Below are 288,358 nucleotides of genomic sequence, written 5' to 3'. Positions count from 1 at the left end.
CATGGACCTGAATGAGCAAATCGGAGCATTGGCCGAACAGACACAAGAAAAGAAACTTAGGGAGGAGATGTTGGTGAGGCTGGCCAAAGAAGAGGACGTTATAAAAAAACTGAAAACTTTCAAGTTCCTGCGTGACAAGCTGGACTACCAGAATGGGCATATATTTACGTTCTCACGAAAGTATGATCCTCCCAAAAGCACCATCACATCACAAACACCGCAGGGGGCCATAAATACAGGACATACCTCAGCGTCCTCTACTGATATCAGCTCTGTGGCGGGCAGTGACTCTGAACCGGAACAACGGGCAGCATGCAGGAAGTTGGGGTTTACAAAGCGGTCGTTGGCTCAGGAGGTGGACTGCCTTCGCAATGACCTCAAACAAACGCTGAGATCCCACGCCGCAAGCTCTGCAGCAACCAAAGGAACAACCTTAAGCGCAGGCAGCGCAGGAAGTGCAGGACAACAAGGCCCAGCAGGAGATCCAGCGCCAAAGAAGAAAATCCGCAAGAGATGGAACCGCCGGCAATGAAACAAGTAAGAGATGCCATGACAGTAATAAATCTTACAGACATGCATTTAAGTCCAGGGGAGATTAGAACGTTGTCATTAGGTCTAAAATATTGCCCACCCATTACCTTCAACTATGCCCGTACCAGGATGGATATTTTTAAATTCGTAAGAAAGCTAAAACTGAGGAAACTATACCTGGTAAATAAGAGCAAGACCCGCAAAACCTCTGCGATGAATGACATTGGGGGTGTTGAATCTATGACGGTCACAGCGGGGGAGTATGATCTTTATTGTGACTTGCAAGAACTAAATAGGGAAGGCGGGACGGAGGGGGCTGTGGACGAAGAGAGACCTTTGAGAACTAATGCCCCAGGGGCAACTCCATTTAGACCTAAATCAACGTTCAATCCAATATTGGTCCATGATAATATCGATGTATTTAATGAACTTGTAACAGCAGAGATAAAGAAGCTTCACAAATCATCATTGAGCGAGGATAAGAAAAATCAAAAACATAACAATGCCTATGGTAGTTTAATGAAGTGTCATATAGTTACTGCTTATCTATATACTGTGTTAAGTTAGCATGAGCTTATTAAATGTTTAAACACCATTTTTCCTTTTGCTGCTTCTGCACACGACACTTAATTGTTGATTTAGCTTTCAACCTAGAAGAGCGTTGTGATTTACATGAGAATAATATGTTATTGCACTGATATCAGCTTTGCTTAGTAAACTATGTCTGGACAGAGAGTGCTGAAGCACCAAGGATAACTCGACACAAATTGTTGTGAGGTCTGATCTCCGCACCTTCATAGACATAACATAAGTGCAGCTCCTGCCAAATTCTGGCTTTAGGCGCGTTTTATATTGCTTTGCTTAGAGCACAGATACACACTTGATGCGGTTCGCATGCAGAGAGAGCTGGTGGAAGCTGATGTGATCTCTTCATACTAGGATCTTGAGGTATGGGGCCGCCCTGCTAAAACCCAAAGAGACCTTCTTAGATATTAATATAATATGCTAGTTAGGGAGGGTGAGAATTAGGTGTTGTTAACCCTTATTCATTACAGTATTTTAGCATGCTGTCACCTTTTGCTTTCTATGGATTAGTAACTATGCTGATAACTTTGCTTCTGATAATATGTTTCCTTGTATTATCTAAGATACTGCGTTTGAGAAGACGGCATTAGTAAATAAATATTTCAAATGTGCACGTTTCCTCATTTACTCCACGTTCTGGTTTGAAATTATTGTATAACGAAAGAGTGCTCATGTGTTCCACGAGACCTGAGGTATCGTAAGTTCATGTTCTGGTTTGTCTAAACATTGGGGGTTTGTTATGACCAATGAGACACTGTAGCTAGCCTGGTAAGGGGATTTTGGGTACTGAGGTGAGTTTTGGGCCACCCTAATTCGCCGAGGTTCCAAATCTCTATGCACAGTTCTGTAGGAGAACGGAATTCCCGGTTCATATCGACCTATAGCAACACAGTGCATACAATTTGTAAATTTATATAAAGCAAACGGTAACGTTATCAAACCGTGGATAAGCCACGTTGCAGCAGTGGCCTCTGCCACAGAGAAAGGCAAGGATTCCAACTTTTCAATATGTAGCATTGAAAAAGACGCATCTCGCATGGAAAGCAAGCGCTGTTTGTCAGTTAAATTAAAAGGGGCAAAGACAGAGGACACATTCATGTAGGTCCATGGCACCTTGCCAGATTTCAACGTCTGCAGGGTCCATGCAAATTGCATGATAGAACGCAATTGATTTTGACCATGGTACAATACAGACACCTCTTCCTGCACAATATCCACTACAGAGGACACAATGTTATCTAACGTGTAAATGCGGGAAGAAAGCATGTTTATACTATTATCTACCACTGCAATCACTTTTTCTAGGTTAGCTTGATCAATAGCTCTAAGCAGACCCCCCCAGGATATAGCGGCATGGATTGGCAAATTTAGCGGCACAAAAATGAAAATTTAGCGGCACAAAAATGGAAATTTAGCGGCATTTAGCGGCATTTTATTTTGGGTTTTTTGCAACACCAAACACATATATCTTACTGTTTGAGTTATTTGACAACATGGAGCTATGTACATTTTGTTTATTTACAATTCAGCCCATTTGTTTTAGTTAAAAGGCATGTTAATCTTGGCCCGCTCCATGCTCCCCCTGCTCACAATTTTTACTACCTCAAGTATTTTGTTTGCGCACAATTGTCACTATTACCTTTACTACCTCATGTATTTTGTTTGCTCACAATTGTCACTATTACCTTATGTAAGTAACGTATGTTTTTGCAATCTGTTCTTTTGTAATGTTTCTCATTATGTTTCATCTCTGTTCCTAATGTGAAGCGCTCTGACGCCTTCGGAGAAGGGTACAACCTGTGGTAATGGGATGTGATAATGATTATGGGTATCTTGTGTCCAGTTGTTAGCATATGCCAACTTCCATCTTTCTAGCGGCATCCTCAAAGGGCCTCATACAATCACATTACTTTGCGTGACATCATTTTCTGAAACTTTACTTGAGTCAAAGGTCATGCCTTAAAACTGAGTAAATTGAGTTCAACATGCTTCCCCCCAGACAATTTTGATGATGCCACCTCTTGCCACTGGGCCAAATCCACAAAAAATGGTTGGAAATTGGCCTTGCATGGGAGCAAATCTACTGTATTTATTCATGCCAAAGTATACATATGTATATTTTTGTATGCGAAAATATGCAATGAAGGTGTAAATGTACTTGATAACTTTTTATTTCTTTATGGGCAAGTATATTTTCACAGGGATAAAACAACTTCCCCCACGAGCAGGTAAATCGACAGCCTTTTTCATTGCAGGAAAGAGTCTTTGTATGTAACGAAATATGTAAGCGTGTTGGTGTACAAAAACTCCCAGGGCATTCACGCCCTGTATTATCCAGTCCTCACATAGCGCCCACACAAATTTGCTGACATGAAAATCCTTGTATGAGTAAACAACAGATAAAAACATGTGCGAGCGCTTTACACAGTTTGTGGCACTGTTACTCCCTGCGCCTCCCTGCACTGCCCCCCTCCCACCCGGCCAGCGCTCTCACAGAAACACGCAGCCCGGGGCCGGTCGGCCACATCTCCGCTGCCCCCCTCCCACCAGGGCAGCGCTCTCCCCTATGTGTGCGGCGGGGCCCCACCAGCGTAGGACGGACCGGACTTACCTGTCTTCTGTTTGCCGGCCGGCTTTTCCTCCTGCTCCGAGCCCCGGTCTCTGCTGAGGAAGAGTCTTCGTGTCGTCGCTGCAGCTTCGTGCTCTCTCCTCCCCCTCTTGGTGTGGTGCTGGTCTTCTTCTCCCTTCGCTCGGCCGCCGTCTTCTCTCGCCGCAAATGACTCAATGGGTGCCTCGCGCCTTCTTTTAAGGCGGAAACGGGGGCGACGGGCGGAAACGGCAAATTTCGCGGGCTTTATGGCAAATATCGCGGCATTTGCGGAGATCGCGCGATTTCGCGATTTTTTTGCAAATCGCGAAATCGCGATAAGCTGGAGGGTCTGTCTAAGGCGAGTCGCCGCCTCAATCTGTGATGTCTTCCAGAGTTCATTGTAAATAGCATATATCCATCTTTTAGATCTACCACTAGCCGGGCCTTTTATGAAATCATTTAAATCTACATCTTCATTCAACTTGGAGAGATGCAGTTTAACCGCAGCTAATGTAGAATGTTTTAGCCAATTATGACATAATTTTCCCACTGAATAAGTAGTGACAGAATGGTCAGAGTCAAAACGTGGATCAGGTCTGATCTGTTTAAAGCCATCAGACAAACCCAAAAAACGATGCTGGCATGCATCAGCACTTCTGTGCCACATCAGCCAACCTTTTGGATCCATACTGGATATGTTAAAGGATGAATTTAGCAATAGGGTCTGCAAGTCCCTAATGGAAAACTGAGTAAAATTGTTCCAGCCAGAATATTCCTCTAACTCAGGGATGGTAGGAGTATTTAACTTTTTAGAAGTAGCCAATCCAAAGCATGTTGTTTGTGAAATAGTAGAATTCAGAAATAACATGTGATTTGGGATGAGGCATGCTCGGTGCAAAGCCTCAGTGCCTTGTACCTGCCAGCTTTTAGAACCCCAAACTGATTTAAGGTCTATTAGTTCCTTCCATAATTCATAGCCGCCAACAGCCAGCTGATCAAGAAAGGACTTCGAATACAATAATTTGGTATCGGTAAGTCTAACCTTGGACATCGGCTTCTGTGTCATTTTAAAATAAAAGGACTCGGGATTGGACTGATTGAAGTCGGTAAAATAAGTGTACTTTTTCAAAAAAGTACTTGAACTGCATTGTTTAGGAGCTGGGCAATGCTCCCATTGCGTATAATTAACAGTATTCCTCCTGGAAGTAGTTTTATGTAAGAAGTGATTGCCAAAATGTTGAAAGTAAAACAAATCACCATAATTAGCAGATTCTAAGTACAAATCTTCAGCATCAAAGGCAGCATAGTATTTCAAATCAGAAAACAAAGTCTCTACGGCCTGAACATCCCAATCATCAGAACGTATGTTTTGTTTCACTACATCCCCCATGTTAACTCTAAGCACATTAGGGACATTAACAACCTCTGTAGGGCCATGAATTTGAAATCTAACGGCATCCCACACTATCCCATCAAGGACAGGCCAAGCAGTGATGTTAACAAATGTCAAGTCTCTCTTCAGTCTGTGTGCAGAATGCGATGAGGAAAGCGGGGCCAAAGTTCCATTGAGATGTCGAATGCATGTTCTTTCCTCGACATAGTGTCCATTGACTATTCGGAAAAAATAAAACACAAAACTAATTGACATAAAAAGATACATTGAAAAAAGCACCAGCCAAATATATGTCCAAGGGGGAATAAAAAAATGTTTTTTAAATAAACTGGCATAAACTGCAAACCGTGAGGGTTTCTTCGAGGCATTGGCAACAGAGTCAAATGAAAATCTGGATTCTGTGGCCAAACGTGTCTGCAGATCTGGCATAGATAAGTCAGTGGGGTAAGTGTAGTCAATTTCATCATGGTCTGTACCAGGCAAAGTACTTAATAAAGGACTGGAAATTGCAGGCAACTCGATGGCCACTTCTGGTTCAGGATTAGAAGCAATGGCTAAAATTGAATTTCTCACAATGGAAGGACAGGAAACTGCCGGAGTCATACTAAGAAGAATCGGCCACTCTGTGTATCTTGACATTGTCAATTGAGATAAACCTGTTTTCCTTACGACCTGGAAGCGGAGGTAAAATGACTGTTCTTGTGCCCTTCACTCCAAGGACTGGAACCGGAGCTCGATATGAAGGTCCAAATTCTTTCTTGTTATCGATCTTCTCTCGAACTAGTTCCCCAACTTGGGGTAGCCAGCCAACTACCGGGATCTGCAACGCATCATCCGATGTGGAGGGCAAATGTTCCTTTGCAAGACTGTCTCTGGTCTTTTGTAGATCCTGTAAAACATTGCAACGTTCATCTACGTCAAAGGTTGTGGCGCGAGCCACGCAATCTAGACCATCAAGGTCAGGGACGTACATCTTGATGCCAAAGAGCATTTCGTATGGGGTCCGCCCACCCAGAGACCTTCTAGGGAGATTATTAAGTGCACGCTGCACGCCAGTTTCTGCCAGTGCCTATAACTCGAGCTGTCAATGATTGCTTTAAGTCGCGGTTCATTCGCTCCACTACACTATTACCCTCAGGTCTGTAGGGAGACGAAAACTTGACTTGGACCCCCATCGAAGTCATGGCATCCTTGTACGCCTTAGAGGCGAAAGCCGGAGCCTGATCCGAATGGAAAGTACCACAGGCAAAAATCCCTACAAAGACACGCAAATCTCTTATGACAGTCCGTGAATCAGCGCTGCGATGGGGCCATACCCACACAAAGTGTGTGCATGAATCAACTGCTACTAAGATGTACTTATACGCAGTATCAGAGGAAAAAGGACCGCAGTGATCTAAATAAACACAACCTAGTGGTTTATTAGATATGTACAACTGTGTCTGTGGCAGATGCGCAGCAGTTGAAGGTTTAATCTGCTGGCAAATGTCACATAGAAGGACATAATCTCGCGTCTGTTTGTACAGTCCCCGCCACCAGAAACGTTGTTGTAATTAAGCTACAGTGGCCAAGACGCCCGCATGCGCAGACGCCACACCTTCATGCGCCGCTGTAATCAAGCTAGCCCTGCTATCCGAGTTGGGAATCAAACGTTCACCAACTTCAGGAATTTTCACAAAAGGAACCTTTTCGGGACTTAAGTGGTATGTGTACTTCGAAGGGAACCCCGTAGGATGTTTACCTCCCTTCTCAGTGGCAGCAACAGCCGCCAAGATGTCATCATCAATCTTACTTTTGAACCATGTAACTGCTGCAACTAAATATGTAGACACTGCTGATTTCGCCGCTTCATCAGCAAGCGAGTTACCGACAGCGTGAACTCCCACACGCTGATGGCCGAGAGTATGAATCACAAAAACTAGTGGCAACTTAGATTTAAGCTCAGCCACTCGAACCCAGATCATCTTGTGTTTTATTGTGCTACCCATGGAATCACGAAAATCATTCTGAATCCAAAAGAACAAGTTCTCATTGTAAGACTGGACACAGTAGTAAGAATCACTCACAATAAGAGTAGTCACACTAGGATCAGCGTATTCCAACGCGAGTAAAAGAGCATGAAGCTCTGCCAATTGTGCGGTGCAGTCCCCTAGAGTCTGCGTATGCACAACTCTGGACTTGAACTCATTGTTCACCATGGCACCGACCACAATGGCGCATGCGGAAACGTAGGCGTGTTTAGAGCCATGCGCAACCTGCGCCGACCCATCAGTGTAAATGATGCAATGGAAGTCCTCCAAAGACCGCATAGCTAGAAGAGCAGGATGAACGAATTCATACTGCAAGTACTCCTGCGACCGTAATGAGGCATCAAAAATAAATCCGTGGACGTCAAGGAAGCAGCCCATTGAATCCACCGAGGTTGCAAAGCTTTAGAATTTGGTACACTGGCTTTCGTAACTGCCTCCAAATGAGGACAGGGTGTAACAACCAACATGCGTTTCCCCTGTGACAGAGCACGTTCCTTAAGAATCGCCATCTGCACAGCCGTTAAAACTTTCTCCACAGTGGAAAACCGCATTTCAGCCGAAGTGTACAAGTGTGACTTGTAAGCAATAGGTACTGTGTCTCCTTCATTAAAAGTGAGGTACGTGAAACCCACCGTGCCAGGAATGATTCTTATCACCAGGTTAGTATGGTTATCACGAGTCAGTAAAAATTCAGGAGCGAGCAGATCAGCCTGCAAGGATTGCAAGATGGCTGAGTGCTCAGGCAGCCAGCATGATTTGGTAAAAGTCGGTTGTATCGAAGCATACAAAGGCTTGATACGCTGGGCATATTCCGGAATGTAAGTTCTCCCGAAATTCCAAAAAACCCAGTAAAGACTGTAATTTCTTCAGTGTTGTAGGAGCGCGCAGTTGTGCGCATTTCTCCAAGAAGTGAGGAGCCAAACCTCTGCCTTCATTGTTGAGCTCATAGCCCAGGAACAACACTGTGTACTCTGCAATGTGAGATTTCGCAAAGTTAAATTTGCAACCCATGTCTGCAAAGTTACAAATGATTGAGTTCACTCGACACAGATGCTGCCAAATTTCGTCGTCTGTGAGATATATGTCATCCACATACGAGCATGCATCCGGATCGATCCGCTCCAAAAGGGAGTCAATGCGAGCGGTAAAAATCCCAGGACTGGGAGATGCCAAAATTGTTTTTGGACCCCGGTGCAAGTAAAGCAGGTCCATTGGGAGCAAAAACTATCCAATCTATGGGCATAAAAACCGTTGGAAATGTCAAGCGTGGTCTTAAAACGCTTACGCACAAGACTATCCACTAGGGCAGAGCCGTGAGTATTCTGTACTCCACAGTTACGGCAATGCGAGTTTAAATGCCGGTAATCCAATACCAAACGATATGAACCGTCAGGTTTGGTCACAGTAAAAAGAGGGTTTTTCATCGGTGACACACATGTTTCAATTACTCCCTGATATTCCAATTGTTCAAGGATTGCCGCGACGGAAGCCTTGGCTTCACGCCGTATGGGATATTGAGGTTGAGGCTGCGGCTGAGACCGTAAAGGAATCTCGTGGCATGGGGACAATTTATCCCAACCACATTGGTTACGGTACAGAGCCGGTGCTAAAGCCATAGCCCACTCTTCTGCAAAATGCAGCGCATCCTCTTTCGAAACTGTGTTCGCGAAACTCGGGAGGATTACCTCCTCCCCTCGCGGTGCTGCGAGCACAAAAGGCGGGGGCCAGTCAGCCTCCGAAAGCAAAATGTCATACGTGGACGAAAGATATTCCCAAAATACCCCTTTGATGGTACGTTGTATGTCACCTTCTATTAACAGGACAATTTCATAAAGTCTATCAGGGGGAGCAACTCTCGTATCAGCTGTTTCTATCACAACATAAATATCAGTCGCTGTCACCTTCAGTAGCGGACGCAGGGCCTCTCTCACAATGGTAATCTCCGCCGCGCTGTCCAGCAAAGTCAGAGCCCATGTCAGATTCCGAAGCCGCGTTCTCACTATCTGTGGCATTTCGATGCGCTGTTAAAGCCGCGACTTTCTTTTTGGAAAACTGCGGTCTCTTCGGCGTTGAGCCGTCCTGCTTTCCTGTACCGTCTGTCTGGCGGGGCTGGTCACGTCCTTGCTGACCACCCCGACCCCTTCCGCTTCCTCCACCACCGGTCTTCGGGGCCGATGAGTCCTGAAAGGAACGAGGAGAGCGTTGATCAGAAACCTGAAATCGATCAGGTGATTTAATCGTCGCGCGATTGCGCAAGTCATAAACACGTTCTGTTTGCGCAGGCATCGGAGACGCAGGACTGGGTTCTTGTGTCTGCTGTTGTTGCTGTTGCTTACCCTGTTTCTGTTTCTTAGGCCAATTTTGTTTTTTGGACTTGGGCTGAACTTCCGTTTCTGAAGTCTGCCCCTGGGGTTGCTTCTTCTCTTTGACAGAAAAAGGCTTTAGACCCTTGCTGTTGCGACCCACTTTTCTATAAGCAGCCACAATAATCCTCGCTAACTGCCTGGGTTTATCGGCATCGGGAATCGCCTCCAAAGCATTAGCTACCTGAAAGTTCACTGCATCCCCCTTGACATTAGCAAGAATGAGATCGCAAACTATATCAAAGGAGTCACACAGGCGCATACCCAATTCAACCGCTGCCTCCGATCCGTGATCATCTTGAACACGTTTAATGATCGTAGGCAGGACAGCCATAGACGGAGTGCCGTAACACCTCGCATAGACCGCCGCAAATGTTTTTCCCCAGGTCTCACAGTCAACGAGTACGGGGGCCAAATCCTTCGGTAAACTAATCGTTAAGATTCTATGTTTATCACCAGGAGTTGTATTAGGAAATACTGCTTCCAGCTGGTCAAATTTCTCGGCAAGCCAGAAAGGAAAATCATCCTTTTCCTGGGGACGCTTGCCTATTACAGCATTGACCATCACTGGACTGAGCTTTAAACTGCCCTGTCCCACTGGAAGAGCCGGACCCCCAGGGGCCCACCCGGGAGATGACGACCTATGTATTGCACTAATGCACGAATCACGGCAATAGAAACTACATGTAGTCTACGAACCTCCGCTAAGGTACAATTGCCGTGTTGTGAATGAGGAGTAAATCCAGCCAAAACAGGCCAATTTGCGCCTATAATGGACAAAGGACCTAACCTCGGAGCGGTCAAAGAATGGGGTAGGGCGCCACCAAACCAAACGCGATGCTGCCAATGGTCAATAGGTACCTCCAGTGTCCTGTACGGAGTATATTCATTCGGCACAGGTGAGGGAGTGTAAGTGTGGAACACACCAGAATTAGCGTCCACAGCCGGAAATGTCACCCACGAATAAAAGAGTTCGTATGGGTAAGCTGCTTCCGCACTCACCACCAAAATCACAGCCAAGCCACCAACGGGTACATTGTAAGTTTGCAAATGATTGCGTATGGCAATGCGACTATGCTGCGGAATGTCCACAGGCAGGGCCATGACTGCACAGGAGTGTAGAAAAACAAAGCAAACTTTGTAGCACAACTGGGTAGTAATTCAAGGAAACCGTTTTAGAAAGATTCAAGCTTGAAAAGATCTATTTCAAAAATAGGTAGGTTTTTCCGACACCGCCGTTTTCCGGAAACGACAGTGAAGGGGTTAAGGTTTGAACGATATACTACTCGAGTGTCATGATATAAGACCACCAACGAATGGGCGCCACCCCCAAAAGACAATTCAACGGCAAACCCCACCCTGTCAACGTATGCTTCAGTAAATAAAACATCGATCCGATTTAGGACAATCAATCTACCACCCGAAGCTCTGCCCTTTGTGGTTGTATTAACAGGAGTCCCACCACTAAAAGAGGGTAAAAGGGAAACACATGTGGAACTAAAAAACAAATGTGCGCAGTGGTTGCAGATAAATAGACCCCTACCCCCTAACATCTGTGGGGAAATTCTTACAGTAAGGAGGGGGGAGTGGATTGGGAGAGGAATAAAAACAATAGCAGGGGATATAATAACAGTCAACTTTAGAGACATTGCATCAGTAAATTACATATGCAATGCACCCCCTAGCAGATCTCACACACAAATCCACCCCTTACATCTGTCATACTTTTATCCATACACACCCCAAAGATCGGTGCAGAGAAATAGAATTCCCATGAATAGGGTCCCACAGATGGAACCTCAGTATAGACCAGTCCAAAGGCAAAACCCATATCAAACCAATTCAGTCTATGACCCCTTCTTAGTTCAACACGTGCACTGGAACAGGTTCAGTGCTCTTGAAGAGGTCGACTGACTTGAACTAGAGAAATCTATTGTGTTAGATACTCGTATAAGATCAGAGGAGGAAGGGCCTATTGTAACTGGAATCGGAACTCTAAGCTCCATAGGGCACAGTGATGGTAGGGAAGTTAGCAAAAAGAATTTAAAAACTAAAAAAGGGGGAAATAAAACAATAGAACAACTAGATAAAAAGGTAACCCTAGATCAAAATAGCCAGGATAGTGATAATATCCTAGAACCCCGTACCAATATAACAACTTCAGAAGTAGTACAGGAAGAGCACCTAGCAAGGGATCCTGTAGAACAGAGGGGGGGGGGGGGCAATCACGGAAATCTTCGAATCATATCCTGGAACATTGCTGGACTAGCAGCTAAATTTGAATCTCAGGAATGGCAGAATTATATTAAAAACTTTCAAAATATATGCCTTCAAGAAACATGGGCGGTCGACCCAAACTTGTATAGTTTAGAGGGGTATAAATGTTTCTCGGGGCCAGCTACTAAGTCATTATCGGGTAGAGCGATTGGGGGATTGATAATGTATGTAGATTTTCACATGCAGGGAACTTGGACTAATTATAATTGGAACTCACGGAATATACAAGCTGTGGGGTTTCTTTTTAAAAGATTCAACATTCTTTTAATAAATTGGTATAATGCCGTAGGCACGATGGGAAAGGGGTCAGTTGTTAAGGATTTGGACTCCTGTTTAGAAAAATTGGTTTCCTCAAATAAGACACCAAACCCCCCTAGTATAATACTTATGGGGGATTTTAATTGTCATCTCTGTGATAACTTAAAACCATTTAACAGAGATTGGTCAAGATGCACTGCAGCAAAAGAGCCACATTTTGTTCATGTAACTGAGGGATGGGACCTAGAGAAATTAACAAAAAGGCACAACCTGGATCACACTATGGACCTTGCAGAGTTAGGTGAAAATGGAGACCTCAACCCAACATTCAGAGGTAGAGGTTGCCAGTCATATATTGACTTTATTCTAGTCTCACCCCTCATAAAGAGAAATATTAGTAACATGGCCATAGATGCAAGCATCTTCAGTGACCATAACCCCTTGACCCTTGTACTAAAAGGTTTTGATTTTAAAAAATTTACAAGGAGAGCAGATGTTATGGAAAAGGCAGTGGATCAGGGAAGGAGGATCAAGTGGGCAAAGATAGATGGAGATAGATTTTATAGAAACTTAATTACAGAGGGACTAAACGCCATAAATACATGTCTGGATCCCCAAGTGGAAGGAGCATTAGTGGTTAGCGCATTTGAAGAAATTGCGCGCCATGTGGATAGTCTATTAAAGACTTCTAAAGATAGTAAAGTTCCTTCCACTCTGCGTTGGTTTGACTCTGTTTGCACTAAGGTGCACAAGCAACTTAAACTCAGTCTCCACTCCAAACCTAGAGATAAGCTTAAAATTGCACAACACAGAATTGAATATAAAAAAGCACTGAATTGTCGAAAAAAGAGTTTACAAATTCAAGCATGGGAGGACCTGAGGGAGGCAGCAGAAAGGCGAGATACCTCGGGATTCTGGAAGGTTATTAATACCCCATGCTTCCAGGACCCAGGAGCACCTAAAATAATTAACATGATCTTACCCGAACAATGGCAGACCCATTTCCAGAGCCTCTATAACTATGCAGGGCACTCACTTCAGGGTGAAGGACCAAGGTTAATTCCAAATACAAAACTGGACTTTCGCCTGGAAGAAGTGGAATTGGCAATAGTGGGACTCTGCAAGAATAAAGCACCTGGCCCTGATGGGATACCCCCCGACCTCTACCTGAGCAACACAGACTTATGGGCCCCACTGCTCACGAGGGTTTTGAACGAGGCAGTGGTGGCAGGACTGCCTCGCTCTTGGTCAACAGCAACCATAGTCCCGATCTATAAAAAAGGGAATCGTGATGACCCTCAATGTTACCGCCCCATATCCCTTACAGACGTGACAGCTAAAGTACTGGGCCGTGTCATTTTACATCGTCTGCAGGAATGGGAGGAGGAGTATCAGGTCCTGACAGATGTTCAATATGGCTTCAGGAAGAGTAGATCCACCACTGATCAATGCCTGAACCTGTACCTCCTGACAGCAAAATACACCATCGCTAGCAGTGGGACCATATATATTGGTTCATGGATCTCTCCGCGGCTTTTGACCGTGTAAATAGAGAAAAACTTTGGTCGATATTGTTAAGTCTAGGAGTGGATCAACCCCTTGTAGACGTGCTAAAAACTCTACACTGGAATACGTCTGCAAGTGTGAGATATAACCAAGAGGGAAGTAGGACTGACCCATTCTTATGCACCAGTGGAGTGAGGCAGGGCTGCATTTTAGCGCCCTTCCTGTTCTCTATATATATTAATCTCCTGGAGAAAGAACTGCTAAAATTACACGTGATTCACCCCAAATTGGCCATCGAGCGGTACCGGTATTACTTTATGCCGATGACTCTGTATTGTTAGCCAGAACTCCATTGGGATTACAGAAGTTGATTGACGGTTTTGTCGAATTTATGGCCAGACTTGATTTATCGACAAATTTGGAAAAATCTTACATCATGTCAACAGGTGCAAAAGACAAAGGGAAATTTACCTATAAAATTGGGTCACACAAGATTGGCCAGGTTAAGATCTTTTCATATCTTGGTGTGCTGTTTGACGATCAACTGAACTTTAACCCCCTGGTGGAGAAACACGTAACAAAGCTGGCGACGTCAACAGGGGCCATCATGGGGTACGGGAGAAGACTGGGCAGATGGTCCCCAGAGCAAATTTTGAACTTGTACAGATCAATTTGTTGTGCCAAGGTTACATACGGAGCAGAAGTATGGGGGTTTTACAGATAAAAAGCTACAACAGATTCAGGTGGAAGAAAACAAATTCCTCAGAAGAATCTTGAAACTGCCACAGAGCATTCCGGCCTATATTATTCACGAGGAGGTTGGAGAACCTTACATTGAAGACCGGATCAAAATAAAACCTCTCCTTGCCTGGGTTAAAATCTGGATTAACCCAGAAGCGGTCCTTACAAGACAAATTATAAAAGACTGTCTGAAACGTGACAAAGGGGGTCACATACCCTGGCTAAAGTATATAAAAGACTCTCTGGAGGTAATTGGCTGTAAAAATTTCTTCACAGACCCAGAATCCTTAACCGGCCCGAACAAAACCATGGTTAAAAAACTTTTTACAGACTGGTCCCTTACGACTAGGGCTGAGATGGAAAGACATAAACCCACTGTTTTATCCTATTGCCAACTAACAGCGAAGCAAGGAATGGAACCATATTTGAGGGTCATGCACAATGCTCAGGATCGTTACCATATGACCCGATTTAGACTAAATATGCTTCACCATTTACTTGCGGTCCCTTCTGGGTTCACTCTTACAGTGGAGGCGAAGGGTACCTGCGGCTGTGACACTAGGTCTCCGCAGGATACCCTTCACTTTGTTTTGTTATGTCCCTTTTATTCCGCCCCAAGACGTAAGTTTTTAGTAGGGATCCTGAAAGAAATGAAACTCAGACAAGCAAAAAAGGCTCTGAGATTTCTGCAGGAAGCCGCAGATGCCCATACGTTGCTTTGCACTACAAGTTTTATCCGGGTTGCATTGCGGCTAAGGACCACTAGAGAAATAAATGATTTTAATGCTTCCTAATCACGTAAAGTAAATCCCTCTTTTCCCTATCTTTATGAAATGTGTTTTTTAGCCAAATTTTTACCTTTTTTAAAATGTTTTATTTAAATATATGTGTGTATATCGTGTATATGCTTTTATGGAGTCTTTCTAAGTGCCGAATAAAGATTTATAATTGAAATTGAATGGGCGCCATGTAGCGGGAATTCCGTTCGCCTACAGAACTGTGCATAGAGATTTGGAACCTCGGCAAATTAGGGTGGCCCAAAACTCACCTCAGTACCCAAAATCCCCTTACCAGGCTAGCTACAGTGTCTCATTGGTCATAACAAACCCCCAATGTTTAGACAAACCAGAACATGAGCACTCTTTCGTTATACAATAATTTCAAACCAGAACGTGGAGTAAATGAGGAAACGTGCACATTTGAAATATTTATTTACTAATGCCGTCTTCTCAAACGCAGTATCTTAGATAATACAAGGAAACATATTATCAGAAGCAAAGTTAGCAGCATAGTTACTAATCCATAGAAAGCAAAAGGTGACAGCATGCTAAAATACTGTAATGAATAAGGGTTAACAACACCTAATTCTCACCCTCCCTAACTAGCATATTATATTAATATCTAAGAATGTCTCTTTGGGTTTTAGCAGGGCGGCCTCATACCTCAAGATCCTAGTATGAAGAGATCACATCAGCTTCCACCAGCTCTCTCTGCATGCGTACCGCATCAAGTGTGTATCTGTGCTCTAAGCAAAGCAATATAAAACGCGCCTAAAGCCAGAATTTGGCAGGAGCTGCACTTATGTTATGTCTATGAAGGTGCGGAGATCAGACCTCACAACAATTTGTGTCGAGTTATCCTTGAAGCTTCAGCACTCTCTGTACAGACATAGTTTACTAAGCAAAGCTGATATCAGTGCAATAACATATTATTCTCATGTAAATCACAGCGCTCTTCTAGGTTGAAAGCTAAATCAACAATTAAGTGTCGTGTGCAGAAGCAGCAAAAGGAAAAATGGCATTTAAACATTTAATAAGCTCATGCTAACTTAACACAGTATATAGATAAGCAGTAACTATATGACAGAAGAAAATACAGAGCAGGAGCAATATAATCATCAGGCAATCGGACAAAGGGGGAAATATTGTCCTCTGGCCCCTGCATCTGTACATGGACGAGGCTTTAAAACAGCTCAATGACAGGCAATGTTATTGTAGGAGCGATTTGCAAAAGGCGAAATCAGCTTGGGACAAGTTCAATTCCAAGTTATATGGGTGGAAGAGCAAAGGACTCTTGAGTGGTGATGAACTTAAGTTCCTTAAGATGAATTACCCAGTAATGCCGGTGTTCTACATTATCCCGAAGGTTCATAAGGATCTGTTAAAGCCACCAGGTAGGCCAATCATCTCGGCCAGACAGGGAGCCTTTGAAAATACATCACGCTATATTGACCATTTTCTCCAGGAGCATGTTAAGACTTTACCATCCTACTTGAGAGACACTATGGACTTGGCAGGAGGATTATTTACTAATCACACTTGACGTGACTACATTATATACGAGCATAAACCATCAGGATGGTCTGAAGGCAGTGGCTCATTTTTTGAACAATAGACCAGCTTGTATGTTAGAACACAATGCTATGATCAAGGAAAGGATTGAGGTGTGCCTGAACAATAACTATTTTTTGTTCCAGAATCAAGTCTTTCAGCAGTTAAGAGGAGTAGCGATGGGGGCCTGCTTCTCCCCCAGCTACTCGTGCGTGCTCATGGGGCTGTGGGAGGAGCAGGTCCTGGGAGTCGCTTTTGCTGATGTAATGATAAACAACATAGTGTCATGGTATAGATTTATTGATGACCTCTTTCTAGTATGGAGGGGATCAAAGAGTGAGGCTGAGCAGTTCATCTCTGATGTTAATACAAATAACTTGAATTTGAGGTTCACTGGGGAGATCAGTGGAAGTAATGTCAACTTTCTTGATGTGGAGGTGCATATTGAGGAGGGTAAATTACAGACAAGGCTGCATCGCAAAATGACCGCGGGTAACACGGTCTTGCATGCATCCAGCCACCACCCCGCTCACCTGATCCGAAGCATCTCCTACGGGGAGATGCTAAGGATCAGGAGAAATGCAGCACAGAGGAGTCGTGTTCAGCAGCGCAGGCGAGCAGTAAAGAAAGATTTTTGGCAAGGGGCTATTCGTTGATCACAGTTGAAAAAGCCATGAAGAGGGCCAACAAGCTAGGTACCACCACTGATTTGGAGGGGGGACCGGATGGAACCCGCAAGGTGATGAGTGGTGAGGATGGCCAACCAAGACTGATTACAGTTTACAGTCGTCAACACAGGCAGTTACAAAAAAATTATTGGCAGAAATTGGCCCATCGTCAAGGGGGATCCTGTGATAGGTGAAACTCTGGCAGAACGTCCAGCGATCACTTACAGGAGAGCCAGGTCAATGAGCGATATGCTTGTGAAGAGTATCCCAGAAGCCAACAAGGACAACTGGTTGCATAAAAGTAAGGGGTTCATTAAGTGCGCCATATGCAAAGCATGCACGATGGGGAAGAACAAAACTTTGTACATGACCCCATTCACTGAGGTGCCAACCCTTATAACCAAGAAAATAACATGCAAGACTGACTTTGTCGTGTGGCCTGCGGTATGTTGGTAGTACCAAGCTGCAGGTTCACAAACGCATACTCCAGCACATGCGGGCGGTCAGCAACAGGGGCGAGTCTTACCCTGTGGCGCGACACATCAATTCTTGCCACAAGGGAGACTTAGGCTGCCTCAGCTATTATGCACTAGATACAGTACTGCCACTCCAGAGGGGAGGGGACAGGGAGGCCCGCCTGAGAGTACTGGAAACCAGGTACATCCTAGAACTGAATACTAAGACCCCAAATGGCCTCAACGCCACAGAGGACCTATATACCTGCCTATAAAAACATCAATTGGAGGGAACATTTATATAAGAACCATGAAATATTCATGGTATATGAGTATGAATAGAGAGAGTCATCAGAGTATCAGACTGATTTTTTATGAAATTGAGAAGAATAGTTTTTAGATCTTTTCACAGGGTGAAAGGGAAAAACACAAAATTGTTTTTTTTTATTCACGTTTTCTTATATTTTTGACTCCTAGAAACGTGTGACAGGAACTGAACCACTATGTAAGGGCAGTATAGAGGCAGTTATCCTGAACATCGATTTAGCCCACTTGGGCACTATTTTAATTTACTCCCCACCCACCACCCTCTCCATATCCCCCTTAGAAACATTTGGTTTTGTTGCGCAAATCTCGATGCGAATTTTGCACATATCTTGCTTATTTGCACAAATAATTAATTTATTTATTGTATAAATATTATCAGAACATGATTTGTTTACAATTATTGTATGATAAAAAGTGTTAGTTTTATTGATATTTATTTATTTATTTGCGAGATTTGCACACTAGGAGATAATTTGCACTGAAAAGTAGAATGCTGTATGTTATAACCGCATTTTAATGGTAGGGTGTCAGAGGGTGAGAAAGAATGGAGATAATGTTGTACATTTGCATTATTTGAAAACTGTTTACATTATGTAAGAAAACATCATGAAGCCGATGTGACACAGGATTAGGCTGAAGGCTGTTGTTTATCTCTACAGGCCCAGTGGTCAGATGACACCTGTATGCACGTTAAATACACAAGGATTGGCTGACCATGTCATGTGATCAAGGGCTTCAGGGCCCGAAACGAGTCATAGCGGACGGAGTGATGCACTTGACTGAATAAAGCAAGCAAATTTACCTAACTGGGTCCGGTTCGTTATTTTGCAGCAAGCTGTCAGAAAAAACGGAGTTCCTGTAATATATATATATATATATATATATATATATATATATATATATATGTATATATATATATATATATATATATATATATATATATATATATATATATATATATATATATATATATATATATATTACCTACTGGCGGTCGCCAGTAGGTAGTTATAGTTAGGACCTACTTTCCATAGGAAATCCACAACATTCTATTTGGAATAACTTTGGCGCCGGTGGATGAATCTTCGTGAATTTCTCCAAGAAAATGGCCTGCTCAGTCCCGCTCCTTCCCTGAAAGTTTGGGGGTGATTCATGAAGTGGGGGCCGAGGCTATAGCCCGAACGGCTGAACGGAATTACACCAAATTTGGCAGAGAGGTATAGTTTGTTTCGCAGATTGTGCTTTTTGTTAAACGGTGTAAATCCATTCAGTAGTTTCTGAGAAAATTACAAGTAAAATCATAGCGATATCTAGAGGCAGAGTTCTACACACGGACGGAGATCCGTTCAATTACGAGCGCAAGCTGCATGCTGATTGGCTGTCAACTGTCTGTCAACACTCGTAACCAGGAAGTGTTGGCGGCCATCTTGTGCCTCGGTAGAACCAAGTCAGAAGAAAACAGTAAAACAAAGTTGAGAAATAAGGAAAGGGGGCAGGGTAGAAAAATTCTGACCCTGTAGGCTTGCTCAGGGGTCGTACATGGATGTTTAGGCTTCTTTTTTTTTTTTAAACGAAAAATCGCGGCGTACGCGTACGGGAATCCGTACAATTAGGAGCAGGAGCTGCATGCTGATTGGCTGTCAACTGTCTGTCAGCACTCCAAACCAGGAAGTGTTGGTAGCCATCTTGTTCGTCGCTAGAACCGAGTCACAAGAAAATAGTAAAACAAAGTTGAGATATAAGGAAAGGGGGCAGGGTAGAAACATTCTGACCCTATAGGCTTGCTCAGGGGGTCGTACATGTATGTTTAGTTGTTATGTTATGTTATGTTATGTTAAAATGCGTTTATATAGCGCACGGCTACTCTAAAAGAGTGTCCCTGCGCTTTCCATAACAGCTACAGTGTAACACATAACATAAAGAACAGATCCCAAAAGCAGGAAAAAAGAAAATCCACCTAAACAGAAAGATTAAAAAGCCAAGTTTTCAGGTTCCTTCTAAATTGAAACAAATTGGGAGTGCTGCGAAGTACCAGTGGGAGCGAGTTCCACAACTGGGAGGCCTTGAGGCTAAAAGAACGCCCCCCCGTACGAGCCTTCCTCACCCGTGGGACCACAACAGTAAAGAGGGATTCAGAGCGAAGAGAGCGGGCAGGACGATAAAAAACCAATCTCTTCTGCAGATATCCCGCACCTGAGCCAAACAGAGCTTTGTGCACCAGCGTCAGGGCTTTAAACATAATCCGTTTACGGATCGGCAACCAATGCAACGTCTGCAGCAGCCCAGAAGCCCGTGTTCGTCTATGCAGACCAAAGATCGCACGGGCTGCGGAGTTCTGTGCCACCTGCAGGCGCTGGACCAGATAGTCCGGTAGGCCTAGAAAGAGAGCATTGGCATAATCGAGCCTAGATCCGATTAGCGCCTGCACTGTAATCCGTCTGTGCTCCGCAGATAGTAAAGGGAGAAACTTGCGGAGCATTTTCAGAATACCGAAACAGGTGCCGGACAGGCCGAGAACATGCGCTCTCAGAGAAAGCTTGTTGTCAAGCCTAACACCGAGGTTCTTGGCAACCAGGGAGGACTGCACCGGAGGGCACATAGCGGCCGGCCACCACTGCCGCCATTCGGGATCGATGACACAGCCGAAGAATAAAACCTCGGACTTGCTGGAGTTGGCTAGTTGTTTTTTTTAAAGAAAAATTGTGGCGTTCGCGTACGGAAATCCGTACAATTAGGAGCAGGAGCTGCATGCTGATTGGCTGTCAACTGTCTGTCAGCACTCCAAACCAGGAAGTGTTGGCAGCCATCTTGTTCCTCGCTAGAGCGAATCACAAGAAATCAGTAAAACGAAGTTGAGAAATAAGGAAAGGGTCAAGGGTAGAAACATTCTGACCCTATAGGCTTGTTCAGGGGGTCGTACATGGATGTTTAGGCTATATATATTCTTAAAAGAAAGGAAAAAAAATTGTGGCGTACGCGTACGGAAATCCGTATAATTACGAGCACGAGGTGCATGCTGATTGGTTGTCATCTGTCTGTCAGCACTCCAAACTAGGAAGTGTTGGCAGACATCGTTTATTTTGAAGTATGCGGGGGCTCATGGCTCTCCTACATTCTTCGGGGACCGCCACCTTCCTGGGGCAGTAACATTTAAAATAGGGGTGTCCGTGATGGCACGGATTTCCCAGCTCCGGGGACTTCCACTTCTCGGTACTTTTTAATCTTGGGAGGGGGTCGCGCGGCCCCCTTACTGGAACCCTTGATGGCGCTGGGGACCATCATTTCCATGGGTTGGCTTTTGCAGTGTCTCGGGGTGCCTATCCCCGGGACACTGCTGTTTGCTATGGTAGGGCGGGAGCACCGCGGCTCTCACTTTGGCACAGCAAACCGGTTTACTATTTGAAAGAGAGAGTAAGTTAATCTGCTGTCTCTTTCAAGTAGGAAAGCAGATTGCATTTTGTTACAGAGAGCAACATGTAAGCTGCTCTCTCTGAGAAAGCAATGCCGGCTCTCGAAGAATGCGGGGAGCCGGCTGGGACCTTGGGGGCAATGGTGTTCTCCCCACGGTCCCCAATGTTATTTTTTGAGTCCCGGGGGATTGAGTCCCTTTGCAGCTCCTTAAACATTCGTACATATAAGTTCTGTAAAATCTTTTTTTGTGTTGGGGAACAGAGTATTACTCCAGTGACTTTCTCATCCATGTATCTTTTTTACTTTTTCTTTATTTGAATTCCGCTTTATTTACAGTATGTTTCTACCTTTCTTCACAATGAGTTCCACAGCGTAGCGTACGTTGTAGTGTTCTTAGCCTTTTTGTTCTTTTGGTGACTTACCAGTTTGTGTTCAAGATTCGGTGTCCTATTTGTATTGCTTTCCTGTGTATCTTTAATGCAGCCTTTTTTGTGTATGTTCTTTTGTATCTAACTTTATTTATTCAGTGCTTCATCCAGTGTTCTAAATATAGGAGTACATCTGTAGACATGTAGTTTACTCCTTTCCTTTGCCTCCCTCAACCCTGATTGAAAACGTAATGGGGAGAGTCAAACTAAGGCAGTGCTGTCGTCATTGTTTTAAGTTTGCAAAACAGTAGGTAGTATAAATAAATAAATAAAGCACTTGATACAATGCAGAGTGACACTGTATTTATTGTATTTAATTTTAGAATATTTTGAAAATAATATACACTCATGTAGAAAATATTGTTGCTTTAATTGTAAGAGAAATATTTAAGATATTTCATATGAATCACCACATATGCTGATATTACAGTGAAGATAAAATTAAGTGTTTATGTTTTTGTACAAGGACCTACAACATAAGAAATTCAGTATGGAAAAGCAACAAAACAATTTGAAAGACGGTTTCGACATTAGTAACAGTGTCATAGAAGAGCTAAACATAATTTGTATAAGTAGGGAGAATGAAGAGGAAGATATAAATGCTGTAGATATCAGCTGTGATTTTGTAGACTAAACTTTAGATGCTGATTTTGTGGAAGCATAAAATGACATGGAGTATGGTCATATGACTTTTGAAATTGATAATCAGGAATATAAAATACAGGATGAAATTAGTTTAGAAGCTCTATTCAGTTATGAGATGTTATATTCTTCAGTCTTCAAACCACTTTATTCGATTAAGAAAAATCAAAAAAGTACAAATACAAAACACGAGACAATTCAATACATATAGGCAATATAAAACTGTAGATCATTATTACACAGATAAATATAAATGATTTAAAACTAGGAAGATATATCAATTAAAAGAAATTCATGGTATTTAAAAATTCAGGAGGAATACGCAGTTCAATCATCAGTGGGAATCTTTGTTTCCTAAGGCGAACAGCAGCAACAAGAAAACTAACAATGTTAAAAATGTTCCAGGTATTGTCTAACAATTGAAGGTACACTAGTGCTGGTCTAACCTGAAGAAAACCCATGCCCCTCAAAAGCGGAATTAAAGTCTTCTTCCTAATTTCAGTATAAAAATCACAGAACATTATAAAGTGCATAGTGTTTTGATTTGAGAAACTATCACAGTTACACAGGGCTGAGTCTTCCAGTTTACACCATCCTGAAATTTTCCAACGAGAAATGAATCAGGTTGAAGCAAAACCTGGTCAAAAGCCAACGATGGAGGGGCTTTGTCACGTTTCTTGGATAGGGTTCTAGTGATGGTGATAAGATTAATAAGTAGCGAGCCCTAACCAGTTGTTTTTTTATTTCCTCAACCTCCCGTTCAAGCCACAGTAAACTCAAATACTGTGATTTAATCCATTTTAGGTTAGTTTTCTTGGGGCCAGATGTAGGTAAATCATATTTACCGACTCTTAAATACCGAATTTTACCGATTCGGTATTTAAGAGTCGGTAAATATGAAGGGGGGAGATGTAGGTATTTCAGATTCTGTAAATACCGAATCGTTAAGATTCGGTATTTACCGAATCTGTAAATACCGCATCGGTATTGACCATTGATTCCTATGGGCTTTGAAGCCCATAGGAATCAATGGGCAATACCGATTCTGTAATTACAGAATCGGTAAATACCGAATTTTGCAAGGGTGCAGGGGGTGTCACTTTGACACCCTCTGGCACCCCAAAAATAGGCATGTGCGCCATGTGGCACACAGACATGCCCTAGGGGCATGTCTGTCTGTCACATGGCTAGGTGTGCATGCACACATGTGCATGCACACCTGAATTCGGTATTTTAACACCCAATTGGATTGGGTGTTAAAATACCGAATCTGAAAGGCCTGCGGCACTCAAAGATATGCTACCTACATATGCTTTTACAGACTCGGTATTTTTACCGAGTCTGTATTTACCGATTCGGTAATTTTACCGAATCTGTAAATACAGATTCGGTAAAATACCGATTCTGTAAAGCATGCTCCTACATCTCAAAATCCAATTACCGGTCGGTAACGGCCGAATTCGGCCGTTACCGACCGGTAATTGGCCACCTACATCTGGCCCTTAATTCCTTCTGGAACTTGGTAAATATCTGGGCACCCAAGTTTAAAAAAACATAGTCTTGACATATGACAGCCACTCAATTTTGCTAAAGTTTGTCTAGTGCAAAGCAATCCCTTAAGATCTGTTGGTTCAATGTGAGTTTAGGGTTAAGCCAAGTTTTTATCCAGCAAACGAAAGGAGCCTAACTCACCAGGTCAGTCACATATCCCATCCCTACTTCCTGGTGGATAGCAAATGTTGGAGTGGATTGGGGGATGGACAGAAGAGAGCAAAAAAAATGTTTTCTGCCATCTGGACCTCTACCGCTTGTTTGTATCCCCAAATAGCTGCTCCATAAGTGACAATAGACAGGGTATTCGACCAATAGATGGCGAGAATAGTCTCACAGGGCTTGGCTTCCAATCGCCGTGCAAAGCTTAGTAATGCTGATGACGATCTCAGCACAGCATATTTTTTGGCTTTAAGATGGGGGGTCCAAGAGCATCTGTCTTCAAACAGGATACCCAATTATGTGAAAACTTTTACTCTAGTGAGGTCTGCCCCGTTACAGTAAAAAGTTTTAGTTGTATTCTTATGTTGTCCCCTGGTCAAGGCATGGGATTTTGAGATATTTTCAACAAATCCAGGGAATTCATAAAGGTCCCAAATGTTTCGAAGAGTCTCTGGAGACCTAACGGTGTTTGAGGTAGTAACACAGCATCATCTGCGTATAGGAGGACAGGAATGCTCCTGTTTTCTACACGCGTCACAAAAACTAATTTCACTTGACTGAGAACATGTTTCTTTTCTATTAACAGATCTTATATGTTACAGGTGGAAAATGTCACTTGCACAGTAAGTATTTCTTTTTGGCATATAGTGCTGTAGATTTAGATGTTTTTTATAGTGCTGCTATGTTGTGTTGTGTTTGGCTGAGGAAGTAGCTATAATAAAAAGGCTCTATAAAGGGAATTGACTTTGAATCAAAATATGAAATTCAGGAATAATTGCTAACTCCAGTCAAAAAAGGCAGCAGGTAGGTGTGTATATTTGTGGATGATGTGTTGATTGAGTGGAAGATGAAAAGGTGAAAATTAAGAAAGGCAGCAGACGTTGAAACTATGCACTGCCTTGTAAAAGAAGTGGGTGTTTTGTTTTTCAGGCCATTATAGACTGTGAGTCGGATTCCGTAGTGGGAGCCTGAGAAACTGTCAGTACATCTAAGGATGGAAGGAACTGCATAAATTACATACACTGTGTGGTTGAAAAGGTGCAATAAAGGACGTAAGTGTGCAAATTATGCACTGCCATTCATCGGTAGTAGTTACCAAGACGACTCAATAAAGGGTCTGCACTTTGAATTGGTATTACAAGAAGAATAATTGATAACTGCAGGCAAGAAAGGCAGCCATTGTGCAAATTTTGTACTGCCTTCGGCCGGGGTCGTAGCTACAACAAAAAGGCTCGATAAAGGGCCTTGACTTTGAATCAGAATATGAAATTAAAGAACAATTGATAACCCCAGCTAAGAAAGGCAGAAAGTCTGTAAATGTCTGCGTGCTGTTGGCCGGGGTAGTTGTTACAACAAAAAGGCTTGATAAAGGGCTTGCACTTTGAATACAGATACGAAATAGAACAATAGTTAATAACCACAACCAAGAAAGGCAGCAAGTAGGTGTGTGTATGTTTAGATGATGTGTTGATTGGTTGGAAGATGAATAATGTAAAAAATAAGAAAGGTTGCAAGTGTGGAAATTACCTACTGCCTTTAGGCGAGGTAGTAGCTACATCAAAATGGCTTGGTAAAGGGCCTTGACTTTGAATCAGAATATGAAATTAAAGAACAATTGATAACCCCTGCGAAGATAGGCAGCAAGTGCAAAATGTTCAACTGTCTTCTCCTGGGGCAGTATCTGCATGAAAAAGGCTTGTTAAAGGGTCTTAACTTTGAATCAGAATATGAAATTGAAGAGTAATTGATAACTTCAGCCAAGAAAGGCAGCAAGTAAGTGTGTGTATGTGTGGATGATGTGTTCATTGAATGGAAGATGAATAAGGTAAAAAATAAGAAAGGGTGCAGACGTGCAAAGTAACCACTGTCTTATCAGGGAAGTAGATCATTGGATTCCCAGCTCATTACAGAGACTGTGCGTCACAAGAAAGGATGCAAGTGTGGAAATTATCCACTGCTATTCACGGGAAGTAGTTATCAAGAAGGTTCAATAAAGGGCCTGCACTTTGAATTTGTATTACAAGAAGAATAATTGATAACCCTAGGCAAGAAAGGGAGCAAGTGTGCAATTTCCCACTGTATTTGGCCGGGGTAGTAGCTACAACAGAAAGGCGCAATAAAGGGCCCTGACTTGAATCAGAATATGACATTGAACAATAATTGATAACCACAGCCAAGAAAGGCAGCAAGTGTGCAAATTTCCCACTGCGTTTAGCTGGGGAAATAGTTACCACAAAAAGGCTCGATAAAAGGTCTTGACTTTGAATCAGAATATGAAATTGAACAATAATTTATAACCCCAGCAAAGAAAGGCAGCAAGTGTGCACATTTCTCAGTACCTTCGGCTGGGGTAGTTGTTACAATAAAAAAGCTCGACAAATGTGCAGTGATTAATGTTAAGGATAGGGATGGTCCTGTTTCTTGTTTTTTATGAGGTTGATAGACTATTTGACATAACACAAAAGTTCATAAGCACCATTTTACAGGTTACTAATGGAGCATTAAGCTTTTTGTGTCCTTCAGGGGAAGTAAATAACTTCCAAATTAGAGCTTCTTTCTTCTTCTTTGGAGGCTCTTCAGGAATGAAATCTCCTTCTGAAGAATAGGTGGAAGATGAGTGTATTGCTGGTACTATGGTGCTCTTTCTTCTATTTGGCAGGATTCTCAGAAGAGATGGTTCTTATTAGAAAGTCAAAATAGAATGAATAAAATGGGAGGGATCTTTCAACAGTTAGTGTAGGATGTGTTATGAAGGAATACACTACAATAGATATACTTTATGGCTCTTTTTCAGCTAAATATTCAATTTCTTTTACAGATTTAAGTACTCGATTTCGTGTTGCAGCAAGAGCTAGACTCACCCAAATTATTGTTCGTGATTTGGAGTAAAGATTTGCAGATGATAAGCCATCTGAATATTGATATGCTCAAAAGTGTAACTATATAATTTCTTACTTAGACTCTTCTTGTAGGAAATCTCTTCCCACATCTCCTTCTATTCTGTCTTTTCTGATTGTGTTATGTAGGATGTTACATATCGAGCAAGAGCAATGGAATTGTTTGCAACATATTGAATGTCCATGTTAGCATTGCACATGAATAAAATGACTGGGTTGTAGTCATTTATGTATTTTGACTCTTCATTTCTCCTTAAGTTGTAGGTATTTTTTGGAGACTTTCTTGTGATAGTATGTTGCAAAGATGACAAAACTGTTCACTCTTTCTTTCGATATTACAGGACGTGGAAATCTAAAACGACATTTGGTGTAGAATGTGTCCTTAGATGTGTACTTTTGATGACAATATTTCCCACAACTATGGCTTTGGAATCGTCTTAAGTCCTTATCTTGTGTACTTTTGGGTATATCACATGTAGCATATTCTTCAATAAAAGACAACACAGTACCATCTGAGTCTGTACCAAATTTGGGAGCATCTTTGATCCATATTAGCATATGTATGTGAGAAGTACCTCTCGCATGATACTCCTTTCTCCAAAAGAATTCCAGAGCCTCTCCAAGAGGAAGATTTTATTTTATTGGCGATAAAAAGACATTATAGCTTCGAATCTGTTATTGAAATACCTGTATACATTAACTGGATCCAAAGAGCACAATTCTCCAGGTGTCTTATTGTGAAAAATTAGTATATTTGAATTTGTGTAATCAACAAATTGAAGGAAATCATCCCAAGCATAGTCATCAGAGCTTAGAGTAAGGAACTATGTAGGAGTTTCTAAATTCCTTAGCATACATTTTAGTTCTCCATGACAACGGTACCAGTACTCATTACTACCACGCTGACATGCCATGAGATTAATGAGGTGATATTCCAAAATATTATCTTTCTGCTGTAGTTTATGCATACATTTCTTTGGCAAAACAATTTGCAGATGTACACCTGTTTTCAATATATGGTTTTCTGCATAAGAACGTCCAGACAAATCACTCTCAAACAAAAGATGGAACAAATATGGAATACATTGTTGAAATCTTGGATTTTCTGCATACAATATTTATGTCCGGTATTCAGATGCGGGAATCTGCACAGGTCGGTCATCATATCGTCCTCCTTTTCCTGTGGGAAGGAATGAGGGAAACAACGATCTTCCAAGCTTTTTTCCCATACACTAATGGGACTTCCCTTTGCTTCTTTCATTTGGAGTAACTCTATAGTATTCCTCATCACTTCTTTAAAATGAAGTGGATGAACACTGTAATGTTAATAGATTTCTTCAGTTCTGGAAACATCCAGTTTTTCAAGTTGTCCAGATGGCAAGTCACTATCTTCTTCTACAGTTATTTCTTCTTTTCCCACATACACATTTTTGTAATATTCATTTTTTTTTAGCAGATACAACGTTGCCTTTTTCACTTTCCTAATATCCACTAATTCTTGCCAGATTTTCTTACTCTTAGTAGGAACGCCATTGACAAGAATAACTAAATGTTCATCCTATACATTTTCTACACCAATTGTCTGTGTTTTAAGTAAATCAAGATTGTATTGAATGTTTTCTGTAATGCTAGTACTCTTGGTATGTAGTTGTGAACTGTACTGAGCGGAGAATTGATTGAAAGCACTTCTCAGGACACATAGTGAAGAGAAATGTACATTGAAAGCTGAATTGAAGTTGTGAACCCCGCTGTCTGTAATGTAGATCGAAGGTACTAATCGATTCAAATATTGATGAATGCTATTTTGTACAGTTACCAGAATCTGAGGACAGAGTACAATTGTCTCTGACTTAAATAAAGCAAGGGTAGATCCAATGATGTCCTTACTGTAGAAGGAAAGCTGAATTGAAGTTGTGAATCCAGCTGTCCGCAGTGTACATTTAATGTTGGACTGTATCATCTGTAATGATGATTGAAATTAAAGATAGAACTTGTGTGGAATGCATTGTCAAAATATGTATGTTTCAGGGACATAATAGTTCAAATTGTGACCTGTGTTGTCTGTAGTGTAGACTGCCATTCAGTGTTCTTTTGGACTTGCAAGACAAATTTTGTTATTGTACTAAACCTATAACAGATATAAAACAAGTTCATGAAATTCAAGAATAATTGATAACCCTAGCCAAGTAAGGCAGCAAGTGTGCACATTTTTAACTGCGTTCGGCCGGGGTGGTAGCTACATCAAAAAGGCTCGATAAAGGGCCTTGAGTTTGAATCAGAATATGAAATTGAAGAATAGTTGATAACCACTGCGAAGAAAGGCAGCAAGTAGGTTTGTGTATGTGTGGATGATGTGTTGATTGAGTGGAAGATGTATCAGGTGAAAAATAAGAAAGGCTGAAGACGTGCAAGCTACCCATTTCCTTGTAAGGGAAGTGGGTGTTTGGTTTTCCAGTCCATTACACAGACAGGGTGTCCGATTCCGCAGTGGGAGCCTGAGAAATGGGTACCACATATAAGGAGGCAAGCTAGTGCACAAAGTACACACACTGTGCGGTATAAAAGGACGCAAGAAAGGACGCAAGTGTGCAAATTACCCACTGCCATTCATGGGTAGTAGTTACCAAGAAGGGTTAATGAAGGACCCGAACTTTGAATTTCATTTTCAAGAAGAATAATTGATAACCCATGTGAAGAAAGGCAGCAAGTGTGGAAACTTCTACAACAAAAAAGGCTTAATAAAGGGCCTTGACTTTGAATCAGAATATGAAATTAAAGAATAATTGATAACCCTAGCCAAGAAAGGCAGCAAGTGTGCAAATTTCCTACTGCTTTTGGATGGGGTAGTTCTCCAAACAAAGAAGCTTGATAAATGTGAAGTGACTGATTTTGAGGAGAGTGATGCTCCTTTTTTTAATTTTTGATGAGGTTGATAGACTATTTGACTTAACAGAAAAGTTCATCGCAATAAATGCATAGAAATTTAAGTTTATCCAGATCAATATGTGAGTATGGACCTCTTGCCGAAGATGCTGTTGCAGCAGTTGATGTGCTTGGTGCAGCAGCAAGTGGATTGTCCAGCAATCTCTGTGTTGCAGCTCAAGCAAAGTTGTTGGGGTGCTAGTTTTTACATGTCGCACCATAGTTGGTGTGCCAAAGGAGTATTTTTTTTAAATGGATCATCCCTTGAAAGAGTTGTTTGCTAACTTTTACAGATTCGTTTTGGAGTATTAACCTTCTTCTGGGGTAGTAGAAATGAGAAAAAGGTTCGATAAAGGGTCCTGACGTTCAATCAGAATTTGAAATTGAGGAATAATTGATAATCCCAGCCAAGAAAGGAAGCAAGTGTGCATCTAAAGCAACAAAGTTCTGTGGAGTGTGTGATGATGTGTGGTCCAAGCAGCACGGATTGGTAGCAAAATCTTTAAAATCAAGTTTTCTAATAAATATTGGTTGTCCATTCACAGAAGTAAACTGAAGTATATTTTCAAAAAGAATGATGTATTTTTTCTAAATAAGTCATCTCATTCAGTACGGTCACATGGTGATGATTTGTGGTGGACTGAGTTAGTAATACCTTTGGCGCTGAGCTTCAACGTACCCTGTGATGATGTGTGGTCGGGGTGAGGTACAGTAATTGAAGGAATGTCTTTTGTTGATTGAATTCTGCATCAATTCAATTTAAAAGGGACAGTATGTGTCACTGTGACATAAAAGAGTTCACTCTTGTTTGTGATGATTTATGGTGCGCTGAGTAAGTAGTATCTTTGGCGGTGAGCTTGTATGTTCCCTGTGCAGTGTAGATTGAAGGCAGTTGTTAACAGACATAACGAATGGTTTTTGTCACTTATTTAAAGAAAATGTGAAACACTTATAGTAGAATTTTGTATGCATTAAATAAATGAAGGCTGAAATTCCTAGTGTTCAAAGTTTCAGAAAATCTGAGGATATTGTGTAATTGTCTGTGTTTTAAGTAAATCAAGATTGTATTGAATGTTTTCTGTAGTGCTGGCGCTCTTGGTATCTAGTTGTGAACTCTACTGAGCGCAGAATTGATTGAAGGCACTTCTCAGCACACATAGTGAGGAGAAACTTACATGGAAAACTGAATTGAAGTTGTGAACCCTGCTGTCTGTAATGTAGATCGAAGGTACTAATCGACACAAACATTGATGTATGCTATTTTGTACAGTTAACTGAATCTGAGGACAGAGTACAATTGTCTCTGCCTTAAGGAAAGGAAGGCTGAATACGATGCTGTCCTTAATGTAGAAGGAAAGCTGAATTCAAGTTGTGGACCCAGCTGTCTGCAGTGTAGATTGAAGGCAGTTGTTGACTCAAAGGTCGATGAAAGCTATTTTGTCACTGTTTGCATAACCTGAGGACACAGTATAATTGTCTCTGCCTTAAGGAAAGCAAGGCTGAATACAATGCTCTTCTTAATGTAGAAGGAAATCTGAATTCAAGTTGTGAACGCAGCTGTCCACAGTGTAGATTGAAGGCAATTGTTGACACAAAGATCGGTGAATGCTATTTTGTCACAGTTAAAAGAATCTGAGGACAGAGTACAATTGTCTCTGCCTTAAGTAAAGCAAGACTGGATTCAATGCTGTCCTTAATGTAGAAGGAAAGTTGAATTCAAGTTGTGAACCCAGCTGTCCGCAGTGTTGATTGAAGGCAGTTGTGGAGACAAATGTCGATGAAAGCTATTTTGTCACTGTTTGCATAACCTGAGGACACAGTATAATTGTCTCTGCCTTAAGGAAAGCAAGGCTAAATACAATGATGTCCTTAATGTAGAAGGAAAGCTGCATTCAAGTTGTGAATGCAGCTGTCTGAAGTGTAGATTGAAGGCAGTTGTTGACACAAAGATTGATGAATGCTATTTTGTCACAGTTAACAAAATCTGAGAACACAGTACAATTGTCTCTGCCTTAAGGAAAGCAAGGCTGAATGCAATGCTGTCCTCAATGTAGAAGGAAAGCTGAATTCAAGTTGTGAACCCAGCTGTCCGCAGTGTTGATTGAATACAGTTGCTGCGACAAAGATCGAAGCATGCTATTTAGTCACAGATAACAGAATCTGAGGACCCAGTATAATTGTCTCTGCCTTAAGGAAAGCAAGACTGAATACAATGCTGTCCTTAATGTAGAAGGAAAGCTGAATTCAAGTTGTGAACCCAGCTGTCCGCAGCGTAAATTGAAGGCAGTTGTTGACACAAAGATCGATGAATGCTATTTTGTCACAGTTAACAGAATCTGAGGACACAATACAATTGTCTCTGTCTTAAGGAAAGCAAGGCTGAATACAATGCTGTCCTCAATGTAGAAGGAAAGCTGAATTCAAGTTGCGAACCCAGCTGTCCGCAGTGTTGATTGAAGGCAGTTGTTGAGATAAAGATCAAAGAATGCTATTTAGTCACAGATAACAGAATCTGAGGACACACTATAATTGTCTCTGTCTTAAGGAAAGCAAGGCTGAATACAATGCTGTCCTTAATGTAGAAGGAAAGCTGCATTCAAGTCCTAAACACAGTTGTCTGCACTGTAGATTGAAGGCAGTTGTTGACACAAAGATCAATGAAAACTATTTTGTTACTGTTTGCATAACCTGAGGACACAGTATAATTGTCTCTGCCTTAAGGAAAGCAAGGCTGAATACAATGCTGTCCTTAATGTAGAAGGAAAGCTGAATTCAAGTTGTGAACCCAGCTGTCCGCAGTGTAAACTGCAGGCATTTGTTGACACAAAGATCGATGAATGCTATTTTGTCACAGTTAACAGAATCTGAGGACACAATACAATTGTCTCTGCCTTAAGGAAAGCAAGGCTGAATACAATTCTGTCCTTAATGTAGAAGGAAAACTGAATTCAAGTTGTGAATCCAGCTGTCTGCAGTGTAGATTGAAGGCAGTTCTTGACAGAAAGATCGATGAAAGCTATTTTGTCACTGTTTGCATAACTTGAGGACACAGTATAATTGTGTTTGCCTTAAGGAAAGCAAGGCTGAATACAATGCTGTCCCTAATGTAGAAGGAAAGCTGAATTCAAGTTGTGAACCCAGCTGCCTGCAGTGTAGATTGAAGGCAGTTGTTGACAGAAAGATCGATGAAAGCTATTTTGACACTGTTTGCATAACCTTAGGACACAGTATAAGTGTCTCTGCCTTAAAGAAAGCAAGGCTGAATACAATGCTGTCCTTAATGTAGAAGGAAAGCTGAATTCAAGTTGTAAACGCAGCTGTCTGCAGTGTAGATTGAAGGCAGTTGGTGACACAAAGATCGATGAAAGCTATTTTGTCACTGTTTGCATAACCTGAGGACACAGTATAATTGTCTCTGCCTTAAGGAAAGCAAGGATGAATATAATGCTGTCCTTAATTTAGAAGGAAAGCTGAATTCAAGTTGTGAACGCAGCTGTCTGCAGTGTAGATTGACGGCAGTTGTTGACACAAAGATCGATGAAAGTTATTTTGTCACTGTTTGCATAACCTGAGGACACAGTATAATTGTCTCTGCCTTAAGGAAAGCAAGGCTGAATACAATGCTGTCCTTAATCTAGAAGGAAAGCTGAATTCAAGTCCTAAACACAGTTGTCTGCACTGTAGATTGAAGGCAGTTGTTGACACAAAGATCAATGAAAGCTATTTTGTTACTGTTTGCATAACCTGAGGGTACAGTATAATTATCTCTTCCTTAAGGAAAGCAAGGCTGAATACAATGCTGTCCTTAATGTAGAAGGAAAGCTGAATTCAAGTTGTGAACCCAGCTGTCTGCAGTGTAGATTGATGGCAGTTGTTGACACAAAGATCGATGAAAGCTATTTTTTTACTGTTTGCATAACCTGAGGACACAGTATAATTGTCTCTGTCTTAAGGAAAGCAAGGCTGAATACAGTGCTGTCCTTAATGTAGAAAGAAAGCTGACTTCAAGTTGTGAACGGAGCTCTCCGCAGTGTAGATTGAAGGCAGTTGTTGACACAAACATCGATGAATGCTATTTTGTCACAGTTAACAGAATCTGAGGACACAATACAATTGTCTCTGTCTTAAGGAAAGCAAGGCTGAATACAATGCTGTCCTCAATGTAGAAGGAAAGCTGAATTCAAGTTGTGAACCCAGCTGTCCTCAGTGTTGATTGAAGGCAGTTGTTGAGATAAAGATCAAAGAATGCTATTTAGTCACAGATAACAGAATCTGAGGACACACTATAATTGTCTCTGCCTTAAGGAAAGCAAGGCTGAATACAATGGTGTCCTTAATGTAGAAGGAAAGCTGAATTTAAGTCCTAAACACAGTTGTCTGCACTGTAGATTGAAGGCAGTTGTTGACACAAAGATCAATGAAAGCTATTTTGTTACTGTTTGCATAACCTGAGGACACAGTATAATTGTCTCTGCCTTAAGGAAAGCAAGGCTGAATACAATGCTGTCCTTAATGTAGAAGGAAAGCTGAATTCAAGTTGTGAACCCAGCTGTCCGCAGTGTAAATTGAAGGCAGTTGTTGACACAAAGATCGATGAAAGCTATTTTGTCACAGTTAACAGAAGCTGAGGACACAATACAATTGTCTCTGCCTTAAGGAAAGCAAGGCTGAATACAATGCTGTCCTTAACGTAGAAGGAAAACTGAATTCAAGTTGTGAATCCAGCTGTCTGCAGTGTAGATTGAAAGCAGTTCTTGACAGAAAGATCGATGAAAGCTATTTTGTCACTGTTTGCATAACTTGAGGACACAGTAAAATTGTGTTTGCCTTAAGGAAAGCAAGGCTGAATACAATGCTGTCCTTAATGTAGAAGGAAAGCTGAATTCAAGTTGTGAACCCAGCTGCCTGCAGTGTAGATTGAAGGCAGTTGTTGAAACAAAGAACGATGAAAGCTATTTTGTCACTGTTTGCATAACCTGAGGACACAGTATAATTGTCTCTGCCTTAAGGAAAGCAAGGCTGAATACAATGCTGTCCTTAATGTAGAATGAAAGCTGAATTCAAGTTGTGAACCCAGCTGTCTGCAGTGTAGATTGAAGGCAGTTGTTGAAACAAAGATCGATGAAAGCTATTTTGTTACTGTTTGCATAACCTGAGGACACAGTATAATTGTCTCTGCCTTAAGGAAAGCAAGGCTGAATACAATGCTGTCCTTAATGTAGAATGAAAGCTGAATTCAAGTTGTGAACCCAGCTGTCTGCAGTGTAGATTGAAGGCAGTTGGTGACACAAAGATCGATGAAAGCTATTTTGTCACTGTTTGCATAACCTGAGGACACATTATAATTGTCTCTGCCTTAAGGAAAGCAAGGATGAATACAATGCTGTCCTTAATGTAGAAGGAAAGCTGAATTCAAGTTGTGAACGCAGCTGTCTGCAGTGTAGATTGACGGCAGTTGTTGACACAAAGATCGATGAATGCTATTTTGTCACAGTTAACAGAATCTGAGGACACAATACAATTGTCTCTGCCTTAAGGAAAGCAAGGCTGAATACAATGCTGTCCTTAATGTAGAAGGAAAACTGAATTCAAGTTGTGAATCCAGCTGTCTGCAGTGTAGATTGAAGGCAGTTCTTGCCAGAAAGATCGATGAAAGCTATTTTGTCACTGTTTGCATAACTTGAGGACACAGTATAATTGTGTTTGCCTTAAGGAAAGCAAGGCTGAATACAATGCTGTCCTTAATGTAGAAGGAAAGCTGAATTCAAGTTGTGAACCCAGCTGCCTGCAGTGTAGATTGAAGGCAGTTGTTGACAGAAAGATCGATGAAAGCTATTTTGTCACTGTTTCGCATAACCTGAGGACACAGTATAATTGTCTCTGCCTTAAGGAAAGCAAGGCTGAATACAATGCTGTCCTTAATGTAGAAGGAAAGCTGAATTCAAGTTGTAAACGCAGCTGTCTGCAGTGTAGATTGAAGGCACTTATTGAAACAAAGATCGATGAAAGCTTTTTTGTTACTGTTTGCATAACCTGAGGACACAATATAATTGTCTCTGCCTTAAGGAAAGCAAGGCTGAATACAATGATGTCCTTAATGTAGAATGAAAGCTGAATTCAAGTTGTGAACCCAGCTGTCTGCAGTGTAGATTGAAGGCAGTTGGTGACACAAAGATCGATGAAAGCTATTTTGTCACTGTTTGCATAACCTGAGGACACAGTATAATTGTCTCTGCCTTAAGGAAAGCAAGGATGAATACAATGCTGTCCTTAATGTAGAAGGAAAGCTGAATTCAAGTTGTGAACGCAGCTGTCTGCAGTGTAGATTGACGGCAGTTGTTGACACAAAGATCGATGAAAGTTATTTTGTCACTGTTTGCATAACCTGAGGACACAGTATAATTGTCTCTGCCTTAAGGAAAGCAAGGCTGAATACAATGCTGTCCTTAATCTAGAAGGAAAGCTGAATTCAAGTCTTAAACACAGTTGTCTGCACTGTAGATTGAAGGCAGTTGTTGACACAAAGATCAATGAAAGCTATTTTGTTACTGTTTGCATAACCTGAGGGTACAGTATAATGATCTCTTCCTTAAGGAAAGCAAGGCTGAATACAATGCTGTCCTTAATGTAGAAGGAAAGATGAATTCAAGTTGTGAACCCAGCTGTCTGCAGTGTAGATTGATGGCAGTTGTTGACACAAAGATCGATGAAAGCTATTTTTTTACTGTTTGCATAACCTGAGGACACAGTATAATTGTCTCTGCCTTAAGGAAAGCAAGGCTGAATACAGTGCTGTCCTTAATTTAGAAAGAAAGCTGAATTCAAGTTGTGAACGGAGCTCTCCGCAGTGTAGATTGAAGGCAGTTGTTGACACAAACATCGATGAATGCTATTTTGTCACAGTTAACAGAATCTGAGGACACAATACAATTGTCTCTGTCTTAAGGAAAGCAAGGCTGAATACAATGCTGTCCTCAATGTAGAAGGAAAGCTGAATTCAAGTTGTGAACCCAGCTGTCCGCAGTGTTGATTGAAGGCAGTTGTTGAGATAAAGATCAAAGAATGCTATTTAGTCACAGATAACAGAATCTGAGGACACACTATAATTGTCTCTGCCTTAAGGAAAGCAAGGCTGAATACAATGCTGTCCTTAATGTAGAAGGAAAGCTGAATTCAAGTCCTAAACACAGTTGTCTGCACTGTAGATTGAAGGCAGTTGTTGCCACAAAGATCAATGAAAGCTATTTTGTTACTGTTTGCATAAACTGAGGACACAGTATAATTCTCTCTGCCTTAAGGAAAGCAAGGCTGAATACAATGCTGTCCTTAATGTAGAAGGAAAGCTGAATTCAAGTTGTGAACCCAGCTGTCCGCAGTGTAAATTGAAGGCAGTTGTTGACTCAAAGATCGATGAATGCTATTTTGTCACAGTTAACAGAATCTGAGGACACAATACAATTGTCTCTGCCTTAAGGAAAGCAAGGCTGAATACAATGCTGTCCTTAATGTAGAAGGAAAACTGAATTCAAGTTGTGAATCCAGCTGTCTGCAGTGTAGATTGAAGGCAGTTCTTGACAGAAAGATCGATGAAAGCTATTTTGTCACTGTTTGCATAACTTGAGGACACAGTATAATTGTGTTTGCCTTAAGGAAAGCAAGGCTGAATACAATGCTGTCCTTAATGTAGAAGGAAAGCTGAATTCAAGTTGTGAACCCAGCTGTCTGCAGTGTAGATTGAAGGCAGTTGTTGACAGAAAGATCGATGAAAGCTATTTTGTCACTGTTTGCATAACCTGAGGACACAGTATAATTGTCTCTGCCTTAAGGAAAGCAAGGCTGAATACAATGCTGTCCTTAATGTAGAAGGAAAGCTGAATTCAAGTTGTAAATGCAGCTGTCTGCAGTGTAGATTGAAGGCAGTTGTTGAAACAAAGATCGATGAAAGCTATTTTGTTACTGTTTGCATAACCTGAGGACACAGTATAATTGTCTCTGCCTTAAGGAAAGCAAGGCTGAATACAATGCTGTCCTTAATGTAGAATGAAAGCTGAATTCAAGTTGTGAACCCAGCTGTCTGCAGTGTAGATTGAAGGCAGTTGGTGACACAAAGATCGATGAAAGCTATTTTGTCACTGTTTGCATAACCTGAGGACACAGTATAATTGTCTCTGCCTTAAGGAAAGCAAGGATGAATACAATGCTGTCCTTAATGTAGAATGAAAGCTGAATTCAAGTTGTGAACCCAGCTGTCTGCACTGTAGATTGAAGGCAGTTGTTGACACAAAGATCAATGAAAGCTATTTTGTTACTGTTTGCATAACCTGAGGGTACAGTATAATTATCTCTGCCTTAAGGAAAGCAAGGCTGAATACAATGCTGTCCTTAATGTAGAAGGAAAGCTGAATTCAAGTTGCGAACCCAGCTGTCTGCAGTGTAGATTGATGGCAGTTGTTGACACAAAGATCGATGAAAGCTATTTTGTCACTGTTTGCATAACCTGAGGACACAGTATAATTGTCTCTGCCTTAAGGAAAGCAAGGCTGAATACAATGCTGTCCTCAATGTAGAAGGAAAGCTGAATTCAAGTTGTGAACCCAGCTGTCAGCAGTGTTGATTGAAGGCAGTTGTTGAGATAAAGATCAAAGAATGCTATTTAGTCACAGATAACAGAATCTGAGGACACACTATAATTGTCTCTGCCTTAAGGACAGCAAGGCTGAATACAATGCTGTCCCTAATGTAGAAGGAAAGCTGAATTCAAGTCCTAAACACAGTTGTCTGCACTGTAGATTGAAGGCAGTTGTTGACACAAAGATCAATGAAAGCTATTTTGTTACTGTTTGCATAACCTGAGGACACAGTATAATTGTCTCTGCCTTAAGGAAAGCAAGGCTGAATACAATGCTGTCCTTAATTTAGAAGGAAAGCTGAATTCAAGTTGTAAACCCAGCTGTCCGCAGTGTAAATTGAAGGCAGTTGTTGACACAAAGATCGATGAATGCTATTTTGTCACAGTTAACAGAATATGAGGACACAATACAATTGTCTCTGCCTTAAGGAAAGCAAGGCTGAATACAATGCTGTCCTTAATGTAGAAGGAAAACTGAATTCAAGTTGTGAATCCAGCTGTCTGCAGTGTAGATTGAAGGCAGTTCTTGACAGAAAGATCGATGAAAGCTATTTTGTCACTGTTTGCATAACTTGAGGACACAGTATAATTGTGTTTGCCTTAAGGAAAGCAAGGCTGAATACAATGCTGTCCTTAATGTAGAAGGAAAGCTGAATTCAAGTTGTGAACCCAGCTGCCTGCAGTGTAGATTGAAGGCAGTTGTTGACAGAAAGATCAATGAAAGCTATTTTGTCACTGTTTGCATAACCTGAGGACACAGTATAATTGTCTCTGCCTTAAGGAAAGCAAGGCTGAATACAATGCTGTCCTTAATGTAGAATGAAAGCTGAATTCAAGTTGTGAACCCAGCTGTCTGCAGTGTAGATTGAAGGCAGTTGGTGACACAAAGATCGATGAAAGCTATTTTGTCACTGTTTGCATAACCTGAGGACACAGTATAATTGTCTCTGCCTTAAGGAAAGCAAGGCTGAATACAGTGCTGTCCTTAATGTAGAAAGAAAGCTGAATTCAAGTTGTGAACGGAGCTCTCCGCAGTGTAGATTGAAGGCAGTTGTTGACACAAAGATCAATGAAAGCTATTTTGTTACTGTTTGCATAACCTGAGGACACAGTACAATTGTCTCTGCCTTAAGGAAAGCAAGGCTGAATACAATGCTGTCCTTAATGTAGTAGGAAAGCTGAGTTCAAGTTGTGAACGCAGCTGTGCGTAATGTATATTGAAGGCTCTAGTGAGCACAGTTATAGATGAATGCTATTTGTGACATTCTTTTGGAAAATTGATGCTCCCGTTTTTTGTTTTGGATGAGGTTGATAGACTGTTTCACGTAACACAAACGTTCATCGCAATAAATGCATAGAAATTTAAGTTTACCAAAATCAAGATTAATATGTGAGTATGGACTGCTTGCCAAAGATGCTGTTGCAGCAGTTGATTTGCTTGGTACAGCAGCAAGTGCGTTGCCCTTCAATCTTTGTGTTGCAGCTCAAGCAAAGTCGTTGGGGTGCAAATTCTTCATGTGTCGCACTATATTTGCTGTGGTAAAGAAGTATTTTTTGTGTGGATCATCCTTTGAAAGAGTTGTTTGACAAATTTTACAGATTAGTTTTGGAGTATTAACCTTCAGCTGGGGTAGTAGCTATGACAAAAAGGTTCGATAAAGGGCTTTGACGTTCAATCAGAATATGAAATTGAAGAATAATTGATAATCCCAGGCAAGAAAGGCAGGATGTGTGCATCTAAAGCAACAAAGTTCTGTGGAGTTTGCGATGAGGAGTGGTCCAAGCAGGACGCATTGGTAGCAAAGTCTTTATAATCAAGATTTCGAATAAATATTGGTTGTCCATTCACAAAAGTAAGTTGAAGTATATCTCCAAAAAGTATGATATGTTTTTTTCTAAATAAGTCATCTCATTCAATACGGTCACGTGGTGATGATTTCTGGTGCACTGAGTTAGTAATCTTTGGCGCTGAGCTTGAATGTACCCAGTGATGATGTGTGGTCGGGGGGGGGAGGTACAGTAATTGAAGTACTGTCTTTTGTCGATTGAATTCTGCATCAATTCCATTTAAAAGGGACAGCATGTCTCACTGTGACATAAAATTGTTAACTTTTCTTTGTGATGATTTATGGTGCACTGAGAAAGTAGTATCTTTGACACTGAGCTTGTACGTTCCCTGTGCAGTGTAGATTGAGGCAGTTGTTAACAGACATAGACAAATGGTTTTTGTTGCTTATTTAAACAAAATCTGAAGACATACAGTAGAAACATCTCTAAACTAAAGAAATGAAGGCTGAATTTCCTACTGTTCAAACTGTAAGAAAATCTAAGGACATTGTGAAATTGTCTCTGTTTTAAATAAATCAAGATTGTATTGAATGTTTTCTGTAGTGTTGGCGCTGTTGGTATCTAGTTGTCAACTCTACTGAGCGCAGAATTGGTAACGTCAGCCAAGAAATGCAATTTTCCACTGCCTTCGGCCGGGGTAGTAGCTGAATCAGATTATGAAATTGAAGAATAATTGATAACCCCAGTCCAAAAAAGCAGCAAGTAGATGTGTGTATATGTGTAGATGATGTCGTGATTGAGATAAAAAAGGTGAAAAATAAGAAAGGCTGCAGACGTGCAAAGTACCCACTGCCTTGTAAGGGAAGTCGGTGTTTGGTTTTTTACTGTTCATTATACAGACAGGGCGTCGGATTCCGCTGTGGGAGCCTGAGAAACGGGTATCTCATCTAAGGATGTGCAAGTGCACAAAGTACACACAATGCGTGGTAGAAAGGACACAAGAAAGGACACAAGTGTGGAAATTATCCACTGCCATTCAATGGGTAGTAGTTACCAAGAAGTTTAAAACAAGCATTTACAATGCAACGGTTTCGCCTTTGGAAAGTTGGAGCTATTGGTTTTTGTAAATGACATTTTATATTTATATATCGTTATTGGCATTGTCAATAACAATATATAAATATAAAATGTCATTTACAAAACCAATAGCTCCAACTTTCCAAATGCGAAACCTATTGGCAACGCCAGTGCTTGTTTTTTTAGTGTTGTGCATGCATGCTACGCTAGCCTATAAATTGATGCTGCATTATGCATAAACGTTTTTTTAAATGTTTACTTTAGCCATGCTGTGCACCATTGGGAATACTTTGCAGCATGGCTAAAAACCATTGGCAAATTCAATTGGTCACAAAGGTGAGAACTATTGGTTTTGCTAATGCTTGTTTGGAGTTAGGCGTCGCTGAATAGTCATGAAACTAGCTTAAGTGAATGCAAAGGTTATGTCCACTGAAATGCACACCTCAAGCCTTCAAATACTGTGTAGTGGTTCAAACCATGTGTGTGGAGGGAGACAGTGGACCGAGTTTTTTACAGGAAAATCAAAGTGTAATGATCTAAATAAAGAAGCAGGGGATAATGTATCTGTAGAGTAATGAATCTATTTGGTCCTAAAAAACAGTGAACAGTTCACTTACACTGACGACACATTAAGGCCCCACCCTGACAGGACTTCCGGCTGGTCACGACGTCTCCTAATTGCCCCAATGCCCCCTGCCTCTGGCCATACTTTATCAAGGACGCCTAGGGCCCGGATGTTAGCAAGGAAAATTACCCTTTAAATGTTGTCAGGTTAGGAATTACAGCGATTATCAGGGTTCCACGGCCCCTCTGAGCCCCGGTGCCACTGCACCTGCTGCACCAGTGATAGCTACGCCCCTGGCCACAGAATGCAGATCGCCTATAAAGAAAATCAGTGGGGCTCTGAAGAGGGCGAGTAGGAGAACGACGACAAAGCTTTTAGCGTCCAAATGGAGCACCTTCACGGTTGAGAGATGGTCATGGGGGTGAAATGAAGCAAATCAAAACAGGCCGTGCAACGGCCCCATATCCCACATGCGCCGGACATCTCACGGGCAACTGCCCATAAAATTGGCCGCACTGTTGGAGTATTCACGTGGTATGGTCGTAATGGACCCTCATGCACTACCGTAATTACCCAACACACAGGATACCTAAGCCCACCACGGTGATAATTGCAGTACCCCGACCAGCTCCGCGTCTTCCCGGGCAAAACCCAAGTGCACCGATGCCCTCGCGCACGAACGCGATCCCCGGAAGAGCCTCAGCCCGCAGGAAAATCCACCAGAAGGTGCGCTGCCCCGGAGCCGCAGGGGCCAAAGCTGGAGCTACTCGTGAGCTCCGACATGGAGGGCCGGCACTGTCCATACCAGAGCGTAGGACACCCAGAACCATGTGCCAACCCGAGAAGCCGATGTGAACGGGAGAACGGGGCAGGCTGCAGCGCGACACGCACGCAAGGGCTAACAGCAGGACAAGTGTATCAGTATGCCTCGTGACTGCCCGGCCATAAGGGGAACGAGACAACACTGTGCCGAGTCTATCTACCTGCGCACCACTGCCTTAACTGAAGGAAAGCAATCAACCAAAGAAGGAATGCTAATGTTTACGTTCCATATGTAATTGTCGGAATCCTGTGGAAGGGGACAAGACGCTTAACTGCTGAAAAGCTATTATAGCGTGAGCGCTACTGGTCCGAAATCCGACATCGATAAGCTAAATAAGACTCGACCTACACCGCTGTCGAGCAAGCCGCCACGCCCCTGCAGTTGGAAAGCCAGAGGTGGAGGTGTCCAAAATGGCCGCTCCCACCGCCCCTCCCCCTTGTCCGAGCAGGTCGAGACCCCCAAAAATGGCCGCACCACCAATGACCCTCGTGGCCAGCAATGGCGGCCCAATGGCCCCTATCCCCTGATAAAGGACCGGGGCACCCCACGCAGACCACTCGAGCAGCCTGAGAAGCACAGGGTCCCCGGCAAGGACCGGCAGGCGCCTACCTGGCACAACTGTCCATTCCCTGAAAGGGTAGAGGAGGGGGAAGGAGGACCGCCCTCTGAAACGGGTGCCGGTCGAGCAACATGAAAGTCCCCGCAGAAATCTCATCCGCCAGGACTTGCCAGCCAGCCTACTTGCCCCCCGCAATCTGTAGGGTTTGCAGCGCGGCAGCCCTCACTACACCGGAGCCCGAAATGTCCGTTAGCAAAAAACATGGTTGGCAAGAATGCCGAGAATTTTTAACAGGATAGTTGAAGTACTTTTTTCCCCACAGGACTGACTACCTACTGTCATAATAATTGCACTCCTTAACAAAGAAGCACTTTGCAGCGTCGAGCCAGGAAACTCGAACCTGCAATCTTCTGGTCTGTGGGCAGCGCGTTTTTCTCTGCGCCACTGGGCCGATGATATGACACTGAACGGCAAATCGAGATAACACATACGGTAAACTGCAGCAGCGCCCGCGCCCCCTCCCCAACTCAGGGCCAACTACCGATAAAGCAGAAGAACTTCCGCGGTAAAGGATTAATAAAAAATTAAAAAAACACAACACAACCACAATGGAGTTGAATAAACATTCCTACTATCCCCTGAGAGACCCGCCAGGAGCGGTAGCGACGGTGCTATCATACTCGGGCCTAAAGCGCATAGAGATGCTTCCGTCCGTCGCCTGCTCACTCGAGAGGGAAGCGAACTGCCCGCAATCAGAGAAAACAAAACTGCCTTAAAATTATAGAAATACCGCACTGCCGATCCCGAAGGGGAGATAAAAGCGCGAAATGCTAAAGCAGAAGACTACACAAGTATACTGCGTGACACATCGCCCGATCTACACCTTAATGTCCATCCTAACACACTAAAAACCGCATGGAGATGAAACAATGCCCAAGCGTTACAAGCCAGGCAGCCTTCCCGAGACCGCCCGGGCTTCGAACCGAGGATGCATAACAGACCCCCAGAGGGTGAAATGCATTACCTTATGATTAGTGAGAAGCAAGCCTGCAAGAGAACACACCAACCGCAAACCAATAACAAGTCAAGTCCCGGGCCGTGCTGTGATTGGCTGACGTCACGGGGGTGTCCCGGGCCGGCAGCCAATCACAGCGCGGCCCGGGAAATGGCGTCACGGGGGTGTCCCGGGCCGGCAGCCAATCACAGCGCGGCCCAGGACAAAGGGGCGGGGCTTAAAAAAGAACGAGAAACGCCCCCGAATCGCGTTTTCGCAAGAAAGCGTGATTGACAGCCTCTGTCTCCCAATGGCTAGTCTTCATTTATGGAGCTAGCCAATTGGAAACAGAGGCGGTCCAAACATCCCTACTGAAGACAAACGTTTTCGATCTGGGAGGGGCACTGCGTGCCCCTCGCCAGGTCGAAACCTAAAAAGGGCTTGGACTTTGAAGTTGAATTACTTGAAGAATAATTGATAACCCCAGCTAAACAAGGTTGCAAGTGTGCAAATTTCCCACTGCCTTCGGCCAGGGTAGTTGTTGCAATAAAAAGGCTTGATAAAGGGCCTGCACTTTCAATATGAATATGAAATAGAAGAACAGTTGATAACCATAGCCAAGAAAGGCAGCAGGTAGGTGTGTGTACGTGTAGATGATGTGTTCATTGAGTGGAAGATGAATAATGTGAAAAAATAAGAAAGGTTGCAGGTGTGCAAATTATCCACTGCCATTCACGAGTAGTAGTTAGTAAGAAGGTTCAATAAAGGATCTGCACTTTGAATTAGGATAAGAAACAGACGATTTGATAACCATAGACCATAGTGGCTCTTTTTTAATATTGGTAGACTTTTGTTAAGCTTTTTATTATACATAAACGGCAGGAAGTGCGCAAATTACCCACTGCCATTGACTAGTAATAGTTACCAAGAAGGCTCAATAAAGGGCCTGCACTTTGAATTTGAATTTTAAGGGGAATAATTGATAAGCCCAGCTAAGAAAGGTAACAAGTGCGCAAATTTCCCACTGCCTTCTAGCCGTGCAGTATCTACATGAAAAAGGCTTGATAAAGGGACACGAGTTTGAATTAAAATATGAAATTCAAGAGTATTTGATAACCCCAGCCAAGAAAGGCAGCAAGTGTGCAAATCTCCCACTGCCTTCGGCTGGGGTAGTAGCTACAATAAAAAAAGGCTCGAAAAAGGACCTTGACTTTGAATCAGAATATGAAATTGAAGAATAATTGATAAACCCAGCCAAGAAAGGCAGTAAGTGTGCAAACTTCCCACTGTCTTTGGCCGGGGTAGTAGCTACAATAAAAAGGCTCCATAAAGGGCCTAGACTTTGAATCAGAATATGAAATTGAAGAATGATTGATAACCCCAGCCAAGAAAGGCAGCAAGTATGTACATTTCTTACTGCTTTCGGCTGGGGTAGTTGTTACTATAAAAAGGCTTGATAAAGGGCCTGCACTTTGAATAGGAATATGAAATAGAAGAATAGTTGATAACCATAGACAAGAAAGGCAGCAAGTAGGTGTGTGTATGTGTAGATGATGTGTTGATTGAGTGGAAGATGAATAATGTGAAAAAATAAGAAAGGCTGCTAGTGTGTAAATTATCCACTGCCATTCACGAGTAGTAGTTACGAAGAAGGCTCAATAAAGGGTCTGTACTTTGAATTAGGATACGAAATAGAAGATTTGATAACCATAGACCATACTGGCTCTTTTTTAATATTGGTAGACTTTTGTTAAGCTTTTTATTATACATGAACGGCAGGAAGTGCGCAAATTACCCACTGCCATTGATGAGTAATAGTTACGAAGAAGGCTCAATAAAGGGCCTGCACTTTGAATTTGAATTTCAAGAAAAATAATTGATAAGCCCAGCTAAGAAAGGCAGCAAGTGCACAAATTTCCCACTGCCTTCTGGCAGTGCAATATCTACATGAAGAAGGCTTGATAAAGGGACTTGAGTTTGAATCAGAATATGAAATTCAAGAGTATTTGATAATCCCAGCCAAGAAAGGTAGGAAGTGTGCAAATTTCGCACTGCCATCGGCTGGGTTAGTAGCTACAACAAAAAGGTTCGATAAAGGGCCTACATTTTGAATATGGATATGAAATAGAAGAATAGTTGTTAACCATAGCCAACAAAGGTAGAAAGTAGGTGTGTGTGTAGGTGTAGATGATGTGTTGATTGAGTGGAAGATGAATAATGTAAAAAAAGAAGAAAGGCTGAAAGTGTGCAAATTACCCACTGCCATTCACGGGTAGTAGTTACCAAGAAGGCTCAATAAAGGGTCTGTACTTTTAATTTGTATTACAAGAAGGATAATTAATAACCCCAGCCAAGAAAGGCAGCAAGTGTGCAAATTTCCCACTGCCTTCGGCTGGGGTAGTAGCTACAACAGAAAGGCTTGAAAAAGGACCTTGACTTTGAATCAGAATATGAAATTCAAGAATAATTGATAACCACAGCTAAGAAAGGCAGCAAGAGTGGAAATTTCTTACTGCCTTCGGCTGGGGTAGTTGTTACAAAAAAAGGGCTTGATAAAGGGCCTGCACTTTGAATACGAATATGAAATAGAATAGTTGATAACCATAGCGAAGAAAGGCAGCAAGTAGGTGTGTGTACATGTGGATGATGTGTTGATTGAGTGGAAGATGAATAATTAAAAAAATAAGAAAGGCAGCAAGTGTGCACATTTCCCACTGCCTTCGGCTGGGGTAGTAACTACAACAAAAAGGCTTGAAAAAGGACCTTGACTTTGAATCAGAATATGAAATTCAAGAATAATTGATAACCCCAGCCAAGAAAGGCAGCAAGTGTGCAAATTTCCCACTGCTTTCGGACGGGGTAGTTCTTACAACAAAAAAGCTTGATAAATGTCTAATGACTAATGTTGAGGAATGCGATGCTCCTATTTCTTGTTTTTGATGAGGTTGATAGACTGTTACACGTAACACAAAAGTTCATCGCAATAATGCATAGAAATTTAAGTTTACCAAATTGAAGATCAATATGTGAGTATGGACTGTTTGCTGAAGATGCTGTTGCAGCAGTTGATGTGCTTGATGCAGCAGCAAGTGGGTTGTTCTGCAATCTCTGTGTTGCAGTGAAGCAAAGTTGTTGGGGGTGCAAGTTGTTTACGTGTTGCACTATATTTGCTGTGCCAAAGGAGGATTTTTTGGATTGCATATAAATCAACAAAAGAGTGACTATAAAGATAAGAGAATTAGTCAGTTACTATCGTTGCAGGGTGAGATCCTGCAGACTATGACCATTCACACAGTTTGGTGTTGCATGCACAAAGTGAAGAAAAAGAGCCCTCAGGCACCAACAAGACAGTTGGTTGCCATTTGTCTTCATTGGGTTCTTTTCTTCGGAAGATAGTAATGTGATGAGTTAAAAGAAGTGTGGACTACTCCCCGGAAAAGATTATTTTATTAAGGGGGTAGCTCTAACTTCGTTAAAATCGAGTGAAAAGGCGGACGGATTGGTGATTATGTTAGTTTGAACCACCCAGTCCTAAACATAAAAAATCTTGGTCGACATGTTTCTGCTATAAAGAGCCAAGATTAGCTCAGCGTTCATCAGGACCATACACACCTACGTCAAACGAGTGACACACACTAAGGCATCACTAACGTTTGAGGTAGAAAAAATTAATTAAAAGAAATACGACCTTATGTGTGTCCAAAGCACTGGAACTCCCTAGTGCTTCTCCTCCTAAAAGCGAGGGATTTTCGTACATTCGTCTAATGAGTAATGCGACATGGGCTCACGGCAGGGGATATTCTTCACGCCCGGAAGCAGATTCCCGGCGACTCTCCGCCTGTAAACCTGCTATTTGCCACGTCCGCGGCCCGGATTGATCACACCTTGAAAGAGTTAACAGGTTTCTAATGGTTGGTGTGTTTCAGTTAGTATGTGTCTGGACTTTGCTGGAATCTTTAAGGGACACATTAAAGCTTTCATAATACAGAAACACTTTGTACTTAGTGACGTCGAATTCTATTTTGTGAAGAACGGTTGAATTCTACATCCGCCTTTAGAACTAGTGGGAGGGTAGCATTTTAAAGTGTTTGACAGGTTATACTAAATGTGTGCATGCAGCTAAAGAAAACTTAGCATGGTTATGCTTGGGCATACTCTCACAGAAAACGTAGCATTCAGGATTATAAAAGCTTGACATAGGAGTGACTGATGAGTTTATATATGTCAGTGACAAATGAAAAACAAGTACGATTATTTTACATTAGATATAGACCTGAAAGACTATGCATGTAAATCCATGAAATCTTTTTTGAAGGTATGGAAGGTATGGAAGAAAGCAGTGAAAGGGTGTTTAGAAGCAATACTGTCTAGCATAAAAAGTGCATAAGTATGTTTTTAAGTAACATATGATCACATGCAAGATATCTAATTAGATATTTGCACACTCCTGTAGTCTAGTATTGTGTCCAAATTATCTTAAAAAGTAATGTTGAGACACACTTTTTTTCACCTGTTACGATTTGCACAATACTTTTAGAGTTGGACCAGAGTTCCCTTAACATTCCTACTTAATTTTCTTTTTGAAATTGAGCAATTATTTTGTTTACCTGTTGAAATATAAATTTAAATCTTCCTCTTTGAAGGTCAAGAAGCAACACCGCTCCTCTACACATTATTGTTCAATGGTAGTCTAAAAAGTAGTGGTAATTCCACTACCGCCAACGTAGATATCTGACAATAGAATGAATGGTATTTTTACACCACTATTCCATAGTCTTAATCCAAAAGGTGTGTTTAGACTCAACAAAATGAACACATGTTTTACAAATATAGGCTGTAAAAGGTAAGTATGATTTACATTTGCTTTTATGGATTGAAGGTGGCGTCGTCTGCTGCATTGAAAACATTGGGCCTGTTGAGAAGAAAGTGAAAAGTAAGTTCTAATTAATATTGCATGGTTTAAAGGTGAATAACTTTTTGAAATAAAAACGTTATATGTATTTACATGGTAAACATAGTTGCAGGGTCAGAATGGCCTTTTGAGTCTGTGCAAACCCACTAACTTGCATGTTTTAAGGGTTTTTTAACAACTCTTCTCTAATCTTTTGTCATAGTGAAGAATGTTGGACATTTCTTCCTGACAATGGCAGACATAAACCTTCTTCCTGAGTTGGGAAAAAAGGGGTTGGAGAAAAAGTGAATTTGAAAACACTCAGATTTTCGCATGAGCAAATCTACACATGCAAATTTACTGAAGGTTAAAATGTAGTTCACAAATATTTTCTAGGGGTACTATTCCTTGTCCTACTTCTGTACATTTTTGGGAATTCACAAAAGCTGTATAGCTGCACTTAGTGCAAGGACATATACCATGGGTGCACTTTTGAGACTTTCTTAAATAATTGGGCCCGTAATTTGGTCTGGCATTAACCATGACCTTTTGCGTTTATTACATCTCTCTCTCTCTCTCTCTCTCTCTCTTTCTCTCTCCCCTCTCATCCACTCTCCTCCACTCTCCTGTCTCTCTCTCTCTCTCTCTCTTTGTATCGGCTGGCTTCACTGTGAGTGAGAGCATTATGCGGTTTCACAAGGAGCATCTTGGCACACAAAGTAGTTTTGTTCAGTGGCAGTAACTACTGTGGAAGTTTGTGCTTTTTAAAACCAAAATGTTTTTTTCCTGCTTTCTCTTTTTTATGAACATTTTAGTTTGAAAGCAAAGAATCATCAATCTTGTTTTTAAGCTTCTGCAATTATTTGCATCAAATCGCAGAGCATTCTGGGAGCAGTATACATAGCCGCATAGTGGTAAACTTTGCAAATGTGTAATTCTAATTTTTTTTTACTAGAAAAACTGTCAGTAGTGCAGTCTGAGCTTACAACATTTATAGGGAACACTCACTCTAACTAATAATAATGACTTTGCATCAATGTTGTAGAAGTTGGAAGGTCATTAACATATGGAGACAAATATTACCTCGGCAGTAGACAGGTCCCATTCGTGGTCCATAACATTTTATTGAAAATTGGCAGCTGAAGGATTTGTGCTGCAGGGGCTGGGACTACTTGTTCCAAGGACAAATTAAATGTGAAATCTTGATGGCCCTGGCCCCAATAAATATATCATGTTGATCATTGAGAGATGCAAGAGTTCCTGATAAGCATACGTGGGTCAGGCGTGTTTCAGAGCTGCACGCTTTTGTATACTGCAGCCACTGACAGTAGTGCAGTGAGAGCTTACAACATTTACTTAGAGTGTGCAACCGAATAATAAAGGCATTCAATTAATGAACCATAAATACAGGTTTGAACAGCATTAACATATGGACAAACATATTACCTTAAGTGCAGACAGTGCCCTTCCCTGACCCATTATGTGGTACTGCTAACTGGCAGCCAAAGGGTTTGTGCTGCTGGGAGTAAGGCCTACTTGTTCCAAGGACACAATACACATGAAAACTTGTTGCCCTTGACCCCAAACAATATGTCCTGTGCGTCGGGCTGTAGGAATTCCACATCCCTGATGGTGCATAGTCAGCTTTCCAACATAGTGGAGGCAACTCAGAAAAGATCCTTACCATAAGGTTTTCTGTATAAATTGCTGAAACTTTTTGGTTGCAGACACCACAATACTTTTCAACAGACTGTAAATGTAAAAAAGATGTATATAAGCGCATCATAAAAGCAATGCTAACCATTGAAAAGTTAATTTGCAAATTATTGTACATGTTGCAAGTGTTTTGAAATCAAAGCAATGGGACTGTGACAACTATTCAAAACAACAATAATTGTTCGTATTAGGATTGGGGTTGAAAACCAATCATAGGTTTCAGAGCAACCATGTTAGGACCATAGTAGCGGTGAGACAAAATGATATACAAATAGCAATATGCTTCCGGCGGGCACTATAGATTCGTTTGGTAGACGTTCATAAATGTTATCCTTGAAAACCCTCTTTGCTATTTACGAGTATTTTAATGAAGTAAACTATTAAGATGACTAACTGCCATTGGTCATAGTCGTGACCCTTCAATTGTTGTAGGAAAACCCTTTAGAGAGATACGAATGGTTATGTTAAATAGTTTGCTTTTTTTAATTTCATATAGAGAAATTATATTGGCAATTTTATATTTGTGCAATATAATAAATAATAAAGAGATAAGAAACATTTTTGTAGGGAAAATTTACCTTCAATTTAATAAAAACTCTTGATAGGTCTGAATTTTGTTACTCCATGAATCATGAACGATTGTCTTTGTTAAAAGTTTGGAAATGTATAGAAAATATTATAGAAGTATTATTTTTATTATGGAGAGTTTACATTTTACGGTACAGATGTCTACTTTAGATACATTACAAAATTATTTAAAAAGATTAGCCTTTAAATTATTTGATAAAATAATTTAGATAGTTTAAACTATAACAACCATTTATATTTTACAAGAATAACTTTGAAAACAGACTAATACATTTTGAAAAACTTGCACTTACTAGAAGTATCCAATGACAGCCAGTATTTGTCGGACTAAGAAGAATGTCCATTTTCTCAAAAGGTACCTGTAGAGTTAAAATGCAATCATTAATAGCTTTACATAACAACCAAATTACATTCGTTTAGACTTATAAGTATTCCAAAGGTGAATATTAATGAATATATTTTCAAAATAAACAATCTTCCCTTGAAAAACTTTTAAAAACATCTTACATTTGTCATAGTCTTCTAAACGTTACTCGATTCTACTCTTAAACATTAATTCAAATAGAGGTCTGGGTGGGCCATATGACGCAGCAATAACTATTACAACCATGTACGCATCATTTAAAAGAATACAGGCTTGGGAGTGTCCCGTGACGCAGTAATAAATATTAAAACTAATGGGAGACATAGGAGGGAGCAAATACGATGAACCAGAAAGCATATATTCCACAAAAATAAAGCAAAACAGAGCTGGGAGGGCCACGTGAAGGATTAAAAAAAATAATACTATTATGAATGCACAATTTATAAGAATACAGGCTAAAGCACGTGACAGTTCAAAAATACGAAACCGAAATTTATGCACGGTGAATTTATAAAAATACAGGTCTGGAGGACATCGTGACGCAGAAAGAAACATTTATACTATGTACATACAATTTAAAACCATTGAGGGGTAGGAGGGCCACGTGATGGAGAAAAGAATACCATCATGAATGTACAATAAAAAGAACAGATTCCAAAGTACGTGAGACACTTCAAAAATACGACACAAATTCATGCACGCTCAATTTATTAAAAAAAGAGGCTTGGGAATGTTTCGTGGCACCGAAGGAAATATTACGATCATGAACGGAAGATGAAGATGAATAGAGGCACGGGAGGGGCTCGTGACGCAGAAAAACATACTATCATGCACGCACAATTAATAATAATAGAGGCCTAAGCATGTGGCGTAGTACAGAAATACGACACAGAAATTTATGCACGCACAATGTTTAAAATTAAAGGTCTATACGACCTCCAGACGTATAAAGAAACATTTCAATTATGTAAGCACAATTTAAAACCATTGAGGGGTAGGAGGGTCACGTGATGCAGAAAAGAATATCATCATGTACATACAATAAAAAGAACAGATTCCAAAGCACGTGACACTCTTCAAAAATACGACACAGAAATTCATGCACGCTCAATTTATTAAAAAAGAGGCCTGGGAGTGCTCCGTGACACAGAAGGAAATATTAGGATCAACAAAGGAAGATCAATAAGAATACAGGCCTGGGACGGCCTTGTGACGCAGAAAAGAAATACCATAATGCACGCACAATTAATAATAGAGGCCTAAGCACGTGGCGTAGTAGAGAAATATGAAAAAGAAATTCATGCATGCTCAATTTATAAAAAAAGAGGCCTGGAGGACTTTGTGACGTAGAAAGAAAAAATTCCATTATGTATGCACAATTTAAAACCATTGAGGGGTGGGAGGGCCACGTCATGCAGAAAAAAATACCATTATGCACGTTTAATTTATAACAGAGCCGAAAGCACGTGACACACTTAAAAAATATGACACAAATTCATGCACGCTCAATTTATAAAAAAAAGAGGCTTGGGAGTGTTCCGTGACACCGAAGGAAATATTACGATCATGAACGAAAGATAAATATGAATAGAGGCATGGGAGGGGCTTTTGACGCAGAAAAATATAATATCATGCACGCACAATTAAAAATAGAGGCCTAAGCACATGGCGTAGTACAGACATACGACACAGAAATGTATGCACGCACAATTTATCAAATTAGAGGTCTGTAGGACCTCGTGATGCATAAAGAAACATTTCAATTATGTATGCAGAATTTAAAACCATTGAGGGGTAGGAGGGTCACGTGATGTAGAAAAGGATGCCATCATGTACAGACAAAAGAACAGATTCCAAAGCACGTGACACTCTTCAAAAATACGACACAGAAATTCATGCACGCTCAATTTATAAAAAAAGAGGCCTGCGAGTGCTCCTTTACACAGAAGGAAATATTAGGATCAACAAAGGAAGATCAATAAAAATACAGGCCTGGGACGGCCTCGTGATGCAGAAAAAAAAACCCCATCATGCACGCACAATTAATAATAGAGGCCTAAGCACGTGGCGTACTACAGAAATACTACACAGAAATTCATGCACGCACGATTTATAAAAATAGAAGTCTGGAGGAAGTCGTGATGCAGAAAGAAACGTTTATACTATGTGCATACAATTAAAACCATTGAGAGGTAGGAAAGCCATATGATGGAGAAAAAAAAAACAACATGCATATACAATTTACAGCGGAGGCTGAGGTTGTGACGGCTTTTCTTACCTTTGCTTCTGTCGTGTTTTATCATGTCTTGAAAGGCTGCTGTTTCGCTGGGTCTGGGGTGTTTTGGTGGCGGGCGCCGCCGCCTCCGCTCCTATGGTATTGTGGCTGGGCGGCAGCAGCAGTGACACCACGTCGAGTGTCAGGAGTTCTCCTCCGCTCGAGCAATCAGTTCGTAGTAAAATCGATGACAACACTCTGTCTGTCACCGCAGCACATGCAGGCAAAAGAGAGCGTGCTCACGTCAGTGCCCACATTATATGGGAACAGCGGGGGCTGACCAAACCAAGCCCAGGGCCATCATTGGTAGAGTTTTCGCGGCGTAAAAAAATGATGGTCTTGGGGGACATCCCATTGGCTAATGCATTGGTTTCCAGGCTTAGTGATAGCAAGCATGCTAGGTGGTGGCATGTGGGGAGTGTGGGCGGACGTGCACTGTGCAAGTGTGAGTGTGTGCACTAACAATTAACAACAGAGAGAGATGGGGGCGGTGTTATAATGTGCACAGAGGAAGGCCCAGAATCGGATCTGCAATGAGTGACCACTTCTAATCATTCTCCTTAGTGCGCCCTGAGCTCTGATTTGTCACTGAGATGGTGATCGCACCATACTTTGTACTGCTAATCATTCATAGCGTGTACCCGCGCATACGGTACGAATATGCTTTGATGTTACGTGTCCCAATAAAAGCTTCCGTGTGACGTCATGTACGGCATTCTGTACGCGAAAGGCGCCAATGTTTCTACTTGGTTTAAAACATTTATTTATGTATTTAATGTACATACTAAGGGCAGACATTATTTGGGAAAACTATGATTTTTTTTTTATACTTTTAACAATCATATTTTACTTTTAAAAACAATTACACAAATCACGGTAGAACATCATGCGTACTGGTATCGAAAGAGCTGCGTAAGCGCATCATAAGCGTACGCAAAGCCATGTGACTTTAAAAGTAGAGATTTGATTGGTTCATAACTTTTCCTATTGCGACTGTTGAAAGTTCCGTCCCATTATAATCATTCGACTTTGACTTTCTAAGAAGAAGCATTTCTTGTGAGAATCTTCTCAAATAGAAGGAAGATCACCATAATAAGAGCAATGGACTCATCTTCTAGCAGTTCTTCAGAGGGAGATTTCATTCCTGAAGAACCTCCAAAGAAGAGGAAAAAAGCTCTAATTTGGAAGTTTTTTACTTTTCTAGAAGGGCAAAAAAAGGTTGATGCTCCAAAAGTAACCTGTAAAATTTGCCAAACAACTCTTTCAGGGGGTGATCCATGTAAAAAATACTACTTTGGCACAGCAAATACGGTGCGACACGTGAAGAACTTACACCCCAACAACTTTGCTCGAGCTGCAAGGTGCAGGTTGCACTAGAACCCACCTGCTGCTCCACCAAGCACATCAACTGCTGCAGCAGCATTTTCAGCAAGCAGTCCACACCCAAAAATTGATTCTGACTTTGCTAAAGTTAAAATTCTATGCATTTATTGCGATAAACTTTTATGTTATGGGGAACAGTCTATTGACCTGATAAAACGCAGGATGCAGGATCATTGGTGTCCTCGACATTAGTTGGTTTTTTTTCATTCTTTTTTTCCGCTTGGAATTTGTTGAGAAAACACCAAAAAAATACAAAACTAAAAAGACAAAAAAAAAGTTCTTTTTAGAACTACCTTCACTGGTCAAAGAAAGAACTATATTTCTATGTTAGTGTGTAAAAGTTTGTCAGAATGAATGTGTAGTTCATAAATGAATGAATGAATATATTACTAATGTGAAAGTGCAGAACTATAAGGAAGTGCTACAGCATAAATGTATAAGGTGTTTGCCTATAGTATACTGTAGTATGTCCGAAGCACTTGAATGTAACATATGTACATAAATATGTTACCAGAGGCGTAGCTAGAGCTTGTGACTCCCGGGGCTATCCCTCAGATTACTGCCCCTGGGGAGGGGGGTGAGGGAGGGAGGGGTGCTGGGGAAGAAAAGGACCAGGAGACACCTAGTATCGACGCTAATAGTTACCTCGATCATGCAAGTTGCAAGCACATACATGACACGGTCCAAGGTTACACAGTTGAATGCACTGGTGACCGGCAGTAAAAAGGAGAACACACAGACTGCCACCCTGCAGGATTTCAGGAAGGGCCTAAAAACATGGTTATTCGATTAACGTCCCTCATCAGCAGCACCGCCCCCACCCCCGAGCGCCTAGATACGCTCACAGGTGATAAGTAGCGTGATGAGACCCAATCTGGAAACAGTCCTCATCGCCTTTTTTTCTTTTTTCCCCTCTCTATAGCAGTCATTTTGTTATTCTGTACTTGAGGTGCGCAAGTGGCAGGCACATTGCACCGGTTTCGCAACAGATAATCTGACCCTACTACAATAACTCCCTTTGCTGAAATTTTCAGAAACCTTTTGTTTGCAGTGGCGCAGCACACACTGTCAATGAGTGGTGCAGATCTGGGACCAACAGTACGGTCAGCTTAGAAGGGCACTAGGTGCTTCAGTTTCTGGTTATTTTCAACAGTTTTAACATCTTCTTAGAGAGTTTTATTGCTCAAATGGGTGCAATTGCCGATATTTATATGTTTGCCCTGTCTTCAATGCTTGATTTTGCTTGCGAGAAAGGGTCACTCATAGTCGTTGAAATGTCACTCATAATTTCACTGGAATTATGAAAATGTCACACAGCAATCTAAAACCTTGGCAGCTATAGAGCCCACTAGTCTCCCTTATGAGTTATGCTGCAGATCCTCAGCCAGCAGCCGACTTGCTCAGGCCTGGTCCAATATTACTCCCCCCTCACCGCACCCGCCTACCTTGTTTGTGAAGGAGTGAGAGGACGTTCAACTTGACAGGAAAGTTGTTTGGCCTCCGATTCACCTGGACGCCTTGCAGGACTGGGGCAGAGGAGATACCAACACCCCCTCTATCGCTGGCAGCATTCCCTCATTGCCGTCAATATGCCGAGTCAAAGGCATCAGACCAGTCTTCTCTTACCGCGCACGAGGGGCAGGGCGCTAGAAGAGGCAGCAATGCATGCCGCCCGGCAGTGCGCGGGAGGTTGGCATTGCACAGGAGATTGCATTTTCTGATCTCGGTGACCCATTCGCGAATCGCGCACGCACCACACTACCACCGCTATACTAGGTGGCGTTGCGTGCAGCGTGTGTGCGTGTGCGTGCGTGAGGCAGCAGTTGCAAGCAAGTGAGCTTGCTTGCACTACAAACGGGGCCGCTCGGCGCGCGCGCGGCCCTGGTGGCCCGTTGCAGCCACGGCCTTTATAATGTATTTGGGGAATGGGGACACTGACTGACAAAGTGTCAGGCAGTGAGTGACCCCAAATAAATTATAAAATCCGCAGCCGCAATGAGCCAACAGTGCCGCGCGGCTGCCGCCCCCAAAACAGTGCCGCCTGGGGCGGTCTGCCCCTCCCGCACCCCCCTAGCTATGCCAGTGTATGTTACAAGTGTATGCTTCAATTTGCGCTGCTGGTGAAACTGCCTGGGTGAATTTGTATGTGTTAGGGGCGGATTTACAATCCCCTTGTGCCTCTTTTATACAGCCGTTGCGTCACTTTTGTGACACAGCGGTGGTGCAAAAGATGTGGCATGGTGTGTGCTATTAACAATGTGATGCATCTGAAGGGTGCATTGCATTGTAAAGCTGTGCGCCAGAAGGAGGCTTTCCTGTGCAGGAGGGGGTGCAGCAACACTACAATGTATAACATTTCATTCAGTCACTTTTGAGCTTATGCTGCTTCAAAACATTGCACATGCTTGAAGCAGGTGTAATGATTGATACAGCATTGTGAGCATAGGGCTCCAAGAGCATTGCTGGAGCTTTGTTATGCGTGCAACCGAAGTCAAGCAATAATTACTCCAAAAAATATTTTGCAATTTAGTTTTGTTATTATTTTATAATAAGAATATGAAATATAATCTAAAAAATAAAATAAAATAAATATAAATATTTATATTAAAAATATAAAGAAATTAGTATAAAAAGAAAGACATAATAATTAATACATTTATAAATTATCATTTACAAAACCTTTGAAATTCACTGAAAAAAACATAGGTTTCACACACGTTATAGTTAGGAATTAGCATTTAAAAAACCTTACAAATTTATTGAAAAAACCATAGGTTTCACACATGTTATAGTTAGGAATTAGCATTTAAAAAACCTTGCAAATTCATTCATCACTCATGACATCACTCATGACATCATCCTTGTGATAGAGTGGCAGACCTCCTCTCAGCGTAATATAACCTTTGATAAACACATTCAAAAATAGAAACTACAATTTAAAAAAAAATGGAGATACCTATACCAGTTACACCATCCTATTCAGTAATTCCAACATCTACATACACATCTGCTCATTCAGCAACAGTTCTATATAGTCACTCGTACATGTACTCACTCATCATATGTACTCATTCACCTATACATCCTGTTACACACTGATACTCATCCATAGAGTTACTCACACACATACTCACACATGCAAATAAACTATCAAACATCCATTTACTTGCATATACAGCTATACACACACCACTAAACTTACTTCTACAGAAACGTACATATACTTACTCTCTTAAACAATCACTTATGGAAGCACATACTTATTTATACAGGAACTCTTCCAATCGCTCACTCTCACATATACTCACTTATATACATCAATAGTCACATATAGTAGTTTAAAACATATGTAGTTACTCATAAAGATACTATTGAGACAGTTATTCACTCACTAACACACCCATACACACACTAATCCACCCATCCAGTCCTGCTCACATGCTGTCTTCAAAACACATACAAACAGTGAGTCAGTCATTCATGCATCTGTGCGCTAAGTAATACCCCCACCAAACCATACAGACACTCATTCTGATACACAAAAAACAAACTAATAACCCATATCGACACTCAAGTAGCTACTCACAACCCATGCAGCCACTTATAGACAAAGTGAGACACTGATACAGATATTTACATATTTAAACATTACTCTCTAATACATGTATTCAGTAAGATACACTTTATAAGTCAGTTATGCAATCTTTTTTACAAAAAACATCCATTTAGACACTTATTTACCCATTTATTCTTCTGTCGACCTTTAGATATACTTATATAAAAAATATTTATTTTTCAGAAAGACACACATTCACTGGATGATGTCATCAGTGATGTCATCTGAGATGTCATCAGTGATGTCATCAGTGATGTAAAATGTAAATTGATACTTGTATAGCGCACTACTCACCCGCAAGGGTCTCAAGGCGCTTGTACGAATACCGCTGTGAAACCCATCCTGGCTTTCCCTGTGAGGTGTCCACTCCTGGGCACCCCCAAGGTGGAGGCCAGGCATCCTTAGCGTTGTGGGGGGCGTTGTGGAGATTAAGCAAGCTATTGCCCAGAGTTGCAGAGTGGGACTCCATGATTGGAATAGGCACCGAGGTGAGAATTATCAGGTCCGTGGAATTTTGAGCCCAAGTCCCGCCGAGGCGGGGAATTGAACCCTGGTCCCGGGCTAGATCTCTGCATCAGCGTCTGCCGCTCTAACCATTGAGCCACATGTCACTGACCATGTCATGAGTGATGTAATATGTGACGTCATCAGCAGTGCATTCCGGGTGCGCAAGTTATAGTTAGCTGAGCTAACTATAATGGAGGAATTTCAAAGGTTATGTATGAGAGAAATGTTCAGCTAACTATAACATGTGTGAAACCTATGGTTTTTTCAATGAATTTGCAAGGTTTTTTAAATGCTAATTCCTAACTATAACGTGTGTGAAACCCATGGTTGTTTCAATGAATATATATATATTCCGTTAAAGCAGGCGCGGACCACAAAGTAAGTGATAAGTGCTGAATGTGATTGGTGTTAGGCAGTCGCCGTGGAAGACATACTGTTTGCGGAAATTTGAATGTGATATGGTACGATCTTATTCACGCTTTCATCAGAATTGTTTTCAATATATTATGCAATTCATTGAGAACACATGTTCTTTTACCCCCATAAATATAAATCACAATACATTTTAACAGTAATAATGAAAAAACCATTACAAATACATCACATATCATATAATAAATAAATGAATAAATACTCATCATTTAAAAATTCAGAAATGTTGTAAAATATTGTAAAAACAATCCTTTTTTCAAGTGAATGGGTCATATATGGAACATCCATGCATAACTGGGGAGAAGCTGGCCCCCATAGCGACCCCAAGCATCTGCTGGTAATATGTTTTATCAAACATGAGCACATTATTATTTAGACAAAAACTGATCATGTTAACCAACATCATACTGTGCGGGAACAGGGCTGTTTTGTTCATTCCAAAATAATATTCAAGTGCACGTATACCATCTTTGTGGTTAATACCAGTGTATAAGGACACTACATCAAGGGTCATTAATAGGTAGTTCTTTTTCCACTCAAAGTCCTTCAATTTCAAAATAAAGTTGCTAGTGTCTCTTATGTATGAAGGCAATCGTTGTACTAAATCCTATTGGAAGAAATCTATATATATTGAAGCGTTTTCAAGTAAACTATTTTGTGCCGATATAATCAGTCTCCCCGGAGGTTTTTGTGCGTTTTTGTGTATCTTGGAGATAAAATATATATTTGGAACTTTGGGATTTTCCTTTCTGATGAATTATATATATAATTTTACATATGTTAATTATGCTACTCTGTAGTTATAGATGAGTCAGAGTTTCCCATAGGATGAGTAGTTTTTGTTTTGCTAATATCTTTCCAAAATAATCTTCACAGAACTTTCCAAAAGTTTATCCTTAGCTATTTCCTGTAATGTTTTGGGGTGATCCATTAAATGGTGGCTGAGAAAAAGGGGGTTCCCAAAACATTGCTTTCTCGTGCTAATTTACATGGAAGATTTTGGGAAGCTATGCCAAAAAAAGAGCTGAAGGGAATTTCACCACATTTGGCAGAAAGCTAGATCTTTACTCAGAAAACGTGCTTTTTATGTCAAACGTAAGGGCAGCTCGCATACGCTGCTCGCTCTGTGAGGCATGCTGTATTAGGGCATGTTCTTCAAGCGTCTCACACTCTGCCCATATTTGTCATTGGCTTATGTCATTTCCCTTCATAAATACTGGCTTCTGATTCGTAAGTAGGCTTGTTAGTCCCTCCTAGGAACTGCCTTCTCTCCGTTTGTTACCGCCCAGAAGGACTGGATCTTTTAGTCCGTTGTTACACGGTACGTGTTATATAGGCTGGAGGCAGTAGTTTCTTTAATTAGTTTCTCCTATTGGAAGCACGACATGCGCTGCTTCAGCTGGTTTTTAGTGAAGTTCCACAACATCGCAGCCGGCTTTTAGTAAGGTATGTATTTTAATTACAGCGTGGTCCGCTTTAACTATAGTGGCCGCGCGTATTCACAGTGAAGCCGCACCAACCACAGAAAAGGGACAACAGGGGTGTTTTTGGAGGCGGTGAGGGAGCTAGTTGGGCATTGACAGGCAGGCGTTGGTTGGATGCTTCATGCTCCATTGGATTAGGGGTATTGTCTGGGATGCTGTGCAGAATGTTCCATGGGGCAGTGGGGGTAGCGTATGTGGCCGTGCCTCTGATGTCGAGTGCGCGCCCTCCTCCCTAGGTTATTGTAAGCAAATGGAGCAGACACGTGTGCCTAAGGTGGTGCGGCCGACCCTATGGGGGCATTGGGTTAAAAAAAATCACTAGACAATACAAGCATTTGAAATGCAATAGATCTCGCATTTACGCAAGTTTGAGCTATTGACATTGCAACTGACAATACCTTTTATTTTTGTTTTCATTTTTAAAACATAAATAAAAGTCATTGTCATTTACAATGCCAATAGCTTAAACTCGTCTAAATGCAAGACTTATTGCAGTGCAAATGCTTGTTATTTGGTTTAAACTCGTTCAGCTGTTTTCAATAAATTGGCATCAAATTATAGTGATAACTGGATTGTTGGTCCCACAGGAGTCCTGCAGAACTGCTGCTGTTCTGTAGATAAAAAAGTAGAGGAATCTGACTGGTCAAAAGAGCTTTTTTTCCCCTGTCGGTTGTTTCAGTCAAGCAGGATCATTCTGTGTGACCAAATGATCTGATTGACTAGCTGCAAAAGAAAGAAAAACGTTGCAGCTGCCCTTGTCCTGAAGTTATTTTAGAAAAAAGCAACAAGTAAGGGGGCAGAGTAGAGACACCCTGCCTCATAGGGTGGAACTCCCAGGGACCAAAAAACTAAAAAGAAAATTGTGCGACAGGTACAGCAGGTACCCCAATGCTCCTACGGGACACAGCTCAGCCCCCCATGAAGTACTGGTGGAGCCATAGTACAGTGAGACTCCATAAGCTTCAATACGTGAAGCTTGCCCGGTATCACTGTACTGCGTGTAGTGCAGGAGCTGTGGTACCGCAGGAGTACCACGGTACTGTAAAACAAAAAATTTAAAAAACATAAAGAAGGAAAATGTGGGTTGGGGTTCATTGAAAGTTGGCTGCCTGTGCGGAGTTTATTTGTTCGTGTTTTATTGAATGTGTACTGTGCAAGATACATCATACACATTCCGGTCTAACAATGAAACACATATCATAATATTGTAGAGTTCATTCACATAAGTTTTGGCGGTTAGTCGCCGACCACCAGTTTATACACCCATGAATCTTCAAAACAATAACTTTGAAACAATAGTGAGCTAACTCAATGCCTTAGATATCCATCCCTACCTCAGTATGCTCTGTGCAGTGTTATACGCAATTGCTAGTGATTCCCTTTCTGCCCCTGCTGTGGGCTATCACCGCAGTCCCCTTAGACTTTCACTCAAGAGGGCCTGAGCCATATGCTGCTTTGTCCTGACAAGCAAACAACACACCATAGCTGGCTGGGTCTAGGAAAGCCTCACATTCTTCCCTCCAGTGGCCTGCCAGAGGTTTTTTACTAAATTGCTTTGGCAATCCTCCTCTAGCAGCTCTACCTCCTCTGCGGCTGCTCACTTCTCCACTTCTTTCTTCCATCTCCCGTGTGGCGGACTTTCAGGGTACCTCCAATGCATAGCTATGTCCCTACGAGCCACAACCAATGCCAAATTCAAGAATTTATTGGCTACTTTTTTGTGGCCCGTGCTTATACAAGCCCAGTAGGCATATCTCTAATGAAAAAAGTGTCAGTCTCTTTGGGGTTCGTTCCATACTCCCTGTAACCTTCTACAAGTACAGCACTAACACCTGACAACTGCAAACCATATGCAAGAATCCAGCCCCCACCAGCATACAACTAGGGTAGCTCCTATCAGCTGTCTGTTCCATAATGTTTAAACAGTGCGGTGTGAGTTACGCAGCGTCACTAGGGTTGGTGTCACCCGGTGCTGGTAACTCATGGTGTCACCCCCTCACGACTTACCGCATGGACCTCCTCCGCTCCGAGTTCGCCAAGAAGGTAGGCCGACACAGTCATGCATCAGATCTTCCAAATACACAGTGCTGCCTTGGGCCCACCATCTTTTTTTCATTCTATATCTGATTTATCCGAGGGGATTCCCTAAGCAGAAGAAACCCTGGAGCACATACGATAATAGATTAGATACAAAGCTAGGTGCTGCTCCCGACACAGATGCTTCATATAGCGATAGCGAACACCAGGCTGCTCTGAAAATAAATCGCTCCTTGACACGTCTTTAAAGCTTCCTTCCTTTTTTACAGCACTGTGACTGTCTTGGCCCGGTCTTGGGGACTGGGAGTCTAATGCGATTGCGATGCCATCTGATTGTGTTTGTGTGCCACATTCAGTCCTTCCAAGTGTCACACATCTCGCGTCACACTAACGCATTTTAAGTCACAATACCGCATAACCGCATGTAAAAATATTGTCACGCAAATTAGCGAACTAAAAGACTGAGTGTATTACCTGAATTCTTGCTTTGTTGAGTAGAATATTTTGTGAGGTTCCAGGTGGCACACAGCAGCCAATGCGAGTTCTGTTATTTTTGGTGGGACCGGACTTTTTCACCATGATTGGACTGTTTTGTTTGCGTAACGTAGTGCACGCTGAGCTGGCTACCTCCCCCGGCACTAATTGGTCAGTAGCAGTGCGCACGTGCGTTCAGCTCTAGGCCTGCCCACACAACGACATTTACTAGTGACAGGCAGTGTTAATGCTGCTAAAGGAAGAAGTTCAGCGGTGCCTCGTGCATAGCTGCCAAGATTTCAGGTTGCCCATGTGTGAAATTTTCATAATTTCAGTGAAATTATGAGTGACATTCAATGACTATGAGTGACACTTTCTCACGAGCAAAATCGAGAAATGAAGACGAGGGAAAAACATAAGAAATTGCACCCATATTAGCAGTGGATTATGAATTTGTAACTAGCCATGAAGGAACAGCATGCTTTTTTTCAAAGCAGGGACAAAGGATTTTCTACATCTGTTGCAATGTCTAGTGCATTCACGCTGGTTAAGCATTACTCTGCTTGTTTGGACCTGAAGAATTAGGGAGAATGGTCCACTGCCCCATTTATGCTGTGTTTCTTTACTGTTCAACATTTTTTTTTACATCTGCCTAGCGGTACAACTTCTGATCTCACTCAGTCGGACTGATCTATAGTTAGCGGATTATAGCTCCTTTCGGCCTCTGTAATAGGAAGTGATGGTGTTAACTGGGAATGTGTTCTGATCATTTAAGAGACTCTTCGTTATCGATTGCTTTTTTAAACCAGAACCCCATTTTATAAGAGACTGTTATAAATCAATGCAGGATCAATCATTTCAACTTCGAATGCCTCTTCATTTAGGCAAATTTACACACGTGATGGGAAGCACTGCATTATAGCGCTACATTTTAGCACTTCATCTCCAAAAAGTGACGATAAATTTAACGTGGAATACTCACCACCTTTGAAAAGGGCATGGCGCACAGTCTTCAAAGCCTTTAGGCCCTCGGCACCTCCTCTGTCTCACCGTTACTGAACACAGCCCCCAGGGAACACAGCTCCCACACACAAGGGGGGATTGGGGGGGCAGCCGACCGCAGGGAGGTTCCCCCCCGGGCGTTTTGGGAGGGCTGCGTGGGGGGTAGGGGTTGAAGCACAGAACATTCTAGATTGTTTTGGGCTAATTTTTGGTAGCCTTTGATAGCCTGGCTATTTAGGTCAGTGACTCCGCCTCCGAGCCACCATTTTAGGTTTGGTGACCTGGTGGCTGGGAGGTTAGATAGTTAAAAGTTTTTTCCCTCCCTCCCTCCCTATTAATTTTTCTTTAGTAAAACATGTTTTCTTTTGCTGTCTCTTTATATCTTTGTTCCCCCCTTCCTTTTGTATACATATTTCCTTTTTTCCTTTTTCTCTTTATCTGTTTGGCCTTTTTCTTTGGAGCAGGTGTGCAGGGGATTTAATTTTTGTAATTGTAGCTTGGAACAGGTGCGGTGCGGGGTCTAGTTGTTTCAGGGCTGTTTGTATCAGTTTTTGTGATTAATGGTCAGGTTTGTTCATCGTCAGGGAACAATGAGTTGGTCATTGGTTGACCGTTTAGACGTTTTGTGGGGGTTTGACAGGGGTGAAGGGTCAGGCAGGTGATTGGTTTATGGAGGGCCTGGTATTCATAATGTTATTGGGTTTGTTGATGACGTAAGTTTTATAATGATGACGTATGTTTTATAATGATGACGACATGTTTATAATGATGACGTTATGTTTATATGATGATGTAATGTTTTATAATGTTGTTGTAATGTTTTAATTAATGTATTGTATGGGTGGGGGAGGGGCCATAACATTTTAGGGGAGGGGGTGGGGGGCGGGGTTTAGGTTTATTTATTTATTTATTTAGTGAGGATTAGTTTTGGAAGGCTTTGCCAAGGTTTATTATTTGTGATGTGCACCTGTTCCTAATAAAGCGGCCTTTTCCACATTCAAGCTTTTTGGTCTGCTTTAACCCCCCCACCTCACCCTCCCTCCCAAGCTTGGGAGGGCAGCACGTGCCGAGGCGGACACTCTTTTCCCTTTAATTTACGGCCGGTGACCGTGCGCTTGCACTATAATAAAGCAAAGCAGCAGAGCAGAGGTGAGGCTGCACTGTCTGTCTGCACTACAGTGCACTGCAGTGCAGAGCTTATGCTTGTTAATTCCGTGTATGTGCGCGTGCATGTGCACCTATGTGCGTGTGTGTGCCCTATGTGTTTGCGGGTGCCCTATGTGTGTTTTGACGTTTCCTCCTGTCATTGTACGTGGTGCATTTTCTGCTGAAAATCGAAAGTATTTATGTCATGGTATCTATTTTTTTTCTCCACATGCAAAACATTTCCCCTTTCACCTGTACCCTCAGCAGTTTTAGGAGTGTTCCACTCCCCTCACTCCATGGAACGCTATGCACTCCTGCTTCTGATATACTCTAGGTAGGAGTAAATCTCCAAACAAGTTCTTGGCGGGAAGAGGTCAGAAAGGAGCTGAGAATACCCACAAACCCTGGAGTTTTTTAAAGCCCTGAAACTTCCAAGAGATTCCTCACTGCCCACTCCTTGAGAGATTTACTCACGGGTAATAATACAGCAATGTGAGCTAATATGTGTGAATAAAAGGATTTACAAGTGCAAGACATTGTTTTGTGAATACCTTACACTGGTAAATTCAGCCATTTGCCCCTGACGGCAGATGTACTCAGGCAGGCGACGGTGCCGCAGGCTTGTGTGTTTGTTGCTGGTGGGTGGTGGCGGCTTGGGTAAAGGGTGGGTGGATGGACCTGGGGCATTTCCATGGTTCTAATTGTAGTGATCCCATCTCCTCCCACCTCCACCAATCACGTCTCCATGAAGAAGACAGAGTCTTTCTTTTTGTAATTCCCATGCATGTTCCGTGTTACGCACTGAAAACTCCACCGTCCCAGGCTTTCAGGCATAAATACTGCTGACGTGTTTGTGGAAGTGCCTATTCTTGGGTTTTCTCCCGTCCTTTGATTCCTTGAACTTTGACCTTTCATCGCTTCCACGAGCATGGGCTAAGATCGCGGATTGTATTATGATGATTGTGCTCCTTGAAGCATCGACAGTTCTCTGGTACACACACGTCCTCGGCTCTTAAGGTGAATCCTCTGTGGTGATAAGATTCGGTGCAGCCTTAAGAGACCCCTATAAGTGTGTTTCACTATTAGAACACTATTACTAATCAGAGCTGCAGCTGTGTTTGTGTTACAGAGCGAGCCAGCGTAACCAGATTGGTGTCACCCCATGATGGAGTGACACCCGGTGCAGACAGCACCCCCCGAACCCCCCTAGTGACGCCATACGGCCTATGCAAGTACTTGAATTGTGTGTACCTGAATTGCGGACATGTTTTCTGAAACCCCCTCCCAATCCATGTCTTGAAACTGTCGCCTGGATTCTTCCTATTTATTACTCAGCAACAGCGTCCCCCAGCCACCACCACCAGTAATGTCAAATGCAACCATGAAATCAACCTCCTAATGCCATCAAAGGTCAGTAGTGCCTGCAGGAACTAATTCATAGGTGGCTCCTGGGAGCCCACACCCCAGAAGTGTTGGATTACACATTCCAGTGCCCTGTACAACAGGAATTGGGCAGTGGGTAATCCATCTTCCTCCAGCAGGGCCTAGAAGTGCCTAAGGACATCCTTGGAATAGCAGTCTACCTGCACAGTGTTGGCCATCTGCAGGCAGTTGGATACAGCAGCCAGGACCTTTAGCCAATCCCTCGCTGCTTTAGGACACAGGCCATATGCGGTGGAGGTTGGCCACCTGCTAACCGTAGACTGGGCACAGCTTAAAGCTTTGCTCATTGAAGGATTTTGGTAAATATGATTGAAAAAAACAGAAACTCTTGCCCTAAGGTAACCATAACTCGTGCCCTAAACATGCACTGCTTATTATCCCATATATTACATCACTCATGTCATGTTCTAAGACATCATTGAGAACATCACTGCAACATTTGAAATTACATCGTTAATGACAACCCTACATGGGGGGGGGGCACGAGTTATCTTAGGGCACAAGTTATAGTCTCTTGAAATAACCCTAAATATAACTGCTGATTTTTTATGGTTTTGTGTGTGTAAATTCTGAACCTAACTATAACGTCCCTGTAACCTTTGTTTTTGTGAATTTCGAACGGTTTTTAATTCTATATCCCACCTATAGTGTCCATGTAACCTTTGATTTTTTTCAGTGAAGAAAAAGTTTTTTATATATTAATTTATATATATATATATATATATATATATATATATATATATATATATATATATATATATACACACAAACACACACACACACACACACACTGCACATATTACGTTGCAAATTCAAGGACAAATAACAGTTCAATAACTAAAAGAGAGGCACCAGATGCATAGGCTACTTCACATTTTGTGGGGCTGGGCAGGTCCATCCTTTATATGTCTTGCAGGTTGGATGCATTGCTCTTGCTTCCTTACCAAAGACAGGGGGAACTATGCAACCACTGACCATATTCTCAATGAGCTATATCGTAGCCAAAGTCGCGATAAATTTATCGCCCCATTCACAAGCTGGTGCAAACAGCCGATATCACCAGTTTTCCGGCAATATCAGCCTAAAAAAACATAGCCACAGATGACCCCTGCAACTATCGCTAATGAGATACAGAGTAGGCGTTCCCGTGCAAAAACCCACGACAAGACCACACCTCTACATTCTCAACAACCAGCCTGATCGGCGATAAGATCACAAAACACGCGATAATGCGCGTTAGCCCCAGGAAACAAACACCCGCTCTGACCTGGTGCAAATTCGGATTACAACCTGCACCCCAAAAGAGAGCCCAGGCCAGAGCCACACCTGAAAACAACAGATGCCATGGAGCCACTGAATATGCATGCCGGACACCCAAGAGGACCGCAATACCCACCCCCACCACCGCCCTCCCTAACCTAACCTAAGACATGCCACATCAAATACACGGAATCTCATACCAAATAACCTGCATGATGTCGCACAATCACATCTGGTGACATGCATGTGTCATCACAAAAATGAGCATCACACATTTACCTTCGCAGCAACAAATGATAATTTATTAAAATAAACACAGAACAGAAATGAAGTCACATGGCGGCTCCCTCGGGACAATCCGTAGATCACAGCCTGCAAGTTAAAAATCTTGATGAGAAGGTGTGTCCTGTGCACATCAAGGAACAGAGAGAGAGAGCAAAGGAGAGAGAGAGAAAGAGAGGGAGAGAGAGAAAGACGGACAGAGAGGGGGAGAGAGAGATTTACGGACAGAGAGGGGGAGAGAGAGATAGACAGACAGAGAGGGGGAGAGACAGATAGACCGACAGAGAGGGGGAGAGAGAGATAGACAGACAGAGAGGGGGAGAGACAGATAGACGGACAGAGAAGGGGATAGAGAGACAGGGAAAAGAAGAGAGGGACAGGGAGAAAGAGTATACGACACTGTGCACTCAGGCCACACTGCTCACCCACTGCCATCGGTGTGTCTCCAATCATGTGTCGGTATGTAGAGCAGATCACCAGGTCCCACATCTGAGACAGACCCATCATCTGACACAGAGTCCAGATACCTAAATGGCAAAGTACATACAATTGCACAAGACATCATCGCCTGACCGTCCCTGCGTACCCAGGCAGCTGCACCCCAGCCCCATCCTGCCGCCCAGCGGTGCATGCCCGCCCCAGCGCACCCAGGCCCCACTGCTCACCTTCCGCCACCGGCGTGTAGAAAAGAGGGCCCACCATGTGCCGCTGCAAGCCACAAGCCCAGGCCCTGCGGAAAGGGCGCCCTCCACATCATGCAGCCCCACTCTGCAGGCCACCAAGTCTCACTTTTGATGCTGGGTCTTGATTACTCCATTGTAGAGGACATACCACTGCACCCGGCCTCTTCGCAGGCAGCACACCGGCTCAGCCTCATAGGTACCACTAACTCTGTGATCCAGAAGGTGACGCCACGTGGCGGAAGGCCCGCGCTGCCCGCTAGCCCAGGCCTACAATGCGGTCCAACAGGTCACACAAAACCTGAGTCATCTAGATCACCGGGACAGGGCATCATCGCAGGATGCACACCCGCTCAGCACTTAAGGTGCACCTACCTCAGTGCACCAAAAGTCACCATCCTGTGGCGATGTGCCTGTGCCGGCTGCAGCGTATCCGGTGCCACCGAGTTTGTGTCCCACTAGTCATGGACCCTCTATGATTGGGTATCGTGGTGCGGACGCCATCATGTCGCTTTCAGGCCTGTGGAATGTGATGTCGCAGGCCCCTGGGCCCCCCTGTGCCCCCATGCCTACATGCACACCACACGAATACATCCCGAAACAGGTTGGAAATGGCATCGTGCACGTGCTCCCGGCTGTTTTTATTGGCAGGGTCACATATGCTGTGATGCATGTGCTGGATGGGTGTGGTGTGGGTGTAAACCAGGCGTGAGGGAGTGGCCGTGGCATGCTGACAACTAGACCTGTGAGCAGCAGATCACTACAGGGGAGTCCTGGCACGTGTGGTGTCATTGACCCCCTGGAGCATAAGCGGAGTGGGCTGGCCTGGTGTATGCCACTCCAGCGAAAGGGTTTGAACACTGACCCCGGGCTCTGGGCGTGGTTCCGTACGGGGCTGGACAAGGAAGTAACAAATGCATGTGTCGCTGTTCTTGCGTCTGCGCCACCCGGACGACAATTGGAAATGTGTCATCCTGTGACCCAAGTCCAACGACATGAGCCACATGGACGTAAGAGGAATTCACTGACCCTACATTCATTCATACTAACACACTTGAAAGACCATAGAGACGACACATTTGTGTGATTCGGAATGTTTAATGCACATTCATTGGAGTGTTGCATCTGGAGCAGTACAGGGCCATGCAAACCCCACTTTCAAATGTTGGCCCCTGGAGGGCCAGTCAGAGTCATTCAGGGAATGGCCAGTCCAAGGGAAGTGGAAGAGTTTAGTCCGCAGTCTGATAGCTGTGTCATTGGCAATCAAACAGATTATGGCAGTCCATGTCGTGGTCCAAGGTGAGTGTCGCAGAGTGTTTCGGGGGTCAGTGGAAGGTAATGATGCAGAGGGAAGAACCAAGCTGAAACCGACCATGAGTCGGAGATGGATGCTACCGCTTCCTTCTGACCATGAGGGCAGATTCATCCGCATCTTCATCCTCTGCTGTTTCATGTGCCTCACGTGTGGGTGGTGCTGGCCTTTCTCCAGCATTGTGTAGCAGTGATACCTCAGGGGCCGGAGGTGGAATGTCTGCTGCACTGTGTGACACTGACACTTCAGGGGGCGGAGATGTGGATGTAGTGGTAGCAGCAGCATGCATCTGCGCCAGGCCTTGTGGCAACAATGCCATGAGGATAGTTTTGAGGTCATTGTGGAACCCAGCTACCTCTCGCCAGTGTGCAGCTGTGGCAGCCGCTCTTTCCGAATTGGCACGCTCCATGTTATCCATGAGCCTCCTCATGAGTCCCAACCCTCCGGCGAGCTTGCTGGGGCCACTCAGACTAGACAGTCATTCTTGTCTCAAAGTCAGGACTCTAGCGATGTCAGCCATGGTTCGTTGGAGAGCATTGAGCAGAATGTGGGTGTCTGTTAGGGACTGTGAGTGGTCCCTGATGGGACTTAGACACCCACGTATGGCATCTAGTTTGTCTGGCATGATGTCGAAGCCCACCCGCACCTGTTCAGTCAGCTGCTCCTGGCATCCCAACACATGGCGTTGGAAGGCCATGTCTTCTTTGTGGGGGTCCTGTGAGGCCGCCGTGTTGGTGGGTGCTCCCTGCAGTGTGGTCTGTGCAGGGGGTGGGCTCTCCTCATGGCAGCTGGGTTGCCCTGCTCCTTGAGGTGGGGTGCGGAGACTGTCAATGAACTGTCGGAGGGCGTCGGAGTCAAAGGTCTCGTGGTCTTCTTCATCATCAGAGAAGAGAAGTTGTGACTGCTCAGCAGGAGGTGGTGATTATCCCTCTGCAATGTGAAGGGGAGATGCAGTTTAACAATGTGTTCACCTGTGTTGTTGCAATGTACATGTTTCCATACAGACTGCATCGCTGTGTACATCGTGGCTGTTTTGGGGGGCTGCTCCTTTGCTGTGGGACAGTGGACATTTCGACAACATCAAGGCTGTGTGTTTGTACTTGTACATTATCAACTCACATTTCCCTGCAATACCACTTGTGATTGGCCAGTGTCTACACCCAGTCAGCACCAGTTGTGTCCTTTGTTCTGTGGTGAATGTGTTGCGGTTTGTGCCACTTCGTTATCAATGTTGATGTGCTGTGCATGTGATGTGTGTGTACCGCATTTTGGGTGAGTCGCCCCTGCAGCTCTGATTTGGCTGGCCCTTATCCCTTACATGCGATGTGCCTCTGACTTCTGTGTTTATACAGTTATGAAATGTTGCATACTTGGGTACATATTTCTCTTGGTGGGATTTGGGGCCTGGGGCATGATTTATCCACAGCTGTGCTCTACTTAATTGTGCATGTGTGCCTTTGTGCCCATGTCCCCCTGTCCCCCCAGTCCCTGGTCGTTACTCACCCTGTTGCTGTTGTGTCAGGTCCTGCTGAACTGGACCGGACACAAAAAACCCAGACCACTGCCACCGTCTCCCCACTGATGACTGTGGACACCATTTCCTCCATGTCGTCTATCTCCTCCTGTGGCGCAGGACTGCATTGCTGCCTTCTGGTTGTTGGCGAGTTTCAGCTTGGTTTTGCACTTGACGTCATTCCAGCGCCTCTTGACCTCTTGCATTGTCCTCTTCAGCACTCCCACTGCATTCACCTTGTCCATGATGGAATGCCATAGTCCATTTTTAGTTGCCAATGGCACAGCGCCAGGATACCCGTTGGGTGACAGCCGTGCTATATAAGAACTCCCTTACATTACATTACAGTGGAGGTGACGACCAGTTGTTGATGGGGTTCGACCACCTCTGTTATCAGGATCCTGTTTTCCTGCGGACTGAAGTGCTTCTTCCTACTCTTTGCTCCTTGGCCTTCCCTGACCCCGAGGTCCCAGTCAGGTACTCCAGGGGACATGTGGGTTTCTGGTTCTCCTCCGTACTTGCTCCGGCAACATCCATGGTTCTTCACTGTTGTTTGGCATTTGTTTGTCTGTTTTTTTTCACCTTTTATGGTGATTGTTACCGCCTGAAAGTGTGGATTGCAGGCCTGTGCCTGGTTTTTGCTGATTTTTGTATCGCAATTGGCCTCATCGCAGCTTTTATTGCGTTCGTGCTTCGCATTTTTTGTGGCGTGGCGTTGATTTTTATGCGGCCATTTGACGCGTTATCTTGTGACTAATGCATGGAACCGCCGTGCTGTGAATACTTGGTTAACACGGCGTAAGTTTCCCACGATAGACTGCGATGTTGGGAGTTTTGTTAAGTTACTTTTGCGTTGATCACATGTTCTTGAGAATATGCCCCCACAAGTATTGGAATAGAGGAAGGAAAAACAGCCAAAGCACAGTGAATTAGGAATATTCACCCGAGCAGCACCCGAGGTGAAAACGGGGCGTTACTGGGACTTACAGTCTCCAAATGGAGAAGGTAGGGAGCGTGGGAGACTTAAGTGGGCACGGCAGAGAGCAACCATCAAGGGAGCAGGCAGCGGGCACGGGAGAAGAAACTTGGAAACGGCCATGGGAAAGATTGGGGGTGGGGGGCTTTTGGTAAGAAAATGGGCCCATTGGAATATGTTAGAAGGAAAAGGACTGTAGGACGGCAGGGGGAGTTTGAGAAGGAAGTGACGTGTGAAAAGGCAGTGGGGCATGTGAGAATGCCAGAGGTTAAAGTTGCAAGAATCAGGGCTCTACATTTACCAAAGGAAAATCCGCGTTATAGACTGTTTTGCTTTTCGGATTATCAAAGATTGACTACCAAAAGTCTCATAAATCACATAAAATCATTGCTTCTCCCATGTGACAATGGACATCTTGAGATCTAGACTTGACTATGTGGCATGTGACAGCCAGGCAAATCTGATGGCATTATATTTTCTGATGCACGAGTTTTAATGGACCAGGGACAGTGATAAGCCTTATCTCGCTTGCTGACACTCCACGGGCAAGGTGACTGCTGCTCGGAGACATCACGTGCCATGTCCCCAGTCACTGCCATTCAGAGGCAAGACACTCACAGAATTAATTAATGAGTCACATTTTCATTTTGAGCAGTTTTATCCTTTTTCATCACAAGTATTGCAAATTTTGGGGAACTGAATTATTAAACATTTAGCTATTAAGATATTAACAAGAATTATACGTTTTTGACACAGTCCCCCACTCCAGTTTGCTCTTTCACCTACATGATGTAGGCATTAGAGATGCTGCATGGAAGTGGATGAAATCTTTTCTGGAAGAGAGGGAACAGGAAGGCTGGTTGCCCCCCCCCAATTCCCCGGGTATTAGGGAAGTCTCCATAGAGTGCCCCACGGCTCGGCCCTTAACCCAACGATATTCAACATCTAATGGATCCCGCTAGAGTCGTTAAACAAGCCATTCGGAGCAAAGACAATCTATGCTGATGACATGCAGCTCTTCGTTTCTTTTAAGAAAGGCTACGTAATAGCCCCTGAGAACATTAAACCCTGTCTTTCTGCAGTAACTCAAACCAACCAACTCAAGTGCAACGCAGTAAAGGCAGATAATCTTATCTTCTGACACAACTTCAACCTAAACAGGCAAATGCACTGGCCAAAAGGGGCCTCTCTTCACAACCTTGGGAGCCAAGGTCGACAATCATCTGACAATTCATAGTCAAAATCAAATAAACACGGTGGTGATCACGTGTTATGGCCTTTTGCGCACTGCAAAAAGATTCCTGTATTTTCTCTCTGTTACTGCTAGGAAAACGGTAGCCCCAGCCTTGGTCATGTCCAGGATGAATTATGCCAGCGCTGTGTGCACAGGTTTCCCACCGTACCTATTGACAAAATTACAAAATGCGGCTGCTTGTCTAGTGCTTATTCTCCCAAGAAGGCTCCTGTCACTCAGCATTTGATTGGCTCCTTGTGAATACGTGTATCCTGTTCAAACCCCTACTCTTAAGGCACAGAGCTCTTCATTGCACAGGCCACAGCTATCTGCCTACCTGGATTGTCCCCTACATCCCCAAAAGAAGTCTGCATTCATCTAGTGGCCATTTAGCCAAGGTCCGCAGGGCCTGCCTCACTAAAGCTGGGGGCTGGTCTTTAACCTTCCTGGGCCCAAAAGCCTGGAACAAACTTCCATTAGACCGGGTCAAACAGAAGGCGAGGGGCTATTCAGAAAGAAACTTAAAACCTGGCTTTTCGCCCATTAGTCGTCCAGCACTCTGCCTCCCTGTCTAACTGTGAATAGCGCCTGGACAATTTTTTTTGAGTTGCTGTGTGCTCTAAAATCCCATTTCAATGTAATTTCACTTCATCATAGCATAAAACAACAGGTTATCTGCAGACTAAGGGCTCTATTCACAAAGGGCCTCTGCACTCATTGCAGATGCTCGGCAGTCACTCGTGGCGGTGGCCCTGGACTCGGGTGGGATTTCATTCTGCAGGTCTCCATTACAAGTGCTGGGCCCCCACCACAAGTCCGCCCCCACCATGACTGTGGGGCCCCCACCACAATTGCACCCCCACCACGACTGCAGTGCCTACCCCACAAGTATGGAGGCCTTTTGTGATTCCTAAGTTTGCACTAAGTGTGTGCTCCAGTACTGGGCTTCTTTAAGCCAAGGATTGGTCTTCTATGGGCCTTAAATTGGTTTCAACATCTGGCAGCCCACAGACATAAAAAGAAATGGGGGTGGTGGTGGTGGCGGTGGCAGTGGCGGTGGCGGTGGCGGTGGCGGTGAGGAGGATATATGCCAAGGAAGGGACGGGTAAGTGGAAGGAGTGGCAGGAAGCATGTGCCAAAGAATAAATGGGGGCTCGGATGCGTGAAGATGCAGTACGTGGCATTTAAGAAAGGGTTGCTGAGGTTAGTGGGGGGATCAAGCTTTCTCCAGAGTTGAAGGGAAAGGAGGCAGATGAAGAATGCACCAATGGAAGAGGTCGTGAGGTGTTATGCACTTGCCTTTATTTCTCACAGTGTTCAGGGGTCTAAGATCTCCTCTGTGTGTGTGTGTCGGGCGGCACTTCTTGGTCCTTAAGGCCAACCTTGGTGGCATCTGTATTTGTATGCAGTGTCCTCGGTGGGTAACTGGATCTCATGCAATTCCTGCAGTGCTGAAAGTGTCTCTGAAGGACCCTTATAGATATCAATCCTGTGCAGTGTGCCCAGTCATTGCAACTTTGATTTTGGGGAGTTAGCGCTCGGAGCAGGAGGGTATGTCAAGGATCAGATGATGAGGGTGTGTTCTGACAGAGGGGGCCCAGCAGCGGTTTGGTGGCAGCAGGAGAGGATGTGGGTGCCATGCGCGTAAATAGTGTGTGTGATTCGTGGCGCCCCGACCCACATTGTCTCTGCCTATGCGGACGATATTATACTTTATTTGAAGGACTTGAGTGTCGATCTTGGCCCTATACCTGAAATATTTGATGCCTTCAGCACATTGTCATGCCTCACTATTAATGAATTTAAGTCCCATGCGTATTATTTCGACGATGCACGGGAGGGGGGTTTTGTGCGATTCGCCCCTTGGTTATTCCAGAACGCACCTGCTACCTTCAAATAACTGGCAATTAATATTTATCGTAATACCCAGGATCTGTTGGACGGGACTTGGGCAGGGCACTCACGGCACTTAGGTCTCAGGTCCAGTTCTGGACTTCCTTACCTTTGTCAATAGCCGGTAGGGTGGCCATCCCAAAAATGGTGATGCTACCACGGTTTATATATTTTTTTACTAACCTCCCGCTGCCTATACCCACAAACACCTTTAAACTAATGAATACCCTATTGACAGACCTTTTACGGGGCGCGGGACAACATCGTATCAGTCTAGCAAAACTGCAATCACCCACCACCCAGAGTGGTATGGAGGTCCCGGATCTGATGGCATATAGCTATGCATAGAAAAACCAAAGGTGGTGATGGACGGAGCGTTGACAATACAAACACTCACCCCCAGTCAACTGATCTGGGTTTAATCCATCACCGTTCTTTAGCTCACTCCGCCACCCCAGTTCAGACATGGCCATATGCAAATCAGTCTGACCCTGTGCCTCATGGGAACAGTCCAGCCCGAACTGCCAAGCCATGTCTTCCCTGGACCGGAATCAAGCTTCCCAGGACCGGTTTCTGGCATTACAGCCGTCTTCAGCCGGGCTTGCTTGACTCCAGTGGCAAAGTGAGCAAGGGACTCACGTCTGAGCATACCCTGCCAACTTAGGGCGAACAAAGAAAAACCAAAGGTGGTGATGGACGGAGCGTTGACAATACAAACACTCACCCCCAGTCAACTGATCTGGGTTTAATCCATCACCGTTCTTTAGCTCACTCCGCCACCCCAGTTCAGACATGGCCATATGCAAATCAGTCTGACCCTGTGCCTCATGGGAACAGTCCAGCCCGAACTGCCAAGCCATGTCTTCCCTGGACCGGAATCAAGCTTCCCAGGACCGGTTTCTGGCATTACAGCCGTCTTCAGCCGGGCTTGCTTGACTCCAGTGGCAAAGTGAGCAAGGGACTCACGTCTGAGCATACCCTGCCAACTTAGGGCGAACAAAGAAAAACCAAAGGTGGTGATGGACGGAGCGTTGACAATACAAACACTCACCACCAGTCAACTGATCTGGGTTTAATCCATCACCGTTCTTTAGCTCACTCCGCCACCCCAGTTCAGACATGGCCATATGCAAATCAGTCTGACCCTGTGCCTCATGGGAACAGTCCAGCCCGAACTGCCAAGCCATGTCTTCCCTGGACCGGAATCAAGCTTCCCAGGACCGGTTTCTGGCATTACAGCCGTCTTCAGCCGGGCTTGCTTGACTCCAGTGGCAAAGTGAGCAAGGGACTCACGTCTGAGCATACCCTGCCAACTTAGGGCGAACAAAGAAAAACCAAAGGTGGTGATGGACGGAGCGTTGACAATACAAACACTCACCCCCTGTCAACTGATCTGGGTTTAATCCATCACCGTTCTTTAGCTCACTCCGCCACCCCAGTTCAGACATGGCCATATGCAAATCAGTCTGACCCTGTGCCTCATGGGAACAGTCCAGCCCGAACTGCCAAGCCATGTCTTCCCTGGACCGGAATCAAGCTTCCCAGGACCGGTTTCTGGCATTACAGCCGTCTTCAGCCGGGCTTGCTTGACTCCAGTGGCAAAGTGAGCAAGGGACTCACGTCTGAGCATACCCTGCCAACTTAGGGCGAACAAAGAAAAACCAAAGGTGGTGATGGACGGAGCGTTGACAATACAAACACTCACCCCCAGTCAACTGATCTGGGTTTAATCCATCACCGTTCTTTAGCTCACTCCGCCACCCCAGTTCAGACATGGCCATATGCAAATCAGTCTGACCCTGTGCCTCATGGGAACAGTCCAGCCCGAACTGCCAAGCCATGTCTTCCCTGGACCGGAATCAAGCTTCCCAGGACCGGTTTCTGGCATTACAGCCGTCTTCAGCCGGGCTTGCTTGACTCCAGTGGCAAAGTGAGCAAGGGACTCACGTCTGAGCATACCCTGCCAACTTAGGGCGAACAAAGAAAAACCAAAGGTGGTGATGGACGGAGCGTTGACAATACAAACACTCACCCCCAGTCAACTGATCTGGGTTTAATCCATCACCGTTCTTTAGCTCACTCCGCCACCCCAGTTCAGACATGGCCATATGCAAATCAGTCTGACCCTGTGCCTCATGGGAACAGTCCAGCCCGAACTGCCAAGCCATGTCTTCCCTGGACCGGAATCAAGCTTCCCAGGACCGGTTTCTGGCATTACAGCCGTCTTCAGCCGGGCTTGCTTGACTCCAGTGGCAAAGTGAGCAAGGGACTCACGTCTGAGCATACCCTGCCAACTTAGGGCGAACAAAGAAAAACCAAAGGTGGTGATGGACGGAGCGTTGACAATACAAACACTCACCCCCAGTCAACTGATCTGGGTTTAATCCATCACCGTTCTTTAGCTCACTCCGCCACCCCAGTTCAGACATGGCCATATGCAAATCAGTCTGACCCTGTGCCTCATGGGAACAGTCCAGCCCGAACTGCCAAGCCATGTCTTCCCTGGACCGGAATCAAGCTTCCCAGGACCGGTTTCTGGCATTACAGCCGTCTTCAGCCGGGCTATGCATGTCAACCACGGTGGCTTGCATACTGGTTAGCGGGTCGGAATATTCACAAGCTGGATTTGACAGATAGGGACAAAAATAAAGGACTTATTCATAGATTACTACTGCCCCATGCTCCCATATCACAAGCCTTACCACACTTACTTCGGTTGGCGTTTGGCTATTGGCGCAGTCCTCTGAGATATATTGGTGAAACAACACCATATTTATTTATTTATTTATTTATAGTCTTATAGCGCGCCTGAATCAGCCCCGAAGGGGTATCTCCGTGCGTGGCTTCTGTAAGAGTTAGACAAACTGTAGTAGAGGAGTGACAAAGGGGAGGCTAAGCTATTCTTGTGTGAACAAGTAAGTTTTTAATTTCTTTCTAAAATTGAGAAGGTTGGGAATTTGTCTTAGCTGGGGAGGGAGAGAATTCCACAACAAGGGACCTTTAAGAGAGGGGGCCCGACCACCCTGTCTCGCTCTGGTGACCTTAGGTACATACAGCAGCATAGTGTTGCTGGAGCGTAGAGTGCGTCCGGGAGAGTAGAGAAAGAAAATGTCTTTCAGATATTTGGGGCCAGATCCATAGATGCATTTGTGCATAATGCAGCAGAGTTTAAAATTTACCCGTTGTTGCACTGGAAGCCAGTGAAGGTGGGAAAGAAGAGGACGGGAGGGGGTACGGGGAGGAGCATTCAGGATGAGTCTTGCCGCGGTGTTCTGCACCACCTGCAGTCTGCGCAGTTGTTCCTGGTTGGCGGAAATGAGTAGACTGTTACAATAGTCTACCCGTCCGAGAACTAGTGCCTGAACCAGCGTTTTCCTATAGATGTTTGGTAGGAAAGGGAAGATACGCCGCAAGAGACCAATTGTACGGAAACACGTTCCCGTGACCTGGTTAACGTGATCTTTCATAATCAGAGTGTGGTCTAGGCGTACCCCCAAGTTTTTGATAGTTTGTTTTGGCGCTGGGACAGGTCCAAGCTCAGGTGGCCACCATTCCGGGGACCAGAGCAGGGTGGCCCCTCCAAACAACATGACCTCCGTTTTGGCCACGTTGCATTGGAGGAAGTTCTGGGCCATCCAGCCTGCCACCGCTCTCATGCCGTCTTGGAAAGATTGCATGACTGCAGGTGTGATGGTTTGAAAGGGAAACAGCAGCTGAGTATCGTCAGCGTAAGAGATTGGTGAGAACCCATGGGATCTTATAATCTCTGCCAAGGGGGCCACATATACGTTAAATAACGTGGGGCTCAAACATGAGCCCTGTGGCACACCCTTGGTAAGCTTCCTGCAGACAGATTTATGGGAGCCTAGTTTCACACCTTGTTGTCTGTCTTCTAGAAAGCTTTCCAGCCACGCAAGAGCGGTCCCCTTTACTCCTACTCCCTTCAGACGGTCGAGGAGAATTTTGTGCGACACCGTGTCAAAGGCAGCGGACAAATCCAATAGCACCAGAATCACTGAGCTCCCTTTGTCAAGTGACATTCTGATGTTATCTGTCACTGACAAAAGGGCTGATTCGGTGCTATGGTTGGGCCTAAAACCAGATTGCGAGTGGTCTAGGCCGCCCGCTGCCTCGATGTAATTGGACAGGTGTGCGTTGACATGTTTCTCGACCATCTTGCTATAGTAAGGCAGAAGGGAGATAGGGCGGAGGTTGGAAAGCTCCGTCCATGGGAGAGCCGCATTCTTGCGGATAGGGTTCACCACTGCTCTTTTCCATTCATTTGGTACTTTTCCCTCTTTAAGAGACTGGTTGATAATATCCTGAATGTAGGGGACTAACAGGGTGCGGAGAGGGGTTAAGGTTTTAACAGGGATAAGGTCGTCCGGTGATCCAGATTTTACTTGGGTCATTATTGTATCAAGCTCTTCAGTGTTAATAGGAGGGAATGTAGTTAGTGTGAGATTGGTATTTTCGTTGGGGGAGGAAACATTTAGGGAGTCACCGTTTGGTTGGGATACTAAGATTTTTCCATAGATGGATTCTATTTTGTTTTCAAAATAGGATGAAACTTCCTCACATAGACTTTGTGAAAAGTCGTCTGGGCTTATACAGGCCGTAGGTTTTACAAATGTTTTAAGAATCCTGTACAGTTCTCTGGGTGAGTTATCTGCTTCCGTGAGCTGTTGAACAATAATGTTTTTGCGGGCAGCCTTGATATGTTTATAGTAATTGGCTTGAGCTACACGGTGTGCCTTTTTATTATCCTCTGAGTGTGACTTCCTCCATCTCTTCTCTATCCTTCTACATTCTTGCTTCTCTTTCCTGAGAGCTTCGGTGTACCATTTTTCCTGTTTAGCCACCGGGAACTGTCTAAATGTTTTCAAGGGAGCAATTTTATCAATGGCTGCGGTCAGAGATTGCTGAAACACAGTTAACTTATGTTCTACTTCATCAGTATCTCTAAACTCGGGTTTTTCCCATGCCCTTTCTAACGTCTCCAGCGTGAGTTTATGCCACTGTCTACGTATAGTGGAGGGTAGAGAGTTCTTTTGGGGACCTTTATTAACTTTAAAAATAGAAAATTGTAGTAAAAAATGATCTGACCAATAGACTTGGGTAGGTTTGTGACATAATATATTGTCGAAGTTCGTGTATATCAGGTCAATGCAGTGTCCACCTTCATGGGTGGGGTCCTGATTCCTTTGTGTGAGACCGATGGTTGTCATATCAGTTGACAAACTTTTGGTCCCTGTAGATTCAAATTGGTCAGTGTGGATATTAAAATCACCAAGGAGAAGGAAATCTTCATTGGCCCGCATATAAGGGCCAAGCATCTCTAGAAGAGATGTGGAAAAACTGGGGCATGGAAGAGGTGGTCTGTATATGAGTGCACCTTTGCTAGTCTTTCTGTTAGGGAAGGTAATTCTGAAAACCATTGTTTCCATTTCTCTGCAGCATTGTTTATCTAAAATGTCTAATTTAATAAACTCTTTATAAATTATGGCGATGCCGCCGCCAATTTTATCGGGGCGATCAGAGTGGTGAATTTTGTATCCCATAGGTACTCCCAGGGTAATGGCAGATACCGTATGGGGTTTTAACCAAGTTTCAGTGATGAAGCATAGATCTGGGGACAGGGAGTGTATTAAGTCCCAGATCTCAGTTTGGTGTTTGGGCATCGATGGTGTTTGCCCCTGCTATACCTTTACTCGGTGTACCCACTAGATCGGGTACACTCTCAAACTGTGCAAGTCAGGCATGGTCAGAGGCCGGGTTCACGACACTGGGGGATTTCTTTCAGGATGGCATTTTAATGCCACACGCGGAGTTCGTGCAAGCGCACGGCACTTCTGCCACATTGTTCCTCCTACACACTCATATCACCCACTATATTCGCAACACATGGGGACCCACCGGAGATGAGCCACCCACAAACGCACTCCTCACGATGCAGTACATGATAGGTAATGGTGCTCGGCTGGTAAAATTGCTGACTCACGGGATCAAGAGCGAGAAAAAGCTCTCCTTGCTGGTAACACACAATAAATGGGAGGGGGATATCGGCCGCCTGTTCTCGGACAAAGAATGGAACAGGATCCTCGAATTCCCCAAAAAAGTCTCGCGGAACCCTCAATTTAAGTTCATACAGCTCATGATGCTCCATAGAGCGTACTTGACCCCACGGCACCTGCACGCTATGTTTTCAGGCACGACAAATGAATGCCCGCACTGTCGAGCGCCACAGACGGGCTTAGTGCACATGCTATGGCCCTGCCCTAAACTGGAACATTACTGGAAAAAAGTTTGTGTCGGTCTTGCGACAGTGGTCCTGTCCCGCCCATATGATTCCCTCAAATATTGCATCCTGGGATTGGGCCCCCGTGCTAAGAAAGGGAATACCTCCTCGCGTTTTGTTAATCCTGCGCTTCTCCTGGCCAAACGATAGGTGACCACCCGCTGGAAATCGACTAGACCCCCTTCCCCAATGGACTGGCATGCCGAGGTACTTTGCTGGGGGGGGGAGCAGAGGGAGCAGAGTTAAGCAGGGAGGAATACAGGGGACTGAGACAAACACCTATTTCATTGGAGTGGCACGCACTACTGAATGATTTTGCTGCACTGGATGTTGGTGACTGAAGAGTGCACCCCACCTTAGAGTGCAGGTTCCATGGGGTAAGTTTGAGCCAGCGGCGCACACCTCTGATTCCATACCATGCCTTTGGGTACTAGGAGTGACCACTGACAGACCATAGAAAATGACGAATGTTGCCACCACACTACATACACTCATGAACGACAAGCGTTTGTACACATTGATACAGGCTAGGATCTGAGCACAGGGGTGGTTGGGGGAGGGGGTAAAATGTTTCATTGCTTTCTGTTATGATTTTAATTTTCAGACACTATAGATTGTATGCAGAGCCACTAGTCTGATAATTGATGGCTGTAATGGCTAACGGCCCGGTATTTGTTCTGGAACTGCATTGCTGTGATATAAATGCCCGGAATATACCTATGGACAAATGGAAATTTGACCTATCGAACATATTGTTGTTTTTTTTTTGTTTTCACTGTACAATCTGCACGATGTAGGCCAAGTAGTGCGAGATTCTACTGGTTGCTACGATAGTAATGATGTCTTTCCATGGTATTGTAATGTCCAAGGTTTGTATTTTTAAAATCAATAAAAATATATATTTTTTTAATGCGAGTAAATAGTGTGAGCATTGGCAAGGGAGGAATCAGACAGCAAAAGAGGGTGTTTTAAGTGAGAAGGTTTGGGTGATGCACAAAATTGCATGATTGCTATGGAGGAGAGCAGGTGTTGCAGAATCTTTGGGATGAATCCAAGTCTCGGTGATGGCAGTGAAATAAAGCAGCTGTGTATGCAAGTCAAAGTGGTCTTTGATGAATGAAGCTTTATTACTGAAGGATCGAGCATTCCAAAGCAAAGTTAGATGACTTGGGAGTTTACGGACTGCTGGTACAGAACGAGAGCTTGGCGGGATTCACAGGGTGAGATAAGATGGGTGGACGGGATTGTTAGAGTGTTGTGAAGGGTCAGCAGGATAATGACTGGGCAGGACGAAAAGTCAATCCATGTGGATGCTGAGAGACAGAATATGGATCTATTTATTGCCATATTTTTTATTACCTATAATAGCATTTCAAGCCGACTTTTTTTTATAAAGCAATGATGATGGTACTTAGATCGAGATGGTTGGGGGTGGGTAGTAAAATTAAAGAAAATACCAAATTCCCTTCTGGCAATTAGTATAAAGGTATGCAACAGTTCTTCTTAGATTAGTATGTCTGTGCAAGTGCACAAGCAGTCATTTCCCTGTGGGATCTGTTGGCCAAAACTTTCTTATGTCGTGTAACCACGTCAGTTCCGTGAAAAAAGCTTCTCAGTGAGACACTAATCTAACAAAGACTGTTGCATACCTTTAATCTAATGCCAGAAGGGATTGAGTGGTAGGCTATTCAATCTCAGGAACTGATCACATTTTGGATCAAGACCATACATCACTACTAACCCTGATGAAGTCCTTGAATAGGACGAAACACGTTGGCTAGGTGATTTCAATACCTCAAAAAGACAGTTTTTATCAGTGGTTATACATTTTCGCACGACTAAAAACAACAGAAAAAGTTTTTTTTTTCCCGGTGTTTATGGAACGTTTTGCTTTCATTATTGCTTCCTTTCTCTAAAGTTAGAACATGGTATATAGACAGTGTATGTATAGTGTATATGAGATCCATATAGATTTTTGCAAATTAAACTTATTGTAGTACACCATACAATACTTCTTCAGTGAGTCTTTAGTCATGTGCGCTCACTCTTTCTTTCCTATGTAAACTTTTGTGAAAAGGCCCTCTCAACATTGGCACTTGAAAAGGGCAATGCCAAAATAGCCAGTAAACAATTTGTTAACCTTGGCCACTGACATAGCTTTCCATGCAAATACTGGTGCACTTGAAGATTGCGATTCTCAGGGCAGGTTCTGCAACACTTGCATTGAGCTGGGCACTTATGACCTCAGAGTTATTGAAGCGGTCAAAAATGAAGCAGCACTTTTGAAACTACGGAGGAAATTCCCCTTTACTGTAGGGATCTAGAAATTGTACAGAGTACCACAGTGAGATTTCATTGACTTCAAATGCCATTGGTGGTGAAGGGGCATTTCTATGCATCATTGTAAGCCATTACTCATCCACTGTAAAATAAACGTTCCGGGATTGCTTTTCAACATTGCTTTGCTTACCAAGTGGCAAGCACTCTAACATGGAACTAAAGGTGTTGCCCAGTATACACTCAAGGAGATGTTTCACACCTACACCAACTATGCTGAACACTTGGCAGCCAAGGGTTTTTTCAGACTCTAGTTTTTTGATTATGTCCACTACAGCAGTTATGTTTTCCTGTAAAAATCTAATAATGCAGTTGAGTGTACTTTTTTCACATCACTATCAATATGCGAACAGAGATCCTCACATTTCTTGCCTTTGGCATCATCAATCAGCAAAAATTTTGTAAACGGTTGCCACATGGATAATATAGCATTCCTTGCCCCTTGGACTGAGAACCATCAGCCAAGGGACACAGTTGGGATGACTCTTTCTTTGATGCCACAAAAAGCACAAAATGATAAATATTTGCATTTTAGCTTCTGTGCATAAGAAAACAGTGCACCAGAATGGACTAAAAAGTCAATAGCATCTCTCATTAACTCTGAAGATTGTAAAGATGCTTTCAGCATACCATCTAACAAGTGGCAAGGATCTCCTACAGGGAATCACTTCAGCTCGGGTATCAATTTTGACAGGTCATCACACAACTTTTTCATATAAGTAGCTGAATCACTGCAAATAGAAACAATATCACTCCAATCATTGTTGAACTTGGAAAGAACCATTTTTGCAGATTATTCCAAGTGACGCTGTGTTCCATGTTTTCCAAAAGTCTGGTGTCATGTTTTCACCACTATCCCAGATGCTTTATGATAGCGCTCTTTATGCATATACTTGTCACTATACCTTGCATTGAATGTTTAAAGCCTGAGGTGTTGGAAATTCACCTATCAATACTGACCCACTAGAAACTGTGGGCTGATGTATTAAACGTTTTTACCCATTCTCTGTGGGTAAATGTGATGACACATATTAGGAAAGATTCTTATGAAACCAGCCATTTTACCTAACAGTGAAAGAATAAAACACAGCCAAAATATCAAATATGATTTTGATATTTCCTGATCCTCTACAGTTTATCAAATATTTAACAATACCTAAAACGTGTTTCTAAACCTTGCATCTTTAGACCAAAGACCACAAAACTGAAAAAATCAAAAGGAAGAAGAAACAATATTTTAGCAGTATCCCTAAACAACAAAACTGAAGCAGAATGTTAGCCCAGTCTTTCTTACTGCTAGCTTGTATAACAAAGTTACATTGTATTGGCCCCTTCAGGAAGAACAAAAATGACTCACTCTTTCACTCTCTTTTTCCTTCCTTCGAATGGCATTATGTTTGTGGTTGTGCAGGTGTTATTTCAGTGTTTATATGTTTTCACTGTTGAGGGATATTTCTCTTTCAGTGGGGTTCTATCGGTTATTATAGGTTTAAACCTAAAACCCCACAGCCTAAGTATACAGCATTGATGAAAATGAATAAAGAAGTTATTCTGTGGAAAATCGGATTTCGTCTCCTTATTCTTATTTGGAAGGAGAAAAAACAGTTTGAAAAGAAATATTCAAATTTGTCTTATACATGTTGGATATTGCGTGTTCCCTCTTCATAAAAAGGTTTGGTATGAATTCTACCAGTTTCCGAGCAGTAAGACTGTAAGAGGGTGAGCATCATTGTTAAATACTGTTGGGACTGACACCAGTGCGGTTGCTCTCAGGCCACTGCTGATCTTGTTTATGTTTTCATCGCATAGAGTTGTGTTGTCTATAGTATGTAAGTCCTGGCTGGAATGCACACACTTTCCTGAAAAGAAAGTTCCTTTAAAATGAGTTCCAGAAGAGCTCAATGGGGCACCTCCCAGAGTGGCCAAAAACTTTCAAACGTTGAACAATATTCTTTTTTCCTTAATGTTGCACCAATTTCTTTCTCCCCGGGCCAGTTTAAGGAAAATAAGGACTGGATCCCTTACCTGATACTTTAGATTCTCTTAAGGATCAGAGAAAGACACTGCAGACTGTGGAACCAGTATGTGGTCCATTCCTGTGGTGGAGGACCATTCTCCCTATTTAGAGATCCCGCCTCCCTGGTGGGGATCCATGTGCTGTGAAGCGAGCTGCCTCAGCTCTCTTCATAGTACAGAAGGGTCGAAAGTGGGTGTCAAGTTTAAAGCGCCAACTAGGCAATTTTTTTATTTAGAAAGAAATCAAATGCCCAGATCTGGAGTTTTTTTTTCTCTAAACAAAAAACAAAATGTTTCTGACATTTTGGGAGTTTTCTTTCCCCACATGGGGGTCTTTCTGCATATTCCCTGCCAGTGCCAGCACCGTTTACATGGTGGACACAGAGTGGGAAAGAGAGCAATTGTCGACCTGCCCTCAACAGGGCAGGGCGATCCTCACTGTGACCTGATGGCCCTTTGGTGGGAGGCGACAAGGTAAGAGGTTTACACCTGCAAAGTCTTCGCTGGGGCAAACCTGGTGCTTCCTCTGACTCTAAGTAGAGCGAGGGAACTGCGAGGTTAAAGAGGCAGATGCAGCACTAATTTACGGCAGACCTCCCACTCTTCCCAAACTCTAAATAAGTCCCTATGCCAAGGACCAGCTAGGTACCCCTCACAAGAATAGAATACATTTCCAATGAACTGGACTTGCCGAGCCACAGCAGAGCCTGACTAGCTGGATCAATGCAAGCACCAAGCTGCTGCTAAGTCATGTGGGTGGACAAACCTGCTATGCATGGGAGATGGGACAGGACCAGGAGATGCTGAGAGAGTCAATACCCTGCACCACTCTCTCTAAAACTGCCTCCATGGGCTTCCTTCTTCAGCCCAGTGGGTCCACTAAGCTGGGCACTGAGCCATGGTGTGTCTCTTCCATCCCTTGGGGGTGCTGGTGTGACCTTGGACACACTGTATACACTCCTGGCCTCCTTTGGCCATGGTTGCAGTACACTATATATGCCATGTTGGCAGAAGCAAAACTGTTTACGAGAATCTGGAGGACCCATTTAGCTCTGTACCTTTCCTACAGTCACTGGTCTTACTCGAAAGGCTGCTGATGCTGGACTGAAACCAGACATAAGGCTGTGAATGGCCCATTTCAAGAAATGGCCAAAGCTTATAGACACCCGGAAGAGGGTAGGTTGCCCACAAAATCTGTACCGCAATATGTATGATAAAGGCCTGTGACAGTATTTGGTGCCCCTTACCTATCCACGAGGTGCCACAGCAACACCAGGATTTCTGTGCATTGCCCAGAAGAACCAGAAAGACGGATCATTTTTCAATCCATTGGCCGCTCACCCCAACTGTGAAGTGCCAGAGCCATTAAGTATCCAAAGGGAGAACTGAAAAACTGTAAATACCTGAAATCGAGTTGTTACCAGGATCTACCTTACTTTATGTTGTTTCACCACATGCAATGTTGTACCAACAAGAAAATCAGGTGGAGGATTGATAGGGATAGTGAAAAAATGGTCAGCAAAAAACATGAACCACTAGACGTTTCACCACACCGTGCCACTCTATTAACAGCCATTATCAAAAGGTCAATACCAGAGACTGCTCTGGAGGTTGCTCAGGTGCTGGCCATCCGTCCGACTGACACTGAACCATGGGTTAACATTGAACCTTTCTAGGTGTGGGTCTGAACATAAGGATCCCAGTTAACCCCATTGGTGATCACTGACCACATTTATTTCAATAGGCACTAGGCCCTATCTTCATGTGAAACCTGTTTGAGGTTCATATTTTGTGAGCAAGAGACTTCCGATTTTGACTCTAGGTCATCATTTTAAGTATTCTATGCATTGAAGTATAAATGAAAGCCCTATGCTTTAGAAGAGTAGAGCCTTCAATTATACCTGGGCCTTTACTTCTGCTGCTGAGAGTTGGCACACTGATACCAAGCTTTATACCACCTCCCATGAGCTGTGCCCTGACTGCTCAACCACAACTATCGAACACTAGAGAGTGAAGGGAGCTTTGGGGTCCGATCTCACCACAGTAGACGTAGAATGCAGAACCCCAGGACATTGGGGATCATAGGAGGAACTTGAGACAAAGCCTAGCACTATCTCACTTTGGGACTATTCACAAAGTTATGTTTGTAGTCTAATGGACCTGGGCGACTAAAAATGTTCAATTTGTGAACTATTGTCAGATATGAGCATTTCCCTTTGGTGCAAGGTATTGCCTATGCCTTGCCCAAGATAGGCAGGTTAATAGATGAAATGGCCAAACACCTCCAGTCTTCTCTTGCACATGGTTTCAGACAGCAGAAGCCAGAGGAAACCAAGACCACACCATGGCAGCGGATTCACAAGTGTGCAGCCAATCACTTTCAGTCATTTCCCTTTTCGTGTTCTACTCTCAGTGTGTATCGTAAAGTTCTTTTGCAAGCCGTCCCCCGCCCCCCTTAGAACCTGTGTGATGCCGGAGGATCAATAAGTTACATTATCAATCAATCAATTAATCAGGGAATTGTAAGCACACTACTCACCCGTGAGGGTCTCAAGGCGCTGAGTGGGAGGGGGGTCAGCAGATCTGTTTAGCCGAAGAGCCAGGACTTGAGGGTTTTCCTGAAGGTGTTCAGGGATGGGGCGCGTCTGATGGTAGGTCGTTCCAGGTCTTTGCTTCAATGTGAGAGAAGGAACTTCCGCCTGCTCTGGCTCTGTGGATGCACAGGTTTTCGGGCAGTGCGAGGTTGGAAGATCAGAGGTTTCTTTTGGGTACGGGGAAGTTGATTCTGTCGTTGAGGTATTTGGGTCCGTTGTTGAGTAGGCATTTGTAGGCGTGAGGGAGGATTTTGAAAGTGACTCTTTCCTCCACGGGGAGCCAGCGAAGACTTCGTAGGTGTTGACTGATGTGTTCGTGTCGGGGGATGCCGAGGACGAGTCTGGCAGCGGTGTTCTGTATTGTCTGGACTTTGCGGAGTAGGGACTTGTTGATGCCGGTGTAGAGTGCATTTCCATAGTCCAGTCTGCTGGTGATGAGTGCGTTAGTGACTGTCTTCCTTGACTCAGGGGGGATCCACTGGAAGGACACTACATAGGAGAAAAAGATAAATCGTTGGGCCCTTGTTAGTATGTTATAAGCTAATATACAGAAAATGATATCATGAATTATAACAGTAATTAAGAACCTAGTGCCAATGGGTCTCATTAGGACATAGGCTACTATCCGATTGTCCTCGTCACTTTCATTAGTCATGTTTGTGGTCCTTGATAGTCACTCTGACGTCAACAGCTTTCCAGCGAGCTAGAGAAAAATGTACACTGCTCAGCAGTAATTTGAGTCTGCTCAGATTACAGGTGCAATATGTATATTTTCCCCAAATAAGGAGCATCCACAAATTTACTCCATGGACAATTCCTCCTCTGCATATCGGTGAATTTGTAACAACGTGCAATGTCTACAATGGAGCTGGCACACACTTTGAACTGGCACATTTGTTCCTCCAAATTAATTTTCTTTGTGAAGCAGGCTCTTTGTGTTTTCAATAGAACACCGCGTACAGTTTGTGTATAGCGCACGACCTCTGATCACTTGACCTCTTAGCGCTTTTCCTTGTTTTCTCGGTTGCCGGCTCGCCCACGGTGGGTCGTCCACGCGCCCCTGTGACTCGTGCACCATTGTTGTGGTAGATTTTTTATGTATAGTTGCTTTAAAAGCTGATTGGATGTTGCATCCTTCGGGCGTAGGAGGAAGGTCACGTTACCTTACATTGGAGCTTTGTTGAAACTGCTCGTCTGTTGTGCTCGTTGCGGAATAGACGCTGATGTCGAACACGTCTGAACTTTTATGACCACGAGCCACCGCCCTGAGACCCTGCCCTGAGCCCTGGCACTAGTGATAAGCAGATCTATAAAGTTTTTCTGTTTTGGAGGAAAACAGCTTCCTTCTGTATGTGTGTGAGTAATGATTTATGTCTCATGAATGCGCAGCATCAAACAGGAACAGAGCTGAGCATTTTTCAAGAGGAAATGTTCCCATCTCACTGAATCAGGATGTCTCATCGAGAAGCCAGTGAGATGCTCATACTGTCAACATCTGAAAATAACGAAACGTGTCTTTTTGGGGGAGCAATAGGGGGTGGCCCGATATAGCAACAATGGCAGTGTAGTATTTACGTTTTTCAGGCAATACAACTTTTAAAAATAATCTTTTCTGTTTTGGGGAATTCCTATTATCAAAAACAGTGTCTCCTCCATGGGGGGTGGGGGGATTTAGCTTATGTGTGTCCTTATACACGACTGTCGGACATCGTCAGGTTTTTAACAGTCATCTTGTCTGTTGTTCCATAGGGTGGTGGCTTACCAGTCCAGAATCATCGTCAAGGTACATTTGTAAACACTGTTCAACATCTGATCGCTGAAGATCGGCCAATCAGATGCTAGGCTTGGTAAATGGTCAACAGCTGCCAGTTAGGAGAGCGGCCAATCGGCAATAAGAGTTGAGATTGGCGTCATAACGGCTAGTTCGAGACTAGTCACTCTGCTGGCTGCCAGTTGGATGTCAGTTGCACTGCTTCCAATATTGACACAAGGCACACAGTCGCCAGTTTGAAGATAACTAAAATGGCTGCCAGTTCACAGATAATTTCCAAGGCTACCAGTCTTGAAGTGGATGAAGACTCAAATGGCAGTGGGTCCATGGATTGATTGCAAGTCTTGAGATGGGTCACAATTCACGGCTCAGTTGTAAGGCTGGGGGTCTTTAGGTGGGTCACAAAGTTCCCAGTTTGGAGTTTGGTCGTGTAGGTGCAAGTTTGGAGAACAATTAGACCTGTAGAGCTTAGAGATCGGTCAGACAAGTGGCAGTCTTTGGTTAGGCAAACATCTGTGAGTTGAAGCACGGTCACATGGCTGGTGGTCGAAGGTAGATCAGATTGCTGACAGCTGGCAGTAGGTCACACCGTGGACAGCAGAAGATCAGCCAAATAGCTATCTCTTGGGGCTAGGCTGAGCAGCAGGCGCTTCTGGAACAGGCCACACAAGTGTTAGTTTGGAGGCACCAACGAGCAAAGGGCCTGGTGCAAAGTTCAGAGAAGCAGTTCAACCAAAGAGCGAAGAGGCTGAAGCAGTTCAACCAAAGAACGAAGAGGCTGAAGCAGTTCAACCAAAGAACGAAGGGGCGGAAGCAGTTTAACCAAAGAACGAAGGGGCTGAAGCAGTTCAACCAAAGAACGAAGGGGCTGAAGCAGTTCAACCAAAGAACGAAGAGGCTGAAGTAGTTCAACCAAAGAATGAAGGGGCTGAAGCAGTTCAAACCAAGGAACGAAGGGGCTGAAGCAGTTCAACCAAAGAACGTAGCGGCTGAAGCAGTTCAACCAAAGAACGAAGAGGCTGAAGCAATTCTACCATAGAACGAAGGGGCTTAAGCAGTTCAACCAATGTAGGGGCTGAAGCAGTTTAACCAAAGAACAAAGAGGTTGTAGCAGTTCAATCAAAAACACAAAGAGGCTGAAGCAGTTCAACCAAAGAACAAAGAGGTTGTAGCAGTTCAATCAAAAACACAAAGAGGCTGAAGCAGTTCAACCAAAGAACGAAGGGGCTGAAGCAGTTCAACCAAAGAATGAAGAGGCTGAAGCAGGGCCGGCTCTAGGGCGGTGCGAGCAGTGCCACTGCACCAGGCGCTGGCTTGTGGTGGGGGAGTCATTTTCACAAGTAATATTATCATTTTAAAAGCACCAACCTGCTGGCACGTTCCTGAAAGTTTAGACTCATCCAAAGGTAGCTCAGAGGGTTAAAATGCCTGCTGCTAAGAACGTGTACCATGCAGATAACACAGTGCAAGTAATGTAAATAGGTCAGTGGGTTACTGCCTCTGTAAGAGAGCTCCTTTTGTTACTTGTCGTTTGTAAGTCAAAATCGTCATATAGAACATTGAGCTATTAACTGTCCTCAAAGAGCTGTAGGTAAAGTGTAAGGTCCATGTTAGAGCTATATGTTTTTTTCCAGTCTTTCATTATCCTAATCTTGACAAAAGGGTTCATTTGGGTGGAAAACAGTTTTTGTTATTAAAAAGAACCCCTAACAATGGTGTTACATTTTAAATTCTGAATTTGTGTTTTTCCAGAATAAGGTCTCAAACTATATTGCCTACCAGTATCGATGACATGTTACTCCTACACTGCACCTTGTAGTCCTGTCTGATGTAACTTTTCCTATACACTGATTTACACACCTGTCTCTGTGCAATGTTTGTGTGATGTAAAGTGCTCTGGCACCTTACACTGGTATGAGTGGTGCTTTAAAACTAACTTAATCTCAGAGACAGTGGTTATGGAGACTTTACGGGCACTGTTTAAGGGTGCTAGTGAAGGAAACCATGGCAGAGGTGGTCATTGGGGAGGCGCCAACAGACTTTGTCGCACAGGGCACCACCAACGCTAAAGCCGACCCTGGGCTGAAGCAATTCAACCAAAGAACGTAGGGTATGAATTAGTTCAACCAAAGAACGTAGGGGCTGAAGCAGTTCAACCAGGGAACAAAGAGGCTATCATGTGAGTGGATTTGAAACTAAAGTATAGAAAAGGGACGCTGAAATGAACAAGCACTGGAAGCCGGTGATGAGAGGTGGAAAAGGAAACCTGAAAGGAACAAGCACTGGAGACCGGAGATAAAGGAAAACTGAAAGAAACAAGCACTGGAAGCCGGTGATGAGAGGTGGATAAGGGCTTGGGCAGTGCAAGTAATTTAGAAGCCCAAGCTACATTTTACTGCTCACAAATCATTGATTCTGTATGTGGGGCAATTATTTGCCCCTGTAGGCGGTGCCTAATGGGCCGCTTCACCTAGCCATGCCATAGTAGCATCAGCCCAGGGAACACATGAAGTGTGCCAAGTATACCGAATATGAAAAAGAAGAGTTCAGCAGATTTCTGAGTAGAGTGGGGAATGGGAAATTAAGAACGGAGGAGAGAGGTTGGAGACAACAGAATTTTAATTTTTAGAAGAAGTGTAATGAACAGAATTGAAAGGCCTACAGAGTTGTACAGCAGAGAGGAAGGTAAGATAAACGTTATATAAAGACTTAGCGAACAGGGGGCATAAAAAAGATCTGGGAATTAGCATTATAAAAGGAGAGTGGAACTCAAATTAGGAGATGATTTAAGAGTAGGACTTTGGGGTGGGGGTGACTAACGGGTGGCCTGCCCCTCCCGGGAAGTTTTTGTCTGGGGGTGCAGCCAGAGCCCAATTGGGCTTGTTGGGCGGCACTTGGGCTGGGGGGCTATTTAGCCTGCCATTTTATGACACTAGCGACCATTTCGGTGGAGTGACACGACAGCTGGCTGGGTGGTTTGGGCTGGGGAACAATTGTGTACAATTGTGTGCAATTTTGTTCCTCCCGTCAGTTGTGTGTCGCTGGGATCGCTGTGCGTGACATGTGGGTCCTGTTTGAGCCCTGCAGTGTTTTGTTTCGGTGCCTGCGAGTGCGTCGAGGCTCACTCAGCTGCCTGTGAGCGCCCGGTCTTGAATTCAGATCCAACTGAGGGCATGCTGGAGGATCTGCAGGTGATGGAGGCGTTACGCCTCCTGGATTGAAGCGAGCCACACAGATATGCTGTGGCCCGAAATCGAGGTCAGGCCTCCTAGGCAGGCAACGAGTGGGGTCGCGGCAGCGGTACTAGAGTGCTCGCCGCTGTGGGCCCAAAAACACTGTGAAAATTAGGCGGGGGTGCGGCCGCACGGCTAAGGCGGCCGCACGTATTAAAACTGCACAGGGTGGGGGGGCGGGTTGCGACTACGCGGCCCGTGCTCGAGTGTCGGCAGGGCGATGGGGGGCCCCATTAGTAAAGAAGAAGGCGGGGAAAAGGCATAACAACGGGGGGCCGCCCCCATTATCCTGGGCAGTGGCTAGTCCTCCCCCTTGCTGATAGAGTGAGGTGGGGAGGGGGAAGCTGCAGGGGGGAGGCGGAATGCCGGGGGGAGGGTACAGGGTTTGATGGGGGGCTGGGAGGGCGGCGCTGGGGGCCACACGAATCTTGGGGGTTCGTGGTGGGGAGGATTGCATGGCGGGGTGTAGGATGAGTGCAATGCAGGTCGGGTGGCGGGGAGGGGGTGGGGGAAGAACCAGTCGGGGTCCGCCAAGTGGTGGAGAAGGGGGAGCCACGGTGGAGACCGATGCTGTCCCTGGAAATAGGGGGTTGGCTGGAGAGGGCCCTGGAGGGGCTCAGGAAAAGGTGGTCAGAAAGGGAGGAGTGGGGGGCCCGGGGAGTGGAGAGGAGTGCTCCGGGAGAAGGAGGAAGTGGAGCTTGTCACAGGCCGGGTCTGGGAAAGCTGTGTGGGCAAGAGGGTGGTAGATTCGTTGGAGTGGAGAGACGGGGAGGAGGAGGGCGTTGGGGTTCTAGAGGAGAGAGGTTGGGGCGTTCCTATTGGAGAGGTTGGTCGGGGGGCCGGGTGCACTCCAGTTCCCAGGGGGGCCAATCCTCTTTTGCGTCGGGTGTGGTGCGGGTAGCGGATGGACGTTGGCGCGGGTATTCTGGGGTTTTGGGGTCTGAGGTCAGGACTAACCCCGGCATGACGGACTCCACTTCTTTTTGGCAGGGACGGCAGGCGAGGTACTCAGGAGAGTTGCTTGCGGCTCCACCCCACTGAGAGAATGGGCCGGGTCTGCCTCATGTGGGCGGCCGTGCTCCAACAAGGGACATGCAAGAGGTGGTGCGCAGGAGGAGGGGCGAAAGGTCCCCGGTGTCACAACCCTTGTGGGTTGATGAGGCCTCAAGGGAACAGGCACAAGTTTCATGTAGCACATCGCAGGACCCAGGGGGCAAGCATGCAGGGCTGTGGAAAGGGAGCATTGATTTAGAGGAGCTACTAGGCACTTGCAGGGAGTGAGCGTGTAAGAGCAGGCTAGAGTCCATTGAGGACGGACCATTGCCAAGCTGCACAGGCAGGGAACGAGCACATGTGTACGGGCTGGAGTCCGAGGTTTGACGGCCCATTGATATTGGATTATGATGAGGAGAGCGTGGAAGAGGGGGAAATAGTGGGAGAGGAGGAACTGCAGGCTGAAGGAAGGGGGATGTCAGTAATGACGTGTTTAGTCTTTTGCAGAGCGGTCCGGACAGATGGAACAACGTGGATAGTGTGGCGGCCCCCTTCATGACCTGTTAGACTGTGGAATCCGGTCAGGATGCCAACCTTGATGTCAGGTAAGGCACAGGAGCACACGTGGGGGGAGGGGAGCTGGCGGGTGAAGAGGATGGTTGAAGGGGGGACGCCTGGTAGGAACCGCAAGGCAAGGTGCCGGTGGGCATGTACGCTTGGGGGAGGAAGGGGAGATGCGATTGAGGAAAGGGGCGTATGTGAAAGACACAGGTGTGGGGACAGAGTCGCTACGAAAGGGGGAGTAAGAGCAAAGGGACTGAGGCGCCCAGTTCCCCGGAGGGGCAAGTGGTGGGGTCACCAGGTGTAACTGCTGCGGGAGGAATGGACGACGGAGGGGTGTCCAAGGAGGAGGGAAAAGAGAGTTATCATATTCCAGTGAAAAAGTTGCCCTACATGGGGATTACGAAGCCCTTGGGGGCTCACCTTAGGTTGGCCACCAAAGAGAAAATATGGAAGGGCGAATACATGGACATGCTGAAGCTGTTACATAGAGAGCTTACAGCGAAAGAGGGGTCAAAGGAAGAGAAGTTGGAGCTGGCCAAGAGGCCGAGGGTGTCCATAACCATTGAGAATTGGTCGGCTGTGTTTCTGATTTTCGCCAGCGTGTACTGTAAAAAAGCACCTCGATAGGGCCGTGTTATTATTTAAATACATGGACGTGATTAGACGAGCACAGGTCATGTACGGAGGGTACATGTGGTTGCATTACGACGAGGAGTTTCGGGCTCAGTTGGCCTGGGATCCTGAGGTTAAGTGCGGGGAGATAGATTCAGACCTATACCACCAGACCATGCGGGGCAAAGTTTTGAAAGACGATATACATGGCTAGCGGACTCCTTCTTGCTCTGTGCCCCTTTCAAAACCGCTCCACCCGTGGGGGAGGTGGGCTATACGGGGAACAGCACCGGGGGCACAGAGGGAGCATGCTGGGACTTTAACAAGGGCACGTGCGTCAGACAATACTGCAAGTTTCGGCATGAATGCTCGAAGTGTGTGGGAAAACACCCCGTGGTGCAATGCTGGGGGATAGGAGTTAGTGGACAGGGTCAGCAGTCCAACCAGGCAGTGCAGCAGGCAACAGGTGGTAGAGGCGGAAGGGGAGGACAAGGGACTTTGGGCAAAGGCTCATACTCCCGTTAGACAGAGCTGTCTAGAGGAATTTTTGGCGTCATATCCACGGACCGTTGACGGAGTACTTTTGCAACTGGGTTTTCAGGAGGGTTTCAGGCTGGGCTATGAGGGTCCGAGGGCTGCTAGGTGGGCCGAGAATTTGAAATCTGCAAAGACACACGGTCCGGTAGTGAGGGCCAAATTCCGGGAAGGGTGTATGGCAGGTCCGTTCAGGAGTAGCCCCATCCGGGACCTCATCATTTCCCCAATTGGCGTAGTACCAAAGAAGGAACCGGGCAATACAGGTTGATTCAACACCTGTCATGGCCAGATGGGGCATCGGTTAATGATTCCATAGCGGCCGAGCTGTCTTCAGTATCCTACTCATCGGTAGACGTAGCACGACATTTGGTCGCAACAGTAGGGACGCGCGCCCTCATGGCAAAATGTGACATAAAGTCAGCATTTAGATTGCTCCCAGTACACCTGGAGGATTATCAGTTGTTGGGTATCCAGTTTGAGCGGTCCATCTTCGTGGACAAACCACTACCAATGGGTTGTTCCATATCTTGTGCCTTGCTTGAGCGATTCAGTACATTCCTGCAGTAGGTCTTTTCATGGCACACTGGTAAAGAGACGGTGACACACTACCTGGCGGACTTTTTCCTGGTGGGACTGCCCGGTTCTGCGGACTGTCAGCCGCAGCTGGCAAGGTTTAAAGAGCTCATGGGCTACCTGGGTGTGCCCCTGGTGCCAGAGAAGACACAGGGTCCCAGTACAGTGTTGTCATTTCTTGGTATTTAACTGGATTCAGTGGCAATGGAAGCCTGTTTGCCGATGGACAAAAAAATTGCACATGCTGCTGTTGATTAACAGTTTGCTTGCCAGAAAGAAGGTGATGGTCAGGAAGGTACAGGTCTTGCTAGGGCACCTACATTTTGCGTGCACGGTGCACTTTTTGCAGAATATTGGGGTTTTCTTTGGCAGGTTTGACACTGCCGCACCATCATACCCGCCTGTCGGCAGGCACTAAAGAGAACTTGCGCATGTGGCGTACCTTTTTGGAACAGTTCAACAGCATTCCCATGGCAACCCCAGAAGAATGAGAATGGGATGTCACAATATCGTCAGACGCTGCAGGGGCAGGAGGATTTGGACTCTACTGGCAAGGGAGGTGGTGCGCAGAAGAATGGCCACCACACTTGAAGAATGGGGGAGGAGTATTGCTTTTCTGGAGCTCTTTCCACTGGTGGTGGCCGTGACAGTATGGGCTCTGGAGTTGGCGCACAAGCAGGTGATCTTTAAGGTGGATAATATGTTGGTAGTTCAGGTTGTGAACAGACAATCAGCCAGGGACGCTCAAGTTCTCGAATTGTTGAGGGGTATTGTTCTGCAATGTTTGGAGCATGATATTTTGTTTCAAGCCAGGCATGTGCAGGGAGTGGACAATGACTTTGTGGATGCCTTGTCTCGTTCACAGTGGCAGAGGTTCCATGGACTAGCCATGGAGGCGGACGAAGGCAGGACGCCGGTTCCAGCAGGAATGTGGTATGTAGGAGACAAAGGGTCGTTCAGTTGGTAAGAGGGTCATTGGCCTCATCCACTTGGAAGACGTATTAGCAGGCTTGGCGGGAATTATATGACAGTGTGCAAGGTGCCGGGCGCAGCACTGGGTAAGGGAGGAACAAGGGGCAGTTCATTTTGTCAATGATTGACAAAGGTTTGTCTAGAGTGACGATAGCAGGCAAGTTGTCGGCCATAGCTTTCATGGGAAAATTGTGGTGGGGTGACGCGCCTTCGGCGGGGGAATTCATTCGATTACTGGAAGGTTGGGCGTGAGAGAGGGTTGGCAGACCTCAGCAGGCAGAGAAGGCCCCTGTTGGTCGGTATACTGGCCGGCTTGATACGGCCTATGCCACAGATATGCCGCAATGCAGAAGAGGCGGTTTTGTTTTCCACGTTAATGTCTGGATGTACTTTGGGGCATTTCGGGTTTCGTAGCTGCTGAGAGCGAGGGAGGCACGGTGGTTCGATGGGGGGAAGTTGTCTTGCGGGTCGACGTGGTGGCAGTACGGCTCCAGTGTTCTAAGATGGACCAGCGGGGTGTGGGGATGTGGGTGGTCATGGGACCAATGGTGGACAAGACAGTGTGTCCGGCGGCATGGGGGGGATCCTGGCCAGGGTGTTGGTGCAGGGCGACAGGGAGGTTTTTCATCAGAAAGAGGGCGGCAGGGTGTCAGCGTCTCAGCTGCTTTGGGTCATGAGGCGAGCCCTCCAATGCTTGGGGGAAGATCCTGGACACTTTGGGCCCCATTCATTCCGCATCGGAGTGACCACAGATGCAGCTAAGAGAGGGTGGGGGAGGGAAGAACTTATGCGGTTGGGGCGTTGGAAGTCGGATTGCTTCAAAACATACATTTGGTTGCGAGGCACTGGGGAGGGGGATGCATAATGTTAATTTCCTTCCTCATATATGTGTCTTTTCAGGTATGGTGGCAGGGCCTGCTGTGGCGGAATTGTCCATCTTCATCATAGGACACTCTTTTGTCAACTGGGCGGAACGTTATGAGTGTACGAAAGGGAACGGTTTGAATTTGGGTTTGGACTCCCAGTTGTTTCTATGTGATTGTAACGGTAAAGGGGGTATGAGATGGCAAGAGTTGTTTCCAACGTTAAACAGGTCGATCAGAGGTGGGATTTGTCCAGACATTTTGATTATTCATTTGGGGGAGAATGGCCTGGTTCAGTGTAAGGGTTGGCCATGTTAAAGCAAATGAAGAAGGATCTCTTAGATATTAAACAGTAGTGGTCAGGTTGTTATGTTATCTGGTCGGAGTTCATTCCCAGGAGGACTGGAGGCGGGTGGAACAACCGGCCGCGATAGATAAAGCAAGGAGAAAGATCAACCGAGACATGCACATTTTTGGTGACAGGGAAGGTATTGGGAGAGTCAACATCTGGAACTGCGGTATGCGTCAGTCTATTTTTTCAGGGAAGATGGGGTGCACTTGTCCCGTTATGGACTGGAATTGTATATAATACAGATTAAGAAGGTTTTGGACAGGGCTTTGGACACACGTAGGTATCCGAAACAACAGGGTCCCTAGTTGAGGGGTCAGAAAAGTCTGGGGCCAGAGTTTTCTGAGTGGCGTTTTTCCTGGCTAATAGTTGGTAGATCTTTACAGTTACAGGTTATTGGTTGGAAAAGGTCACTCCGGGAGAACGCAGGAAGGGGAAGTAGCATAGGAAGTTTACATAGATAGCTAGGTTAGGAAACATAAAGAAGTTACAAGTTTAACGGGGCAGCAAAGAGGACAGATTTGGGGGTTTATAAATAGTTGCTAAGGGAAATATTTAGGGGAGGGTGTAAGGTAGGAGGAAAATATTTAGTGATGTTTAGTTTTGTACGGCACGGGCCAAGGAAATTATTTGTAAGGTGCACCTGTCTTCAATAAAGCGGCCTTTTTCTCACTAACAAGCTGGTCTGTGATCTGTGCTGCACCCCATCTTTGGCCATATACGGCTTTGAGGGGTTTTGGGCCGGGGGTGCAGCCAGAGTCCAATTGGGCTTGTTGGGCTGCACATGGGCTGGGTATAGGCTGGGGGCTATTTACCTGCCATTTTGTGACGCTAGCCACCATTTCCATGGAGTGACAAGACATCCGGCTGGGTGGTTTGGGCTAGGGAACAATTTTGTCCCACCCGCCCTATCCTTTTTTCTGGGCTTTAGGCCTGGTGTAGTCAGTTGGGAAGAGGTCAATTGGAAAGTTTTTTATTTCAGGTGGTCAGTTTTGTTGGGAACAGGTGCATCGGGTGGGGAAGCTCTTATTGGTTTGTATATGGATTGTCTATTAACCGGGGCATTTTTCCTGGGTAATAGTTGGTAGATCTGTTTACAGTTACAGTTTATTGGTTGGAAAAGGTCACTCTGGGAGCATGCAGGAAGGGGAAGTAGCATAGGAAGGTTACATAGATAGCTGGGTTAGGAAACGTTAAGAAGTTACAAGTTTAACAGGGCAGCAAGGAGGACAGATTTGGGGGCTTCTAAATGGTTGCAAAGGGAAAACTTTAGGGGAGGGGTGGAAGCAAGGTAGGAGGAAAATATTTAGTGAGGTTTAGTTTTGTACGGCACAGGCCAAGGAAATTGTTTGTAAGGTGCACCTGTCTTCAATAAAGCGGCCTTTTTTAACACTAACAAGCTGGTCTGTGGTCTGTGCTGCACCCCCTTTTTGTCCAAAAGGGAGGTGCTGAAAATATCAAAAAGAGGAAGTAATGAACAAAATCTAAGTGACCCTGTGAAGAAGAGGGAGGAGAGAATGTGAAGTGTTTGGACCGTTGCACTAAAAGAGAGAGCAGCTGGAGAAGAGATCCAGTGATATCCAAGGAAGCAATACTATCATGAAGGGGGCATGACTCTTTGAACGTGGGCGAAAAGAATGAAAGGTGGATGTTAGGGGGAGACTTGGAGAGGCATATCAAGACCTAATCTTTCAAACAGGCCTGTGCGGCCGAAAAGCCCCCATTGCAGTAAAAGGAAAACTATCAATTTCATTCTAGGTGTTACGGTTAGAACCGGGGCAAAAATACCCTGGGGAAAAATAGCATTTCTAACAGTATTAGGTCTATTTATTAACCCGAATATAACTTTTGATAAAAGGGGAATAAACTGCGTAAGTGATGTTTTTGCCCATTTTTGCATACAGTATTAACCCAACTGCATAATTGTGCTTGCACAGTTTCCTCTAGCTAATCAATGGAAGAACATGTCTGACTAACTATTGTGAGTGACTGGTAGTTGCGTCCAATTATTTTGGGTACAAAATAAAAATTAGGTACGAAAACATGTTCACATTCTTGTTTTTCTCTTAGTACCCAACCCGACACATAATGAGTCCCTCTAAGGTTCACAAGCTGCTGATGAGCGAGGCAGGCTGATAAGGCATTCCTCACTCCTTGTCTAAGTGTTATCCTCTCAGTCCTCGGGATCAGCGTGAAGTTGAGAATAGGCCACCTCCTGATCTAACCAAACCCAGAATGCTATAACAGCCTTGGGTTAAAGAAGGATCAAGCGAGGGCAGAGAGAAAGGCGGGGAAGGAAGGGAACAGCAGGGAGGGAGATCTGGAAGACAAATAACAGCAATGTTGGTACCAGTTTCTATAATCCTCTTAGCAATAAGACACAACAAACTAAGATGTTCCCTCTACCTGTAAAGGAAGCTAAAAATGAAAGACACGGAGAAGATACGACTCTTCGCCTACAGCAGATCCCAGGAAGGATGCGAGCGTTGCTACTTCCCCCCTGCAACACACAAATAACAACAACCTTAGCTAATGTACTATAGGTTTCAACACACCAGGATGAAACAATGGTGAGGTTGTATATACCCCATGTGGTTGGCTCATGATGGGAAATATGGATGGGACCGGAACATATCCATTAGGATCCCTGTGTTCAATAGCAATAAAAACAATACACAACTATGAATGGGTTACGTCACCCGATGGTAAAGTGATAGGTACAGTACCCGTGTCACCCCGTAGTAAGTTTCCCCGATGATCCTCTGCACGAGCCGCCAGACGCAGACTCTGCCAACAGAAGACTGGTTTACCAAGTCTGGTAAGAGGAAGCTCAAATGTTTAGGGTCGAAATTTCGTCCTCCGCACGAGCCGTGGCAAATAGGCTCCCCAACGGAGGGCAATCGTGGCAATGACCAATATCTAAAAGGAACCAAAGGTCGTCCTCCACACAAGCCGAGGTAAAGAGGCTCACCAACGGAGGAGGCGGGAAGATGCGTTGACAAGCTCCGCTTGTTACTAACAAACTCGTCTTCCTCCGCATGAGCCGAGGAAACTATGGCTCTTCCAACGGAGGAACACACACAAAGATCTGACAACCGGCTTGGAATGCCGATCCGTCTCCGCCTGCGTAATCACACGGACAAAACAAAAGCCTTTCTACTTCTTTTCATTAACAGACAGGCAGCCTCTCCTGAATTCCGAAAGCGCCGCCACTATGTCGTTGAATGCAGAATATCCGACAAGAGGAACAGGAAGTTTCCTCCTATATAGAACCGCCCATCCGTTTGCTATAGGCATTCTGGGACATGTAGTTGTTCCATCTCTTCGTGACACCAGATGATTACGATGTCCTGAGGCGCTCATTGGAATCCCACCTTACCGAGAGCGCCGTAAGGGGCCAGGATGCGACGGATATCTCATATGAAACCACGCCACCAAACGTGGGACATGTACACCAGACGCAGGCTCCCAAGAGTTCTCCTCCGGGCCGTACCCTTTCCAGCACACGCGATAACAAAGGCCTCTCCCCTGCCACCTGGAATCAAGGATACACTCCACCTCGTATTCCAGTCCGTCCTGAACCACAAGTGGCGGTGGGAGTCTCTTCACAGAAGACAAGGAGTGCTTCAACAGCGACACATGGAACACCGGATGAACCTTCAGGTGCTGCGGGAGCTTCAACTTCATGGCCACCGGGTTGACGCACTTCACTATAGGAAACGGACCGATGTATCGAGGGTTAAACACATTGTGTTTCCGGAACCTGATATTCCTAGTAGATAACCATACCTGATCCCCCACTTGATACAAAGGACCAGGACGCCTGTGTTTATCGGCCGTGCATTTGTACGCCACCTTAGCCGCCTTGAGATTGGCCTGCGCCCTCACCAATGTATCCTTGATGTGAGAAACTCTCATTGCGGCTTCCGGCACTTTGTCTTCCTTGATGGGATGAAGAAAAGGAAGGAAACGAGGATTGTGCCCATAGGTACAATAAAAGGGAGACACACGCGTGGCGCTGTGAGTCGCATTGTTATATGCCACCTCTGCAAGCCACAAATAGTCCACCCAATTATCTCTGCCTAGATCCACATAGCACCTCAAGAACTGCTTCAGAGTCTGATTGAGACGCTCCGTCTGCCCATCCGTTTGCGGGTGGAAACTGGTAGACAGGGCTGTCTCGATATGCAAAGAAGAACACCAGGACTTCCAGAACCGTGCTGTAAACTGGGAACCCCTATCAGAAACGATAACAGAAGGCAGTCCATGTAAACGAACAATGTGTATCATCAACAGCCGTGCAAGCTGCCCTGCCGTGGGTACTTGGGGACAGGCAATGAAATGCCCCATCTTCGTTAGGAAATCAATGACCACCACGTGTCGCTAAACGCTAACGTGAAGTGGTGCTAGTAATGTGTAATGACGCGGTGCCAAAACAAGACAAGCTTAGATAGAAGACAGGTGAGTACAGGGCTCCAAGTCTTTTGAACAGCACTCAGTCATCCTCACAGGGTCCTTTTAGAGAGAGAACGAATAAAACCCAGCAGTTGTGTTGCAGAATGAGGCAGCATGGTTGGGGGGCCTGAAAACGTCTTGGGGGCAGGTGCTTTCACTTGTGAAAATTCGCAATTGTTGCAAATTAAAGTGTAGAAAGGTCATGAGAGCTGACAGAGCACCTAGTCTGACATGCCCCCATTTTCACTCATTTGCACATGCGCCTACCTATCGGTGTTCATCTACAGTAACACGTAGAGATAAAGGGTCCTATATCAACTGGCTGGCATGTAGCACACTGTCCATAGTGTCTCAAAAACCCTAATGCATTTTGATATTTGACCTCACTTCCATGAGTCAAGGCATAGTCACTCAAAAACTATTGAGGATGTTTCACAAATTCATGCTCTGCCAGAGAGCTTGCATTGTTATGTTCTATGTGTTGTATGTTATATGTTATCTATGTTATATGGTATATACGTTGTATGTTATATGTGCTGTATGGTATATGTGTTATATGTAGTGTGTGTTATATGTGTTATATGTTACGTGTTGTATGTTATATGTGTTATATGTTACGTGTTAGATGTTGTATGTTATAATTGCTATGTGTTAGGTTGTGTGTTATATGTTATATGTGCTGGTCACATAATGAAGCAGTCCAGACATTAGAATAGGAGATCTTTAAAAACAGTCTCTTTTTGGAATGAATGGTTTTATCTTCTTTGTTTGAAAGAGATTACAAGTGGAAAAGGTAAAGTGATGTGGGAAAGACTGCAGAGAACGATAAGTGAGCAGAGGTGGTGGGGTTTCCTGCAATTGTTATTTAATAAAGAACGCTTTGGTTTCCTCATATTATCGGTTAGGAGGGATAGAAAACAGTTTCCATTAGGTCATAAAGTTAGATAATCTGGTTGAGTTTGAATGAAATCTATTCCACTCCCTTGTGCTAGACACCGCATTGGGTAATTAACAGAGTTCAATGCTGAGTGAAAGGTCCAGTGGGAAAGGGGGTGTAGAGAGAGAGAGAGAGAGAGAGAGAGAGAGAGAGAGAGAGAGAAAGGAAGAGAGAGATAGAGAGAGGGATAGGAAGAGAGAGAGAGAGAGAGAAAGAGAGAGGGTGAGCAAGGGAGAGAGAGAGAGTGAGAGCGAGAGAGTGAGAGAGAGAGAGAGAAAGGAAGCGAGAGAGAGAGAGAAAGGAAGAGAGAGAGGGGGGAGGGAGAGAGAGAGAAAGAGAGAGAGAAAGGAAGAGAGAGAGAGAGAGAAAGGAAGAGAGAGGGGGTAGGGAGAGAGAGAGAGAGATAGAGAAAGGAAGAGAGAGAGAGAGAGAGAGAAAGGAAGAGAGAGGGGGGTAGGGAGAGAGAGAGAAAGAGACAGAAAGCAAGAAAGAGAGAGAGAAAGGAAGAGAGAGAGGGAGAAAGGAAGATAAAGAGAGAGAGAGAGAGAAAGGAAGAGAGAGAGAGAGAGAAAGGAAGAGAGAGAGAGAGAAAGGAAGAGAGAGATAGAGGGAGAGAAAGGAAGAGAGAGAGAGAGAGAGAGAGAGAGAGAGAGAGAGAGAGAGCGCATCATGGAGATTATCATTCATTTTTCAGAAAGGAAACTGGTGCATATGTGGATGATAGCCCTCTGGGAACTGTGGATTAGCCCTTCTTAGCTGAGACAACAATGATGGCAGATGGGCAGGAGCTCGGAATTAACAGACTTCTGTAAATACGCCGACCGATAATCTTTGGAGTCTTCATCATGCACACTCGTGCTCACAATGCGGTCTCTTACCTGCTTCTGCGAGACAGGCCACAGGAACCTAGGACCGAAGTGGTGGGGTGTAGACTCTCACAGGGAGCAATTGAATGCAAGGAGCTGTCTCAAAAGGGGAGAAAGCCGATAGCACCATAAAAAAGGGAGAACAATTCAAGGAAAATGCCAGCAATCTAAAAAATACAAAGTGCTGAGAGCCAAAAACCGAGGAAGCCGAGGCTCAAGTCCCTTGCACGAACCAGAAGTTGCATGGGCCAACGTCCAATACAGAGATGCCCCAGCCGCCACTGTCTGATAACCCATCGTCAAGTCAAAGTAAACTTTATGGTGCCAAAGGCCATACAAGCATACATAAAATAAAAAGAGATGGATTAAAAATCTTGGGGCATATTAATGAGGCCAGCGATAATCATCGCTGGACGTACTGAGCGATAGTTTTATTATCGCCGTCCATCTGTGGTTTTTATCACCCTGGTAGCGCGTAATTTAAGACGCGTTACTCCAGGGCGATAAAAATTCCAGAGATAGGGAGGTCATCGCCCTTTTGCAGGGAACATCACTGGTTTTGCTGGTTTTCCAGCGATGTTCCCTGCAAAAGGGCGATAACCTTGCTGATACGACGCACAGGGTTCGTATCAGCATAATCCACCGCCTATGTAAGGGATGGCTAAGTTAGCATTTTAGCAGACGTTAGATTTTGGCGAGAACTGCAGTTTTCGCCAAAATCTAATGTGTGCTAAAATGATTTGGGCTGCCTTGTAAATATCGCAATGTAAACACCAGCAATATTTACAAGGTAGTCCAGCTAGGGTACGCCCACTAACGCCCACTTTGCATCTCATTGGAGATGCAAAGGGAGGCCTTGGGGAGAAGGGTGATAACATACGATTATGCATTTTAGCACCCTCTTGTAAATAGGGCGCTGGTTTTATCTCCGCTTTTTTGGCTTTGTAAGCCAAAAAAGCGGAGATAAAGATCTTGTAAATATGCCCCTTAGACTGTTACAGAGTCATAGACAATACCCAACTTTCATATGATCCAATGTCGGACATGGACCTGGCCAGCAATAGCCCCTACAGACCAGCAACCAGAGACGTCTGTTCCTAACCAGAAGTATCTTCTTGACAGTCTCAGCCTGGTTTTCACTGCTGAGACTGTCAAGATAAGCTCATACCACAGAGACGTGACAGAGCTTTAGTACCAAACATGAGCCACAATAGATTAAATAATGGGGCTAATTCACTCTTCTGCCTAATTACTTGGGCTTTTTATTTGCCAAATTCTGGACTGTTGCAAGCTGAACTGACTTGTTCTGGGCCAAACTGGGGCGTATCCTGGGCGGACTATAGAGGGCTATGGCTGGAACCACCTGTTCCACAGGACGTCGATGCAGAACAATTGCTAGTTGAACATGGGTGAAAGGGAGTGCACACTGTTAGCGATTCGATAACCTTTGCTCTTGGACTATGTAGACACTGTGTGGGGATGGGGGTGGGATCCGGGTAGGAGGGTAAGGGGGTGGAATGTTGGGAGGGTTATTTCATTACCAAATGTTGATGGAACTGTCTGTATGCGATGACTCATTATCTGCTCACTGGTCCTTCGATGTCTTGAGGGACAGTGTCCCATATGTAATTCGTCAACAATATAATAAAATTTGTTCTGAAAAAAAAACTGGGGCGTATCCGTTCCTTGGCCAAATGTTCATCAGGCCAAAAGCAGACAGAGGTGTGGGGCATCGGATATAGAACTTCTTCGGAGTGCATGATAAGGTTTTTTTTTTTATCAGAGTTGGAAAGATGTCTTGTCAGGAAGAAGGAGTACTCCAGTCCCTGTTCCACAGCTACACTTCATAGATCGTCCTCGAGTTTCTTCTGGCATTACTGGATACCCCTGTCTGCTGTCACTCATTCTGGCTGCATGCACTCTCTCTGTGGCAGAATGGGTACCAGTCGAGGACCTGTTACCAGCTCTTTAGGCTGCAGTGTTAACTGTGCTGCTGACAGCACTGCGACAATAAGGTATCACCTTCTGAGGTGAATAGGGGAGTACGTCCAGCACCCCTTCCAATCAGTGTCACCAATTAGCCCCCGCCCCCACCCCCAGTTATGTTATGTTATGTTATGTTACATTTTATTTATTCAGCACACGTACGCCCGTGGGCTTCATGGCGCTATCGAAGTTTTTTTTGCGTATCTCCCCCAGGAGATACGCAAACATATAAATCAAAACATCTTTTAGAGATACCAAAAAAAGTATACATTCTGATTTAGTCTTTAACCTAAAATGTTGTATTTTGTACTGTATTAATAATTCCTATTTAAGAAACGTTTACATTCTTTTGATAGACTTTACCAAAACTAATGAAAAAAACAGTTAATCATATTCGGAAATCTGCTCCAAGCATGCCTTTACAAATCAAATGAATCTCAATTTTACACAGGTGCTACATATGTTTAAAAAACGGTAACTTCAGGCAACACGTGCTTCGCAGCACATAATAATATACTCCTGCAATGCGATTGGTTTGAAGCTGACATTTTGAGAGACTGGACCACGTTGGACATTGTTAATTAGCAGCTAACTTGATGATATTTTGTATTTGGAAAACAATCAAATTTTTTTTATCTGTGAAATTAAACCTATAATTGCATTAGAAATATGTACCAGATTATTGAATCTTGCAACTTTCTAATTGGAAGAATCATGCAATTTGATATTAAGTAAAAGCTATGCTTTATAGAAATTCTGAATGTGCTAAATATATGGCACCTGATAATCTTTCCTTTTCTGTTTTATTTTCTCACTTTTCATGCTCACATCCTGTGTACTGCAAAACACATTTTAGCTGAATTTACTGTTTTCTTGAAATGTATGTAGGCTTGTGTAACATTGAGATACACATGATTTGTAAAATTATATGTAGAACAGAGTTCTGAAATATGATTATTTTTTTTTTGTTTTGTGAAAGATATATCAAAAGAATATAACCATTTTTCAATAGGAATTATCAACACAGTCCAAAATAAAATAAATAAAAACGATGCTAAATAATAACAGAGAATTGATAATTATTTTGGAGCCTCAGATAACTTTTTTGATTTACTTAGGCTACAAGTGGTTCTCAGAAGCAAACATTCTTTTAAGCCTGTTCACAATTGGGGGGATACAGGAAACATGCTGTCTCATGTCTTGAAAGAACAAATGCAAATCATTAAGGCCAAGTGCAATGCCAATGCTGGTAAAATACTTTGTTTATGATATATTCAATTATTGTGGCTCTTTCCAAGGGCAGCATATTGCTTGTTCTGTAATTGGGCTGCAAGTCTAATAAGGACAAACCCTAAAGGTATATTCAACACTGGCTCACAATGACTTGTGTGTGGCGAGGACTACAGATATATTTTTCAATTTTGCATATGAAACAGGCCTGGTTGAATGCTAACTTTGACAGCGTTTGAGCATTTTACCATGCGTGATGAAAGTTCAGGGCCTAAAAAGCAGGCTGTCTCATTTTTAGGTCGAGCTTGGGCAGCGAGGCATGCAGCATTGGAGTATGCCTTTGAAGCCCCGCCCACTCTCCGCCCATATTTTTAATTGACTTGTGTAATTGTACTTCATAAACGTTGGCTTCCGAGTCATTATGCAGCTTGTTAGTCCCTTCTTGGTACCGCCTTGTCTGCATTTGTTACCTCCCATAACGACTGGAACTTTTACTTGTCTTGTTACACGGTCTGCTTTATCTTGGCTTTGAGCACTATTTTGTTTAATGAGTTGCCCCTATAGCACCCACTATGTTGCAGCACCCTAGCCGCTTTTATTTTAAATATAATTACTAATAGCGGTGCACTTTAACTATAGCGGCCGCGTTTCTTTCTTTCTTTATTTTAGCAGAGCAGTCCACTTTAAGTATATCGGCCGAGTTTACAAATGTTATTTTTGTTTACTAGCGCACATGCGGCTCTTTTACATTCATGGAGGCTGTGCTCCTTTCTTTAGACAAAAAATGTCTAAAAAAAGGTATGAGGCCGCTATTAAAGTGAAAGTGCGGCATGGGTGCTTTTACCAAAAAAAACATCTGTTTGTCAACTTGAAAATAAGATGCTTTTTTTGGTCAAAGCGCCCCATGCCACTGTAAAACATTAATGACGGCCACGCCCCTTTCATTAGACACAGCTTGTCAAAAGAAAGGGGCAAGGCCTCCATGAATGTGAAAGCACTGCATGGGCACTAGTAATTTGCAATGCAATAGATCTTGCATTTGCGAGAGTTTAAGCTATTGCATTGTCAATAGCTCAAACTCTCGTAAATGCGAGACCTATTGCATTGTAAATGCTTGTTTAAAACTGTTCATCTAACAAAGATTGCTTAGGAGTGTGTGTGTGTGTGTGTGTGTGTGTGTGTGTGTGTGTGTGTTTGTGCATACGTATGTATGTGTTTTTTAAAATGTTTTCCTGCATCTCACTTTAAAGGCCAAAGAAGAAAAATGTCCATTCTCTGAAGCTTAACATCAATATGGCAGCGGAAGTGCACCAACAAGGAGAGATGACGTTTCAAAGTTCCGCCTGTAATAAAGAAGGGAAAATTGTCAGTCAAGCCAATTGCTGCAGAAATTCAAGACAGGCTGCAGCACATCTTTGAAAAACAGATAATTTTTAAATAGGTATATACTACTGAATTATGTGCTAGGATAACTAACATTTGGTATATAGGTTTCTCATTTTTATTATTTGGAATTCATTTAAGGCTGCCACAAGCCACGATCCATCGAAGTAATATCAGCGGCCCACGACTTTGCATAATCCTTTACGCATTCCTAGGTAAGGGCTCCATACCTATTTAGCTATCTTTCTGGAAGTGGGCATCGCTCATTGTTTCACCACAATTATACAATATTCATAATCACCGAATGTGTATATAGCCCACTAGGACTAGGTCCCTTCCACAACCTGTTTCTTCTTCCATTATTCACATCATGTGCAAGTGCATGTTCACACGCTTAGGATCGGTGATTGGGACTGTCCTGAACTTGAGCACGAACCAGTGGTATCTACATTAGTATTTTTCTCTATCCTTTCAGTGAGAGCTAAATTTTGTAGTGTACAGTTGTTTTTATATCATTTCATGCATATTATCCTTCCTTATTTCCAGAAATTTCAAGTGGTCTCCCGAAGAAGGCGTGTGTAACGCCGAAACGCGCGTAGAGATTTTGAATGTATCCACTTGCTGGTTGTTGTTATGTTGTTTATGTATGAAAAAGCATCATTTTATTTTGTGTAACTTGTTTTTATTTGTGATATATATGCTGAACTTTTTAGGTGTTAGCTTGTATACAAATTGATTGTGTATATGCTTGTTGTAAAACTTTTTTAAACAATCACTAAAAAAAATTTCCATGGTACTTACTAAATAAATTTGATCTATATGATTCTGTTTTATTCAATTTCTTGTTCTGTACACTGCCTCACTGTACAATAAGTTTGTGTTTTCACTATCTATGTTCACATGTACCTGATCACCTAGCAGGACCCTTTAGTTGCCTAGGTATTACTATTTTGATGAATATTGATGCCCTGACCTAGGAACTTATAACTAGTCGCAGGGGGTCCCTTTCTTATTTTGATTACATTCTCTGAAGCTTAACATCAATATGGCAGCGGAAGTGCACCAACAAGGAGAGATGACGTTTCAAAGTTCCGCCTGTAATAAAGAAGGGAAAATTAGCACATAGCTTTTGTATACTTCTTGTGCTTTGGACGAGAAACACTGTTCACTACACTGCGTAGGAAAACAAGGAGATATAGATGTGTTGTAAGAGACCCTTCTAGGTGTTATTACCATTTAGGTTTGTAAGCCTACTGCTAATGTAGACACAATGTCAGGGAAAGCTGTCTATTATATGGTATGGTTTTGCCTTCTCACAATATAGTAAACTCACAACCCTGTCTTTGGTCCTGTCAGGCTTGCTTGTAAAACATTAGCTCAACCCTGGGTGGCTGTGGCTTTGAGCAGTCAGGCTTTAACAAAGAACAAGTGCAAAGTATTTAGGAGTACCAAAACAACTAAATAAAAAGGAAACATAACACAAAGGAAATTCAACACCAATTTATAAAAAGAGATCTTATTCTGGAGGTTTCTAGGATATAAATTATTAACAAACCATAAATCACTGCTTTTCACCAAAAATGCAAAAAAGTATTGGCAACTATTGCGGCTACTTTACAAATTTCGGGTACTCCGGCTGGCTTTGGGCATCCAACTCTGTCAAACAGCAAGTCAGAGGAGCCTATCAGGCTTAGCAGGACTTTTACCTTGTAGTCAAAGCATTATCCAGTCCAGTTCTGGGCTCTATGGGCAAACTGGTATAGGCATTAATAGAGTGGTCCTGATGTAAGGAATACAGGATGCTGAAGATGCGGAAGATGAAGAACAAGCCAATGGGAGGGTCTTCCCGGGGCCACCCCTTGGACCACGAGTACAGTGGGGCAACTTTGGCCACAAGGTTGATGTCCCTCAAAGTCCAGGTAGAGTCAAGCCGAACACCAGTTGCCACACGCCCGTCCAGTCACAGGAAAATTACTGGTTCCCTTTAACGGCGGCTAGTCTGTCTTGGGTGACCAAACTACACTTTGATGAATCTCCAGGGTCCAGCAGAATCGGGTGCAAATTTTAATTGTCATTGTTGAGTCTCCCAGTAAGCACCTCACAAGCAATTGTTGCTACCTGCTTGGCCAAGGAGGCTTCTGCTTTTTTGACCCTGGAGCTGTAACAGGAACTCAGCTAACTGAGTCTTGGAGTTCTCCTCTTGTGACTGAGGCTTGGGATGACTTTCCTTTAGCAGGGAATCACAGACACAGTACTCTCTTTCTTAGCCCCTGGACCAGCAGGTGCAGTCCAATCTTCGGTGCAACCTCTCTTAGCCAGGTCCAGGAAGCAGCAGGGCAGTTCGTCTTCGGCCCTCTCTCCAATACACATGTGATCTGAGGTCTGGGTGACAAGGGTGCCATTTTCATGCTTGGCTATCAGGTCCCCTCCCGCCTGTTGACAATTTATTGGAATCTAGCTATCTGTGAGTGCAAAATTCTGCCCACTCCCTAGATGGCAGAACCCTGTTCCCAGCATGTGTGGAGGTAACACTTCTTCCAACATCAGATCCATATTGGGTCCTTTCCTGTGAGTTGTTCAAACCTCTCCCCAGGAGGACATAAGGCTGCCTTCTGGCCAGCATGTGAGAAGTGCTACTGGAAAACTTGGGTAACAAAGTTACAATTTTCTAAAGTTGCCTTTTTCTCATAAGTTACATTAAATTCAACTTGGGCATCAGGGCAGGTTTAATGTAACAATTATTGTTATACCTTGAAGTGTCCACTTTGGTAGCCCCATTCAGGCGGTAGCACAGCTGAGTTGTCAGTGTGAACCTTGTACTTGCCAATAGAGATACTAGTCTCTCCTAAGGAGAACCGACAATTTGGGGTTTTACTGCTAGGACAAATACAAGTACTTGTCCTGCCTTGAAATATACAGCCCCCTGCCTAAAGGCTTGCTAGGCCTTCCATAGGGGTGAAATATATATTAAAAAGGAATGGCAGGGACTTTGTCATTAGCTTAAAATGGAAAAGTCAAGTTAGTAGTTTTGAAACTGCTCTACCAGTCTGCAGTGGAAGGCTGGCAGACATCTTTTACTTTGTCGCACTCAATATGGCACAATAAATGGTGAAAATCATGAGGGACACTTTAACGTACAGAGCATGTGTAACCCTGGTAACATATACTACGGACTTTTAAGTACATTAGCTTATCCCAATTGGGTATAAGCCAATCAAACACATATGTTTAAGTGTCAGACCACTGGCACTGAGGTCTGGTTAGCACGCCTTAGTGCACTCTCAAAGTCAAAAAAACAGCACCATCAGGCCAAAATGTTGGGAGTGCTTATGCAAAAGAAGCATTTCCTTGCACAGAACAGATGACCTTGTTCTGAGCAGGATTACTGCATGTAACACAGACAGTCCATTTGTGATTTTAACATTGCAAGGGCCGAGACTTTGCCCACTTTAACTACGTCCACAGATCACCCAATCAGGGGGTCGGCTACCCAGAGTAAAGTAGGAAAACATTGATGGAGGAAAAACAATATTCAGACAGTTGAGACAGTTTGCACTACAACAGTGTGGCACTGAAGTCACTGGCCTATCCAAACACATGCACATGCTCAAGCCACTGCCATTGTTATTAATCCACAAACTATTAATACCATAAAGTGGCATTGCCCAGCTAAATGAACTGAAATTCTGACAGGTTCACTCAGATCCCCAGGATAAACACCTAATAACGAATATGATCCTTTCAATGGATTGGTGCCACATTCACAGGAATGTCAGTCATGGGGTATCCTATAAACAGCTACACAGGGCATTCCTTCAATAGCAGGGTCATCAGAAGTTATAAACCAAATACAGGAGGACCGTGATGCTTCACCTAAAGACCTGGGGATAGCCAATATCAATACTGTAACTGGGATAGTTCTTGCGAATTTTAAAAGCGGTGCTGCTCTTTTAGCCATATACGAAGGATAAGCTGTGACTTTATAAAATCAGAAAGACATGGAGTCACTAAAGATTATCTCTCAAGTTGATGTCTCCATGGGTAGAGATTCCATGGACACAAAACCATGAAGTCCCCTTGAAAACCGAATTCCAAGGCTGAAATGAACATGAAAGAAAAGAAGGATAAACAGGGGTCCCATGGGGAAAGTTTAAAATCCCGGGTGGATTCTGGAAAAATACATTTTAGCATTACTGTGGAGAAGAAGAGCATGGGGGATAAAACTTGATTAATAGGAAAGAAAAAAGAGCTTCAGAGCACTATCAATCCTCTGATGAACATTATTCTATTTTCTGTAAAATCATGGAGATAAAAGGCTAGATTCACAAAAGGGGGCCCATTCTTCCCAAGGACCTGAGAAGGGACAGAGCCTCATCAGAGGGGAGGGAACAGAAAGGGATCAGGGCGAAAGCTGCACTTTCAAAAGAAGAAGGTAGCAGTGGCAAGGAGGCAGGATGCTTCACAAAGAGATGGTACTGCTGAAGGGATGAAATTCTAGACACTGCAACAGAAATCGCAATAACCCATCTGAAGCTCAGACCCCTCTGACCACAGCAGAGACTAAAGATCATGTTCATGTAGGAACACAGGCAAGGCATATAAATAAAGTGGACTTCATTTATAAAAACCCAAATTCAAGTTGAAGGGAACATTGAACTGACAATCTTGATATTTTTCTGTGCTCTTTTAAGGGATTCCTCCAATGGTATACTCGCTGGTGAGGACTGGCCCACATAAGTTAGAATTGGTGCTCCAATTGGAGAAAAAGTCATGATGGGAGCCTTCTCTTTACTAGAGTCTCCAGCATTAAAAGACTGGTATGCTGCAAAATGAACATTACAAAGGGCTCTAACTCTACATAACAAGCATTTGCAATGCAATAGGTCTCGCATTTGCAAGAGTTTGAGCTATTGGCATTGTAAATGACTATGGGCCAGATGTAGGTAATTTTATTTTACCACTTCTTAAATACCGAATCATACCAAATCGGTATTTAAGAAGTGGTAAAATAGAGGGGGGAGATGTAGGTATTTCAGATTCGGTAAATACCGAATCGTTAAGATTCGGTATTTACCGATTCTGTAAATACCGATTCGGTATTGCCCATTGATTCCTATGGGCCCTGAAGCCCATAGGAATCAATGGGCAATACCGAATCTGTAATTACAGATTCGGTAAATTCCGATTTTAGCAAGGGTGCAGGGGTTGTCACTTTGACACCCTCTAGCACCCCAAAAATAGGCATGTGCGCCATGTGGCACACAGACATGCCCTAAGGGCATGTCTGTGTGTCACATGGCACAGGTGTGCATGCACACATGTGCATGCACACCTGGATTCGGTATTTTACCACCCAATTGGATTGGGTGGTAAAATACCGATTCTTAAAGCCCTGTGGCACTCTGACATGTGCCAGCTACATCTGCATTTACAGAATCGGTATTTTACAGAGTCTGTATTTACCGATTCGGTAATTTTACCGAATCGGTAAATACAGAATCGGTAAAATACCGATTCTGTAAATGCATGCCCTACATCTCAAAATCCAATTACCAGTCGGTAACGGCCGAATTCGGCCGTTACCGACCGGTAACTGGCCACCTACATCTGGCCCTATGGCTTTTATTTATGTGTTATGAAAACCTGCAAGCAGTGCGTAAACACTCACTTTGTACACATAGTCCTTGCTTACGAGAAGCAAGGCTGGCAGTAAAAGAGGTGCAGTTATTGCCAGCCTTGCTTCTCGTAAGCAAAGGCTATAAGTACAGAGTGCATATTTACTCGCCTATTGCAAGTTTTCAAAACACATAAATAAAAGGCACTGTCATTTACTATGCGAAAAGCTCAAACTCTCACAGAAGCAAGACCTATTGCATTGCAAATGCTTGTTTTAGTTTGTCAATGATCTTAAAAAAGACTGAGTAACTCTTTTCCCAATTTTGGGTGCCTGTTTTGTGGAGGAGCATTTTGGATCTGCATTTTCATATTCTACGATGGAAGAACTGCTCAGAAATTAGCTGTTCTGACTTTTTAAACTATCATCTGGCCTTTCCTTCAAATATCGTATCAATAGATTATTTTCCATGCATTAACACCAGATGAGGTCAAGATATTGGGTGCGGCTTTGGGAGACATTTCAGAGAGGATGAGGAGTAGGAATCTACGAAGAGGAGTGGGACCTTAGGTCGACTGGGTGAAAAGCCTACTGAGATGAGATTAGGTCCCCTTGAGGTAATACATTCATTAGTTGAGACAAGAGAAACATATTTCTGAAGTCATATCACCACATGAGAGTCACGAGGATTCCACTCAAGTATGTCCTCCTGGTATAATACTTTCAGACAAAATACTTGAGTATATATCACATCTGTCCCAATAGTCTGAACTTGATGAGGGAATCATCGTTTTGGGTCATCAAATAGGTAATTGAGAGGTTAACTCACCCACAACTTATCGTGGCATGCTTCATTACGGTGTGGAGAGGGACCCCTAAAAACCATACTCTTGAATGAATGACTACAGAGGAGACGCCTCCCCCCACACACACTGATCCATGAAGCCTTTACGTTAATCAACATGGGTGTACGTCAGACCTGATGTTAACATGGTATGGATAATTTCCTTCTTTCAGTAGTGCATGACTGTGATAGCTAGGGAGTTCTTCCTTTCCTACACTGACGAAGTCATTTGACCTTTTACGCAGACAACATGGATCAAAACGTGTTGTTGGTCTTTCCCCCTAGAATTGCCAGAGGAATCATGAAATTCGATCCAGTGACCATACCCCTATCATTTAAGTGATGCCACGGGGACCCAGCAATAAAGGCACTTTCTTTGGGTATACCACTAGGGATTTTTACCCCTTTTTTCATTTCACAATTAATTCAGGACCAACAGAATTGTCCTGAAACAGTCATCTAAGAACTCCCATACCTCCTCTACTCAGTTGAGTCCAGTGGAGTGGTATCATCCTATTCCAGTGTGAGAGGTCGCCTATGATGAATCATGCCACGATAAGTTGTGGGTGAGGCGACCCTTAATTATATATATGATGACCCAATACGATTTTTCTGAGGTGACCCACTACCAACACTGAAGGTCTAGAGAACATTAAGAGTGTGTGTGTGTATTTATATACATCAAGTCAGTCATGCAGACTATTCCCTTTGAGTGGTGAAATAATTAGATATTACATTGCCCACATGTACATGTATTTTAACTTTACTATTTGCATTTAAGAGGTTTAGTACAACATATTTACAAGATTAAATTGCTTCTTTATTTTCATCAGAATGTTTGTGTACTTGTTATATGCTAGTGGAAGAGCACTTACACTACACTGAGGGTGACTCAACGTGCTGAAATTCAGTTTTAGTAGTAAAGCTACATGGTGGATCAGCTTAACAATAATCTATCCTGAGCTGGTGATCTGCTAGCATGGCACTGAAATGACTCCAAGGATCAGTTGGCAGCTGTGACTTTGGAAGATGACAGGTATTAGAAAGATATATAATAACGGTTACCGAAACACAGATGCTACCACTGAGGGGATGATGGTCAGTGTATTTAGGCAATTCTGTAGGTGCATAATTTACGGCACACTTAAAGATGTAGTGTGTTGGCTAAATCATTTTAACATTTGCAGGTTCACCACGCCACAATTCTGTTCTTATTTCAAATGGATGAAAATAATGCTGATTGAGACTGTGATGCATAATTTGGTGCTCCATGCCACATACTCCTAGCAGCTCTGACAATGTTAAAGCTTTAGTGAGTGGTTTGAGGGCTATCATTATGATGAAATCCATATTTTACAAGCTTCTAATTGGGAGTCCAACAGTTTTCCTTAAGGGCTGGAATCCATGAAATGTTTCCAGAATAACCAGTCTATGTCGTGCGTTCCCCTGTAGTTTCCTGGATGTAAATTCCTGCCCTGTGCCTAACTTCACAAGCTGTCACACATCTGCCCCTCATGGACAAACATTAGAAAAAGCGACTGTATCTAAAGTGTGAAAATTAAATGTCGAGTAGGACTAACACTTGTTCTCATCCCACGCCTAAGCAGATCTTAAGACCAAGTAAATTCAGGGTCAGTAGAAATATGCGATTGTGCAGCTGCAGTGTTCTTCACATAATGACAGATTTAACACATTTGCCACACACTCAATCATTTGCTTTATATTCTGCATATTTTAACAAACTAAAGATTTTGTTTGTAGCTCAATGGGTTCAAAGGTTACTAAAGCACGACACGTGTTCCAGCATAGTGCAAGACCCTGTGAAAGGTTCACTGGTCTTCTTTTTTATACTTATTTTTATATTTGGGTGTTAAACTAGTACTACTGAGGTGCAACCAATGCCCAGTGTAAACAGGTGTAATTATGACAAAATAATGAAGTAATACGATCACAAAATGCGCAACATAATTAGCTTTTTCTTGCCGCAATGTGTACTCAACCCTGCCGCATAAATAGTCCCTCCCCTGCCACATTATTCCAGTGGTCCTGAGTATAATTAATGTTAGCTACTAATGTGGGGAACACCCTGTGTTTGTAAAATACCCCTCACACACCAAAAGGACCCTTGGTGTCATGCTTCATCATTGGGGTCTGCGCACCCCTCTACAGGATGCGGCGTGCTACAACCTGCGACTACGCGGGAGCACTAACTTAGACTATGTGTGGTGTGTGTGAAGGAATAATTATGTGCGTGAGTGGTGAGGTTATACGGCGAGTGAGGTATTAAAAAGAGCCTGGCTCGTGGGGTAAAGAGAATTTTTTTTAATCAGTCCCCGACCTGGCGCTATTAAAAACGTGCAGTAAAAGGAGGTGTATTATGCAAGACTATGTGCACTACCTCCCATGTGTGTGTGTCAACATGTTTCGGAGACTGGGCTCCTTCTTCAGGACAGGGTACACAAATCCCCACCTTACTCACGTATCTCTACTTAAAACATGTAATAATTTACAAAAGTGCAAACTAGTGCAGGTCCTAATATGTACCTACAAGATGAGAAAGTCGCAGATTGTCGACCTGAAAAGGAAGGGGACAAAAATATTTTTGGGTAGTCCGTTCCCTTAAATAAAGCACTAGGCGCAGTGCCCTGTGGAAAAAACAATATTGTGTGGGCTCCGATCTCTAGACAGAAATGTTATTCTACTTGTGATATCGTGCCTGGCGTGAAAAAGGACATATACAAGACATACAATACACTCAACATAAAACACACACTCTAAGAACGAGTTCTTTGTCCATTCCTTTATGGTGGTGATGCTATTCAGGGTTCAGTTTTCAGTGAGAAGTAATGGAGAGGAAAGGAAATGGAATAGCATGCTGTTATTAGTTAGATCCTATGCCTCATGAGCCTCAGGAACGTAGGGATTTACGTGCAGAATCGCTACCTGTAAAAAGATGCAATGTTGAAGTTTTGTTGGTACTTACATCCTTGTTGCGGTGTTCTGCCTAAGTTGTAAGGTATACTCAAGAAGTCTAGGAGACACTGCTGCCTGACTACCCCATACGCGGCTCCGCTGAGAGAGCGGTGGCTGCGGCCTGGGCTGTGCGATGACACGCACACCTGATTGCCGAAGTACGGAGGTGAACCGGACAACCGTTGTTTGGGCATATCCGACCAATTAAAAGACATAATTAACAATTAACGGCAGTATAAAAACAACGAACTCAAGGCAGCCACCGCACTCTCAGCGGAGCCGCGTATGGGGTAGTCAGGCAGCAGTGTCTCCTAGACTTCGTGAGTATACCTTACAACTAAGGCAGAACACCGCAACAAGGATGTAAGTACCAACAAAACGTCAGCATTGCATCTTTTTACAGGTAGCGATTCTGCACGTAAATCCCTACGTTCCTGAGGCTCATGAGGCATAGGATCTAACTAATAACAGTATGCTATTCCATTTCCTTTCCTCTCCATTACTTCTCACTGAAAACTGAACCCTGAATAGCATCCACCATAAAGGAATGGACAAAGAACTCGTTCTTAGAGTGTGTGTTTTATGTTGAGTGTATTGTATGTCTTGTATATGTCCTTTTTCACGCCAGGCACGATTTCACAAGTAGAATGACATTTCTGTCTAGAGATCAGGGCTCACACAATATTGTTTTTTCCACAGGTCACTGCGCCTAGTGCTTTATTTAAGGGAACGGACTACCAGAAAATATTTTTTGTCCCCTTCCTTTCAGGTCGACAATCTGCGACTTTCTCATCTTGTAGGTACATATTAGGACCTGCACTAGTTTGCACTTTTGTAAATTATTACATGTTTTAAGTAGAGATACGTGAGTAAGGTGGGGATTTGTGTACCCTGTCCTGAAGAAGGAGCCCAGTCTCCGTAACATGTCGACAAACACACATGGGAGGTAGTGCACATAGTCTTGCATAATACACCTCCATTTACTGCACGTTTTTAATAGCGCCAGCTCGGGGACTGATTAAAACATTTCTCTTTACCCCACGAGCCAGGCTCTTTTTAATACCTCACTCGCCGTATAACCTCACCACTCACGCACATAATATTCCTTCACACACACCACACATAGTCTAAGTTAGTGCTCCCGCGTAGTCGCAGGTTGTAGCACGCCGCATCCCGTAGAGGGGTGCGAAGACCCCAATGATGTAGCATGACACCAAGGGTCCTCTTGGTGTGTGAGGGGTATTTTACAAACACAGGGTGTTCCCCACATTAGTAGGGAAGCCTTTCCTCAGTGGATTCCTTTTGTTTATAAATTATTGACCAGGGAGAACGAATCCACCTGTAATCTCTCTCTCCCCTCCTTGTTTACTTAGGTATAATTAATCTTAAGCAGTGTATAGTTTCTAAGAAATCATTTATAAGATCGTGTTTCATACTGCCATGACAGGTGGTGACAAACTCAGTGGCAATTAAGGATAAGAGTCTACGGACTATTTAGCCTGTGACATGCACAATGCTAATACCCTAGACATCTGCCACTCTTGGTTTCGAAAGGACTCTCTGAGACCCTCTAGGAGACACAGAAGCAGCGCCTACACTCCTGGAGTCAGTGCATCAGGAGCCACAGAAGGCGCGCCTCTACATTGTAGGAACCGATGACTGTAACACAGGCACTCTTACACAACACCCACACTTCCAGCTCGTGGCACTGATGACTTGCACACCACTCAACCTCCGTCTCGCCGACCACGAAATGCCAGCTGCCGCCTATGCCTGACAGACTTTATGAGGTATGTCCTAACAAGCCGGTAGTGGCCTTTAGAGTAGGGTTCGGGGTCTGCCCACAGGCGGCGCGAGACCAGAACCTCAAGTGATGACGACTTTAGGCTGCTGCCTGAAGCCTCGCGAGACAAGCAGTGCACAGACTGATGACGTGGCTCTCGGCCAGGCCCAGTGCGCCCCGGCTCCCAAAAATTAGGGAACGTGCAAGGCTGTCAATTATGTGTAATGGCATGAGAGGTCCGTGTCAACAATTAACATATTCATTATTTAGGAATTTGTTTACGGAAGGTGCCAGCATTGTGTAGATTTGAGTGTGGAGTGCACGCATGTGAAAGCAAACATTGTGGCTGTCATGCACGCAGTGGGAGGGCATGTAAATACAGAACAATGGGGGCAAGGTAGGAGTCATGGGGCTCCCGGAGACCATGAATGAGTGATTGGTGTGCCTGTTAGCCTGAGGCTTGCTCAGTGCCTGACTGACTGCAGCGGCATCCGCGAGTCAGCTGATTGTGTTAACACTTTTCATTTTAGTGCTGCCGTTTCTTTATATATGCATCGCGCTTTCACATTAAGTGAAAGCGCGATGCAAAAATAAACACGCGTGTCTGGAAGAGACGCTGTGCACGAGCGAAATCTCCAGTCCGGGTGGGTGGGACCTAATGGAGACAGGGCGACACCAACTCCGCTTCCAGAGAAGCAGCACACAAAAGCAACGACAATAGATCTCCCCATGGCGAAGCAGCGTATGCGCTGCAACGCTGGCGAGACCTAAAAATAAATTGAGTTGAAAAGAAAATGCAGTTCCACATGTAAACACACGGTGAAAAGAACCAGAACTTCAAAAAAAAGATCCAATTAAGTCTGAGCAAACTAGAATTTGTAATGCATTTTTGGATTAAGAGAAATATTAAGAGATCAATATTTTATGTCCATCCATCACTATTTTCCCATTCTTAAAACCAGATAAATTCTGGAGATTGGTTCGCACTAAGGCAATTTGATTTGAATCAATACTGTAAATGTTATACCACACAGAATGCACATGATACTGGATTAATGACGCAAGCTGACACGCAAGAAATACAAAACCACAATTGACATAGCTAACTCAATCTTTACAAAAAAGAATATCCTCAGGGTCATTTCACTAGTCATATTGATATCATGCCACTCACATTAGGGAACACACAATGCGGATTTACCAGATTACCCTAGAGGTAAGAGAACAACCTGGGGCATTCTCAGTCTGGGTAATTGAACTTTTACAAGACAATCTGTGTGTGGTTTCCCATGCAGATGCCATACATGTAACAGAAGATGAATTAAATGGACGACTTCAGCATGTAAAGAGAAGAGCCACAATCCTTGCAGGAGCAGCGTCTACTTTGAATTTCATAAAACCACAAATATTCTATTTGAATGTGATCTTCCTGGCATATAAAATGTCTAGTGAAGGAAAGGAATTCACAAAGGAGTTCTTGGAAAAGCTTGGGACATTAGAACTTCCAAACACAAGTAAAGCATTGAAAGCGTTAATGAGTGGCACTGGGAGTACAACCATTGTGCCAGCCGATTACCCCAACGTGCAGAGGGAGAAACTGGAAAGAAGAACCAAATCAAATCCTCAGAGACACACAGAACAACCTGACAAAACAAATTCTACTTTATACCAAGAATTACTGCTTGTCAGGCTGGAGTGAAAGTTAACGGATGCTTTATTCGATAATTTAAAAAAAACAGCAAAACATGAAAGGTTAAGACAGCGTAAATAAAACATAAAAATTGTGAAACTTACAATTTAAAAAGGATTTCCACACATCAATTTGCAGATCAATTCACTAACAGACAATACCAGCAGTCCAGCAGCATAATCCGGTGTGCTAAAATTAAAAAATCAGATGCAAAAGCCAAACAACACAACCCTGATAATAAATTTTCTAAAACTATTCAAGGTTTCCTCAACTCCCTCTAATAAAAAAAATCATAAAACACATTAAATAATTATAGTACCATCTTACAATGTCTAAAGCCCATGTGTGCAAAAAATGGTGGCTCAAGTTATGATAATCTTTCTCCCAATATTCAGTGGCACAGTTCAACAGTCGCATGATTGAATGTCTGGATCAGACAAAATGAATCTGCCTTTATGCCAGACGGCTGCCAGGTATCTACTGACAGCATATACAATTGCATTACAAGTATCACTTCTCAAGATCCTATGGGCAATTGAATAACGATTAACATCAAGCATCAGACACACAGGCTTGAGTCACATACATAATACACAAAGAAAGCCAGAATAGATCAATTGCATATAAGACACATTTATTTTCTGCAGCTGCGTGGTGCTTTCTTTGACTACAGAAAGCTCTCACAGAAGTGCAAAAGGCCATCATTAAAGAGAACCTGACTACACGAGGCAAGAACATGATTATAGTCTCGACTGTACATTTGTTGAAAGAAGCTACTAAAGCAGCCATAACAAATGATACTGACTTACATATGCACTGAGTGCAATGGACTGCAAGCCAAGTCACTCAGAACCTCCAATCTAGGACCCTACGCTAAATATGCAGGAATTCCTCTGGTATCAACAAGCAATTCCCCATACTCTGTCAGTGAAACCAATAAATGACTATCATAAATTTGTTTTAAATGCAGCGGGCTCAGCGCAACCTGCAGTACGTACAAAACAAAATCCACCACTGGTGCAGCAGTAGAAAGAGTATTTGAGCATTCTAAATAAACCATAAAAACACATCCATAATTTAGGGTAATTAAGCCAAATTAACTGAAAATATTTTAGCCCCAACATTGATTGACTCCTCATTTTATGTAGAAAGGTTAAATGCAGACTTCAAGTATTGCATTGAGAATCCATTTATTACAAAGACTCAGAGAGGAAGACGATAAGAGTAAAGGATCTCTGGGTACATATGGCTCACGTCAAAAGTCATCTTTCATTGGTGGATGTAAAGCACATCCTGCAAACAAGAATGATGGAATCCACTCGAGAGGCTAAATCTGCTGCTGATCAAGCTGTAAAATCTGCAGGACAAGAGCACAAAATAAAATCAGTCACCCAGTTGCAAACCAAATCAACCCAGAATTCTATTACAGGACCGGAGGCTTCGTATTATGCTTTCTCTTTCATTTATTGATACACACAGCAGCCAATGAAATCTTAGTATTGTGAAAATAAACTACATTTCCCATGATACAAATGTAACATCACATCCTGTCAGACCCCATAAGAGCGACTCACAACCGGATATCCTCCTCTTTCTTTGCTGCTCACGCAGCCTGTTAAGTGGAAATTACTTATTTGCGTTATGATTAACATAATTCGGCATGCGCCGCTTTGTTTATGTAAATGCAGCTATCGCATTATATGCTGCTTGCTTTGGCTATGCTGTGTTCTGCGCTTTGTTTACTACTGTTTGCACATATTTGCTTGATATTGCTTCAGCGTTGAGGTCGCGCTTGTAGCCGGCACGTTTTCCGCACCCCCGCTGCCATCGGGAAGGGCGCGCCTCGCGCTCTGGGTTCTCCGCTCGCTCTGCGAGCTGTCTGCGCTTCCCGCTTCACCGGGACAGTAACGCTGTGCCCAACAGTGTTTCCGGCCTTTTTTCTCCAGCCCCGCGGGGCATTTAAATGCACCGCACCGCCGACAGCGGTGTTCTCATCATGAATTGTAAGCGCTGAGGCCTCCCTCATAGGCCAATCGCGCTTGGAGCTTGTCACTTTTTTTATATTTGCGACGTGCGTAGCCCAAGTTCTTGGTAGGATTGGGCTACGCGTGTCGCTACTGCTCCTTTTCTCATAGGAATTAGTTCATTCTGGGGAAGTTTTGTCCCCTGAGCAGTGCCTTACACCTGGCTGGCAGCAATTAATGACCTGGGCCTGGAGGGTGCACACCTCCCAATAAATCTACTGCTTTTGGCTCCACTACGCTCTGAAGGGCTGTAAGAACTGGGATACAGCTACGGCTGAGGAGCTAGATGCCTGAACTCTTGTGCTGTGGGTTGGCTCCCCCCTTTTTTACTCCACTGGCTGATAATCTCCATGAGTAAGTATACTTACAAGTTTGGTGCTAACATGGAAGATTGGGTGTACTGTGAAGAGGATGATACTTTATATGAAGAGGAGGTGGAAAATCCTTCCGTTGAAGATAATATTGTTGAGGCCTTGGACGCTTCGGTTCAGGAGTCGGTCAACAAGGCCCTCGAGAAGGCAGTCCCTGGGACTATCCAACAAGCATTGGCTACTGTGCTAAAGCCCATAACGAAGCAGTTGGAGAGGTTTGCAAAACGTTATGGTTTCACTGCTCCTGCAGGATCTCATAAGGGCGCTGCTACTGCAGAGCCTCAATCTGCTCCCTGGCCCCATTCTTCTGCTCTGCCCTCCTTGCCTGACGCTGGCAAGTCCAAGGTCCCCGACACGGACACTGATACAGACACCACGACCACTAACACCCCTGATGAGTCCCCCCCGCCCCCAGGAAAAGAGCTAAGAAAACAAAGAATGTGGAAACTTCACAACTGCTTTCCACTCCCTTTAATTTTAACCCTGCAGATATAGTCCACCCTCGTTCGTCAGATTGGCTCCCGGCACCCTAGGTCCCCGCGTACCTGCATGACAATCTCCGGAAACGTTTTGATAAAGAGGTACAGAATAGACTCCGTTCTGAGTGTTCCCGACCAGACCTTGCGGACAAGGTTGCAGAAACTCCTGACATAGACTCTAGCCTACTGACCATTTTGAAAAAATTTGCCACGGACCCAAAGAAGGGTATTGACAGGGCTTGGCGTGGGTGCCAAGACAAGCCCCTGGATGTGGTGGAGCCACTGGTCAAAATCTTGGAGATGTCCTTGGAGGCCCAAGAATCTGGCACTGCAATTGACTCTCATGTCCTGGCTGGGTGGACACAGAGGGCCATTTGCCTTCTGGGTAATGCCAACTGTGCCATCTCCACAGAACGGCGCAAATCGCTTTTTATGTGGATGGATTCTAACCTCACGGAGTTAGCGGCAGCAGAACCTGGTCCACTGGCGGACGGCAACCTATTTGGGGAGCGGTTTGTCAAGGATGTGGCAAAGTATGTGGGTACCTTCACCACTCTGGACAAGGCACAATCCGGTATCAAGAGAGTGTTCCAGGCCGGTGTTTTCAACAGGGCCGGGCGAGGCCGGGGACGCTCATTTGGCCATCAGTTCACACAAGGTCCCCAGAGAGGTGACTTCGGTAGAGGCAGAGGTGATTGGGACTCCACTCATGGGGGCACCTTCTACCCTACCAGGCAGCGTTTTAATAAAAGACGTTTCAACAGAGGGTCGTATCGTGGAGGCTTGCAAGCCCCAGAATCTTCAGGTGAGTGCTCCGGACTCATTCCCACTTCCCTTGGGGGGTCGTACTCAGTTTTTCTTACACAATTGGGTTCAACTGTTGCAGGATGCTTGGATATTGCAGATGGTCCAAGGTTTTCACCTAGATTTCTTTCAGGTTCCTTGTCAGGACAGGCAGCCCAGGCAGCTGTCTTTTTCCCAAACCGAATGCGCTTTTATAGATTCAGAAATCGAAGAATTGCTGCGGAAACACGTGATAGCGTGTTGCAACTAGGGCCCTTGCGGTTTCTGCAGCAATATTTTTCTGTTACAGAAGAAAGGCGTAGGTTACAGGTTGGTACTCAATTTAAAAAACTTCAATCACTACATGACCTATAAGAATTTCAAGATGAAGGGTATCCATCTGTTGGCGGATCTCCTTAAACAAGGAGATTGGATGGTCCGGCTGGACATGAAGAACGCCTACCTATCCATTCCGATTTTTCCTCCACATCGCCGGTTCCTACAGTTTCATGGCGGAACCGATGGTAGGAATACTTAGTCCTTCCTTTCGGACTTTCCTCTGCACCATGGTGCTTCACCAAGGTGTTAAAACCAGAGATAGCTCACCTCAGGGAACAAGGGGTGCACATGATAGTGTATTTAAACAACATACTGATCATGGCGCAATCACCGATGGTAGCGGTTCAGCATTTACACATGACCATTGCTATGTTGCAAAATCTGGGGTTTGTGGTCAACGAAACCAAGTCAGTACTCTGTCCCTCCCAGACGATAGACTTTCTAGGTTTCGTCATAAATTCACACACGGCTCAGTTGAGCCTTCCCCGTGCCAAACTTCGGGATGTCAAGAAGGAATTGCGTTCCCTGCTAAGCAAGCAGATAGTCTCCTTGAGGGTGATTGCCAGGATAGTGGACCTGTTGGCGTCTTCCATACAAGCGATATTTCCAGGTCCCCTTCACTATCGAGCCCTTCAAAGGTTGAAGATTCAACACCTGCAGAAGGGTCTCTTATACACAGATCTAGTCCCTCTTTCATCAGAGGTCCGGGAGGAAATTCAGTGGTGGTTAGCCCACGTGGACGCATGGAATGGCAGGGCCATCTTCGGCTCCCTTCCAGAGGTCGTCATAGAGTCCGACACCAGCCGCTGGGGCTGGGGGGCTCGCTGCGGAAATATTTCCACAGGAGGGCGATGGTCCCTTCGCGAACTAGATCTCCACATCAACTGTCTAGAGCTTCTCGCAGGATCGTTCACGATCCGGACTTTGTCTCCCAAGAAAGACTTGTGTTGCATCCTTCTATGGATGGACAACATATCGGCAGTTCGCTATATCAACAAATGGAGAGGCACAAGGTCCTCCATGTTAGTAGAGATAGCGAAGGACTTTTGGCACTATTGCCTAACTCACCAGATATCAGTCATAGCCAAATATATTCCGGGCCAGTCGAACGTGATAGCGGACTGGAATTCCAGACATCTCAAGGACTACAGCGATTGGCAACTCCAACCACAGGTGGTATGCTGGCTGCAGGCGATCTGGGGAACATGCCAGATTGACCTATTTGCGTCCAGGTTGACTTGTCAAATGAATAAATTCTTTAGCTGGAGACCGGATCCGTTAGTCTTGGCGGCGGATGCCTTCACTCAGGACTGGGCTCAGTCTCTGAATTATGCCTTTCCCCCGTTCATATTGATTCCCCGGGTGTGCACGCACATTATGAGGCAGATGGCGAGTGATCCTTGTGACTCCCCTGTGGAAGGTGCACCTTGGTTTCCGAGTCTCTTGGAATTGAGCTGCAACTTCCCCAGGAGAATTCCGGAGTCCCCAACAATGCTCCAGGGCCCTCATGGAGAGACGCAGACGATGGTGAGGTCGGGCAGTTGTCCCTGATGGTCTGGAGACTTTCTGGCAACGTTGGCAAATGCCAGGATTTTCAGAACAGCCTTTGGCCTTTATCAACCAAGCTTGGGCTCCTTCAACAAGAAAGAGATACACTTCAGCCTGGAAGGGCTGGGCTCGTTGGTGCGTGGAACAACACGTGGATCCCGTGGGGGCAGATTTACCCCGCATTGTAAATTTTCTTTCCCAAAAGGCGTCTGAGGGTTTAGCTTACCGTTCGTTCCATTAACAACTTCCGTTCTGCCATTTCGGCGGGTCACTCCCAGGTCGTGGCCAAACCGGTAGGGATGCATCCTTTGATATGTAAGTTATTAAAGGGTATTAGAGTAGAGAATCTGCCCAAATCCAAGTATACTTCATTATGGGACGTCTCCTTGGTTCTTTCCTTATTTAATCAGTGGCCACAGAATGACATGTTAACCAGAAAACAACTTTCATCTAAGCTAGCCATGCTCTTCTGTCTCACGTCATCTGACGTCAAGGCTTTGGACATTACAAGTAGAGTATTTACTCCTGGGGGAGTCTCCTTTAACATTTCTTCCAGAACTAAGACAATGTCTCGGAGTGTGGATTATCATGCCTTTCCGAGTAATACTAAACTCTGTGTTGTGCAATGTCTTAAGGCCTATGAGGAATGTACCAGGTCCCTTCGGCCTGCTGGGGTAGTGCAATTATTGATTTCTTTACAGAAACCGTATAAACTGGTCACTGCGGCTACGATAGCAGATGGTTGAAATCTGTTATGCAAGAGGCAGGTATTGATACCCAGGTGTTTGGAGCGCATTGTGTTCATGGCACCATGGCCTCTAAGAGTTTTATGTTAGGTTCTACTGTTCAAGACATTATGCATTCAGCTGATTGGTCTTCCGAATCTACCTTTAAGCAGTTTTATTATAAACCGGTGGGTGATATTTCCTCTGTAGTGTTTCATCAGCGTTAAACTAGCATAATATGAAGCCTCCGATCCTGTAATAGAATAAAAAATTAGCTAGCTATCGCGCCAATAATTTTCCATTCTATTAAGGACACGGAGGCGAGGATTATCCCACCAGGTTATATTACAGTATTGTAATGTTTACCCACCGTGTATTTACAGTCTGTTTAAGCAGAAATTACGGGTTTCTCTGTCTCTCATTCTTCCAGGGTCCAAGAAGAAGATGGACTAAATATGCTTCCTGTTAAGAAAATGTTCTTTCCAGTTGGATTGTTCTTCCACGTTGGAGGATGCTGTTATAAAGGACTTGTGTTATGTTCATGGACTGATATTGTTCGAAGCAAAGAAAGAGGAGGATATCCGGATGTGAGTGGCTCTTATGGGGTCTGACAGGATGTTATGTTGCATTTGCATAATGGGAAATGTAGTTTATTTTCACAATACTAAGATTTCATTGCCTGCTGTGTGTAGTAATAAATGAAAGCGAAAGCATAATCCTCGCCTCCGTGTCCTTAATAGAATTGAACATTCTTGGCGCGATAGCTAGCTAATTTTTTATTCAACACCATGGTCATCACACAAAAAACAGCCCTGTCTCCAGGCTTTCCGGTTTATTATTATAATCTCTTCCTGGGACGAGATGGGCTCACTACAGTGCTAATTTCAGGGTCGTGAGACATACCAAATGGATCAGTTACGTCTGAATTGAAGGAGTTTCATGAGGGGACTCCCAACAACTCTGAGTATACTGTAAGAACATTATTGATGGCAGGTAATGTCTGAATTCACTTTGAAGAGGTCCTCGTGACAGCCCCCTGTGACAGTTCTCCTGGCCAACTTGCCCACAGTCCAGTGCCCTCTGCTGCCCGTCTACCTTCTGCCCTCTGTTTGTGCCTCCTCTGCTCGTTTCTTGCTCTGTTTTGTCTTTTCTGCTTGTTTTTCTGCTCTCTTTTGCCTTTCGGGCTAATTGTTCTTCCCTCTATTTTGTCTTTTTCTGCCCTCTGTTTTGCTCTCTCGTGCTCTGTTTTGACTTTTCTGGTTGTTTTTCTGCCCTCTGTTTTGTCTTTTCTACTAATTTTCTGCTCTCTGTTTTTCCTCTTCTGCTCGTTTTTCTGCCTGTTTTTTTCCTATACTTCCCCAAAAGCACTTTTCAAAGAGAATATGCTATTCGAATTTACACTGACATGAACAACACCAATAGTTTGTTAACAGAGTTGGAAGACCACTAGTCAAAAAAGTTGATCCAACTTATGGTAAGGTACATGTCAGCACATATAGCAAATTGAAAGTTGTTTCTAAAATGGTCCAATGACAATCTACTGGTTGCAATCATTCACAATTTTGAAACATTTAGTGAGCTTATTATTATGAGTGGTTTCCTTGATAGACCACAACATAAGTGTAGGTGAAAAAGATATTTCATATTATGGTTAGGAATGACACTCATTCAGAAGTCAACGAATTGTGTAAGGGTGGAGCAAGAAGGATAAGGGAGATACATAATAAAACATTAAAGGTACACTAAGAAAAATTGGAAAGGAACTCAGAATGTTGAAAAAAGAATACATTTGTTTCCAAATCTGACATCAAATGCTTTTAAAATCATGCACGAAACGTTGGAAAGTTATAAGTTAGAACAGTAGGAATGCAAAGTTATATTTGCATTGCAATCTTGTTTACGGGTGCTGAAATCACACAGAGTACCTTTAACCAATATCCATAACTCCATAATATTTAAGGCTTATAGTTTTTATTATTATTATTAGTTTATCTCGGCGCAGAGCAGATCGCAGGCAAAGAGGTACTGCTAAATTAGAACAGCACTGTCTTGAGTCATTTTCTAAATGTAAGGTGATCAGTGCACCTTCGAATGTGAAGAGGCAACTCATTGAAGTGAAGAGAGGCCAGGTATGAAAAAGACCTGCCCCCCTGCTCAGGACCTTCAGGACTGCGGAACAGAGAGGAGAGCTTTATCACAGGTTCTTTTTTTTTTTTTTTTGCAGAGTTTTATATAGCGCGAACTAGACCCGAACCGAATCAGGTATCAGAGCGCTTTACATAGCACCAGTTACGTTACATGAGGACACACTTTCATTTTAGGCACCGGGAGATTAAGTGATTTGCCCAGAATCGTCGTTACCGAGACTTGAATCCAGATCCCCAGGTCCGAGGTCGAGCGCCTTAGCCGTTAGGCCAACCCCTCAACCTAGTCTAGTAGTCTGACTGGGCAACAGTAAGTGAGCTTCGAAGATAGATAGCTGGGACCTTTTCCTATCAGAGAGTTGTATGTTAGGCAACACATTTTTAAAATAGTTATTTTCTGGACCGAGAACCAATGTAACGAATGCAGAAGAGGAGAGGATGCAGCCCCAGATGGAAGACTGCAAATGAGAAAGGTTGCAGTGTTTTGAACAACTTGCAGTTTTGATAACAACGTCTCATTTGCAGAGGCCAATGTTGCCGTACATCCAATCGGCTTCTGGCAAGATCCTGAACCAAAGTTTTCCTGGCTGAAAGTGGTAGGAAAGGGAAAGTTATGGATGAACAAAAGACAATGCAAAGTAAACAATATATGAGCTATAGCTTGGTCTCAGTGCAGGAATGTGAGTTATTCTCAAAGTAATCCCTGATGAAAATCCAAGTACCATAAAGTTAATCCATGGATTTATTACAGTAATGATAAATATTTCGCCGCTTTTGGGTGCTTCCTTAAATATAGGAATTTGGTGGTATAATCAATTGGGGAATGCTTATGTATATTATTCCAGTAAAATCCAGTTGTATTACTGGAAGACCAACCTGTATTCCTAAATACAGCAGAATGTGTTACCCTTTTAAATACTTCTCTTATATGTAAACAAGTAACCCTGACAAGTGACTGAAATTCAACTGACTTTATTGATAAATGTACATTGGTGGTGTCTCCAAAGCAAACAATTTCTGAGGAGTTTAAAGCAGTGGATCATATCTGGTCAGAATTGCAAAAATATGCTGTTCTTTAAGAAGAAGGTACAATTATGTAGTGATTGTGAATTAAAGATTTGAGTGTTTTGGTTATGAATTATTTCCTCCACCAAAGGAAGCATGTGTCTTCACTGTCCCAATAACAAACTCTTGTATGCACACCTTGACATATTAGTTAGTGTAAATTCACTATTGTTGAAACAAGATATAGGGCTCAATTTAGACTTTGGAAGAGAGGGTATTTTGTCACAACAGCGACGGACTACACTATCCGCCAATCCAAAGTTCTTCCTGCCTCGTTTAGAGTGAGGCGGAACCTAAATATGGAGACGGTGGAGGCTACTCAGTCTTTGTTGTCTACATAAACCTCCGAGCGTCTGACGTAGTAAGGGCTGACAGATGTTTGACCATGTGTTTCCCCACCATGGTGGTGATGAGCAGTGAAAACTGCAGAATGACCAAAGCTTGTTGACGGAGTCAATCGTCAAACTTTGAAAGCATTTACAGGAACTGCCATCGTGAGGGTTCCTGTCAATGCAAGACATCAGTGGTGTAACAATAGCCCCACAGTCCCCGCTGTGCAGGGGGCCCATGAGCTCCGTGGCGCACAGTCTATTATACAGAACAAGTTTACAATCACAACTCCCAATATACACAAAACTGACAAATAGGAATAGTTTGAAAACAAGCTATCGGATGTCTAAAACACACCCTCCTTCCAGACCCCGTGTGCTCTCCTCCCCTCAGGTTAATCAACACTAGTGCCCGTAATTCAATTTGCAGGTGGCAAAACATGTGTAGAATGCTTCAAAAGAAGAGCTATGTAACAAGAGAACACACGGAGAGAATAGTGAAGGCCAGTTAAATAAGATAAAGCAGATAAGAATGGTGGGACCCAAACAGTGGAGTAAGACATGGATTAATCAGTCTAGACATGGCTTTGCGAACTCGGCCAGACCCTGACATCAGTGTATTCCACAAGGACAAGGGTTTTTCTTTAACAGGAAAGACACGGAGCAGCTAAAAAGGCAAAAGGACCATTTTTACCGCGTTAGCAGTGCTGCCTGAGTGAGGCAACATAAAATGGTGGCTAAACACAAAATGGAGGCTGTAGCGAAGCGGGGTCGAAAACCTCGTAACCTCATGTGCACGGGCAGGCAGCGGCCCCTGGCCTGAGAGCTCCTGACTGGGTACGGAGAGTGTGGGGTCCCTTCCATGTGATTTGCAGGTGGGGTCTCAAGTTTCGTTATGCCACTGCACAAGATGGCCGCTGGGCCGGCAGACATCTCAAAATTGGGCAGGCAGGCACTCTCTCATGGCAACGGAGTACTTTACACCATCACCCTGATGAAGTAAATCGCCGTCCGCCAAACTCTAAATCCGTCCCAAAGTGATAAAATCAGCAAGTGATTATTAACTCTGCTGGCAATGCATAGTGTAGCACAGATTTCATGAGTGCTACAAACAGTTTATCCCCGAGCGTTCACTGAAATATTAAAAACAATTCTACACGCTACAAGCACAACAGGAATAATCTCACATATAAAAGCAGCTGGTAGCTGAACATTAAGTGTGTTTAAATACACATAAGGACCAGCCTCACACACTCTAGCGTACATAGCATCTTGTGCTTTGTCAGGATTTTCTCCAGTAGCATTAGTGAGCCGAACATTACCGATTGTGATATTAATAATGAAGAAATGAAGCAAACTGTGGAGAGAGGAGAAGTGTTTTAATCGTGCATCTGAAGATGTTAAGAAAGCCACAACCTGTGAATGAACTAAAACAAATGACTGCACAATGAAAGAATCTTTATGCATCTCCGAGCTTCAGATCCTAGAACAGACCTCCTACAAAGATGCATTAAGAACACCACTCGGCACTCGAGTGATTGATTCACTGCAGGATAACTCCAGGAGAAATAATGGTCTGTGGCATTGAGCAGAATAATACTGGAATCCCCTGGTGCTCTTTCATGCTCAAAAGCCATATCCTTCAACACGGAACGTATACAATATAAGATGTATAGAGAAACTAGAATACATTGTTATGGTACTATTATGCATAGAATACAGGTGTCACTGATTGCCAACCAAGGCAAGACGGTGATGGGCATATGTATCCTTTAAGGTTGCATACACAACAGCTCCGGTTTGGTGCTCACATGGCTAATGTATTGCATGCCAGCATGCACGAGCGCAGAAAGCAGGCTGACTCGCTTTTTTTTTTAATTGTGCAACTAACGAAGTGTGTGCACGATTACTAGGGTTTCCTGAGGCTCACGTTCCTAGCCCAAAGAAGTGAAAACTGCATTGTCTGAAGCTGTAGTGCAGCTGTAAGGAGAGATGGCCTTGTAAAGTCCTGCCTGGAGGGGAGAAGCGTAAAGCAGCATTGAGCTTCTGTACACTTCTGAGGAAGTATTGTTCACTATCCTTTGTGACAAAAGGAGGAGCCAATCATGCGCTGACTCCTCCATGCTACACATAGCGCCACGTATAAGAAATAAAATAACAAGCCTGTTGCAGGATGGATGAAGACATCTGGAGTTCCGGCTACAGGTCTAATGGCTCAATATGGTATGGGGGAAGCTTTACGTGACTTGACGTATTACCGTAGGTGGATACAACTACGGTGCTCTAACCTAGGTGATGTTTTAGACCAAGGGTCTTTTTTTTTTTTTTTATGCATGGAGTAGAGTCTGTTTGAAAGGCAATCCAGCATCATGAAGGTACTATAACTGTTATGTTATCCTGTTACGGCATGTAGATTTGTAGACCGCACTCTCACCCTGGATGGTATCATGGCACTGAGTAGAAGGTAAACGCAATTAGACTTCATCTACATTTAGTTCAACATGCTTACACTGCCCGGCAAAATAACTACGTCCAACGCTAGGAAATGTTCCACCCCAGTTCTCCCAGGAAAATCTCTCCCTTATCTCTGGTTCCTAGCATCTTAGTGCAGAGTTCTGTCCAGCACAGGCCCAATGTTCCCTAGCAAAGATTCAAGGATGTTTCTCAGCTCACAATGCACCAGGCTCTGTAAAAGAAAAACAGATACTCAAGATAGAGCATCGAAGACTAAATTATTTAATGATAGCAAGCAAAATGTTATAATAAAGCAATTGCCCAAGAAACGGGCCAGAGCTTCGCCTCAGATCAGTTGGAGAATGTAATATCAAAATCCATACTTTTTGGTGCTACATTTAGACACTTTTTCTCAATTCGAGTGAATGGAAGTGAGAAACAGAAGCCTACTGATAGAACCTGATGAGCAACTGAAAGGGTCTTCTCGTGGCAAGAATGTGAGAAGACCTTGAAAGCAAGATAAATGTTTCACCAGCAAAAGCTAGATCTACCACCTCCAAAAACGCTCGATTAGTGTGCCATCAAAATACAGTGTACAACATAGCATAACAAAATGAAAACTCGTTTGACGTGCATGTAAGTGTGCAATAATACTAATGCTTTGTACCACCATGAGTACTAAATCACAAATGGTTAATAAAATATACCAGCACATGTTAGGGTACATTTGGGTTTGCATTGTCATGGTATAGGAGCAATAATTAAAGTGTATATGTATATGATTTCAAGTTTCAATTAGGTAAATCTGCACGTGGTGATGCATGTTAGTAGGACCAAGTAACATGATAATTCTAGAACACTGAATTGTCAATTCCAGCAGTCACAACATTGGAATGTGAGCTAGAACAAATGGTGGGACAATATGTGAGCACACAGGGTAAAGCATATCATTTCCACCCGCTGTAATCACAGGATAATTCCTAGGCTGCTTCTGTTGTTTGTCTCTGAGGAAGACCAAGCTCACTTTCTATGTTTTTGATAGTGCCATGCACAAATGTACCGAGAACCATCACATCATGGCAGAGATGTGTGGCACCCCTCTTGCTGCATCCTCTTTTCGATCAAGCCTAGAGGCAGTTTTAGATTGTCTCATAAGTCTCATTTAATACAAAACAAAAATACATATACATACATGCATGCATACATGGAGAAGGTCAGGGTTAGAATTGTTAATCTATTGGTCTATTCAACTGCCACTCACAATTTGCTTCTACACACCACAGCAACCAGAACAGGGCAATGGGTCAGCCCAGTTCAGCCATTTCAACTCTCGCACTGCGAGTTAGGCCTGATTGCATGTGCACATCCACCTAAAAAGAAGTACACTGCAAAACCTGTTCTATTACATCTGCCTGCTTGAAAGCTCTTGCAAAGGTCTATTAAAAGTGAATGCGGTGGTTATGTTTTTGGGGTACAGCTTTTATTGCAAGCAAAAGGCTACCACGATTTGATGGTACGTGGTTTTTTTCTGTTTTCCTTTTATTTTTGTGGGACATGCTCGAAATAAATAGCCAAGGCCAGGCTTATTATCTTTGCCAATGCTTGTCTCAGAATGAACCTTGTTGCCAGCACTCTCTGGCAGCGATCACAATACCCAGCCCTGATAACCAGCCGAGCTCCCACCCCATTGTTCCACAAGCTGTCGGTGTGTCTTCTTTGTGTGTCTCCAGCTCATTGCCTTAGCTAGCGCCTGGAGGGTATTCATTTCGTAGCGCGCGGTGTCTCAGCTGCCACAACACTTGTACAGACTTTACTGATATGCAGGTTAGAGGAATCGCTCCCTTTCATTCTTCCCTTGATCGCCAATCAGAAACTCAATCAAGAATTCCTGGCAGGAGCCCCCACTGCCCTCCATAGCCTGCTGAAACCAAGTTTCCTTGAAGTCGACATCCCATGGGGTTCAAGCTGTCCCCCAACCCTCGCCTTTGGAAGCGATGGCGTTCATTTCCCCACCGCGGAGGTCATCGAGCCGAAGGACCGGTCGCCCCTCTCTCTCCCCCTCCGTGACCCTCTCGCTGTTCAGGTAATCCCTCTGCGAGCCCTGGGCCAGCGCGGCTCCCTCATTGGGCGCTGCCTTCACCGGCCGCGCCGCCATCCTGCTGCTCCAGTGATTGCGCCTTCATGCCTTCCACGCATGATGTGGGCACGAAATAAATGAAGCTATTACCAGGAGGAGAGATACCGGCCCCTCTGCTCCGGACCTGTGGAGCGGGGCTCTTCACCCCCTCCACCCCCCCCCTTCTCTAGGCCGCTGTAACCTTCCGCTGCCTCGAGCGACCAGCTGCACAGGGGTGATGGCGGTGCGTCACCATCCTCTGAAGCACCTGAACTAGGAAGTGATATCCAATCACAACTTTTGTAAGTGACGTGAATGCACTTCGCTTCAATGCCTGCTTCTGTAGAGGCGAGAGCCATTACCCTGGCTGCCGGCTGTGTGTGGTGTGGAGGAAGGAGATAGTTGTATTACTTCACATAGGCTGATTTTCCACTTTTGTTTTATTTTCTATAGCCCTTAAGTTGACTGGTAGAATCTCCCCCTGGGATTTCTCCCGGGGTAGCTATGTATCACCAGCAGCAAGAGGCTTCTCTATCTCTGAAAGGAGTAGGGTCAGCGATGCAGCTGCTAGAAGCCCCATGCACCAAAGAAAGCACATGTAGAGAATCTTTCAGGCAGGTGACCCCAGCAGGCTGCAAACACATTCTTAGTGAATCTATGAGGGCAAACGAACGCAGCCAGTCCAACATTACCTAATGTATTCCAACCCATCCCTGCCTACTCCAGTGCAAGATAACTCATCCCAATGCATCTAAGCCATATATCAGTATCCAACCCAACACAGGTTAGTCATACATCCCTAATCCAAACCAAAAGAAGTCACTGTAACCTAAGGCATCCCATCCCAGCGTAACTGACCCCCAACTCAACCCAGACCAATGCAATGCATAGTTTGTGGTCTAATCCAACACTACGAGTCAGCCCACCCCGGGACAAAGCTGTTTTCTCTTGCTTGGCGGGAGCTTTGACAGCTTCCACTAAGCGAGAGCAAACAGTAAGTCCACTCCCAGCGGGAAGGAGCAGGAAATCTGCTCCTACTCTCTGGGAACTTGCTTTTCATCTATTTTCCTGCCCGCTATCAAGCAGGAAAGAAAACAGATGAAAAGATTGCTCCCACTCGCAGGGAGCTGTTTTTTTGGCTTCTTCCTGCATGTGCAATTAATGCCAGCAGGGACTCCGGGGGCATTGAGGAACCCTGTGGCCCCGAACGCTGCACTTTGCGTGCTGTGGGTGGGCTTCAGGGCATTAAGATGTCGGGCCCTAGGGGCGGGGTCTCTGCAGCCAAAATAGGCCCAGGGAGGGGTGCTGTGTGGTATGCAATATCTTCCTGCCATTTCCCACATTGATGGACAGTTTACCAAAAGGCCCCCAAGCACGTTTCCTTCCGATCTTGGTGACACACTCTTGATGCAGAAGAATAAGAGGACATCCCCACCAAACAAACATGCACTTACTTCATATAGTTTAGCTAAAGTTCCTCTGTTTGGTGGTGATTCATCTCTGTGTAGTCTCGTCGTCTTCTCTTGACAAGGATTCATGTTATGCAAAAAGAGTACCTCTGGTTGAACCTATATTGCTTTATGAGAGAATGACTGGTAATATAACACGATAATCTGTTAGGGGTGTTTTACTTCAACTGCACTTTTTGAAACTTATAAACAACTCTTTTATATAGGTTGTCATTTATAATTATGTCTTTGTATGATCAAATAAATTGTATGTATGTATAAACAGTCAAATTGAAAAAACAAAAATGACAAAGAAAAAATAATAAAATAATGTCTTTAAAGTAATCAAAGTCTTTTCCTTTTTCTATAGCATCCAACTTTGTAAATCCTTTTTTGATAGATTCTTGTGATAAAGCAATATAGGTTCAACCAGAGGTACTCTTTTTGCATAGTTTACTTCTCTCCCCCCTCTGGACCTAAAAATATACTGGGAGAACTCTTCCTTCTGTAAGGATTCATGTTATCACAGATTTGTGGATGAAGATGCTGCAGGACATATCATATTGGCGAAATTACATGCACACAAGGTCACTGGAGACATTACCTCATGGTCCTTTATGCAGCTGTAGTGTAGAATATGCACTAGACATTTACCCAACAAGGCAGCACTTACTAATTACCCAGTAGAAAATACTCTAGTTGGGTAGACATTTTCAGCAAAACTGGGGACTCTTCTTTGAAAAAGTGATGTTTCATTATGGCCCTGATGCTCATTTCACAGAAATTAAACCTCAACGAAAAGCACTTACAAATATAAACACAGAAGGTGTCCCAGTTGAAGCTCCACTCCAGTTATATACAAATGATCCTAACTTCTTCGGCTTGACGAAGGCAAAGCAAGTGTGTTTCTTCTCATATTCCACGTTGAAAACCCGTTTGAAATCCTAAATGGAGGTGAATGCATTGTCTGTCTATTGGAGCGCAATCTGATGTGCAGTGACTGTGACAAGTGGTTTCTTTCTTGTCTTGAGAGCAGAGTCCATGGTTATCCTTTTTAATTAACCTGAGTATGCGAATGACCAAAATCATCTGCAAGATCCATCTGTTTGACCCGCCCTGTTTTCATTATTAGTAGGCAAAGGTCTTCCCGCCTTTTCCCACATTGATGGACAGCTTACCAAAAGGCCTCTGATTGGGTTTCCTGCCGATTTGGTGATGCATTCTTGATGCTTAGGAATTTTGAGGACTTCTCCACCAAACAAAGAAGCACTTACTTCATATAGTTAGGAGAAAGTACCATTGTTTGGTGGAGATTCCCCTCTTTGTATTCTCATCCTCTTCTCTAGAGGAGGATTCATGTTATCACAGATTTGTGGATCAAAACTCTCAAGGTACAATCACATTGCTGAAATTACATGCACACAAGGTCACTAGAGACAACTCATGGTCCATTACGCAGCTGTAGTGTAGAATATGCACTCGTTTTTATCCAGTGAGGTAGCAGTAGAAAGTTCTCCATTTCTGTAGACATTTTGTGCAAAACTATATACTCTTGTTGGATAAAGGGGCAGGTGAGGTTCTGTTCTGGGCCAGTGACTCACACAGCTACAGACACACCCACACATATACTCAGACACCTACTCTCACATACACTCACAGACCCACCTAGCCACTCACGCACCCACCCATCCAGCCACTCACACACTCTCCCACACACCTACCCTCACACTGACAAAACCACTAACACACCCACTCACAGACCCATACAAACAGACATAAATCCACTCACACATCCACATAACAACTCACACATCCACTCACAGACCCATACAGCCACTCACGCACCCAGAAAAGTACTCAAATACCCATACGGCCACTCACACACCCAATCACAGAGCCGTACACAAAAACAGTCACATATCCACACAGCTACTCATGCACCCACTCACAGACCCATACAGCCACTCACACACCCAGTCACTGACCAATACAGCTACTCATGCACCCACTCACAGATTCATATAGTCACTAACACACCCACTCAAAGACCAATACAACCCACTCACTCACCTACAAAACCACTCACACACCCACTCACAGACCCATAGAGCTACTCACACACCCACTCAGGCAAAACTTACCCAAATACTTATAAAGCCTGGAATAAGATGGATGAGACTTTGATCCAGACCTATTTGGATATGTCTAGAACTATGCTTAGTACAAATGTAGACTTGGCAGCGAGCAAATATACTGACTGGCTCAACAAAGCTTTAAAGGCCACAGTGCCCATTGGAAATATTTCAGGTAATCAGCAATCCCCCTCCGCCCCTTGGCGTTCAGAGGCATTGTGACAGAAAAAGACGATGGAGAGCCGTAACACTGACCCCTGCAAAAATACTTTGCAGGTTTTTTCCAGGGTTACCAGTGAGCAAGTAGAAACGCTAATAAAGGAAATTAAATCTGGATCCCCTTTGGACCCTTGCCCCCCTGCAGTATTAAGAAGGATAGTTAAGGAGATCAGTCCTATTCTTCCGGAAATGTTTAATATCATGTTCACCTCGGTAATTTTTCCCGTAAAAAAAAACGAGCCTGGATGCATTAGATCCTTGCAATTATCAACCTATCGCTAGGCTGCCTTTTCCAGCTAAGATAGTGGAGAAAATCATGAATAAACAAGAAGCTCAGTTTGTTCAAGAATATGACCTACGTTATTCCTCGCAATTCGGTTTTTGTCCAGAACACAGTTCAGAGATAAAGGCTACTGAAGAGATCAGGACAGTGATGGACAGGGGCGGCGCCACTGCCCTTATCCTTTTGGATCTCTCTGTGGCGTTTGACACTGTTAATCATCACCTGCAAGATCACCTGCTGGAATCTCGCCTGGAAAACCTTGGGGTAAAGAGTATGGCTCTATCTTTGTTAACGGAATCTTTGTTTTTTGACGGAAAGAACACAAACAGTGACCATGGATCGCTTTAAATTAACACCCTATGTCCTGCCATGTGGGGTTCCACAGGGCTTATCGCTTAGCCCATCCTTTTTTAATATCTATGTGTCGCCGCTGAATCCGCTGATCCAGCATTTCGGCTTTAGCCTAACATTGTATACTGATGACACACAGATTGTGGTAGCGGCGTATAAAGAGCAAACCTCCCTGTACTACAATTTAGAAACTGTATGCAGGAGATTAACAGCTGGATGGGCAAGCACTGTCTTAAACTTCATTAGAAGAAAACCAAAATAGTGATTTTTTGCATCCTCCAACCCAGAAAGGATGGCATTTGGTGGCCTATAGAAATGAGAGAGTTGCCAAAACCAGTAGAAAAAGTGAAAAATCTTGGGTTTTTAATTGATAAGAAATTAACATTTGCCCCGCAAACCAATGCAACGGTTTCCACCACATTTTACTTGCTCAAGAAACTGAGGAAGGTCCTTCCAAATATCCTGATGGATTCTAGAAAGACGGTGGTGACTGCACTAGTATTATCAAGATTAGATTATTGCAATGGATTATACCTAAATATGCAAAGACAACATAATAAAAAAAACTGCAGATGGTGCAGAATGCTGCCGCAAGACTTCTCCTAAACCTGCCCAAGTACGAATCAGTTTCGACTAAAATCCGAAGACTCCACTGGCTTCCTGTAGCAAGTTGCGTCAAGTTTAAAACGCTACACTTAGCTCTTAAGGCCTTGAACAATATGGGACCTATGCTCCTAAGAATCATCTTTTCCTGGTATCATCCGGTTAGACAGCTTTGCTCTACTGGCACCAAACTTATGATGATTCCCAGGATTCATACCTCTAGCTGGGGGGGGGGGGGGATGTACCATTGGCTATGGCACGGCAAAGCTATGGAATACGCTTCCTATGCATATCAGGTCTATAAGTTCATTAGCCTCATTTAGAAAGAGTCTGAAGACAGGGCTATTCCAGAATTGATGCAAGAGTTTCTAGGACTTACTGTAGTTCCTTAGCGCCACAACACCTCCGGGTATTCATGTGCTCAATAAGTCATATTAACATAACATAACTCACCAACCTATACACACTCACTCTCAAAGGTTACAGGTTACGAAACTAAAATTTAAAACAAACTTAGAAATTCACTAAAAAAGACAAAGGTTATGGGGACATTATAGTTAGGAAATAACATTAAAACCTGTACAAAATTAACAAAAAAAAACAAAGGTTACAGGGATAATATAGTTAGGAAATAACATAAAAAACATAGAAATTCACTGAAAAAACTAAAGGTTACAGGGACGTTGTAGTTAGGAAATAGATTTCAAAAACCTTAGAAATTCACTGAAAAAAACAAAGGTTATAGGGACGTTATAGTTAGGTTCAGAGTTTAACACACACAAAACCACAGAAATGTTGCACCCTCCCTTTCAAAATTGCTGCCGGTCTCCTGAGATGGAGTCCCTGGGGCCAAATAAGCTAGGGGAAAGGGGCAGCAGCCCCCTCCCTATTATTAGGACTGCTCAGGGAAGAGGCCTAAGGGCCAAATTGGCTGGGGAAGGGTGGCTGTGTGTCCCCTTTCCTCTTTACACTATGGCCAGTCCCCGGAGATGGTGTCTCCGGGACCAAAATTCACTTGGGTGAGAGGCCCCTACTTCTAAACAGCCAGACACAGGGGGGTGGGGTCCCTGGGGCTGAAATCGGCCTGGTGAGGGGCACACATACCCCTTTCACCCCAGAATAAATATATAAATCTCCCCGGGAACTGGCCCACCCAGGGGGAACAGAAAAAATTCTCTGCAAATCTAGGCTAAAATTAAAAAAAAACATTATAGAACCCAGGCGGGATCTTCATGGGACCCCACCACCAGGCCTAAATGGTCAGGATATTCCTACCTTGCCCTCTTCTCTTTCTTTTTGCATTTGTTTGGGTCTTGAATCCGAGTCCGGTGTCACAAGATGGCTACCACCACTTCCTGGTTGAAGTGGTGGCAGCCAATTAGATCTCATCATGAGATCTGTTGGATCAACATCCCTAGATATACAAAAAATATATTTTTTAATAACTCCAAAACTACTGCACGGATTTACACCAAATTACAAAAATCACTCTTTCTGGGCCCAGATCTAGCCTTTTACCAAATTTGGTGTAATTCCGTTCAGTGGTTCGGGTTGTAGTCGTTTTCAAAATCCCTAAGGAAAATTGCACGGGGAAACATGTTTTGTTAGGCCCTCCCTTATTCTCACTCCCCCCTTGATGTATCAGTCAGAAATGTTCCGAACAGCAGTTGAAGTGAGTGGCAAATTCGTTTTTGAATATTTCGTGGAGATTTGTCAAACTGAGCCAAAGTCATTAACAAAAAATTATTTTCCTATAGAAACTGGTGCCTAACTATAACTACCTATTGGTGTCCGCCAGTAGGTTATAAATATATATATATATATATATGCAATCCTGAATTCCTGTGTTCCCCTGGTCACTTCCACCAGATGAGGTCCGAAGCAGGGCAGCGGGGCACAGGACCCCGTGTAAACAATCAAACTGCTCGCGCAGCACAAGAGAAAAACCCGCACTCCAGGTAGTGTTTAAATATGCATTTATTGCAGCTAATGCATTTCGCGTGTCAATGCTACAGGGGTGTTATTTACTAGGAAAATTGGCGCCTGCCAAGTTAGCATCAGTATGCACTTTTCTATAATCTATGCGGTGCAACAAGTGAGGGAAAACACCCTAGAACCTCCCAAAAATGCTGGACCCCAGGGCCCATCAAGTGATTCATTTCTTATCCTATGCTCACGCTCTAATGTGCAATGAAAGTTCATCATAGAGTTGGAGCACAAGAACGAAAGCACGTGATGTCTCTTTTGGTCTTTTCTTTGTCTTTTATTCAACAACACCCAACCAACATGTGTTTCGTCGTGTGGGGATTACTCCACGACTTCTTCAGGGCTGTCTGGTTCTGTATGTTCTATATTCAATTGCCTCTCTGCCGGTTGTAATTCCGACCCGGCAATTGAATATAGAATCCTCTTTCCCAATAAAATTAAAAATATATCCTCCAGTGGTTATCTTTAATACCTCATTATCAAGGACCGAAAGTTTGCCCTTTGTGTTCCGGCTTGCCAAAAACTACCAATGTGTGGTAAGTCACAGTAAGCGCAAAATATGTAGCGAGTAAGCTGTAGTCCGAAATATGGTCGTGGGTACGCGTTCTGCACCGGAAGCGTTTCATTTATCAATCTGCGTTTTTTTGTTGGCCGTGAAGAAGCCCAGGATTGGGTGAAATACGTTACTGTGAATACATTTTCATGCTCATAAACCGTACTGTGGAGTGCGAGGCTTCCTTGGGATTTATTGCTTCCTTCATATGTTTATGGATTTATATCGGGTCCTGCACCCGTTTAATCGTACCAGCCCCCTGAAGAGTGGATGCCAAACCAAAAAGATCCTTGCCCACCGCTCTTCCAATGGCACCTTCGAGGTACAGACCACCAGACATAGAATGTTGCTATATTGAAGTGCTTTATTTAAAATTCATGGCTCACAGTCTGCTTCAGGCCAATGCCTGACATGACGCATTTCGACCGTAAAAACTCGGTCTTGATCACATGACGAGCCGCCCCATGTTTATCCTTTAAATAGTGAACAACACCCACTAGTGCCTAAAACCATAATGCAATGTTCATAGATATAAGTGACAGACTGTTCGTACATGCTCTTGAAAACATATAATTGTGGTTGCTTTAGTACATATAAATCCCACTCGCATGTAAAACTGAATTATAGTAGTATATATAATTGAATTCAGAAAAATTAATTTTGTAAATCTGATTATTTGGTCAATTTTACTCTTGCTCTGACCACCACTAATGATGGCTACAAGTTATTTTAATTATTATATGTGAAAGATCACTGGATCAATCGTGTTATAAAGTGCAAGTGCTGGGAATAGTAATTGTACAAGAAACAGTGTTACTAATGTATACAGATCACATAAAACAACTCATCTTATCAATAAAATTCATTTTCTGTTATAAAGTGCAATTGCTTTATATATTGCCAACGATGGAACCACTGCTGGTAGCTTGTATTCAATACTTAAAACAGTCTGTAAAAATCAATATATATCTTATTTTTTCTTTTTTTAATATTAAAAGTGCTAGTGCTCTGAACATTGCCAATAACCCTAAAGTGCTATAAGTTATAGTGCTACACAGTTGTCCACCTCAGTGGAACTACACATTTGTCCGCAAAACTGCCCAGGAGGTCTTAATTGAACATCATCAGTAATAGTAAAGTGCTAATGCAAATGCAGTTGTAAGGATGCCAAACAGTGCTCATCATGTTTAACAATCTCTTTATGACAATGCCAGAAAAAGAACGTACCTGCTATGGTTGGAACAATAAGATCTCATCATATATCTTCATTTGAGTTGGTGGTGTATTTTATTTACTAGACACCTATTCCTGATGACACCAGGGACTTAGGGATCGTTTGTTGCTGTCAGATTGTAAATATAAACCATAAGGATCAAAGTATATGTATTAAAGGAAATTGTGTAGGTCCTCACTAGTATTCAACCCATTGGGCATTTTAGTATCCTGTTCTAGAATGAACTGCAATTCTAACTGTCGTAGGCGTTTTTCTCTATTGCCCCAGCATCTAGATGATGGAACTGCCACTATAACAAATTACTTGAGCTCATTAAGGTTATTGTGGTGTACTAATTTTAAGTGTTGGGCCACAGGGTAATTGGGATCTGGATTTACCACTGCCCTCAAATGTTGTACTATTCTATTGAATGCTTGCAGTTTAGTACTACCTACGTACATGACCCTGAACAAACATTCTAGAATATAAACTGCATAGTCTGTGCGGCATGTATAGTGGCCTTTTATTTGAATAGGTATCAGACTGAACGCTGTTTTATATTCAGTGGTAGTTACTCCGAATTTACAAGCTCGACATGAGCTGCACTTGAAAATCCATTTTCTGTTGGACAGCCAAGTTTGTGCTGGAATAAATTCTGGCTACTTTCAACTGGTGCATCCCTCATCAAGGGTGTTTGTCTAAATGTAATTGACGGTTGCTCTAGGAGAATTTGATTTATTGTAATGTCAGTCAAGAGGATTGGCCAGTGAGAATTGATGATATGCCTTACTTGTTTTTCTTGCCTTCTAAATGTGGTAATCCTTCTAATTTCCTGTATGTTTTCCCTTGTTTGGCTAGTAAGCGATGTGGGGATTTTTGTGGCATCTGCTTTAGGTATTAAACATTCCTCTCTGTTATGAGAGTTTGCTTTCATAAGACATTCTGTAGTTTAATGTGTTTGTATTCTTGAGCAAATACATGCTGGACTGCTTCCTGTTGACATTGTACAAGATCTGTGTTGGAACTGCAAATTCTCATATTCTCAAAAATTCCCCATAGAGAATACTACGGATCAGGTGTCTTGGATGTTCGCTATTAGCATGGAGGGTTGAATTCCCTGCCGTTGCTTTTCGATGGAGTTTAGTGTGAATCTCATCATTGTTTAAATATACCTACACATCCAAAAATTCTACACTTTGACCGCTAATTTGAGCCGTGAATTGCAAATTCAAATTGTTGTTGTTAATAGAGGAAACAAATGCTTCTGCTTGTACCGTGGTGCCCTTCCATACCACACATACACCATCGATGTATCGCTACCAATGTTTAACATGGGTATCCCACATGATTTTATGTTGTACCTTGAGGACATGCTCCTCCCACCATTCCACATGTAAACATGCGTAGCTAGGGGAGAAGCATGCCCCATAGCCACACCCCACAGTTGTTGATATACATCCCTGTTGAAGAGGACATTATTGTTATTTAAACACAGCTCAATCATAGTGATAATCATACAGTTATGTTCAATCAGATGTATGGATCTTTGATCTAGATAATACTTTACTGATGCAATCCCATCTATATGATGAATACTGGTATAAAGAGATGTTATGTCCATCACTATAAAAATATAGTCTTGACCCCATTCTATTTCTTTTATTTTCTAAGAAGTCACTGGTATCTTTAATAAACGATGGTAACATAGTTACAAACTCTTGTAGAAAAAAATCCACATATTTAGACATGGATTTAAGAAAACTCTCTTTGGCAGAAATAATCGGCCTTCCAGGAATTGGTGTGATGTTTTTGTGGACTTTCGGGATGAAATAAAGGACATGCGTGATGGGGTATTCATTCTTCAAAAAGTTAACTTCAGTTTTAGTTAGTAACTCTGTTCCTTTCCATTGTGATAAGTGTTGGAATATTGTCTCTTTCACTTTATGTAGATCCTGTATTGAAGCTTTTCTATAACACACTGTGTCATTTAGATGTTGATTGGCTTCCTCCAGGTATTGTTGTCTAGGCCATTGGACGATATTACCGCCCTAATCCGGCTTGTTAGTTATTATTTCTATGTTGTCCCCTAGTTTTTCATCAGGTTTTAATATTGTGTATGTTGATATATTCTATAACGTACCTTGCCGTTTGGTGGTTATATATATATATATATATTGCCACAGCTTCTTCTTCCTACGTTTAGTAGACCAAAGACACGGCACAGCAACAGATAGTTTTTTGCGTTATTTATTTACACACCAGTGCAAAAAAGAAAGTGCATCAAATGGACGGTCTACGCGTTTCGGCTCCTGCTTTCCACTGGACCATAGAGTCCACAGGTCTAGACCTTACTTAAATACAGTGAACAGTGTAAGTACCCTCTACTATTTTCATGGTCATCTAGACCACCAACCCAGCATAGTAGGCACATGGTCAGTACATGTTTGTAATTATATACATAAATATGTACAATTAACGTAAAGTACCAAAAATAATAATAATCCTGAACCATTAATTTAAATAAAGTATTTCACATCAAGTTGGGTTCCGTCCTACATATGAATATGTAAAATTAATGTGAAGTACAAATGATAACCCAGAACCGACAATTTTAAATGAAGTATTTACATGAAGTATTAGCAGTCAGATCAATCCATCTATGTACAATGATTTGGTATTAAATTATACCTATTCATGTGAAGTACTCTAGCTAATTTGTAAACGGAAGATAAAATTAAATTTAAATTTAAAGATGATTTCGGGGATAAGGAAACCCTTCAGATATTAATCGGTGTCTCCCTTATATGTGACCTATGACTTTATAACCATCTGAAGATTAGGAGATAACTAAAACTCAAAGCCGCTGCAGTTTTATAATTAATAAAGTATAAATCATTCATGAGATCAATTCTCGATAATGCATAATATGGTGAATCAGGTCTATATACAACCTATTATTTACAATTATATACATTACTTCAACGTGTATCTCCCTTTGCAGCAAGGCATAATGTGTGTAAAGTACTCCATTTGACCTTTTCCTCCTATCATCGTACTCTTCCTTAATTTCTATAGGTCACCTCTCCCCCACATTCTATATCTTCCTTTCAATTTTGGAATTTATGATCTGAATGACTATTCGGTTCTGATTATATAATCGTTTCAAACATGTACATAATCCAACATCAAAACCATTTTCAAGATTTCATACAGTTCCACATAATGAAATGACAATTTCATATTGTTCTTCAATGTCTCTATACTAATTCACAAATGTACATGCAATTCGGCATCCAAGTTATGACCAAATGGTACTTCAGTTCCCATGCTCAGTATCATTCTTGATTCTAACCGTCTCAATTGTTGCAATTGATCTCCACCTCGTTCAGGGGGTTTACACATCTTTATTCCCGAGTATTTCAACAGGGCGGGATTGCTTTGATGATGTTGGGCAAAGTGTGTGGCTATTGGGTAGCAAGGGTCCTTGTTTTTTATTGCCCTTAGGTGTTGCAATATTCTCAATTTTAGTTTGTTTATAGTGCTCCCAATGTAGTACTTGCCACAAGGGCATTGTAACCTGTAAACCACACATTTTGAGTCACAGGTAATGTGATCATGTATAGTTTCTTTTTTGCCATTTTGTAGTTGGTAATGTTTGATGTTTACTCCATGCTCACAGGCTTTGCACTTGTGGCATTTCCAGAAGCCAGGTGTTGTTAGCCATGTCTGTTTTTTCTCCTCACGCAGTACTAGGTGACTTTGCGTTAATATGTCTCTTAGAGAGGAGGTCTTCCGATATGTTATACTTGGATTTCTTGTCAGGGTTTCACTCAAAGTGTTGTCCAGATGGAGGACTTGCCAGTGTTTTTTGTAAGCTTTCCTCATGCTTACGCTTTGGTTGTCATAGTCCACTATTAATCTGGTTATTTCATCACCCTGATCCGATTCTTGCTCTCGATCTGTTTTTGACTTCTTAGTTTTTGGAGTTAATAACTCCTCTCTCTTTCAGATGCATCCGATTTTGTGCAGTAGAAATCACTTCCATTGGGTAACCTCTTTCAAGGAATCTAGTGCTCATTCTTTCTATTTCCTCATTCAGATCTTCTTCTTCGGAGCAGTTTCTTTTTGCCCTTAGCATTTGGCCATAGGGAATACTCCATTTCAGTCTTATGGGGTGCCCGCTATTGGCATGTAGAATACTATTACATGCTGTCGGCTTCCTGTGGATTTTTGAACAGAGTTTGTTATTTTTGACAAAAATTTCCACATCTAGGAATATCAAAGAATGGGAGCTAGTTGCGGACGTGAATTTTAGACTGTATTGGTTGTTATTCAGAGAGTCCATGAAGGCTTTCAGTGAATTTTCATTTCCGTCCCAAATGACGAACAAGTCGTCAATGAAACGACACCAGAGTTTGATTTTTGGCCTCTCAGGATCCTCTCGGTCTTTCTTTATCACGTCACTTTCCCATGCCCCCATGAGAAGGTTTGCATATGTGGGTGCAAATGATGTCCCCATTGCGGTCCCCTGTTTCTGGAGATATATCTCCCCCAAAAACAGGAAGGCGTTGTGGGTCAAGCAATATCGGAGCATGTCCAGTAACATATTCGAGTGTTCTAGAAAGTTTACAGATCGTGCTTTAAGTGCTTCTTTCACAACCTCAATGCCATCCTCATGGCGAATTGAGGTGTACAGGGATGTAACATCAATTGTTGCCATTTGATAAGATGGTTTCCATTCACATGTGGATATTCTGTGCAAAAAATCCATTGTGTCTCTCAGGAAAGAGGGTAGATTGGTCACATAGTTCATCAAGAAAATGTCTATGAATCTTGAAGTAGATTCTAAAAGGGACCCTATTGAGCTCACAATCGGTCTCCCTGGTGGATGATCTAGTGATTTATGGATTTTCGGTAGAAAATATATAGTTGCCATGATCGGGTTGTTCGTCTTCAAGTAAATGTATTCATCGAAATCTAATAGACCCCTATCTTTCCAGGTTAACAGCATAGAGTGGTATTCGTTTGTCCATTCTTCCATCGGATTCGTGGTCAATTTTTCATAATGTTCCTGGATATGTAGCTGTCTATTTACTTCCTCAATGTAGTCTGAAACATTTTGGATAACAAGGTTACCCCCTTTATCTGAGGATTTTATGATTATGGACGTGTCATTTTTCAAGTCTGTCATCGCCTTTTGTTCTTCCAGAGAAAGATTTTGTTTTCTAGTTCGTCCATTTTTTGTTGATTTGTCAGAAATTTTCGTTATTTCCTCGACCATGAGTTCTTGAAATAGGTCCACTTTATTGCCTGGTGGGAGCTGTGGACAGAATTTTGAATTTCTTTTTAATCCGCTATTTCCTCCTATGTTGGTGGATAGACCAATGTTTCTACAAAAGTTTATTTCCATATCTGAGGTGATTGTATTATCCTCCTGGCTGCTAGAGGGGGTCTTCTTGATTGATGCTAGAGTTATCATCGCAGTTAGGTCCTTTTGTGCGACAGTTGATATTGTATTCATTCTAGGGACACATGTCTTTTTGTTATTCTGATTCCTTTCAGCAAAGTGTTTTTTAAGTTTCACCTTTCTGCAAAATTTGTACAGGTCAATGCGTGCGTTGGGTACATTCATAGTTTTTGTCGGGCAAAAAGAAAGACCTTTGTTTAAAAGCTTTAGGTGAGTGTCCGAAAGTTGTTTGTTCGATAAATTGATCACTATATTGTTGGACACGGACATTTTCTTTTTTGCTATTATTTTTGCTTTCCTTTGCCTCGCTTTGCTTTTACTTCTTTTGCCACCCCTTCTGGTTTTTGGTTTGTCGGGGGTTTCTTTGGTGGACGTTGTTCCCTTCCCCAAGCATTGGATCTGCCTCTTCCTCTTTGTCGCGTGACCATGTGCGCTAGCTTGATCTCCCCTATATATTACGTCGCGGAAGTCACCACAGAGTAGTTATAGTTAGGTTTGCTTTTCATTAAAAAGAGTGTTTTTTAGTTTGCTAATAACTGTGGCCCTGATTGACGAATCTTCAGAAAACTTTCCCAAACAAAGTTGATCCCCTCTCCCCCCAGCTTCTTCCTGGGAAGTTTCAGGGTGATCCATCAAGCGGGGACCGAGAAAAAAAGCACCCCCAAAAATGCTAAATTCTCATGCATGTCCCATAGACTTGTCTGAACAAGGCTACAGCAAAAACTTCTGAACGGAATTACACCAAATTTGGCCTAAGCTAGATCGTGGTTCCAAGATTTAGCTTTTTGTGATTTGGTGTAAATCCGTTGAGTAGTTCACAAGAGTCTCTAGAGGCTCTCGCAAGGGGGGCATGGCCAGGGCACGTATGGGTCAGCTATTCATGAGCTCGGCTCCAGCACCAGTAGCCTATGAGATGGTGATCCTGTGACCCTTCCAACCCACATCAGGCTGGAAGAGGGTTCCAGAGCCGGGTAGGGCCGCAGGAGCGCCTGTCAGTGACGGTGACATGCAGACAGACCAGGGTCAGCTGGAGACGCCAATAATGAAGGAGCCACAGCAGCACCCACGAATTACCCCGGACTCAATAAAACAGACCAACTACCTTCGAGGGACTGAAACACGTCGGGGGGGTTGCTGCCATGTGACCAGGCATCCCCACTTGAGTTGAATTGGGGGCCCCGTGTGAACGGGAGGCCTAGATTGTTTTTCTGCACTTTTAGCGACACCCATGAATAATACAATTGCATTATAAATACCCTGATACAAGAGAAACTGGCACTGGGGCAAAGTGGCCCCCCTCCACCTAAAGATGGGCGGTCGGGCCTAAAGAACCCTGCAGTAATTGCAGCCCCATCTAAGATAAAGGTGCAGTCGGAGAAGAGGAACAAGGTGAGGTAGGCTGGGTCCCAGGGTACCTAGATCCTCCACCAACTGGGGTCAAGGGGGCAATTGAGTGATGCCCGATAATACAACATTGTGTTGTGGCCACAGGCGTGTTAGCGGCGCAACCATGCTTTGGCCCTGGACAGTGAGGATTAGGACTTATATGGGGAGAGGTCCCACCTCCTCACCCCCTAGGACGATAAGGAGATTACATCAACCAAGTTTCCCTCAGCCTTGGCTCTGCTTGTGGGGGTGGCTCCGGTGTGGCAACATGGTCGCACTGCGAAGCTGGAGACATGAAGCATAGGGGAATAGTGCATGGGGTCATAGGCAGGATACCTACATCTATACAGGCTTGGAACTAGCTGCTGAGGAGTGCGCCATGGGCCCCCACCATACGCGATGCACGGACTGAACCCAGGAGAGCACCAGATGACCACTGGTGGTGAAGACCAAGACAGCAAGCAAAGAAGGTAGGGAGAGGGGATGGGGGAGCATGTGCCTGGGGAGCCACGTCATAGTGGATAACATAAGTTGGTGCATCAAGATATAAGAGGGATTTCTCCTAGTGCACTGATTGCTTTCACCCCACCTCCAGACAAAATCACATTCCATCTTTGACTGATTGCTGGCTCCTATTGGTGGCGGTCCCTCTCTCCCTTTCCTTTTTTCCTCTTCAGGTTCCAGTCGAAGATGCGTGGCTCCAAGGGGTGTTTTGGTAAAGACCTAACTCACCTGCCGCAATAATAAATGACCACACATTCTGGGAATGCTATGGGCGCCATTGCGGTGGAGTGATCGCAGATCAATGTACATAGAAATATATGAACTAGTGTGAAACGGTGCCCAAGGGTGACGATTTCCGCAGCTGACAGGGCTGTGACTGCCACCGGAGACCAGTAGGACGTGCTCATGCCTGGAGTCTTGCCAGAGATAGCCACACCGTTGTTGGGCTCTAAGGGAGAGGCAGTGATAATCTTGTATTCCACAATACTGCCCCTATAGATAGTTAGTCCGGTGGTGGATGCTCTGCTCATTACAGTGGAGAGGCTTCACGAGGGCTCTACGAATTCCAAATGGAACAATACAAGAGGAGTGATCATGGTGCACCCCTAAGTGCCTAAATCCCCTCTCCAAGTCCTACAGTGTCACCCAGATATGGACCGATATCCAATGGTGAACAAGTCAGAACGAGATTTGGAAACCCACACTGCTACTATATTAACAGCCATTTAGGATACAAAGACCGCCATAGAGTTTTAAAACAATGCACTCACACAAGAAGTCAATCTCCTCTGAACAGATCATAGGAAAGTGGTTGATCAAGTAGCAGAGATGGTATCCACATTGGTCCCCACCTTTCCAACGGTGTCAGCACATACTACTCAACTAAAGCCACTGACTCGCTTACAGGAAAGGGTGGAATACACAAAGAGTCGCTCCTGCCGTAATAACATTAGTTTAGTGGAAGTTCCAGAATGGGCAGAAGGTCTGAGCCTGGATATTTTCCTGGAACAGTGGCTGGCATCGTGGTGCTGGCCGAAAAACCTTCAAACTGGTTCAGCGTGGAACGCACCCAAGGGTGCCAGGCAGACCGCCGCTGCCAGGGGGCATCCAAAAGCAGTTGTACCCAGATTGTATAACTTCTGGGATGTAGATGCTGTCTTTCATATAGCAAGTACTCACCTTGGACCATGGATGATCGAGGGACAACCAGTTAAGAAGTATGTGGACAATACAGCTATAGCACAAAGACAGAGGAAAACCTTTCTAAGAGTAAAAACAACATCTGAGAAGCTTAGATATCCGTTATTCCTAGTTGTTCCCAGCAAAACTGAGAATTACCAATAAGGATCAATCATATTTTTTTAACTGCATGGCGGAGGTATGGGCCTGACTTGAACAAAGGGAGTACCAACTACCATCAGGCAGGGGCTATGATGCACAGTCCCAGCCTTGGCAGGAGCAGCAACTACGGCGGAGAAGGAGGAACGTATCACCTGCCACACTGACGAAAATGCAGGCAGAATCCGAAAGAACGAAAGTGGTGGCCAATCCCTAGCGGACACCGAGGCCGGTGTCCAACAACAGATGGTTGGCATTGGCTGAGAGGGGGACAGATACTGTGGATAATGAAGGGTTGTCATTGATGAGCGGGACAGGAGGGTGAGACGCCACCTCGGGTCACACCAATGACATCAGATTAGATTATTTCAACAGTGTCTATTTATCTGGTTGGGCGCTCTGGGGTCTATATAGGCCTGCCCTGTGATTGCTGGGGGCCAGTTATGCTACCATGGACCGCGCTTTCCACACAATAGGGGTGTGCTTACAGACTCCAGATGGCTGTGGGTGACGGACATAGAGTAAGTTAGAGCAGTGACAGATTCACGGACCGCAACATGATAGACTAGGGAGGGGGATTCTGTGGGGTATTTGTTTTTTAGAGATTTGCAATAATGGGGACACCTCACCCCTCTTGGGGGGCTATCTATACCATGGTGGGTCAATGAGAGGAGGTGAGGAATAGGAACACAAGTGGAAGATTTATTACATGCTTAAGCTGTTGAGTTGGAATGTGAATGGTCTAGGAGAAAAGACAGCAAGGGGATTGGTGATGAAAGCGTTGGCGAGATATGTGGCAGATGTGGTTTCCTGCAGGAAACACATATGAAAGGTTAAAAGGGGATGTTACTGGTACAGGGGAATTATGGGATCCTTGCCAAGTCAGACTACTCCTCTAGCGCTCCTCCAATCTCACCCAGCCGATGGCTGCCTGATCGCGTCTCTCTGTCTTAAGTGGAGACTGTATGCAATGATTCCGGAGATATCAAGATAGGTGGCATACCAATGTACCAGAATTTGATCTGCGATGGTGCGCTCCTTCGGATGGGACGACCATCATTATTGAACACGGAGTGCTGCCTTGAGCACATTTATCCTCTGTATTTTAGCCAAGTGTGCATCAGCAGCGACACAAAATGGCGGATTGAGAGCAACACACGGACTCATTTGAAAGCAACGAAGCCTCTGAAAACCCTTTCAAACACTTGTTTTACAAAGATTTGCCCGGATACACCTTCCTGTAACGCATTTATATCAGTACTGCCACATTTCAATACCCTGCAGTGCTCTTTTAGTAATGATGCCTGATTCTAAGATGGCGGCTTGAATGCAATGTGAAGACCAGCGTTCCCGAATACAACGATGCTGCGAAGGAGAGATTGTGCTTTTGTGCATCCGTTGTTAATGCAGAGCGAGTGACTCACGAACAGCTCCTCTTGGGGGCCCGACCCCGGCTGCCTGGTGAATCCTTTTACATAAGGTGCCTGACCCTAAGATGGCGGACTTGTGAAGACAAGACAGTATTCCTGCTCCTGGCGATTCCGAGTTCTGCAGTTCTGATGAGGGTGCACTTGTACTGTGACAGCGCTTGAGTCATATGTGGAAAAAATCAAGTATGACCAATTTTGTATCAACGTTACAACTCCAGGACAAATTTTTATAATATTGTAGGCTGATTCTATGATGGCGCTGAAGGCTCATCCCTGGTCATTGTCGAGGATTCATCCAGGCGTACAGGAGCCTCCATCCGCTTGTGAGGCCCAGCCGCTGCGTGTAAAAAGAAGCCGGAGCGGGGATACCGGACATGTTCTCAGGAGCCCGTAAACACTTGTAACTGAAAGCAGAGGTAAGCGGTCCCCCTGCCTCGTCTTAGTTGTACAGTGCATTCAGGACGGCAACAGGGGGCAACAGAGGGCGGCTGTCTACACCTGCCCCTCCCCACCCCACAGTCCCTGACCCCTGGGAGAAACAGTGTGGGGTGAAGGGGGTCAGGCGAGAATACACTCATGGAGGAGGATGCCTGACTCCAACATGAAAGCCCCAATCATCAGGAGGCAGCAGATAAGGGATCGCAGAATACCCGGGTGCCTGACCTTGTCATGGCCACCACACAAATGGACTAAACAACTAGGCTCCTACGTACTATTCCTCACTCTCAAAGCCTTTATACCACCCTCCCCCTTCTCGCTCCACCGGCCTGCAGCAAATAGAGAAGTCCCTCCAACCACACCAGACTCCATGGACTGTCTCATCGAGCTTACACCAGCGAGGCTAGGGGTGCTACCCCACCATCCTCCCCCACCCGGCACTCCCACCATGACATAAACTATGTGATCCTCCTTTGACCGTTGAGACCTAGCTAGCTGACCGATGCCTGGTGGAGCTACCTGTTAACTAAAGAGGAGATGGGTTGTGGACTTCCCCCTCGGCCGTCACCTACCCAGCTAGACTTTGGGCAGACTTTCCTTCGTCTCTCCATTGTATCTCCCTCCTGCCCTTTTACCATTTCCCCCTACCCTTCTACGCTCCATTTATCGTGCCTTCCTATGCTCTTTAAATGTTTTTCAGCCGCGACCTTGCTATTTGGCTGATGCCCGGTGGAGCTCCCTGATAGCTAAAGAGGAGATGGGCCGTGGACATCCCCCAGGCGGTCACCTACCCAGCCGGACTTAGGGCAGACTTTCCTTCGTCTCACCGTCATATCTCCCTCCTACCTCTTCATCCTACCACCTTACCCTTCTACGCTTCATTTATCTCATTTTCTATACTCTTTAAATGTTTTACTAGTATCTGATGTTACCTGATGTAATTTTATAACTTTGTGGAACCGCATGTAAAGTGCTCTGATACCTTCGGGTCTAGCCAGCGCTATATAAAACTCATTAAATAAATTATTAAATAAGTAGCAGTTCTAATCAAAAGGTCAGTGGCCTTTCAGACCTGACGAACTCCTGAGGCAGAAAGCCGGGAGCAACGCTTCTTTTAAAATTGATATTGTGTTTTAACTTTGGGCACTTACTCCTTCCCCTTTTCATTCCCTCACTGCTCATACCCGCTCAGCCGATCAGGCGCTGCAGCGGCCCACGAGGAGAATCGCCGCAGTCCCGGGGAAGCCCTGGCTGACGGAGCTCATGATAGGACACGCCCACTCCCGCCTCCTTAAAACCGCACCTTCTGCTCACGCGCGCCACAGACCTGACGAACTCCTGAGGCGGAAAGCCGGGAGCAACGCTTCTTTTAAAATTGATATTGTGTTTCTTGTGTTTTAACTTTGGGCACTTACTCCTTCCCCTTTTCATTCTCTCACTGCTCATATCCGCTCAGCCGATCAGGCGCTGCAGCGGCCCATGAGGAGAATCGCCGCAGTCCCGGGGGAATCCCTGGCTGACAGAGCTCACGATAGGACACGCCCACTCCTCATCTGCTATAAGGATGCCCTTATCCCGGCCGAGCAGCGGGCGCGCGCAGCGGGCGCGCCGGCGGCGTGCCGAAGGCGCGACAAAGGCAAGCCCGTCTGCGCCGGTCCGCGCCAGGCCGGGACTCGGGGCCCTCCACCATGCCAGTTTCACCAACTACTCCTCTGCTCAGTTACAGGCTCTCCGTGGTGACTGGCCCATTAGCAGTTCTATCCTGTTCGCATTAACAGCCTGGGCATTTCTCAGGCAAATCAGACCTCTTCTGCTGTCCCTACATCTGGGCCCCATACCCCTACTCCGTCTCCTGTCCTTGTTTACCCTCCACCCCCGACCCGCCCCTGTCCCCCCCCTCATGGCCTCGGCTTATCTCCTTAACACCCGTTCTGCTGTTAGGCATCAAGTGGAGCTATTCGACTTTTTAGATACTACTAAACCTGACTTCCTATTCCTTACGGAAACCTGGTTCACTCCAGATTCCTTGCCAGACATCCTCGCAGCCCTTCCTGATTCCTATTATATACTTCGTGCAGACCGCCCAGGAGGGAAGACAGGCGGTGGAATGGCGATGATAGTCCGATCTAACCTCCAGTTTCAAGTTCTCCCTCACTCCCCCATTGCAGCAGTCGACTCTCTGGTGGTTCGCTCTACCAATCTTGCCACCCCTCTCACCTGCGCGCTCTTCTATCGGCCACCTCAGGCCATGCCTCACTTCATTCCAGCTAAACAAGAACTGCTCGCCACCCTCGTGGTTAACAACTCTGCGGTTATAGCATTAGGTGATTTTAATTTCTGGCCAGGTGACCCTCGCGAGGACTCTATGTCCAAAGACTTTTCCGACACCCTCCACTGCTTCAATTTTATCTCACATATCTCCCTCCCTACCCACACTCATGGTCATACTCTTGACCAAGTGTGGTCCATTAATCAGCCAATTTCCTCACCAACTAGTCTTCCCTGTGCATGGTCGGACCACTCTCTGATCTCTTTCGCTCTAGACCTGGGGCCGATTAACATCCCCCCTTCCAGCAAAAATACCTGGGCTCGTAACTGGAACCGAGTGGACTTGGCCGCCCTTGGCCACTCGTTAATTTCTTCTGCTCCTGTCCTGACGGACCCTACCCCCAATACCCAGGTAGCCGTCATTAATAGCTGGCTCTCGACCGCCTGTGATCGAGTCGCCCCCCTTAAACGGGTAAGATCTCGCCGACCCCATGACGCAAATAGATGGTTTACTAGCGTCCTCAAATCCCAGAAACTGGGGATCAGGCAGGCTGAACGCCGTTGGCGGCGCAGTTGCTGCCCGGACTTGAAGGCTCACTATCTGACCCTTCTACGGACCTACAAAAAAGCCATACTTACAGCCAAATAAGAGTATTTCTCCCAGAAAATCCATCAGGCCACTAATAAAACCAAAGAGATCTTTACGATCGTGCACGAGCTTGCGGCCTCTGACAGAGTTGCCCCCAGGCCTATCCCCTCTCAATCTTTATGTAATGCCCTCAATTACTTTTTCATTGATAAGATAGCTATTATCAAACGCAACATACCTCAACCTCCCATTTCTTTTTCTTGCCCTTTACCGTTGCCGGCCCTTTCTGTCCTTGACCACTTCCCTCTAATCTCTAAGGAGGTCTTCCTTGCCTTACTAGGGAAAGTCAAGTCTGGCTCCCCTGCCGACCACTGTCCTGCCCACGTCCTGAGAGAAGTTTTCTCCTGCTGTCCGGAACCCCCTATCACTCTTCTTAACACTTCTATTGCACAGGGAGTGGTACCTGACCTATTCAAATCAGCCACGGTTATCCCTATCCTCAAGAAGCTGGGCGCGGAACCCACCCTTCTTTCCAACTTTAGACCCATCTCTCTGCTCCCGTTGCTGAGTAAAATCATGGAGAGCCATATCACTTCTTGTCTCTCCACTTATGTTGAGGGTAACCACATTTTGGCTGCTCATCAGGCAGGGTTTCGACCCGCACACTCCACGGAGTCCGTGGTTCTCTCCGTGGTGGACGAGCTCAGGAGAAGTGCTGACTCTAACTCCCCACAGGCTCTGGTCCTTCTCGACTTGTCCGCTGCCTTCGATACGGTCCACCATTCCATCCTTCTCGACCGTATCAGTGTGCGGGGATCGGCCCTAGCCTGGCTTACCTCCTTTCTGGTGGGTCACACTCAGGTTGTTCAGTTGGAGGGCTTCTCTGCCCCTCCCTGCTCTGTCTCCTGCAGGGTGCCCCAGGGTTCATCCTTATCCCCCCTCCTTTTTAACCTCTACATACATCCTCTTATTGCTTCTTTACAGGAAATGGAGGTCACGGTGTTTAACTATGCCGATGACCTCCAGCTGATTTTTGACATCTCTTCTTCCCCTGATTGCATCTCTAAATTTCGCTCCACCTTAACATTTGTTTACAACTGGATGAACTCTAATCAATTAAAACTTAACCCCGACAAGACAGAACTGGTTCTTATCGGTGGTCCCTCCAACCTCTGGACTTCTGCTTTTTGGCCCCCGGCTTTAGGTTTACCACCCACGCCCTCTGCTTCCGCAAAAACTCTTGGTATCAAAATCAACCAAGATTTATCCATGCGTTCCCAAATTTTGTTCGGTTGTCTCATCCTGTGTTCTATCCCTGAGGACTATCTGCAAAATTTCCCGCTACTTTTCTATTGAAGCTCTCAAACTCATAGTTCTGGCGATGATTTTATCTCGCCTAGACTATGGCAACGCCCTGTACGTTGGTATTCCCACATACGAGTGACGCTGCTTGCAGCTGATACAAAATCAAGCTGCTCGCCTCATCTTCAGGCTCCCAAAGTCACATCATATCACCCCCTGCTTAAAGTCCCTTCACTGGCTCCCCATCCAGGAACGGGCTTTATTTAATATGGCCTGTTTGACCTTCATGTTGCTTGCCGGCACAGCTCCTGCTTTCATTAACTCAAAAATAACTGCCTACGAGCCCGGCAGATGCCTTCGCTCTTCTACTCTGCATCTGCTTAGCGTACCCCGCTATCGTCGGTAAAAACATGGCGGATCCAGATTCTCCACGCTTGCCCCCCTTTTCTGGAATGCTCTTCCTCTCGCCATTAGATCCATCCCGAGATATACTGACTTCCGTTCAGCCCTTAAGACCCATCTGTTTTCCCTAGCCTACACCTCTTAATTCTTCCTCCTGCTTCCCTTAAGGATAGTTTTTCTGCAGCGCCAAGAAACCGCTTGGTAGTAGAGCGCTTAATATATCACTTTCAACTTCAACTTCCTTTCAGGTGCAACGGACATGGGTGGATGAGCTAGGACATTATACATTGGTATTAGGTGAATGGGAAGGGGAACGGTTGGCCTTAGTCGATGTTTATGTCTCACTAGGACTTCAGGGAGATACACTAATTCACTTAGGCAAACTACTTGCCAAACTACCGCAGGTTACCACTGTGGTGGGTGGCGATTTGAATATGGTGCTGGATGACTAGCTTGATAGAGCCCAAGTCAGACAGACCCACAAAAAAGGTCCAAGGAGATTGGACCACTTCCTACAAGCCATAGGTATTAGGGACATCAGGAAGAAACTCCATGGACAGTGTCGGTGCTACTCAGGGGCACGTGATAACCCCTCTTTACCCCAAAGGGGTCTCTTCATAGGTTTACAGATGCTGACTATAAAGCCAGGGGGATTTCCGACCATTCTTTACTGGTGATGACAATAGACTCCCCCCATAAGCAAGGTAGGAGCGAGAGGTGGATGGCGACATGGAGGCTCACAAGCAAAAAGTAGGTGATGCGGCTACAGACGGCCTCAACCCAATGTTTGTAGAAAAAAAGAATGTGAGTGCAGGGAGCTGCTACACTCTGGAAAGCATACAAGGCCATCATCCATAGGGTGATTATCGTTAGGGATGTGGGAGATATACACAAACTCAAAGGAACATTGAATAACCCTAGAGAGAGATATAAACAGTTAGAGGATGAATACACAGCTTGCCCATCTGGAGAGGCAAAGAACCGTCTCCTAGACAAGGTGGAGCAATACTGCTCTGTGACAACTGAAGCAGTTAAATAACACCATATAATGCAGACAAAACATAAATACGAAGCAGGAGAAAATGTGAAGAAAATGTTGGCGTGGCTCAGTAAGCAAGACCAATCTATGTATGCCACATACTAAGGGCCTCATTTATGAAAAGTGACGCATCGCTGCAAAAAAACAGCAATGCGTCACTTTTCATTGTGCCCTTCTTGCGACACTAATGATGCGTCATATTTACAGTATGATGCATCATGTCCCAAGGAGTTACAGATACGTCAGTATTTCTGATGTATCTGTAGGTGCAAAAATGCCGCATTTCTGGAGTGCGTCACAAAAGTGACGCAACTCCAGCAATGGGTCATTACACATGGGCAAGTCCAATGTTAAATGTTCCTGCATCAGTCTTACGGCTGCCATGAGGCAGGCGTAAGATATTGATGCATTTGCATCCTAGAAGTGGCGCAGTGAAATCTCATAGATTTCACTGCGTCACTTCTACGAGGCTTACTTGCGTGGCAATGCCCTCCGCATGCATTATACCTGACTCAGGTATAATGTAGCGCAGGGGTTTACAAAGTGGCGCATCTGCTTAAATGCGTAACTTTGTAAATAGGGTGCAACAGGGGGCATGTGTTACGCCGCCAATGCGTCACAAAAAGTGACGCAACAGAAGCGCAAAACTGTTTCAAGGCATCATAAATAAGGCCCACAGAATTCAAGATCCTGTGGGTTCCCTAGTAACAGGCTCCAAAAATATTGCGGAAACTATGGCAGGGTACCTGAGTGACTTCTATGGAAGGAGACTCCCACCTAACGCAGAGGAGATGCTTGATTTTGTTCAGGAATGCCCTTGTCGGAGCTTGATCAACAACAAATGACTAGACAGGACTACCCAGTCTTCTATGCTGTTTGCCCATGGCAATGACGGCATTGGCTGAGTAGATCCAGGTGGACGCACAGGTTTGGGGCTGGTGCTGGTGAGATATGTGGGAGAAAAGAATATCTCTCTATACAGACAATGTCCTGTTATACTTGTCAGAACCGGAGCAGTACCTGGCACACATGGGGAAATATTGAAGGTCTATGGACGGTACTCTGGGCTGAGCATCAACTGGGAGAACTCACTCCTGTTCCCCCTGGGCCCGTGGGAAACCTCCCTATGCCCCTCAGAGTGTAGCAAGAGCAGTTCCGATACTTGTGCATTTTGCTTCCCATGGACTGACCCGCTCATTATGAGAATTATTTTTGGGTCAATTATAAATCTCTGGAGTTCCAAGTGGTGGCCCCCAGATATGGGATCTCCGCCATCTCCGGTACAAAAGGTGAAGAATCTTGGAGTCATCATAGACCACCAACTTTCCTTTAAACCTCAGGTCAAGGCGCTGACTTCCTCTGTACACTACACTCTTAAAACCATTAGGAAGGTTTCGCCTTTCTTACCAGAAGGAAGCAGAAAAACGGTGGTGACGGCACTCATACTTTCACGCCTTGACTACTGTAACAGCCTCTTTCCAGAGGCCCAACAGGGGGTGCTTAACAAACTCCAGGTCTTACAAAATGCAGCAGCCCGCCTGATCAGGGGCTTGTCCAAATTCTCATCGGTGGCCAATGAACTACAATCACTGCATTGGCTGCCGATGAGGAAGAGGATTCTCTTTAAAGCCCTCTGCATTGTCTTTAAGGCACTGCATGGTCTAGGCCCAGTGTTTCTTCAGGATCATTTCCAGTGGTACAGGCCAGGGAGACAACATAGGTCTGCCACTATGGGACTGATTAAAATAAATCGGATCAGGAAAGCATGCTGGGGGGGCAGGAGTTTTGTTATGGGAGCAACCAAGGCATGGAACTCACTCCCCCTGTTTCTCAAATTAAGCACCAATCTGTTAGCGTTTAGAAAAAACCTCAAAACATGGCTTTTTACTCTCTAGTCTGGCAATACTTTACTCAGGGAGTTACCACTTAGCGCCAGGACACCGATTGGTATTTGTGCGCTCTATAAGTGTTATAAATAAATAAATAAATAAATTACCTAAACCCACTTTTGTTTAGACTTGAGGCTTATACTCTTCATTGGATGACATTTAGAGGACACTTCTGCCCTCCCTACTATGTAGTGTAGCTTTGTTTAAAATTATCTTTCTACCTAAATTAATTTATATCCTTTAAAATATCCCACATCGGGTACCTGATGCCTTCTTCCATAGGATTAATCATTGTCTGAGGAAATTACTGTGGAAGGATGTAACACCATGGATAGCGCTAGGCACTCTACAAAGGTCTACGCATGCTGGTGGGATAGCCCTGCCAGATGTCTATCAATGGTATGAAGCTGCCCAGGTTAGCACGATAAGTGACTGGGCGTTCGCAGCATTGGATATCACTATCATGTTCTTTACGGTGGCAAACGACACCAGCGCCCTGGCTGCGACCAAGACAGTGTGCAGAATTTGGGAGAACCTACTGAAGGAAATGAGCAGGGAAGAGGCTAACCTTCAGAACCCAATTATGGGCAGGTACAAAACTTATGGCAGTGTCAAACCTATGGGGTTTTATACGGGGGACCTGATCGGCCTTCCTCTACTTGGAAATGTTTGGGATGCAAACGGCATGCTGCCATTCTCGTACCTCAGAACGGAATATGATATGGACCCCTCCCGTTTCTTAAATATTACCAATTGAAACATGCCCCAGGGAGACATAAAAACCCAGAAGATGACACAATGGAAGAATCCCCACTCGAGAGATGACTCCTAGATGTTCACAGGCCAACTAAAGCAATCTCATTAACATATATGTTTCTCATAAACAATACGTAGGGAGAACTTACACATTTACAAACAAATGGCGGGCATATGTGTGCAATTTAGGGGTCAATGAATGCGGTAAGCGCCAGGTGAGGACTGGGGCGATGGTGGTTGCCAGGCTAGGGTGTTCATGCACACGTCGAGATTAGAATGACCCGTCCCATGTAGTCCATGCCCTGGATCATGGGGATAATGGGGAAAGCCGAGGACTGGGTCCGCACTAGGTTTTCACGAGCGGGGTGAGATCCTTTGAAACAAGACCACCCGCAGCGTCTACCGGTCCTGTGTGATAACTACAACCTCCCCAAATTGGATGGAGGAATACAGGTAACACAATCGTTGTCTGTCATACACCGACGAGGAGCAGCTACCTTGCCCTCTCCTCACGGATAGGATAGGGACTTCCCTTCCCTACGTTCCTCACAGAGGGGGTATTTTCCTTGCCCTGAAGACAGTCCAGGACCTTTATGGCCCACCAGGACTGAAACATGTCGGCACTAGGGTCTTAGGACCATAATACTCCTACAGACCCATTTTAAAAGATTTTTTATTAGCCCAGACAGACCCAAGAATAAAGGGAAACCAGGGGTCTGCCTGAGGTTTTTTAATCTTTAACCCCCCCTGATCTTCATCTATTCTAAGAGCTCCCAACACTGTGATTGAGCCCACCCCGACTTATAGAAGTCGGGGCGACCCAATTCCGAGAACACCCCAAACCCCATCTGTTCACCATAAGCCAGTTAGAGAACACTCTAGTGTTTTATTGAGATGCCCCGTCTGAAAGGGAGCTGTGGTCGCATTACTCTGTCTATAAGGAGTTTATGTTTCTTGCTCTTGAACATTTTCTTGTTAGTAGAATTCAAACTTTCTTCATCGTTGGGCAAAATGCCCGTGTGGTGAGCAAACAAAAATGAAAAAAAGATGTTCAAAAAGGCAATGTTTGAATCACTTTCTAGCTGGCAGGTGCGTAATTCAAGATTCCTCCCACGGAGTGTTATTAATGAGTTCTGTACCTTTCTCGGTGCCCAGTTTGTAATTCTCTTTCCCTTTCTTCATATGTCACCAATAATTACTCTGGCCTTTCTCGTTCCAGTCCTCGGGCTCTCCTCCCCCTTGTCAGCTGGGCCCAGTTCTGATCTTTTGATTTTGCATTTTAGTAATTAAGAGGTGAAGTCACTTCCTGATTGGCATTCATTTCTTTGAAGGGTTTGCTGTATTTATAGCCTTTATAGGAGGAAAAACGACTTGTCGTACTCTCCAGATACTAAGTCCTAAAACGGAATAAAATGTGGCGTTGAGTATGTCATGTTTCCCAAAATGTACCCCTGAAGACCTGCGAAGTGTGCCTATATTCTGTAATTCTACTTCTCACACACCTGACAGTTCAACCCCCCCATCCCCCGCATAGAACTTTAAAAGTTGTGTCCTCACCTGCCCCCTCTAATCTGAGGCACACTGATTTGTATTGTTGTCTCTCCCTTTTCATACTATTTATTAAGAAGCTGTCACAATTGATGATAAATTGGCATCCAACTGCCAGTCTCAGCGCAGAGGCCAGGGAGTGAATGGTCATGTAGTGGGTTTCACCTTTCGCTTCTTGACCAATGTTCGCTTGTGGGCAGTGTGTAAGTATACTCTGGTGGGCAGTATGTGAAGGTTGCACTGGTAGGTGGTGTGAGACTCTGACACCGAGATGGGGCCTGTAAGAAGCTATCACTTGATGGTCATGTGAAGCTGGCACAATGGATGTGAGAAGCTGGGGTGGTGGGGAGGTGGGTAGTGCGTGAATCTATCGCTACTAGCCAGGGTGAAAAGCTGCCACTTGGTAGGAGGCAGTGTTAGAAACTCATACCGATGGGCAGTGTGAGATGCCAAAACTGCTGGGCATACACAAGGTTGGTAGTAGTGGGCAGTGTAAGGGCTGTCTCTGGTCAACAGAGAGAAGAGCAAGAAATGGAAAAGTGACTGGCGGGCATGTTAAGGGGGATGCTTTGGAGGACACTTTAGGAGTCTTCCATTGGTAGGCAGAGTGAAACGCTGCATTGGTGCGAGCCATGAAAAGCAGTACTGGTGAGCAGTGTAAGGAGCATGCACTGGTGGGTAGCTTGAGAAGTTTGCAAAGGTTGGAGTGTGACAAGCCTGCAGCGGTAGGCATTGGAAGGAGCATGGGTGAAGGACAGTTTGAGAAGTTGGCCTTGGTAGTGTGAACACCTTTCCCTGGTGGAAAGCATGAAATACTGTACTGTGAGCAGTGCAAGGAGCATGTGTTAGTAGCCAGTCTGAGAAACTAGCACAAATAGGCAGTGTGAAAAACTTGCACTGATGGGCAGTGAAAGGAGCAGTAACTGTAAGGGCAGCATGAGAATGCTTCTCTAGTAGACAGGGTGAATAATGTTCTTTGCAGGACAGTGTATGGAGTATGCCCTGGCGGGCAGTAAGTGAAGCTCGCACTGGGAGAACGTGTGGAAAACCTGCACTCGTGGGCAGTGTAAGGAGAAAGAACTGGTGGGCAGTACAAGAAGCTTGCACTGTTAGACCGTGTGAAACTTGCACTCGTGGGTAGTGTAAGAGAAAGAACTGGAGGGCAGCACGAGAAGATAGCACTGTTAGACAGTGTGAAACCTGCACTCGTGGGTAGTGTAAAAGAAAGAACTGGTGGGCAGTACAAGAAGCTTACACGGTTAGACAGTGTAAAACTTGCACTCGTGGGTAGTGTAAGAGAAAGAACTGGTGGGCAGTACAAGAAGATAGCACTGTTAGACAGTGTGAAACCTGCACTCGTGGGTAGTGTAAGGAGAAAGAACTGGTGGGCAGTACAAGAAGCTTGCACTGTTAGACCGTGTGAAACTTGCACTCGTGGGTAGTGTAAGAGAAAGAACTGGAGGGCAGTACAAGAAGCTTGCACTGTTAGACCGTGTGAAACTTGCACTCGTGGGTAGTGTAAGAGAAAGAAATGAAGGGCAACACGAGAATCTTGCACTGTTAGACAGTGTGAAACCTGCACTTGTGGGTAGTGTAAGGAGAAAGAACTGGTGGGCAGTACAAGAAGCTTGCACTGTTAGACCGTGTGAAACTTGCACTCGTGGGTAGTGTAAAAGAAAGAACTGGTGGGCAGTACAAGAAGCTTACACGGATAGACAGTGTAAAACTTGCACTCGTGGGTAGTGTAAGAGAAAGAACTGGTGGGCAGTACAAGAAGATAGCACTGTTAGACAGTGTGAAACCTGCACTCGTGGGTAGTGTAAGGAGAAAGAACTGGTGGGCAGTACAAGAAGCTTGCACTGTTAGACCGTGTGAAACTTGCACTCGTGGGTAGTGTAAGAGAAAGAACTGGAGGGCAGTACAAGAAGCTTGCACTGTTAGACCGTGTGAAACTTGCACTCGTGGGTAGTGTAAGAGAAAGAAATGAAGGGCAACACGAGAATCTTGCACTGTTAGACAGTGTGAAACCTGCACTTGTGGGTAGTGTAAGGAGAAAGAACTGGTGGGCAGTACAAGAAGCTTGCACTGTTAGACCGTGTGAAACTTGCACTCGTGGGTAGTGTAAAAGAAAGAACTGGAGGGCAGTCCAAGAAGCTTGCACTGTTAGACCGTGTGAAACTTGCACTCGTGGGTAGTGTAAGAGAAAGAACTGGAGGGCAGTACAAGAAGCTTGCACTGTTAGACAGTGTGAAACCTGCACTTGTGGGTAGTGTAAGGAGAAAGAACTGGTGGGCAGTACAAGAAGCTTGCACTGTTAGACCGTGTGAAACTAGCACTCGTGGGTAGTGTAAAAGAAAGAACTGGAGGGCAGTACAAGAAGCTTGCACTGTTAGACCGTGTGAAACTTGCACTCGTGGGTAGTGTAAGAGAAAGAACTGGAGGGCAGTACAAGAAGCTTGCACTGTTAGACCGTGTGAAACTTGCACTCGTGGGTAGTGTAAGAGAAAGAACTGGAGGACAGCACGAGAATCTTGCACTGTTAGACAGTGTGAAACCTGCACTTGTGGGTAGTGTAAGAGAAAGAACTGGAGGACAGCACGAGAATCTTGCACTGTTAGACAGTGTGAAACCTGCACTTGTGGGTAGTGTAAGAGAAAGAACTGGAGGGCAGCACGAGCAGATAGCACTGTTAGACAGTGTGAAACCTGCACTCGTGGGTAGTGTAAGGAGAAAGAACTGGCGGGCAGCACGAGAAGCTTGCACTGTTGGACAGTGTGAAACCTGCACTCGTGGGTAGTGTAAAGAGAAAGAACTGGCGGGCAGCACAAGAAGCTTGCACTGGGAGACAGTGTGAAACCTGCACTCCTGGGCAGTGTAAGGAGAAAGAACTGGAGGGCAGAAGGAGAAGCTTGCACTGTTAGACCGTGTGCCTTTGAGGACGTCAGTCTCCAAATGTTCCAAGCCCACTGCCTAAAACCACACAGAGCTTATGGATAATGTATGTAATTTGTGTGCTTAGGAAAAAGATGTTTATTCACTCACTCTCTCATTATGTGTCCCTTATATGACCCTCTGTATTTGAAAACTGCATAACCACCCCAAAAGTCACTTATTTCTTTGGTCTTCTTCCAGCTTTTGTTTTTAGTATTGTTTTCATCATCAGAACAAGGAAGAGAAAAGCAAAGAAGAAGGAGGAATAAAAAAATAATAGGCGAAGAGTGACAGAGAAATCAAGAATTTAAAAGGGCCCTTGGCAGTGAGATAAAGAAACAAGAAGTGTAGGGCGGTGGAAGGAAGACTGGGCAGCCTTGGCTTTCACAAACCCTGGCATTCAGCTGCAGGCAACTAAGAAAAACTTTGGGCTCGGCACTTATTTTTTACTAATGAAACAATGAGGACTGGCAGAGTCTGGTGGAAAGAGGCTTGATTAATGGCGGTCGGGGAGGGGCAGAGATGGACCCTGATAGTCGGTGCTTCAAATGGGCCGGTACTCACCGGTACTGAGTACTGGCACTTCCGAATTTTCTTGCCGTCAGTACCAGCACTTCTCTTTAGCCAGAGAGAGTACCGGTACCCTGATCAGCGGCACAGCAGGCGCAGGTTAGGCATCTCCTCCAGCTCAGGGCAGTCCCTGCTGAAGATTCCAGCAGCGCCCACTTGAATGTCCAAAGACTGCAGGGTGTTGAGAGGGCTTACATCACACTGTGATTAACAGGACAGGGTCTAGACAGAACCTTTCCTGTTGATCAGATGCGCAAAGACAATTCGGCTGAAAGTGATTTTGCCCTCTCCCCCCCCCAACTCTCCATTAAGTGTATGAAATGGGCAGGGACTGCCAGACAGTCATCCAGCCCCATTTAGTGTATTGCACTGGCCCTACTAAAGCATGTGGCAGCCCAATACAATCCTCGACCTTCCTCAAAGACGTTTTTCTTTTCATCTTTATGTTTAGCACAGGAGCTGCTTCCCTGTGTGTGCCCTCCAAACACTTATTGCTGCATTTACAAGATAACAGGGACTGACCCGGGTACTGGGACAATGGTTGTGAATTTAGCCGTGCCCATAGGGCAAACGTTGGAACACTCCAGGAATGAAGCTCCCATGACAACTGATGGTGCATTTGGTTGGGGGAAAGACGAGACGAACATAGAAGGACGAGGTAGGTTAGGAATATAAAGTGAGTTGACAGGTGAAGTTAGGATTTGCTGCTTTTTCAGATAAAAATGCCAGATATTTTTTGGAGAGAGTTTTATATAGCGAGAACTTATTTGCTGAGTTCTGATATCATGAATGGACTTAAGTGTGAGTGTTTGCTTATGCCTGTGTGCTTGCCTGCTTGTGTGTGTGCCTGTTTTTGAGTAAGAAAGAGGGAGAGTATCAGGACACTCTCAGGAGATATATTAAAGGGAATGTGTGGAATGCTTTTGTGTACATGTCTGCTTGTTTCTTTCTGTGTGCGAGCTTGAGAATATATAGTATTATGCCAAACAACAGTAAATAACAGTAGGGCATTAACCCCTTACGTGCTTCTGTCGGCCAACGGGCGCCGCGCGCTCTACCTTCGTAGTGCTGCGCACGTCCGTTGCCCGATGCGGCCCCGCCCACTCCGCTAAACAGCCGCACCGCAGCGGAGTAGCCGCCGCGGTTAAGCGGTTAAGAAACAGCAAAGATTAAAAAACAAGGAAATGTTAACATCTCCTGTTTGGCTTTCATTTTGTGTAATGAGTTAACCCGTTTCGTTTACATAAACGCATTTCTTGTGTTTTGATATGTGCTGCAACTGGTACAGAAGCCAATATGTACCATCATATCTTGCCCTTAGCCCAGCCCCTAGCTCCGCCCACTTGCCCCTCCACTAGCTTATTCAAATGAGTACCTGCACTTATTTTTTTCCCATTTAAAGCACTGCTGATAGTGTAAGGTAGGCATTGAGGGTGCGAACCCTGTGAAGTGAGGCGGCCTTGAGAGAACTCTGTTCTGAGCTGTGAGTGGCAGTCAGTTTCTAGAAGGTACAGTATTCCCTCCACTTGTGGCGGAGCAGAGCAAGCACTTTTTTAATGTTTTTATTGTGAGGGTGCTGGGGACAGGGTTGTAGGTGAACAGATCTCGGGAGAACAGCAAAGTTCCAATCACTGTGGGTTTATTGAGGTCTACTACACCAATCAAGCACCTGGGCCCACCACCTGACCCGGATTCAGGCCTCTGCACGGAGGTCACCCAGACTCCGGCTTATCTTACGAGAAACATCTGTGTGTGTCCGAGCCGAGAACATGTGTGCACGCGGACTGCGCTGTTATCAGCTAGAAGCACTGCCGTAGCCGGGGGAGCCCGCGCTGTCCTCCGAGCAGCGCCATGATGGTTGAGGTAATTGCACAAACTACAGAATGAAATGACAAGCCCTACACTTACAATGTACCCTGAATATTGTGCTATTTCCAGGGGAGTCAATGCACGAGAACTAGTCCCAGAGCCTCGACGCTTTCAGGATGGCCATGAGATACATTTGCATAGACATGATCCCTATGAGAATTATATACATTAACAGGTAGATTAATCAAAGACCCGTTTTGCGAGTCTTTAATAGCGATTCATAAGGAATCGCTATTAAGGACTTGCAAAACGGGATTCATCTAGGAATTGCTAAATAAATTGCGATTCCTACACATTCCTTATTTGCGATTAGCAAATTGCTAATCGCAAATAAGGAATAACTTCCCATTCATTCCTATGGGCCTACAGGCCCATAGGAATGAATGGGGAGTTATTCCTTATTTGCGATTAGCAATTTGCTAATCGCAAATAAGGATGCGATTTCAAGGGTGCCAGGGGTGTCCAAAGGACACCCTGTAGCACCCCTGAAATGCAAATTTACACAGGTGTTGCGCACACACATGTCCAAAGGACATGTGTGTGTGGAACATGCAACTGAAAAAAATGCACTAAAGTGCTTTTTTCTATTTTTTTTCGCTATTTACCACGAAGTCTGACTTCGTGGTAAATAGCGACCAAATATTGCGAATTCGCAATTTAAAATTGGTTAATGAATTGCATTTAAGGAATCTCAAATAGAGATCCCTTAAACGCAATTCCTCGCAAATATGCGATTTCGCTATTACCGATTTTTGCATTTGGGATGATGAATCCCAAATGCAAAAATTGCGCTCGCAAAGGGCCAGATTCTGAGAATCTGGCCCTTTGCGAGCGCAATTTCCTTTCATGAATCTACCTGCAAATCAAGTCTGCTGTCTGTAGTCACTCAGAGTGTCACACAGGGCACCGTATAAAGCAAGATTCAAGAGTTATTTCTGGCATTCAGTGCATTTCAAATGTTTTATCAAGGCCAAGTGTCCACAGTGCTCAACATCCCTTATTATTCAACAGAGTGTTGTATCCGATGATGGCAAGTTTATTATTTTTTTTAACACTACTGCGCTTCTCCTCTATTCCTCATTTTCACTGTCCTTAACCTTGTGAGGAAAGAACATGCTGAAGAATGCAGGCACCAACAATAAGCGAAGCTGAAACCTTATTTATTAGCACACACAATTATTGTACTGCCTACATTAATAAAGTGGATGCAAAATTACATTGAACAGAGCCTGCTAGATCTAACCTAAATTGTTCTGCGATGGTGTGGAGTGATGAGCGGTGTAGCGGCCTACATGTTTCTTGAAGAGAGGCCAACCAAATTCTGCCCATGAAGACAAGACTGCTCTCATAGAACACCCAGGTATTTTTAAAAGGTATCAATTCTTCCAATCATTTATATGACTCGGAGATTGGCTTATTATCAGGACGGACAACCACGTAACAAAGTGTTATCTCAATCGTCAGGGTGGCACAAAGCACAGAGTCCTGAATGTAGTAGCCAAGCAAATCTTTGCTTGGGCAGAGTCACATCTACTAGCATTAACAGTAGTGTTAGACCTAAGACGGTTCAATTTATGGACGGACAACGTCAGCCACAGTCTGCCATCATCAGTGAGTTACCACCTGGCTGCCCAGGAGTTCAACTGGATCTGTTCCAGGTTTGGGACTCCTTAGATAGATCTGTTCTCATATCCCCGTAATGCAATGCTACCAACATTCTATAGATAACAGTGGTGTCCCAAAGCATGGGCAATAGATATCCTTGTAATACATTGGCCACAGGGACTACTGTATGCCCTCCCACCGATTTCCCTGCTCTCAAGGGCGCTTCAGAAGATTTTGGAGGAGAGGACCTCAGTGATTCTGGTAGCATCCTTTTTGACCTAGGCACCCTTGATTCTTCCTATTGATGAAACGTTCCAGCGGAGAAAACTGTCATCTGTCCCTAAAAACTTTAAATGAGGTCTACCTGTTAGTGTGCGCACTGTCAGTCTGAGGGTCCTTCCAGGGCCGGGACACTCTGTGGAGAAGCCGTGCGCTTTATAAGTGTCCAGTAACAAAACATAACATAACATATTATAACTTCACCTCACCAGTTCTCTCGTTTGCCAATGATCGAGTTACAGCAGCACAAATTGACGGCCTAGAACTTGAGAGGATGAGCTTGAAGCAGATGGTGTGTTCTGCCACTGATAATGACATTCTTGTATTCCAACTGAAGAGCGCAAGGTCAAAGTGCATTCCACACTGCCGGCAGTTCCCTCCAGTTCGACGAGTGCTTCACCTCTTCTTGTGACCAGGCACCTCTCCTTTCCTAATCCAACGTAATTGTGCCCCAACCTCAAAGACTGCATCTGTGGTCAGCTGTACTGGCACAGGCTAGTGGAGTGGGAAACCTTTCGAGAGATTCCTTTCCACCAACGACAGCCCCAATTCTTGCTTTAGCTGATATGTTACTGGGATCAGGGGATCGTATTGTTGTGAACTTGGGGACCAATGCATCAATACGTCCTTGACTAAAGAATCTTCAGGTGAAAACATGTGCAAGAGACTACTTACTGCTGTAAATACAGCCATCAACCCTTGTACCCTTTTCCAAGCACTTGCTTTACTGAAAGGTTGGCTGAAAAGGTGTCCCAGGGAGTGTTAAATCGTCACAATCCAGGTTTGTGGAAGCAATACCCGCCTCAGTCGGGTGTTGAATTGGGCAGCAGTTGCAGATGAAAGTTCATGTAGTTGATGATGAAACATATCTTCCATAGGTTGTTTGTCAGCTCCTGGATGTAGTCATTCAACACTTGGTAGTCTTGGAATAAAACTTGTTTTAATTACTGTATAAGTATTAGCTCTGATTTCGAAGTTGGCAGCCCAATATGTTCTTTTAAGTGTTGCTTTGATTTTTTTTTATCGACAACATCCTGAAGTGTTGCTTCTTCTGATGCCAGAGATTACGTGATGCCATTGATGCCAAAAAAGAATTGACAGTAAGGAGTCTGGGGCTAGTCATTCTCAAAATCCTTACTCACATGTCTTTTATTTTTTTTAAAAAGCATTGTACTGCCGCTTTCACATGATCTTTCCACTCCTTCAGTGGTATATCCTTGATTACATCATATAGCGGTACATTTTAAACTGTAACCCACTTTATTGGGAATAAAAGTCCTACTGCGGTGGTTGTTCCTCACACCCATCAAACCCAAATACTTCTCTTATGTGACTGAAAAGCTTCCACAGCTGAGAGGCTTGAGACATACTTCCCTATGTGAACATCATCTTGGTCTTCCAAATCCTCCGTGTTTTTTGCCCCATGCTCCACCAAGGCTAAATCCACAGCTTTTTAAAATTAAGGTTTGGAGGTCAGATCAAGAAATATGGGAGGGTTTCCTCTTCCTCCAATTGATGTGGGTTCTGCAGGTTATACTGCTTGTGTGCAGCGTTCTTCCAATAATGCCAAACACAAAGAGAATGTGCTACTGCAGCGCCCTTCGTCTTTAAGTAGGCTGCTTGGCAACAAAATCCCGTTACTGCAAGATTTCGTCCCAACAAAAGCCTTGCAGTTTAAACCTCTATCCGTCAAGTGCCTGCAGGCTCAGTAGTAAAGGACCAGGATACCACATGCGTGTTTCATCGTCCACCTGACTGATGGCACAGTATATCTCCTGGCGCCAGCCTACCACATAGAGGCATGGGGCCAGGGCCGGCTTTAGAGCTGTCGGCGCCTGGTGCTAATCAGAATTACCATGGACTCCAAGCTATCAAATCAAATCAAATCAAAAGAAAACTTTATTCGATTGAATTTACAATCATAAAAGTGCATTTAAAAAACAGATAATTACAACAATTTATAAAAGTTTCAATTTAAACGTTTTTTAACTGAAGGATGCACGACACTGTAAATCAATACATTAGGAAATCATTAAAAAAGTCGTCTGTGCGGTGTCACTCTGTAAAGGAATGAGACAACAGGTTGTTCATACAAGTTATTCATACAAAACTGAATATGATCTTATAATGCAGTAAGCCGTAGTTGGGAATGAATTTTCAAGCATGCTTTAAGGAAGCAAGCTACAGATTTGGCGACAGACGGTGTATCTAGGTACTGAAGAGCCAAAAGTGCAGGTCTGCATCTTCTCAGACCTAATTGTCGGAGAAGTGGAACCAACCAGCGTTTACGCGGGGTCTCGTAAAAGTTGCAAAAGAAGGTTACATGCAAGGTAGACTGGCAGGTACAACCATCACAGGGGCAACTGGCTAAATCACGTGACCAATCAGAAGGCTCAGGAAGTGAAACAAGACGATAAAATAAATCAAATCGGAACCTAGTTAAAACATATCTATCAAAATTTGACAGGTAAAATGACAGATAAGGTTGGATGCCATCGGAGGATTGTATCGTCGTTAAATGTACATTTGATTGTTTGCCAAGTTCAGAACACATGCGTAAGTCTCTTAAGTGAGCAACACACATATTCTTCAAAGTTTTTCTTGGTATAGCCATTAGTGAGGCAGGGTCCGTGAAAAATGTTGAACAATTCAGATCACTCAAAAATTTAGAAACATATAATAGCCAGGGAATCTTTTTCCAGTAGGTCAACGTAAGACAATCAGTTATTAAAGACCTAGTAAGAAGACATTGCTCCTGAGTCCATATACGATGCCAAAGGAGAATTGGTTGGTATCTAATGATGTCAGTAAGATACTCCCAACCAAGCTCCATATGGATACCGTAGGTAGAGGCACTTCGGGGAAGGGCTAATATATATTTCAAAAAATCGTTTTCGATTATTTGAAGCTCGTTAACGGGCGTGTGGCCCCATACCCCTGCTCCATAGGTGGCCACACTCACACATTTAGCTCGGTAAATTTTCAAAATTACAGCAGGGGCAGGCTTGCCCAACTTCCTTGAAAACGAAGTCAGAGCCGATGTTGTGCGCTGGAACTGCAGCTTCTTACTGGAAGTGGCAGGTTTCCAAGATAAATGATTATCGATAAGAATCCCTAGATATGGATATGTTTTAGCGGTTTCTAACCTAGTCTTGTCTATAAACAGAGGCTTGCATTTCTGGGCTTTCTTGCCAGTGTGCATGACAAAAGTCTTGGACTTATTTACTTTAAGTCCAAGAGAAAGCATGTATTGGCAGTACTTGTCCAATTGGACCTGGAGCTGAATCGGTGTCCTAGCCAGAATGACAGAATCATCTGCATATAATAATGCGGGGATCGGCCGGGTGTTTATGCAGGGGAGATCTTTGTTATCTGCCAGCATCGCTTGCTCCAACCCATTTGTATAAATATTAAATAAGAATGGAGCAAGGACGCACCCCTGTCGAACGCCTTTTGCAATACCAAATGATTCCGAGAGCTCTCCATTGATGCCATATCTGACACATGCTTTTGCATCCGTGTATAGCTCTCGGAGAAATTTCAGGAGTGCAGGATCTACGCCCAGGTTGCTCAAAATCTCCCACAACTTGGAATGAATTACGCAGTCAAATGCGGAACTCAAGTCCACATAGACCAGGTAAAGATTACCGCCTTTGGCCCAGGCGTATTTGCCCATAAGCAGGGTCAGATTTAAGGCCTGTTCGACAGTCCCCAATCCCTCCTGGAAACCGAACTGTAAGTCGGTTATGATCTTATTCTCCGAGGCCCAGTCCCGAAGACGTTCCAAAATTAGTCTTCCGGCGACCTTGCCCAGAGAGTCCAGGAGGGAAATGGGTCTGTAGCAGGCTGGGTTATCGCGGTCTCCCTTTTTGAATATGGGCAAAAGGACAGAAGAGGACCAAGAGTCTATAAGGCCAATCTGAGAGACTGCGGACATAACCTGCGTAACGATTGGGGACCATAGGTCCAAGTTACTCACAAAGATGTCAAGTGGCGCACCATCAGGGCCGGGGGCTTTACCAGTCTTAGAAGAAGTCAACGCAGCAGTCACCTCCACCAGATCGAATTGAAGGTCAATGGGATAGATATTATTATCCCTTATGGAGGCTGCCTCCCCAGGTCTGCAACTCTCGGTTGTTAGCGTGGTGTCCCCAAAAATCTGTGAGTAATGAGCTACCCACGTTTCGGCGGGTACTGCCACGTCTAGATGGCGAGTGGCAGTCACGTCAGCTAGAAAAGGGGCCCTAACTGTTTGCCAAAACAAGGTGGTGTCCTTGTTTAGTGTGCTCTGGTGCAATTGAGCCCAAAGGTTGTTTTTTATTTCCCGTTTACGGGTTTTTTGAGCCAACTTATAGTTTCTTCTTAAAGAGGCTATTAGGGGGATATCCCTAACTTGGTTATGTAGAGCACTTTTTAGTGCACAAAGAGCTTTTCGGCAATGGGAATCAAACCACCCCCTTGAATTCTTGTCGTGGATCTTATGTTGGCGCGTAAGCTCTTGTCGAATGGTTTCTAAGATCTTGGCAAAACTAGAGAGGATCAGCTGGGGAGATGATGTCTCCTCCAGACAGTGGTAAATTAAAGGAAGGGTTTTTTGGATAATAGCGCTAGTGACCTCTGTGGGGTTAATCTTTGACCACTTTACAGTGTAGCCGTTGATTTTACCCATCTCCAGGGAATGCTGCACTAGTAGACTTGTTTTTGAACAAACTGGGGAAGGAGTATTTAATATTATAGTGACGCTATTGGAGTAATGATCACTGGAGGGATCGGTACCAGTAATGAAATTCTTTAAGCGATTATTTAAAGATTGGGAGCACAATATAAAATCAATGATAGTAGAAAAACCTCTGCCGTGAAAGGTCGGCTTAAACTCAGCATGGGGACTCGCTAATTCGTTCGCAAATTCAAGTTCAAGAGCGAAAAGACAGTTATTTAAGGCAGCCCCGGTGGTATAATGAGCAAAGTGGGCCAGGGGAACATCATGCTCGTCTTGGAGCCCACAGATACCTTTTTTAAATGTGTTGCATAAATACACGTTAAAATCTCCACCCCACACAACATAACATTGTAGCTGCGGATTCTTAGCTTTTTGATCTTGCAAATATGAGGAGATTTCTAACAGAGATTTTACACAGTCAGCAGGTGGGGAGTTGTTATACATGTTAATAAAATAAAAACAAGAACTACTATCAGGAACTATTTTAAGAATTTGAAAAATTGAAGAAATTGACGGGACTTCCATAGTCGTGAATGGAATTTGGTTGGAAATGTAGATGGCTAAACCACCCTTGGGTCTTCCATGAGCAGACGGAATGGCAGAAAAATGGAAGGTTTTAAACCCCTGGATATGTATAGGGTCTATTGCCCAGGTTTCCTGAAGGCAGATTAGCTTATGCTTATTAATCAAGTCGAGCCAAGACTGAAGATGAGTCTTGGATCTAAGACCTGCTACGTTCCAGTATAGGACTGGAAGATCCCAGGTTGATGGAAGAGTGGGACTTGAAATCTGACAATCCTCAGAAGGACGTGAGGGTTGGGACTGAACTGACGAGACAGGAAAGGGAGAAAAACATTTTGGGTCACAGGGTTGTGAAATGATGTGATGGTGGCTCGGGGATGAATCCTCGAGAGGAATTGGTTGGATATGACAGGGATCATGATATATGGGAAGTGACGGGAGTGAAATCAAGGTTCGTGAAGGAGTGCAGGACTCACTGAGAGTACCAGACAGGGATGGCGGAGTAAACCTAACCGTCCGAATTTTCTTGGGAATAGATTTAGGGTTAGGCAGAGCGTCGTTAGTGCCATAATCTTTAGAGGATGGGATTGGTGGTCAGTCAACCATATCCAAGCAATCGTACCTGTTGGATAGCGGTGGGCCTCTCCAGTTTGTAAAATGCCCAGGTGGTGGATTACTAGGACCGTAACCTGACCAGTGGTCGCGATCTCTATTTCCACCCCAGTTCCCCACCCTAGTCCAGGACCATGGAGGACCGGCATTGCGTCGAGGGGTCGGGGGGTAGAAATATGACAAATTATGAGTGGCTATCCCTTCAGTAGAGGTATGATCTCCCCAGGAGCAGATATGCTCCACCGTGTTAGGATCGGCAAAATTTACTATAACGCAGTCACCCTGGATATTTTTGGGTTCGTTGCCTAGCCAGGGCACTCTGCGTACAGTGGTGAGTCTGTTGTCCAAAAAGTTAGGTAGGGGTCTGTTTTTGGACAACCAGTATATTACTTTATTTTTTAGAGACCAAACTGGTGCGTCCTGATTAGAGGGGAGTTCCGGGACGCCTGTCATTATTACCACGTAAGGGGTTGCCTCGGGTGGGAGATGGATAGGGTGGCCCCTTCTCTTCCGATTATTTGGGATGGTATTAAAACCGATAGAGGATTTAGGATGGGTAGGGGCAAGGGTAGGAAGGGCAGGGGTGGGAGGGGCAAGGGTGGGGGGAACAGAAAGTGGGGTGGGTTTGGTAGATGATGGAGGCTTAGAAACGGTTGATGACTGGGACAGTAAGGGCTTAGACGGTTTAGGAGGTACTTGTGACTTAGTTGTAGGTGCTAATGGTTGTTTATAAATAGGCTTCTCTGGGGCCTTTTGTTTATTAATAGAGGGATTCGGTACAGTGGTGCCGGGTTTTGACGAATTTGTAGGATGAATGGTAGGCCTTCCTTGGGCCAAGTTGGGCTCTTTCATGGTACTTTTGTTTGAATTTAGGCCTAAGGACAGTTGGGTTAATTGGGCCTGGACCGTGGCCAGAGCCTTTTCTATTGGATCTAAATAGGTCTTAAATAGATCACCGATTCTACTAAGCAGTAGACTGTCATTGCTGCAAATATTAGTTGTAAGGTTGCCTTGTTCCATACCTCCTTCACTGTCATAGCTACTAGAGCTAGCACAACTACCGTTCAAATTATCCATATTAGGATCCGCTGCGTGTGCAAAAGACAGGGAAGGAAGTTGGTAAGGAGTTGTGGAAGAATGAGGAGTTTGTGGGGGGAGGTGAGAAACAGAAGGAGTTGCGGAGATAGTTATGGGGGGAGAAGTAGTAATATGGTGAGACTTATTAATTTCCTTCCTCTTCGATTTTTTGGGGACTGCTCCTTCACGTACACCCCTAGCTGTGTTTGGGGAAAGGACGGGATCTATTTGGGTAGCAAAAATAGCTGGGGATTTTTCGAGTGAAAGATGGGTTACAGAAAGATCTAGGGACGCAGATAAATCTACTGTGCGGGGAACAGTGTGCGTCTCTGCATGAACTACCAAAAGGGGGGGTAACTCAACAGGACGCTGGGGAGTTTTTGCGTTAGCTAGTAAGCCCAATGAAGAGCGTCTGGCAATAGCCAGGTCCTGTGACACCCTCCGTTCCAGTAAGGTGATACCCTGGTTAATAGCCTCGTTGGCTTTAGTTATGAATTGATCTATTGGTCCAATGACCTCAGCGGCAGTCTGAGCCTGCTTCTTGACAGTGTTCCTGGTAGTTCTCGGAGACATGATGCAGTGCAAGGTAAATCGTTGCAATACAAAGGTACAGAAAATCTAATATAAGTTAAAATTGAAATACAGGGAACTGGTTGGCAATAAACTCAATAGCTACAAAAAACTTAAAAACAAACTTAAATAGGGTGGCCCAGTCCAGTCTTGGCCGGTCTTGAACGGGCTTAAACGGGCCCGCCCTTGGCCCGGGCTTCGCCCCGCGCTTAGACCCGCGCGCGTCCCGCGTTGCGGGTTGGCCTGATGATTTAATAGGGGCCCTGCAGGGGGGCGCGGCCGCCGGGGGAAGAGGCACCAGCTGGTAGTTGTGGAGGCTGCTGGTCCTCGCAGTCCCCCGGTGAGGCAGCTGTTGGATTAAATGTTCAAGTGCACGCTGGGAGCGTGCAGGCAGGCCGCCGAATGCGGTACTGCTCCCACCAGCGGCGCTGATAGAAAACGGACCTTCCCAGGTGATTGTAAACCCTCCAAATGAAATTAGAATCCTCCTTCCGAATAGCGAGGCAAGTGAGCGGCACCCGCGGAGCGGGTGTCGCGAACAGTAAATACTGAGTGGCAGGGGGCGCGGCCGCCGGGGGAAGAGGCACCAGCTGGTAGTTGTGGAGGCTGCTGGTCCTCGCAGTCCCCCGGTGAGGCAGCTGTTGGATTAAATGTTCAAGTGCACGCTGGGAGCGTGCAGGCAGGCCGCCGAATGCGGTACTGCTCCCACCAGCGGCGCTGATAGAAAACGGACCTTCCCAGGTGATTGTAAACCCTCCAAATGAAATTAGAATCCTCCTTCCGAATAGCGAGGCAAGTGAGCGGCACCCGCGGAGCGGGTGTCGCGAACAGTAAATACTGAGTGGCAGGGGGCGCGGCCGCCGGGGGAAGAGGCACCAGCTGGTAGTTGTGGAGGCTGCTGGTCCTCGCAGTCCCCCGGTGAGGCAGCTGTTGGATTAAATGTTCAAGTGCACGCTGGGAGCGTGCAGGCTGGCCGCCGAATGCGGTACTGCTCCCACCAGCGGCGCTGATAGAAAACGGACCTTCCCAGGTGATTGTAAACCCTCCAAATGAAATTAGAATCCTCCTTCCGAATAGCGAGGCAAGTGAGCGGCACCCGCGGAGCGGGTGTCGCGAACAGTAAATACTGAGTGGCAGGGGGCGCGGCCGCCGGGGGAAGAGGCACCAGCTGGTAGTTGTGGAGGCTGCTGGTCCTCGCAGTCCCCCGGTGAGGCAGCTGTTGGATTAAATGTTCAAGTGCACGCTGGGAGCGTGCAGGCAGGCCGCCGAATGCGGTACTGCTCCCACCAGCGGCGCTGATAGAAAACGGACCTTCCCAGGTGATTGTAAACCCTCCAAATGAAATTAGAATCCTCCTTCCGAATAGCGAGGCAAGTGAGCGGCACCCGCGGAGCGGGTGTCGCGAACAGTAAATACTGAGTGGCAGGGGGCGCGGCCGCCGGGGGAAGAGGCACCAGCTGGTAGTTGTGGAGGCTGCTGGTCCTCGCAGTCCCCCGGTGAGGCAGCTGTTGGATTAAATGTTCAAGTGCACGCTGGGAGCGTGCAGGCAGGCCGCCGAATGTGGTACTGCTCCCACCAGCGGCGCTGATAGAAAACGGACCTTCCCAGGTGATTGTAAACCCTCCAAATGAAATTAGAATCCTCCTTCCGAATAGCGAGGCAAGTGAGCGGCACCCGCGGAGCGGGTGTCGCGAACAGTAAATACTGAGTGGCAGGGGGCGCGGCCGCCGGGGGAAGAGGCACCAGCTGGTAGTTGTGGAGGCTGCTGGTCCTCGCAGTCCCCCGGTGAGGCAGCTGTTGGATTAAATGTTCAAGTGCACGCTGGGAGCGTGCAGGCAGGCCGCCGAATGCGGTACTGCTCCCACCAGCGGGGCTGATAGAAAACGGACCTTCCCAGGTGATTGTAAACCCTCCAAATGAAATTAGAATCCTCCTTCCGAATAGCGAGGCAAGTGAGCGGCACCCGCGGAGCGGGTGTCGCGAACAGTAAATACTGAGTGGCAGGGGGCGCGGCCGCCGGGGGAAGAGGCACCAGCTGGTAGTTGTGGAGGCTGCTGGTCCTCGCAGTCCCCCGGTGAGGCAGCTGTTGGATTAAATGTTCAAGTGCACGCTGGGAGCGTGCAGGCAGGCCGCCGAATGCGGTACTGCTCCCACCAGCGGCGCTGATAGAAAACGGACCTTCCCAGGTGATTGTAAACCCTCCAAATGAAATTAGAATCCTCCTTCCGAATAGCGAGGCAAGTGAGCGGCACCCGCGGAGCGGGTGTCGCGAACAGTAAATACTGAGTGGCAGGGGGCGCGGCCGCCGGGGGAAGAGGCACCAGCTGGTAGTTGTGGAGGCTGCTGGTCCTCGCAGTCCCCCGGTGAGGCAGCTGTTGGATTAAATGTTCAAGTGCACGCTGGGAGCGTGCAGGCAGGCCGCCGAATGCGGTACTGCTCCCACCAGCGGCGCTGATAGAAAACGGACCTTCCCAGGTGATTGTAAACCCTCCAAATGAAATTAGAATCCTCCTTCCGAATAGCGAGGCAAGTGAGCTCCAAGCTATCAATGAATGCCCAAGTGGACAAACTAGCAAGATCAAGCTTTGTTACTATTGAAAACTCTGCGACGCATCTTCTCCCACTTGGGAATTCAACACAAGGTCCAGGCTACCATCTCTCTTGTTCTGTCCAAACTCGATTAAACCAATAGTCTCTACCACGATCACCTTTAACAACTATAAACAGACTACAACGGATTCAGAACTCTGCTGCCAGACTACTCTTACATATAAATCTGCAAGCCCACATCTCTCCTGCCCTGAAAGCTCTACATTGATTATCGGTTGCCAGAAGATCAACATTCAAACTGATTTGTATCACCCACAAAGCGATACATGCAGCAGGACCTCTCTTTATCAGGAATAAAATCTTAAAATACATTCAACATAGGAAACTCAAATCTAGAGATGCACCTCGCCTCAAAATTCCATTGTACAAGAAAAAAAACATGGGTTGCACATCTTTCAATGTTCAAGCAGCCAAACTATGGAACTCTTTATCCCCACACATAAGATCCATGGATAACAACCTTATCTTCAGAAGAATACTCAAGAATTGTCTCTTCCCCACATAACCACCATACTCAAACATAAATATACAGCATATCCCTCTGTATATATGCATTTTAGGACTAAAGATGTGTACCTACATATGTGTATTTCTTTGTATAAACATGAATAATAATTATGTTTTTAAAGATATAGATATTTGTTAGTTCTGCTTAAAAATATACATATTACTTATAGTTACATTATTCTATGTTTAACATGTATGTAAGTGACTGTATAAATAAGTAAATCTTTTATCATAACTATTTACCTACAAATTGCTTAACTATTGAATTACAAAAAATAAAAACAAAAAATATATATTTAAAGTACAACAGCACTTGAAAGTCTTAGTTTATTAAATGCAACTTTAATCTACATATATTACCTTCCTTATGCATATATACCGTCAATGAATCTTTATATTTATTGCTTTGCTTCTAATTCAGCATATCCAATGCACTACCCTATATCTCACCCTATTCCGCTCACATTATATTCTCTACCTCAACTCACTGACTTATCTCAAACCTCAGTCTACTACTCTTTTCAATACACTACCCTATATCTCACCCTATACCTCTCTCAATATATCCTCTACCTCCACTCTCTCATTCATCCCAAACCCCATACCACTACTACGATCCCCAAAATAACCCTTTCTAGACTCTTCCCTCCTCTACCCCCCCTTGTATCATCTCATACCTCTTTTACTATTCAGATGTTCCAAATCATTTTTTCTAAACCCTTCCCTCTGACTCTTCCCCCTCCCTCCACCTTACGCATCCCAAACCCCCTCCTACTGCTATGAACTCCCAAAAAAGAAAAAAAACTGTCTAGAACTCCACTATTTCTTTTCAATCCAAATAACAGACTAACATATTCCCCACTCAAATTAATTTCATATTTTCCTATACTAATTCCCCACTAATCCTGTTTGGGTTCTGGTCTTCTGGAGTAGCGAGCCACCCACCAAAAAGCACTTCAACACTTCATCAGGGGTAGCAAGCACTATATAAACGCAAACCCTTCTCTCTTAAATTCCTCCATTATCCTTTTCAATCCAAATAACAGACTAACATGTCCACTGCTCAAATTAAATTCATATTTCCCTAGACTAATTCACCACTAATTCTTTTTTGTTTCCGGAGTAGCGTGCTACTTGCCGAAAACCACTTCAACACCTCATCAGGGGTAGCAAGCGCTATATAAATTCAAACCTTTTCCCTCTTCTATCCCTCCACTATCATTCTCAATCCAAACAACAGACTAACAGACCCCGGCTCAAACTAATTTCATATTTCACTATACTAATTCATCACTAATCCTTTATGGGTCCTGGAGTAGCATGCTACTCACCAAAAAGGTGCTTTTGCGCCTCTACAGGGGTAGTAAGCGCTATATAAATGCAATTATAATACAGTACAATCTTTAGCACTCCTCCCCCCTCAATCCCCCATAACCACCTCCTCGGATATCCTCACGTTCTCCAGGCAAAAGCACTCCTCATCTCTCCATTGACCCTCTCTCACATACATTTAATTTGCTTTAAAGTAAAGGCTGACTTTACTTATAAGAATGTATCTCTACACAAACAAACACTTTTCAGAAACAGTAGAAATAGGAAATGAAATACTGAGGGGGAAAAAAAACTTCCTAACCTATTTTATGCAGTTTGCATGCAGCTCTTTAACGACAGTTCGTAACAGTCACTTTTCTATATTAGGGTTGTTGTATCTTATGAACTGTGGTAACAAAAGGATCTCTGTGAGAAAAGCAGTAATCCACTTAGCTATCCACAAAAAAAACAGATCTGTGATCTTCTCAGTACGCTTTCTTTGCAGCAGGCATATAATCCCTCTACACTAATTTTTGGCGAGTCAAAACTGCCCCTAGACAAAACTCTGATTCTCTCTAGCAGAAACATTAACCACAAGAGTTATCTTGACATTCTTAAAAGTGGCCTGAAACTGGATGCACAAGGAACTTTGCTGAATGTGATTTTAAATCATAAGTTATTGCTAAACACAGCGACCCGAGCGTCCGAACCTGTCGCACTGCCCTAAAGCCGGCCCTGCATGGGGGGACGAACATCTTATTGTTTCATAGCAATAGAGCTAGAAGACATACTAGACAGTTTGGATTGGATTTCCGAAGGCGAGTTAAACTTCTGCCTGAGGCGTAAATGGCTTACAATGTAGAGACTGGGATGAGGAGGGGGAATAAATAAGAGGGTAAGGGTAACAAAGATTACCCGTAAGTAGTTGATTTATTACCCCTACGTCTGTCCTCCTCGTCATAGCCAAGACTTGTAAGGGTGCACCCAAGCCATAAAGATAAAACTGACAATTATACACTGCACAAATACATTTCACTGTTGTTTTCAATACAGATAAACCAAAATTGTCAGACTCAATGGAGGCCAAATCAAATGTATGGTGTGACAGAAATGTATTAGTGCCTGCCCATGTGGCTGCACTACAGATCTTGAATGGGAAATGGCCATTACAACGAAGCCTTTACAACGAAATCGTTAACCACGCATGCAGTACAACGCATGCGTGGTTAACACGAAAGCCTTTACCACGCATACCTTTACTACGAGGTTTGTAGTAAAGGTATATGTGGTAAAGGTAAAAAGTAAAAAAAGGGGGGCTTGGGGGGGACTCCCCCCAAAAAAGAAACTCACCTGAAGTCACGTCGGGTATCAGCGTCGTTTAAGAGAAAACGGAAAATAAACTTCCGCTTTCTCTTAACGACGTATGACGTCACCACGCTAGTAATTGTGGTAAATGTTATGCGTGGTAAACGAATTCCGTTGTAACGCATGCGTGGTAAAGGCATGCGTTGCAACGGAATTCGTTGTAACGTCATATATTCATCTTGAATAGCATTTCTCTGTCGGGAGGCGTCATGGCTATGACGAGGAAGAACCGAAGGGTAATTCTCTTTTATGTGAATCATATACATTAATCATTGGTTATCCTAAAAATCTGCCATGACTTCCGTCCCTTGAACCAACCTTGGACACACGTAGATTGTTGTGCTCAGCATGCTATGTTATTTCTTTTACTTCTTTAAGGCGCGTTCACAGAGCTCCACGACGCTACAGATAACAAATAAGAACGAAAACCTGAGAGGGGCTGACAAAAAGCCGAAAGATGAAATAATCTATTTTGTTAAAAGGAAAGAACTTCAAAAAGCATGCAATACATTTTCATGATGCTTCGATGAATATCTATTGAGTTATCTTCTGTTATTATTATATATATTTTCATAGCGTGTACCTGATCAGACGTGCAGCAGAGCACTTGTGATCCTCTGTATCAAAAGAGTAAATTACAATTGGGAGAGTAATCCAGTAGATAATGAACAAACCTATGCAAGCCTTTGAAAGCAAAGCTTTTTCCTTATACGCTGTGCCAATGAGATGGAACTCGTGAAGAGGGGCTTGCATTCCCGCCAATTTCATTCTCCCTAATGCGTCAATTAGCAGCTGAACCGCAGGTGGTGAGCCCTAATCAATCAATCAATCATGGTATTTATAAAGCGCACTACATACCCGTGAGGGCCTCAAGGCGCTGGAGGGGGAGGGGGATGCTGCTACTGTTTAAAGAGCCAGGTCTTAAGAAGTCTCCTGAAGGTTAGGAGGTCTTCGTTCTGCCGCAGATGGATGGGGAGGGTGTTCCATGTCTTGGCGGTGAGGTAGGAGAATGATCTGCCACCGGCGGTCACTCTTCGATGCAGGGGATGGTGGCGAGGCCGTGGTCTGCGGAGGGGAGCTGGCGGGTGGGGACGTAGAGGCTGAGTTGGCTGTTGAGGTACGCTGGTCAGGTGTTGTGGAGTGCCTTGTGTGCGTGGGTGAGGAGCTTGAAGGTTATTCTCTTGTTGATGGGGAGCCAGTGCAGGTCTCTCAAGTGGGTTGTGATGTGGCTGCAGCAAGGGATGTCGAGGATCAGGTGGGCCAAGGGGTTCTGGATGCGTTGGAGCCATTTCAGAAGTTTGTCCGGGACTCCTGCATAGAATGCGTTGCCGTAGTCCAGTCTACTGCTGACAAGGGCCTGGGTGACCATTCTTCTCGTTTCGGTGGGGATCCACTTGAAGATCCTGCGAAGCATGCGGAGGGTGGTGAGGCAGAAGGAGGAGACGGCCTTGACCTGCTTCGTCATGGAGAGGGTGGAGTCGAGGATGACCCCTAGGTTGCATGCGTGGTCGGTGGGTGTAGGGGGTGCTCCTAGTGCAGTCGGCCACCAGGAGTCGTCCCAGGCCGAGGGGGTGGGTCAGAGGATGAGGACCTCTGTCTTGTTTGAGTTCAGCTTCAGTCGGCTGTTTCTCATCCAGTCGGCGATGGCCTGCATTACTTCGTGGAGGTTGTTTTTTGCGGTGTGGGGCTCTTTGGTGAGGGAGAGGAACAGCTGGGTGTCGGCATAGGAGATGATGTTGAGGTTGTGTCGTCGTGCCACATGGGCGAGGGGGCCATGTAGACGTTGAACAGCGTTGGGCTGAGGGATGAGCCTTGGGGGACGCCGCAGATGATCTCGGTGGCTTTGGAGCGGAACGGGGAAATGCGGGCGCTCTGAGTTCTGCCGGAGAGGAAGGAGGTGGTCCAGTCCAGGGCCTTCTCTTGGATTCCAGCGTCGTGGAGGCATGTTCTTAGTGTGCGGTGGCAGACCGTGTCGAAGGCGGCTGATAGGTCTAGCAGGATGAGGGCCGTGGTTTCTCCGTTGTCAAGCAGAGTCTTGATGTCGTCGGTGGCGGCGATGAGGGCAGTCTCGGTACTGTGGTTGCTGCGGAACCCAGACTGGGACGGGTCCAGGATGTTGTTTTCCTCGAGGAAGCTGGTCAGTTGTTTATTGAGGGCCTTTTCGATGACCTTCGCCGGGAACGGGAGCAGGGTGATAGGTCGGAGGTTCTTGAGGTCCTTGGGGTCCGCCTTGGTTTTTTTGAGTAAGGAGTTGATCTCTGCGTGCTTCCAGCTCTCCGGGAAAGTCGCTGTCTCGAAGGAGATGTTGATGGTTTTCCGGAGGTGGGGTGCGATGGCGCTTCTGGCTTTGTTGAAGATGTGGTGTGGGCAGGGGTCTTCCGGGGACCCGGAGTGGATGGTGTTCATGATCCTGATGGTGTCTTCGTCGTTGATGTTGGTCCAGGCCAGCAGGCGGTTGGTGCGGGTGGTGGTCGTGGGAGCGGGGGACTCAGCGGTTGCTGGGGTGGTGATGACGTTGAAGCTGTCATGAATGTCTGCGATCTTGCGATGGAAGAAGGTGGCCAGTGTGTCGCACAGGTCTTGAGACGGTGGGATATCGTTGGTGCTGGAGCTGTGGTTGGAGACTTCCTTCACGATGCTGAAGAGCTCTTTGCTGTTTTGTGCATTGTTGTCTAGGCGGTCTTTGAAGGAGGTCTTTTTGGCGGATCTGATGAGGCAGTGGCGTTCTTGTGAGCTGTGTAGCTTTCCGGTGTTTGTTCCCGAGTCCAGTTCTTTTTGAGTTTTCAGCAGGTTCGCTTGGAGGCCTGGAGGTCTTCATTGAACCAGCTGACTCTCTTCCTGGTGTGGGTGTTGGGGGTTTCTTGAGCGGGACAAGGGTGTTGGCACAGTCGTTGATCCATTGTCTGAGGCTGCGGGCTGCGGCGTCGGGGTTGGTCGGGTCTGAGGGTGGGCTCTGGGCGAGGGCGGTGATATGCTGGTCCTCGGTGACCTTGCTCCAATTGCGGTGAGGCATCTGTTGGGTGTGGTGGTGTGTGGTGGGTTTCCGGAAGGTGAAGTGGATGCAGCGGTGGTCGGTCTAGTGGAGTTCGGTGGTGAGGTTGAAGGAGACGTGGGTGCTTGCTGAGAAGATGGGGTCAAGCGTGTGGCTGTTGTGACGAGCTGTCTGAGTCCGAGGTTGGCGAGGTTGGCGATCAGGGTGGAATAGTTGGGGTCATTGTTGTTCTTGAGGTGGAAGTTCAGGTCCCCAAGGAGGATGTAGTCAGTGGAGGCGAGGGCGTATGTGCTGATGAAGTCGGTGATGGAGTCTCTGAACTGCGGTCGGGGTCCGGGTGGTCTGTAGATGAGGGTGCCTCTGAGGGTGGTGTTGGGGTAGGTGTGGATCTGGAAGTGCAGGTGTTCGGCAGTGCTGAGGGTGTCGTCGGTGTTGGATGAAACTCTGAGAGTGCTCCTGTGGATGATGCCGATTCCTCCTCTTACTTCATTGGTGCAGTCCTTGCGGGTGATCTTGTAGCCTTCCGGGATGGCTATGGCGATGTCGGGTGCCGAGAAGGGGTTCAACCAGGTTTCTGTCAGGAAGGCGACGTCTCGGGCGTTGGTGTTGAGTAGGTCTCAGATTTCGATGGCGTGTTTGCGGGTGAAGCAGGTGTTGAGCAGTATGCATCTGAGGAAGTTGGGTTACTTTTTGGGCGGGTTGGCGGGCCGGATGCTGGTGAAGCTGCAGTTCCAGCAGGAGAAGAGTCCTTAGGTGCGTTTCGGGGAGGCCTGGTAGCAGGTGCGGGATTGTCCAGCATTGAATGCGTAGAGAGTGCTGTAGTCATAGCGGAGGCTGGCGTCGTGGAGTGTGCGGGGGCCAGGGGTCCTGGCGCTGTGCGCGGTCCAGACATGGACGGGCGCAGAGGGCATGCCTTCGGCAGGCCAGCGGCGCGGCCTCCATAGGAGGGGCTTTGGGAGGGAGGAGCAGCTGGGAGGCGGGAGCGGGGTGGCGAATGGGTTTGGAGGGGGCGGGGCCGCAGGGGAGCAGCGGCTGGAAGCTAAGGGGGGAGCGGGTGGGGGTCACAGAAAGCAAGGAACAACAATAGAAGGGGGCACAAGGGAGGAAAAAGGGCACAAAATACCAGCAGTGGGGCACAGAGAAATAGAAGAAAAACGAGGCAGGCAGTACAGAGGCGAACTAAAATAAAATCTAAGAACAGGCGAGATACCGGTCAACGGACGACAGCAGCAGCGGTGCTCAGGTCACACAGGGGTCTGCGTGGCAGTGAGGGGAGCGACCTGCCTGGTGACATCCAGTAATCCAGTAATGCCATGCGCCAAACTGGTCAGGCTCGCCTCACAACCCCTTTTAGTCCCCTCTCATTGTCCAAATGCCCCATCTTCAACAAAAAATGTTTTGATCCCAGAAACCCTTGCTGTATGGCATGTTATGAAGGTGGTAGCTCACTTCCTGACTTCCTCTCAAAACATTTTCTCTTTCGTTTCGGCAAGGAGTGACCCTTCAGCCTAAAAAAACGAAGCATGTTATCAACAAACCAACAATGGCTTGGGAGGTGTTTGGGGAGTGCACAAATTGGGGGTGGTGGACAGGGAGGGGGGTACTCTACTGTCATCCATCTGGCCAAGACACTGGCATGGTCAGGGCAGGTCGGAGTTTTCAAACTCTGCCCAAATGTAACCCGAAAGCTGTTGTCTTGGGGCTGAACTCTACCACCCACATGCCTGGATTTAGGATTCTGAATCTATGAGGGCCGTGAAGAAGCAGGGGTGGGCCCAGAGATGCATGCAGAGCAGGAAAACCTCATGAGTTATGTTATGTTCATTTGGATTTGTTGAGCGCTTAATACCAAAAGGTCTCTAAGCGCTGCAAGAAGAACAGCGATGGATCCAGGCAACTAGGAGACAGTTATGCCCATGCTTCTGTGAAAAGGATGGTTTTTAGTTGTTATCTGAAAGGAAGAAGGTGCATTTAGGAGAGCAGCTGTTTTACACAGAGACAATTTGTACCTGTCTAAGAAGCAGTACTTATGCATCTTTAATTAGGTTGGATGTAGTGGATTGGACCATTGGCAATTCACTGTGCCCAGTGTTCAATTTTGTACTGTGAGCAGGAGGACTGGGTGCAGGTGCAGATGATGCTCTATGCCCGGTATCCACAGGGCACAGTTGCAAGGCATGCCCAATGGGTGAACATTGTATATTAATTAAAACAAATTTATGTCAACCAATGATGTACATTTAAACCTATGAATGTACATTTGCAACAAAAGAATGATTGTTTAGAGCGATGGTGGGCATTTGGAAAAGCAAATGTACATTCATACTGTATCCACACAACATTACATTTACAGGGCAAGTGGACAGACCATGTAAGAAGCCCTATTGTTTCATGGAAAGATTAACAAGTGAAGGTACTCTAGGCCAAACAAACCTAGAAGGAAGACATACATATTCACACTGGCCAATTCCATTCCATGTGCTGCATAACTTAACTTAAACACTGTGATTCTCTTACTACAAAGTACTCAACAAGAGCTGAGGGGACACTGGTAGTCAGACAGATAGAGTACAGTTTTGACAAAAGCACACAGTAGGGGTATATAAAATCCTTAACTTATTCTGAATGAGCATCAATAAGACATGACTCCTACATTATTCAGGAGAAGTTAAGATATTATGCTGAGCTATATTGTGTTATTGTAAAGCACCATAACCAATTTGATTTACTTCTGAAACTTTTTTTAGTGTGTTGTAGCATCATACACATTGTAACTTTATCCTCCACTGAAACCTTTGTTTTTAATAAAAAAAATAATAATAACCCACGCTACATCATAACTTCCTGTTTTGTAGCGCAATAAACAAGAGTTCCTATTAGTGAATTAATCGATTACCAATTTAACAATCTCTAAAAGATGAAATGCTGAGTTTCAAACAAGTGCTCTTAAGGCACTGCTAGAAAACAACAAGGGTTTGGCTTAAGCGCAGCAAGGGCACGCCGCTATCAGAATCAACAAAAAAATATGCCAGTACTGCGCAATAGTTTTCAATGTTTAGCAAAACAATGAACAAAACAATTGTTCTTTATAGACCACTCTTTCAGTCAGAATTTTTTTTTTCAAATAAATAATTTTTCATGTTTTTTCAAACATATTTTGAAAAAAGTCAACATTATAAAAAACACCTATTTACAAAGGAAAGCCCTTATTTTTGTTAATGTGGAAATTTGGGGAAGAAACTACACTGAATTTTTTACAAAGAACAAAATAAAGTTTCTAAAAGAAAACTTCAAGAAGTCATTTATACCATGGGCATACTCAATCATTCAGTGATGCTATCATACTAAACTTGCAAACAGCCACTCACATTCAAAGAGAACAGAAAAGAAGGGAAGAAAAACAATGTGCCTAGTACCTCACCTAGAAGTTTTAGTTCTATATTATTTTCGGGAGGTGGGGTACTGGTTGATATCTGTTATTCGAAAACAACCTGAATGACAAAACACAGGCCATCCGGCTGTTTTTTGGTATTTGACTCTTAGATCACAGAAATGGAAACAGATTGGTCTAAAAAAGCAAAAGGTCGACGAGTTTCGAATCCCTTTAGTTGTGGGGGTTCTCCTCAGGACCAAATGGAACAATCCTCTTAGTTCTTGATTAAGTTGGTGCAGTCAGAATTACGGTCTTTTCTTGTATGGTTGGGGCGATTACTTCAAGAAGTTCTCTGTGAAATAACTTTAATCCGAAGGTATCTTTGATATATAATTCTCCATTGTTCGAACTATATGTTGGTTTGGCGTTTGAATCAGTTCCTCAATGGCTTTTGATCGGCTTTCCAGGCGTCAGGACTCAGTTTCTTCGGACGCATTCGTTCAAGTGCCCAAAGCTGAGTCCTGACGCCTGGAAAGACGATCAAAGTGAAGACAAGATGGAAACCACTGAACAGAGTGGGCTTCCAGCTTATCTTGGGAGGTTCTAAACAGCCAATCTCCACCAAGGATTGTGAAAACGCATCAGGACTTTGGCGCCAGCTTCAGCAGATTTTTTTTTATTTTTAGGGAGGTGTGATGGGTGGGGAGTGTAAAACCTAAAGGTCGGGGACAATCGATATTTGCCCGGCGGTATCGCCTCTTTAACCCACGAAACATTAATCAATGAAGAGGCAGGCGCTGGAGACTGGAAGGCAGGAAACAAGGTTTTATTTTCTCCGGAGGAGAAACACATCAGTTGGACAGCAGGTATCGTTCTGAGGTGCTCTACCCGCATCTCTGAGGCCTGGCCTCTTATACACAAGTTTGTCACTTTATTGCATGTAACACATTCCCGTTAATACTTTGATGTACGGAAAGACATCCCCGGGATCTCCCCCTCGGGCCCGTTCCCACACACATTTACAGTAGAAGTCCCCACCCCGGTCACAACAGGTGATGGTTATCGCGCAGCTGGATATTCCGCCGATTCATGGAATGTGGGAGGTTCGATTGGATCTCGAGGGGTGGGGGCTTTGATCAACTCGGGGGTCCTTTGATGAGGGAAGCTTCCTACTGTACGGAGAGGGGCGAGGAATAGTATCGGCAGAGCTAGGTGTTGGCCTGGGAGCAAGGAAGACAAACGGGCACAGGAAAAGGGGGTTTTTGTATCAAAGGGCCGGGGACTATAAAAAGAATGAAGGGAGGGGTCGCGCTGGGAACAGGATGGGGCTTTGAGGCAGAGCTGCGCCGAAGAGGGGTTTATGACTCAAAAGCATGTGCGATCGAGGGGGGGGTTGGTCAGCGTGCAGGCTTGGTGAGGGCGAAGGGCTATGTCGGGGGCCAGTGGCATGCAAAAGGGATGGTCCTGATCGAGGCACCTAAAATGGCGGGCGCGCACGACAAAAGTGTGGCATCAGGGGAAAAGGCAAGATGGCGCAGATAATGTTCACCAAACCGTACTAATTTTCCACAGTCCTCCCTTTAACATATTCAAGACATCTTGCTGATCTATTTCCTATTCAAGTCTATTATGGTGGGCATAAGAAAAAGCAGTAGGAACCCAGGTGAAGGAGTCGTAAACATTACATTTAAGATCTCTAGTTTTAGGAGGCGGGTCTATTGATAAACTTTGATAAACTTGTTAGCAGGAAAGTCATAGTAATGTAATACAAAAAAATGATTCTGTAGCGGGCAGTGAGTACATTGCATACAGGTTATTATATACGGGCTCTATATATATTTGGTTGGAGCATAATCAATACAATGGTGGCTGGGAGAGAAACGAGACGTAGCAAAAACGATGATTGAGGGTGTCAATGTTCGAAGTTAATGAGTTCTCAGTACTGTTTGTCGTCCTTTGTTGGCGCTGTGGAGCACCGGCGGTGGAGCTAAGGGTCCAGCTCTATTCTAGGTCCCGTGTTGCAGGGCACGACCTTTTCCTCGCGTTTCTGGTCAAAAAGGTCCTTTTCGCCCTGTGTCCTTTGGAGTCGATAGTCAAAAAGTTCAGATGGAAGAAGAGTGTAAAAATAGTCCATAGGGTAGGTCGGAGAAAAAAGGGGGATGGAGCAAAGGCCAGACCGAGAACAGACTAGGGGAACGGAAAATTTCAGGTTGGCGGGCTCATGACCGAGTTTAGGGAGCGGGGACCTTTTGGCACACATTTGAACATTAGGCAGGGGCATCAGGTTAGCCCTTTCCTCTCACTTAATCGGAAATAGTGCCTCGTCCTGCAGCTCCTTTCTGTCGCGGTCTCGCCTCGGCCAACGTCGCAGGTGTTCCAAGATCTGTAGTCAGGCCACGTGCTCCCACATCCGGTCCTTCTTTCCTCCGACAGTCGTACCCTTAAATGAGTTCGAAAAGACAGTCTTTAGAGAATTGGCAGAGGAAGGTAATCACATAAGTCTATTTCTCTCCCAGCTCCAGGTAAATGAGAATAGAAACGTCCGTTATATTAGGGTTCACAACTGACATATAAATGATCGATGGTGGGCCTGCTGGATTTACTACGACTTTCCTTCACAACTATTTATTATAGTCACAACAGTTCATCTGATGGAGACCCACCTTCGTAATACAAGCCTGACAAAGCTATACCATTCTCTAGGGGTTTATATTTACAAAGGGTGTTGCGAGCTATCAACATGGTACTAATAGGTATCTCGCTGAGGGACGAACATAGGCTAAACATCTTTCATCTTATCAATGCATCCTGCCTTTTAACTAAACATTTTCGCTTTTCAACAAGGTTCATTGTAATGGTTTTCTTCGCTTAGGTCTAGTCTTTAACTTTGTAAAACATCATTCTGGTTCCTATGCAGCCTCTCACGGCCTGATTACTAAATTAGAAAAGACAGGGGTCTCATGGGAAGAACAACTAGGGGCATAGAAAACTGCAGTGAGGGACTATCATCTTGCTTTGTGTTATGAGGGCATTATTTAGCAGAAGGCCACAGTTCGGTTGGTAAGCGTTCAGTGATATTTTTCGAATTCCCAACTCTGTAGTTCGCTCATCAACAAATTATTCCTAGGAGCAATGGCTGGCCTGCGTTAGTCGTAAATTGACCCATCTCTTACAACCGGGGGTGAGGGACAGTAAAAATCTCATCTAGGGCAGCTGATACAAAACTGGGTGCGTCCTGGGAAGATGGGAAGGTTTCGATTACCTTTACGGTTTGGGGATTGCGACAATTCAGAACGTGGAAGGTCGCGTTATCTGGGGCACTCTATTCCATCAGGGGAGCCGCTGACATGTAGTTCCCTTATTACGGGTCAGATTAGGGAACCTCAGTCGTCTTACCTGTCCTTTCCCTTATGGGCAATTCTCGGTTTCGTCAATTTAGCAGAAAGGAGAGGTAGTGACACGGTCTCATGGTGATTTTATTACAGACAAGTTTTGTGCAAATACTGGCGGTATTTGGAGCCAATTGGGTGGTGCGCTAGGGGTGGCAGTATGCCAATTTCGGAGCTAATCGCTCGGAAGAGTGGGAGTGTGAAGGAGAGAGAGAGAGAGAGAGAGAGAGAGAGAGAAAGAGAGAGAGAGAGAGAGAGAGAGAGAGAGAGAGAGAGCAACAGCAGGCTAAATAGTACACGTAGAGGGGACATGTTTTGAGAAAGAGGAAAAAAGGGTACCACTGTGTCGCATTTTCTTGCATTCTTGGTCCTTCGACCAGTTGAGTCAACGCTTCAGTCACACACACACATTCTCTCATAGTTTCGAACATACGTGACATGGGTTCATTCGTGCAGCATGGGTTAAGGGTGATCATTTTTCATCAGATCATACTAAATTTATGGGCTTGTTAGCTACGTGAGTAGTTTGTGGGCGTGCTTAGGCGCCACCTTGCAGCGTTGGTCCGCTTCGCGTATCGGACGGGGCGAGGCTTCAGATCCTCGCCATACCTCGGTTGCGGCCCCTGATGTAACCTGTAGAGGGAGGGAAAAGAGGGGAAGGGAGGGGGACAACATTCGCGCATATCAAATACTTGTATTCGAGAGTCCTTTACTTACCTCATACTCGTCTTTCCTCCTCGGGGTAGAATCCCTGGGGTATGGTTTCTGGAGTCGGGGGGGGGGCAGTGTGTCCTTATAGGTCGTGTGCAGGGAAACGTAAAAAGGAAACCAGAGGTACCTAGTGCGAGGTATCTAGTTAGTAGATGTATCTCACTATCGGGGTCCTTAGATCTCCTTCAACGCTGTGACGTTCTAAGGTTCTTCAGTTCTTTGGTCAGCTCTGTTCCCTAATACCTTTGAGCGTCGTACTTTATAACATTTACATCGTTTTAGTTTACCCTTCTTTTACATTCCATCATTTATACCGTTTCGTTTTACCCATCCTCAGAAGTCGAGGTCTTTCTCCACGCGAGAGTTCATGAGTCAGTCGCGTACCTTGAAGGCAGAGTATCGTGTCGTAGATCCGATCCTTCCTCCGGGGCTGGGCAACCATCTTCTAATAACCTTAAAGAGAGAGCAGAGTAGGGTGCACAGAAAAGAACTCTCCCGCCGATCCCACATTTTTAAATAAAGCATGCAGTACCCGTTCATAATTTCGAAAAACCTTTATTTTGCAAAATCATTTCAGTACGTGGATTTATGAGGGTGCAATCGTATTTGGCCGGACACGGCAATGACTAAAGTGCGTACAGTGGGGGTGTTGTTTTGCAGCAATAAAAACATTCTATCAAGTGGTTGGGGGATCGGGGGCATTTTATTTCATAATAGTCAGACTAGTGGCAATCAGATTTCCTATATGCATACCGTGTGCGTGCGTCATAAGCGAGGTTATACATCAGCTATAAAAATATAATACATCGTACATTTGTAATCAACATTTTTAACGGGGTCCTTTTACATGTTCGTCGAGTGAACTCTCCTTCTTTCTCGTCAAGTGTACAAAGGATCATATACATGTCTCAGAACATCAAGTTTTTTATTTAGCAAAAAGAAACACCACGAGGTGTTCGTAAGTTCCTATTGATACCGGCGCCATTTTGGGCGGGGCCGGGTCAGTCCGGAAGTAGCATCAGGAAAAAGTTTCCTACAACCGGCGGTTGGACCAGAGTCCTTTTCGGCAGTTCTAGAATTCATGCTAACAGAAGGAGTGGCAATGTCATGTTTATTTCGCTGGTGATCAAGGCAGTTGTCCCTTACCGGAAGCCTGCAGGGGCCGAGGGCTCCGCCGGGGACCTTCGTAGACTCTTCAAGGCTGTGGAGATGCTGTCGGAGGTGGGAGCTCGTGCTCCGGTGGGCAAGCGACCGAGTTACATTGCCGTTCAAAGTTACTCTAGCGGCCGAGGCCCGCCTTCTAGCGGACCCAGACGCCATTTTGAGGCCCTGCAGTAGTCCCCTCTCGTCGAGTCTGCAAGAGTGGAAGAGACCTTCCTGAGGACAAAATAGGGAACGGAACTCTGTGTCGTGGAAGCGGGACGTTCGGCTGGGGTGCAGCTGTGATGCCCCCACTTGGGGGGCGAGGGAGACTCGTTCGCGCCGTCTCCTTCTCCCGGTGCACTCCAGGCCGCTCTCTTTCATGGGCATGCACGATGGTCTCTCCACACCCTGTGCTCCACAAGGCCCATGCCCAGTGCTACGGAGGTATGGCCACCTGCGGCGCACATTCGGTGCTGCGCAAGTATCGGTGCAGTCATTGCATATTCGGGGCTCCGAAAATATGGGCACCGTTGCATGTTCGGTGCTGCGCAAGTACTGGGGCGCCACCATGGTATGTTCGGTGCTACGCAGGTATTGGCACCGCCGCCTGGCTGGGGGAGTTCGGCGTTGGGCCGGGGGCTGGGAGACCTCCTATCTATGAAGGTGGGAGAGGCTCGTCCGCGTCGCCTCTCCCTCCCAGCCCAACTTGGACTAAATTCCATGGAGGTACGAACAGGAAATCCCGCCGTCCAGAGTTGCCGCGGCCATGGTTCATAACAGAAGTGGCGCCCGGCGTGTTGCTGCTGCCACAACGGAGGAGAAAAGGAAGAGGTGTCTCGTCCTTCTCTGGGCCGGGCTTCCTTAGGTTATCGGCTGCAGCCGGATCCAGCTGGCCCCGGTCCCTGGCCATGGGGGGTCGGACCGGGGGGGGACATGTGGCGGGACTGCCTGCAACTATCCAGGGCCGCTGTGGCTGGGCCGGGGAGGCATGTGGCGGGACTGCCTGCAGCTACCCAGGGCCGCTGCGGCCGGACTCTGCTGGCCCCTGCCTCTCCTCCGGCTCCCCCATATGTTAAGATTTCCTGACCGAGTGTTGGCAGCGGGGCCCGCCTTATATGGGTTGCCGCCGGTTGGGCGTAGCCGTGACCCTGCCCTACTTTGGAAGGTTCCAGAATGTGGGGGGGGGGCGAATGTTCTGTTGACTTTCATTTTCTACAGTTTACCGTTCTTGTTTCTAGCGTTATTGTTTCTTGCTTGTTATGTTAAAATAAAAGTTCATGTTCATCAGTGGCTTACTGATTTCGTTTCCCATTCCTTTCTTTCCAGGTTGTTTCAGGCTAAAATTTCTGTTAACAGAGTTTATGTAACACGGAAGCACGTGCAGAGGGATGACGCAGATTCATACATTACGTACACACAAACTCAGACGGGGAGACAGTAAAAGTATGACACACAAGATCCAAAGACAAACATAAAAACAGTTATTGGCCATAATTATCTTTTTCCGTCTGTTAATTTAGAGCTAGGCTGGGTTCCCGTCTTTACATTGTCCGACCTAGGAAAACTCGAACATGTCGCTGAAATTGTTCTGGCGAAATCTGTGCCATCGGGCATAATCAAACGTGGTGGTTCTATCTGGTCTGTCCATGTGAGTCTGATTCTTCTTTGTCTCGCGCCTTTTCCCTTTCTGTCGGCCTGTTATTCCTGTCGGCCCTCTATTCCCACTCTTGCTCAGCAGAGTCGGGCATTGTGCTTTCCAGTGTCCGACACATCTACAAAAAGCGCATTGGTCTTGCCCTAAGTCTGGCCGTCCTGCGCGTAGTGTCGGGGGATAACTTTCGGGTCGTGGTGTCCAGGGGTTGTCCTGTCGATATATTTCTCTACCTGCTCTGTCCTCGTCTTTTTTCTGTCGTTGCATTGCCTCTTTGCGCCACATACCGAGACTGTCGAGCATAATAGGCGTTGTCTTATTATTGCGAAGAGCTATTTCTAACGTTTCTATTTTATCAAGCTCAAAGGATCCTACCAGTGGCCACTGTTTGTCTTGACTTTCTTTGGTATACCTGTGCCACAATTTATTATAGGCTATGGTAACTAATCCATAGTTTATGAACATGTCCTTATTAGGGGTGCCTTCCAGCGGAGCTAGATGATCCACCTCTAATAAACGGTCCGGGCTGAACCAATTATCAATCAGTGGGGAGAAGACAGACATGACGGCTCGCAACGAGGGACAAAAAGTCAGCACTGCCTATCTTATCACTGTGCGCAAAGACTAGACAGAATATTTCTATTCTACGTTGTTTGCAGGCAGTGAATACCTCATGAACCAATAACAAAGAATAACCGATAACAAGGAACAGCCAATAATAAAAACAAATAAAATAAAATCAGTGGGGAGAGTAAGTAGGGTGCAAAAGTCTGCGTCCTCTACCCTTTCACTATCCGTAAAGAGGAATCTGTTATTTCCTGTTTGCAGACAGAGAATCTCCAGAAGACAATCCGTGAACAGTAGTTCGGGGTCAAAGAACCCAGTTAATCAGTGTGGGAGAGGGAATCTCCCGAAAACCGTTAATAAATAATAGGATTCAGTGGGGGAGAAAAATAGGCACGACGGCTGCGTTACATATCCTTCACTGTTTGCAAAAGGGAAAGAGCCTACTGTTTCTCCGCGTGCAGACAGTGAATCTCCAAATAAGTTAACAAAGAGTAATACTAGTATTTTCTTGAACAATCAGTCAATTATTTTGCAGTTTGTCGTGTTTACACGACCTTACCCGGACCGCATGGACAGTTTCTTGTCTTCCGAATCCAGCGCCCGATCGTCCTCTTTTTCTCGTATTCCTCACAGCACTCCTAATGGTTCCCAGTCAGGACCGTAGATCACTCGAGAGAGGTCTGTTCGGAACTAGTGAAGTTCGGATGATCGGCTGCCAGACGAGGGTCTATTGGGCAAGAGCTCTCCCGATCGTTGCAGTCGTTCACTCTGTCGTCAGGACCTCTCCCACTGGATCCACGAGTCGCTGATGGGCCCCACGCTTGGGACGCCAATTGTAAAACCTAAAGGTCGGGGACAATCGATATTTGCCCGGCGGTATCGCCTCTTTAACCCACGAAACATTAATCAATGAAGAGGCAGGCGCTGGAGACTGGAAGGCAGGAAACAAGGTTTTATTTTCTCCGGAGGAGAAACACATCAGTTGGACAGCAGGTATCGTTCTGAGGTGCTCTACCCGCATCTCTGAGGCCTGGCCTCTTATACACAAGTTTGTCACTTTATTGCATGTAACACATTCCCGTTAATACTTTGATGTACGGAAAGACATCCCCGGGATCTCCCCCTCTGGCCCGTTCCCACACACATTTACAGTAGAAGTCCCCACCCCGGTCACAACAGGTGATGGTTATCGCGCAGCTGGATATTCCGCCGATTCATGGAATGTGGGAGGTTCGATTGGATCTCGAGGGGTGGGGGCTTTGATCAACTCGGGGGTCCTTTGATGAGGGAAGCTTCCTACTGTACGGAGAGGGGCGAGGAATAGTATCGGCAGAGCTAGGTGTTGGCCTGGGAGCAAGGAAGACAAACGGGCACAGGAAAAGGGGGTTTTTGTATCAAAGGGCCGGGGACTATAAAAAGAATGAAGGGAGGGGTCGCGCTGGGAACAGGATGGGGCTTTGAGGCAGAGCTGCGCCGAAGAGGGGTTTATGACTCAAAAGCATGTGCGAGCGAGGGGGGGGTTGGTCAGCGTGCAGGCTTGGTGAGGGCGAAGGGCTATGTCGGGGGCCAGTGGCATGCAAAAGGGATGGTCCTGATCGAGGCACCTAAAATGGCGGGCGCGCACGACAAAAGTGTGGCATCAGGGGAAAAGGCAAGATGGCGCAGATAATGTTCACCAAACCGTACTAATTTTCCACAGGGAGAAGGGGCAGCAGTGCCTCTTATGTAGTTGTCAATGCAAGACCCTACCCGCCAAGGTCACACTTCCTTCTCACACAGTGAAATATGTTCCATAAAAATCATTGCAAAACAAGCATTGGTAAAGCAAAAAGGCTTGCGGCCAATGCCACAACTGATTGGCTTTGCCAGTGCGTGTATTGTTTGTTTAAATTAGGCACTGGAGTTGGCCATCTGTAAAGCGTGGCACTTAGCTATGGGCACAGCTTATTTGCTCTTTAAATGTTTAATTATTCTCTATTTCAAGTTTAACTTTCATTTTTTATTTCACGAAATACAAACTTATCCAGGGGGCAACACCATGCTGTTTATTCATATCAATACATCGGCCCAGTCATCCAAAGATGAGATCCAGCTGGAAGCAGGCAGGGTTTGAAATCTCTGAGCAGCGCGGCTTCTGAGGTATGTCTTCAGTTATTTATATGTTTTATGGAAATGGGCAGTGTTGGAAACCTATGAGCAGTGCGGCTTTCAAGCGATTTCTTTAGTTATTTATTTATTTGGGTATTGAATGGGATATGAAACTCTTACCACACAAGAATTACCATGGTGGAAGTTGCACCTCAGGTAAGTATAAGGGGCCTTTTTCAGTACTTTACAATGCAGGATTTTACAACGCAGGTGTTAGAAATGGGGTCACTAGGTGGTAGTGGTTTGAACCCTGTCCACATAGGGACCCTCACTCTAGTCAGGATAAGGGAGTCACACAGCTAAGATAACCCCTGCTCACCCATTTGGCAACTTGGCATGGGCAGTCAGGCTTATATCAGAGGCAACGTGTAAAGTATTTGTACACACGCACACAGTAACAAAGTGAAAACACTACAAAATGAGTCCATACCAGTTTAGAAACATAGTCAATATTTATCTGAATAAAACAAGACCAAAATGACAAATATACACAAGTAAAGATATTACTTTTCAAAAGATTAATTAAGTTCAGGCCATAGAAATCTATGGATGCATTTCTTTTAGCACAAAGTACCTTCGATGTGTCAAATTCAAAGATGAAACAGGCACAGGGGAGTTGAGGCACCCGAAAAGCAAAGTGATGCGTCAGTTCCTTACTCCCAGGGAAGGTGATGCGCTGGTTCCTTATTGCCAGGTTAGGTGATGCATTGGTTCCTGACTGCTAGGCAGGTGGTGCTTCAGTTCCTTACTCTCAGGGGAGGTGATGTGTCTGTAACTTACTGGAAGGGGAGGTGATACGTCGATCCCCGGACACGCAGTGACGTAGATGAAGAGACAATGTCGAGGGATGGTGCGTCGAAAATCCAGACGCGCTTGTTGATGCAACATTGGCGAAGCAGGCGCTGCATCGATTTCACAGCCGCAAGCAGGTGTGTGTCCATTTTTCAGTGGCTAAGCCGGGGCTGCGCCGGAGCAGGTGTCACGGACTTGGGCTGCTGTGATTTTACAGCCGCAAAGCAGACGAAGCGTCAATTCTTTATCTGTAAGGCGATGCTGCGTCGAGAAAACGGGCACTGAAAGTCAATGCGTGGATTTTCTCTTCAGATCACCAGATTCTACTTCCAAAGGCCCAGGAACTGGATTTGCCACCACTTGGCAAGTCAGGGCTCTTAGTAGAAGAGCCCAGGCACTAGTAGGTGAAGTCTTTGATGGCCCTGAGACTTCTATACATGAGGCAAGCACGCACAAGCCTTTGGAGAACCTTAGAAGCAGAATGTAGAAAGCAAAGTGAAGTCCTTTCACTCCCAGGACAGAAACAGCAAGCAGCAGGCCTGTATCATACAGTGTTGAAAACTGACGTAGAGTGGAGTAAGGTGTTGTACAATAGAGTATACTGGCATAGAGTTGAATACATATTTGGACAGTGGAGTGTACAGGGATAGCGTGGAGTAGAGTCTAGTAGAGTTGCATAGAAACTAGTAGAGGTTTGTATGGTGGAGGTATATAGAGTGGAAGAGAGGCCAGTGGAGTGGCATAGAGTGGAGTAGCATACAGTGGAGTGGCATACAGAGGAATGCTAAAGAGTGGAGTGATGTAGAGTGGAATAGGATATAATGGAGAAACATACAGTGGAGTGGCATACAGTAGAGCAGCACAGATTGGAGTGTCATAGAGTGGAGTGGTGTAGAGTGGTGTGTTGTACAGTGAAGTGGCATAGAGTGTAATAACATATAGTGCAGTAGCATACAGTGGAGTGCTGTAGACTGAAGTGGTGTGCAGTGGCGTGGGGTAGAGTGTAATAGCATAGAGTGGAGTGGTGTACAGTGGAGTGACATCCAATGGAATAGCATTGAATGGAGTGGCGTACAGTGGAATAGTGTACAGTGGAGTGGTGTAGAGTAGACTACCTTAGAGTGGAGAAGCATGCAGTGGAGTGGCAAACCTTGGAGTGATGTAGACTGGAGTGGTGTACAATGGAGTTGGGTGTAGTGGAATAGCATACAGTGGAGTGGCGTCCAATGGACTAGAATATAATCGAGTGGTATAAAGTGTTGTGGCATACACTAGAGTGGCATATAGTAGAGTAGCATATAGTGGAGTGGCATACAGTGGAATTGCTTAGAGTGGAGGGGCATACAGAGGACTGCCATAGAATGTTATAGCATTTAGTAGAGTAGCCTACAGTGCAGTGGCATACAGTGAAGTGGTGTGCACTGGAGTGGGGTAGAGTGTAATAGCATATAGTGACGTACAGCAAAGTGGCATCCAATGGTATAGTGTACAACGGAGTGGCATAGAGTGGAACTGCATAGAGTGGAATAGCATATAGTGGAGTAGCGTATAGTGGAGTGGCATACAGTGGGGTAGCATATACTGAAGTGGTGTAGAGTGGAGTTGCGTACAGTCTAGTAGCTTAGAGTGGACTGGCGTAGAGTAGAGCAGTCTACAATGTAATAGCATAGAGTGGAGTGGCATAAAGTGGAACATTGTACATTGGAGAGGTGTAGAGTGTAATAGCATATAATTGAATAGCCTACAGTGAAGTGGCATACAGGGGAGTTGTGTAGACTGGAGTGGCATACAGTGGAGTGGGGTAAGGGTAATAGGATACCGTGGAGTGGCGTACATTGGAGTGGATACAAATGGAATAGCATAGAATGAAGTGACATAGCGTGTAACACACTGTAGTTGCGTGGAGTGGAGCAGCATACAGTGGAGTGGTATACATTGGAATAGAGTGGAGTGACATACACTGGAGTGATGTAGACTTGAGGGGTGTAGAGTGCAGGTGTGATCAGTGTAAGTGTGAAGAGTAAAGTGGCATACGGTGAAGCTGCATACCGTGTACCAGAGTGGAGTGGCATAGAGTGGAGTCTTGTAAAGTGGAGAGGCATAGAGTTGAGTGGCGCAGAGTGGAATGGCGTAGAGTGGAATGGCGCATGGTGGCATGGCATTAATTGGAGTGGTATACATTGGAGTGGCTTATACAAGAATACCGGTGAGTGGAATGGTGTATCGAGTAGTGCCATACAGTGAAGTGGCATATGGATGGATGTAAAATTTAGCAGTAATGTTGATTAAGTTGTGCAGAGTAATGCAAAATGGAGAATTGCACTGCCTTGCGTTTCGCCAGATACACCAATCAACGCAGGGCCATGCAATTCTCCATTTTGCATTACCAAACGACCATACGACCATACGACACCATGCCTGAAGCAAGGGTACTGCAATATAATAATAGAGCTAGGCCTTAGCTATATTTCGGGCCACAGTATATTACGGTAACTTTGTGGTATACCGTAATACATGGCGATGACAAGCCAGTAAAAAATTGTTTTAGAAAATGAAATGCCAGACATGTTTATTTTATTACACTCTGTGTTCTGTGTTAGGGCATTGGATATAAGTAAGTAGTAGGTATTATTGTAGTTCCCCATCTATTACCACTTTATTAAAGTGGCCTTAAAACAACATGACTGCTATAAACTATTGTAAAGGCAGTCGTTATCCAAACAGATACTGGCTTGTCATCACCATGTACCACAGGAGTTTCACAGAATTTTGCGAAATTCCGCAAAAGTACAGCAGTCACAGACATCACTACGTTTAAATGCCTTATAACTTAAAAAAATACTTACCTCCAGTACCCAAAAAGGCTCATCTGCAGACCATAATGTATAATCCTACCAAATGTCTTATAATTCAGTTCAGCTCTTTTTGTGCTACAGGAAATACAATAGTGTAAGGAAAATGCACTGGTGGAAAAATACGTTTTGTGACCCTGCTTTTATCTATGCCACCCATACTGATTTACCACAAAAACTTACATCACCACAAAATGTAGACATTACTATATGTCTGGAAAATGTTGTGGTAATTCATCAAATGGGTGAAATGTTATTAGGATGCAAAAATCCAAGGAATTCCACACTCTGGGAATCCTAACTATAACTACAGAGTGGCAATCCGAATTACTGTGATTTCTTTATTTTTACCTATTGTATTTGTTATGCATTTGTTTATTGATTTACATAATCATGTGACCATAAATGTGTTTTTCAGTTGTTCATGTAGTAATTCTGAAACTTTACATATGCAGTCTAGTTTATTTTTTTGAGCTTCCTTTCTACTTTTAGGAGTGTTGTACTACATATGTTGCCCAAAGTGAATGAATGACAATCGTTGTTATAAAAATTGAGATTATTATTGTTTTTCCTAGTGGCCAGTTATCATGTCCTCCATATAGTAGTCTGTGTAGCTCACTGCTAGGCCATGTTTCATTTTGTTGGACAGGAGCATACATGCCAACATTTTAGAAGAGGAAAGTGGGATATTTAAAAAAATAATTGGGAGAATGTATTGTTCCCATTGCCTTCTATTGAGCCCTACATCAGGTCAATTATCATGCATGGGACCCGCAAGTGGGCTACAGCAGGATCAGATATAAAAATTGCAAATATATATTTTTTCCTCACCTGTCAGGAACATGGGGAAAGTGATATGGCAGGCAGAGAGAGTGTGACAAAAATGATATGCACTGACCTGCAGAAGTAGGTTACTTACTGGCAGTGCATACTCCGAGTCACACAAGACCAGTCCTTGTCGGCTGCAGCCTGCAGAGGAATTGAATTTTTGCATGCAGATATATATATATTCATGGCGAATGCAATCCTGCCCCAGTGGGATAATATTGCAACAAACACATATATGTTATGTTATGTTATGTTATGTGTTATGTTACATTTGTTTTCTATAGCGCACGGCTACTCCAGCGGAGTGTCCCGGCGCTTTATAGTGGCCGCTCATAAAAGAAAACATAACAGATGAAGACATTATATAAGTGTTGTACACAAAATATCCTGCCAACTGTCAAAATGTCGCCCAACTGTATATAAATATATAAATATATATATATATATATGTGAGAAAGGGCATGGAGATGCCCGAAAAGCGTCAGGGCGGTGGTGCAGGGCGTAATGAACTGAAATAAAAAAGTATTTGCACCAAACTTGGGTCTGCGCCCGTTTGTTACGAGAAACGGCAACAAGAACGAAACTCTAAGCATATATATATATATATATATATATATATATATATATATATATATATTCCGTAGCATTCTCCTTCCCTCGAAGTAGAAGTGGCGGCACAGCGGGGATATGTGAAAACCATTTTATTCAATCTGGCATGACGCGTTTCGGATTGCTTCCTTCTTCAGATGCCTTTATGTTGAAATAGTTCCATTGGTGCAAACAGTTTCTGTCTCTAACTCAATCACTGAAGTAGTGTTGAGGGTGTCTGTAAAACATGGCACGGAGTCACCAAGGCTCCCATATTTCGGACTGCATTACCCAGCATGCATTAGTTCAAACTTGCTGGTTTGGTGGTCCGTTTCCTCGGCTTACACTTCATTTTCCCATTGTGAAGCCGAGTGGGGATGAAGCAGATAGAAACTTTTGCGCTTGTACGGGGAAAACAGAGTTCACTTCTCTCACTCCCAAGCCTCGCAGTTCCATCGGCACGCAGAGTCGGGGACTTCGATAAGGTAAGTAGGCCCCTCCATGAAGTATGAATTGTCCTTGACAACGTTGCCTATGCAGCCTCCGTAGTGCTAGGCGGTCCGGGTTCCCTCATTAACACCCTTACATCAGACACTTGCTGGGAGGGCCATCCTCACGTGTTAATGAGACCCCGCAACATATTCCGTAGCATTCTCCTTCCCTCGAAGTAGAAGAGGCGGCACAGCGGGGATATGTGAAAACCATTTTATTCAATCTGGCATGACACGTTTCGGATTGCTTCCTTCTTCAGATGCGTTTAGGTTGAAATAGTTCCACTGGTGCAAACAGTTTCTGTCTCTAACTCAATCACTGAAGTAGTGTTGAGGGTGTCTGTAAAACATGGCACGGAGTCACCAAGGCTCCCATATTTCGGACTGCATTACCCAGCATGCATTAGTTCAAACTTGCTGGTTTGGTGGTCCGTTTCCTCGGCTTACACTTCATTTTCCCATCGTGAAGCCGAGTGGCGATATCAGCAGATAGAAACTTTTGTGCTTGTACGGGGAAAACGGAGTTCATTTCCCTCACTTCCAAGCCTCGCAGTTCCACCCGCATACACGCTGTTTGGTTCCAAATCAAAAAAGGAGCAACCAAATCACTTGCGTTGTCTTGTTGTCGTCCCACAGAGCTAGAGTGCCTACAAATTGATCACCGTTAACAAACATACAAGTAAGTCATTGATAGTCAGTAGAGTGACAGAGTATCTAAGTTGAGTACTTGATTAGTAATTGAATTCTTTGCATATGTTCCCGTCAACTAGATTTGATTGAGCGTCGGGGATTGCCAATTTCAGCCACACGAACTCTGAACTTCAGAGGTGGGAGATAAAGGGCTTGCAGAGAGCAAGCAAGAGAGGTTTACAATGAAATTATGATTTTAAAGAAAGGTTGTTCTTCCTTTCTTCACAGATTCTGGTCCTGATGAGCACTCTACAACAACTCGAGTTCGAAACGCGTAGACTATTATAGCCAGAAGTTATACAAAATTGATTTGCATAATTGAAAAAAAGGAAAAAATGATTATATGGCTTTCTGTGAATAGTGTCATTCCAGTGTAAATTTATGATTATATGTTGTCTGTGGTTGTATGTGAGATAGGATGATTGAGTTATGAGTGAATTTTGATTGAAAATTTATATAATATTTGTGGCTTTTTATGTTGTGATTAATGTAAATGTTGTGTATATAAGGTCTTATAAAATGTAAATTTGGTGAAATTACAAACCAAACTCATGAACAAAAAAATCATTTATTAAAAATAAAAGATTAAATCTTCTCATAGATGTGAGACCAAAACATTTTGTTTAGTTCAGATTTGTTGAGACAATCGATTCAGAATTCATATACAGTATTGGCACTTCTTTTTGATTATTAATTGCATGTGGCTGAGCCTTGCTGTTGGGAGCCCTGACCCAGTGGTGGTTTTTCATGTAAGAATCCATACACACAGGTTTATGGGAGTCCTTCCTTTGAGTCAATGAATTAAATTGTATGTAAATAAGGGTACAATGAAGTAGCCACCATACCGTGATAAAGCTGCAAAGCGAAACGTGTTGGTGAGGGTGTTATCTTGCCTAATTAAATCCTGAAAAGCGCCCCTGTGTGTCCTGGATTTTTTTCCTGATACAGAGAGAGTTGTGCTGATATTTATATACACATGTATGTATAGATAGTGTATATACAATATTATGTGATTCCTATATTTTAGAGCGAGACAGTAAGACCCCAAATGGTTTGTATATTGAAGAGGATCTCTATACTTTCCTCTAATGGTGAGAAATATTCAGGAGTTAATAGGGACAAAGGGTGTTTAGTTATATTATTGTTCAGGTATATTTTTTAGGTGTGCATTTCTGCTTTTTGATTTAGGTCTATGAAAAATTTAACTATGTTGTGTGAAATGAATTCTATGAGGAAATTGTATGAATTTTCCCATCAGAGAAAAACAGGATATATGATGGCATTCATGAAAAATGTTAATAGCGATAAAACTGTTAGTTCAATGTCTGAGAGATGGAGCACTGAGAGAAACGAAAAAAGTATGACAATCATACGGCTATCCACTTGGATTGCGACTTGACATTCTGTGTACAGAAAGTAATGATGATGAAATACTTTGAGGATTGATTTTGACAAGATATATTGATAATTACTACAGTAACATACACTACATACTGTATACATTTCCTAGTATACACCTTCCGCCTCCTCACCCACGCACACAAAGCCCTACACGACCAAGGCCCGAGCTACCTCAACAGCCGAGTCAACTTCTACGCTCCCAAACGCCACCTCCGATCAGCCAACCACGCCCTCGCCGCCGTCCCCCGCATCCGAAGAACGACTACAGGAGGAAGGTCCTTCTCCTACCTGGCCGCCAAGACCTGGAACTCCCTCCAGACCGACCTGCGCCTGACCCAAGACCACCTCTCCTTCAGGAAGAAGCTGAAGACCTGGCTGTTCGAGCAGTAGCGGCACCCCCCCCCCCCCCCAGCGCCTTGAGACCCTACGGGTATGTAGCGCGCTTTATAAGTGTCACTGATTGATTGATTGATTGAGTTACAATGTATTATTGTGATAAATCACAAAAAGATTTTCGATCTGAAAAGCTTTAGAAATTGGACAAACAATATCCAATTAGCGAGAATATTGAAGCTGGGTCATAAGACTGGTTTATGTTTAGCATTTTTTGTTGTGGGATATTAATTGTATGAAATTGAAAAGAGCATGTGAAATGCACAGGAAAGTATTTCTTATGGTTTTATCTTTTTCTTCATTTTCTATGTCTATGACTGAGTTAATCACGTGAACATTTATATGTTTGTGAAAAGTGTCTCTATTGTTTGAACAAGGCACTTAGCACAGCCAAAATGCATTGCAGTAGCCTTCAATAAATACAATTGAAGCTTTGAGGAGGTTCAGCGCCTGTTTTGTTGCAGAAGGAGTGTGAAATAAAAATAACCAGGAAGTGTTGGCAGCCATCTTGGGACCTGGCTTGAGCCAAGTTCCAAACAAAAAAGTGAAAAAAAAGAAAAGGGAACAGGGTCGAAATACCCAGAAAGAGACACCAGCAAGTCAAAAAAGCATTTTTAACATTTTGGCTGCAAATTCACGAAATTAACGAGGAGGGAGTGCATGGAGCCGCACTCCTTAGGCTCTTGGATCCCTGGGGACCACTACCTCACCATGGCTTTATTTCTAAAAAAAAGGGGGGGCCATAGGGACCATCACCTCCCGGGGCTAAACAAACATTGATAGGGGGCTGCGCAGACCCCCGAGCCCCAGTGACCACGACTTCCCCAGGGCTAAACAAATATTGATGGGGGGGCATGTGAATCCCCCCCAGCCCAGTGACAACCACCTCCCCTTGGGTTAAATAACACAATGGGGAAACCCATATATGTCCCCAGGCCCCAGAGACAACCACTTACCCAGGGCCAAATATTTTTTTTAATGGGAGAGCAGCCACATGGCCCCCCAACCACCTGGGCTACATAGGGCTCCGGGAACCACCACCTCCCGTGGGCGGCCTGTGAACGAGAAAGGGGGAGGCTCCTGGAGCTACACATGGCCCTAGGAACTGCCACTCCCAGGGCCAACTCCTGCTATGTCTCAGGATGCCCCTCCACGGGAAATAGATGTTTATTTTTGCTTCCTGCCAAGCAAAAGCAAACACTCCAGTTTCAGTGAGCAGGACTTGTCAAGGTGCTCGTGCCCACTGGAAGTGGACGTTTCATCTTTTTCCCTGCCCTCAGACAGAGATGAAATGATTGCTCCTGAACAGAGGGAGCTGCTTTTCCAGCATGCATCCATTCACAGACCCATTGAGAGACTCACCCACACACACACACCTTCTCGGAGACTCATGCACCCATTCACAGTCCCGCCCAGACACTCACACACCTCCTAACAGACCCGTTCAGAGACCCACACACCCACTCACAGAACCACTCAGACACTCACACACCCACTCCAGGACCCACTCAGACACCCATGCACTCAATCACAGACCCACTCAGACACTGATACACCCCCTCACAGGCCCACTCAGAGACCCATGCACCCGCTCACAGACCCAATCAGAGACTCATGCACCCACTCATAGTCCCACTCAGACACTTATGCACTCACTCACAGACTCACTCACAGACTCACACATCTACTTACAGGCACACACACTCATGTACCCACTCAGAGTCTAATGCTCCCTATCACAAACACACTGAGACACTCATGCACTCACTCACAGGCTGATTCAAACACTCATGTATGTACTCATAAACCCACTCAGACACTCTCACACCTACTCACAGACCCACTCAGACACTCAATCAGATACCCATGCACCCAATCAGACACTGATGCACCCACTCACAGAGCTACTCATACACTCACACACCCACTCACACACCAAAAGAGGCACTTATACAGCCACTCCCAGACCCATACAGACATTTACACACCTATTGAGATACTCATGCACTCCCTCACACACCCACAGAGACTCTCAGGCACTCACTCACATACTCACTCTCAAAGGTTACAGGTTACAGTTAGGAAATACAATTTTAAAAACCTTAGAAATACACTTAAAAAACCAAAGGTTACAGAGATGTTATAGTTAGGAAACACATTTTTTTCAAACGTAGAAATTTACTGAAAAAAACAAAGGTTAGTGGGACATAATAGTTAAGAAATAGAATTAAAAAACCTTAGATATTCACTGAAAAAACCAAAGGGTACAGAGATGTTAACGACTGAGATCAACGACTGTGCCAACTCCCTCCCCTGATCAGGAAACCCTCAAACAGGCACACCTACACAAGACCCATCTGGTTCAACACCGACCTCCAAATCTCCAAGCAAACCTGCCGAAAACTCGAGAAGCAGTGGCGCCAATGCCAGACACCAGACAAACACGCAGCCCTCAAGAACGCTAGACGCACGCATCATCAACTCATCCGATCTGCCAAAAGGTCCTCCTTCAAGGAACGCATCAACAACAACGCCCACAACAGCAAAGAGCTCTTCGTGAAAGAACTCGCTACCCCCAGCTCCAGCTCCAATGACATCCCGCAGTCCTTCTTCCACCGCAAGATCGCAGACATCCACAACATCTTCGACACCCAGACACCAATGACAAACGCCGACACCCCCAACTCAACACCCAGCAAAGACACAGACCTCCTACTCTCCTGGATCAACATCAACGACAAAGACACCATTAAAATCATGAACACCATCCACTCCGGCTCACCCTCTGACCCCTGCCCCCACCACATCTTCAACAAAGCAAGCTCCATCATCGCAGCTCCGAAAGATCATCAACAGCTCCTTCGAGACTGCCACCTTTCCCAAGAGCTAGAAACACGCCAAAAGCAACGCCCTACTCAAGAATCCCAAGGCAGACCCAAAGGACCTCAAGAATTTTTGTCCCATCTCACTGCTCCCGTTCCCGGCAAAAGTCATTGAGAAGATCACCAACAAACAACTGACCCACTTCCTGGAAGAGAACAACATCCTGGACTCCCCCAAATCTGGTTTTCGCAGCAATCACAGCACCAAAACCACCATCATTGCCGCCACCGACGACATCAGGGCCATGCTGGACAACGGCAAAACAGTGGCCCTCATCTTCCTGGACCTCTCGGCCGCCCACATCCTGCGCATACGCCTCCACGACACAGGGATCCGTGACAAAACCCTGAACTAGATCACCTCCTTCCTCACCGGCAGAACCCAGGGGGTCCGACTCCCCCTTTCCGTTCCAAAGCCACCACGATCACCTGTGGTGTACCCCAAGGATCATCCCTCAGCCCGTCACTCTTCAACATCTACATGGCTCCACTCGCTGACATCGTCTGAGCGCACCACCTCAACATCATCTCATATGCCGACGACACCCAGCTGATCCTCTCCCTCACCAAGGACCCAGCCACCTCCAAATCCAACCTCCACCGGGGAATGAAGGCCATCGCAGAGTGGAGGAAGACCAGCCGTCTGAAACTGAACTCTGACAAGACAAAGATCCTCATCCTTGGCTGCACCCCCTCCACAAGGGACAACTCCTGGTGGCCGGCCACGCTGGGAGCTGCACTGACACCCACCAACCACAAATGCAACCTGGGGTTCGTCCTGGACTCAACGCTCCCTATGACCCAGCAAGTCAACGCTGTCTCATCCTCCTGCTTTAACACCCTCCACATGCTCCACAAGATCTACAGATGGAACCCCGCTGAAACCAGAAGGATGGTCACCCAGGCCCTCATCAGCAGCAGGTGTGACTACGGCAACGCCCTCTAGGAGGGAACCACGGTCAAACTCCAGAAAAGACTCCAACGCATACAAACACCTCTGCACGCCTCGTCAACAGAATCCCTCGCCACAGGCACATCACCGCTCGCTTGAGAGACCTGCACTGGCTCCCGGTCAACAAGAAGATCACCTTCAAGCTCCTCACCAATGCTCACAAAGCACTGCACAACGCCGGCCCAGCGTATCTCAATGAACCACTCACCTTCTACACCCCAAACCGCCAGCTTCGCTCCGCTGAACTGGCCCTCACCACCGTTCCAACCATCCGCTAAACGACCATCAGCGGCAGATCATTTTCCCACCTTGCTGCCAAGACGTGGAACACCCTCCCCACCCACCTGCGACAGACCCTGGACCTGCTTACCTTCAGGAGACTTCTCAAGACCTGGCTGTTCGATCAGTGGCTGCTTCTTCCCCCAACCCCCTCTAGCACCTTGAGACCCTCACGGGTGAGTAGCGTACTCTACAAATGATTGACTGATTGGTTGATTGATTGTTATGGTTAGGCACAGATTTCACTCATATAAAATTAGTGAAATTCAGTAGTTACAGTTAGCTGAGCTGACTATAACTTATGCTCCCGCAATGCACTGCTTATGACCTCACATATTACATCACTCATAACATGCTCAGTGATATCACTGATGACATCTCAAATAACATCACTGATAACATCATCCACAGTAGCACTCACACAACCACTCATACCTCTATGCAACCTCTCATACACCCACTCATACACCCACACATTCACTCACATACACATTCACAGACTTATACAAGTACTCATACAACCACTCACTCATCCATAGAGCTGCTCACACCTCCAGTCACTCACTCACACATCCACATACAACCAGTCACTTAACCATACAGTCACTCACACAGCTACACACTCACTCATATAGCTACTCACACACCCATTTATTCACCTTTGCAGCCACTCACACACCCACTCATTCACCCATACAGCCTCTCAACACAGCCACTCAATCACCCATACAAGAGCACACACACTCACACAACTACTTACATACCCAATGACATTCAGACATCCATACAAGCACTCACAGGTCCACTCACTCACTCATACATCCATTCATACAGACACTTACTCGACAATATAGCCACTCACACACCAACTGACAACCAAAAATCCATTCAACCAGCCACTCACTTTCACATACAGCCACTTACACAGCCAGTCACTCACTCATACAACCATTTAGACAGGCACTCACTCACCCATAGGCACTTACACACCCACTCACCCATCCATAAAGCCACTCACATATCCATACAGCCACTGTCAGACCCACTCATTTACCAATATAGTCACTCACACAACCATTCACTCTAACTCAAATCTAAACACACACACACACACCTATACACCTGTACAACAACTCAAACACCCACACAGCCACTCAGACAACCACTCACACATGGATACACACACAGTCACACAGCCACTCACATAATATCTGTTAGAAGTAGTATCACTCATTAGTAGTACACCTAGGGGCATATTCTCAAGGAGCTATCGCCGAGTTAACTGCACTTTATCGCAGCCAAAGTCACGATAAATGTATCACCCATTCTCAAGCTGGTGCTAATAACTCATAGCACCAGTTTAACTGCAATAGCAGCCGCAAATAACATTGCCACAGATAACCCCAGCAGCTATCGCTAATGAGATGCAGAGTAGGCATTCCCGAGCAAAAAGCTGCAACAACATCACTCTGCAACATTCTCAACAACCAGCCACATCGGCGATAATATCCCAAAACAGGTGATAAGGCGTGTTAGTAGCAGGAAACTAACACCTGGTCTGACCTGGTGTAAAGTTGGACCACAGCCTGCAACACAAAAGGAGGTCAGCCCAGAGCCTCACCTGAAGAACAAAATATGTCACAGAGCCACTGAACATGTGGCCCAGACACCCAAGAGGGCCACAACACCCACCGCCACCACCCCCAGGACCACCCCCCACGCCCCTGGACTCCAACCGCCCCACCCGACCTACACCGAGGCAGCGCAGACAAAGTCAGCGATCCTCAGAAAATGCACCAACCTCACAGACCCAATACCAGAGAATGGCGTTACAGCAAACAAATGATGGAAGGAATGCTGAAAATGCAAACATTCTCCCCCAGTCAAAAGATCTGGGTTAAATCCATCATTCTTTTGCCCACTACGCCACCCCAGTTTGGACCCAGCATATGCAAATCAGCCTTGACCCTGTGCCTCATGGGAACAGTCCAGATCGAACTGCCAGGCCTGGTCCTCCCTGGACTGGAAACAAGCATCCTGGGACCGGTTTCAGGGTATGTCACCCTTCTTCAGCCAGGCTAGCTTGAATCCAGTGGCACAGTGAGTAAGGGAACCATGTCTTGGCATACCCATCCCATGTAGAGCGAAAAGTGTTACATCAAACAAATGATGGACGGAATGCTGACAATGCAAACAATCTCCCCCAGTCAAAAGATGTGAGTTAAATCCATCGGATCAGTCTTGACCCTGTGCCTCATGGGAACAGTCCAGACCAAACTGCCAGGCCAGGTCCTCCTTGGACCGGAAACAAGCATACTGGGACCGGTTTCAGGGTATGTCACCCTTCTTCAGCCAGGCTAGCTTGAATCCAGTGGCACAGTGAGCAAGGGAACCACATCTGGGCATACCCATCCCACTTAGAGCGAAAAGTGTTACATCAAACAAATGATGGACGGAATGCTGAAAATGCAAACATTCTCCCCCAGTCAAAAGATGTGAGTTAAATCCATTGTTCTTTTGCCCACTAAGCCACCCAGTTTGGACCCAGCCATATGCAAATCAGTCTTGACCCTGTGCCTCATGGGAACAGTCCAGACCGAACTGCCAGGCCAGGTCCTCCCTGGACCGGAAACAAGCATCCTGGGGCCAGTTTCAGGGTATGTCACCCTTCTTCGGCCAGGCTAGCTTGAATCCAGTGGCACAGTGAGCATACCCATCCCACTTAAAGCGAAAAGTATTAGAGCAAACAAATGATGGACGAAATGCTGACAATGCAAACATTTTCCCCCAGTCAAAAGATCTGGGTAAGCTAATCTAACTATAATTGCTGAATTCCACTGGTTTTGTATGAGTGAAATCTGAGCCTAATTATAACATCCCTATAACCTTTGTTTTTTTCAGTGAATTTTTAAGGGATTTTAAATTCTATTTCCTAACTATAACATCTCTGTAACCTTTGGGTTTTCTTCAGTGAATGTGTAAGGTTTTTTTAATGTTGTTTCCTAACTATAACGTCTCTGTAACCTTTGGTTTTTTAAGTGTATATATATATATCTATATATATCTATATATATCTATATATATATATATATATATATATATATATATATATATATATATATATATATATATATATATATATATATATAAAAACATATATATATATATATATATATATATATAATTTTTTTTTTTTTTTTTATTTACTACCAGTCACCGTTAGGTAATTATAGTTAGGACCTAGTTTCCATAGAAAAATTGTTTTTTGACTTGCCTATATCTTTTGAGGAATCTTCACAAACTTTTTCATAAACAAGTGCCCCAGTGATTCTTGTTGTGCATGGAAAGTTTCGTCTGATCAGTCAAGCAGGGGCATAGAAAGAGGGGAGTCAAAAAAGGTTGTTTCTCATGTTACTTCCCATAGGGATTTTAGGCACGACTACAGCCCGGACCACTGATCTGAATTACACCAAATTTGATAGAAAGGTAAATCTTGTTCCAGACAGCAACCGTTTTGTGATCTGGTGTAAATCCATTCAGCAGTTTTCAAGATATTAACTGAAATCCAAATGTGTTTATATAGGGATGCGGATCCTCCGCAGAGCCTCCATGGATTAGTAAACCAAAATGCCAAAAGCAATGCTATGATTGGCTGGCTACAACCTGAGAGGAAAGTTGCAGACACCATTTTGTTCATCAGGACTCAGTCCCAGTGGGAAATATAAATTAGAGGGGAGGTATATGCTCTTGCACGGGGCATTGGATTGCAGCAACGTCAGCTTCCTAAACCTTTATGCTCCGAATATAGATGATGAAAAGTTTTACTTCATGATCCAGGGTTTGCTATCTGACTGGCTAGATGTCCAGGTGCTTTGGGTGGGGGATTTTAACTGCGTTCTAGACGGGACCCTCAATAGGCACCCCCGAGATGAGACACAAGTCACACATAGTAGCCCCACTGCGACAAGTGACGTATCACACAGGCAGTGTGGATGGTTGGAGAGAATTCCGATGACAGGACAGAGAGTACTCCTGTCACTCCATGCCGCACCACACATACGGTAGATTAGTTTGAGTGCTGGACACAGAGGGTATATTAACCCGGATGAGGGAGACATGGTACTCATCACTCTACTTATCGAACCATTCCCCAGCGAGGGTGGAACATGACTGGGGTGTTGGGCGTGGGATGACATCTGCCTGGAGGATGCCTCCGGGGGTTCTACTGGACCGGGAGTGTCAGGAGGCTCTCAGTCTGCACATAGGGTCCTACCTGGACATTAACTTTGGAACTACTGCCAATAGGGGGAAATGAGTATGAGGCCCTGAAGGTGATGTTCCACAGGGGTGCCTGAGAAAGGTGTATGGTGTTAAACATCAGCTACAGAACGATCTGAGTTAGCGGGCTTACAGCACATAGAGGTCGAGGAGGAGGTTATTGGGACAGAGCTAATGTAGATATGAAGATCCCTGGGGGAAAGGATCGCTAGATTAGAAAGACTAACGCAAAAGGATTATCTGCAGATCCTACATAGAGAAGGAGAAAATCCCAGCAGGGAGGGAGCCCTGATGCAGGTGATGATGTTGCTGTGACCAGACGTGGGTAGGGCCACTATGCAGGCTGCTATTAATCTCACGTTCAAGGCCTCTTCATAGAGGTACATCAGAATGTTGCTACAGTGATCCCAGATGATATGACATCCTTCTTGTCTGTAACAGAGCTCCTTCGGATCTCAGGGGTACTACAGGAGGAATTGGAGGCGGACATCACTGAAGGAGTTGATGGAGGCGGTGGAGGCATTGTCCAAAATTAAGGCCCCTAGCAGAGACGGCCTCCCAGAAAACTTTTATCAGTGATTCTCATACCTGTTGACAGAGAAACTGCTGGAGGTCTGTGAGGAAGCCCGATTGCGGTGCGAGCTGCTGCAGTCAATGAGGGTGGGCCTTATCTGCATGATGCGAAAATCAGTGGAAGAACACTATATAAAGAAGGTACCCCCTAAAAACTGTTTTTAGTTCTGGGAATAAGGAGGAAAAACAACCATAATAAATACAAAACGAACTCAAACTAGACCTGTATTTCTTCTCTATTGGCTTATCTAAGCTATATGGGCTGACCATGAATTGATTTAGTAAATTAAAATTAAGTTCATAAGCATACTTTATTTCATTTATTTCTTTTTTTTGAAATTTTATTGGTCATTTTAGACAAGTTTATTATGTAAAAAAAAACTTTCTGTACATACATATAATTTTCATCACTGCAGAATACACAATTCTTCGACAATATAATGCATTTTTTATAGATCATACATGAACCTTTAAAAAAATGAAAACTATACAGTCGTATAGAGACAATTTTTAACACGTCTTAATCTGTCCCCATCCAACAGCCACACCAGTCCAATCTCTCCTTACACACTACAGCACACATTCACATACATACACATCTCATTCATAACCTGCCCAACCACAAATTACATATACTGGTGAATTCAACAGAATGATATCTTCATATTTACCCGTTGGTGTGTTGTAAGTTGGGATCTTGTGGCATCCTGCTGTCAGCCCGTATAGCTTAGAAAAGCCAATAGAGAAGGAATACAGGTCATGACTCATGGGGTAGTCAGTTTTATATTTATGAAAACTAGTGGGAGACCCTTCCGAGGTCATGTCCTATAAACATTAAACTATGATCAATGCTGATGTCAAAGTCCTGTGCAAAGTCCTAGAGATGCAATTGAGTTAGTGGTTGGGCTTTTGGTCCATGAGTGCCAGTGCGGGTTTATACCTGGGTATAGTACAGCCCGCAACCTGGGGCAGTTGAATCGTGTTGCACTGAGTGTAGGACTGGAATGAGGAGTTGGCCCTGGAATTGATGGATATTGCCAAGTCCCTTGACACCTTGGAGTGGACATACTTGATGGAGGAGTTGAAGCAGATGGAATTTGGGTGAACTTCTATGCCTGGGTTGAATTGCTATTTACTAACCCTAAAGTTCAGGTGCAAAATTGCAGAATGGCATCAGGGGCCTTTGGCATGCAGTGTGGCACTAGACAAGGTTGTCCACTGTTGCAACTCCTGTTTGGGTTGGCGCTGGAGCTACTGGCCATCAAGCTAAGGAGAGTGATGGAGGAATGGGGGGTAAGGTTTGGAGACACTACACAGGTTCTTTTACTATATGCTGATCACACCCTATTTTATTTGAAGACACCGGCAGAATTTATCCTGTCACTGATGGCACACCCAGAGGAGTTTGGTAGGTTAGAGGGCCTGAGGTCCAATATAAACAAGAGTATTCTGTCCCCACTAGAAGTGTTAGCCTAGTCTCCCATGGACCGCCTACCAGTCCAGGGCATATGATGGGAACAGACAAATTTACATATCTTGCCATAATGGTCACAACGGCATCCGAGAAACAATAAGCTTACTGTATTGGAAGGATGTTGGAGGGACTTCACAAGTCTATCCAATTCTGGACTGGCTTATCTTTGTCCATTATGGATAGGATTGCTATCAGCAAAATGTTCTTCCTTCCTAGATGTCTCTATGTACTACAGAACTCCTTGTTCCCCACTGACGAGCTACATTCAAGTGCTTGAACAGCCTCTTGGTATCACTGGTTTGGGGGGGGTAAGAGAGCCTGTGCAGGTCTAGGCACCTTAAAACTTGATCAGGAATAAAGACGGCTAGGATTATCAGACATGGAATTATATTTTCATGATGCACATATCAAGTACACAGCTAAATGGGTGACTGACAGAGACAAAGGAGAGAAATGATTGATGTGGGGGGAGCACTTACCCATACCCTTCATGGAACTCTTGACGAGGGGCTTGAGACTGGGTGATGAGTTCCCTTACCTAGTGCAACACATTGCCCAGGCCAGAGAATGGACACTTTTTCATAGAAAATTCAGTTTTTAAAATGTGACCTTCAATTGTATTAAATTTTTTATAGGTGTACACACAATTCCAAACAGCATAGTTGCAGGATCTTTCAATATGTACTTTCTACAGAAATGTCATATGCCGCTGACTCATAGCACGATCATAATTACGTAATCATTCCCATGAGAATAAATAAACTCTAACAGTTTGTTGCGCTAAGGCAAGGGTTTCCAACCTTTTGGGCAGTAAGAGCTACTTATGTTCAATTAAAATCATCTCAAATTATTAGTGTCGTAATAGAAACCATATCAGAAAAAAATTACATGAGAGCCTACGACATGCAAGATTACCAGCAGTGATCACCTTGGTGCAGGTTTGCCAGTAGTAATGTAAAAAAGGCTGTGTCAATTTTGGATGCCTCTCTGTGAGGAATACATAACAACCACAGCTTCAAAACCCTTGGCACCGAGGTAATAACACTGGTAATAAGTCTTCCCATAGGCTGAATGATTTATTATTAAAATACCAGCTTTAAATATTTTGGAAATTCAACCATTTTTCTCCAAACATCAGCTCATGAGTTATGAAAACACACTTTTTTCTTTTAATATTTTTATTTTGCATCTTAGAGAGATAAATACAGAACACAGCAGTAAGAAAAAGAGAACTTCTTTAAACAGTAGACAAAACGTACTGTGAGGGATTACTTCCTTTAGTACAGTCAGCATTGATACAGATAGAAATATTTGCGGCATTAATGTCATTAAGCTTTGTTTGCCCAGTAGCATTGACTTACGGTTTATGTCTAGGGGGGATGGATGGGTTACTCAGTTTCATCTTAGTTCTGGCGCCCTCGGTCATGCTCAGGGCTCTACCCCCTCACCCTCTATTTTCAGTCCATAGTATCTCAGCCATGGGCCCCAGATCCTGGTGAATTTCTTTGGGCACCCTCTTGCCTGGTACATAACCCTTTCTGCTCCCATATAGAGGTCCATTCCCTTCCTCCATTCTGTCAGTGTGGGGAGAACCAGGGCTCCCCAGTGTGTAGCAAAGTCTCTTTTGGCCATAATCAGCCTCAGATTACATAGCAGGAGTTTGTAGCGGGGGAGATCTACCTCAGAGGGTATGCCTAGAAGTACGAATTTGGGATCTATGGGTATCTGTGCCTCCAGTATCTTGCCCAGTTCTTCTATTATTTGGGACCAGTATAGTTATATGCGATTGCGTTCCCATAGTGTGTGTATGTAGGTCCCTTACTCTACCTTACAGCGAAGACATTCTGGAGTTGCAGCTTTCCCAATTTTATGTAGGCATGCCCTATCAAAGTATGCCCTGTGTAGAATCTTGAATTGTATCAACCTCAGTCGTAGGTTTATGGCCACCTCCCTTGGGTGCCTCACAATCTTTCTCTTCCAGGTCGCCCGTGGTGGCCTACCATTTCGTTCGAAGTGATTTTAGGTTATCTGGCATATTGTTTATAACTGTTTTATAAGTCCATGAGACTGCGTTGTCTGTGATTTCTCCGTGTGAAAATCTGCCCTCTAACCGTGCAAATTCTGGGAGTTCTGATGCGTCCAGCTTCTCTGGTCTCCAGGTTTGTTGTAGTTTTAAGTAATTGTATCTTTGAGTGTCCTTCAGCTTGTGAAGCAGGAGAAGCGTCTGCTGTCCCCTAACGCTACTGGAGTAGCCTGTATCCTGTTTTGCTGTCGCTTGTGAATTTTATCCTGAACTTCGTTGCTTCTGTGGCCGCAGAGGAGGGAGAGGCGCCGGCCCCGGGACTGCGAGGACCAGCATTCACCACCTACAGCTGGTCCTCTTCCCGTGAGTGCCGCGCCCCCTCCCAGTGCCACGCCCTGCTGATTTTGTACAACTACTCGCGGCCCCCGCTCCGCGGGTGCCGCTCGTGAAGCAGGAGAAGCGTCTGCTGTCCCCTAACGCTACTGGAGTAGCCTGTATCCTGTTTTGCTGTCGCTTGTGAATTTTATCCTGAACTTCGTTGCTTCTGTGGCCGCAGAGGAGGGAGAGGCGCCGGCCCCGGGACTGCGAGGACCAGCATTCACCACCTACAGCTGGTCCTCTTCCCGTGAGTGCCGCGCCCCCTCCCAGTGCCACGCCCTGCTGATTTTGTACAACTACTCGCGGCCCCCGCTCCGCGGGTGCCGCTCGTGAAGCAGGAGAAGCGTCTGCTGTCCCCTAACGCTACTGGAGTAGCCTGTATCCTGTTTTGCTGTCGCTTGTGAATTTTATCCTGAACTTCGTTGCTTCTGTGGCCGCAGAGGAGGGAGAGGCGCCGGCCCCGGGACTGCGAGGACCAGCATTCACCACCTACAGCTGGTCCTCTTCCCGTGAGTGCCGCGCCCCCTCCCAGTGCCACGCCCTGCTGATTTTGTACAACTACTCGCGGCCCCCGCTCCGCGGGTGCCGCTCGTGAAGCAGGAGAAGCGTCTGCTGTCCCCTAACGCTACTGGAGTAGCCTGTATCCTGTTTTGCTGTCGCTTGTGAATTTTATCCTGAACTTCGTTGCTTCTGTGGCCGCAGAGGAGGGAGAGGCGCCGGCCCCGGGACTGCGAGGACCAGCATTCACCACCTACAGCTGGTCCTCTTCCCGTGAGTGCCGCGCCCCCTCCCAGTGCCACGCCCTGCTGATTTTGTACAACTACTCGCGGCCCCCGCTCCGCGGGTGCCGCTCGTGAAGCAGGAGAAGCGTCTGCTGTCCCCTAACGCTACTGGAGTAGCCTGTATCCTGTTTTGCTGTCGCTTGTGAATTTTATCCTGAACTTCGTTGCTTCTGTGGCCGCAGAGGAGGGAGAGGCGCCGGCCCCGGGACTGCGAGGACCAGCATTCACCACCTACAGCTGGTCCTCTTCCCGTGAGTGCCGCGCCCCCTCCCAGTGCCACGCCCTCCCTTCCCGTGAAACAATATAACCTCCACGTATTACGCGCATCGCGGGACGCGCGCGGGACACAGCCCGGGGCGAAGCCCGGGCAAAGGGCGGGCCGTCTAAGGCCGTCCAAGGTCGTACAAGGACGGGACGGGCCACCCCTCTTTAAACTGGTATTTTCATTTTTGTATATTTATATTCAGCTCTTAAAACGTGTTCATAATCAGAACTTTTATTGACAGCTGATACTGCTAATACACGGTAAAGCATTTTTTGCCTTTTCTCTCTCAATTTTTTTATTCAAATATACCTGGGTGAAACCTTATTATATGGCATACAAAAAACTAAGATCACGTACCATTTTCATGAAGAGAATGGGCACCGAAGAAGCTGTTAGAAAATGCTCTGCAAAAGCAGTAAAATCAGGACAGCTGATTGGAACCCCCGCTATTAGTAACTATTTTCGAGCTCTGTCTCCTAAAAGTCAATCAAGTCCTCCGAATAACGAACTACTAGTAACACCAGACAACAATCCTCCTAATGAGGTCGCAGACTTGTCTTTTTCGGATGCACAGACTACCTCGGCTGTAAGCGATCTTGGATCTCACTCTATACCTCAAATTTTACGATCCAAACAGGAGCCTCAAATTACTATCTCTGTGTCCCCCAATGTCACATTAACAAATCAAAAAATTCCTTTTTCAAATTCTGGGAACCTCTGTTTAGAGGGTATTCAACCATTGGAGAATACTTCCGAGCTACAATCACATTCGGAAAATTTACAAACTGAAATCTTAGATAATCACTTTGATTTTAAAATGAATTTGGACGCATCACTGGATACATTTCTCCCGAACAATATGAATTCTACTAATGTGGCGTCCCCTATATCTAAGGCTTTATATACATTACAGGAAATTCTCGAATCTGTCCTCTCCTTTTTGGGTAATATTCTAGAAAATTCGGACCAAACCTTGGATGCTCAAATTGGCATTTTAAAATTTCTGGTAGAAGAAAAAAGGAAAAAAGATCAAATGATATCAGTAAATAATATACAGACACAGGAGGAAAAAAAGGAGGCCTTTCATCCCTCTCCTTCGACCAAAGTCTTGATCCCTGAACTTCAAAATAAATGTGATAGTAGTACCCAAACTACTCACCAGGAGTTAAAATGCCAACTTCACAATAAAACTAAGAAAGACACCAAAGAGGCCCGAATATACTCCCTAAAGAAACTGTTTAGAGAGGAGCCTTCACCGCGAATAAAAGAGTTTCCGATTTTTTCAGTAACAAAGAAGAACAATATGATACATAATGCTTATAAAGGAGACGAAAAAACAATTGTTCTATCTGTTCCAGAGGAAGAATCCGAGCAAAAGCCTATTCAGAGGAAATGTGACAAAGGATCGAAAAGGAAAACCAGAAATAGGAAAATAATAAGAAGAATCAATAAAAAGAAATCTAGAAAGACAAGATTTAAAGATATACCTATAGAACATAAAAATGAGGAAGGACTCTCGGAGATAATAGCCATCAAACAATCCTCGGGAGAGATATCAAGCGGAAAAAATAGTAAACCTTCCATTCAACAATTGAATGTAAAGGCTCCTGAATATATACCTTTTGGGAAAAAAAGCAGTACCGCACAAAAAAATAAAGAAAGCAGAACAAATGTGGTATTATCCCCTGGTGGTTGTCAACCTATGACGAAATATCTCCAGTTTGAAGAGCTTTTTCCCACTGATGATTCACCGTTAAACCGAGGAAGAATAATTAGTCTGCTACAACACATCTATACTTTGCAATCTATCACCAGTAAAGAGATAGACCTAGTAACATTCCCATTAAAGGAAAATAGGAAAATTGCGCAAGTAGCTTTCTGGTCGTCTGTTCTTCCTGGAATTATCGTAAGGGAAAAAGAAATATTACACAAACATGGCTACGATGTCATAGAAATATCCCCACCGAAGAAACACCTAGACAGTGTGATCGGCCACAAAAACACAAACAGGAATACCCTGCCAAAAGAATGGGATATAAACAACTTTGCTCGTGCAAACATGGGGCAAAGTATCAATAGGAGGGATACTCTGACAATCCAGGTAAATGATGGTCAAAGAAATGTATGGAGCCAATACTATGAAGAAAGAGAAGTCAAAAAAACACCAGAATCCTGGGCTTGGGTTTCTGAGGCCTTAAATAGTAATAAACAAGATCACCAATCGCATTGCACTGTTTAACAGTAGCTTAAAAATCACCTCGTGGAATCTAGCCGGAAAAACCAAAAATAAAATGAACATAGCATTACAAAATAACCCAGATATATTAGCCATACAGGAAACATGGGCTACAAAAACATTCAAGCAAAAGGGTTATTTTGTCTATGATATTCCGGCTATATCGACAAGTAGAGGTCATGCTAAGGGTGGTCTAGCAATTCTTCTAAGCGAGGAACATGAATGGGCTCAAGTAATTATCAATTCCAAATCTGACAACTTTCAATGTATTGAGGTTTCATTAAAGACAAACAATATGGTCCAGAAAAAGGCATTTTTGTTTTTTAATGTGTATATTTCTCCAGGTACCTCACAAGATGATATTTTTCTGGTTACTATTGATTTGATTGCTAAACTAATCGAAGAAAGACCGAATACCCCGTACTTGATTGCGGGTGACGTAAATGGAAAAATATCTAATGCTGATATAGGCAAGTGGGCACAAACTTACGAAGATGAATTAATAGACTTACCAACTCCGATTTTCCCAAAAGGTAAAATCTCTGACAAAAGAGGGAAAATGCTACTAGCCTCACTGCCGAGTATAAATGGGACAATATTGAATGGATATATAGAGGGTGATAGACCAGCATCTTTCACAAGACGTGGAAACGGTTCCCTATCTATTATTGATTATCTAATATGTAATATAGAGATAGTGGATACATTTCAATATTTGAAAATTGGATTTACAGAATACAGTGACCACGCTCTTCTCTGTTTAGATACTGGCTGGTCATTAAAACCTTCTCTGCCGAACCCAATTATGCAACTTAATGGGAATATAGAAATCAGCAAGACGCAACGGCGAATTTTTTGGAATTCTGGGACTCTGCATTATATTAATGAAAAGATCCTACAAAATGAGATTTTAACTACAATGCATTCGGATTGTCAAATAACAAACTTTGAATGCATTATGGCAAATATTAAAATGTTACTGCTAAAAAGGGAAAAACCACGAATGAATCAAATTTGCAAAACTTCCAACGAAAATGCAAGTAAAATGAAATTAAATAAACTGATTCGTGGGCAATTCTTAAATTTTATACCCGCCATACAGCAAGAGATAAATAAATTAAAAAATCAACAAAGAAGGAAAAAAAGCAGCGAAAAAAGAAAGATACAGGACAAAAATTGGGTGGATATTCACGAGGCGGCAAAACAAAATAATCAAAGAAAATATTGGTCATTGATAGCCAAAATAATTGGAACCAAAAAGACACTACATGCCATACCAGTACCACCGCAGGAATGGGAAGGATATCTAAATGACCTATATAAAGCAAACCCATCTAACGATGATAGCAATGCTGTTGAACTTTTTTTAGATTCTGAACCCGCACCAATGGAAAAATGTACAGTATTTTCTATTGAAATGCACATTAGAAAAGCTCGCTGTACCTCTGCGTCAGGCCCTGATCTGATACCGATCAAAGTATTGCAGTCCAATCCCAAACACTGGAGTCAGATGTTGACAACATTATTTAATCATATCTTCTGCACCAGGAAAATACCAAAATCTTGGCAGGGAAGTACTATAATCCCCATATACAAAAAAGGGAACCGGAATATTGCTAGTAATTACCGCCAAATTGCATTAATGGACGCTACAGGCAAGATTTTTGCAGCAGAGGTATTGGATCGATTAAAAAGTTGGTGCTTTTCGCAAGGAATAATACCGATGTATCAAGCTGGTTTCCGACCAAATCACTCAGTAATAGACAATATCTCAATCCTCCAGACTATACTTGACAAATATACTGGACGTAGATCTCAACCAGTATATGCTGCATTTATAGACTACTCAACTGCGTTCGATCGCGTTGATAGGCCAACTCTATGGAGAAAATTGAGAAAACTGGGGATTTCTGAACATCTACTTCAACTAATAATTATGTTACACACAAACACCTGGTCCCAGGTTCAAATGGGAAGTGAGAAGGGTATTACAAAAGCAATTAATACCTTGAATGGACTTAAGCAAGGATGTCTCCTGGCCCCAATTTTATTTTCGCTTTATCTAAGCGATCTACCTCTTCATCTGCAGCAATGCACAAGCCTGCCCCCAAAGGTTGCATCTCAGAGCATACATGCATTGTTATATGCAGACGATATAGTCCTGGTAGATCTCACACCATTTGGCCTCCAAAATCTGCTGAATTCCTTGAATGACTATTCGAAGGTCCACTTTTTAATTCCTAACCTAACAAAAACTAAAGTGGTAGCGTTCTCTGGTCGAAAAAAAAGTGCTAAATATAGCTGGTACCTCAATGGGAAAAAAGTAGAGGAAGTAAATGAATATACTTATCTTGGAAGAATTTTCTCAAAGAATATACAAAATTTTAAACAAATTGACAATCTAAAGAAAAAATCTGAGATACATGCAGGGGCACTTTCTCGATTGTATATGGCCACTGGAAATAGGCACTTTTCCTCCTTACTTAAAGTGTACAAAGTAAAAATACCTGCGGTACTGTCATACGCTACTGAACACTTACCAATGAAACAATGGTCTTTCATGGATTTAGCAGAAGGAAAGATTTTGAAAAGACTATTAAAGGTCGCTTCATCGACATCTGTACAGGCACTAAGACTGGAATTCGCCCTAACAAGCTCGTATGCCACAGCTGTGGCAAACATTATTAGATGGGCCTATAACATCCTGCATGCAAAAGAAGGAACACTGAGATTTTTGTTAAAGATTGAGATTTTTAAACCAGAATCTGAATGTCTTACCTTTACCAAGAATATGGTTGAGGCATTTAAGTTAGCATGCCTCACAAAAGCTATTCTGTCATCTTGGTCAAAATCTCAGTTAAAACTCTTCTTGAAATGCTTTACTCCGAGATTAAGCTACGATCTAGATCTAGTTTATTGTAGTAAGTTGTCTACTTATAAAATCTTTACACAATCACTGGAATATAAGCAATCTCGCCCATATTTGGGGCTCTGTTTAACACACGGAGCAAGAAGGTCCATAATTATGCTGCGTTTAGGAATTTTACCGGTTTCTGCCTTTACATCTAAATGGTCACCAGGAGACTCCCCTATGTGTAAACTTTGTTTCGGGGGGGTGCAAGATATTGTGCACATATTATTTGTTTGTCCACACGATACTATAGTTAAAGCACGGAAAAGATATGTAGGGCCGATATATCAGAAATATAACATCACTACTGTTGACAGCTTACTATCAATATGCAAACAACCGACTGATGAATGGGTTTGTTATAACTTTTATAAATTTCTGAAATCTTTTTTAATATTATATTGATGTGTATTTTGATTCTCTGTAAATTGTTTTAAAAAAACGTTTGTGGTCCTCAGTTGAGTACCAGATCAAATAAAAACCTTTTTGACTTTTGACTTTTGACTTTTGTGTCCTTCAGCTTATATTCATGCCGGAGTGAACTAAAAGGGATCAGGGCGCCCTTCTCTATTATGTCTATCAATCTGGATATCCCTATCGTATCTCAAGTTCGGAGGCCTTTTGTTTACCTATTTCTGGTAGGCGTGTCCCCTCCCATAACGGAATCTCTCTTGTGTGTTTCTTATCCCATTTCATTTGCCGTTCTGCCATTTTCCATGCTTCTATTGCCCTTTGGATTGCTGGGAGTAGCTGCTATGTTCCTTTGCCCCATATATGTAGTGAAGGTATGTGTGAGGGAGGTAGAATTCAATCAATCAATCACTGACACTTGTAGAGCGCGCTACCTACCCGTAGGGTCTCAAGGCGCTGGGGGGGGGGGGGGGGGGGGGGGGGGATGCCGCTACTGCTCGAATAGCCAGGTCTTCAGCTTCTTCCTGAAGGAGAGGTGGTCTTGGGTCAGGCGCAGGTCGGGAGGGAGGGAGTTCCAGGTCTTGGCGGCCAGGTAGGAGAAGGACCTTCCTCCTGTGGTCGCTCTTCGGATGCGGGGGACGGCGGCGAGGGCGTGGTTGGCTGAACGGAGGTGGCGTTTGGGAGCGTAGAAGTTGACTCGGCTGTTGAGGTAACTCGGGCCTCGGTCGTGTAGGGCTTTGTGTGCGTGGGTGAGGAGGCGGAAGGTGATTCTTTTGTTGACGGGGAGCCAGTGAAGGTCTCTCAGATGTCCGGAGATGTGGCTGGTTCGTGGGATGTCGAGGATGAGTCTGGCTGAGGCGTTCTGGATCCGCTGGAGTCTCTTCTGGAGCTTGGCGGTGGTACCGGCGTAGAGGGCGTTGCCGTAGTCCAGACGGCTGGTGACGAGGGCCTGGGTGACGGTCTTCCTGGTCTCGGTGGGGATCCACCAGAAGATCTTCCGTAGCATGCGTAGGATGTTGAAGCACGTCGAGGAGACTTTGTTAACTTGCCTGGTCATGGAGAGGGAGGAGTCCAGGATGAAGCCCAGGTTGCGTGCGTGGTCTGTCGGTTTGGGTGCGGTGCCCAGGGCGGGAGGCCACCAGGAGTCGTCCCAGGCGGAGGGTGAGGAGCCCAGGATGAGGATCTCCGTCTTGTCCGAGTTCAGTTTCAGGCGGCTGATCGTCATCCACTCGGCTACCTCTTTCATCCCTTCGTGCAGGTTGGCTCTGGCGGCGGCGGGGTCGTTGGTCAGGGAGAGGATCAGCTGGGTGTCGTCGGCGTAGGAGATTATGCTGAGGTTGTGTTTGCGTACGATGGCCGCGAGGGGGCTCATGTAGACGTTGAAGAGGGTGGGGCTCAGAGATGATCCTTGGGGGACGCCGCAGATGACTTCGGAGGCCTCTGACTTGTACGGTGGTAGGCGGACTCTCTGTGTTCTTCCGTCGAGGAAGGAGACGATCCATTCCAGAGCCTTCTCCTGAATTGAAGCCTCTCAAGGGCATATGTTGGGTGTTCTCCCGGCAGGTGTCCCCATTCATTTATGGCGATCAGGTGTGCTGCTCTGTAGTATGATCTGATGCCTGGGAGCTCTATCCCCCCATTGTATTGACTACGTTGAAGTGTCTGTAGGCTTACTCGTTGGTGTCCCCATTCCAGAGGAGTATGCGCGTCTCTGTGTCTTTCGTTTTAAAGCATTTCTTCAGGTATTTTGTGGTATGTATTTTGCATGACATAGAGCAGCTTTGAAAGTGTAATTGTCTTATAAATGGCCGCCCTACCTAGTAGTGTCAGCGGGAGATTTCTCCATCGTTGCACATCTTCATGGAATTCCTTCAGCACCCTCTTAACGTTGTTGATAAGACTCATTGAAATACTGGTAGTTATATATAGGCCTAGATATCTGAGCCCTTCTTTATTTACCTGTAGTTGGCTTGGGAGACCTTGCACATCTACGCTCCCCCACCGGATATAAGTTAGATTTCTCCCAGTTTATGCAGTGGCCGGCGTGCCACCCATAATACTCGAATACCTGCAGTACAATGGGAAGTGAAACTTTTGGGTTTGTGACATATAAGAGGATGTTGTCCGCATAGAGTGAAATACGCTCATCTTTCAACTGTTCTAAGTTGTCGCTGAAGCCTCTAATGGCTGGGTGGTTCCTGATCAGGTATGTTAGTGGTTCTAGTACCATGGCGAATAGTAAGGAAGATAGCGGACACCCCTGCCTAGTGCCTGGGCTCACTGGGAAATCTGTTGATGTTACTCCGCATGCTCTGGGGTTTGTGTATAGTAGGTCTATCCAGACTATGAAGGTTGGTCCGAACCCATATTTCTGTAGTACTTGGCACATGAATGACCAGTTGACAGCGTAAAACACCTTTTCTGCATCTAAAGATATGAATATGTGCGGGTCAGGTCTGTTTTGTACTGTGCTCAACCAGTTGGCTAGCTTGCGTAGGTTAAATCTCGTGGCTCTTTTGGACATATATCCAGTCCGGTCACAGTGGATTAGGGATGCAACTGCTGGTAACAGTCTTGTTGCTAGGATAGGATCGTGTTGGTGGTCAAAATCAACAGAGGTATACCCAAATGACCCTTACATACCTGGGCATAGAACGTAATTATAAGCAAGACAGATGGTATAAAGGAATAAATACAAAGCAGTTATTGGGTAGAGTACATTTAATTTGCCCTCACCGCACTTAATATTCACAATGAATATATCAGACAAAGTTATATCCTACATGGACAATAGCACCTAATCAATGAAATAAACAAAAAAATGACATATATCACACCATTCTGTACATGAACAAGAACAACATGCAAATATAACAAAATAACCCTACAAATAAATCTTTACTAGTGTCTTCCATACAATTCTGGACAGACCACTAAGAGGTAGTCCAGGTGACACACTTCAAAGTTAGTCAACTGATCCAATGTTTTCTAGTGTGACACCCTATAATTTAAAAGCATCACTGCAATTCTATTGACTCCTCCTTATTAGTATAATCGGCGTGACAACGTTTCAGCCTATCATCTTCTTAGGTCGCCTCAGGACAGGGTTAATAAATTAATCTGTAGAGCATCTGAATGGTACAGAGTCATGATGTCCTTCACACCTTGCGCCACAAAAGTATCTAAATACTCTACTGGATCCAGCACGTCACCCCCCAAGAGATCTTATTTCCGAGCCCATTGACATTCCATGTCTGAACTGAGAACCAACCCTCGCTTTGTGTTTTGGATTACACTCCCAGCCATAATGCTGCATTGTATGTTTCGGACATCGCTCATGTATCATCCTGCCCTTACTGTCACTCTTCTCTTGTATATTTTGTGGTGGTGAATACCCCCTCTCAGTTGAACTTTAGAACTCCAAACCCAAACATTAAACCCCCCTCCCCACTCCCCACCCTCTCCCTTTACCCACACTCATAGCCCCAACAGTCAACATGACAACTGCGGCATAGGTTAAGCCTGAGAGGTCTGTGACCCTCCCCCCTGTAGCTTAACTACCTAGAAGTTACCCTCCCACCCATCCCGAGGAATAATAGAGAAAGAAAAAAGAAAAAGAAAGTTATTTCCCACTCTAAATTAAGCACCCTAGTGGTGCAGAGTGTAGAAGTTCAGGGGGCACTTACTGTCCTTCGGCTTCCTACAAGTCCTTCTTCCTTATTCTGCCTCGGCTCTTTCCTGAATTTGTTGTTGTGGAGGTTCTTGAACAGCTGTATCTGATCCTGGTTCTTCCATATTGGCGATCTTTTGGAGTAGTGGATGGTCGCTGCTCGTGTCTCCAGATTGCTCCTGGTCAGACGGGTCTGGGGTAGTGTCTACTCGGGTTTTGGATTTCCTCTTTCTGTCCTTCCTTATCTGCTTGTCCTCCTCGCTCTCTGTGGAGTGAGCCTCCATGCCTTGGTGTCACGTTTGTTTTTAGGGTGTTCCCGTCTGTGTCTTGTTTGACCTGTTAGTTCCCCATTTTCTCATCTCTCTTTCCCAACACCTTTAAGGGTTTCGTAGCTGGTCTTGATGTTGCGTCTTCATGGTTATGTCTCAGAGTCGGGCGTTCCTCTATCCACCTCCAGGCCTCCTTAAGCGTTTAGAAGAAGAGCGATTTGTCAATATATATGACCTTCAATTTAGCTGGGAAGAGCAGCACGTATTCAATTTGTAGGAGCCTCAATTTTGCCTTGTTGGAGTCAAAGGTTCATCTTCGTTTCTGAAATTCCCTTGAGTAGTCCAGGAATACCATGATCTTAGCACTGCTATGTTTGACCTCTCCTTTGATCCTCATTTCCCTCAGTATCAAGTCTTGGTCTTGGAAGTTCAAGAAGCGTGCTATTAGGGGCCTTGGGGGAGCTCCCACTCATGGCCTAGAGCCCGGCATTCTATGTGCTCTCTCAATTATGAAGCATGGGGAGAATGGGGCTGTTGGGTGGGAATATTTCATCCACTGGGTGAGGAAAAGTCCTGCCTCTTTTCCCTCTTCACCCTCAGGAAATCCCACAAAGCGAAGGTTATGTCTGTCTTCGTGCCCTGTTTTCAGTATCATCTACCCTCCATGCAAACTCTTAGACTTAGACTTGTGACTTCCTTGCGGAGCATGTGGGATGTGTCTTCAACTTCTGAGATACGCTGTTCCGCCTGTGTTACCCTCTCCAACACGTTTTGCAGGTCCTGCCACAGCAGGGTTATTTCGGATTGTCCCAAAACTCCACCGCAGCAACAAATCACCCTCACACACAGATTTATATAAGGCCCAAGAAACAGGGTCCTAGTATATAGGCACTGAGGGCTGACCCACATATAACACAACAACGTCATTATTTATACACAATATATTATTCTCTTTATTTTCAAAAAACGTACTTTATATATTAATATAGATAGAACATAATACAAAATACAAAATCATCTATGGATGTATAGATGTCTTTGTCCCACACATTAAACAGCCATAAACCTCAATCATACTTACATTCACTCTCAATAATATACACATTCATTCTTCAACACATACACATTCCTACAAAACTAAAAAGCACTCTTGGTGGTGAAGCTGCCATTTAATGCCAGAATGGAACAATCTCATGTGTCCTCCAGATGATATAGGGGAACTGAATCCAAAAACATGAGAGGAAAAACTCCAACACGCGTTTGGGTGTCGCGCCCTTACAGGGGCGGCATCTTCATCAGGGCAGGAGTGGATACGTAGTGCCGGACACACACATACACACCAGAAATATCTCGGAGACTGCAAATGTTCTCTGTATGGACTTTTTATGGCTCGGAACAGCCACAAACTTGATGTTCAGAGACACTATCCCAAACCGTGACCAGGATTGATATCAGAAAGGAAGTTGAATCAAGAATCTTGTCTCAAACATGAACGACCATAGGCCAAGGGCTTCCCAAAGTGGGGATAAGGCCGGATGAGTTTCATAGGCTATGCAGAAATATATTTCCCATGGGGAACAACGATCTTTAGATATAAGATCCAGGTCCATCCATAAGGGGCATTCCTTCCGCCGCTCGAGTCGGAAATCTCCAGGCTCTTCAATTCTCCACTCAAGGGCTTCCCTGGATGACTGTATTGCTTGCAGGAGAATTGTGTTATCCAGCTGGAGAGGCGTTTCACCCTCCGCCTCTGAGGTGGGCTGAGGACCTTTGTATATCAGTACATTCTCCCCTGTCTCAATGGTTTAGGCTCCTTTTCCTTGACCATTGTGTGTAGTTTGTACACCAGGGTAGTTGCAGTGGGCTTTCTTCCTCCCCCTTCGGTATATGACCTTAGGGTCGGATATCTGGCATCTGGATGCTCGTCCCATTTCCCCCGCCGGCTGGAGAGTTGGGGTCTTCCTTTGAGTAGCTCCTTATGGCGATCTTGCAAACAGGGGATCCCTTAGCTTTTCTCCACTTCACCCCCGCCTTCTGCCACTTATTTGGTGGTTCAGCCTATTCGTACCTATGCACGGGATGTGCAGGGGACCAACCACTATGGGACTTTCTTCCACTTCCGTTTATCTAGGGTCCATCCGCCCAGGCGATTCCTTCAGGGGTTCCCCCCCAGTCCCAGCCCAATTACTGCCTTGGTCTTGGGGTATACCGGGTTCCTATGGCATCCCACAACTATCCCCCTCGCAGCCTCGCTTATAACTTACTGGCTAGTCCTCTTCCTCGTATTTCTGTAAACTGGGTGGTGGCCGGTGTGGGCCGCTGCATCCTGTGGCTCTGGGCCAGAGTGGCAGCTCTCTATTGTGCACAGGATTCTGTCCCCGGGGTCGCCGCTCTCTCTTATGGCTCAAGCTCCCTAATTTAGGCTGCCCCAACTGTTGTGGGTGGTGGTAATTGCCTTGTCTTAATCACCCCTGCTGGTTACCTGGTGAGGAGGTTTCTGGAGTTGTGTATAGGGAGTGGATGTCCGTCTCTCCCCCTGTGGGATTTCCCTCATTAGGTCGTAGTCCCATATTGCAGGAGCCTACAGTATCTCTCTCCTCGTTCTGCTCAGGGGTTGGGTTCTCAGGGCGTACCACCCTGCCCGACTTCGCAGCCCTGCCCTGCACTACGGGCTTCAATTTGCGCATTCCTCGGCTGGGTCATGTCTTGCGATTGCGCTGTTCTCGCCTATGGCAGTGCAGCGACGAGATCTTTTCAGGTTCACTTTGCTGGATGGGACCACTCCACCGTGGTCCTGAAGAGGAATCTGCCCCAGTTGTCTATAGGGCCACACAGGCACCGGTCACCTCCGATCACGTTGCCTAGCACAGGCAACATGACCCGCCGTACTCCACACGGCTACTGGATTTATTCCAGCAAGGACCCACAAGCGATTCACTCAGGCTGCCTGCCCCCACTCCTCGGACGCTGCAATCCAGAAGCCCCAGACGTCCCTTGACGGTGATCCACTCACCCACGACGTGCTTGCCTTCGCATTCAGATCGTGCCTATTACATCCGAATTGATCATTCCTGGAGCCACTTGCTTTACTCTTCCGTTTACCTTTTACCTATTCCAGCACCCTACAAACAACACAACCTTGTCCTGAAGACGATCCCAATTGACGAGGATCGAAACGTTGTCGACAACACAGCGCAATACATGGCGCATTCTCTATAATGGCTCATTTGAATCGATAACTATCTAAATCAGTCACTACCATAACCGAAATTACCCTTGAGCCACATGTTCCTTCTCACTGTATATATTTTTCAGAATTACTTACCTTGCGCCGTTCACGCTGTCCATTATTGTCACTTGCGTCGCCACCTATGTCACCTGCACATACTTGAGCACCAAGTACAATCGGGTTGTTATTGATTTTTTCGTACAGTGCTGCTTTAACTGTATAATTTTCTCACTCTTCTTTCTTGTAAAAAGTATATGATGAATAACAATCAATACCTAAATTGATTCAAGACTCCTTGTATCTGTACTAGTAATGCTTTCAGCATACATGCTTAATTGTCTCCAGAATAATACCTGTTGGGATATTGTTTGTTTTCTCTAGCACAGGGGCTGTCAGCAATTTCCACCAGCCGCCATTGCGATGTTTGTGGCGCTTGTCTTTGTAGCCCAGCCAGGGCCGGACTGGCCGTAGTGGGCACCGGGTAATCCCCCGGTGCGCCGCACTGGTGGGGACCGGTTTTGGGCCCATGGGGGCCGTTTTTGTTACAGGGTCGTTTTTGAGCATAGCTGCAAAATCAGCCCTGTAACAAAATCGGCCGAAAACCGGCCCCGGCAAAGAGCTCGGCGGCACCTCCAACCCCCCCAGTGGGGAGGGGGGGCGGCCGAGCACTTTGCCAGGGACGGTTTTGGTTCCCAGTCCGGCCCTGAGCCCTGCCCCGCACTACAAGCTCCAGTTCACTTCCTCCTCGGCTGGGCCGCATCTTTCGGTCGCATTGTTCTGACCTACGGAGGTGCAGCGATGCAATCTTACCGGATGGGGCCACTCCACCACGATCCTGAAGAGGATTCAGCCCCAGTTGTCTCTAGGGGCCGCACAGGAACCTGTCACCTCGGGTCATGTCATCTAGCACTGAGGCCAGGCCTGCCAAGCATCATGCATCAGGCGTGACTCTAACGCATTTCAGTGTGGTGATCCGCATCACCGCACTGAAATGCATTGTCACGCATTTGCATAGTGTCTGAAGCTCACTGAAGCGCTGCCTAAAGCAGTAATATTATGGAGTGTGGCAGCTAGCACTGCAGTGCGGGCTGCTCCTGCCGGCTTGGTGCTGTAGCTGAGCTAGGCTGAGTGCCGGTAGGCAGCTCACTGGTGCTACAATGTATCAGAATTATGCACTGTAGTGTGCAACGGCTACTTTAACATCACAGACAGGGGGGGCGACCCAAAGAGATAAAGCCATACCTGGCGCCGCCTGGTGACATCATGTCCTGCTGCTCCTGCAGAAGGCGGGGACTTTATTGTGGAACTTGAAGGAACAGCAGCGAGGGGCTTGTACTGGTCAGGGCTCCGCAATCATGGCGCTCGCAGAACTGCCTTAAGTTCCGCTTGTCCCGGGCCGTAAAAAATTGCCCGCATGGCATTTAATCATTGCCAGGCATCACGTCACGGAGACAGTGACCGTGTTTGCAGCGGTCGCTCAGGACAGACACTTCTGTCAGTGGACAGCAGACTCACAGAGGACAGGCTATGGATCCTGGCAGCCAGAGCCTTCTTGACATGTTTTCAGTTCCAGCGATCACGAAGGCCACTCGGAGGCAGGCTGGCAACTGGCTTAGGCCTCCCACTCTATGCTTCAAATGAACATGTCTCCTAAAGATAGAAAATGTTCCGGTCGCCTACAATCGAACTCTTCCTATATAGACGAGAGTGGGATTAACCCAGGCTCTTCAGAAGGCGAGTCGCAAAAAGTTACCACATGCCTGGAAGAAACCGGAAACATCGGGTCGCACTCATAGAGTGAGACGTAATTTAGGGCCATATGTATCAAAGCAAAATGGGTTCGCAAACGCCGAAATTCGCAGAATTCCGGCGTTTGCAAACCCATTTTTCGCTAAATGGTATGTATGAAACATTTTTGGTGCAAAATAAGGAATCGCTAAATTTGCCATTCCTTATTTTGCGATTGCATTTAAGGAATTGCAAATTTTGCGATTCCTTAAATGCAATGTATCAAGTAAAAAAACATTCCAAAATGCCATTAAGGAATCGCAAATTACCACCAACTTCTAGTTGGTGGTAAGTTGCGAATTCTTTTAAAAAAGCATTTTTTTAAACATCAAAAGGTGCCATGTGACGCTCATACATGCCCTTAGGGCATGTATGTGCGCCATATGCGCACACATGTAATTTTCAGGGGTGCAGCAGGGTGTTTTTGAGACACCCCTGCACCCTTGAAAATATTCACAATTTGCGATTCGCAAATTGTGAATCGCAAATTTCCCCTTCATTCCTATGGGCCTCCTGGCCCATAGAAATGAATGGGAAATTTTTCCATAACTGCGATTAGCAATTTGCTAATCGCAATTAAGGAAATTTAAGGAATCGCTAAAAAGAAGCGATTTCCTACATACATACCATTTTGCGATTTCTAAATAGCGATTCCTTAAAAATCGCTATTTAGGAATCGCAAAACGGAATGTTGATACATATGACCCTAAATTTACAGGTCGGGTTGAGTTCTCACTCGCAGTAGAAAAAAGATTACACCTGCTGATAGGGTTGCTACCTTGCTTAGAAACAAATACCTGCCATTCGTGTACATTTTGTGACTCCCAGGTCAGGAATCCGTAATCCTTGCACGTTTTTGTCTCAGTGAAGCTCAGTAGTTGCAGAGATACCCAGTACCTCCTTCTTCTTCAGAAAGGCCAAGATGAGCTCGGAGAAGATGAGCCGCAGGACGCACTGAACAAAGGAGGCGGTCGCCTCGGTGGCGCGTGGCCTGAGCCTTCCTTCAGGACTCCACTGCCGGCTCATGGTTGCCCCATGCCTCCAATATGCTAATCCTCCGCACCTCAGAGTTTCATTAACTGTCTTTAGCCTCTTGCCATGGCAAAAACTGCTAGAGCCAGATTTCTCCCCTCTGCATTTCACTGGCTCCTCTGCAGGCACAGAGGTAGATTTACAAGGCACTCGCGCCACGCTTACACCGCCGTTGCGTGACGCAACGGCGGCGTAAACGTGGCACATCCCTGCGACCCATTACAACGTGACGCATCTAGGCAGGTGCGTCACGTTGTAAAGCCCTGCACCACATGTGGGCGTTCCGGCGCAGGGTGTGCGTTTCCGGGGCAGGTGCGCCTCGCAAAAGTGCCTGCGTGAAATCTACAAGATTTCACGCAGGCACTTGTGCGACGCTGCTACGTCAATTCCTTACGCAGCACGTTAAGTATAGGGCACACCCGAGCATTACTGGAGTCGCGTCGCGCTTGCGACGCGACTCCAGCGATGCGCCGCCCTTACGTCACGAGATGCGTCACGCATCTGCCAACCCTTGCGCCACGGCGCGCCGCATTGTAAATGCGGCGCATCCGCCATGACGCAAGGGTAGTTTTGCATGATGCATTTGTTCTGGCGCATCCCTGCTGATTTGCAGAGATGCGCCAGAACTCATAAATATGCCCCACGGTGTTTTGGGCCACGTCATGGTGAAGTTATAAGGAAACGGGAAGACACATCAGAAGCAGATGTGGGAGAGCTTAAACGTCCAGTATAGAGGTATGTTTGTATGGCTCAAACCAAGGTGGCATCTTTTTCATGTAACACTCAAAAGGCTTGGCAGTTCTGAGCAGCTGCAGTGCCTGCATGCCCTCTGTTACTAAGGGCTGCAGTCACGGTTAATGCCGTTCTATTTCTGGTGCTTTGCAGCAGTTTTAAGCTATTTGAGTTTCTTGTTGCTCGTATGAGCGATATAACTGACGATATTTATATGTTTCCCGTGTTTTCATTGTTGATTTTGCTTGCGAGAAAGTGTCACTCGTTGTTGAAATGTCACTCATAATTTCATTGAAATTATGGAAATGTCACATGGTCAGTGACTGGCTGCCACCCCCCCCCCCCCCCATGACCACCAACCCCCAGACACAGGAACATGAAACATGGTTATCTTTGGAAGGCGGGAGGTCGCAAGACCCCCCGGCCGTATTTATTAAGATATAAAACAATACATTTTTAATTGCACGATAATCGGTTTATACAAAAAATCAGCATGACATTAGATACAATATTGTCAACAGGTGTGAGAAACTATCCTTAACAAAAACTCTAATACAGATTGTTTCCTAACCGAGTCTAACATCCTCATCTGAAGTTTGTATACTAACATTTCTGGCCATATGGCAAGGTCGCTAACCGGTGTCAGGTCCTACTAGCTGCGCCTCACCTAAAGATGTGCGCATGCGCAGCAGGGCCCGGTAATTACCCGGTCCACGCCGTGAACTTCATTTACCCACTAAAGGAGGGCCCTTACTCTGCGCCATCCGCTGACGTCATGAGTATGTGCGCGCGGGGTGGCTACCAGCCTAAGGAAAGCGTGACTACTCCCCAACCCGCGCCCCTTTGGAGCACCAGTTACCTTGCCCCTGTAGTTCTAGGAGGGGCCAATGGCCCCTCCCCCTGGGCGGGAACCTCCATAGGATGATGCCCACCCCCTCAGACCTTAAAATAGCTGCTCACCGGTCATGACCTTACCGCATGCCCCATTCCTAATAAATACGACGATCTATGGGAAAAAATTCTAAAGGACCACTACTCTGACTAAGTCATACATCACGCATAATACCGTAGAGCTACAAAGGGAAAAAAGGGCCTAAACACAATTGCAACACCAATAACATATTTCAGTACCATTCACTAAAAGGGGAGAAAAATTCTAATAGAAAGCATCATCAGCAAAAATCCACAATCCAAATATAGTTTACTATGCATGGCAAGTTAGGCTAACAGACATCCTAGCAAATTACACACTAAATCGGACTAGTAAAGCATCAACTGCGTTGTTCCAGGGATGGTGGGTGGGAAAACAAGAAGCCCCGAACGCGGGGCACGACCGGTGTGGGGGAGCGTCCAGGCAACAAGGGGGTCACCTGGGCGCTCCCCGCTTCTTTATCCTCGAGGGGCCTGGGGGGGGGTGGCTACGCCCCCCACCCAGCCCCTCCTGCAACACGCCCCCCCCCCGACCCGGATGTCACTTAATGCCATCAGGGTCAAGGAGGGCGCCAACCAATCGGCGGTAGGGCGCGCCCCCCAGAGGACACGCCCCACTGCCGAGAGGTACTGGGGAGGGGATGATCGCCGCACCGCCATGCGGGCGGGGGGGCCAAGAGCCCCCCCTTTTCACATGGTCAGTGACTGGCTGCCGCCCCCCCCTATGACCACCAACCCCCGGACACAGGAACATGAAACATGGTTATCTTTGGAAGGTGGGAGGTCACAAGACCCCCCGGCCGTATTTATTAAGATATAAAACAATACATTTTTAATTGCTCGATAATCGGTTTATACAAAAAATCAGCATGACATTAGATACAATATTGTCAACAGGTGTGAGAAACTATCCTTAACACAAACTCTAATACAGATTGTTTCCTAACCGAGTCTAACATCCTCATCTGAATTTTGTATACTAACATTTCTGGCCATATGGCAAGGTCGCTAACCGGTGTCAGGTCCTACTAGCTGCGCCTCACCTAAAGATGTGCGCAGGCGCAGCCGGGCCCGGTAATTACCCGGTCCACGCCGTGAACTTCATTTACCCACTAAAGGAGGGCCCTTACTCTGCGCCATCCGCTGACGTCATGAGTATGTGCGCGCTGGGTGGCTACCAGCCTAAGGAAAGCGTGACTACTCCCCAACCCGCGCCCCTTTGGAGCACCAGTTACCTTGCCCCTGAAGTTCTAGGAGGGGCCAATGGCCCCTCCCCCTGGGCGGGAACCTCCATAGGATGATGCCCGCCCCCTCAGACCTTAAAATAGCTGCTCACCGGTCATGACCTTACCCCCACAGGCCAGCATTGTTAACCGACGATCTGGCCTCCCCCATCCTAGACCTAAACCAGAAGCGTGTTTACTTTGCAAATCCCTCCAACCATGCCCAGAGATTATTAGACCACAGGACGTTCCCTGCCTCAGTCAAGTGTACCCCATCACCTAGATAGAACTGCGCGCCCCAGATACACCCATGTGGAATCGTCTGCAACCGGGGGGCTCGAAATAGTTTGTCCAACTGTGTGTTGATCCTCTTTACCGAGTGATTCAACGCCCTGACCGAGTCCCCCCCTCGCCACTGCCACCGAGGGATAAGTTGCGACCATACTACCGTGCAACCCGGGCAAGTCCTGTCCACCCACCCCGCAGTGGAGATGATCTCCTCGAAAAGGATGCGCCTGCCCAGTTTGGCCAAATCATTCTCCCCCAGGTGAAGTATCACCACTGACGGGGGGACGGGCTGCTGAGCTAAGAGTCCCTGGAAAAAGCTCCTAAACTGGCTGAGGCATAAACCCCCTATCCCAAAGAATGAGATATTAAACCCCTTTTGCGCCGCCCTTTTCTTACGGTCTCCTGAAAGAAAAACATGTTCAGCACCCCTCACATAAGAGTGGCCCATAATCCAAGTCACCAATGTCCTGTGTTCTTCATGTCGCTTGTGCTGCGATGGTGTAGATCGTTGACGCCCAGTTGAGAGTTCCTCCCCTGCGTCACAGGTGTGAGAAACTGCAAAAAACCAAAACATACCAGGCGTGAGCACCATCCTGTCACAACATGTCAATTCGTACATATCGTTTGTAACATTCAGACGACCATCTCCCAATTCTCTTCACGTTCTCAACTGGGAGAACCCTTAACGCTGCTTCAGTTGCTGCCCCAATCCTAAAGGAGTGAGTGCCAAATTCCTTGAGATCAAAACCTGCCTGTCTGACCGTCAGCTCCAAGACTCGCCTAAACTGGTACCTGGTCAATGGTGTACCATCGGCGTGACACAACAGTGCACCCCCCGCCGTGCCCTCTCGCTGCCTGTGGAAGATCTCCACGTGAGAAACCGGGCAGCTAGGGCTGGCCCGGGCCCGGTGGAGCACTATGTTGTGACCCCGAGATTCCTGGTCAGTTTTTGATCTCTGAATTGTCACCCACATAGTATCCTCTCTGATCTTTACACAGTTCCACTGTAGGCCGCCCAACTTATCTCCCTTTGACCCTGCAACTAATTCACCAATTCTCAGAGCCCCATAGAAAGCCAGGGAAAATGCAGCCTTCAACAGAACTACCTCCCACTCTGAGCTACAGACAGTGTGAAGCGCCCCCAATAAGGCTGTCAGCCGCGCTAGCCCAATGGGCCTTCTTCTATCTGCAGAGTGACCTTGTAAACGGTGCCAACCCCTCAAAGCCTTGCGCACCATAAAGGTGTTAGTGGGATCTCGCATGCCCTTAGCCTGCGCAAAGAAGGAGACCGCCGCCCTATGCCTGCTCGCAGCCGCCACTGAGCGCCCTTCCCTGTGCATCAATTCTAAGTAGGCCGCAAAGCTGTCCTCCTTTGCCCACCTAACCTCCCATTCCAGCCCCAAGAAAGCACGGTAAGACAAAAACGCCCCTTCGTAAGCTGTCTTGGTCCTGGGGGCTAAGCTAGCAACCACGAGGTCCTGTAATCTGGGGCACCAATCTGCCAAAGTACTGCCCGGAAGTGCGCTGGCGAGGGGTCTGCTGCAGGAAGATGTTCCCTGAAAACCTGCATTTTAAAGCGAGAAAGGGAGTCCGCAGCATTGTTGAGGATACCTGGGACATGCTTAGCTCTGAAAACCACATTCCATAACACAATGTCCTTTATCAGGCGCAGTATGAACGGACAGCGTGCCCCCTGTTGATTTATACATTCCACAACTGTCATGTTATCAGACCAGAACACCACTGATTGATTACATAGGTGTTCCTACATAGGTGTTCCGGCCAGACCTTCAAAGCCAATATTGGCGGTCAGACCCCATGCTCTCCATTCCTCCGGCCACCGCTGGGCGACCCACTTGGTCCCCAGGATGGCGCCGAAGCCCACACTACCAGCAGCGTCTCTCCATAAACCCAACTCTGCCGATGTGGCGAGAGGACCGGACCACACTACCTTGCCATTAAAATCCTCCAGGAATGCCATCCATATATGCATATCCTGGCGAACCTCAGATGACAACCTCGTGCGGTGATGTTTCTCCCGTAGTCCTTTCATAGCTTGGGCAATGGAGCGTGAGAATGGGCGTGCTATTGGGATGACCCGCAGAGCAAAGTTCAGTTGCCCCACCACTTCCTGCAGCTGTTGCAATGAAACCTTGTCCTTGCGTAGGCATTGACTAAGAGCTGCTCTAAACCTAGACACTTTGTCCCTGGGCAACCTGAAGCATCCCTCCACTGAGTCAATTTCAATACCAAGGAATTCCAGGCAGGTGGACGGGCCGACCGTCTTCCCTGGCGCCAGCGGGACCCCGAAAGCCCGCATGAGCACGCAAAATTCCTGCAATGCCGAAGCACACTACTGAGAGCCCGCCGCACCTAAGAAAATGAAATCGTCCAGGTAATGCATGACCTGCTGGTTGCCCGTTGCCTGTCTCATGACCCATTCTAGAAATGAGCTAAACGTCTCAAAGTAAGCACATGATATGGAACAGCCCATGGGCATGCATTTATCCATATAAAACTTGCCTTCGAAATTGAAACCTAGGAGGTGGTGATCCAAAGGATGTACTGGGAGGAGACGGAAAGCAGATTCTATGTCGGATTTTGCCATCAGTGCCCCTGGCCCCAGAGCACGCAATAAATCAACAGCCTGGTCGAATGAGGCATACTTTACACTACAAATCCCCTCATCAATCGCATCGTTCAAGGATGCTCCTCTTGGAGCCGACAGGTTGTGGATCAGTCTAAACTCGCCTTTCTCCTTTTTGGGTACTACTCCAAGAGGTGAACACACAAAATTGGAGACAGGCACCTTCTGGAAAGGGCCCGCTATCCTGCCCAGAGACAGTTCCTGGCTAATCTTAGCAGCCACCACTGCAGGATTATGCTTTACTGACAGTTGGTTCTTGCAGTGTGCGCTACCTGTGTACCCTACCGCCGGGATCCTAAAACCTTGTGAGAAACCTTCCTGAAGTAGAGTGGCCGCTGTGTGGTCCGGGTATCTATTCAACCATAGGATCATTGCTAACACGTCTATTGGCGTGGGGGTACACAAATCGTCTGCACTACTCTGGCTTCCCCCTTCCCCTCTGACCGTGGTTGCCGTGCTTGGACCTGCAAGTCGTCTCGGGGTGGGATGGGTGACCACAGCCTGCACATGCATGTCTAAATCTACAGGTACCCGGGGCCCTTGTGCAGGAGCGCTTATTAAAGTCCCAGCATACCCCTTTCCTCTCTGACCCCCCCCCCCTATTCTTCCCCGGGACCTCACTCCCCTGGGCTGACAGAAAGGGCTGTTGGGGTCTGGCGGAGAACACCCTGACTGCACTGGTGGACTGGGATGGGGCTCTGTCCCCTGAGAACTGCTTATGCCAAGACATAGAGTCCACCCTGTCCCATGCCAGTGATGTGTCAAATTCCTTGGCTTTCCTGAAATTAACAAAAAACAACAAGTGATGGACTGAATGTGGATCAATGTCACACACTCCCCCAGTCAAAAGATCTGGGCCCAAATCCATCGTTTTTTTGCACTCCACACCACCCTGGGTCAGATAATGGCTTTATGCAAATCAGCTCTGACCCTGTTGCCCCATGGGAACAGTCCATTCCGAACTACAACAGCCATATCTTTCCCAGACCGGATTCAAGCATCCGAGGACCGGACCGGTTTCGAGGTAACACCTCTCTTCAGCCCGGCTAGCTTGACTCCAAGTGGTGTGGAGTGCCTGGGACCCACGTCTGGGCATCCCCAGCGCACTTAGGGCGGCAATTGCAAAAAACAACAAGTGATGGACTGAATGTGGATCAATGTCACACACTCCCCCAGTCAAAAGATCTGGGCCCAAATCCATCGTTTTTTTGCACTCCACACCACCCTGGGTCAGATAATGGCTTTATGCAAATCAGCTCTGACCCTGTTGCCCCATGGGAACAGTCCATTCCGAACTACAACAGCCATATCTTTCCCAGACCGGAATCAAGCATCCGAGGACCGGACCGGTTTCGAGGTAACACCTCTCTTCAGCCCGGCTAGCTTGACTCCAAGTGGTGTGGAGTGCCTGGGACCCACGTCTGGGCATCCCCAGCGCACTTAGGGCGGCAATTGCAAAAAACAACAAGTGATGGACTGAATGTGGATCAATGTCACACACTCCCCCAGTCAAAAGATCTGGGCCCAAATCCATCGTTTTTTTGCACTCCACACCACCCTGGGTCAGATAATGGCTTTATGCAAATCAGCTCTGACCCTGTTGCCCCATGGGAACAGTCCATTCCGAACTACAACAGCCATATCTTTCCCAGACCGGAATCAAGCATCCGAGGACCGGACCGGTTTCGAGGTAACACCTCTCTTCAGCCCGGCTAGCTTGACTCCAAGTGGTGTGGAGTGCCTGGGACCCACGTCTGGGCATCCCCAGCGCACTTAGGGCGGCAATTGCAAAAAACAACAAGTGATGGACTAAATGTGGATCAATGTCACACACTCCCCCAGTCAAAAGATCTGGGCCCAAATCCATCGTTTTTTTGCACTCCACACCACCCTGGGTCAGATAATGGCTTTATGCAAATCAGCTCTGACCCTGTTGCCCCATGGGAACAGTCCATTCCGAACTACAACAGCCATATCTTTCCCAGACCGGAATCAAGCATCCGAGGACCGGACCGGTTTCGAGGTAACACCTCTCTTCAGCCCGGCTAGCTTGACTCCAAGTGGTGTGGAGTGCCTGGGACCCACGTCTGGGCATCCCCAGCGCACTTAGGGCGGCAATTGCAAAAAACAACAAGTGATGGACTGAATGTGGATCAATGTCACACACTCCCCCAGTCAAAAGATCTGGGCCCAAATCCATCGTTTTTTTGCACTCCACACCACCCTGGGTCAGATAATGGCTTTATGCAAATAAGCTCTGACCCTGTTGCCCCATGGGAACAGTCCATTCCGAACTACAACAGCCATATCTTTCCCAGACCGGAATCAAGCATCCGAGGACCGGACCGGTTTCGAGGTAACACCTCTCTTCAGCCCGGCTAGCTTGACTCCAAGTGGTGTGGAGTGCCTGGGACCCACGTCTGGGCATCCCCAGCGCACTTAGGGCGGCAATTGCAAAAAACAACAAGTGATGGACTGAATGTGGATCAATGTCACACACTCCCCCAGTCAAAAGATCTGGGCCCAAATCCATCGTTTTTTTGCACTCCACACCACCCTGGGTCAGATAATGGCTTTATGCAAATCAGCTCTGACCCTGTTGCCCCATGGGAACAGTCCATTCCGAACTACAACAGCCATATCTTTCCCAGACCGGAATCAAGCATCCGAGGACCGGACCGGTTTCGAGGTAACACCTCTCTTCAGCCCGGCTAGCTTGACTCCAAGTGGTGTGGAGTGCCTGGGACCCACGTCTGGGCATCCCCAGCGCACTTAGGGCGGCAATTGCAAAAAACAACAAGTGATGGACTGAATGTGGATCAATGTCACACACTCCCCCAGTCAAAAGATCTGGGCCCAAATCCATCGTTTTTTTGCACTCCACACCACCCTGGGTCAGATAATGGCTTTATGCAAATCAGCTCTGACCCTGTTGCCCCATGGGAACAGTCCATTCCGAACTACAACAGCCATATCTTTCCCAGACCGGAATCAAGCATCCGAGGACCGGACCGGTTTCGAGGTAACACCTCTCTTCAGCCCGGCTAGCTTGACTCCAAGTGGTGTGGAGTGCCTGGGACCCACGTCTGGGCATCCCCAGCGCACTTAGGGCGGCAATTGCAAAAAACAACAAGTGATGGACTGAATGTGGATCAATGTCACACACTCCCCCAGTCAAAAGATCTGGGCCCAAGTCCATCGTTTTTTTGCACTCCACACCACCCTGGGTCAGATAATGGCTTTATGCAAATCAGCTCTGACCCTGTTGCCCCATGGGAACAGTCCATTCCGAACTACAACAGCCATATCTTTCCCAGACCGGAATCAAGCATCCGAGGACCGGACCGGTTTCGAGGTAACACCTCTCTTCAGCCCGGCTAGCTTGACTCCAAGTGGTGTGGAGTGCCTGGGACCCACGTCTGGGCATCCCCAGCGCACTTAGGGCGGCAATTGCAAAAAACAACAAGTGATGGACTGAATGTGGATCAATGTCACACACTCCCCCAGTCAAAAGATCTGGGCCCAAATCCATCGTCCTCGGATGCTTGATTCCGGTCTGGGAAAGATATGGCTGTTGTAGTTCGGACTGGACTGTTCCCATGGGGCAACAGGGTCAGAGCTGATTTGCATAAAGCCATTATCTGACCCAGGGTGGTGTGGAGTGCAAAAAAACGATGGATTTGGGCCCAGATCTTTTGACTGGGGGAGTGTGTGACATTGATCCACATTCAGTCCATCACTTGTTGTTTTTTGCAATTGCCGCCCTAAGTGCGCTGGGGATGCCCAGACGTGGGTCCCAGGCACTCCACACCACTTGGAGTCAAGCTAGCCGGGCTGAAGAGAGGTGTTACCTCGAAACCGGTCCGGTCCTCGGATGCTTGATTCCGGTCTGGGAAAGATATGGCTGTTGTAGTTCGGACTGGACTGTTCCCATGGGGCAACAGGGTCAGAGCTGATTTGCATAAAGCCATTATCTGACCCAGGGTGGTGTGGAGTGCAAAAAAACGATGGATTTGGGCCCAGATCTTTTGACTGGGGGAGTGTGTGACATTGATCCACATTCAGTCCATCACTTGTTGTTTTTTGCAATTGCCGCCCTAAGTGCGCTGGGGATGCCCAGACGTGGGTCCCAGGCACTCCACACCACTTGGAGTCAAGCTAGCCGGGCTGAAGAGAGGTGTTACCTCGAAACCGGTCCGGTCCTCGGATGCTTGATTCCGGTCTGGGAAAGATATGGCTGTTGTAGTTCGGACTGGACTGTTCCCATGGGGCAACAGGGTCAGAGCTGATTTGCATAAAGCCATTATCTGACCCAGGGTGGTGTGGAGTGCAAAAAAACGATGGATTTGGGCCCAGATCTTTTGACTGGGGGAGTGTGTGACATTGATCCACATTCAGTCCATCACTTGTTGTTTTTTGCAATTGCCGCCCTAAGTGCGCTGGGGATGCCCAGACGTGGGTCCCAGGCACTCCACACCACTTGGAGTCAAGCTAGCCGGGCTGAAGAGAGGTGTTACCTCGAAACCGGTCCGGTCCTCGGATGCTTGATTCCGGTCTGGGAAAGATATGGCTGTTGTAGTTCGGACTGGACTGTTCCCATGGGGCAACAGGGTCAGAGCTGATTTGCATAAAGCCATTATCTGACCCAGGGTGGTGTGGAGTGCAAAAAAACGATGGATTTGGGCCCAGATCTTTTGACTGGGGGAGTGTGTGACATTGATCCACATTCAGTCCATCACTTGTTGTTTTTTGCAATTGCCGCCCTAAGTGCGCTGGGGATGCCCAGACGTGGGTCCCAGGCACTCCACACCACTTGGAGTCAAGCTAGCCGGGCTGAAGAGAGGTGTTACCTCGAAACCGGTCCGGTCCTCGGATGCTTGATTCCGGTCTGGGAAAGATATGGCTGTTGTAGTTCGGACTGGACTGTTCCCATGGGGCAACAGGGTCAGAGCTGATTTGCATAAAGCCATTATCTGACCCAGGGTGGTGTGGAGTGCAAAAAAACGATGGATTTGGGCCCAGATCTTTTGACTGGGGGAGTGTGTGACATTGATCCACATTCAGTCCATCACTTGTTGTTTTTTGCAATTGCCGCCCTAAGTGCGCTGGGGATGCCCAGACGTGGGTCCCAGGCACTCCACACCACTTGGAGTCAAGCTAGCCGGGCTGAAGAGAGGTGTTACCTCGAAACCGGTCCGGTCCTCGGATGCTTGATTCCGGTCTGGGAAAGATATGGCTGTTGTAGTTCGGACTGGACTGTTCCCATGGGGCAACAGGGTCAGAGCTGATTTGCATAAAGCCATTATCTGACCCAGGGTGGTGTGGAGTGCAAAAAAACGATGGATTTGGGCCCAGATCTTTTGACTGGGGGAGTGTGTGACATTGATCCACATTCAGTCCATCACTTGTTGTTTTTTGCAGTTCCTGAAATTAACATCATACTCCTTCCACGCATCCCCAGTGTATTGATCGCTCCACCCCACAATCCTGCTCTGGTAGGAAGCCATTGCTGCCTGCACATTAGGGGGGCGTTCGGCAGTGATAGCCGTAAGGACGGAAAAGGCCCTGATCCAATTCTTCAAAGTCTCCTCTACCCTGAACTTGGAGCACTGTGCCCTCCATTCACTCGGATGCATCCATTCCTTCAGTAACTTGGCCTGCTCCATTTCCCTATTGTCTAGTAACAAAGAAAAAATGTAGACATTTTTTCCCGCCCAAATCAACTCTTTCACTGCCTGGGACACATGTTGTGCCAAATTTTCACTCCTGGATGGCACTGAGCCGTCCCCCAAGAGAGGCAGCGCCACCTCCTTACCATTGACGGGCACCTGGGCCGGTAGACCACCATCTCCATTCGGTTGGGCGGGACTGGAACCTGTAAGTGAAGAAGATGAGGGCACCGCAGCACTGTCGGCCGCCGTTGCAGCTTTAATCTTTTCTACCAACTTCGCCGCTTATGGCGCATGGTCTGATGAAGCAGGTAACACTCCCCCCCTTTTGCAGCCAAGGCAATAAGGCCGCTATCTGAGATACCAACTCAACAGGGACTGGGTCCAGGTTACCAGCTGGCACCTCAGGGACCCCTGGGGGCATGTCCGGTGGCACTGGTGTGGTAGGCAAGGGAGCGGGTGTCGGCGGCAAACCCGGGACTGGTATCGGTACCTCGGGCGGGGGGGTAGGCCCCGCAGGTGGGGGTGCCGGCGGCATGGAAGGAGCCGGTGCCGCGGGCGCCGGAATTACAGGCACAGGTGCAAGAGGAACCGGTACCGCAGGTACGGGTGTAATAGAGACCGGAACTACAGATACAGGGGCTGGGGCACTGTACCTGGGCTTCTTGGCCTTAGATCTCTTGGGTGGGGGAGCGAAATCCCCCCTTTGCAAGGGTGCCGATCTCTGCCGCTGTGGCCTGCCTGATGTGCCTGGGGGACCAGCAAACCTCTCATTCATGCGGGCCTCTAATTCATCAACTTTCCCCAACCTCTTATTAATCTCACTCATTTCACGCACCATGGCCTGCATCATAACCTCCATGCTGGACCCCTTAACCCCCTTTGGCCCTGGCATGCTTGCCAACCACTGCCCTACACTCCTAGTGTTACAACCCAGGTGACCGTGTGCTTTTGTACCTTCACCAGATGGAGGATGCACAGGGGGCTATAAGCACCATGCAACTGTAACCGCAACGCCCCGGCTTCTCCGGTTTGTCAGGGGTGAGTAAACTCTAACGTAGACACACCTGGCGGCTACCAGAAGCAATGAAATGCAAGCCCCCCGCTCTCCTCTTACCGAACCAATCCTGCGCCCTTCCACAACCGGTATCGGGTTTGTGACAACGTCCGCCGTTCACCACTCTGGGCTCACCGTGCACTATATGCGGAAACACTGTAGTGTATTGCCTGCAATAGAAAAATTATTATTGTCTGGGAGTGGCACGCTCAAGCAGCTCCACAAAACTGGAAATAAAATTCCCCCTGATAATGTGCTGGTAGAAAAAACACAGTCTCAGATGCAGTAGAGGATTGGCAATAAAGCACAACACATTGTTATTTTATGTAAATTCTTTCCTCCACATACCCCCTCAGCCCCCAAGGCCCAGTGCAGCACCCAAAGAAATGTTTTTAGCTGTACAACTCAGCACAACTTGTAATTAAAAAACAAAGTGCTACAACAATGCATTCCCAATCACGACTCCCATCCAGGCCCTGCCTTAGTCGACCCTGCTTTGCCCCCCAGACGAACACCGATCCCAATCGCTGCTTAGACCGATCGGTTAGCCCGCCCGTTTATGGAGCGGGGAAAGGCGGGGATTAATCGTGCAATCCAAATCACTTCAGGGATTAGTCGCGCAATCCAAATCACTTCAGCGTTTAATATATTTGTCTGCCACCGCTAGGTTGTCTCCCACTACGGAAGCGATATCACCAGCGCCTTTACTCTCCGCGCCACTAACACATTTAATCTCGTCACCGCCCGCACCCGCCCCGATAAATACCTTGTCTCTCAATGAACTCCAGGCAACGCACTCAGGCGGCGTTTTCTAAAACACTCCCCTCTCTTTTGCGAATGCTCCACGTGGCAGATGCCGACTCTGGGAAGAACGCCGGTCCGGACACTGCTGCAGCACACCGCCCTACTCCACGCCGCTCCTGAACAGCACCTAAAAAAGCAAAAGACAAACGATAAATAAAAACAAGAAGCCCTGAGCGCGGGGCACGACCGGTGTGGGGGAGCATCCAGGCAACAAGGGGGTCACCTGGGCGCTCCCCGCTTCTTTATCCTCGAGGGGCCTGGGGGGGGGGGTGGCTACGCCCCCCACCCAGCCCCTCCTGCAACACGCCCCCCGACCCGGATGTCACTTAATGCCATCCGGGTCAAGGAGGGCGCCAACCAATCGGCGGTAGGGCACGCCCCCCAGAGGACACGCCCCACCGCCGAGAGGTACTGGGGAGGGGTTGATCGCCGCACCGCCATGCAGGCGGGGGGGCTCTTCCCTTTTCACTCCTAGCAATCTGAAACCTTGCAGGCAGTGTGAGGCCGACAGCAATGCCATTATAATGTTTGTGGCGCTCCCTCCGTTCGTGCTCTTTTCTGGTTCTCCGAGGAGCCCTGGTGTCCTGTCTTCAGAGCCAGTGTGTTTCTACCTGTCTAGGGGATCAGGATTCTTGCTTGGAGGGCGAGGGAAAGGCAGGATTACAGGTAGAATTTTATTTAGTTGTGTCTGGAGTTTCCGGCTACTGTACCATGTTGTTGGCCACGCCCCCGAAAACACACATTTTTGTCTCAAATACAGGCTTTCCAATTTTAGAATGAATATATTAATTTAACGAAGCAAAAGCTTCTAATTTAGTGAGCCATCCTGAGCAGAGGAGAGCTACTTAAAAGTAGCTGTAGAGCTACCAATAGCTCAAAAGTTATTCGTTGGAGAAGCCTGCTCTATCATGGGCTGATTACACGTTAGATTCAGTTTACAAAATATCCTCCTTACCCATAATTATTTATCTTCTCCAATGGATCAGGCTGCACTACTAAAATTTAAAATACTCCCAAAATGTTTCAAAAACTCATACTTTACTCTGAGCAGGTGGTACATGTAAGCGGGGTCCACACCACAGCTGGTTGGTGTGAGAGCTGTGGGGTGAGAAAGGCAACAGGACATGCGCGGAGCATGCCATGCTCCTCCTGATCTTGGTGGGTGTCACGTAAGGGCGGGGCTCTGGTTCCACCTCGGACCCGCCCTTGTCTGATGTGGCGACTCCGCACCTAATAATCGGTGCAGGAACACCAGGCCACATGCAGTAAGGGAGAGGGTGTTGTCTGACGGCTAGATTGCCGACTTTGGTGCTGGAAACCAAGATTCAAACCTCGGGTCGCGTCCACATCCTGTGATTCTGGACAAATCACTTAATCTCCCCGTGCCTGAATGTGTTGTTGTGTAGCGTAACCAGTGCTTATGCTTATGTAAAGCACTCCAATTCCTTTGGGTCGAGATCGTGCTATATAAATCTCCCAGGGAGGTAAAGATCCGACCAACTAATAATCAGTCAATAAGTATTAGAACCTGGGCTTTAAGTAGGCCGGGTCCTGCCAGTGCTCAGCACCAGCAGTTTTAAAAAACATGTGCCAAAACGGGTCTCTATTGGGCTCTCAATTTTTACCCTCAAGGTGAATTTTTTTTTTTACTCTGCTACAGTACATCCCTTCACTGCCTCTGATATAACTTCAAAGAGACCTGTTTTTAATTTTTATATAGCGCACACTTGGAAAGCTTTACATGAGCACCGGTTACATCACACAAAGTCATATTCCTTTTTGGAATCACAGGACGACAGGTTCTAGACAGTTTTCTCTGCTCGAAGGTCGGTTGCTCTAGCCTTACGCCTCAACCTCGGCCACAAGAGCGAGTCACATTTTCAATATGCTAAACAACTAAGTGATAGCCGTTGCTTATTTATCTTACACAACTCACGGCCATTGACAAAGCCGATAGTCCTGGCTTGCTGTAGGTGTAATGTTACTTGTTGTATCATATCTGGATGAAAGGACAGAAGCAGCAAAATACCAGTGGGTGGATCAATATGCTAAGCACAGATTTTTTAGCTTATTTTATTTATTTATTTTAGAGGTTTTATATAGCGCTGGCTGGACCCGGAGGTATCAGAGCGCTTTACATGATAGAGCTAGTTGCGGTACGAAACAAATGACAGCACCATGGAATAACAAAAACATCAGAGAGCTTTACATGACAGCGCTAGTAACGGTAAAACAAAATAACAACATCATGGAATAACAGCAGATAAAAACAGAGAAAGAACGGCTAGAGGTTATACATATCATGTGAACAGATAGACAGGGAAAAGAGTTAAATATGGCAGATTGAATTTAAGGCGCAGGTAAAGACCCCCAATATTTATTGAGGAGGTGCATTTTGAGGTCTTTTTTGAAGCGGTTGTAGGAGGGGTTGCATCGTAGGTCTTTGGGGAGGGCATTCCAGATGTAAGGGGCATTTCCGGAGAAGGAGCGGGATTGTGTGGACTTCTAGTGCTTTTCAGAGGTCGTGTGCTGCCCGCTTTGTAGAGTTTATTGGCGAGTAATGGTGGTGCATTTTGGTGGAGGACTTTGTGTGTGATGCATGCATTTATGTAGGTGGATCTGCCTTCGATGGGGAGGGAACCATTTAAGAGTTTTGAGGGCGGAGAGATGTGGTTGAACCATTTACAGTCGGTTATGAGCCTGGCTGCAAGGTTAAGTATGGATTTGAGTGGAGCTAGGTGGACATTGGGGATTCCGGTGAGGATGACATTGCCGTAATCAATTCGCGAAAGGACCAGGGATTGAACTACAAATCTAAAATCTTCAGTTGGGAGAAAGGGTTTGATATTCTTGAGATGACCAAAAATGAAGAGGGCTCCTTTAGCCAAATTTTTGATGTGGACATTGAGGTTGAGACTGTTATCGATGGAGATACCAAGAGAATTTACTAAGTTGGACAAGGAGAGAGAGCAGTTGAGGGCATTGAGGTCAGAGATCCAGGTTTGATTGGGGAGAGGGTTGTTTTTAGGGGAGAAGAGAATGATTTCAGTTTTTTTGGGGGTTGAGTTTGAGATGATTAAGGTGGAACCAGGATTGGATTTTAGTGAGGGTGTTATTAAGGTGTCTGATGTCAGCGTGGGTTTTGATCTTATAGCAGAGTTGGGTGTCATTGGCATAAAGGTGGTAGCTGATACCAGCTTATTTTAGAATAAAGGTGAGGGGTTCCATAAAGAGTTTAAAGAGAGAGAGTGAGAGAATAGAGCCCTGTGGGACTCCTAGGGAGAACGGAGTGGGGTTAGATAGACAGCCTTGCATTTTAGTTTGCTGGGTTTGATGTTGAAGATAGGAGACAAACCATTGGTGGGTAGTACTATTGAGGCCGAAACGATCTTTGAGCACAATAAGTAGGGCAAAGTGGTTAACAGTGTCAGGACTGCAAGTACTACTGTACTCAAATGACCAAAACAAGATACTCCCAAATTTATGAGGCACCAATAGAGGGTTTAGAAGCTGGATACACTTTGAAACTAGAGTAATCATACGAAATAAGGTCAGAACCCAATCAGAGATATTAGTTTTAAAGAGGTGGAAGTCTTTATTTTCATACATGAAAGGCAGAGCAGGTATTGTAAGGAAAACCAAAGACAGATGTTCGAGTGCCTTCTGGGTTGAGCTGGAACCACCATACAGTTTCATGCCATTAAGGCTTTGCATTATGCACAATAGCCTATAGGAAGCACTTGCCACTGACATTTCAGTAGACTTCAGGTCACATTTTCGGTATTGTTGGCTATACCTTCTGTCTTTCAATGGTTGGTTGATTAACCATGATGCTCTACAACATAGCTTAAAGGCTTAAGTGTTTTAAGCCACGCCCTTAATAACAGCAGCCACGCCCCTATGAGAGACCCCTCCAGTTTATTCATTCCATTTAAAGCCCTGATAAGAACCGATATTAGAGAAGAGCACCAGTCATAGTCAAAAAATAATGTGTTGACTGTATAAAATGTCTTTTCAGAGAACGCCTTCTGTTCCTGTTAGCTAGTAGATATTTGTTTTACCTTTTTTTGTATTCTTGGCACAACGAGAACATTTGCGCTTCTATGCCCTGTTGTATCTCCTCGCCCAGAAGCAGGGCTGCTCTTTAATGTGCTGGCGAACTTGGTGTCAAAAACAAATTATTTTTTGACACAAAAACACAGCAACTGGCTAATGCTCTGAGCTTTTTACAGCGGAATAACTTTCACAGCGAGATAGTTGCTTCATAGCCGTGCGTGAACTTTAACACCATTTCCTTCATATTTTTCGTACAGCGTTTGTTTTTATCTCTAAAGTATTTCTAGTGTCTAGAAAAATGTAAGTAAACACAGCACTGGCAGACGGCTGCTGGCAACTTGTCATCTTGCTTCCAGTTAGTGAGAGACAGAGCTGGACAGAGCTGTGAGCCATCGCAGCACTTAGCACCCTGGGCTCTGGAGAAGTCACTAATAAACTGTAATAAATGATTGTAGGCGACTCGGCGCCTTTTCTTATTGCAAGCAAGTTGTGACGTCAGAACTAGCGTGCACTAAGACAATAAAAGTGTTTAGGGAGTTTATATGATCCCGCCTATCAAAGGATAACGAAAACATGCCTGAACTAGGGATTTTGTAGCTTTCACAATTCACAGTCATTGGATTAACCTTTGTATGGCATCAAGAAAATCACCCCATCCTACGTGTAGCAAACACAGGATGAACTACCACGAAAATAGTAAACATATATATATATATTCACTGAAAAAACCATAGGTTATAGACCATATATAGTTAGGAATTAGCATTTACAAAACCTTATTTTACTCACACAAAACCATTGAAATTCCATATATAGTTAGTTGCACTAACTATATATCGCGCACCCGCAATCCTCTGGTGATGATGTCACATATTACATCATTCATGACATGGTCAGTGACATCACTGATGACATCACTGATGACATCTCAAATGACATCACTGATGACATCACTGATGACAATATCCAGTGACTGTATGTTTCTGTAAAGTTAAAATATGTCTTACATATTGAAGAATGAGTGGAAGTATAAGTGTCTGGACGAAGTATTTAGTAGGTGCATGACTGAATGTATGAGTGAGTGATTAATTGTGTCTCACTGAGTGCATGGGTTAGTGACTAAACTGTCTTAATTTGTGCATCATTATGTCTGTTGTTCTGTAAACTGCTGCATGTGTTGATCAGTAGCTATATGAATAACTATATGGGTTATTGATTGATTGTCCAAGTATTTGTATGGGAGACTGAGTGTGTGTGTGGCTGGCTGGGAGGTGTGTGACTCTGTGCAGATCAATGTGTACTTGTATCAATGATTGTATAAGAGAGTAAGTATGTGTTAGTATATGTTTGAAAATGTAAGGTGCTCTATGTTTAACTGTATTGACAAGAAAATGGAAGTGTGATTGATTCTTTACAGGACTGACTAGGTGTGTGAGTAACTCCATGGATGAGTGGCAGAGTGTGAGTGTCTGTATAGGTGTATGAGTGCATATGATAGTGTTGTAAAGATGAGTGATTGTATGTATGAATGATTGTGTGGGTGAATGAGTGAATGTGTGTGTAGACGTAGGAATCAGTGAGTGCGTATGTAGTAACTAGTATTGGTGTGTCAATGGTTTCAAAAATTATACTCTGTATTTAACACTGGGTGTAACAGAGGTTATATTAAAATGTGAGGAGATGCATTGTATTGTCACATGAATGATATCATCAGTGATGTGGTCATTGATGTCAAATGAGATGTCATCAGTGATGTCATCAGTGATGTCATTTGAGATGTCATCAGTGATGTCATCAGTGATGTCACTGACCATGTCATGAATGATGTAATATGTGACATCATCAGCAGTGGATTGCGGGTGCGCGATATATAGTTAGTGCAACTAACTATATATGGAATTTCAATGGTTTTGTGTGAGTAAAATAAGGTTTTGTAAATGCTAATTCCTAACTATATATGGTCTATAACCTATGGTTTTGTCAGTGAATTTTCAAGGTTTTGTAAATGCTAATTCCTAACTTAGGGGCCGATTAGGATGGCGGACGGACTTGCGTCCGTCCGCCACCCCTGAGTAGGAGGGACCGTCCGCATGGGCAGCGGCGGTCCCTCCATGGCAATTAGGATGTGACCGCCAGGGTGGCGGTCACATCCTCTATTTTTAACATTGCGGCGGGTGCAGCTTCAAGCTGCACCCGCCGCAATGTTAAAAATGCATGTGTTGCATTTACATGCACAAAGCGGCAGGCACCGCACGGTGCCTGCTGCTTTGTGTACGCAAATGCAGGGGGGTACCATAGGTACCCCCCAGGTGCACCCCCCACCCCCCATTCACCCAGGGGGCCCGCAACGGGCCCCCAAAGTGAATGTCCGTATGCTTTTCCATGGCGGAAAAGCCGCCGTGGAAAAGCATATTTACACCAACATCATAATATGGCGGACGGTGTCTCATAGACACCGCCTGCCATGTTATAGCTTTTCCGCCGCGGTCGGAAGCCGACCGCAGCGGAAAAGCGGCGGACGGAATTCCAGACCCACCAGCCATCCTAATTTGGCAGTGGGTCTTTGGAGTCTCCGCCGCGGTTTTTCCGCATCCTCCAGGCCGGCGGACACTTCCGCCGGCCCGGAGGATGCGGAAAAACCGCCATCCTAATCGGCCCCTATATATGGTCTATAACCTATGGTTTTTTCAGTGAATTTCAATGGTTTTTTAATAGCAAATATCAAAAGCTTTAAAATGTATTCTTCTTTAAATCGAAAAATATATTTTATATGTTTTTAATATAATTTTTTTATGTATATATATACATTTTTTTAATTTATTTTTTGTTTCGCTACCGGTCCGCGCACCGGGTAGCTTCCCGTTAGCTCAATTTGGTGCCGCGACCCGGTCCGCGAACCGGTAAACGTTCCGTTAGCGCAACTGCCGCATTAGAAAACAACATCGTGACGCGTCACGTAAGCGCGACATATCGCGTTGCCGCGTAATGCGTCTTATGACGCGCCGCGTTAGCGCACCCGGAAGTGCTCCGGAGCGCGAACCGAGGCGTGAAGCGCAGCTCCCCGGAAGCGATCCGGGGCGCGGCGCGGAGCGCGTAACGTAAGCGTAACAGGTCATGTGACTTGTTAATAAAACTTTCTATTGGTTCATTTCACTTTTGGTTTCCTAATGATGTAAGGCTAGGTCATGTGACCTAAAAATAACACTTTTCATTGGTTTAGAACATTTTTTTTCCCAAATGATGAAAGCCCCCACCTTCTTTCCTCACTCTGACTTTCATCTTTGTGAGAGGAAGACCTGTCTTTGCTTATTAAAATAATGGCATCTGTAGTAGCTGCAGCTGGTGGACCCCCACCACCACCACAACCACCTAGGAAGGAAGGACCACCTCCACAGTTCCTTCCCAACCCAGAGGAGGAAGAGGAAGAAGAAGAGGAAGAGGAAGTAGAGGGGAGGCAGTTCTTACGTGAAGAGCCCCGGAAATCCCACCACAAAGACAGTTTTATTTGGCAGTTTTATTCTTTTCCTCAAGGCCAAAAAAAAGTGAATGCTCGCCACGTGACATGCCTCATATGTAAAGATGTTTTATCTAGAGGCACAGATAAAAAGTATAGTTACGGCAACTATACTATGCACCGTCATATGCAGAGGTGGCATCCACTGAATTACAGCGTTGCAGAGATGCGTCACCTCCAAGACAACCCACCAACTCCTGTGGCCAGTACATCGGCACAGGTATCTCTGTCGGGGCCAGAGGCACGGGAAACGGTGCCAAACATTCAACAGAATTTTGTGCACATGAAGATAGTGTGCCTTTATTGTGGTGACCTACTCTCATGTGCAAATATGAGTATCAATTTGATAAACAGAGCATTTGAAAACCACAAGTGCTCAAAACGCCCCAAAAAAAAAAAAAATGTTTTGCTCCTGTTGAGCCCTTTGTAATGCCTGTTTTTCGTTGTTCCCCCTAAAAAAAAACAAAAAAAATATACAACCGTTCAAAAAAAACAAAAAAAGTAAAAAATTGTTCAGAAAAATAAAAAAAATATTATAAAACAACAAAAATAATTAAAAAAAAGTTCTTTTCAGAACTACCTCCCCTTTATAAAAAAAATTGCTAGAATGTTTAGCACTCTGGCAACCTCTATTTCTTTTGGTTCGCTTCCCGGTTCGCTCGCCGGTACGCGAACCGGGAGCGAACCAAAAAAAAAAAAAAAAAAAAAAGAAGAGTAAGTATAAGGGAAGGAAACAGAGAGTAATGTTAAAAGAAAGACAGCTATAGGGAGTAACACAGAGATACTGTTTAATAGATCTATTTACCGAAGAAAAGATGGAAGAGGGTATAATTGTGAAAAACAAAATAGATAAGGAAGTGGAAGAAAAAAAGTAGAGTAGAAGAATAATAAACAAGAGTTTCTTAGAGAATGTGAGTGAATGTTCAAAATAAGATTAAAACATGTGGAATAACAGAGAGAAAAAACAGAAAGCAGAAAAGAAGAAGTAACAGAAAAGGAATGATTGAAACAGCAAAGAAATGTAAATAACATAGGGGCATATTATCAACATAGGTGATAAAATTATCGCTGCTTTTATCGGCAGAAATCTGCCGCTAAAGCCGCTTTTGCGGCAGTTTTCTGCCGATAATGACTGCTTTTATCGGCAGAAAACTGCCGCTAAAGCCGCTTTTGCGGAAGAAAACTGCCGCTAAAGCCACTTTTGCGGCAGTTTTCTGCCGATAAAAGCAGCGATAATTTTATTGCCTGTGTTGATAATATGCCCCTTAGTGTGCTTGAACTACAGAGAGAAAGCATAATGAACAAGTAGTGAAAGAGTGATCAGTCAGAGACAGTGAGAGTAATAGAGACGGAGTGAGTGAACAAGAGTGAGGAACTATGAGAAGAGAGGGACTGAGAAAAAGAGTGGAAGGAGTAGAGTAAGTAAGTAATAGAGAAAGGAATGAGAGAAGTAGCAAAGGCAGGAAAGTGAGGGTTAAAGAAATGAAGTAGTGGAACTAATAGAAGTTAAATGTGATAGAAATGTAACGAAAAGAGTACAAAACATTTACCTTATAATTGTCGTTAACTTAGTCACTTGTTATTTTTATACTTTCAATCTGTGAAAGAGAGAACAAACATTTGAAAAATATTAAAACATGTATTTAAAAATTAGAAAAGACAAGGGAAAAGATTGAAGGACAAACAGTTTTTCAACAACTTTGACACTTACAGAAGCCTCTGCTTCTCCATGCCCCTACACAGTCCTAAAAATAGACATTTTAAACTAACAGTATCTTGATGCAGATGAAGTGAGGCCTATCTTGCAACATGGTGCATCTTTTGCACTGCTGCTGTCTCACAAAAGTGACGCAACGGTAGCGCAAAAGAGGTGCACAGCCATCATAAAACTGTCCCTAACATTTTAAATGATTGTTTCAGGATGCCAATAAGGTGTGTCCTATCCAGAGGTTTGTTTGAGGTGAGGCCTACTCAGGGTTGCAGATGAAATTTAGAGTTGTTGAAGAGTACAGAGGAGATAATACATGTCCATGCCTACCAATGAAGTGAGTCATGTCCACTTTACTCTTGAACAAAGGCCAGACCTCCTCTGTTTCCCTGGACAGGCCTAAACTTGATCTGCACAATGTGATTCATAATATTAGGAAACACAGGTGATGTAATTGAAAAACGTGCAATTTCTTTTGCTCATTTCACAATCACATCACTTGTGTTTCCTTTGCTTAGGTATCTCATTGTGCAGATGTAGTCCAGCATATGAAAGAGTACGCAGAAGTGCAGCACTGCATGCAACAACTTTGACACTTACTGAAGCCTCAGCTTCTGCATGCTCACTACACAGTCCTAATTATATACATTTTAAACTGACGGTATCTTGCTGGAGATGAACTGAGGCCTATCTTGCAACATGGTGCATCTTTTACACTGCTGCTGCGTCACAAAAGTGATGGAACAGCGGTGCAAAAGAGGCGCACGGCCATCATAAATCTGCCCTTAACATTTTAAATGATTGTTTCTAGATGCTGATAAGGTGTGGCCTATCCACAGATTTGTTTCAGGTAAGTCCTACTCAGGGTTGCAGAGGAAATTTAGGCTTGTTGAAGAGTACAGAGGAGATAATACATGTGCAGGCCTACCAACGAAGTGAGTCATGTCCACTGCACTCTTGAACAAATGTCAGACCTCCTCTGTCTCCTGGAACAGGCCTAAACCTCATCTACACAATGTGCTGTGTAATGTTAGGAAACACAGGTAATGTAATTGAAAAACGTGCAATTTTTTTTGCTCATTCCACAATCACATCACCTGTGTTTCCTTTGCTTAGGTATCTCATTGTGCAGATGTAGTCTATCATATGAAAGACTACGTAGAATGTGAGCACTGTATGCAACAACTTTGACACTTACAGAAGCCTCAGCTTCTCCATGCCTACTACACAGTTCTAAATGTATATCATAAATACAAAAAGTACAGAATTAATTATACATGTTAAATGGTTTATTTTTGCTGTTCTCAGAATTTATCAAATTTCACTAAAAACAGTGACTTGAAGGTATTCATCATATAACAGCGGGGGGAAAAAACACAATCAAAATGATTGTGTTTAAAAAACCCATATAACATAACCAATCAGAAATCAGAACTCCTGAAAAGTAACTTACTTTCCATGACGTCGAAGGATATCCTATGAACAGCTTACACTCTGTTGTGCTGTTATTATTTTCAGCCCGCCACTTTCTGAAAGAAAAGCTCCATCGTTTTGACAAATATGTTACATACAATAAATGACTTCTCGCTCTCTACCGCACTTTTCCACAAGGCCAAATCGTGTAAGAGCCATTTATAACTCTTGAAATTCTTCTAAGCAAATCCCGTCATTTTGTATTTCCTCAACTTTCAGAAAGAAAACGTTCAAGATCACTTTCACAATCCTGTACTAGTAATATCTCACCCTTCTAGCTCACTCATGTTCCACATTTCCTATGACACTGATACTGCTTACTATGAAGCAGACTTACACTACCTCTATGACTAGTACAATTATTTAATTCTCTACATCACTTTTAATCACAAAGCAATTTAAAACAGTAGATAAAATTATATCAACCCCTAGAATCATTATAAGCCAGTTACCTACCCTAAATTCTCTTTTCTGAAAACAGAAAGTAAGAATATTTTTAAGTAAAAAGGCAACATTGTATCGTAGTCAAATAGGAATCATTTACGAAACAGCAGCTTTTTTTACATTTTCAATAAGCTGTGTAATAAGCGGATCTTGTCAAAGGACCATCATGTCATATAATAGCTGCAGTTACAAATGTTCTTCCTAAAATCAACGACTGTGTAGCCACAACATTTGTAATTAAAGTTGAAGACTTACTTTCATCAGGTTTATATAGTTGGAATTTTAAAATGACATTATAACCAAAAGTTTGGTCAAATAATCTAGACAGCATTGCAGACTTACATTACCTCTACTCCATGTTTTGATTGGCTGCTTGAATTAGCTTATAAAAAGAAACAGTTTTTCTGAACTCATTCAAAGTGCAGTTATTTTTCCATGACGTTAAGTGTTATGGTAAGAACACCGTTTGCTTTGGGAAATACTCTGTTGTCCTTTAACTAATCCGTGCCCACCACTTTCTGTAAGAAAACCTTCTTTTTTTCCAGGAACTATTTAAAACTCAAAAATAACTTTTGACTCTGCACTACACTTATCCTCAAGGCCAAATAGTGTAGGAGCCATTAGAACCTCTTGAAATTCCTCAGAGCAAATCCCGAGATTCCTTCCCTAAAATTTTGGTTTCAAAAACACCAGGTAAGAATTTTTAAGGTCAAACGGCAATTTTTTTTGAAAGTTAAAACAGAATCATTGCAGAATGACCAGCCGTTTCTAGACTTTAAATAAGCTTTGTAATGTCCTGATGTTGTTGAAGGACCGTCATGATATATAATTGCTGCAGTTACAAAAGTCCTTCCTGATATTGACAACTGCGAAGCCACAAAATTTTTAATTAAAGTTGTCAATTTTGTTCCATCAGGCCTACATCGTTGGAACATTAAAATGACATACTGGCCATATGTTCGTATAAATAATGTTGACAACATTTCAGACTTACATTGGCTACACTCCATGTTGTGATCAGCTGCTTTTACTAGCTTATTAAAGGACACTGATTTACTGTCTGGCAAAGTTAAATATATAAATTTTTCTGAGTCTACACTAGTAGTACTTGATACCCTACAGTTCTCGCAGTCATGCTGCCATTGATAAGAAAGCCCAAACAGGTGATCTACATCTACACCTTCATCATGCAATACATCAAGCATATACATTAAAAACTCCTGACAATCTTGCTGAATATTTTGAGAGAATTGTGTTTGACCTGAACATCTGTCTAACAGATTTCGAATTTCAGACACACTTTCTATTTTTGTTCTATCAGTGCTACATTTCTCTAACACAGAATTCAACAAACTGCAAAATCTTTGATCCGAATTGACCACAATCTCTTGTTTTACATTTTCTAGAGAAAACAAAACATTAACCACTACATTAGCATAGCAGTTGACACCAGAACTGTTTTCAAATTGAAAACCAACAACATCTTCAACAAAATCCTTTTTCTTTCTGCTTATAATTTCTGGTTCATCGACTTTTCGTCTTTTTGCTACAACCTCCCTACTATTGGTCACATTTCTTCGTTTCCGGCCTACCACACGTTTCTCAAACAAAGGATATTGAGGCAAATGTGGCGCATACTCTCTTCTTAACCTATTGTATTCCTTAACACAATCTAGATCCGCACAAATGTTTGTGACATCACACTCAATCAAGTACAATCCCGATAAAGTTCTAACTCGTGACAATGCCACATATGCCATACCCTCCTTGAACACAGAACTGCCAATATTCACCAATGCACTGTCTACACTTAAACCTTGCGATTTATGGATTGTCACCGCATATGCCAAGCAAACAGGAAACTGCTTACGGCGAACATATAAGTCTTTTACAAGCAAAAACCTAGCAGAGCAACGACCAATTAGCTGTACTTCCTCAATGCCATCAAATTTAATTTTTAAAAATTCAATTCCATCTCTATTTCTGTATTTCACAAAATCAACAACATTACCCATTGATCCATTTACCAGACCTCTTTCAACATGTAAATTCCTTCTTAAAATTATACGGCAATTTAAGCACACATTCAGAGTCTTTTCAAAACCTGCAGTTTTAGATATAGTCTTCTCTAATGAATCCAATTTTGATTTCAAATTCTCAGACAAAATAATTGTTGATCCCATATGCTCTACTCTGTCAATAGCTTCCAGTTTCACAATCTCTTGGTTTTCTAAATACAACATTTTGTTGTTGAAGATGGCACATTCTGCAAGAGTTGGCATCAAACATATTCCAGATTTCTTCTCAGTAATTTTCTGAAAAATATTCTCAGGGACAACGTCTTGTTCTGGATACAAATTTGATAGTAATCGTGCATGTAAAGCTTCTTTCCCATGCTCGGTCACTTTTCCGATTCTAACATCTTGTAGAATATTCTTGTAATCTTCATCCTTCGCCTGACGCATAGTTTCACGCAGTTCAGCATAATTGAAGTTTAACCATATATTAACGTTGCCAATGCTCCCTAGGCACTTCCTGGTATCTTCATGCGTGAGCATTTTGAACACAGGTTGTCCTTTCACTGGTGTCAGCTGCAGAAGATCACCGAAAACAATGATGTGTTTGCCACCAAATAACACATCATACTCTGTTTTGAGAACTTCTTGCATTCTCAAATGCACAAAGGCAAGCATGACATTGGAAACCATGCTTACTTCGTCAATGATAAGAAGTTTCATTTTCTTCAAGACTCTTGAAACTTCACAACAAGCATCTCCAGATAACTTGTGGTATTGTAATTTGTTATCATGCTCCACTGGCAGCATCAGTAGACGATGCAAAGTAATATCTTTAATGTTATGTGCTGCCAGTCCAGTTGGAGCGGTGACAACACAAGACAGCGATGACTCAGTCCTTTTCTGCAAATAACATCAAATTGCTTTAATGAGGAAACATTTTCCAGTTCCCGCTTCTCCACTCACGTACAGTCGGACAGGCTTCAACGACGTACATGAGCACTCTTTCTTCTCATGACTTAATCCATGATCAATTTGGTTGGTAACTTCGTCATATATTTTCCTCTGCTCAACGTTGAGTTGTCTTTCCAAGTCTTCTAAGTTAACCGCATCCTCCTGAGCATGTGCCATGGCTCTTTCCACTTCAATCATGGCAGTGGCAGCTTCATTTTCGATAACTGGTCCTCCTAGTGGATCCTGAATCAATGAAACAGAACTCTGACTGTCCTGAGAACTGTCTCTAGCAATCTCGGCTGCAATCGTTGCTTCCTGCTCGATTTCCGCATTCAACATTTCTAGATATTTGGGAAAAACAGGACATTCTATGGTCTCCTTGGCGGCATTGAAAGAGTCTTCGTAACAGAGGAAATCTCCAAGCAGTTCCTCTTCTGCACGCCAAGGCTTGAAAAGTTGCAAAAGTGCTAAATAGAAAAACTCTTTTTTTTCAGGAGATTCGCCACTCAATTTTCGATGTTTACCAAGTGGCATTTTCTTTGCTTGACCAGACATCCCTCACTTCCAATTACAGCATACACTCCTTTATCAATATCTTCTTTGATGTTCCTCTTGAATATGTAATTTTGTAGAACCTCATACAGACAAACATTCTCGAGGTGACTGCTTCTATTTGGATAATATGTATCCAACATGTTGGTCTTCAAAATAGCGGTACTGTTTGGCTCCTTTTCTGCCAAATACTCAATTTCCCGCACAGGTTTCAGAACTCGATTACGCGTTGCAGCAAGACCAAGACTCGCCCAAACGATACTCCTGGATTTGGCATAGAGACTTGCTGAAGACAACCGGTCAGAACATTCGTAAGCTCCGATTTCTCGATGTGACAACATCTTCAGACTGAAACTGTACAACTTCTTACTGAGGCTCTTTTCATGGGAAATGTCCTCCCACATATCCTTCAATTCTGTCTTTTCTTTTTTGGTGATGTAAGATGTCACATACCGAGCCACAGCCATACAGTTATCAGCCACAAACTGTATATCCATGTTAGCATTCCACATGGACAAAATCACTGGGTTGTAGTCGTTGATGTACTTGGACTCTTCGTTCCTTTTCAAATTGTATGTGTTTTTAGGTGATTTCTTCATCACATTATGTCGCAGCGAAGACATCAAACTGTTCACTCTTCCTTTAGAAATCACCGGTCGTGGAAAGGCGAAACGACATTTGGTGTAGGACTTGTCCTTGTTTCTGAATTTACGACGACAGTACTTTCCGCAACGATGGCTTTGGAAGCGTAAAACTTGTTCTCTTAGGCTTTTGTCTTCCTTTGCGTTTGGAACAGCACATGTATAATACTGTTCTATGAAACTCATCACTAAGTCTTCTGGATCTGTTCCAAATTTAGGTGCATCCTTGATCCACAGCAGCATATGTATATGAGGAGCACCTTTCTCCAGAAGAAATCCAACACCTCTCCAAGAGGTGGATTTTTCTTGTTCATGATGAAAGACATCATAGCTTCAAATCTATGATTGAAGTACCTGTATACATTCACTGGATCCAAAGAGCACAGTTCTCCGGGTGTCTTGAATTCGATATTTTCAATGTTTCCATTTGCCTCTCGTAGAAATTCAAGTAAGTCTTCCCAGCCATACTCGGCACAGCTGAGAGTGAGGAACCATGTGGGAGTTCCTAAGTTCCTCAGCATACATTTTAAATCACCATGACGACGGTACCAGTACTCATTAGTACCACGCTGACACGCCATGAGATTAATCAGGTGAGAATCCAAAATACTGTCTTGCACATTGACTTTATCCATAAAGTCACTTGCCGAGATGTTTTGCATCTGTATACCACTTTTCAAGATGTGGTTCACTGCATATGACAGTCCAGACAGATCGCTTTCAAACAGGAGATTAAACAAATACGGAATGCATTGTCGAAACCTAGGATCTTCTGCATACAATCGTAAAGTCCGGTATTCAGAAGCAGGAATTTGATGAGGTCGCTCATCATATCTTCCTCCTTGACCTGTTGGAAATAGCTGTGGGAAACACCGAGCTTCCAAACTTTCCTCCCAAACACTAATGGGACTCCCTTTGGCTTGTTTCATTTGAAACAACTCAATAGCATTCCCCATGACTTCCTTGGAATGCAAAGGATGAACACTATAATGTTCATATATTTCTTCACTTTTAGAGGGTTCTACTTTCTCAATTTGACCAGCACACAAAACACTATCCTCTTCTTCACTTACTTCCTCTTCTGCAACATATACATTCTTATAGTACTTATTGCTTTTTTTCAAATACAATGTTGCCTTTTTGACTTTCCTAACATTCACTAAATCTTGCCATATTTTCTTACTCTTTGTCGGAACCCCATTAACTAAGATAACCAGAGGTTCCTCTTCCACTTTTTCTACTCCAATTGTATTAATGTTTTTCTTCAAATCTAGAGGCAAATAAACAACTCTTCCCTTTAATCCTCTCTGTAAATCTGATGGAAGCAATTTTCCTGTCTTTGGCTCCATTCTTACAATAGCCTGAAAGGGATGGATACTTTGAATCAAAATAGATTCATAAGTATTTAAATCCTTCAATTCAGAAGGAATCTCAACCAATTCCAGATTATTATGAACCGCTCTAGCAGGCATCCGGTTTTGATTTAATTTGTTACAACAATAAGTACACACACGTTGATCCAATCCCAAATCAAAACCATTTTCTACCATCAAGTATGTTGCGAAATCCTTCCATTCACTATTATTTTCCCTTTCACTTTTCGCATATAAATCCACTAACTTAGTCTGATTCTTATAATAAGTGCGTCGACAACACACACAAGTGAAATTAGGCCTCTCACTTGATTTCACCTGAAACGTGGCAATTTCCTTCTGAAAATTATCTGTACTGGAAACCTGTACACTATCTTCCACATTACCCTCTTCTTCTGGGTCAATTTCAACATTCTCCTCTTTACTTCCAAAGTAACAAAACTCAATTTCTTCACAAATATTCTTCACATCTATTTCAGAACCATGCAAAAGAGCAGTGCATAATTGTTTAAGCATAATTGCTGGACTCTTAGCATAATACAACATTCTAACTAATTTCCTCACTTTATTATGATGCACTGCTAGCATCCTGAAATGATGAAAAACACTCTGGCATACTCTCCTGGAAAGACAAGCCAGTGAATGACCATTCCAACCTGTCACTTCTCTCACTCTGCAAGGATCTAATTCTTGCAACAACATCATTTTCTGCTTCAAACTTTTCTTATTAAATGTCCGTACAAAATCACAAAGCAAATTGATGGAATCCTGTCGCACACTGCAAATACTACTACACTTCCAGGTGTACACAGGTCCCTTAGGACGTCTTCCTAAAACCTCATTACCTAACACCTCTTCTGCCTCTGTTGTCACAATTTTTTCTTTTTCAACTGGACAACCATCTTTCACCTCATAAGCTCGACCACTGGTGTCAACTGCATGCACCAAATCATTATCCTGGAAATAACTCTCCTCATTAAAAAATGCCTCACAACTTGAACTATGCATCCATTCTCCTGAAAAAACTTCACAAAAATTACTACGATTAACTGTTCTCTTCCATCTACTATTTCTTTTGAAATCATAAATTGCCTTGTTTAGCTTCCTAATTCTATTGATTATCAAAATAAATAACTTTCGCTTAATTTCAAATGCCTGATCAATAACTTTCTCAATTTTTTTTTTCTCTTATAAAAAAACACTTTCTGCTGACCTTTCTTAATATTTTTTAACAAATTTCCAATTATCCTGTTGCGGAACATTCGTCTACGAATGTCCCTAAACTGATTTTTCCTTCTACTACCATGCACAGAGTTATCTCCTGCTCTAGCAGTAACATTTTTGATTGGCCTTCCCTTTCCGTTTAAATTGCTTCTCTTTTTCTGGACTAAAACATTTTCTGTAGTACTACTTTTTTTTCTACAAATGTTTCTTATGAATGATTTTGTTGTCTTACCCGGAGCTTTCTTGGTGACTTGAAGAGTTTTTATTGTAGAGGACTGCTGCAAGAATTTATTAAGCTGCTGTCTTTGACGTTTTGTAGCCTTTCGGTTTCGTTCTTTAGATGGCATTCTCTCCTTTTGAAATGATCTGCAGTTGAATCTGTGGTAAAATATAATTAAAAATGTTATTAACCACTATTAGCAAACAGTAAATCAATAACAGTCGTCAAAAACACTACTTGTCATTTTTACATAGAATAATTTTTAGTGCATTGGCAAATTTAGTATTCACAAATAGTAGCAAAGAAATGGAATGCTTCTACATTTGACCTGTGCTGTTTTATATGTGAATCTGAACTAATTTTATGAGCATATTTGACTATTTTATTAAAGACACTACACACAACCTGTTTTTGAACTTTTGTTTAATTTTAAATGAAACGGTTTACATTTTTACTTTTCATTTCCAGTAACTTTTAAAAATAAATGTTTATAGTTCCATAGGCTCAAGCAGGTCAGCTTCCCACCCTATGTCATACAATTCTGACAAATCGGCATCCTCATCATGTTCTTCATCATCCTCAGGATTTAAATCATCCAAGGGATCTACTTCCACTGACGTTTCAATGACAAGTTCAATGATAAGATCGAGATCAACTGATTGCTCATTATCACTCATGGTTGATGTTGTCGTTATCTTTAAAGAAAGAGAACAACAATGAGATGTTGCAGAGTAAGAGACAAATCTCAGAGACTATAATATTAAAATTGTTTAACAAGAGTAACATTTTGCAATTATTATTTAGCCATGTCCAGCGATGCTGAGGAGGTGAGGCCTATGTCCAAGTTTTCAGTGAACAGGACTCATCTGTTCTTAACCTTGGATAAGCCTCACCGACTCTGTTTACCCTGCTCATACTTAAATGTAAAGGGGCAGATTTATGTTGACTGGCGCATCCCCAGGGATGCACCAGTTAACGTGCACCGCTGCTCTGCCACCCATGATGTGCCGCATTTACAATGTGGAGCACCATTGAGCAAAAACAGCACAGATGCGTCACGCATCTTTGCCGCAAAAGCAGCACATTGCAGGAATCACGTCGTAAACGCGACATGTCTACTGCAATGCACAGGAGCAAGCCACACATTGCATGGTGCATCACTCCTTATGCCTGTTTCAAACAGGCGTAAGGATTTGATTCAGCAATGCTATAAAGCTGACTCAGTGAAATCTTCAAAATTTCACTGTGTTAGTTTTACAGGGCTTTCATGCAAATGAATGCCCACCCTGCAACAAAACGCCTATATGAAACCTGACGCAGGTTTCATGTGGCACAGGACTTTACAGCATGACACATCTGCCTAGATGCATCAAGTTGTAAATATGTCGCAACATAGCGCATCTTTTGCGCCGCCGCTACGTCACAAAAGTGACGCACAGCGGCGCAAAAGAGGCACACGGCTATCATAAATCTGTCCCTAAAATTTTAAATGATTAATTCAGGATGACGATAAGGTGTGGCCTATCCAGAGGTTTGTTTGAGGTGAGGCCTACTCAGGGTTGCAGATGAAATTTACGCTTGTTGAAGAGTACAGAGGAGATAATACATGTGCAGGCCTACCAATGAAGTGAGTCATGTCCACTTCACTCTTGAACAAAGGCCAGACCTCTTCTGTGTCCGTGGACAGGCCTAAACCTCATCTGCACAATGTCATTCGTAAAGTTAGGAAACACAGGTGATGTAATTGAAAAATGTGGAATTTCTTTTCCTCATTTCACAATCACATCACCTGTGTTTCCTTTGCTTAGGTATCTCATTGTGCAGATGGAGTCTAGCATATCAAAGACTACGCAGATGGAGAGCACTGTATGGAACATGGCTATGTAACTCAAAGAATCAAAATCTAAATTTGCCAAGCACACATGGGGGTGTATTTACAAGGACCTTCCACCACGGGGAAATGTCTTTAATTAAAATGGGAAAAATAACATCAAAGGGACTCAAATGCCTTTTAAATATACTCCAAGCAACCTATGAAACTCTAGCACTACATATCAAGAAACCTAATTGATTTCAAAAATCGTTTTTAAACACATCAACTAAATCAATTATATACCTACATTCAAGGGGAAATGACTTAAAATGCCCTAAGACACATGAAAGCGTTTTTTTAAGGCCCTTGCACCATTTTTGGGTCACTTTTAACATGGCTATGTAACTCAAAGAATTAAAATCTAAATTTGCCAAGCACAGATGGGGGCATATTTACAAGGACCTTGCACCACGGGGAAAGGTCTTAAATTAAAATGGGAAAAATAACATCAGAGAGACTCAAAGGCCTTATAAATATGCCCCAAGCAACCTATGAAACTCTAGCACTACATATCCAGAAACCTAATTGATTTCAAAAAACGTTTTTAAACACATCATCTAAATCAATTATATACCTACATTCATCGGGAAATGACTTAAAATGCCCTAAGACACATGAAAGCGTTTTTTTAAGGCCCTTGCACCATTTTTGGGTCACTTTTAACATGGCTATGTAAGTCAAAGAATCAAAATCTAAATTTGCCAAGCACAGATGGGGGCGTATTTACAAGGACCTTGCACCACAGGGAAAGGTCTTAAATTAAAATGGGAAAAATAACATCAGAGAGACTCAAAGGCCTTATAAATATGCCCCAAGCAACCTAGGAAACTCTAGCAGTACATATCCACAAATCTAATTGATTTCAAAAAACGTTTTTAAACACATCATGTAAAGCAATTATATACCTACATTCATCGGGAAGTGACTTAAAATGCCCTAAGACACATGAAATCGTTTTTTTAAGGCCCTTGCATCATTTTTGCATTACTTTTAACATGGCTATGTGACTCAAAGAATCAAAATCTAAATTTGCCAAGCACACATGGGGGCGTATTTACAAGGACCTTGCACCACAAGGAAATGTCTTAAAATAAAATGGGAAAAATTACATCAAATGAACTCAAAAGCCTTGTAAATATGCCCCAATCAACCTATGAAACTCTAGCAGTACATATCAAGAAACCTAATTGATTTCAAAAAACGTTTTTAAATACATCATGTAAAGCAATTATTCAACCACATTCATGGGGAAGTGAGTTAAAATGCCCTAACACACATGAAAGCGTATTTTGAAGGCCCTTGCACCATTTTTCCATCACTTTTAACATGGCTATGTAACTCAAAGAAACAAAATCTATTTGTAAAACACTTGACACAAAGCAACATTTTAAATACACAACTTTCTTCATAATTTTCTCCCTAAAGCATACTATTCTCTATATAAATTAAATGAATCTTTTCTCACCTTAGCAAATACTTTATGAGTTTCAAAACAGTCTCAGACACACACCAATTTGTCTTCAGCAGAACAAAGGGTATGCACTCCAGAGGCTGCAACCATCAATGGCACAGAAATGCTGTAATTCATCACACATATCTCTCATGTCACCCAATCAAAACTCTTCCCTCACTTTTTTCAAATCAACACCCTTCCCCCCTCTGCCCTTTCTGCCTTTTTTGCATAGCAACCACCTCCTGAAAGACCTCTCATGTTTGCAACTTCACACAACAATGTTTCAATTGAACTCTGAACTCTCAGTACACCTGCGTATCCAGTGCAATCTTTCATAAAATGATTTTTTCTTGACCATTCAAATTACATCTTTCAAAGAACTCATCCATGCACCCTAACTTTCTGTTTCCAGCAATCAAAATCCACCAATCACTGCTACTGATTCATTAGCACAGAAACTCCACAGTTTTTTCATTATAAACTCTTATTTTTTCAACTGCCATTTCATTGCCACACTTCATCTGACTGCAGCAGAACCTTCTCTCACCATGTTTTCTGTCTGGATTGTTGGACATAGTTATATCCACTGGGCTCAAAGGTTTGCTGAAAACAGAAATTTACACAACCTCAATTTACAAAATGTGGAAATTAAGTGGATTGGCCACAGAGGATTAAAATGTCACCAATTGATACCATTGGTGAAAACCTTTTTGCATTTGCCAAAACCTGACCTGTTAATTGTGCACTGTGGAGGAAATGACTTGGGCACTTTGACTGGGGTAGGTCTGGAAATGCTTTTAAAGGACACCTTTGAGCAATTGATGGCACTATTTCCTCAAACTGCCTTGGTATATTCAAATATATGCCAAAGACAGAAATGGAAGTGGTCCAACCAATTTTGTCCACAAATTGAGAAATCGAGGAAGCATGTAAATAAGTCTGTTTCAGCTTACATGAGAGACCATGGAATGGGCTCCATCTACAACAATAACTTGCGTTACTACATGCAAGATATCTACAGAGCAGATGGAGTTCACTTCTCAGATGAGGGGAACAGAATTTTCATCCTCAATTTAAGACTGTGTATTGGTACCTATTTGTAGGTACCTACATCAGCCACAGGACCCAAAAGCTCTTTTCAGAGCTACCCTACATCTTATGACTCACAATTATTATTTTACTCTAACTTTTTTCACAAATTTTCACCAAAGTACGCTCCCCGGAGCGCTACCCGGTACGCGCACCGGATGCTAACCGCGCGAAAATTTGAAAAAAAAAAGTATTTTTTTCGCACATATGGTCCTCCTCAGCTACCATCAGAAAACCTAGGGGGTCAGGATACGTCTACCGTGCCCCCTTCTACCCATTCTGAACATTATTTGCCCTCCATCTTGTATCTCAATTCTACCGAAACACAAAATGGAGGACTCCCGTAACGCTGCCGGTTCGCGTACCGGGGCGCGCACCGGGAAGCGCTCGCTCAAAAAAAGGTGGGAAAGTAATTCACAGAAAAACCACTGGAGACACTTTCACCAAATATAGATTAGCTCATACTACATACCAATCCCTACCAATTTCACAAATTTGATTGGAATTCCATTTAGCCATTTAGCCTGTAGACCTCTCTAAATAACCTGAGGTAAATTACTTCACAAAACACATCTGAAGTGTTGGAATTGACAACCAATTAAAATGTTACTTTCATTTTCTACTTTTTTTACCTGACATTTGATTGGTTATGTACCTGAATATATATAAAGAAAGAGAGAGAAACACAGCCATTTTGACTACCACCTCCTGAAGTAGATTTCAAGAAAATTTTCACTGAGAACTTAAACTGCTTTTTGAAAGGTAAGTTGTTATTTTGAAAACTGAAGTATATTGTGCACTTAAAGTTAATTTGGAAAACTTTTTCTGATAGTTTTATACTATCACTCTGTAATAGTTATAGATTTAGATAGACTTCTCTGTTATAGTTATGGATGGATTTAGGCTTCTCTTGTATAATTATGAATTTACTTAGGCTTCATCACATACACTTTTTTATATTTCTACTTCCAGTCTGATACCATACACTACCCAAAGATAAATTCACTGTTAAAAAATCCAAACTACCTGTCTGAACTTAAACCCAACAGTGCCCTAACTCTTCTGATATAGTTATTTTTTATGCAATTTACAGCAAAAAAATGGAAGTGGAGCACGAAAATATCAATGTTTCCTTCGACATTACATCTGAGGAGATTCTAAATGAAGAATTTTTAGATGAAAATTTTATGGATCAGTCTTTGGATGAACAATTTATTGAATGCTTAGAAGACATAGAAACATGCATGTTTGAGGAGATTCCAGATGATGTAATGCTGGAAGTTTTATTGAACTATGAAAATTCTGACCAATAAATTTTTATTTAATAATTAAAACTTGTTTGAGACATTATTCATTTTTATATCTAATTCATGAAGTACAACCAAAATAAATAAATAAATTTAAAAAAAACAAAAAAAAACACAACAAAAAGAACAATCAATAAACATACAATATTTCTAAATATCATAGTCTATCATTCTTTTTTCCTTATAGTACGCTCCCCAGACCGCTTCCCGGTGCGCGTTTTTTTTTTTGCCCCACGGGGCCCTTTTAAAGCCTCCACATCAAACCTAGAGGGTCAGGGAGGATCTTCTATGCCCCCTTATGGTCATTTCCCCCTTTGTTTTGGCCTCCTCTTGTCTCTCGATCCTACCGAGAGACAAGATGGCGGCCGCTCCGGACTGTTTAGAATGTTGACAGACACCGGAGAGCCAATCAGCTTCGCTTCGCGAAGTTCCGTTACGCGTCAGGTACGCGAACCGGGGCGCTGCCCGGAGCGCGCTTACAGATATATATATTTTTTTGAACGTTAATTTCTCAAAATCCACTGGAGCACATATATTGAGACCTAGCAAAGGCACATCGGGCTACCAGTCCCTACAATTTTGCCAAGTTTCGTGGAAATCCATTCAGCCGTTCGAGCTAAAAGTGAGGCCAACCGCCCTATGGAAAATTGCAAGGGAAAAACACGTTTTGGGACCCCCCTTTTTTCTCGGCCCCCCCTTGACAAACCCCCCCCAAAATTTTCAGGGGCTGCTCAGAAACAAAATGTGCCATTTTCCTGAAAATTTCAGCCAATTCCGTCCACGAACGCCAAAGTTATTAGACATAGAATTTTCAAAAATCCCATAGAGAAAAAATCCTAACTATATATACCTACTGGCGACCGCCAGTAGGTAATATATATATATATATATATATATATATATATATATATAACAAACGTGACCAAGCCGTTAGGTGAAACGCGTTGTTTGTTTTGCTGCCGAATAAAATACTCTTTGAAGCACAGCAACTCCTTGAGTGTCGTCGTACGTTTTCCTTTGCATGGGAGATCTGTTTCAGATAATCGGGCCGCCGGGACCCCAACGACGACCCACTCGCGAGCAGGTACTGGCCGAATACCGGAAGTGTGACTTTGGACTCAATATATATATATATATATATATATATATTACCTACTGGCGGTCGCCAGTAGGTATATATAGTTAGGATTTTTTCTCTATGGGATTTTTGAAAATTCTATGTCTAATAACTTTGGCGTTTGTGGACGGAATTGGCTGAAATTGCAGGAAAATGGAACATTTTGTTTCTGAGCAGCCACTGAAAATTTGGGGGGGTTTGTCAAGGGGGGGCTGAGAAAAAAGGGGGGTCCCAAAACGTGTTTTTAACATTGAGTTTTCCATAGGGCGGTTGGCCTCACTTTTAGCCCGAACGGCTGAATGGATTTGCACGAAACTTGGCAAAATTGTAGGGACTGGTAGCCCGATGTGCCTTTGCTAGGTCTCAATATATGTGCTGCAGTGGATTTTGAGAAATTAACGTTAAAAAAAGATATATATCTGTAACAGCGGACCGGGCAGCGCTCCAGTTCGCGTACTTTTCGCGTTACGGAGCTTTGTGAAGCGAAGCTGATTGGTTCTCCGGCGTCTGTAAACATTCCAAACAGTCCGTAGCGGCCGCCATCTTGTCTCTCGGTAGGATCGAGAGACAAGAGGAGGCCAACGCGAAGGGGCAAATGACCATAAGGGGGCATAGTAGATCCTCCCTGACCCCCTAGGTTTGATGTGGAGGTTTTAAAAGGGCCCCGCGGGGCAAAAAAAATAAAAATAATAATAATCGAACGGCTGAATGGATTTGCACGAAACTTGGCAAAACATTAGGGACTGGTAGCCCGATGTGCCTTTGCTAGGTCTCAATATATGTGCTCCAGTGGATTTTGAGAAATTAACGTTCAAAAAAAGATATATATCTGTAACAGCGCTCCGCTTCGCGTACTTTTCGCGTTACGGAGCTTTGCGAAGCTGATTGGTTCTCCGGCGTCTGTAAACATTCCAAACAGTCCGTAGCGGCCGCCATCTTGTCTCTCGGTAGGATCGAGAGACAAGAGGAGGCCAAAGCGAAGGGGCAAATGACCATAAGGGGGCATAGTAGATCCTCCCTGACCTCTTAGGTTTGATGTACCATTTTGCCAAGTTTGGTGTAATTCCGTTCAGCCATTCAGGCTGTAGACGTATCTAAATGTCCTATGGAAAATTGCATGGGGAAAACACATTTGAAAGTGTTGAAATTTAGAACCAATTAAAATGTTACTTTGGTTTTGTATTTGTGTGTGATGAAAGTTAATTGGTTATGTATATATCTAAAATGAGAGGAAACCACAGCCATTTTGTGATACTACTGTCTGAGGTACATTTGTGAGGAATTTTTGGTGCTCAATTTCTGGTGTTTGATTTACACAGTACTAACACTTCTCCTACTTTTAAAAAGGTGAGTTGTTAATTTGTAAGGGGAACTATGTTGTACACTTTAAGATAATTTGAAAAATGTTTTCTGTTATTTATTTACAGTCCTTCTGTTATACTAAATACTTGATAAAGTTAGTTTTATATTATGTATTACTAAAAACGATAAATGAAAGTGATTATTTTTTTCTGCAATTTACAGCAAGCAATTTCAAAATAAAATGGCTCACAATGAAGAGACCGTGGCAATTTCTTTTGAATTATCCACTACATTTATTGAAATTGACAGCACCAATAATGAAATATTCTCACAAGGAGGAGATGACTTGAATGATTTTTTTTGATCAATCTCTTGATGGCGAATTTATCGAATGTTTGGAGACCATAGAGTTACAAGAATCATCATTGCAGACTTTTCATGAGGAGATTCCTGATGAGTTGATTGACGAGGAAATTCCTGATTAGGACATGTTACTAGTTCTTTCAAATTTTGAAAATTCAGAAGAATACATTTATATTTAGAAATCAAAAATTGTTTGAGACATTATTCATTTTTATTTTTAATTTATGAGGTTGTAGCGAAGTGATTGTAGTATAAAATGAGACTTATAGTATAGAGTGCAACATTTTTATGTTACATGGTAAGTTTACTCATATTTACTTTCCTTCTCCCACTATATTATCTCCAATGTGTATTTGACATCTCTTCTTCATCTCCGGCCTCCTTTCTCTCACTGTCTGTGTCTGATGCATCTTATCGCTGCCATTTTGTGTAATTACAGAAGAGAGTAAAATAAAATAGTTCGGAACGTGAAAAGGGGGCAAAGTAGAGTACCCCTCACCCCCTAGGCCTTCTCAGGCGGTCCCAAAAGGATCAGTTTCTGTTTTCCTGAGAGATTATGGTATGAGTTCCATATACCACAATAACTTGCATTACAACATGCAAGATATCTATCTCCTATTACCAACTTTTGGAGATATTCGCGCTAAGCGCGAATATCTCCAAAAACTAACACCTGCCCTGAGCAGTTCTTAGCCATGTTATCCAATGGGAGGTGGATAACATGGCTAAGAGCATTAGCTCGGTAATGCATGAATATCGCTGACTTTTTTGCGATATTCATGCATTGCGGCCGTTTTTTATCGCATTTGCGATAAACCTTGATAATAGCAAGGTTTATCTGCGATAATTTCTGACGATGCTTAGCGGTAAAAAATTTGTTGCTAAGCATCGTTAGCGATAAATATCGCTTAACTTTGGTAATATGCACCAACGTCTGTTAACGTTCGATTCGAAGGAAATGAGGAAGTGTTGAAAAACATTGTCTGCGCCATCTTGCCTTTTTTGAAATGCCACACTTTTGTCGTGCACGGCAGCCATTTTAGATGCCTTGACCAGACCCACTCTCTGCACGCTGTTGATCCGTAGCATGGCTCCCCACCCTCGCAAGCATCTTCCCCAGGCACTGGTCACCCCCGCTCTCTGTCTTATGCATCGGCAATAAACCTCCCCCCATCTGCGCTGCTCTTCCCTGAGAATCACACTCTGTGCCCGCCCGACACCTCCCTTTCGCCCTATTCACTACCGCACCCTCTGACACTCCTCTTCCTCTGTGTCCGATTGTCCAGGCTATCAGCTAGCCCTGCAGATGTAGTTTATGGCCCCAGCTGTAAAGAATCACCCCTCTTCAAAGGAGTTATAGTAGATCAAGGCCCACACCCGATGAGATCCGTCAAACCACACGCGTTCCTACTATCTGAAAACCATCCTGTATTGTGATTGGGGAGGGGACCGAGCCTGAAGCGGAAGATTCCAGGGATGACTCTTTGTACATCAAAGTTTTTACAATTATGTGTCACATTAAAAATATATAGCACTCCAACAAAGTAGTAGGAATATAAAACTTTAATAACTTATAAATATATACAACAAAACAAAAACAGTAAAAACATTTAAACAATGAAGAGACCGTGGCAATTTCTTTTGAATTATCCACTACATTTAATGAAATTGACAGCACCAATAATGAAATATTCTCACAAGGAGGAGATGACTTGAATGATTTTTTTGATCAATCTCTTGATGGCGAATTTATCGAATGTTTGGAGACCATAAAGTTACAAGAATCATCATTGCAGACTTTTCATGAGGAGATTCCTGATGAGATGATTGAAGAGGAAATTCCTGATGAGGACATGTTACTAGTTCTTTCAAATTATGAAAATTCAGAAGATGTTGCCTGGGTGCCGCACTGATTTGGGTATCCGGCGTGGGGCGTCCCGGGGGGTGGGTTGTCAGTAGCGGTCTGTTGTGCGAATAGTTCCAAGGCAGCAGAACGCGCTGAAATCTGGATGGCACGAAGGTGATGTCTAGTAAGTTGCCGCCCAGCAAATAACGGCGTGGGGCGCCGCGGGGGGGTGGGGGGGGGGGGGGGAGGCAGTCCAAAGTTCCGTTAAAAGGGCAAAGGAAAGGATCGGTGGTTTGAACCATCAGTCAAAAAGGGGAGGGGGTGCAACAATTTTTCCTACCGGGTCACACTGTGCTTTCACCGGAACTGAGGTCTGCAGGATTCTAGTCATTCAAACTGAGGCTGGCGCCAGCATGGGAGCGACGACGTCCCGCGGCTACAGTTTCGTCACTCCACGGGCGATCATGGCAGTCATTCCCCATCGGGGGTGTCTGCGGGGGTCAGGGACTCCCGCGGCTCCTCTAGAATCTTCAAGGTCGTGGAGGACTACGGTGGTGGAGTCAACCAGTGACCGGGCCATTTCTTTATGCTGGGCCCGCATTTGCCAGGTCGACCGCCATTTTGAGAGTTCGGTAGCTACTGGCGATCGCGGGGTCAAATGAGCGGACGGGCTCCACCCTGCCGGGCGAGACGTTGCACCATCGCCACAGTGGAAGAACCCTTTTCCGGGCACCTGGAGCGCTGAGGGTGCAGCTGGGAAGCCTCCACCTGGGGAGAAGGGAGAGGCCTGTTCGCACCGTCTCTCCCACCCAGTGCACCCCACGGCGTCTCGCTTGACATTTGTTATGGCCGGACCAGGCGATGAGGACGAGGGGGGGGGGGGGTCGGAGGCATGTGCAAGACATCCCCCCCCAGTGTTGTCGCAGCCATTATAAAAGAAAGAAGAAATGTCCCGTCCGTCTTTGGGCCGGACCTCCGGTGGATGGCGGCCGGACGCCCTTTGCTCTGGCCCCATGAACGGGTTCCTTGGCTCATCCGGTGGGGCAGGCCTTGGCGTGTGGTGCCTCTCCTGGGCCTTTCGTGCAGTGGCCTCTCCACTCCCAGGCCCTCCATGGATGCTGGCCCAGACTGGGAGAGAGAGGGTCTAACCTGCAATTCTCCAGGGTTACCGCCACCGCGGCCGGATCCCGTCGGCCTCGGCCTCTGGTTGATGGTGGCCGGACTGGGAGAGAGAGGGGAGGGTCGAGGACACGGACATTCCCCCCCCTGCAACTCTCCAGTGTTGTCAATCCCCCTGGCCGGGTCCCGCTGCCTCGGCCTCTCCTCCGGCTACACCCTACGTGATGATCTCCTGGCCGACGGTTGGCAGCAGGACCCGCCTTATATGTGTTGCTTCCGGTTGGGCGTAGCCGCCAACCTGTTGCACTTTGGAAGTTTCCAGAATGGGGCGGATGTCTGCTGACTTGTATCTTTCCCAGTTTGCCGTTATTTGGGTGTGGCGGCAGTGGGACAGACACGTTTTGGGGCAGTGAGGGGCGATGAAGCCTCATTGCCTTGTGGCCGTTGCAATGTCACACTTGGTTTCTCTTACTGTTTTCAGGTTTCTTATTACGGGCTTACTTCTAACGTTTCTTGTTTCTAGGACAATAATAGGTTTTATCATTACGTATTGTTATCGTTTCTTTGTTTGTTATTTAATAAAAAGTTCATCAGTGGCCTACTGATTTTCGTTTTCCTATTCCTTTCTTTCCAGGTTGTTTCATGCTAAAGTTTCTGTTAACAGGATACAGTGATCACTTCGTTATTATTGCATATGTCCTTTTCACTAGGGGTGCTCTCTGGTCGGGCCAGATGACCTATCTCTAGTAAATGGTCCGGGTGAAACAGGTGCATCAATCAGTGGGGAGTAGATAGGCATGACAGATTACAACGGGGGACAAAGGTCCGCATTACCTACCCTTTCACTACTTGCAAAGATTTTCCTACGTTTCTTTGCAAACAGGGAATACCTCCAAAAAGAACCAATTCCCAAACAGTCAATGTTCGGGCAAACAATCAATCAATGAGGAACGAAATAGGCACGACGTGTTAAAGGTTTGCGTTACCTACCCTTCACTATCTGCAAAGGGAGAGAGAATATTCCTATTCTTCCTCGTTTGCAGGCAGAGAAGATCCTTAAGAGAACTAACTTCGAACAATTCAATGCTCGATTCAAACAATCAACAAGGGGTACTGTGAACACAAATGAACGCCGCTTATGTACATACACATTGCTATTTTCAACAGGTTGTTCCTAATGTTTCTATTTTAGCCAGGTCAAAAAGAGATCCCATTAGTGGCCTACTGATTTTGCTCGATTCCTTTTGTTTTTTTACACGATTTTTCGCTATCTGCAAAGACTAAACAGAGTATTGCGACTCTGTGCTTGTTTGTAAATAGAGAATGAACCAAAGAGAACAATCAATCAAATGGAGAGAGAAGCAGGCACGACGGATTACAACGGGGGCAAAGGCCTGCGTTAACTACCCTTCACTATCTGCAAAGAGAGAGTACTCCTAATAGAAATGAGGGGGGGGGCAGCATTCAAAGCAGATCAGTGTGCATAAACACGAAAATGTTTTTACTTACCACGTACTTGACATTCGACAGCTTATGATATTTGCTATTAAAAAACCATTGAAATTCACTGAAAAAACCATAGGTTATAGACCATATATAGTTAGGAATTAGCATTTACAAAACCTTGAAAATTCACTGAAAAAAACATAGGTTATAGACCATATATAGTTAGGAATTAGCATTTAAAAAACCTTATTTTACTCACACAAAACCATTGAAATTCCATATATAGTTAGTTGTACTAACTATATATCGCGCACCCGCAATCCACTGCTGATCATGTCACATATTACATCATTCATGACATGGTCAGTGACATCACTGATGACATCTCAAATGACATCACTGATGACATCACTGATGACATCTCAAATGACATCACTGATGACATCACTGATGACATCTCAAATGACATCACTGATGACATCACTGATGACATCTCATTTGACATTACTGATCACATCACTGATGACATCATTCATGTGATAATACGATGAACCTCTTCAGACTCTAATATAACCTTAGATACACTCAGTGTAAACACAGACTCACAGATTGTCATTCATCCATGAAGTTACACACACACCTAGTCAGTAATGCAAACAATCAATTACACCTCCATTTTCCCAACTATACAGTTATACACACCTTACTTATTCAAACATATACTAAAACATATTTACTCTCTTATACAATCCTGGATACAAGTTCACAATGATGCATACAGCCACTCACACATTCACTGGCTCTTATGCACAGTTATTTATATATGTCAAGTCTCACATGTACTGTGTTTTACATATGTACTTACTTTGACATGTAGCACTGAGATATCCATTCACTCACCAATACACTGATGCACACAGTCAACCGCCCATACAGCTGTTTCCACATGCACTTTTGAACCCATACATCTAGTGAATCAACTGCTCACACATCTATGCACAGAGTCATACACCTCCCAGCCACCCACACACACACTCAGTCTCCCATACAAATACTTGGGCAACCAATCAATAACCCATATAGTTACTCATATAGCTACTGAACAACACATGCAGCAGTTTTCAGAACAACAGACATAATGATGCACAAATTAAGACAGTTTAGTCACTAACCCATGCACTCAGTGAGACACATTTAATCACTCACTCATACAGTCAGTCATGCACCTACTAAATCCTTCATCCAGACACTTATACATCCACTCAAGACATATTTTAACTTTACAGAAAAATACAGTCACTGGATGTTGTCATCAGTGATGTCATCAGTGATGTCATTTGAGATGTCATCAGTGATGTCATTTGAGATGTCATCAGTGATGTCATCAGTGATGTCACTGACCATGTCATGAATGATGTAATATGTGACATGATCAGCAGTGGATTGCGGGTGCGCGATATATAGTTAGTACAACTAACTATATATGGAATTTCAATGGTTTTGTGTGAGTAAAATAAGGTTTTTTAAATGCTAATTCCTAACTATATATGGTCTATAACCTATGGTTTTTTCAGTGAATTTTCAAGGTTTTGTAAATGCTAATTCCTAACTATATATGGTCTATAACCTATGGTTTTTTCAGTGAATATATATATATATATATATATATATATATATATATATAAATATATATATTACCTACTGGCGGTCGCCAGTAGGTATATATAGTTAGGATTTTTTCTCTATGGGATTTTTGAAAATTCTATGTCTAATAACTTTGGCGTTTGTGGACGGAATTGGCTGAAATTTTCAGGAAAATGGCACATTTTGTTTCTGAGCAGCCCTTGAAAATTTGGGGGGGTTCGTCAAGGGGGGGCCGAGAAAAAAGGGGGGTCCCAAAACGTGTTTTTAACATTGAGTTTTCCA

Source organism: Lissotriton helveticus, chromosome 3_1 (assembly GCF_964261635.1).
Source record: "Lissotriton helveticus chromosome 3_1, aLisHel1.1, whole genome shotgun sequence".
NCBI lineage: Eukaryota > Metazoa > Chordata > Amphibia > Caudata > Salamandridae > Lissotriton > Lissotriton helveticus.
Note: the sequence above shows the minus strand (reverse complement) of the source record.